Here is a 252,768-nt window from a genome sequence, read left to right as displayed (position 1 = left end):
ACTTTTAGAGTTGATCCCACAAGCAATCATCCAATCAAAACTCTCCAAATGAAGACCTTTGTGACAAGTGACAATTTAGAATGCCAACTACGTTTTAAGATCTACCACCACCCATGATCACCTTTGTGTATTTTCCTTCTTCTTCAGCCTTAGATAATAGCCATCCAAGAGGCTCAACGAAGCAATGATACAAAACATTAGTAGTCACTTGTAACAATGACGTCTATCCTCGTAAACACCAATCGATCCATGGGGTGTTGTAGAGGTAAAGGACCTTGCATCAATGCAATATTTTGTAGATGTTGCTAAGTAAACTCATAATTAGGCGGGATGCGTAATAATATTCGCACTTTAACAAACTCCAAAATTCTTTGAGATGGAGCCTCAACTATATCTCCCACCTCTTTTACCCCCAAACGAAACAAATGATTAAACTGAGAGCGTAATCTCTCCTTTTCTTGCCAACATAATAACCGATAAGACACAAGTAACTCTTTTTGCAAAGAATTAAAATGCTCTATACTAGATGATGGTTTCCATACGCATAACAAGAGTGCTTCTTGCAATGAGATAACCAATTGTTGAACACATGAAGAGCCCGGAAACTTAAGTGAAATACATACATTCAATAATTGCCACCATGAAGCCTTAATCGGTGTCCTCCCATGTGGCAATGAAATATTGAACAATAGATATCCATGTTTGTGAGTCTGAACACATGTCTTGTAGCCCCCAATCTCTCTCTTTGTTTTTAGTTTTGTTCTTTATCGTAATTAGCCTACCTTAGTGGTAGGTTTAGTGCATCCTCACCTCTTTATTATATACTTCATAATTATATATATCTTAATTCACTAGATGCCACTATGGAATGTTGGGATTGAACCCATGACCTCCTAGTCTCCATTGAACAACCTTACCAATTGAACTACATCCATCTAGGCAATCTCTCTCTCTCTCTCTCTTACACACACACACACCCATCTCTATTTGATTGTCTACAACTTAGAGACATCACACTGCAAATTTACACTATTTACTTTGAGTGCTTCCAAGCTCTTTAGTGTCTAATCAACACTTGTATATTTCTCTTTATTCTTTGTGGGTTTTCAGCTCACATTGAGGTTTCCCACTAGTAATAAAAGTGTTACTAAAACACACATACACACACACACACACTACCCAACATACATATAATGGTCCTCAAAAGCGACACTTTTTCTCAGTGTCTAGACATCGTTGAATGTGTTCTAGGGTTTGGTCAAGTTGACGATGGATAATGACGTGTGTGGGGTTTGGTCGGGTTGAGGGTTTAGGGTTGAGACTAGATAATGAAATATGTGATGCATATTGGGTTCTATTCAAATTGAGGTTGGGTCATGATCGTTTAGGGTTTAAGGTTTAAGTTCAGAGTATGATAATGAGGTTTAGTGGGGTCTAGGTTGGGGTTCTAACAATGAGGTTCGGTGGGGTATAGGTTGGGGTTTGATAATGAGGTTGGGGTCAACTCAATTATGTGATGCGAACTAGGTTCTAACTGAGTTGAGGTTGGGGTGCAGGTTATAGAATTGGGATTGAAGTGATGTCAAGGTTGAGGTTGAGGTGAAATAATGAAACGTGTGATGCATTCTAAGATTTAATCAAGTTAGGGTAAGGTCATGAAATGTGCAACACGGACTAGGTTCTTGGTTTTAGCTTTTCTTGTCTAGTCAAGTTGAATAACGATAATGAAGCAACCTGTAGATTAGGCTCCTACCAAGCATGCAAATTAGTTCCTAATTCTTTTAATTTTTGTTTGACTCTTTTGTGACTGTTGTCTATCATTTTGCCCTCTAAATATTCATGAATGATTATCTTTTCTTGGCCAAAATCCTCATTATATAGTTATTTATTTGTATATTCACACAAAAATATAGATTTTAATACTTATTAGGATAAACATGAAAATCCCTAATGCGTACACAAATATTAGTGAAACAAAGAAAAGTAATGGGGTAATTATTGCTGATATATTTTTTGGAAATAAAATAAAAATAAAATATTGCTGACATACAATGCTTCAAGTTTTGTGAAATGTCACACAGTTTCATGTTATCTACTTGCTTATTCTTTCAAAAAGTTTGTTTTTTACTCAGCATTTTGATGATAGAACTTGATTATTAAGTGCAATCATAAAGATATTTGTTCAAACCCTTCATTTGGGAACTAAAGCAATAGTAGAAGATGACTTGTTCCACCCTCCCAGATGTCTATGCAAGTCATTGTAAGAAGATATAATCAAAATAATATTTACATAACAAGGTTTCATCTATTGATTCGAGATTCATTAGGATATACCAACAATAAATATAAGAATCACCCACACAAAACTCTCTGTGAGAAGAAGTATCTTCAAAAGTATATTCATGTTAAAATCCATAAAAAACCAACATCAGTTTGATTCCCACCACTCTCAATGACGGAAACTACCCCATCATTTTACAAATAAAAAAAGGATAATAAAGCATCGCTTATCCCAATAGTTTTTTCCCATTTGATGCTTGTATAAAGCATTTTGGCAATGATCGCCAAAAAGTAAACAGGACATTTGTAACAAATAATCATTTCAAGGAAATCCAAGGTCAGGTGGCAACAAGGAGTTGCCTTCTGATGAGGTTTTTATATTGTTAAATGACATAACATATTTACACTGTTTTTTACTCTTTCTTTTCAGTAGTAGGTGATTTGTGAAAATATTGAAAACATTATTATGAAGAGATTTGAGCTTGTATTGTAGAGATTGATTTCAGATAGTGCTCTTTAATAGAGGTTGCACGCATCGCGGCATTTTTAGCTTTTTCTAGCATTCCTGTCTTGTTGTAAAACTCCCCCTAAACGAAAAAACAAAAATAATTTTGAGCCTTAAGCTAAAAAAAGATGCTCGGATTTGGTCTTAAGCCAAAATTTCAGTCATTTTCAGACTTCTAACAATTGAAAGATCTCAAAGATGTCTCTTTTTAGAAAGACTTATTATACCATCAGTTCCCACACAAAAGGAGATCCATGAAATGTAGTAGCACGCCGTTGTAATACCGCTGACACTAGAAAATAAATTGCTAGTTTAAAATAAACCCAAAATTTCTCAAACTAATCTCTGAAAACGAGCCAATATTTCCTAAACTAATATGAAAAAAACAGAGAGAAATTTGTAAAACCTTGTTGGAATTGATTGGAACGAAGAGCAGCGATACACATCATCTCTTCAAACACATCTAGCTGCTCATCTGATGCTCCAATAACCTAATTGTTAAAAAAATAACACCACCAGGATTTTGTCTCTGCATAATGAAAATGGTTACAATATATGCATTGAAATTGAGCCAACCACCACACCTTGAGCTGAAGAGTATCAAAGGAAGCGCCCAGGACATTGAAGGCTTCTTCAGGGTTACCTTTCCCATACTCATACATGCTCTCAGCAAGCTGCAAAAATAAGACCTTGTAACAAATATCATTGGGATGTAACATTTCATCTCTCTTTATGTTTCTCATTGTAGTGTTTTTTATGAAATACAAGGGAGATACCACTGTCTCTCTGAAGACGGGTTTAGTCCACTTCACAAGGTAATGGAATATAAAGAGCAAGGATACTTATGATTGTTCTTGTTCTTATTAGAAATCGAGAGACATAGACAGAACTTGTGGAATGTTAACAATACAACTACAAAAATTCATCAGCAAAAAACCATCACAACCTTCTTTAGCTGCAACATTCACGTTACAGGTCAACCAAGGGCTACACAAGAAGAGTTTCGACCACAACATTCAAATGGATTGCAATAAATCGGACAATAGACATTTTATCGTGCATGTAAGACACCTCCATCTAGACCATGCCCCCCATCACCCTTGTTATCAACCAATCAAGGAAATTATCCCTCCCACATCAACGGTGCTTGCCTCACTCTGGAGACTACTCCATCTTGGATTGGCCTATGTTGGAAATCCTTCAAGGCAGAAGTTTAAGTTCATCTAAGCTCAGAATGTTAAGTGCTTAGCTAACAAGAATAGCTAGTACCTTACACAGCTTTACTAATTGAGTTATATGTATTTTGGTTTATTGTTTGCAAATATGACACAGCATATCTCATTCAGTCTCATAAAATCTATCAAACTTAAACAAAAACTGTCCAAACTTGCATTTTTAATTTTGAAGCTTGATGTTTTTATCATTACTTTGAGCTGACATATAGAAAGGGAAGTCTGGATGCCTCCTTATTTTTCATTTGGGATCATATTCAGCCAGCAGAGAGTGTGTACCATTAACAATCAAATTCTCCAATATCGCTAAGACTTGCAGAAAGTTCCACTAAAAATAGCAGAAAGTTCGCCATAACCAGATCTATTTAGCATTCAAAGACGTACCTTTACAAACACCTGTAGGTTTCCTTGTTCATTTGGACCCAAGGAATGGACTCTGTTCAAAAGTTCCACAGTCAGCTTGCTATCCATATAAGAACTCGTGTCAACTAATAATAAATATGCCTCACCTTTCCTGTATCTGTTTTAGAAGTTGTTCTGATGTGCTCAACTGGCCCACATAAGCTAAAGCCCAAACAGCCAGGCCATCCAAGAGCCACTCATTGTGCCACAACATCTAGGCATGACCAAGTATATTAGAAAAGGACAAAAAAAGGATAATAAGCATTTCTTCCTGAAGCATCATGTTCAGTTCTTTAATTACAAAAACAGTTCATTGTTTCAGAATCTGCCTTACTGGATCACATAGATGCTCTGCTACTTCAAAAATGTGGGTCCGTATGCAATCCCCATAACCACGCAACTCAAGGCGCAAAAGAAGACCAAGCGCATTCAAAGATACCTATCAAACAGCAAAATTAGTACTACTTTTAGTGATTCCAGATGATGTGTGCCTTTAAATAACTTACCAAACCATGCAGCTGAAGTTGCAAAAAGGAGACCTCAATTATTAATTGAAAGCGTGCCAAATCGGTTCAATTGCATAAAGCATATGGGTTCATATGCATAAATCTATTTTACTTTGAAAATAGGAAAGAAAGATAGCCAACTATCAATAAACTTTCAACCAACATCAACATTAGGGTAAAGAGAACGTTGTAGAAGGAAGGACAGAGGAAAAGGAATGCTGGAACTACCTTGACATGAGTCACAATATACATTTCATCCAAATCATACTTTCCAAAAGAAAATATGGAAGGTTTTGTTTCATTTGAAGACTAATAATAACTATCAGCATGTGAACCCAAAGCACAGATGAGTAAATATGAAATGGTGCCACATATGAGAACTATAAGGCAGAAAATGATTTCAGTTCAATAATCAGTATTCTGAAAATGTTCAATAGATTGAATGGCTGAGGCAAAGTGCCACAGAGCATAGATAATAACATATAGTGAAAGCGCACATCTATATTCTTAGGATGAGGCAGGTACGATGCCAATCCAATGCTTGGAGTAGTATTCCCAGCACTCTTTGGATTATCTTGCAAGAGTGAACATGAGGATCAGGAAGTCTTCAAGATAGAAATAAGTATTAGAATGAGCAAAATATTGCTAAAAAAACTGTTGAAGAGCTATATTTTGGCTCTTCACCATGTTTCCTCTGCAATAATTTGCTGGTTTCAGTTAACGTTTCGCATCACCATTAAGGTGCACAATACAGGACACTAAAATGAGCTACAAGAAGGCACAAAATGGTTTTATGCTAACCACCTGTACAGAGCCTCCCAGATCCCGGCATCGGGCAGGCCATATATGGATATCAAATATCTCAACAACTTTGTTTAATGCATAACTACAACCCCAGTCCATGTATAAAAGAGCCAGATGCCACCAATTGTGACTGTACCTATTGCCAATATCAAAATCAAACGGTTAAAATGAAAATGAGGAAAATTTGAGCAAAAAATCAAACTGAGGAAGTAATGAATAGTGTGCCCCTCTCACGGTTACATAAAAGAGCAGCAATTGTTCCACAACAGTTTGTTCCTCTCCATGAATATAATAGCATCATGAAAAAGGCATCTGTATTGGTAAACATGACAGAGCTGCATAAAACAGGAAACGTTAACCAGTTGAATATAACCCAGGCCATAATAGAAAAACACGAAAGAGAGAAAGTCTTTTCTCATACAGCATGTTGGGCCCATTGATCAGTCCTCTCTATGTCAAGAGCTGTTTTGGCTGCTGCTTCTGCTTCATCGAAACGCCGTGTTTCCAAAAGGGAAAATGCAAGCATTCCATATATATAAGGTGAATCTTTATTAGCTGGAAGAACCTGTCCAGAATAATATATAAAGGTTTATAAATTTAAACCAAGACTAAGAATTAACAACATAAAGACTAAACAGAACATAAAAACATGACCAAAGACAATATACACAGTCTCACAAATCCAAACCAAGATTTTAATGTTACAATAATAACGCTACAGATAAACCCAAAAAAACAAAAAGAGAGAGTTATAAAATCAAATCCAAAAAAATATTAAATAAACGCAAATAAAGTAGAAGCATGTTTACAAACAGAAATGTTAACAGCAGGTTCTTGAACTCTAGAGTCTGCAGGTCAAGAAGGTGCAAGAATTTCAGCATCGTGATGCAAATCGAGGGAAAAAGTTGCATTGCCCTTACTTGTCACCAATTCCCCACCATAGGTGTAGACTAGGTGTAGACTCATAGAAGAACCAATGGAGCAATTTTCTATTACATTTCAAGATGTGATGGGAAGACTCAGCATTATGATGGCAAACAAGAAAACATAAGAACTTCAAATATAAAAGAAAAGAGAACGCCCCCAAAAGATGGGAAAATGGAATGCAAAAGAGGACAGAAAGCAAAGATAATAATAAAAGAAAACAAAGTGGAAAACATTCAAACAAATACAAAGGCTAAAAGAGCAATATTTACCTCTAGAGAGACTAGCTCAATAAAATATACAATCAACAACCTCATCATGTGCAGCATGAAAGCGACATTATCCTAATCCGTTATAAGTGACAAGAGTAGGTCAAGGATCATAAAAGTAATTCAAAAAACATTCTATCACATTTAAAGATGTGTTGTACAAACTAAGTAATGATGATGGCAAAAATTCCCAGTTACAACAGAAACCCCCAGATTTCAGGATTTGATCATGGTGAAGACAAGAAAGATATCTTACAAAAACATCATACCTTTTGAGCAAGTCTCAAAGATTCATCAGATTTCCCTCTATAGAAGCAAAGCACCTGAGCCCTTTTCAAGGAAACCAAATCTTTCGGGAACTCATCCAACACCTGAATTCAAGATGTGTGAGTTTCACATATTCACTATTCTTGTGCTAAGGGGTAATGGCCTATTAATACCTTTGTATAAGCGCTTATAGCAGCCTCCCACTGGCCTTCTATTAATGCCTCCGCAGCGGCTATTATACTCCTCTCGTAAGGGGTTGCATCTATCTGCAATACAATTGAGCATTGCTACCTTTTTTAAGTCCACAGACAGAAGTGAAGGCAACAGATTTTAGCACATGGAAGTCCTAACATAAGGCTCAAAATATAAGCTGAAAAGAAAGTGGACAAACCGAAATAATATATTTATTTATTTATTTATAATATATACTAGTTAACAGTTGCAAACAGAGCAGAGGGAACCCAACGAATTAAATCATCATCCAACAACGAAGTCTGAGCAATCAACTGTCATTGATGCTCAAGCACAGTTATAATTTCAGTATCAACTTTCATTGAAATGAGGTCTTTCACATCAAGGAGAACATAAATTATGCAATTTAGAATGCACCAAAATCTTGATTTAGTTACCAGATAGCTCTTAGCTTCCGCCAAATGGATCAAGGCATCATTTGTATTACTTTTATAGGAATGTACAGCAGATAAAGCAAGTGCAAGAGCACAGCTATGGTCATCTTCCACAGCTTTATGGATGATCTTCTGATTAGCTCCATATGATAAAACCTGTAAAGAGAGATATAAACAGAGAGAACAATCACTAGAAAAAAAACTAATCTGATGAAGGAAACGCGATTTAAGAAAATGGGTTTTCATAAGCCTTGTGCTTAGTACAATTTCCATTTCTGTTATTCATGGAACACCTTTAAGCTACATATCTGCCTTTCTGGATTATGAAATATTTTAGCTTCAGATATTTATTTTCTTTTGAGCATAAACAGGAAGATTGATACAGACAGGTGGCAGGATTGGCAAAACACCATGCCTCGAATCATCAAACATTAAGAAATCTAATAGAAGCAGACCTCCAAGTAGTGAGAATTGATGTGTTGAATACATTGATCCGAGGAAGTATGGATTTGATATCCCCAGCGGTCGGAAGAGCAACCTGGCAGGAGCTTCTCTCCAGGAGGATCGATGATAGCCATAAAAGCTCAATAAATAAGCAGAGAGTTCCCTGTCCTCTGTTCTTCAATCTCAGTGTCTCTCTTCTCTTCAGTCTCTCAGATTGATCCAACAAAAGACATCACCCTTAAATGCATATGCATACATTCCATTTTCTAAAGTCTGCCTGCTTTAAGTAAACAATCAATTTATTTATCTTTCCAAATATGCTCTTTGGATCAAATGATAAATAATCAAAAGACAGCACAATATTTTTGGGTTCATTTTTTCCAAGTGGATGATGATGATGTTTATATCAAATAACTTCTCTTGCCAGGCATTCAAGGGCGACGCCGACAAAACAAAAAAGCCCCCCACGAAAAAAACCGTCATGATGTGAACGTAGTTTTAGTTTGTTAGCCGAACGTAAAAATGCACATTATTGGAAGTCTAAAATTAGCCCATTGGAGTAGTGCCACAAGGTTCGTGGGCATTTCATTCGTAAAGCTTTTTGTCACACAACTGCATCAATCTTTTCGAGCCGGAGAGCTTCTGGCATGCGAGAGCTACAATATACCCACTTCAAGTTTCTCACCTCAATCTATAAATCGGTAGTAAGTGGATAGTAAGTCCAGAAAACCCAAGCCCCGAAAAACTAAAAAGACATCAGTGTCTCGTCACCTTTTTTGTGCCAACTTTTTCTTTTCCCGTCTATCACTTGTCATCATGTGTTGATTGTGCAGTACTATCAACATGTGTATTTACTTTTTATCTTGACCTATCCCCCCTTGATGCGAGTTTCATTTCTTTTATTTATTGTTGGCCTTCCTCGATATTCATATCCACTTGCCACAATACCCTACCCCATTCTTTGGAGATATTTTTCTCCTATCCAAATCATGATGGAACTGAATAAGATTGGAGAATGATCCTCAAGTGTACAAATTTTACTAGAAGGATTGGTTTATTGAATTTGTGTAATTTCCTCTTGGGTTTAATGATTACAAAAACCTTGTCATCCTTTCATAATAGTTTTTGTACTACTAGCAAGGTTGATATGTCAAAAGGATTCATTATCTCGTATATTCAAAGCAAGCTTTGGACACGTGATATAATTGGATTGTGTTCAAAATATACAGAGTATCAATGTGGAAACATCTCATTACACCACATATAACAAACTTCAAACAACCACAAGACCTCAATCAAGCTTACTTTAATAAAAATATTTAATTTTAATATATAACGTAGTGTTGTGATGGAATGGCTCACATTGTGGGTTGAAGTCGCACACAATGGCCATGGACAATGATGATGTGTTAAAACATTAAAAATATAATATTTTGAGTTTGAGATTATGCACACCGATGTTTCACTCGTAGGAAAATGCTAGTGACTTTCAACCTTGGAAACAATTAAATTGCTTTATGAAAAGCAACACTTTATAGAAGGCTCAAGGACATTATCTCTCCACCCAAGAGGTTCATCGATTGGACATTTTGCATCACATGTGTGATTTTGCAAATTTACAATCATAGTCTAAATTGTTGTACAAAATATTTCCTCTATTTACATTTTACATGGATCTACCATAGGTGCAAGAAATTTTCGAGTTCAGACATTTGGTGCAATCATTTCTTCATAATTTTTTATCATTGCCTTTCATGAGATTTGAGAGAAAGTTTTGTGGAGCTGAGGCAACTTGCTCCATAAGCCCAAACATGTCCTTGATGTCTGAATTACGGTCCTGAAAATAAAAATCAATAGCATGTGTCTCGCAAGAGATCATGGGCTAGTTGCTTACGAAATAACACGATGAAAAGATAATCAAATCAGAGGAAATTACCTAAATATGCTCCAGGTATAGTTATGTGTTTAGTCTTAATTATATATATGATTAAGAGCCTCAACTTTGACCAAGCATAATATATATGGTACATATCTATTAGCAAATAAGTAACGAAGAAGAAAATTTCATCTCAAGCAGATGCTTTTCATCCCATATAGAGTTTAAATAGCACATTCAGAATAGACATTATATATCAAATCTCGCTAGATGGAAATTACTTGGTCTCAAACGTTGATATAACGTTTCATATTTGTTAATGATCATACCTTATCCTAGGTTTATTTACATTAGGTTGTTCATAATGACTTGTTTACCTTCATACCACTTTTAGTTGGAACACCTCTAATTGGGCCAAGCCGTGTTCGGAGAGCAGCCATTGTATTAGTCAATATTTTTTGTTCACAGCATCGTAGTTTCGCTGCTACCTTCTCCTTGGCTGATATATCCTACAAAAGATGAGCTCAAACCTTTAGTTCATTAGCTTCTCTTTGGCTGATATATCCTATAAACGATAAACTCAAACCTTTCATTGATTATCTTCATGACTTAAAATTCATATGTAATCATAACTCTCAAAAAACTTCCTTACCTTGCTATTAACTAATTGTAATTCATCATCTAGACTTCTGTCAAAATTTGAGAGACGGTTGCGACATTCAGCCAGAAGCAGTGTAAGAACTTCATATTCATTCGCCTGCATCAAGAAAAAATATCCTGATTTCTGTTAAAGAGTGTTGAGAATACCTTCTGAAAATCTCATAATGGAAATGTATGCATGTACTGGCCTATAAAAGGAATTGCTATTCAATGAATGAGAGAGAAGAAAGAAGCACAATAAAAGAAACAAATCAATAACCAAAGTTTAAAACTAAAAATATAAGAGCATAAACATTCACTACACTTGGAAGTCCATATCAAGCAGCATAGATTTTGCCATACACTTCATGCATGTAGGATATGCAAAACTTTACTCAAACAGGTCTAGCTTTCTGTACAAAAACATGCATACACATAGCACCCTTCCAACACTTTGTGAGGAAGAAGATATCATATTTTTCCAAATTTGAAGCAAGTACATGTTCCTCAGAAAAGAAAGTAATAGAGCATGGAAATTGTTTAATGTGAGGCAAACCAGCACACTTCACCTCAGTGAGGGCTTGCATTTCCAAGCAGCCCTCCCCCAACCCACAAGCTCACGCCCACGTAAATACACCTTTTTTTACTCCACAAACACTGAGAAATGCCAATCATCAGTTACAATTTGAAAAGGCCCAAGATTAAGATTTATTGGTCCTGAGCACTTTATCTACACCGTGACACCTTAGTTCCACTTCTTGCACACATCTTTAATAGAACTATGCAGCAAGGTTTCCTTACTAGGTGGATAGAACATTCCATTCTATCAATCTTCAAGAGAGTAGAACACATGATACCTAATCATTACAGGACACACAGTCAATAACTCAGCAGATTGATTACCTGCATGATAAGAAGCAAAGCATCAGTTCCCCATGATATAATCCACGGAGAGATGGGAGCAGCCCCAATAGTAACCAAAGCACTATTCTGATCAGTCACCAGTATCCAGTGGATTTGGGAGCTCCAGAAACAAAAACACTCAAGATTGGCAGTTTTGTTATCAAAACAGCTGGCCCAATACAAAAGTAGACATTGTTGGTACACTGAAAGGCAAGAATGGTTCCAATCACATGGCACAAATGTTAAATGCACTACACCCTACATCACCACATTTTTAATGAAATTCATCACAGCTTTTTTTGCAAGATTTCGAATCAAGATGAATTTCTAGAAACCCAGAGAGATAGATCAATCCATAATACCAGATTTTAACAAGATTCATCCATAGTTAGATTGGACAATGAAAGAACATGGACCAGCCCCACAATGGCTCTTGGTTACAAGATGGCAATATAAAGCAGTCTTTTTACACACATTGAAAGATGGATTTGTCATCAGGCACTTGATATGGATACACATCTATCACATGTGCTCTAGAGTGTGATAAGGCAGCTCAGGACCTTTTAACATTAGAGATTGAGATAGGTAGATATGCATGAAAATATATGGATTAATGGACCTACCAATGGTGCCATTGGGGTGTGGAATCAGGGGAACACCATGTTTGCCATTGTGATGTTTTTTCATGGAATAAGAGGGATATACTAATGCCTCTCACAAGTAATGGAACTCAAAGACCAACAATGCTTGGGACCATTCTTTCTAGAAAAGAGACATTGAGAGAAGTTGTAGGAAGACGATAAAACTACAATAGTCCATGAACAAAAAACCACCACAACTTTCTTTATCTCCATCACTTCTTCTCATGCTAGGGTCTTGACCACATCTGTTGAGAGGGGTTACAATAGGTTCAACATTAACTATTTTTCATGCAAGTACACCAGGCTGTCTAGATCACAACCCCATCACACTTGTTATCCACAGATAAAGGCCATTATCACTCAATCTCAAAGGTGGTTCTCTCACATCAGAGATATCTCCATCTTGGATTGGCCCATATTAGAAATATTTCAAGGCCGAAGTTTCAATCTATCTAAGTTCAAAATATTAGGTGCTTCGCTACCAAGATTCTCTAGTAACTTAGGCAGTTCCACTAATTTAGTTATATTTCTTTTAACCTATAGTTCTCAAAGATGAGACACCATTTCAATCTCTTGTTAGACCTGATAGGTCATTTAGCCTCTTGAAAGACATTTATATATCTTCCATGAGAATTCATTGGCTCAATATTATGATCAATGTTTCAAGGCATGCATACATGTATGAAGTCATCTCTTTGAAGGATAGAAGAATAAAATTTAGATAGCTTTATATAACTAAATTTTGTATACCTGACTTATGATAATATCCAGATTTTGATAGTTAGGATCATTTGTATACCTCGTTTACAATAATATCCCTATCAAATGAGATCTTTGCAATTAAGCCTGAATCCTGCAGCCGCGCTAGCCTCATGTATGACAACAACTGCAAAGACAAGGGATAGGTTTGTGTTGATATACAATTCGCCCATATATTTAATACATGGATATATGAGAACAAAATAGAAAACGAATGCAGTCTGAATCCGGACATAACAAAGAAACAATATCGAATCATAGGAATACCAAATACATGTAGCATAAATTTCACATGTTCATAAACTAAGACTGGACAAATATCATATTCCTAAGAGTGGTATATGCATAAGAGCTCCTTGTACTAGAAATGGAAACTGAAAAAAGGTTGCACAGAATTCATAGAAAATTTTTGAGAGAATGAGGAAATTTAAATGCTGGAAAAAGTCTTTCAAAAATCTATTAAGTGTCTGAACAAACTTGTATGCCCTATACATAGATTGACACATGCGTGATATTCGTGATATTCTCCATGCGCAATATTCTCCATATTCGAGAATACAAAATGGCCCCAAGAATATTAAAAAACCATTCGTTTTGTAAAATAAATATAAAAAATTATTTATTTATTTAAATAAATATATTTCACCAAAAAAACAATTATTCATTTATAGATTATAGTGTCAAGAGAGTTTATGAAACTTATTTTAATTAATTAATTTTTTTAAAACGAATATTTTTATACTATTATACAAATATGATTACTAATTAGTATGAACTTTGAAGATATGATTAGTTTAAAGTATTTTTAATGTCACGATAAAAATATCCATAAATTTTGAGGAAATAAAAAGTGAGAAATTAATGAGCCTTTATTTTATTTTTTTTATTTATTAATAATTTAAAAAAATACTTATAAGTTATACATTTATTATAAAATTTTAGTAGTGTAAAGTCCCCAAAGTCCCTCTTTTATTATCCCTATTTATTGTTAAGTTCCTTTCTTTTTATCTTAGGACCTTTTTTAAAAAAAAGTTTTTTTTTGTTTTATTTTGGGGGGGGGGGGGGGGTTAACGAATACTTGACTACCCATTCGTATTCGTATTCGTTTGCATTCGAATGGGAAACCCAACGAATGCGAATATGTCAATCTATGGCCCTATATTTACCCAAAGCATTTATTTCTTTTAAAAATATGACTGTCAAATTTATTTCAGTATTTGGATTTTTCATTATTAAAAAGGTCATAATAAATCACGGTACAAATGTACATAAAATGTGAGAAAAAAATCATATGCAAAAGGACCTATTAAGCGATATAAAATTCCACATCAATGATTATTCTGACTTGTGCAAACTTGTCCCATGTAACCCTTATCATTCCACCCATGAGATAAATAGACACCAGCTGTAATATTTGTCATTTTGTGTTAGCGCAAGACAATTTTGCTGAAACGTTTGCAATTCTGTTTAATATTTCTTATATTAACATTAAAGAATGCAATGTTTCCTTCAACATATGCACTACACATACACGAAAGAAACTGAGTGAGAACATATAGGCCAATACACACCTGGGTTGGGAACCGGTCAAGATAAAGAGGGAATTCCTGCTCATCTTGGAAATTGGCTACTTGTAATATTTGTAACTTCAGTGATCGCAAGGGATCACCCTGTACCAGTCCAACCTGTGGAATTTTACGAAGATGTGGAATTCGTATCATTATGAAGATGCAAGTATAATTGCCTTTCTCTATAAGATAGGAAGATTTCATTAACCTCTATCGAAAGAAAATCATTTGTGTTGTTCTCGTCCACGATACCATAGCTGAAACAATAAAAAGCATAAAGGTTTTCTTTAACTTCGATTATAAACTCCATATTTATATGTAAAGCAAATATATGTAGAAGATAGCTAGTAAAACAAATACATGTTGTCCCCATACAGAGAGCGGAACAATAATCACAATAAATTAAAAACTCTGAACAGATAAGATTACACTGAACATTAACTTCATCCTTAATCATAAAATTAACTATGTTCTATGATTCATGAATCCCAATACAGGACTATTATGGAAAACCTGATTAATAAGTCAGAATTTGGTCGATTTTGCCCATAAGTCACAAGCACCTGTTCTCCCTGCCTATGGTTTTTCTCCAAACTCAACACCACCTAGAAAAAAAAATAAACAATGTATACCAAGAACTGAGATTTGGGATATGGAAACTATATTACAAAACTATATGTATGACAAGAAATAGGCAACAGTTTGGTTTGAGCCAAAACATTGAAACCATAAAACCATGGTTTAATGCTTTAGTTCAGTTTGTTCCAAGATCCAAAATGGGTCAACGATTCCGTTTGGGTTTTGTTTAGCTTGAGGGATAGCAGTTCAGTTCGAAATTGTATTGGTTTAATATTTCACAATTTATAAAGTTTGAAATCACCACTTAAATGGCTTATAGTATTGTTTGACGTTATAAATTAATATAAAATCATAAACCATAAAACCTCTCTTTAAGTTATCTCAGTCTTTGTGTAGGTAAAAAGGAAGTCACTTCTATAAAAGTTAGTTAAAAGGTACGAATACATGTGTTTTCCCTAGACTGTTTTGATTAGTGTTGAGGATCTACTAGTAATAATGAATTCATTTTTTGCAATACAGATTTTTGATTCATCATAAAACATGGAGTTCAGCATGGAAACCCCTACGCCTAACTCTCTATCTTTGCCCAACTCAATGTCCTCGACTTCTACAAAAACAATTCTAGAGGTCAATAAAAAAAGAGACAGCACAGTTCATGGACCAAGCAAAAATTCCACAAGTAACGTAACCATAGGACTCTAGTTCTGTGATCCAATCTCCTCTAGACACATCTAAGCTATTATTATTATCTTGCACATTGGAGAACAAATTTCATAGCTCTTTCGCAAAATACATCATCACTGTCAAGGAGAAAGATGTTTCACACCACTGTTCACATTGTAGTATTACTTGGACAAGCAAAAATTCCACAAGTAACGTAAGCATAGGACTCTAGTTCTGTGATCCAATCTCCTCTAGACACATCTAAGCTATTATTATTACCTTGCACATTGGAGAACAAATTTCATAGCTCTTTTGCAAAATACATCATCACAGAAATGTTACCTCCTGTGCATGTTGAATCCCTGGGTTTCAACAATTCATGCACACTTTCTTGCTACGAGGTTTTGTCAAACAAATAACTAGTAACTAAATGGCAAATAAAGTTTCAACATTGATTGTTTTAATGTACAGGCTGACTTAAGCCATAACTTGTCAAGGCATCATTCATGAATTGCTTGAAAACTAAGAACATAACATGCACACAAGGTAACATTTCTACAATATGTAAATCTCTTCTCCAATGTGCTAGACAATAATATCAATGCGTTTAGAGAAGATTGGATCACAAAAGTAAAATCATGTGGCTGAGATGTGATATTAAATTATGTTCAAATGTTTAGCAATTGTAATGGTGGATCTACCAATTGGCCAAGTAATACTACAATGTGACATCAATGCAAGGCACACATTTCTCCATGATAGTGATGATGTTTTGCTCAGTCCATGAAGTTTGTTCACTCTTTTCTTTATTGGCCTCTAGAAGCGCTTTTGTTGAAGCTGAGGCCATTACATTGGGAAGATAGACACTTGGGTGTAGGGACTTCTGTGTTCAGCTCCATGTTTTATGATGAGTCAGAAATCTCTAATCAAAACAAAACAAGGAGGACACAAGTATTCATACTTTTTAACTAGCATTTAAACATATGACTTCCTTCAAGCCTGCACATAGCGTGAAAAAATGTTGTTAGGCTACCATTTATAATTTTATATTAATTTATAATGTCAAATGACCCTATAAGCCATTTAGGCCATTTAAGCTTCATTTAAGTCATGAAGACATATCCTATGATAAATTGTAACCAAGCTTTGTATGAACACTGGAAAAAGATCATAGCAAAAATAAGTTTCAAACATATTCCTCAGAATATTCTCAATCTTCAAAGCTCATTAATAAAATGAAAGAGAGAAAACGTTATAATAAAATGAATGAGAGAAAATGTTATAATAAAATGAAAGAGAGAAAATGTTACCGCTTGCTGGTCAACACTGTATTCAAACAAAGTATCACTTTCACCACTAATGTTCACAGCATCTCCAAAGGGAACCTGCCAAACAGAATCCATATCATTAAATCCCCTTGAAGTGATTTCAATGATATAGAGGGAAGATCTTCACTAATGCAAAATGCAAATAAATATCTACAATGATACAAACAAAGGATAATAAGTATGTCATAAGATGAGTTCAACTAAAAAAGGTTTAAACATATAAAAGATAAGGCAACAACTAGGTTCAGCAGAAAATAGTAAGATTGTGTACCTTTTAGTGTCCTGCTAACGTTGTTTCATGCATAGTTGTTAAAAAACGTGTATTCTATGTTTAGAATACTCTGAAGGAGTCTACATTTTAGATCTTCCATTTTATAATATTTTCTTTATAGTACATTTTATAATACACGTTCGAAGTATTCAACACACTCAAAATAATTTTCTTTTTAAAAACATTATATTTTAAGAAGTATTTAATGTATTTTACACATTGTCACGATGTTACTCAAATGCATGTGAAATCTGAACAGGACCACCAGGGACTTGAACCAAGGAGGACACAAGGACTAGGAAGGTGCGGACATTAGGTGACTCGAAGGCTCACTAGAGTCGATAGCTCGTTGGAGCCGAAGACTCTGCAGAGTTGAAGGCTCTTCGGAGTCGGGTTTTTGGGATTCTAATGTTGATTTTCTTGGTTATGAGCATGGGATGGTAGGGCAAGTAATGTGTCATGTCTGGCTGAAAGTTATTTTCAGCACATTACAAGTTGAAATTTCTCATTCTCTGGTTTCTCACCTCGATTCTCAGCATGTTTCATTTCTTCCAATTTTATCGCAAAGAGTAATTGGACAATATTGACAGGGATTTCCTTAATGTGTGTATGAAATTTCGAATGTGCATGAATCAAAGGACAAGTGAAATGGCGTTGACAATAACCTATATTAGAGCATTTAAGGGCTGTAGATAGTCTTGTTGCATCAAATTTCTCTGCTGCTAAGAGCAAGATGACTAAGTTGGACATGTTTTCAAAGCATTTTGAGGTTATCCTGGAACTGTAGATTTCTAGAACCTTCCATGGGAAAGCGTACATTTAACACCTACTGTCAAGTAATGATGGAAATACTAGATGGGGTGCAAGATTGGGCTAATTGGTTATGAACACGCTGTCATTGAGAATTTTCATGTTCATATTTTGAACAACGTGAACTAATTAAATCTTTTTTTGTTTCTGGATTGGGACTAGAAGGCACCTCTTATTACAACAGCAGTAGCACATCTGAAAAATCTGACAGTCTTATGCCATAGGTTTGAAATGTAACCATGCAATCTGCTTCAATGTGAATTCACTCAACTATTCCAGCCACATTGAGATTTCATCATTAGTTCAGTACACGTTTTTTCACATCTGTTTCCTGCACAGATTTATTTTGTACAAAAGTCTCAAGTGTCAACAAGATCAAAACATTCTCCTGTAGTAAAACTTCAAAACCATAATGAAGACCAACTAGAGATGGGATTTCATATATAAGAACTCCATGATTTTTAAAAACAAATTGAAAGAAATGAAATGTGGAGATACCAAGGCATGAAGTTCTGCAGATGGCAAATATATGGCTCTTGATACAATCACTGAAAAGGCATTTTTAAATGATTCAACAGTGAACAAATCTTGTGGAATATCCTGCTCAAAATAAGAAAACACGTTATTAACAACTGCTGACTCTGCAAACTAGAAATCTAGTCACTTAAAAATTTCACCTTGAGCTTCTTTTGACATGTTTCCAGGATATCCGTGAATTCGTCTTCAAGATAGGCACAGCGTTGCTTAACTTCCTCTGACATAATGAAAACAATAGATTTTCAATGAATTAAAAGAGCCAGAGTAACCTCATAAGACAAGAATATGTTGCTTGCCTAACAAACATCTCAGGCATAAATATATATGGATCTTTTCATGAACTATGCAGTGTATTCTCCAGACATGCCATATAAGCTGGAAAATGTTCCTGAAACCATATCATTGTGATGATCCCCAAAACATCATGTGTAATCAAAATTTATCAATTGATAACTTATTATTGCAGTTGACCACAATAACTACGTACGAAACTATGGTGAAAAGCAAACTTGTTTTCTAAACATAGTGTGCCAGCAAATGATGAATTTAATGGTGTTAACATGAATACATTGAATTTATATCTACTGTTGCAGTTGATCATGATATTTGAATGTGTTAAAAACTACTGACAGTGTAAATTTGCATATCATTTTAAGGATATCCAAATAAACACTTATATTCAGCAAATGGAGATTCCTTCACAGTACAAAAGCACACAAGAAGAGAAATGAAACCTGCAATGGAAGTGCCCTTTAACAATGCTTCTTGTTCTGACTTATTCCATAGAATGGGGCTCAAAGTTGCTGAAGGAAAGGTCTTGAGATATGGATACCAAAGAGATTTCTCACCGAGCCATCTCTCATATATTAGCCAGAGTGCAAGGCCCACCAAATCAGGTCTCCCTACAAAGAGAATTGATTCTTGGTCAATATGTCTATCATGCAGTAACAAGAGATTGAGAAACTTCATGACTGTTCCACAGTGTTAATTTTCTAAACAAAAAATACCCATAAGGCTGAAAAGTATATTTATTAGGTAGGGTTTTGGCTACTGTTCAAGCTTAGGAACTATACTGAATCACCAGACGTATGATCATACGTACTTGAGAACCATAAGTATGCTCCATATTTGTAAGGCCGTACATTTTTTGGTTGCCTTAGCTATGAATTTGACAATGTTTGATAGTGAATTTATGTGCTATACAGAGTGAGAAGAATATGCAAAAGTTTTAGTTTGCTCACCAAAGTCTCAGGGTTTGAGCATCAAAACAAAAAGAGGTGTACAAAAAATTTGCATTGACTGTTATATGATTACACACCAGCAGCAAGTTGTGAGATAACAGGATGGTTTGCAACATCAGCTGAGGTGACGGTGAAGTTTTCGGGTACTTTGATCGCAAAATCACCAGCCTGCATCCCATAAGCACACAAACTGCAGCATATCGATGTAAAATCCTCACAACTCTTATGATCATAAAGTAAATAATGCCATAGCGGATGTGTTCCATCACTTATATTAAAGTAAGGGTCAAAGTATCAAAAACATTGAGCTCTAATTTTACCATAATTCTCAAAATTCCACCCAAGTTTATAAAATTCCCAAAATGTCTCTCCAATTTCAGCAAAGCCTCATCCATTAATGCCTCATGTTTACATCCTAGTTATTAGTAACTCAAGAAGTGTCGCATGGATCAATTCCTATTACTAGTTATCAAGATAGAAAAAGGGGGAATACTAACCATCAATCATTAATCAATCTGATTAACTAAAACTAACCGTCATTAATTTTTTTCCAGAAGTAAGTAATCATCTTGATTTTATAGGGTTAAAAGACAAGGTTTTTGTAAGTTGATTTAATTAACAAAAGAAGATGGATTCAGCATAGATTTAAGTAAGCATAAACTAATCTCAAATCTATAGTTTGTGGCCTTTAGGGAATTTCGTAAGCTTTAGAAGCATTTTTGTAATTATGATAAACTAGAGTAGCATTTCGATAGTTCACCCCAAGAAACCTTTCATCTGTATAGCAAATTCATAATTTCAAGTCAAAGTGTAGAAGAAGAGCAACAAGCTCATCAGTTTCTTACTTGCAAATCTCGAACAGCGAAGCATCCCAATTCTCCACTTTCAGATATTTTTAGATCCACAGCCTATATGACAAGTCAAAGACGTGTAAAATTATAAGTTCTAAACATAGGACAACTTTTCTTATTTATAACCATAACTATGTTCATGCTTTACCAGAAGTTTTTGCTTATCATTTTTTATATTATTTCATATCAGATGATTTCTGTTTTGAACACCTCAAATTTAAATGGTGTCATACAATCAAAATTTTCTTTTCTCCAGGTATGTCGTCTCACATTCTACTTGTGTTAACAAATCTCAACAGACACCAGTGAAGGCGCCAAAACATTAGACAATTTTTTCAGAGAAGTAATGATTCCTTTTTCTGGCTACTCGAAGTCTTTCTCATATCTGTATGTAAAAATTAACCATTTCAAGGAACTACAAAAAACACAAGCAGTGAAGAAACCATTTTTTTACCTTCACAAGACGGAAAAACTCTCGACATTATGTGCTAACAATATTAATTCTTCCATTCTACAGTAACCAGAACCAAGAAATGAAAGAAAACGACAAACATATTCAGTGTTATCTATTAATAATGCTAACTTCAAAGATTATCTAAAATGAAAGGATATTGTGAAACACGAGTTTCTCTATTATAACAAAGAAGAAATCAAAAAACAAACAAATTCTACCTGATCTTTTGTAGTATCATAACATCAAAAAACAACAGCACCATCAAAGATACTCTAAAATGTGAAGATAACGTGAGACACTGATTATGAAATATGATATGACAACATTCAACGATTTCAGTTTTATGTATTACATCAATGAAATATAAAAAGACAAATCGAAATTTGAGGGACAAGGCGAAAAGAAATCAAGAAATCAGATAAAAGGCAGCCATCTCGATCTGATATAGCAGATGCAATATCAAAAGGTATAGAAATGCAATGATATGGAAAACCAAACAAAGGAAAAAGATGAATAAACAAGTTATGGAATTTTCATTGACCTGTTCAGGAAATCCTTGCTTCTTCAGCCATGAGGTGAACTCTCGAATCTTGATGTCTTCGAGTGAGTCCTGGGACCAATTTCCGAGAGAAGCCATTAAAGGCCAGGGTTGTTTCCGACGAAGCTTGGGATGGAAACTACTGATATTGAGATTCGGGGGGGAGCGAAGAAGATCGGGAGGAGGAGAGGATGGATGGCGAAGATGAAGATGAAGATGAAGATGAGGACGACGAGGAGCAAGAGGATGACTGTGTTTGATTCTGCTTCTGCTGGGCATGTCAATGGAGATGGCGATGGAGGAGAGGGAAGGAGACGCCATCGCCATAGCTTCTCTCTCTGGCAGCGAAGGGGTTGGAGAAATGGATAAGAAGAAAAGGAGGGTGGTTTTGGACTGAGGGTGGTTTTGTCCAAAACCACGCTGGCCGAAGCACGGGCCGAGTGGTTTTCCGGTAACTGGTTTTCCGGCAATTGGTTTGCTTCTTTCCCACCCCGCCTCGGGCTCTATGAATAAGAAGAAAGAAGGGCGGTTTTGTCCAAAACTACTCTGGCCGAAGCACAGGCCGAGTGGTTCTCCGGTATCTGGTTTTCCGGCAATTGGTTTGCTTTTTTGCCACCCCGCCTCGGGCTCTATGAATAAGAAGAAATAAGGGTGGTTTTGTCCAAAGCTACTCTAGCCGAAGCACAGGCTGAGTGGTTTTACAGTATCTGGTTTTTCGATGAGGCAAGCTTCTTTCCCACCCCGCCTCGGGCTCTATGAATAAGAAGAAAGCTGGGTGGTTTTGTCCAAAACTACTCTGCCCGAAGCACGGGCCGGAGCGGTTTTCCGGCCATGCAAGCTTCTTTCCCACCCCGCCTCGGGCTCTATGAATAAGAAGAAAGAAGGGTGGTTTTGTCCAAAACTACTCTGGCCGAAGCACGGGCCGGAGTGGTTTTCCGGCCATGCAAGCTTCTTTCCCACCCCGCCTCGGGCTCTATGAATAAGAAGAAAGAAGGGTGGTTTTGTCCAAAACTACTCTGGCCGAAGCACAGCCCGAGTGGTTTCCTAGTATCTGGTTTTCCGGCCAAGCAAGCTTCTTTCCCACCCCGCCTCAGGCTCTATGAACCCCTGACCACCTCATGCTCTTCTCCAAGTCCACCAAAAACTTTGGAATGTGTACGTGTCAGAGGAGGAGGGCAGAAAACACACAACGGGCAAGTTGTGGCCCAGGCCCCACTCTCGAGCATCTTCATTTTATTATCTCTCTTCTTTCTCATGGTCCAAGTCCGGTCTTAGATTACATCAACATATTTCTTTCTCATGCTTCAAATTTGGTCTTAGATACGTTAATATATATGTATTTCTTTCTTCTTTCTCTTGAATGTTTTGTTTTTCGCCCATTTGTCACCTGGTCGATGTCAGAAATACAAGACATGCCAAGGGGAGACAAGAGAATATGTAGTTTATCGGTGTTTGTATATGGCATTTGCGGAAATCGACTCAAGAAGAAAAAGAAGAGAAAAGAAAGTTACTCCAGGACACCTTTATTTTATCTTTTTGCCCCCATCCCATATATCTATACTAGCTAGCTTTCAAGGGATTCCTACCAAGAGGACCAAAGAGCCATCCCCCACCGTCATGTGTTGGCTCGTCTTCTCGGACACGAGACCCAAAAAAAGCTCACGGAATGGGCAAGCAAGCAGGCACACAAAAAGGAGCTTCTACAGGTTTTGAACGCCGGTGGGTGTCGTCCAATCTTGAGTTTTGCTTTTTTATTACTGCCCCCATGAAATCAAACCATTTATTAAAATTCTAAACCAAACCAAACCATTAAAATTTATTAAATCAAGCCATTTATTAAAATTCTAAACCAAACCAAACCAATAAAAACCGTTAAACCAGGGTTTAACAGTTCGGTTCGGTTTGAGCCGCATATCTATCCATCCTTCCAAAGTTCCATGTGTTTTTTGTTCGTCTGTTGATTTAAGTCTGTATTTATGTGTTTAAAAACAACCCTTTGAGTTCTGTTCCCCTGTTAACCTCCTCCTCCTCCTCCTCCTCCTGTTGTTCTGTCGCTGTACATCAGTACTCTCTGACGCCATGAACGCCCTCGCAGCCACCAACCGTTACTTCAAGCAAGCCGTCCGTCTGCTTGGCCTCGACTCCAAAGTAGAACGAAGCTTAATCATCCCGTTCAGAGAGATCAAGGTATGTATACATATGAATGTATGTATATATTTATATATGATTGCGAAGATATTCCTGCCTATGTATGTATATATGTATATACGATTGCGAAGATATTCCTGCCTATGTATATATATATGTATATATGATTGCGAAGATATTCCTGCCTATGTATGTATATATGTATATACGATTGCGAAGATATGCCTGCCTATGTATGTATATATGATTGCGAGGGAAATCACATTAAAAACTAATCTTCTTAGAGGAAATAGCCGGGCCCTTGCGTCACATCAGTAGACCCTGGGGGATTTCTGAAAAAATAAAAAGAAAATTCCTTCTTTTAATTTTCCATAACCAACAGTAATTCTACGTCTATCGAATAGTCTTCTGCAGACCTAATAGGTCTCAATAACTACTCTAAATATAGCTTCTTTTAACGTGAAGAAAAGTAATCATAGTTATTGCAAGCAAGAAGAGAAACAAAAAATTTATGCATGCTCATGGATTGACATTACTAAAAATTTCCCATCTTTATCCATGGAATTTCTTATACACACGTAAGCCCACAAACAAACAAAATAAGATTGATGTGTTCAAAGGGCCCAAATGGCCTGAGAAAGAGAGGGATTTAGGGTTACATTGTCACTGTAAAAATCCCTATTATGCACATTTGAGGGGATAATATCCAAATATGCTGGTTTGTCCAAACTGACCATCATGGTCATCACTGTACCAGATGCTCAATTATGCCTTTTGTAACTTGCTATTGATTTATCGGCAATCTATCGAATTGCTGGCAATCTGGAATTATCAATCATTGGTTAGTATATTGTACTACAGAAAACAATGATCAAGTCTGTTTAAAACTTGCATAGAGGTGCTGATATGGCAGTATTGAATACATACTAATGGATGGTGAAAACTTTTAACCGAATATTTGATACTGAAAACTGAACATGTTGGTATGAACACCAAGATGGTGAATTGGGTACGCGATGGATGTTGAGCATTTTGGTAAGCCCTAAACCCTAAAGTCAAAAGTCAAAAGTCAAAAGCCCAAACTACAACCATAAGAATTTTGTTGATGTTGGGTATTCATCTGCAATTCAGAGGGATCAGTTATTGAAACTGAAGTCTTATGTATGAGGCACCAACGTGGTACACATGCTCGGCCATGGGTGATGTATGAGAAATTCCTGTACTGCATTGGCATAACTATTTTTGTTTCGCAATCATCTTACATGGCTAATCAGATCCATGCATTGGCCTGCTGGATTCTGCATGTCATGGCATGTGATCTGAATTTGGAGATATATCCCCAGCATCAAAACTTTTGCATCAACTCTAAGGTATGAAAAACAACCACACATTCTCAATATCGTATGGAATGTGGTGACTTATGACAATTCTTCAAATGCATAAGTACTACTGTTTTTTATCATTTCATCATATCTGACCATTCTAAGACATGCTTTGGTTTGAAGTTCGCATGTCGTGACAATTTCATCCTTACATGTACAGGTTTGTGATCTGATTTAGGGATCGATACCCAACTTCAAAATTTTGCATCGAATCCAAGGAGTCATGTTTGACTAGTACATAGTCGATGCTTGATGCATCATATGTCTAACTGTTTGGAGGCAGGGAAAGTTTCTGTTCTATTGAGTTGTACAAGGTACATAGAGTTCATGATACTTATCATGGCTGATCCACTTGCACTTATAATGGAAGGACTTGAGCGTCATTTCCATTTGGGATATTTCTATGCAAGCATTCTTGCCAGGTGTCTCCAGTGAGAATCTGTGATTTCTGCCTGCATTTGTCTAACTCTTGCATTTGTTCTCTAATGACCAACACTTTTCTGTCTGCATATTTAACAATGTCCAGGTTATAGATCTTGGACCACCTCCTCTAACCCAATTATCTTTTGCTGCAGGTTGAATGTACCATTCCTCGGGATGATGGCTCCTTGACATCCTTTGTGGGATTCAGAGTTCAGCATGACAATGCCCGTGGCCCCATGAAGGGTGGAATTCGCTATCACCCAGAGGTATGTGTGCATTTACTTATCTGCCATGATTTATATGGTCATTTCTAGCATTATTACATGACTTAAAGAAGGTTCCTGTCAAAAGAAATTTTTTGCATGGCATTTGATGTTTGTAACTCCAATAGATATTGAACTTCATGTCCACTTTTGATAGGTCTTCATCAGAAAGAAAGCACTAAGTTTCCACATGCCAAATATGTAATAGGGCTTAGAGTTTAGGTTAGTGAGAGAAGAGGGAGAGGAGATATTATCACAGGAAGGTTTCACATCATAGGACTTAGTGGTGACCTGCTGACACAGAAAAGAGATCAGTAGCAACTATAGCATCACATTGGAAGATGATGAGAGATGATGTTGTCAAAGAAAGGAGGTAGCATAACTTAGGGTTTAGGGTCATGGAGAGGATTTGACCCCCTGTCACTGAAGGAAACTGGATCGCACTGATTGCTTGCTGTAGAATTGCAAGATTATTGCAATCGTGAAATCTAATCAGCTCCTAGGCATAAACTTAGTGTCAACATAAATGCCACAAAAGTCTAGTTTTATGTAGAGAAACAAACATGTTAGTTTTCATAGGTTTCTGAAGGACCCTGGTTTAATGCAGAGCCTATGGAAGCACCATTGAGATCAATGGCACTCGGAACATCATGTCTTTCTAATGAACATATTAAGTTTTGATTGTGATGCAGGTTGACCCAGACGAGGTTAATGCATTAGCACAATTGATGACATGGAAAACCGCAATTGCAAATATACCATATGGTGGTGCAAAGGGTGGAATAGGATGCGATCCCCGACAACTGAGTGGCAGTGAATTGGAGCGTTTAACTCGTGTTTTCACTCAAAAAGTTCATGATCTTATTGGGGTCCACACCGATGTACCTGCCCCTGATATGGGCACAAATTCTCAGGTATAGTCCATAGTATGTAAACTCAATATGCATTCAATGCTTGATATTATGGTTTGATATGTGCTTAAATCGCTGTACGTTGTGCAGACCATGGCTTGGATCTTGGATGAATACTCCAAATTTCATGGATATTCACCAGCTATTGTTACTGGGAAACCAGTGGTAGGACCTTGATTTTCAATGTTAAATGTTAAAAAGATAAACTTGGTTTTATCTAATCAAAGTAACAAGTAGGCTTTGTTAGGACCTTGGAGGATCATTGGGAAGAGACGCTGCTACAGGCAGAGGTGTGATCTATGCCACACAATCTTTGCTAGCAGATCATGGGAGCTCCATCTCTGATAAGAGTTTTGTTATTCAGGTTCAGTCAAAACTTTTTTCACATTCTTAACGTGGTTATCATGACTTTAAAGCAATCCAGTGATAAGAGCATACAAATATTTACGTTAATTAGTGTCAGTTAATTGAGGCTAGAGTAAGCCTGTGAGCTATTGGACAGCCTTTTCCAGACACCATAGTCTGGATGGTTATGGTCTTTGCAATAACATGGACCAGTGTTTACTAATATATAAGTCTGACTCCTGGATTGCTATCGTCTGGACTAAGACCTTGCCCTGGCATCAGAGGTCAGTGTCTAGACCATAACGATCCAGACTGATTATAAACCCTAACCTTCAATAGTCCAAGAATTCTGTTCCAAACCATAAACAGTTAGATAAACCCTGGTCCAGACCATGCCATCAAGATGGTGATTAGACTTTATATACCAATAAACACTAATTCTTTGTCCAGACAATAGCCACCCAGATTGTGGTCTGCCAAAGGCCATCCCAGTAGCTAATGGGCCTATATAACCATAATCTATCCCTAATATCACTATTAAGGGCTTACTAACGCTAGAGTAGTCTCATTAGCGTTTGTGCAATTTTTTCTACTCTTAAGTATACCCTAACATCTAATGATGTAGTTATATGAATGCTCACATTGTCCATCTCACTTATGATTTATTTGTTGGTTAGGGCTTTGGCAATGTTGGCTCATGGACAGCCCGATTGCTGGCTGAACATGGTGGAAAAGTGAGGGCTATCAGTGACATATCTGGAGCAGTGAAGAATGATGCTGGATTAGACATCCCTTCTTTAGAGAAGTATGTTCAAAAGACAGGTGGCGTGAAGGGGTTTCCAGGTGGTGATGAGATTGATGCGAACACAGTTCTTTTCCTTGATTGTGATGTCCTTATACCAGCTGCTCTGGGAGGAGTTTTGCATAAGTTACTTTATATCCAACTACTTTACTCATGCATATTTGACATGTTTATTAAATTTCAACTCTCATGATTATGCATGTATATTTAAATCTAAAATCTACATATGATTGTGCATATTACACGTTTATTTAAATCTTAAATCTGCTTACAATTGCATCTTCACATAACTTATTTTCTAACGCATTCTCTGCTTCCCCCACCCCCTTTCTGGTCTTTTCGCCCAGAGGAAATGCAAGTGAAGTGAAGGCCAAGTTTATTGTGGAAGCAGCAAATCATCCCACAGATCCTGAAGCAGACGAGGTAAATCTTTGTTGGAAATATGTCTAAATTTGTTAATGTTGAGCGTGGTAATATATCTTTGGTCATTTGATTTCAGATACTAGCAAAGAAAGGTGTCATTGTACTTACTAATGTTTATGCAAGTAAATGTAAATTTGCTAATGTGGAGTGTAGTATTAAACCTTCTGTCATTTAATTTCAGATACTAGCAAAGAAAGGTGTCATTGTACTTCCTGATGTTTATGCCAATGGGGGTGGTGTCACTGTTAGCTACTTTGAATGGGTGCAGGTATATATACTTTCCATAATATACATGCCTGTATGCATGCATATATACATATGTACATATATATATAGATGGATAGATATCTATATATTGCATGCATGCATATCCACTGTTGTATGTGTGGACATATTTGTTATTCCCTTTGTGAATGCAAAATGATCTTTACCTTTCAGAATCCTTACAAGTTTTTTTGTTCCTCTTTAATGGCAGAATATTCAAGGATTTATGTGGGATGAAGATAAGGTGAACAGGGAGCTAAAAAAGTACATGGAAAGAGCATATAGAGACCTCAAAGAGAGATGCAAATCCCATGAATGCACCCTTCGGATGGGTGCATTTACTCTTGGAATTCATCGTGTTGCTCGAGCAACGATGCTGCGTGGTTGGGAAGCTTGAGGTTTATCCATAGTGTCTGTTTGTGAATGCTAAGTCTACCTCAGCTAGGAAAAGCTCCAAAGGTGCAATATAAATGACACCTTTAATGTGTGCATATATACATTACAAATACGACTCAGGAAAGTTTTCCTATGGTCTTCTGGGTTCTTGTAAATGTTGTTGAGAGTTACAAACAGTTGTATATAAAAACCTTGCACAAGTCCAGGCAAATCACCTTCATGTAATATTCTTGTTCTTGTAATTAAAAAATATGAATATTGTAAGTATGATTTGGCAACATTCTCATGTAACAAGTTGGATTGATTTATCAGTAATCATAATGTCATGGTCGTCTTGCTTGTTGCATTGTATGAAAATGTTTATGACAATCTCAGTTCTTTGGCTAGTTAGGAAGTGTATTGGATTGTCTAAAGAGTGTTGCATTCCTCTACTCAAGAGTATTGGGATGTGAACCTAATTTCAATGAATCCTTACTTAATAGTTGTGCAACCATTATTCCATCAACTAATACTACTTTCAAATGTTTGGTCTGCCTAACTTGAAGCAACCTCACAACAAACACTACTAAAGTTGTTGCTACTAGTGCAATTGTTCCCAATGTAACTATTATCGCTACCACACAAACAACCAAACACGTTTTTGAACAATGTTTTATGCTTGAGCGCTACACGTTTAGTTGGTAAATTCCATATTATTTATTTGAGCTTAGATTTGGGTTTTATGTAATTGATGGCCTTGTTTACTAATTGTCTTTCTTCATGATCATGATTTGTGTAGGGGTATTTTGGTATTTTTTGAAAATTTGGAACAAGTTAGAGGTGGTTTGGTGATTTCTAATAGTTCATGTAGGAATTGCAAACTAGTTTTGGAATCAAAACAATTAAGAGTGAACCTACAAGAATCTTAGTGCAAATTAACATGATATAGTATAGAAAGAAGTAAATTTGAGGATGGTTTATGTGGTCACAACTGATATTGTTTAGTAAGTGCCACATGAATTTGTGGAGGCTCCAAGTGTAATACAAAAAATTGTCAATTTGGAGATGGTGTATAAAGCCATGTGTGATCCAGTTTAGTGATGTGTCTTTGGAGCAAGAATCAACATACTTGGTAAATATGGCAAACATATAGGTGCAATATAATAAATATCATGTACAGTTGGTTGATAGCTTTGATACTAAACTTTGATGAACTTAGTAATATTCTAAACATGTAGGTGCATTTTAGTAAACATCATCTAAATTTGTGAATGACTCATACATGAAAATGAAAATATCCTAGTGAAGTCCACAAAATATAGTCACTTTGATATGTAAACGAGTTGGGTAAGTAGTCAAGGCCATTGCCGCCATTGCCACATGTCGATACTCTTCAACTCTCACATTAAAGGAGACATGCAATTTCAGAATACTCATGAGGTAGCTATCGAAAATCAATTGATGAGTCTTCATTTGGTAACCCTTATCACTTCACATTGTTCTCCTATCTTGATCAAAACTTTATTTTTCTCTCAATATACCTTTTGGAGATTGGTTGCAACACACACCATGGCTTGAGATACCAATTATTGATTTGGAAGATCTTACTAAGACTAAGACATCGATCGCTTTAGGAATGTGCAAAGAATACTCATTGAGAATCTTTGACATGTATTGTGATGTGAATACATGCCAATTATTACTTTTGAGGATAGTAGTGTTATTGTGTCAGTCTTTTCCTTTTAACTATAGTAACATCTTTTTTTCCCCTTTTAACTAACATTTTAGTTAGAAACTTTGGGTATTTGTGGTCACAACTTGAAAACAATATAATGATTGAGTTAGGAATCTTTCAAAAAATTATAAGTTCCTTTACAAGTTCCACTAGGTCTTTGTACCTTGTCACAATGTGTTTACAAATCAACAATTTTCTTCTCAATGTTACGTTTATGAAAGAGTTACATATCATCTCCCCCCATATACTTCTCAACATGTTACTCAATCTACCTTAAATAATAATTTCCTTTCCTCCCCTTAGCAATACATCAAACTCAATCACTTTTTAGTAACTAATGTGGCTATGAAATTGCGAATTGATGATACAAATGGCATTGTTGAGGATTTAGAGTCATAAAAAATGGTTGCGTGCGTGCGTGTGTGTATATATATATATATATATATATATATATATATATTGGTGAGTACAAGGATGCAATAACAAGAAGGAATGATTTAGACTATGGTTAAATTGTTGGTGGTTGAATGGTGAAAATGTCCTTGAGGAGCCACATTTATTTTGTGAGAGCATAGATTGTAATTTGTAACATTAGGTTCAATTAGAATTGTCCGAAGAAGTTTCTTAGCTAGTTTAGAGAGTTTGCTAATTAATCCATTCATGACATAACCAATTTGGTTATTATCCATACCTTTCTTTATAAACTCCATGAGCTTATCCTCAAGTAACTTGTATAAACAATGTTTCTTCCCAGTTGTATGCATGCTTATTGAATTGGACTTGATTGTGTGCCAAACATTTATATGACAATCATTGCAAAAGATTCTCACCTGAAAAATTCCCAATAGTGTCAAAATAGAAGCTACACAAATAGAAGATGAGGGAGAAAGAAAGGAAAGCATGGAGCAGATTAAGGAATTGTTTTTCTTAACAAGTCTGCAATGAAGATTAATGTGGTATATAGTCACACAATTACATAACTTGATCAAAGACCTCATCTTTAATAACGAGTCCACACATTTTAAAATAACTAAATGAAACCTTAATGTTTTTGATAGCTTACACAATTTGATAAAAAAAAGTAACAGAGCATGTCCAAAAGAGAATGTTGGCCATAGACAAGTTTTAGATCAATCATGGGATTTTGTACTCTTATGCTTTGTGTACGTTTCCAACGCATTAATCATATAATGTGTGTGTGAGTTGCTTTATAAAATGTTGTTCAAATCTCTACTTTTTGGGTGTGCCGGTAGATTATACTTATAACTTGCATAGTACGTAATATACTCAAATGCATTGGAAAACATTCTTTTTTCATACGAATGCAATACGAATCCGTATGTTATCAAAACATTCTTATGTTTTTTTTTTCACTTTTTACCTTAACTTTCTTACCTTATAATAAATAATGAATACAAAGTATGGTATTTACCATACTTCAAGGGTGTTTACCATCACGGAAGATTGCAAAATTCTCGAATGCAAATGTATGTATGGTTCATACTATGCTTGTAAGTATAAGGTTAGTTCACAAAGCTTCTTTGTGTAGCACATAATGAATTAAGCCTTAGGACCTAGGGGATAAACTTTGTAGTCTTAACCTTTTTCTCGGATTAGAGTCCTACTCATATTATTAAAGAAAAATAGCTACATCATTGAAACAATGGTTGCATAGTGGTATATTCTGCGGATATAAAAAAACAAAAGAGATAGTGACAGGAACTTTCACATTTTAAAGAGAGCGGATCACGTTTGATTACTATTGTTGAGGTCCTTTCAATACTCATGAGACGTCAAGTTCCTATCGCTGAGATCCTTTTAATACTCCTGAGAATTCAAGTTCCAATAAAGTTAACAAGAAGAATGGAGCTATTTTTATTAGATCGTGGAAATGGTGTGACCAAAACACCCTATGATGTGTGTACACAGTGTGATTGTTTGTTTAAGCTTGCAAGTTTCAGCTCCCAAAAATACCGTTGCAATCTCCGGACATTGATTTTGTATTGCCCCAATGCCCCCCCCACCCCACCCCCGTTTTTTTTTACTAGTGGGTCTTTACATCATGGGCGTGGGTACCCACGGAAGTGTGCACATTCGTGATGGATTTGAGCGAGTCACATTGAGCAAATTGGTCCATGCCAATATGCTTCTTCTTCCTCTTCCCAATCTCATGTATGTGGACACTACGAAGTGACCGGCACAGGTCAATGCCTGAGAGAGGGCCATGTTGGGGTGTGTGTGTGTGTGTTCACACCGCCACTATTACTACCATAGTACTCGAATGCATTGGCAAACATTCCTTTCATACGAATGTAAACGAATGCGTATGTTATCAAAACTTTCTTTCTTTCTTTTTTACACTTTTTACCTTAAATTTCTCACCTTAAAATTTTTTTACCTTAATAATAAATACAAAAGGTGTGGTATTTACCATACTTCGAGGGTGTTTGCCATACTCGAATGATTGAAACATTCGCGAATGATATGGTACGTATGGTTCATACTATGATAATTTACTACTACATACATACATACTACTAAGTCTGGAGGCAGAGGCAGAGGCAGAGAGAGGTAATTTCTGAGGTAAAGATAGAGAGGCAGAGTAAGCAGAGATGAGAGGCAGATTTTATATAATGCCATAGAAGCTCTACTCAGGAAAAGAAGGAAGGAAGGAAGGAATAATGGGTTTTTGAATTGAAATCAAGAGATACAGAACAGAGCAGAGCAACTACCCATCACAAGACACAGAAATATATACACATACACACACACACAGATATATATATATATATATATATATATATAGAGAGAGAGAGAGAGAGAGAGATGGATCTTTCTTGTGTGTTTCGTTCTCTCTCTCAGCATGAGCTTCCTTCCACCACAGATTGCATTTTCCCCCTCATCTCCAAGCTACTTGGTTACTCTATAATCGCTGCCTCTACTATATGCAAACTTCCACAGGTAAATGATTCACAGAGAGATAGAGATTAGAATAGATTTCTTTTATCGCCCACGTGGATGATAACTTTGATCTTTGTCAGAGGAATGTGGGGGGGAGGAAGAGAGAGAGAGAGAGAGAGAGAGAGAGAATTCTCCCTCCTAAAGGATGCCATAAATAAAGATGGCACCTTAAGCCTCCAGAAAGAGAGATTCATTAACGTGTCTACACTTGAGATTCTTTATGTTAATTCCTTCTTGCTTTCTTTCTCATTCTATTCAGATCTATTTGATCCTCAAGAACAAAAGCATCAGAGGATTGAGCATCGCTTCTTTTGAGCTTGAAGTCGTAGGTTTTACCATTGCCTTGGCATATTGTATCTTCAAAGATCTGTCCTTTTCCGCCTATGGAGAGCTTGTTTTCCTTCTTCTTCAATGTAAGTCAAGAGCATCAGCGTTTCCTTATGTTAAGTAATGATTCTGGTAGTATATATATACATATTATATTGAGCAACCCACATTTTGTTGCCATTTATTTTGACGAATGGGTGTCGGTTAGAAGACGGATGACATGTATGTATGTATGTATGCATACATGTATTACCATAGTTCCACTATAGACATCAGTTCTATAGATACTATGTATTTGATTATGGCCTGATGCTGAGTCCATGTAATTGTACTTAATCAATGAGATTAGCACATGGTCTATGTGATCAGTATTCTTTGTTGGAGATCATTGATGCTTAAATGTCTTAATTATTGATTGTTTGCAGCTATAGTACAAGTTGGCCTTATGTACTACTATTCTTCACTGGGTGTTTCTACATGGCTGAAAACTGGAATGTATCCTTTTTTATCATGCTATTTTGATAATGATTGCAATAGGCTATAGTTTTGCAATATGAGTTCATGAATTAATGCCAAAAGAGTTCCAAACATGTCAGTTTGATTTAAATGCATCTACCCATGAATTAGACAAATGATCAACATGTAATTCTTAGGTTGCCAACATTCAGATACCATTATATCAGCAATCATTTCAATGGTCACACACATCTTCGTTTCTACCAAGAAGTTTCTTGAGCATGTGGCAGTGTTAGGAACAACGTCATTAAAAGACAATGTATGTATTGAACAACATAATAAGGCCAGAAATAAAGATTAATTCCAATCAATTATCCTTTGAGCTGAGGCATGGATGCTGTCTAGAGAACTAGATGCATTGCATGTGACACCTAGAAATGTTTAACCTTGAACCTTGAGTTAAGGATTTGCATAGAGTAACTCAAGCTTGTCACCAATATAATTACATATGTGGAAAATGAGAAGGACGATGGTGCGCATGAGGGTAGGTAACCCTTGCATATATTTAAGCCTAGTATTGTATCAGGCTATACTTATTCAGACTATGCATGAATTTATATTCAAAACTGCCTTCGTCTAACCTTTTAACTAATGCCTCCAAGATAGTCTATGCTCCTTGCATGGGTGTGGGCACCTTCCACAACACATACACTGGTAACGACATGATAGTTCTACCCTCATTGTGTCTCAACGGCTATCAGCCTTATTGATGAAAAATAAATGGTTATTTCTCAGAAAAAAGAATGCATGCTTTCTGCATTAGATGTCCATCATTGTACATCATTTGTCATCTTTGCCTGGGTGAATCAGGTATATCCCTCAGCCTTGACGCGATGAGCATGTCCCTACCTGCATTTCTACCTGAGGAGATGCTTTCTTCCCGTTAGACGGAATCCATCGATCATGAGATCAACAAGTTTTTGATATTTAAACTTTTGTTTATTTGTTAATGTTGTGAGATGGCATTATACAATTGTCACTGTTTTACACTACAACATATCAAATCTGTAATGTCAGTTTGGTTAGAAAGTTCAGTGATGTCTCAATAGTGTCTTGTATGCTAGGGTAGAACGGGGGAGAGCGTTTTTTGGACAGGTGTATATCCTATTCCATTGAAAAGTATAAGAATATAATATGGCTGTCCAAGAAAACATTGTTTTGTTGAGCAAATAAAGGTTTAAGGGCTTAGGGGTGGCTGCATACAGTAGAACAGTAATTCTCTCTCATCATCTTTATCCATGTAACACTTTCTCGTCTGTTACCATTATTGCTTCCTGTTTCTTAATCTTATACAGATACTGTGCTCTGGCTCCATATCTTCTGGTAGGACGTCTGGATCCAATGTTGTTTGAAGCGTTATATGTAAGTTGTTCATTTATTGTTATGTCACATGCAGGTCATGCATATAAATTAATCCTTCAGTTATTTGATGCCCAGTATATGGTAGTTGATAATTGATCTTTATTACATGCACAAGTCATGGCTAGTTTATATTACGCCCTTCACTTATTGTTTACTTTGCACAGGCTTCCCAGCATGCAATATTCTTAGTTTCTAAGATTCCACAGATTGCTGAAAATTTTCAGGTATATTTGAATTTCATTATTAATTGCATTCATTATGGTGTGGATTGTTGTGTTACGATTTTTCTATCTACAGAATAAGAGTACTGGCCAATTAAGCTTCATTACAAACTTTATGAACTTTGGAGGTTGCTTTGGTGCGTAACCATATATATCTAAATTCAGCTGACAAATAGTTCTATTTTTGAATGGCCTCACCTCATACACTTGATTTTCATTTTTCAGCACGGCTATTTACAAGTCTGCAAGAGAAGGCTCCTCTCAGCAGTATCCTTCAATATGTCAAGTTTAACAGTGATCTTTAAGATTGTCTTTCTGTTTTCTTAAGATTTTTTGGACAGCTGAAAAAGGCTTTGAACTTTTATCTAAATCAAGATGTGGCTTCTTTAACATTTGGATAGTGGTGGTGGGTACTTTGCTTGGTATTGTTACCAATAGTATCTTAATGTATCAGCTCTTGTTCTATGGAGGCACCCAGACAACCAAACGAAAGAAAGTTGCCTAGATCTCCTCACTCTCTTAAATGATGGTGATGGTGATGGCAAGGTTGAAACTTGAGATGTCTCCTCATTCCTGTAACAAAAGCACCTTCATAATTGTATTTTGCGTTGTATTAATGTTTCGGTTTCCCTTTTCGCCTTAATTATTAAATTCTATATGTGCTTTGTTACATTTCAGATACCATATATCAACCTCTCTTTCGTTTGCTCTGTTGCATGGTATTTGTCATGATGCTTTTGGTTAATGGTCTGAAATCCCCTACTGAGATGAGCACTAAAAAGAGGGGAAGGGTAAAGGGGGAAATGAGATATGCGATTGGGGGAGGATTGCAATGAGAGCAATGTGAACCTCAAATCGGAGTGCATTGCAGACAACTCTCAAGTCTACAAATTGAAGAAGAATTTGAAGGAAGACGTAATCTTGCAGGCCCATTGGTTCAGAAACAAATGTGGATACCCATTTCACTAAAGAACCCCTGTTATTTTATTGCAATTCTTAATTCTTATCAGAGTGATGCCAAACTTAGGGATGGATACGAGGACAATCAGGAAAATCAAAGCTACAACATGATGAAAATTTGAGCTCTAAAACGTATGTAAACACTCATTAGAGAACATGGGATATCCATTTTGTAATAAGCGTTGAGGAATATACTGTGCATTAAATGTGATTTAAATGTTAATTTCATGTGTTCTCATTCTTGTTGTAGTCAGACTGGTTTATAGTCGTACATTAGTAAACATAGTATTGTACCTACATTAGCACACATAATATTGTATATATACACGAAGTCCTGCCCTTGCCAGTTTTGAAATTAGTTAAGAAGAGTCTTATGTAGCATGTATTCATGAAGCAAATATGGAGATATCCTAATACTTCACCATTCCACTTGGCAAAGCAAAAATATCAGATTTGTTGTCAAGTTATTAGCAAACATGATATTTGTTAGTTCCAATGTGCATGGACTTTGCAAGGTGCCATTGATAAATCCACTTGATTTGACACAGAAAACTTTAGCAGATACAAAGAGTACTCCAAGAAATTTTCCTGCAGTTGCAGAAGTCATTACTTCCCCAGATGAAATGATGAATCTATTAATTTTCTGAGCTTCCTAGAGCAAAATATCTTTTATTCTCCTCTCAATTGCTAAATCCATGGTAGATTGTGAATGTACAGTAAGGTAATGATTTGCTCAATGACGTCACTTTATACTAAGTTTTAGTGAGATATCAAATCAGAATCTCAGAAACATAGAACGAAAAACTGTTTTAAACCTTTTAATATCATCTCTAGCTAGTTTTCTACATACACTATAAAAGGGATTAAATATTACATGCAAACTGATACCATACTCTTATGGTTAATATTTCCTACTCTAATCAATGGCATTGCATGTATTATAAAGTGATGATTACAATATATGATTCACAATCAAATAACAAGACTTATGACAAAGCCTTCACACAAAGGAAAGGTAGGTTGGCAATACCCTTGCTTCATATAAGAAAATATGATACTCGATTACACAACTCAAACCCACAAACAATCAGTGGGTGAAGTTATGACAAACAAATTAAATAACAGGACAATGATGATCACAAATCTGCTTATTTAACAAACTCATATGGCTTGAGTATACTTGGCACCTCCTAAAATAAAAATTGCCTATCATGTCCCAAAGAGAGTAGGCAAAACACATCATTTAATAACCCTGACCGGCATCCCTGCTGTAAAACAGATCCAAGGTTTTTCCAGGAATACGACGTAGAAGCTCGCGAGGGAAGATCCTCAATAAAGTCCAGGCAAGATCAAGCGACTGGAAAATATCCCGAGTATCATATGCTCCTTGTGTGACAAACTTGCGCTCGAATTTCTCCAAGAATTCCAAGTACAACTGATTCAAAGAAGAATAAACAACATGGTCTCATAACATTGATCATTAACTATTGCCCCTTATTGAGTAAGAGCTTCAAAATGCCACCGTAAGTAGAGTCCTTACCAAGTCCTCTGAAGACAAAGCTTCCTCTCCAACCACAGCCTTCATAGCTTGCACATCTTTTCCAATAGCATAGTTTGCATACAGCTGCCAAAATGACCTCAACAGTGAGCGAAGGAGGATTTTTTCAAACATGCATGTTTTACAGAATCCTGACAATTGTACAATCATTCCCATTCCAACTCACTAATTAAACATAATTATAGAGACATTAAGAAACTTCTGGGAGAGAAATTAGTCTAGGAGGAAGCTATAGGCAATACCATTTGAGTCTTGACCCACCCCACTACACTGGAGTGAATCCACATACCATGGAAGTGAGGCAACACGCGTGTGCCTTGGTAAGCATGGCAATACACCATCGAGGATAGCACTCTTGAGATCTAGATGCAAACAGCAATAAGTGTGCACAAATGCTAGCTGGGTCAATTGTGCATATGATATGAAGCCTATTTCTATGTGCAGACCATAGCTATGCAGCATTTGGCAGAACATGTTAGCTTCTTATGTGATTGCACTCCTTTGGTCAATAAGAAAAAGATTATTCCCAATAGTATGATTTGAAGTGGTACCAATAGTGCCAATATTGCAACTATCGTCTTACATCTCACACGAAAACCCTGGAACCTCTCGTTGTCCTAACCTGCTTGAATACTACTGACAATGCCATGGTTGCTAGCAGTCACTTCTAGGTTCCCCTGCTGGTGCTTTCTGGGCCTCGTCCATTATCATCTTCAATTAAATTCACACTAAACGACCCTAAGATATGCAGACCCCATTGAATCCTGGTGAGACATCAACATAGCTGTCACTCCCGCTGATAACCTATTATGTTCTCAATTTAGGGACAACTCCTGAAAATGAAACCTCTCATTCTAAACAGATGTTGCCTACTAGGCACCATATTTAATGTAGATTAAAACAAACAGCTGATTACAGATTTAAAATAATATTAATTACAAATAATATAATTCAATGGTGCCTAGTAGGCACCATTGAATCCTGGTGAGACATCACCATAGCTCTCTCACTCTCTTTGACAATCTATTATGTTCTCACTTTAGGGACAACTCCTGAAAATGAGCCCTCTCATCCTAAACAGGTATTACCTACTAGGCACCATATCTAGTGTAGCTTAAAACAAACAGCTGATTACAGATTTAAAATAATATTAATTGGACCCAACCTGGTTTGACACATCCGAATGGTCTTTTCTCGTCATTCCTTCACCAATAGCACTCTGTAAACAAATATTGTATTTGTCTTTTTATCTTGTGGAAGCACATTTTAGAGAAGCACAAAGGTACAGGAAGCAATACTTACCTTCATTAAACGAGAAAGCGATGGGAGGACATTAATAGGTGGGTAGATCTACAAAAAATTACAATTTAGAAACATGCATTATATAACCGCTAAGCTCGAACTACGTCGTAGAGATAATCATTTATCAGACCTGTCTGTTTTGAAGCTGCCTGTCAACGTATATCTGACCTTCAGTAATGTATCCAGTCAAGTCAGGAATGGGATGTGTAATATCTACAAAACAACCAACCCCATTAAGTACATCAAGAAACCATTCAAAAGTGACAGTAAATAAAGTTTTTACCATCATTGGGCATAGTTAATATTGGGATCTGTGTGATAGATCCTTTTCTCCCCTCAATTCTTCCTGCTCGCTCATAAATGGTGGCCAAATCAGTATACATATAACCAGGGTAACCACGACGACCGGGCACTTCTTCCCGTGCTGCAGAAACCTGGGAGTAATAAAAGCAGTTACAGAACTGCACACAAAATAACAACAAGGCAATTGCATAGAAACATTTCAGCATACCTCACGTAATGCATCAGCATATGAACTCATGTCTGTTAGAATAACAAGGACATGTTTTCCACAGTCATACGCCAGATACTCAGCAGTTGTAAGTGCTATACGGGGAGTAATAATACGCTCAATGGTTGGATCATTCGCCTTCAAATAACATACAGAGGAAAGTTAATATAAGAAGGATTAGCTTAGAAATCTAACTGATGTATTTTCCTGGATCCTGATTCTAAAAGTGTCCACGTTTCGACAGGTCAAACTGATATACACATACCAGATTCAATATCCAAGTCTTTACATTTGGTTTAGGAATTTAGTGATGCTCAATATCAACAGCTCAAACTATTAAAATCATACCAGATTCAAAAATAATGTAACACGTTCCATGGAACCATTTTCTTCAAAATCCCGCTTAAAAAATTGTGCAGTTTCCATGTTCACTCCCATGGCAGCAAACACTATTGCAAAATTATCATCTGGGTCATCCTGGAGAAGCAAACAGGTAAGACAACCAGAGACAAACTTTAGGAGAACAAACTTTTAAGTAGTAGATCTGTTAACCTCTAATAGATTTTCAGAACGTTCAAGTCGTTTCACAAGTCCTGCTTGGCGGCAGATTTGTGCTGCTATCTCATTATGAGGTAAACCTGCTGCAGAGAACAAAGGGATCTTCTGTCCTCGTGCAATAGAGTTCATTACATCAATTGTTGAGATTCCAGTCTGGATCATTTCTTCTGGGTATGTTCTCTCACTAGGATTGATAGAACTCCCTACATAAATGAAAGCATCAGGGTCATTCCCAATTTTTCATATACAAGAATAAAAGAATCTAGATATATACAATAAAGCTTGCAAAAAATATTTTTCATGTATGTATAACCCCCTGAAACAACCCTCAACTTTTCTAGTGTGATATATCTAAATTTCTGGTGCTACATCAGGAAAAAAGTCTCATACAGCAAAAATGAATTCATTAGCAGATGATAATAATAAACAGGAAATGGAAAAGATGAAGATCTAGAAATAGTGGATTGTTCAAATATCATAGAATTAATGTTTCAGCAAATCAGGCATAGCATTGTACATCCCCCCTATCCTGAAGCTCTGCTATTCACACTACCAACACCTCAATACACTTTCCTGATGATGATAAGTACATTGCATGAAAATAGACATACAGTGATAAGTTGCCAACATTATGAATAGAAGACATCAAACAAACATTAATTATATCTTCTGGAGACTTTCACGCATTCACTCAAGCAACAGATGGGAGCTGTAAATAGCAGAATCAATGGATGCTTAGCCTACCCCTTAATGGGAACCAAAATCTGGGGTGGATGAAACTGAGGGCTTGTTACTCTATCCTATTCATTAAGTTCTTTAGATGCAATTTTTATGTACAAGCCTGTGCCATATCCCATGGTACCACTCTAACTCCTAAGTGACAGAACACCGACCTAAAGTGTACAAAATATAATGAACATGAGAAATATTATGCATATTGCAAATGGATATAACATGTGGAACGGCTATTATCTTATCAGAATTAATTGGACATGTGCCAACTTAATTATTCAGGATGATTCATATCCTTAGGAGATCAAAACACATGTTTCTAAGCCTCTTTTATGTGTTCTAATCATTTAAGCTTGTTCAATGAGCTATTCCCTTCTCACATGTTGTGCACCTAGCTCGAGAGTCAAGAGTGACCGTATCTTGGGATGGTGGTCATGTAATCAACTCCATGGTCCACTCTATTTTCATCATTGCCTTAGCCAGGGAATGCAACCAAGATTTGAGTATAATTTCATTATCTATTTTGATTGTGTAATTAAGATAAAAATACTGTTATTGTGGTATATATAGCATAAAATACTCTCGTGATCACAATATCAGAAGTAGAATACTTCCATGACTTCAATATGATGTTATAAGATTATTAAGAAAAGGATAGGTGCAAACCTGAAATATCTAAATAAGCTTCAGGCAAAATTGGTGGGCCATTATCGATTGGTTTTCCTGATCCATTGAAGATTCGTCCCAGCATGTCCAAAGAGACGGGTGTTTTTAAGACCTTCATTCCCAACACGCAAATATACTCTAATCAGTTCAAACTGATTCGCCTTCATATTACTCATTAAAAGAAACAGAAGAAAATAAGGAATTGAACCTCTCCAGTAAATTGTATAGTTGTATGTTTGTTATCAATACCAGCAGTTCCTTCAAAAACCTGCAGTGTGGAACATTCATGTGCTTATATAATCAATAGATTGATTCCATTCCAAGTTCACACCTGGACAATATTTGTACTCACTTGCACAACTGCTCTCTCGCCATCAACCTCAAGGATTTGTCCTCGCCGAGTTGTTCCATCAGACAGCGTCAAATTCACAATTTCCTGATACTTTGGACCCTGCCATAAACCAGAAATGTTGACATGAGGAAGGTATATGTTATATGAGGTTATGCCTAACATTAAAAGATGGAGTCGATTAGGGCAGAGATAGGCCCAATAGTTCATGGATGAGCTACGAGCATAAGAATCACATCAATAGATATTTTCGATTATGGTAGAGACATCATTAGCTCGTGACCAATTAATTATGACCATGGCATAGCATTCATGAATGTAAATGATCAGGTCAGATATAGGCCCCCATGAACATTGTTATCTGGTCAAATCATAGACTTGGACATAATCACTATCTGAAAATATATAATGAAATTCCTTCAAAAAAAACATCATTCAGATTTCACCTTCACTTTATCCAAAATCACAAGAGGTCCAGCCACACCCGAAACAGTCCTGTACTCTGCATGTCAGGAGAATGCATAAAAAACATATCAGGACACGGAAGGAAAGCATCAGTCTATAGGGACCATGCTCAAAGTTCTTGCCAAATGTGATCGGGATGTATCATATAGTATGTACGTGCATAAAGAGCATATTAAGACATGGAATGCATGTTTCTGCAAGCAGGAACAGGTGTATAAAGAGAAGAGAATGAATGAATGATATATTGATATCTACTAGACATTGTTACATCCTATAAACAAATCAAAAGAGCAATCTCAAAACTTGATCCATGTAATACATTGATAGACGGACAAAGAAAAGAAAAAGAGGGGGGGAGGGGGGGAGATATGATAACATGCACTCAAGGTTGAAATAGGCTAAATCATAATAATAATTTCAATGCTTGATCCACGCAGTACATTCAGAGAAAGTCAAAAAATCAAGATATCTCAATATATATTAACTGTGGCCAAAATCGACCTATGAAACAAATATAGGAACAAGTTCAAAGGTTGATCTGTACAATGCGTTGATAAAAAGACATAGAAAAAAGGAAAGAAATAGACATATTAGCTTATATTCAATACCACAGGCTGCCCATGACACACATCATAAAAACAAGTTGAAAGCTTGATCTATACAGTGTACTGATAGATAAAGAAAGATATGTTAATACAGACAAACATCATAAGGACAAGTTCAAGGAAAATACTATATGTATGTATAACCTAGAACAAAACCATAAGAACCGGGTTAAAAGAAAGATATGTATTACTAATATGGACAAAAGGAAAGAAGAAAAATCATAAGAACAAAGCTGAGAAGAAAAACGAAAAGGAAAGGTTAAGAGTGAGTGTGAGATTGAGGTTCAGAGAATTAAGAGAATACATACCAAGGAGGGGTTGGCACTCGTATTCCTTCTGAGCATCTCCTTTAGCCACCATTGCTTACTGCTTTATGGGTCCTTTTTCCTTCACTGTCTTCCCCAAAGCTCTGTGGATGATCTACAAGATCTGAAGAATAAGAAATCTCAACTAATTGTATCGGAATTTGTGATCCAAATCCAAAACAAAACAAACTATACACACACGCGTATATGTGTGCATAATGTTGTGTAATAGAGCGATGACCCAATTCTATTTATCCATCTCATACACATAGAGAGAGAGAGAGAGAGAGAATGGGAGGGGAAGGGGTGTGGGAGGTGTCTTACACTGTAGTAGTGCTGCAGAAGAGGCTAAGATCTGAAGAAAAAATGGGGAGATGTGGTGCAGCAAAGGCAAAGAAACAGAGCTTGTCGATATAAGATGAGTACAGGGAGGAATCGAACTCTGTACCCCTCTCTCTCTCTCTTCTCTCTCTCTCTCTCTCTCTCTCTCTCTCTCTCTCTCTCTTCTCTGTCTCTGTCTCTGTCTTTGTCTCTGTCTCTGTTCTGTGTCTCTTGTGTTTGTCTGTCTTTTGGTCAACATTTCCTGATTGATAATTGGGGGAATAATAAATTTGTGGGTTTTCCCCCAATTCCAATTAATTGACTAGTTAAAATCAAAATCATCAAAATCCCCATAGCTTTTTCCCCAGACCGACCTTCTTCCGGGTCCGCATCGGATCGTCAACTTCAGTTCCGGCATCTTCAATGCCAGTGTCCCTATCAATGTTGAAGTGGATGATGAGGTGTGTCTATGTGTGTGTCTGTGTGTGCCTGTGTCTTGTGTCTGTGTCTGTGTCCATGCCAGTACCAACATCGGCATCACAAACCCTGATTTCCGATTCTTTTTTGGTTGTGCTTGTGCCAATACCAACATCGGCATCACCAAACCCTAATTTCGGGTTCTTTTTTGCTCGTGCTTGTGCCAATACTAGCATCAGCTTCACAAACCCTCCTTTCGGGTTCTTTTCTGCACATGCTTGTGCCAACACCACCATTGGCATCACAAACCTTGCTTTCATGTTCTTTTCTACACATGCTTGTGCCAACACCGGCATCGACATCAGCATATTTGTAGTGTCCCTATCTCCATTCACATGAGCTCCTTGTCCCTATTCGGTGGCATCCCGAACCACAGTTACCCAAAATGCTCGTTGCCTTGGCCATCAACATTGTGAAACCCTCCTTGCCAATCTTCGAGCCCATTGGCATCACGCCCACCATCTTCTTGGTTTGTAATGCTCTATCCCAAGCTAGATAGTACAAATATTGCATTTGTGAATTGAGAATTAGGGGGTAAGGCTACTTGCTGCCTAGTGGCATGGGTTTCGCACTATTGGGGTTTTGCTAGATACCTAGACTGACTTTGTCACAAATTTCAAGGGTCAATTTCTACAACCTCCATCTCACATTGAGGCAATGCAAGCATTAATGAACCTCTCTCGCCATAAATTTTCCTCACTAGAAGATCATGTTCACCATGCTTGAACCCAACTTCAAAAATCCGGTCTAGAAGGGGACAATTGGTTAATTGTTTGTTTTGTCAATGGCATTCCCAATTCAAACTATCATTGGATGATGCACGATAAGGATCCAAAATCCTTCAAAGAGGTTGTTAAATTTGTTCTTTATTATCAGTAGTTCGATGAGCATTCAAATAACTCTTAATTAGTGGTTCTTGTGTATAGCAAGCTCAAATAAATTGTTAGCACTATCAAATCAAACAATTGAGCATGACAAGAGGGAGGAATCTTCATCGCATCCCAAAACTTGGCACTAATATTACTCGAGCAATTCTAGGTTTGATGAATAGTTAATTTAATAACTCGTCGTGTCTTTGTTTGTCGCAAATTTAATCACCAGTTTTTTTTATCTTGTCACACCTAACGTTTTAGCTTAGCAAAAATGAGCCTTTATGCTTTATTTTGTTTGGAGATTGTACATTTTCCTGACATGTGGAGCATGTGGCTCAATAACATGTGATATGTGGTTCAATAAGCCGTGATTCATGTGTTAGAACATAGAAATCCTCATCATGAAGCATATTTACAAAGGTTGCGATCTTTATTTCCACGATTCTTTGTCATGTAATATTTTTTATGTTCCAACAACTCGCAATTTGTGTAATTATAATGAATGTCATTCAGCCCATGATTGACAACTCTTGTGGAATTTTGCATATGCATTTAAATTCATGTGTACTCTATCCATTTTATCTGCCACAAAATGGCTAATGGAATTCAAGACCAACCAAATACACCAGAAAGAAATCATATCTCGAGGTTGCAAAGCGCAACCTTTACCATTATGCCCCTCATGTTGACGTGTGTGAATTAGAGAGTAAAATTGAGGGTAGTGTTTTCAACATCATGATCATATATACTCACAATTCTGATATTAGAAACGGGGAAATTCATCATTTTATTAGATGGGATTCGATCTCTAAAGAGAGACCATACCAAGCCAATGTGCTTGCTTACACGTTGTCATAATAAGTTAATTACGCTTTAATCCCTCGCGCCTTCTCATGGAAGTACATGGAATGAGCATGGAGGGTTATGTTGGTCTTGTTGTTGTAGAGCACATTCTTGATTGTGGCATCATACTTCAAGACATAAATAACGGAACATTTATGCTTGAGTTAAGTATCTATCTAGACATATCTACTTTGCCATGGATGACGTTAGAGCGTCACTAACCAACTAAATTTAGATCTACTTGATGGGGAGGGGTGTGTAAAGTCTCATGTGCCATAATTCTAAAGGCGTGTCATCTAACATTTTGATATTTCCATGTAATGCCATCATCATGTTGTCATTATTGAATTATGGAACAAATTTCAAAAAATGTAGATTACACAAGAAACATCAAAACTTCATTTGAACTACAACATAACAACCATGGATGAATGTTTGCGAAGATAACAATGCACTCGCTCATCATAATGTGGAAATTCCCACCATAAAAGTAGTAGGCAATGTTTTGGAATCGTGGGATTTAATGATTCAAACATTCACATTTTTTTGGGAAATTCGCATCTAGCATTTTCGAATACACAAGTCTATTTCATGATTGATTATAATATTACGTTGACGATGATCGTTATTATTAATTAGTCGAAGGAAAAGTTCGAAAAAATGCGATATCAAAAGCATCAAATACATGCAGCATAACAACCCATCAAAGCAATGTCCACACGTTGACATAAGATTTAGATTTATTGAGAATAATGTAATACTTCAAACGAGAATTCAAATTTGAGTAGTTTTTTAAAAGTTTATAGGCTTGAGTGTGTCAAAGTTGCTACAACACTTGTAGAACATTGAATGCATAGTCATCCATGTTGGCTAAGCAAAGTATGCTCAAGCAAAATTAGCTTGGAAACCATTCATCTTACTCTAAAAAGGGATGATCCAAGGAGAGGATCTAAATTAGAAGTATGTAAATTAGTTTTGATTGGCAAGGTGCAGGAAAGCATACTGCAACAACAACCAAGCATTTGCAAAAAAAGCAAGGGTGCATGTGACAAGAATGTCAATCTCTTGTTTGTTTGCGTGTTACGAGCATACATGGTCTTAACTCGTTTACCAAAATTAGATGAGTGGATGGAGCCTCACATTAAACATCAATCATGGGATTTGGGTTGATGTCGCGAACAAGGCGAAATAATAAGCTCAAATCTAAGATTAAGTCTTAGAATGAATGAGGGTTTTCCAAGATAACTACCATGATGAATGTATCTATATCGCAGAGGCAGAATATGAGAAGCCAACTTCTAGACATAAGCTTCATACTCTCAATTTCTATGAAAATAAAGATATAAGGACAATGTTTGTGGTCTCGGTTTCGAAGCCCCGAGTCCAGACAGTTCGAATGGATTGGACTGCCTAACAGGAACTGATGCCTCAAATTGATCGCTTCTCGTGGGGTACTTGGTGCAGTTTTTATAGCGATTGCTTGGCTATTGATGTATGTCCTAACAGTTCGAATGGATTGGACTGCCCAATAGGAACCGATGCCTCAAACTGATGGGTTCTCGTGGGGTACTTGGTGCAGTTTTTATAGCGATTGCTTGGCTCATGATGTGTTAGGCAAGAGGCGTTTATGAAAACAGCCGTTTCGTTTCACACGGCTTCCCCCGGCGCTTCTTCTTAATTTTCAATGCAGCGGGTCGAGAGTGGCGGCTGCTTTTAAAAAAAAAGCAAAAGGCCAAAAAGATCGACGCAAAAAGCAATAAAGGCCACAACAAAAAAAGCCCAAAAAGCCCAAAACTTAGAAGAAAAACAGAAGTAAAAAGGGGGAAAAAAACAAAAAAAGCAAAAGGCGACCTCTGAAATGTTTTCCAACCACAAAGGCAAAAAAGCAAAAAGCAAAAGCAAAAAGCACAAACGCAAAACGCAGAACGCAAAACGCAGAACAAGGGGGGAAAAATCAAAAAGCTAGAAAGCAAAGGAATAGCAGAAGAAGAAGAAGAAGAAGAAGAAGAAGGAAGGATTCATGGCGACCTTCGCCTTCTCTGCAGAACCAAAGCTCCATCCCTCCCTTTCTCCTCCTCCTCCTACCACTTCTTTCCATTCTCTTTCTTCTTCTTCTTCTGCTACTTCTAGTACTACTACTTTTGACTCCGTCTCCACTGCTTCCCGCTGTCTAGAGGAGCTCCTACACAGTCAACATTTCGCTTCCCATGCCCGGGATTTCTTCTCTTTCAGCTTCCCATCGCTCCTGCAGAAGATCTTCGGATTCCAACAGAAAGAAAAAGAAGAAGAAGAAGAAGAAGAAGAAGAAGAAGAAAAAGGAAACGGAAAGAGACGTGATCAGACTCCATTATCGTGTGCTCCTTCTTCTGCAGCAAGAAGCTCTGACTGTTGGCTATCTCTGACTAATTCTGAACAAGAGACGAAATCTCTTCTGTCTCTGTTGAGCCCTTCAGGTCCTTTGTTCAGCTCTTTCTCGAAACTTGAAAAACTTCAGAGGTCGCCATTGCTCTTCGCCTTCCCCACGGAGAGGCTCCCGCACTGGATTCAACCATATCTGACGAGAAATGACAATATTATCGGCAGATCAGTCAATTATGGAGCTCGCCATAGCCACAGCCATAGATATAATTTCTCGAAATTGCCTAGTTTCTTTAGAGATCGAATCAAGCAACAGATCGATACCAATAACTCATTATCAAATGAACCATCGTCATACACGTTTGTTCTGCAAATTGACGTTTTTGAGTATTTCTTCTTCTGGTTTGCTTACTACGCTCTCTGTGAGCGAGAAGAAGAAAGGAGCAGTAGCAGTAAAGAAGAAAGAAACAGAAACGGTGACAGTAACAGTAAGGAAGAAAGATACGGTAACAGAAAGGGGAACAGAAACACAAATGGGTCCGATCAGACGAAAGATAACAAATTTAGTCTTGGGGAAACGTTTCAGAAACGGAAGTTTCTGACTAACTGGTCAATATCGAGTTTTGGTTATAGTACTCAATCTGGTCAGCATTCACATCATAGCAATGCGGTCCTGAATATCGTGGACCCATATCTCCACCTTCTACATCTTTATCTGACACATTTTGTCACCGTTTCGACGCCATTATCTTCTTCTTCATTATCTCTGCAAGAAACTTCTAACATTTCTTCAGGAGATCATCCATGGCCACCAGATCTGCGACAAAATTCATTGGAGAACAACTATAGTACTAATTATTCAAACACATCTAAAACTAGGGCTAGAGGAGAATTTGTTGTGAATACCTTGGTTGCATTCTGGCTCAGTAATGAGGATGCAGATTCAACTCACGTTTCTAGCTCTGTCCATGTATTAAATTCAAGGTTAATCCGTAGCTTGCAGATATTTGTGAACCACATCAACAGGTTAAACAATACAATTAACTCTTGCAATCCAGATTCTTCCACGGTCACACCTTCTAGTAGTACATACTCGCAACAATTGCAGAGACCATTATACAAGTTTCTCCAGAGAGCTTTCTCATCATCATTGTGGTCTGCATCATTAACTCAGCATGTAAAGAAGGTCTCTGAAGTTGCAGAGTTATGGCTAGATTATATTCAACCTTGGAATTTAGGTGGTAGCTCTGGTAACGACCCAAGCTCAAAATGCACAGTCTACACAGAGGATTGGAGAGGATTTGTTACTTCGAATTACCTCTTCTATACAAACCTAACACTTCTCTTCTTGGATTTTGCCTTGAAGCATATGCATGTTGATCCAGAGACAATGCTACAAACGACCACAAAGGTATGGAATATTACTACAAATTTACCAAGCTAGTCCTAATTGACATTCAATGGATATTGTTTTAATGAACCAAAATTATGTATATATCTATGCTAGGCTCAGATTAGACGTTTAATGGATATTTGTTTCACCAACCAAGTGTGCCTTTCAAACCTTTTTACTGAAATGAATGTTTCTGATCTGGCAAAAAAAGGAAATGTTATCAGCTAAAGCGACGATCCAAAAACTTGGAGAGAGTGGAGATATTCACACATTTCTGTTTACATAGCGGTTACTGATTGGTTAGGCTTAGATTAGATGTTTAATGGATATTTGTTTCATGAAGCAAGTATGCCTTTTAAACCTTTTTACTGAAGTGATCTTTAGCTGATCTGGCAAAAAAAGGAAATGTTATCAGCTAAATCGATGATCCAAAAACTTGGAGAGAGTGGCGATCTTCACACATTTCTGTTCTCATAACGGTTACTGATTGGTTGTAAAACAGTAGCGAAGGTATCCAGAAGTAGGTTAGTGCCCATCTAGAAGAGTTCATCCGAAAAGCCTTAGGAGAACTTGAGCAACAACTTGTACTTGGACATTTCACGGTATTGCTTACTATTTATATTGTGATGTGCACACCACAATATAGACAGTGTTTTAATTTTTGCATATTCTCAATGGAGACTCCAGAAGCTTTTAAGCAGGGTACATACTTTCTGTGAATATAGGAGCCTACCAGTCAATGTGGCTAAGACCAAAGTGTCAATGGCGTTGTGATAAGCCCTATCAAACGAGGATGGATGCTTGTAGTGCGTTATGAAGAGGAGGTAATTGAAATGGTTCATAGTTTCAAATATATTAAGACTTTGCTTTTGGAACTGAAATTCAAAGAGACAGTAGCTCAACAAGCTCGTGGAATGGAAAGGAAGAAAAAATATGAGAGAGAAACTTTGATGCCACTATTTTGAGGGGTTTGCACTCCATGATCCCTAATATGCTTCTAAAGAGTTGAAGAAAGCTAAGATTTTGTAAATGCATATCGGAAGTAAGGACAATGCGTCAAAATCCCCCACCAAAGGTCACATGGCAAATTGGGTACTTGCTGCAGAAAAAGCCACAAAACCTAGTTTCTATCATCTAGGTGTGTCCAAGAGATCTGAAGTCATTTATAAGATGGCATGTTTAACAGTATTTCAGCATGTTAGGAACATTCAATACCAAATGGAGAACATTCCCATTTTAGGCCTTAAATTGACGGCAAGGTGTACTTACATTAATCTAGGACTTAAATTGCATGGTCCTATAAATATGTTAAAAATAAATTCAATATCTAATATAACTCATAGAAATATCCCAAATACTAAGATTTAGGAAAGAGTATAGAATGTTGGAGACTGTTTATGTCATTGCCAATACAAGATCAAGCCAACATACTCCATGGAATTAGGGATACTCCATGGAATTAGGGGTGGATGGACAATGAGATCTGCAATTATGAAAGCTCTATTGCTTAGGGAAGCTGTTAATCAAAGAATGACGATGGAGAAGTGGATAGGCTATTAGGAGGGCTCTTTGAACCAAAGAGGTAGGGAAACACTGGACAAGATCCAAGGCCATGAATTGCGAGACAATGAGATACCAACATCGAACATGGTAATTCGAGTACTTGATATACAGGTTGTAAATGGATTGTAGATCTCAATCCAATCAAAGTACAACCAAAATGGCATGTATGTACTCATGAAAACATATGGTTACGTAAGGTTAGCTAGGACCCTTTGCAATGGACGTGGTGTGATCCTTATGCGAGTCCAAGAAGCAAAGCCATCCCTTTCTTCCACTTCACGACTAGATTGGGTTGCCACATTCTAACCACTCAAACTGCTTGAGATCCAGTTCCTGCAAAGATATGGAACACATATCATGTTCCCCATACAATTATTATCAAGTTTTGACAGAAAATATGGAAATAACACGCTAGGCGAATTACCACGTTCCAATCAGGGCAGGAATTTGACGGGTGTCATGCCCGTAAAAAACACACACCCAATAAAAATGTCCGTCAAGTGACATATAAACTTACAATTTTCATTTTTCATGTGAAAGGCGCCCAAAATTTATACAAGTCAAATGACATGCTAAAAATTTATTTTCCATGTCATATATATATATATGGCATTGTATAATGTCATAATACCTATTATATATAGTATATTTAATATTGTAATATGTACTATGTATATTGTAGATTGTAGTATATGTACATACTATAAAATGTACATACATGATACTACAAAGACATATACATAATACTATTATAATGTTCATTGTAGTATGTACATTTTATAGTAGTATAACTGTATATGTATTATGTATAATGTGAGTCGTGACTAATAACTATGCTTTCAATGTTTCATTTCTAAATTCCCGAATCCCCCCTCTTTCTCTTTTCCCACTCTTTTCTCTTTTCCCCCTATTTTCTCTTTTCTTGCTTTCCTTCTTCTCGCTTCCTACTCCCTGCTCCTTCTCGCTTCCTACTCCCTGTTCCTTGGTCGTTGCCCATTGCTCCCAGCACGCTCACTACTCGTTGCTCCTTGTCGCTTCTCGGTGATTGCACATCTGCTATTTGCCACCACTCTGAGGTATGTATTTGTCTTTTTTTTTTCTATTTCTCTCTATTTTCTCGCTCGAATGCATTCCTCGCTTATTTGACTCGGGTTCGATCCCCAGTTATTTGAGGGGTGGCCATAGTCATGGGGGTCATCATGGGCGGCAATAATATGACAAATCAATCAATCTATCTCTCCTCCTGCCCTCCCCTATTCTTGTCTTAACAAACGGTGAGAGATCACAAATTATTACAAGAAACTAATCTCATGTTTCGACGTATTTTGTGCTTGGGCATTGGCCAGCCCCCCCCCCAATAATTCTCTTAATATCGAGTATAAATGCAGCTGGAATAGCACTTAAATTTAGATCTATGACTGGCTGATCTCCATTTCATATGACCTCTCGTAGAGTAAAACATGGTCTCACGTTCTGCATTGAGGATACAATCTCATGCTGTCATCCTTACTTTCGATATTTTCTTGGAATAACCCCTTTGAAGTTCACACCACTTGATTGGCTTTCTTCCCGTTTCTAGATGTACTGGGGTTGTGCTCTTAACCCCCGAAATGAAGGCAGTGAAATCTCTTTTATACTTTCATTGTTTCATTCCACGAGCTTGCTGAAATGCTTCCTCCCATACCTGTTTTGTAAAGCAGAATTTGTGTGATGCATGCATACGAATGACATTGTTGTAATCTCCCATCTTTGGGTTGTGCTCAAGTGCCACATGCTCTCAAATTCATAGTATGAATCTGTGTGGTTTCATTCACCATGTATTCCAAGTGTGGTGACTAGGTATGGCAACATCGAAGTGTTTGAAACAATGAACCACTTCAATTGCCTCCTCTTCATGATACTCTACAGGCTATTGACTGTCAAATTAGACATTGCCGTAACTTCGGACATACTCTTGAAACTGAGAGAATTCACAAGCCAAGAAAAAAAACAAAGATGAGATGGGCAATAAAGGATAGTTTCCACTCTAGATCTTCCAATCTATCAAAAAAAAATGAAGAAAGATGAAGGCTCACATTAGCTTACATGCACATGCAAATCCGAAGTTACGGTAAGAGTTCTTAGGATGGTTGTGGGGAGATGTTGCACTATTTGTGCCTCCGAAGTTCCATGGTATAGAAGTCTACACAGAAACACTTTTGGTCCTCGAATTGCAAGACTATGAAGAAATGTCTAATCTGAAAGTCAGTAGCCTGTAGAGTATCATGAAGAGGAGGCAATTGAAGTTGTTCACAGTTTCAAACACCTCAGTGTTGCCATACCTAGTCAGCACACTTGGAATACATGGTGAATGGAAACCACACAGATTCATAGTATGAATTTGAGAGCATGTGGCACTTGCGCACAACCCAAAGATGGGAGATTACAACAATGTCATTCGTATGCATGCATCACACAAATTCTGCTTTACAAAACAGGTATGGGAGGAAGCATTTCAGCAAGCTCGTGGAATGAAACAATGAAAGTATAAAAGAGATTTCATTGCCTTCATTTAGGGGGTTAAGAGCACAACCCCAGTACATCTAGAAACGGGAAGAAAGCCAATCAAGTGGCGTGAACTTCAAAGGGGTTATTCCAAGAAAATATCGAAAGTAAGGATGACAGCATGAGATTGTATCCTCAATGCAAAACGTGAGACCATGTTTTACTCTACGAGAGGTCATATGAAATGGAGATCAACCAGTCATAGATCTAAATTTAAGTGCTATTCCAGCTGCATTTATACTCGATATTAAGAGAATTATTGGGGGGGGGGCTGGCCAATGCCCAAGCACAAAATACGTCGAAACATGAGATTAGTTTCTTGTAATAATTTGTGATCTCTCACCGTTTGTTAAGACAAGAATAGGGGAGGGCAGGAGGAGAGATAGATTGATTGATTTGTCATATTATTGCCGCCCATGATGACCCCCATGACTATGGCCACCCCTCAAATAACTGGGGATCGAACCCGAGTCAAATAAGCGAGGAATGCATTCGAGCGAGAAAATAGAAAAAAAAGAGACAAATACATACCTCAGAGTGGTGGCAAATAGCAGATGTGCAATCACCGAGAAGCGACAGGGAGCAACGAGTAGTGAGCGTGCTGGGAGCAATGGGCAATGACCAAGGAACAGGGAGTAGGAAGCGAGAAGAAGGAGCAGGAAGAAGGAAAGCAAGAAAAGAGAAAATAGGGGGAAAAGAGAAAGAGGGGGAATTCGGGAATTTAGAAATGAAACATTGAAAGCATAGTTATTAGTCACGACTCACGACTCACATTATACATAATACATATACAATTATACTATTATAAAATGTACATACTACAATGAACATTATAATAGTATTATGTATGTCTTTGTAGTATCATGTATGTACATTTTATAGTTGTACATATACTACAATATACATAATACATAATACATAATACATATTACAATATTAAATATACTATATATAATATGTATTATGACATTAATGGAAAATAAATTTTGGGTGCCTTTCACATGAAAAATGAAAATTGTAAGTTTATATGTCACTTGACAGACATTTTTATTGGGTGCGTGTTTTTGACGGGCAAAATGGCCCTTTACGGGCATGACACCCGTCAAATTCCTGCCCTGGGCACAGTTAGCAAATGCAAGGGAGGAAGGAAATGATGTGCTATATTAACATCTTCAAAAGGCTGAAGCGACCAACCAAATGTTACGTCCATGTGCAAGTATAAATTGTACCTAAACCATGTAGCTTCTGTTGAGAACTTGACGTTCCTTATGTCCGACGCTCGGCCACAACCGAGATTCTTTTCTTACACAGAAAAACAGGTAATGAAACGCGACACAAAAGAGGAGAAATGGTACACAAGAGGTATACGTGGAAAACCCCAAAATAGGGGAAAAACCACGGCAGCCCACAAGCTGCAAACTGTCACTATGCAGAAATATACAACAGTGAGATCACTGAGGCAACGACCTCGTGCTCACAGATCTTCGCCACAGGCGGCGGTTACAACAGAGGCAACGACCTCGTCTCTCTCTCTCTCTCTCTCTATACAGTTACGCGCTCTGATTTCTTCTTGCACCAACAACAAACGAATAACAACAAGAATGACAACTCATAACTAAAAGTTTGCCCTAAGTCATATTTATACTAATATGACTTTTCGGCTATTTACAAATGTAGCCTCGATGGGCTCCATCCGGCTCTCCACAGTCGGGTACTCCTCATCCGGTTCATACCGGGCCTACACCATCCGACTCTCCGCAGTCGGGTACTCCTCATCCGGTTCTCCGTTTCGGCCTCGGCCTGTCGGCCTTGGCCGAGTTTGTTCGTCGGCACTGTTCTTCTCCCTTCCCATCCGGAGGGACCTGTCTACCAACAACTTCCGTACGTAACTAGGCTGTTGATCAAAGTAACATTGACTGATCCAAGATGGAGAGGTTTCTGATGTGCTGAAAGCACCTTAGCGGTTGGGTGATAATGGCCTTGATTTGTTGATAACAAGGGTAATGAAGTCATGGTCCCGATGGATGTAGTCTATGTGTGAAAAATATTGTCACCTGATCCGTTGTAGTCCTTTCAGAATGTTGTGTTGAGACCCTATTTGTGTAGCAAATCATCGACTTGTAGCAACAAAATTTATGATGATTCTCTCTTGATTAGCTTATGTGGTTGTATTGTTGTCCAACAAACTTATTTTTATATCTCTTTATTTATAACAAGAAGAGTCCCAAACAATGTTGGTCTTTATATCCCATTACCTTGAAGATGTGAGAAAACTGTTTCAAACGGCTGTAAGATGCCAGGAGGCTAAACAAGAATTATATTTCTTCATGATGCTGAAAGCCTTTAAATACAAAAATGAGAGCGGGTTTTGTTGCCCATGCATTTATGGAAGGATATAAAATATTCCTAGGTATATAATGAGTTAAAGTAGTCCAGAGAAAAGAAAACAATGCTTTAAATGCTGTTATAGTAGTACATTCTAAAAGTCAATTGTAATAAATGCTGCAACAATGTAAATCTAGTGAGAGAAAATGTGCAGAGAGAGAGACTGCAGAAAGGAGAGATGAATTCATGGGCTGTCACCCTCCATGGAGGGGTGGGCCAAAGGCTTTATCGAAGGGGAAGTGATATCTCCTCCTTATTTCATAAAAGCACTCCAACAGCCAACGTAATGTTCCCTTGAGTCCACATATTTCATGCAAAACAGTAGTGGTAGAAAACACATTTATAAATAAGCAGCTCACTAGGCCATCCCATGCATGCATGTAATATCTTGTTTGATGAGTGAGCCATTAAAATACCAAGCACACTCATAAAAGCAAATAGCCATTTTGAAGCTGTAACTTATTGACCAACCACAAGAAATATTTACATTGAATTTTATGAAGATTGTTACTCAATGGATTTATTCTATCCAAGAATAAGCTGTATAATTAGAGGAAACCTTGAATAGATTCTTCAGAAACATCCCCTATATGGGTAGGAACTTCATTTTTTGTGAAGCAATAGTGAAACAAAGCTAATCATAATGTGCTTGATTGCAAATTCTGGGGGATCATGCATACCTAATCCATGTTGAATAATCTTCCATTGTAATTTTTAGCAGATTTCATTTCATATGTCTAAAGTGCCCATAGATTTTGAACGTTTTGGCAGGATCAACGAGTTTATTGAGTTATTTGAAAGGCCTACAGGTTATTTCCAGAACCAGTAAATCAGGAATATTCAGCACATCAATTGGCGTGGTTTCCATGGTTCAGGATCAACTACAGGTTAGTTTAAGTATATTTTTGTTTTGTCTATTTATATAGTTTGAATTTCCTTATGTGGACTCTTGAATTTATACAAGACAAAGCAAGACTATAAAGATGGGAGCATTTGTATTGACAAATAATGTATGAGCAGATGCTTTCTAAATGAGGTGCTGTTTTCTGTTGGAATTTCGTATGAGCAGGTGCTTCCTAAATTCCTTGCATTTCTTTTGTTAACATTGCCTCTTTGAGAGGCAATCTATTGTTTTTGAAGGTCTACGGTGAAAAGTATTTTATACAGCCATAGAATGACAGGAAACGATTTGATCCTTGTCTTTTAATCAATATCTCTTAGCTTAATGCCACTTGTTCTCACTCATAGGCAATTTTGGTCTCTTAAAAGATGCTAATATATCTTTCTTTATTTGTTGATCGACCTTATTAAAACTAAACGGAAAGTGTTTAACACCACTCAAGCATAGGTAATAGGATCAGAACCTGAATACTTCTTCAGAGAGGAAAAGGGGCCGTACACAACTAATCTAGGCGTATCATTCACAAGGCCATGGTTCTCCTTACACAAGAAGCTATCTATGCTTGACTTTTTCATGGATATTTAGCCTTCGGTACCTTTCAAAGACAATGTATGCATCCAGTTCCAAAAATCATTGAAATGTCTCATATATAATTCAGACGGATACGGGAGCTCAATAGTGACTCAAACATTATTCCAATCAGTGATCAGTGATCATTATACGGGAGCTTCCTATGTATGGCTGAAAATGGAGGCAATCATTGTTGGTATGCTGAAATGCAATAATGGTTTTAGTTGCTTGGCATGAGTATAAGTCCACTATCCTCATTCTAATATAGCTCGTATTATCCAACCGTGACTTAAATGGAAAAGAATAGGGTGATCCATTTGATATCATAAGGGTTTCATGAACACTGTCGCTGATGCACTTAGTTGCATCCGTGAAGTTAACATGCTTAGCTTCATTGAAATAACATTAGATCTTTATGATCTCTTAGAGGAAAGTATTTTGGTGACAAATATTTTGCAACATATTGGGCAAAAGCTGAGTCTAGAACAAACACCACCACACCCTAGAAGGTGTTACACTTCACGTGTATTATGTGAAAGCTTTGGTGTGAAAATAGTTAAGTAAATGTTGGATGTGAATATACTTAGAATAGTATGAACTTGTTTAAGTAATTGTTAGGTGTGGACATAGTTAGAATAGTGTGAACCTAATTAAGTGACTGTTGGGTTTCCAAGTACTTATAGATATTGGTTATATAAACCATTCTACATCTTTGTAATCAAAAGCTTTGGTGTGAAAATAGTAAAGAATACTGTGAACCTAGTTAAGTAAATGTTGGGTGTGAATATACTTAGAATAGTATGAACCTGTTTAAGTAACTGTTAGGTGTGGACATAGTTAGAATAGTGTGAACCTAATTAAGTGACTGTTGGGTTTCCAAGTACCTATAGATATTGGTTATATAAACCATTCTACATCTTTGTAATCAAAAGCTTGTTTTTCCTAATCTATTGGTTTTTCCTTAAGTCTTCTAAGAGATCTTGTTGTGTGATAGTTAGTCTAAGTTCCTTGCATTTTTTACAAATGGTGTTAGAGCAAGTTTAGATTACTTTCCATATCCTGTTCTTCCTAATGGACATACACAGATCATTCTCTTTATTTATCTCTTCCCTTTTAAGAAAACATCGAACCGCTCCATCTACAACAATGAAAAGTTCGAACAGTGGAAAACTGTAGCAGAGGCAAATTCTCTATTTTCACATTTTTCAAAATGTAGATTTAGAGCTGATTCTTTTGACTCTACTTGATTCTTTTGTTCTGGAGATATAGTCGACACAAGTTTTGCAGCAATCTCAAACCCTAATGTAAAGAATCTAACTCTAGTAGAGTTTAGTATTCAAAAGCGTAGTGTGAGAGAGAGAGAGAGAGAGAGTGAATGTATAAGCAAGAGAAGGAATTACAGAGAATAACTAGAAAAATAAGAAAACACACAGTAGGGGGATGACAACTTATGCACTTAAGAGAGCTATATTAATTATCTAAAGATCATCAACTAAACTGAATGGCCAAAGGGATGTTTATATACAAGTCCTCAAGGGACTGCCCTATTAAATGTGTTGGTGTAATCTAACCAAGATATCCACTTGAGGACGATTTTGTCATAAGAATATCTAATATTCTTTGACCACACTAACACTCGACAACTACACGGATTACAATAAAGTGTGCTCACACACTTTTTCATACATCGTCCTTTTCTTCACAAGCACATGTTCACACAAGTTGAACTTGATTCTCAACACGCCCCCTCAAGGTCAATTGTGTGTCCTCTTAAGCTTGGTTGTCTTAGTGTAGTTGAAGACCCAATTGCAGTTGGTCTGATTACTAGACCGTGGTTTTCCCATTGTTTTTATGTACTCGATCTTGATCTAGCAATGTCGATCTTGCCAATCCAAAATTTTGAGCTTCAAAAATTCCGGGCTTTGGAAAGTCTTCCTCTAACTTGCTGGGTCAAGTCGGATTAGATGTGCTGACCTTACTTTGCCAATGCCGGTCTCGCTCTTCCTCTTGTATCGTGCTGATTCTCCATGTTTTCCTTTGTCTTTGTACTTTTACTCTCCCCCAAGTTCAGTATATTGAGTGGTCTAAGGCCTAGATCCACTGAGAATTGCCGTAGCTTGTCGAGACCTAGCGCCTTAGTGAAAATATCAGCCACTTGCATGTTGGTGCCAACGTATTGGAGGTCAATGTCACCGGCCAATATGCGCTCACGGATGTAATGATAGTGCACCTCAATGTGCTTAGTCCGGGCGTGAAACACCGGATTCTTTGCAAGCTGGATGTTGTTGAGATTATCGCAGTGGATCAGTATTGGCTTGTTCACCAATTCGTTGAAGTCTTTCAGTAGTCTTTTAAGCCATACAGTTTCGTAACCAGCTACCCTATACTCCGCCTCAATGCTCGATAGAGCGACTGTTGGTTGTTTCTTGCTGCTCCAAGAGATTGCTCCACTACCGAGTGAAAACATAAATCCCGAAGTGGATCGCCTATCAGATGCATTGCCGGCCCAATCAGCATCCATGAAGCCTTCGAGTCGAAGTGGTGCTCCACGTTTATAGAAGATACCATAATCAAGTGTTCCACTAATATAACGTAACACTCACTTAGCACAATCCATGTGAGTGTCGCGGGGGGTTTCCATGAACTGGCTAAGAACCCCGACCGGATAGTTGAGGTCTGGTCGGGTGATAGTTAAGTAGATAAGACTCCCAATTATTTGGCGATATTGTGTCAGCTCACAGAATTTTCTAGAATCTGCTGTTAGCTTCATATTTCGATCAAGGGGTCTTGAGATGGACTTACACTCGGTCATTCCGAACTTGTAGAGCAAGTTCAACACATAGTGTCGTTGTGAGAGTAGCAACCCTTGTGGAGTTTGAATGACCTTGTGGAGTCATTCAGATCCTTCATCTCGAACTTCTGCAAAAACAACTTTTTAATCTTGTGTCTTGGTGAGGCTTTCTCCACTGATGACAAGGTCATCGACATACAAGATTAAGAAGATGGGGCTTTTGGGATTGTTCTGAACATACAACGAGTTATCAAAATTTGACATCCGGAAGCCAATGTCGTGAAGACATGATGTGATCTTTGAATGCCATGCTCTTGGGGCTTGCTTCAGTCCATAGAGCGGCTTCTTCAATCGGCAAACTGCATGTGGATGTTTGTTTGATTTGAAGCCAAGTGGTTGCATCATGTAAACTTCCTCCTCGAGCTCACCTTGGAGGAATGTGTTCTTCACATCCATTTGATGCAAGTGCCATCCTTTCGCTGCTGCGAGAGCAATTACTGTCCTCACAGTGGTCATTTTTGCCACCGGGGCAAATGTCTCCTCATAGTCTATGCCATGGGTTTGAGCATACCCTTTGGCGACTAGCCGAGCCTTGAACCGATTGACCGTGCCATCCGTATTATGCTTTATCTTCAACACCCAGCGGCAACCAATTGGCTTTTTCTTGATTTCAGAGGATGGGACTAAATCCCAAGTATCGTTGTCAAACAACACGTGCATCTCCTCCCTCATTGCCTCGATCCACCGGGGATCTTGGGTAGCTTCTTTGTAAGTCTCGGGTTCTTGGTCTGCTGCGACCTTCATCATGAATGCATAGTGGTGGGCCATGTACTCATTGTACCCGAACCTAACTATCAGGCTCTTTTGTCGGTTCGATTGAGGGAGTTTTCCTTTGGTCATTTCCGGGGCTTTCTTCATTTCATACTTGCTGTGGACTGATCGGGGTGAATGATCTGAGTCTTCACTAGATGTCATGTCCTTGGCCTCTTGCTCAGGCCTCTTGCCCTTTTTTTTCTTTCTATAGGTGTAGCACAAAGGTGACAGCACATCAGAGGTTTCTTCATGGTGGATGACACCTCAGGTCGAGTCAGCTGGAGTGTGGGCAGACTCTCTGCTGGTTCTCCACCCATAATGGTCGTTAGCATCTCTTCTTCTTCACTCTGAGAATCTGCTCCAGATCTGCTTGTTTCGAGCACGGTGGGGGTCATTGATGTTGGGCCATACCATGATGTCACCTCATCAAATACCACAACTCGGCTTACTTGTGACTGTTGAGTGATGGGGTTAAAACACTTGTAACCCTTTTGCTCAAGTGAGTAACCAACGAGGATCATCTTATCTGATTTTGGGTCAAGCTTTCGCCGCTTCTCATCGGGGACATGCACAAATGCAATGCTGCCAAAAACCTTCAAGTGCGAAAGGTCTGGCTTTGCCCTAAAATACTTCTCGTGAGGGGTGATGTCGTGGACACCCTCGGTTGTGGACCTATTCATGAGATACACAGCCGTAACTGCTGCCTCTGCCCAATAGATCTTGGGCATGTTCTTCTCATGCAGCATGGCGTGGGCCATCTCAAGAATTGTACGATTCTTCTGCTCAGCAACACCATTTTGCTGTGGTGTGTACGGGCAAGAGAATTCCCGGCGAATCCCCTTCTCTTCTAGAAAGGCCTTGAACTCAGTTGAGAAGTATTCTTGGCCACCATCAGACCGTAAGCATCGAATCTTGCGATTCGTCTCATTTTCCAAGCAATTCTTTAACTTGAGAAAGTGGGAGAAGACCTCACTTTTCGACTTCATCGGGCATATCCAGGTATGCCGCGAATAGTCGTCAATGAAGGTAACGAAGTACCTACACCCACTGATTGTCGTTGTTTGAGTTGGGCCCCATACATCTGGGTGGATGACATCCAACAAGCCTTTACTCACATTTCTTTCGCTTAGGAATGGATGCCTATGTTGCTTGCCTAGTTGGCACGCCTCACATACATTATCAGGATGTTTTGAAGTAAATTGTGGCAATCCGTGCACGGCCCCTTTTGTTTGCATTGATCGGAGTTTACCGTGGTTTACATGGCCAACCCTTTTGTGCCACAACTCAATATCAGACTCCGCCTTGAGTCCCTTTGCATACATTGTTGTGTTCACCTCCGTCGCATCAAGAATAAACATGCGACCTTCTCTTCTTGCATGAGCGATAAGTTGGCCTTTATCCTCGATGAAGCAACCTTCCTGGTTGAATCGCACTTGCATTCCTTGTTCGACAATTTGGCCAACCGAGACCAAATTCTTTGTGATTGTCGGGACATGCAATACATCTTTCATGTAGCCCTTGTTGTCGTGATTGTTAAGGGCCACATCTCCAATGTGCTCAATCATGTGTTTGGAGTCATCACCGGTCTCCACCATGCCGGGTCTCTCGGGTTCCCTCAAATTCATGAACCATTCTTGATGACTTGTCATGTGATTTGAGACACCCGAGTCCACGAACCATACATCATCAGGTTGGGAAACACTTGTTATCATGCTATTTGCCCGGTGTCGCATAACAAACATCGGCGCTTTGTTTTCTAGGTCAGCCATCTCAACATAGTTTGTTTGTTGTCGGGGTGAGGCAGCTAAGTCATTCTTCTTCTTTTGACACACGACTTCAAAGTGGCCAGGCTTTCCACAATACTAGCACTCGGTTTGCTGGTTCTACCTGGTTGATGCAGGCTGGTGGAAGCTCCCCTATCTACTGGAATTCCCTTGGCTGTTTCGACCTTCTTGCTGCCTGGAATTAAACTGTTGTGGACCTCGTCCACCTCTTCCTCGGCCATTCCTCCCCCGATTTCCATGACCACGACCATGACCTCGACTGAGATCATCATGTGTATATAGTATCTGCCCATCAGATGCTGTGCTTTTCGACCGTGTATGGTTCTCCTCAACCATTAGCAAGTCGAAAAAGCTTGGGGGGTTCTCCCTTGTTGTTATGGCAGTTCGAAATGAGCCATATTTTTGTGCAAGGCCACCAAGACAGATATGCACCATCTCATCATCAACTGCGACATTGATGGAGCCAAGTGAATCACATAAGTCTTTGATCCGGAGGGTATAGTCCGTCACGGACATATCCCCCTGCCGAATATTGTTCAACTCCTGCTGGAGTTGAAGTTTTCTCGCTGTGGTTGAAGCCGCGAAAATCTTCTTCAAGTTTTTCCACGTTTCTGTTGGGGCTTTCGCTTCTCGAATATAGCTTAACATGTGATCTTGCACACATGTTGCCAAACAATACATTACCCTACTGGCGCCTTGCTGCCATGTGGGGTAGTTGGGACTTGTAATATCGGGGGCTGTTTCCTGAGCTCCCTCGATATAACTCCAATACCCTTGCCCAACTAAGTACTGCTGCATCTTATATTCCCAAGATGCGTAGTTGTGCCTGTCCAACTTCTCTGTTGGAAGTCCGCTACCCATCTGTGCATTCATTTTTCTGATTTAGCTTGATTCGTATGATCCTGTTAATGTGAGCCTCTTGCTGTGCAAAACTGCAGCGACGATAGCAGGTTTTAAAACAGCGTCTCTAGCTGCTCACACAGTTTCAATGGTAGAGCTCAGTGAAGGATCTCTATCCCTCACACTCTAGTAGAGTTTAGTATTCAGAAGCGTAGTGTGAGAGAGAGAGAGAGTGAGAGAGAGTGAATGTATAAGCAAGAGAAGGAATTACAGAGAATAACCAGAAAAATAAGAAAACACACAATAGGGGGATGACAGCTTATGCACTTAAGAGAGCTATATTAATTATCTAAAGATCATCAACTAAACTGAATGGCCAAAGGGGGTTTTATATACAAGTCCTCAAGGGACTGCCCTATTAAATGTGTTGGTGGAATAAGAGAGCTATATTAATTATCTAAAGATCATCAACTAAACTGAATGGCCAAAGGGGGTTTTATATACAAGTCCTCAAGGGACTGCCCTATTAAATGTGTTGGTGGAATCTAACCAAGATATCCACTTGAGGATGATTTTGTCATAAGAATATCTAATATTCTTTGACCACACTAACACTCGACAACTACACGGATTACAATAAAGTGTGCTCACACACTTTTTCATACATCGTCCTTTTCTTCACAATAATATTTCTTGATCTAATCTTTTTTGCAATGACCATGCTAATTAATATTTTTGGCATGCTTAATTCTGAAGATAAGTTGGATGGTACTAACTATCCTATGTGGGCATACATGGTGAGACATGTATTAGTTGTAAAGTAACTATGGGACATTGTCATCGGATCTGATGAATGTCCAACTTCAAGTAATTCTCCAAACTTTGCCTCCCCTTTTATAACAATTGACGCAAATAATGCTTCAAGTTCCACTCCTCAAAAGTCTACTTTGTCACAACTTAAATGGGATGGTAAGGATGCTCAAGCCCATGCTCTCATTGCATTATTAGTTAAACGTCATATTGTTCCACATATCCGATTTTGCACCACCTCCAAAAGTGCTCAAGTTGTATTAAAGAACCTATATGCTCAAAGGAATGAAGCACGAGTTGCTATGCTCAAGTGGCAACTTTAAGAAACAAGGATGCAAAATGTGATTCCATGGATGCATTCTTGATGAAGATCAAAGACCTCATGAAGTGATTTCAAACAAGCAATTAGTTTCTAAAGTTCTTGCCTCTCTTCTGGATTCATATGAAGGCTTTACTATGACAATAAGGTTTCTTACAAGAGGTAAAGAGAGCGTCAACATTGATGACTTAATCTCCTTTCTCTTACAAGAATCTCAATATTGAGCAAATTGGGATGTTCGTAATAGTGGTGATCAAGCTTTTGTTACCTCTTGCAAGTTCAATGGCCAACAAGGCCGAAAACAAAATAACCTTCCTCGACTTCCCATGATAAGAAGAAGAAGAAAAGTGGAATTATTGTTGTAAACCAAGTTATGGCATTAGTGAATGTTGAAAGAGTAAACCTAGTCAAGAGAAGAAAAACAAGCCAGTCTTATTATTACTACCTCTATTGGTACGAAGGAAGAAATAACCATTGCTCAACATAAGTGGGCATTCTTCTTATGCACAATGTATGATCCCTCAAATGATGACATGTTTATAGGTAAGGGAGTCTAAGAATGCGTAGTATTTGATAGTGGTGCTTCTTGCAAAAATTTCTTTGTCAATTGAAGATGCTTGTCATAAGGCGGGCACAATTACTTGTGCCAATAATGCTTTTTACATCATCAAAGGCATTGGTCAAGTTCATATTACAGCCGTCATGGGGATTTAGTCACATTAAACAATGTTCTCTATGTCCCTGGCAAAAACCTTCTTTCGGTTTCTGCCATTGTTATGCATGGATATCTTGTCCAATTTCTCTATGACAAATGCACAATACATGATCGTACAAAGGACGACATCATTGTCATAACAGGAGGTTTGTTCAACAACAATCACAAGCTTGACATATATTAGAAATTTGATGACCAAAATGCATTGGGGTTGAATGCCCAAACACAAAGCAATTCTGAACTATGGTATGCTCGGTTCGGCCATTTAAATTTCAGAAGCCTTGCACGCTTAGTAAGCAAAATATGGTATGCAATCTTCCTTCCATTCATGTACCATCTAATCATGTTTGTGAGGTTTGTATTTTAGGAAAGACGCAAAGTTCTTCATTTCCAAAAGATGCAAATGTTTTTGTAATACACAAGCTTCAACTTGTACATATTGATGTATGCGTCCCAATGAGAAAACCATCAGTTGAAAGTTATCTTTATGTTTTGACATTCATTGATGATGCTACCCGATAGACTTTATTTTCTCCCATGTGTGATTCTACTCAATGGAATTAGTTTCAACTTCCATTGCCACTTTTCACTCTAGAAGAATAAGAGATTTTGTTGTGGTGGGTTCTTGTGATTGCACAACTGTGCATAATAAGGCAAAGTTGCATGAGTGAAGCGGCAGTTGTGACCTGCATATTATTCTCGTGTCGGTAGAACTAGCTGTATAATCACGAAGTTCAACATCAGAGAGATGGGAATCACGAATGGTGGTTAGCTTAGGAAGTGGTGGAAACTGGTGTGTAGAGGGAGGGGAAACAATTAGAGTTTAGGGAGAGGTTTGAGTTGGAGAGGGAGTTAGAGTTAGAATGGCAGTTGGATGAGATGGGGGCCTTGAAGGTGAGACATCTTCATCTGGAATAAAAGATTCCAGAGGAGCTAGGATTTCAATCATAAACTCAGTTAAAATTCTTGAGTCATCCAGCTTAGACTCCACAAATTGAACATCCCTATAGATGACTACAGACTTTGATTCTAGATCCCATAACCTGTAAGCTTTAGATTGTGTTTGTAACCAAGGAACTTGCATTTCTTGGTTTTGGGCTCAAATTTAGCCATTTTATTCAGAACCAAAGACTTTTAAATGAGAAACTGAGGGTTTTATACATGTAAATGCTTCTTCATATAAAAATATATGATCATGAAATGCTGTGCTTATAGGAATGCCCAGCGGTGAACATGCATAGATGGGAGATGGCAAGCATGTATGTGTTCAACCATGCTCAACACACGCAATATGAGTAGGTGCTCTAGTTTTTATGGACCATTATGGTTGAATGCAAGTCTTCCCCTATTCTATTAACGTTGTTCTATTTGTTAATATAATTACAATTTTTTCTTATTTCTCTTATTTCTCTTTTTTTTCTTTTCTTATTCGCTTCTTCCATTCTATCTTTTTCTTGGGTATGGCCGTTTCATATGGTACTATGAAGAGACTTTAGTCCGCAAACTAAAGCAGAGCAACTAACAATGTTTGACACAAGTGAGGCTATCTATAGACTATGTGTTACCACCCAGCTCCAAATTGCTGATTTCATCAGAATGATCACACAGGAGAACTTGAGATCCACACGAAATCTACAACATCCTACTCAAGGAAACCTCGTTGACAAAGTCATGCCGTTGGAACAGTCTATACCCTCGGCTATGTGACGCTTCCATTCTAGGAAACAATTGCATCAGAGATGCTGATCATGCTTGACCAGAAACCTACTAGAGAGTTCCATGCAGAACTTATTGAGATAATTTCTGTGGGTGTAATTTTTAGTGTGAGAAGTCCTTTGGGCGTTTCTCAATCGATGCAAGCTATTAGATTTATGTTTTCTTCATTTTTTTTTTGTTATCAGTTGTGTCATCAGATCTCATTGGATGTAATATATTTGGTCCCGTAGGTCATTTTTGCCCTTTGAAGAAGTTACTAGAACATTTCATTTATAGAAAGCTAAAATTGGAAGACTTTTTTTTTTTTACCGGCAGTGGTAAGTTAACATTAACAGTTCTAATCGTTGTCAGCTCTGTTAGGATATTATGGTCTTTTTAGAGACGTAGTACACCCCTTTTTTCCGATTGGTTTCTAAAGATATTTTGTCTAGTCTAGCTGCATTTAAGAAGCTATGTACCACATTGTGTTTTACACATAGTGTCTTATCTATTTAATGTTTCCTGTTATGGGGTTTGTTCACGTCTTATTCTGGGTGTATGATTTCGTTCTTTGCCTATTTTTATTGCTGTGGCTTTACCTAATTTTTTCTTCTGTTTTTAAGGTTGATATACAAATATGTACCCATAACTTCATTATATTTTTGCTGCTGACATACTACCAACCGTTTATTGGAACCAGAATTGGGAGTCTGGCAGTAACAACATGCAACCACCACAGCTACAATTTTTTGACATGGATGGGAGTGGTGGTAAAAAAGTCCTCAAGGTTAGAGCATAGATATATAGAACTCCTTTTATATATGCGAGAAGATAGTTCGTTCAATTCCTGAGTGTCTTTTAACAGAAGTTGATATTACGAGCGGAAAGGGAGATTTTAATGGTTCAAGAAGAAACGTCATACACTAAATGCAGTAAGTATTTGGATATAATCAAGGCAACCGGATACATAATATTTGGCACAATAACTGGGCAGCCAGAGTTAGCACACAGCGTCATTTCAAACCCTGAGACTGGTCATAGCTCTCAAGGTTTTGTGGCTCGGTCACAACATGCATGGTTGGATGTGAAATATAAAGGGGACTGGATGAGGCGGCCAATTGAAAGTACTGAGGTAGCTTGGCTTGTACGATGCTTAGTTTTTCTCTCTGATTCCATGAATGGATGGTTAGACTTGGGCCCAACTTCTAATAATAAAGAAAATTGGGGCCATATACTTGGTGCGGACAATGTCATACCTTTAGATAATGTGGGCAAGGGAATTGCTTCCGGGTCTTCGTCTGCGACTCCTTTATCAAGCCACTACTCTACCAAGCTTGCACATTTAGTTCTCTCTTCCATTAAGAGTGTTTTACTAGTTTTACACTGCCATATCCAAAGGCGAGGATGGCGGGTAAACCTGAGGTTTTTGGCCAAAAAGCCAATTGCGTTCCTCCTTTTCCTCCTTGTAATCTACTGTCTCACAAAAATTTTTGGGTTAAAAGTATAGCACTTCTAGTAAGAAGGCATTTTCTTTCATTGCCTTAGAATTTTAATTTAACAATAGCTCCAACAATTTTGTAATTGTAACTTGATAAGAGGCTGGTGTATAGAAGGATGAATTATATTGCGAGTCAACCTCAGGTTTTTGGCCATGAAGCTAAGTATAATTATTTTTGTGACCTAATTAACAGATTCGTTTGTAGAAAGATCATCTCAGAAACACTATGGGAAGACATGTTGTTTACCATCTCAGATTCCTACTTATCATGTATAATTCTTGTTGGAAATTTCAATTTCCTTGTAATTTTCAATAAATGCAACCATAGTTGCAAAGGTGATAATAGTCATAGAATAATGGCATTGCAACAACACATAATGATGATATATTCTGATATAATGGTGATAATAGTCACAGCACATTTGTCCAAGAATAGTTTCTTATTGATTGGTTCTTGCTAATTTTCACCCTATTCATTCAAGGTTTTCCAACCATCGTATTGTGTAATCTTCGAAAATATGATGACAATTAAAGGAAAACTGTCCTTTTCCCACATGTTGGTTCACATTGTAAGCTTCTGTTGGTTTCCATATTTTATGTCAACGTCGTGAAGGTGCATTCTCTTGGGCACACTTACATGCTCTCTAGTTAAGCATAGAAGCAGTTATGAGACACATATAGCTACATTGTTTTAATAAGTGAAGAGGGGAAATCTTTTTTAATTAACTTTTAAACATACATTTAGTACTATCATTTTAGTATGTAGTGATGTCATTGATTCCAACATTTCATTGTTAGAACATTATTTGCATCGACAAAATGTTTACATAAAGAGAGCTATGTTTCTTCTCAAACGCCCACCTCATTAGACAAACTTGAGCCAACACAAAAGAATTTGACATTGTTGCCATCCATACAAGTTCTTGAGTTTGCCAACTAGGTATCTCAGATAGTCAGCTTCCAACTGATGTTCTACTAATTCCTAGCATTGAAGCTAGTGTACTCTAAATATGGTTCTCTAGTACACGTTCTCTGCAATTTAAAGAACAAGCTGTGATAGATTGACCTTAGATGCAATTCATGAACACACATCTATGCCAAACCGAGTGAGCAATTGGGGCATCTTTACTTTAATGCTATATATGAGTCGATTTTGCTTTTTCAGCGCTACTGTATTTATCAGGGAAAGCTTAGTTTTTGTAGTTTGATTGTTGACTGGGTTTATTCCTTGGAATTCATAATAGTTCACATGGTGGAAAAGCTTGGCTTTTGTAGTTCGATTTTTTATTCAGTTTATTCCTTGGAAATGCAAACGTTTCCTCAATTAAGAAAACCACTTGATGCATATTGACTTAAAATTAGCTTCAAACTTTCCTGTAGAGTTATACTCTTCAGAAACACTGTTGTCTGCCTACTTTTGTTTGACATCATGTAGTTTTGGACAAGTGGAGATGCATATACAAATGCCACATGTAGCAACAGCTTTACACCTTCCTTTGATTATATATTATTTTGGAGAAATAGAGATGAAGTTAGTTAACAACCAAGGTTGTAAAAAAATATAGATGAAACAATGAGCTCAACAGCATTTCTCCCATATTGATGAAGCATTATTTTGTTGACTATGTCTGCTATCTTTTGGAACACTGATAGCAATGCATCACAGACCATTTGTGGATGGAAGCTCAATCCAATCATCATTGAATGTCATGTCATCCAATGGATTTCTCGACCCGATCCTTCTTGGAACATGATGCCCCATCAATGAGAACCCTAAATGAATTCATAAAAACATCATGCAACAGAGATGATATGAGACAGAAAGAAAAAAATAAAGATTCCTAAACATCTTTAAAGACAGATATGAAGGAGAATACTAAAGCAGGCCATGGGTTCTTTCATCCATTTTCAAAACATTGAATGATACTCTGGAATGTGTTAGATGCAAGTCACTGGTTGGAATAGTATTTTTGGTCATTAATAGGTTGATCCCATTTTACAGTATCATTCGGCAACATTGAGCCCTCTCCAAATCTGTGCATTTGTGTGCCCTCAGTAGGCATGATCTGAAAGTTTACACCTAGAAGAGAAGAGTGAAGCTACATACAGAAGCAGGCTCCTGTAGGAGCAGTGACCAAAATTCGTGGATGTGCACAAGAAATTTTCAAACATTGCATATCCCTGAGAAAGTTGACGAGAGGTAACCGAGGCCTTTTAAAACTAATTATGTGAGTCAAATGTGGTGTTGTGCCAATGGCCTTCCTCAAGAGCTCAAAGAGTCAATAGGCAATCTGAGGTAATTGCATATCCCTGAGAAAGTTGAACAGGGGTAACTGAGGCTTTTTAAAACTAATTGTGTGAGTCGAGTGTGGTGTTGTGCCAATGGCCTTCCTCAAGAGCTCAAAGAGTCAATAATTGCATATCCCTGAGAAGGTTGACGAGGGGTAACTGAGGCTTTTTAAAACTAATTGTGTGAGTTGAGTGTGGTGTTGTGCCAATGGCCTTCCTCAAGAGCTCAAAGAGTCAATATGTGATCTGAGGTAATAAATCCCTTCAAAAATCACCTCTAACTCTAGTATTGAGCGAACACATAGTTTGGTCAAGTAGTAACCAACCATGATTGTCCTGTAATTATTATGGTATCATGAAATCATGAATTTCTGATTTCATAAATGCTGCTATGTTCTATTTCACTTTCACATCCCATCCCAGTAATTCTTTCTTGGTTATCTTCTTGGGGTTTAACATATATCCACCCCTTCATCATAATTATCTAGAATCTCAACTTCATTAACTGTCTGGTCAAATTCTATGACATCTAGACACTCAAATGAGTGTAACAGGAGAAATGAAATAACAACTTACATTATCATCTTCAAAAGGCCAAAGAGACCGATGAGACCAAAGGTTATATCCAAGAAATCTTACAAAAAAACTACGAAATTAAAGCTGATTTCATTATCGTGTGGTCGAAGAGGAATAGATGTAAGAAGAATAAAAAAGTCAGATCAACATCGCAAATTTGCTTGAACAAAATCAATGCAGTGTGTTTAGTCACATATGAATAAATGAAAATTGATGGTTGAAGGTAAGTATAGTTGCACTTCTATTGAAATCCTGGAGAGAGGGCAGGAAGGTACCTTGGATAACTCTCAGCAGTGCTGCCCACCAGCTATCAGTCATTGAGTCTTGCCTTGATAATCCATCTGCAATCTCATTATCGTGGAGACCTTTCAATACATCTTGCAGAACTCTCACAGCATCATTGGTCCTCCTTAGAATTCCATCTCCATCCTCCCTGGAAGCAAATACTTGCAGGTCTTCATGTGATGATATGAGTCTCATAGCTAAATCCCACTGAGCCGAAATCTGTGAGCTTTTATTCTTTTCATTTGCATGCTTCTCGAAATCTGTTTTGATGTCAGCCTCACCTAACACAATGCTCTGCAAATTTACATTGTGATTTTTCATGCAAATTAGGTCTTTATTGCAGAAAAGAACAGACACCAACATTTAAATAAGAGTATTATTACACACCCTCAAATATTCTGCATTTGCAGCTCCAGTACTCTGCACCATTCCATAGAATAAACTATGTTCGTTTAATAAAAGCTCCTTTGGTGTATCCATCTCTTTCACCTGGTTATTGGAACACTGCTCATAAAACATGTGTCCAGTGATTCTTACAGAAAATTATTACTAATCAGTGACTCCACATACCCGTCCCGCATCTAAGACAAGGACCCGATCACAATCAATAATTGTATTTAGCCTGTGTGCAATAATCAGCATGGTACATGAATTGAATTCTTCACGTATTGTTTTCTGGATAAGAGCATCCGTTCCCACATCTACAGCAGCCGTGGCCTCATCCAAAACTAATACCTTAGACCTCCTGAGAAGAGCACGAGCAAGACTGAGAAGTTGCCTTTGACCAACACTGAAGTTTTCCCCATTTTCACTGACCTTTGGTTGTAAAACTTAGTCAATAGGAGAAACCATGATGAGTTGAAACGTGAAACTTGGAATGCTGCAACAGTGCATTACCTCAGTGTCAAGTCCTAGGGAATTTCTTTTGATGACATCTTTCAGATACGCTCTGTCCAATGCTTCCCACAGCTCAGTATCATTTCGTTCTTGAAATGGATCCAAGTTGAATCGAACTGTTCCTGTTATATTAATGAGATCTATACTTAGCACATAGAAATGAAAACATTCTATGCAATAACAAAAAGCAGATGAGATTTACCTGAAAAAAGCACTGGAATCTGTGGAATGATACTCAGCGATTTTCTCAGGTCATGTAAGCCAAATTTGCATATATCATAGGAATCTATGATAATCTGTCCACTTTCTGGCTCTACTATGCGGAAAAGTGTATTAAACAAACTAGACTTTCCTGCTCCTGTTCGTCCAACCACCCCAATCTTTTCACTTGGTCGGATAAACGCTGAAAGACCATGGAGAACTGGAGGAAGGTCAGGCCGATAACGCATGACTACATTCTTGAATTCAATGCTACCTTTTGAAGGCCAACCAGGAGGTGGCCGGTTGGATTCCACAACAAGAGGAGCCTCTAGGGCCAAATCAGAATATGCCCCAACCCTTTCAACAGCATTGAAGCTATTCTCTCCTACACTTGCTTGGCGTAATGTGGTGGTCATAAGATTGGTTATATTTAAGGCATACGTTAAAAGGAGACCCATCTGAGAAGCAAAGGATGCTTGATTTGCTCGCTGATTAGCTAGCACTGCAAAAGTTGCTGTCATCCATATCATTAGGCCTCCTAAACATTCAAGCCGAATGCCAAGCCATCGATTTGAGCTCATATTAACCAATGTAAATCTAACACTATTATCCATCGTGTTTCCATTAACCTGTGCCATCCTATCATATGCTTTGTAGGCCCGAATAGTTGCCAAACCATTTAATGCTTCTCCAAATTGTGCATACACCGGAGACCGAGAGATTGAATCAAGGCGTTTTACCTCACGGGCAGTGCTCTGATTCGCAGACATGACAAGATTTACTTTAAAATCAATAAAGAAATACAATCAACATAAGAATGGAGCTGCAAGCTACCTGATAGTAGAGATAAATGGCATGAAATATGATAAGAAGTGGCAAGATTGCCCACAAAGAGGCTGTGTTGACTATACCAATCATCACAAATGTTGAAGACAGCTGAAAAACAGAACTGAGGAACATATTTGCTGAAGGTGCAATGTTACGATCAATATCTCCAATGTCCCTTGCAAAACGGTTGATAATCCGCCCTGTTGGTGTGGAATTGAAGAAAGACATAGGTGCTCGAAGAATTGCAGCTAGTACGTCATTATGCATACGCTGAGCAGCTGAAAGACTGCGTGTTATTAGCCAAAGGGAGTTGGATAATGTGGTAAGAATCTGTGATACGATGTCAACATTGAGTTTCAGCATTGTAATATAGCAATAATTATAATTTACGAGATCTGCCAAGAAAAACATACATACCTGAAGGAAAGAAAACAGCGCATAGATACCCGTATAGAATAAAGGTCCATGGGTTTTGATAGATGTACGTTTTGTCCAAACAGAAAGCCAAGTGCTGCTTGATGCCCTTGTTGCCTCCACCATAAAATAACAAAAGAAAAAAACAAACACAACACAGGAGCCTCCCAATGCTTTTTGGTACCTGTATAGTTATAATTACATTTTATACGTATCTTAAATTGCATCACCTCAATCAACATCTGATCAAAGCAACAGAAATGCTTTATCCTACTGAAAAGCCAAAAGACCTATAGTGTAGGAATGAATTATAGAACATTGCAGAAAGCCATTAAAACGTTTTAAGAGCCCTCACAAACGTATGCATCCTCTAGATTGATATTTGGCATCTTCAGCATTGGAAAATAAAGGACTTTGTCTTTGACTAACATAGAATGTAACCATGTTTAGTCGATGAAAAATACTTCCAATAGAGATGAATACCTCAAGTAAAATACAGAAAGGGTATCTCTTCTTATTAGATGCATTATTCATGTTTCCTATAGAGCTAGTGATACAATCTTGTAAATTTTGGTATGTGGTAGAGGTACAATCTTGTGTTCTTTTTGTAAAATATCTGTGGATAATGTAGATGGTCATTAATAATCTATCACTTTATTGGTATACCTTTGTAATACACTCCAGCTTATGATGCCTGTTTCACGTTCTTCATGCTTGATTAATGTTGACTTTCCTCTCTTTTTCAACTGATTGTCTTTTGAGAGCAGAGATATATCCACTTTACCATTTTCCTCATTAGATCTTCGCTTTAAAATATTAACTGATTTTGACTGATTATCAAGGTTGTCTGTCTCAGAATTTTCTTCCATTTTCCCAGCATTCTCCATGAGTTGCTTGAAAAGATGGCCCCCTTTCATCAATTCCTCATATGTGCCTTGCTCTTGTATCTTACCACCTTGGACCAACAAAATAGTGTCTACTTGTGAAAGGAAGTGGAGTTGGTTAGTAACCAGTATTCGTGTTTTGTTGCAAAGCTCTTCTTGGATACATAATTCAAAAACCTAGAGGCAGCCAAATCAAATTCATGTCATGTGCATGTCATACTCCCAGCTAGAAAGTATAAGACCTTTCGAAAATGAAACAAAATATCCACCTCACGAGCGACATGCGCATCCAATGCACTCAGAGGATCATCAAATATATAGACATCTGCATTCGCATAGACTGCACGAGCTATTGAAACACGCTGCTTCTGTCCACCACTTATATTGACTCCCCTCTCACCTATCTCTGCAAGGTCACCACCCTTGCAAACAGACCACCAATGTTAAGCCAATGAATTGTGAAAATGAACAATGCAATATAAACCGGAAGTAAGAATCGATCTATATAAAAGTATAAGAAATAAAGAAATTATGGGAGCAATGTAAAAGAACCCACAGGTAGCAACTCAAGATCCCGTTCTAAGCCACTGACTTGGATAGCTCTCTTATAACGAAGAGGGTCATAGGGAGATCCAAATAGAATGTTATTGCGTACCTACAAATTTAAAGCAACCTGTGACGACTATGCACGTAACCTTTGAAATAAGCTCATTCAAGTTAATTGACTTTAGTACTCACAGTCCCATTATAGATCCAAGAAACTTGAGAGACATAAGCAACTTGCCCCCTGAGGATAACTTCACTGTCACCTATAGAAGATATCTCTCCCAGCATAGCTGAGATTAGTGAGGTCTTTCCTTCACCAGTTCCACCAACAATTGCTACTAATTTTCCAGCAGGAACCTCTATGTTAATGTTTGAAAGGGTTCTTTGCTCTGCCTAGAATGTTAAAATGTCAAATGAATTTCGAGAAAGCATTTAGTCTATTAAACCAAACCTCAGCAGTATGTAGAGATGAGAAATGAAAAACATCACCTCTTTATCCCATACAAAATTTCCATTCCTTATACAGACTGCATGATGTTGTTCGTTAAGAGGGGGATTTGGTTGAAGCACACGATCTTCAGCAAGCAGAAAGTCTTGCAACCTTTGCAAAGATACATTTGCATTTGCAATCTTCATAAAGTGTACACATCGTATTAGGCATGTGTGAGTAAAACGATGATCAGCTCTGAAAAGCAGACATAAATAATCACCTGGGTTATCATGTTTGGAAGCATGTAAAGTGGAAACCTGAGAACTGCAAAAAGTGAAAGAGAGGTAAATGCTTTTGCTGGTGTCAGATCACCGCCAGTTAGAGTATACAGCCCAAATGCAATAATAGTAACCAGAACAGGAATGCTGTTTAACAGGAAACTGTTAATCTGCAGAAATCAACAAAAGAATCACAGGATACTTAGAAAATGCCTTTACAATTCACTTGTATTTCTGGAACCTGTTTGAGTGTTTGAAGTTTAGGTAAGCGTTTAGACTATCTAAATGTGTCCCAGAGTGCACTACAATAGTGAGAATCCTGTCCATAACTAACCTCTGATTCTTCTAGTTCCACCTTCAGAACTATGCTTTTGATTCCCACACAAAGTTGCACTTGGACATAAAAACAGAGAATAACTTGTTTGCAAATCCGAAAATGATTCCAATACTTACAGATCCTAATGTCATGGCTCTTCTAAACCAAGAAAGTTCATCCTTGCGAATCTCTAAAACCTTTGACCTGAAGCTGTTCTCCCAAGCGTAACATCTGGAGGCAGCAGACACTTAGCTGGCATTAGTTACTAAATACTGGATATCCATTTCAATGGCTAGAATATTTAAACCTACTTGACAGTATCCATTGCCGCAAGTATTTCACTCATAAGTCCTATCCGTTTATCTGTGCGGGTTAAACCTTCTCTTGTATATTTCCGCATTCTGTTTATCATGAAAGCCTGTATATTGTAGAAGAGAATAGATCAAGATGAATGAATGAATGACAAAAGAGAATCCCAAAACAGGTCTTCATAAGTACCTGTATTGGAAAAAGCAATAAGAGAACTGATGCACCAGCAAAGGATGCAGATCCAAGCTGTTTGTGCAACAGATATATGCATAAAAATATACGTATTGGGGCTGACCAGACCGCATGAAGTTGCTGAGATACTTGCTGCAACAGTTCAGTTATTCACTTTGATTATGCTCCTTTCTTAACATGTAGACGACTTATGCATCACAGTTAAGCCATTATTACCTGATCACTCTTGTAAGACATTAAAATTATAATGCATGTGGAAAGAAAACCTTCTATAAAAAGTACATGTAAAAACTTTAGAGACCATTTTTCTACTTTTTTACAAATTAATTAGCCAAACTATCAATGTTATGATATAATTAGCAACTATCTACAGGTTTGATTCAGATCTGATTAAGCAGACAGCAGACAATGCATATTCCAAAAATCAGCATAAAACTTCTAGTTCATGAAGATGATATATCACTTAACAACTAATCGCCATAGTAAAAACCAAAAGAAACTACCTGAAGTGCCTCTGCATCAGTGGTCATTAAATTCAGAATTCGTCCAGATGTAAATCCTTTGCGACCTTCTTGAGTCAGCCGTAATGTTTTTCGAAAAATAGCTGCAACCTAAATATTTATACACAAAGAATTCTTCATCACCAAGAAGAACGAAATGTATAAGGAATTGATTATATATGAGAACTTACTTACCAACGTTGCCCGGGTTCGAAAGCCAACACGAAAGACATTTTGGAAATATTGTCCTTCACAGAGTACTCCACCCATCTAAAATTATAAAACCTATTTTATCTTTAAAATTGCAAATTACATTTTATGCCTAAAATAAGTAGAACCCCATGATCAATGAACCCACATTGCATTACACTGTTAAATTATCTGCCTCTTCATCATGACCCATTTTACTTCAAACATCCCCCCAATATTCATACCACCTTCCACTCATCATGTCTCCCTTACCCCACCTCAACTCTTGCTCAATTAGGAATGAAATGAAATGAAATGTAATATTAACATTTTCAAAATGCCAATCTATGTGAATCTTACAGAGTGAACTGCATAGCTGCTATACATAACTGTATCTAGGTTGTGATCAAGTACAATTATATATGGACCATGAGCACAAATAATGCAGGGAATACAATGTACAAGAAAAATCTGGGAGATATAGACCACAGTACAACAGAATCATGGATAGGAGATCAGGGCTATAGTTTTTGACCCTTGTGCAGTGTAACCCCTTTCTATGAAGCAGAGATCATGGGAGAATATTTCCACCAGCAATTGAAATGAGATTGAGAAAAAACATCCCAAAATGAGGACAATGGAATGTAATAATCGCCAATGATATGAGTTTAACACTACATAACTCTTTGCTTTCCCAGTGCAGCTACAACCATCTACCTGATTGTAGCTAACTAAGATTTTAGTAGAGAATCCAAGTGATGCTGGTAAACTACTAAATGTTCAAATAGGATTTATGCAAATTTCATGGTCGACCATCAAGACTCCAAGCTGATGGCGCCAGATAGGATATTATCAAATTAAAAATGTAAGGGTAAAGCATCTTACAATACCAAAAAATATTGTTGCCGCGTAAATATAGCCAATATATGCTGGTTCCCCTCTTTGCATTGACTGTAGGAAAGTTCATAAGAGTTTTGCATTCTTGCCTCAGACTTACTCCTAAGTGTTTGCGGAGCATAATAATTTCATAACAACTAATGCATTGTTCAAGAATCCAACATACTTGTAAGAGTGAGTTCAGCATAAGCGGTCCAACAAATTGTGAGGCATCATTACCAATCTATTAGTAACAATTCAGAATCAGAAAATTATTCATTGATTGGACTTGAAAATGTTTGAGATACATGAGTAGAACCTAAATGCAACTAGAATCTGCCTATTTAGCATTATTATTCTCTCTTCATTGATTCCTAGTACACAGATATAATGCTTCTTGATACTTGCAACACTAAATGGAAATCCACAAAACCTAAATTTGACATAATTGAACAAAATTTTAAGCATACCTTGAAAACACCAGCCAGCCAGAATCTGTTAATGGAAAGAATTATCAATTTCATTAGAAACAACCAAACAAAATACAATTTTTCATGATGATTATGGAATAAATACCGTGCTCCAAGGCTCCTATTCAGCGCTCTTAACAATGATGGTTTTTCTCTTGCACACTCTATTTCCCAACATCTCTGAAAACTAGGAAATAAAGAAAAATAGCAGTCATTGGTTTAGGTTACTAGAAAATTCGCTCTTGCATTCCTTAGAATAGAAATGAATTCTAAAAATTCACCCTGTTCTAAGTCAATCAAATATACTTTTTGTATAGTTCTTCTGTCTGATCCCACGAATCAAGCTTCCAGATATCTGCCTCCACAATAGGTTTTTTGTATCCCTGCTGCATTAACGGTGTAATCCAAGTGAAAAGCAGTCCTGCAATCGCACAATATAGAACATTACATTTTGAAAATTGTAGTATACCGGCCTGATTTCCAGCAGGCCAATTATCACAGGTGTGTTAAATAAGTTACATTCAGTTTCATGCATAGTCATGACTCATGCCAATAAAATACACACAGATGAGAGAACATTGAGAAACAGTACATAATGCATGGGTCTAATCAAATAATATAAATGCCTCTAAACAAAGTCATACTCACTAGAAAATATATTTGCCCGACGTTCTGGGCAAACCTGTTCCTTCCCAGGGAGAGTTTCATACATAATAGAGTCTTGGGCATCTTCATTAGACAGTGGACTGTAGTCGGTGTAAGGAAGAAGATCGGGTAGATGAAAAACTGAAAGGACAGTGAACATCACCTATAAAATAAGATAAGTGGATTAAAAATTTTAAGGACAATATTTTAATCTGAAAGAACATACAATTCCGGCGTTGACCTAATAATTGTCATATAAATTGCATAAATCTACCTTCACTATAGTGTCTTCTTTCCTCCAATTTCTTATTGCATAAAACAGATATAGATTCATGTTATAAATGTTTTTACATTGTTTAAGAATAGAATTCACCTCTTTCTATACCATTGCTATCATATTCCACTTTAAAGCTATATTTGGTTATGTTTCATGGTGCATAATCATGGAAATATTGAATAGTCTTTCTCCATCTTGGTGTGTCCTGTTTTGGTCTCTACAGTTTAGAACCCTCTTACAAGGAAATGAGTTGCATAAGGATTTGCATATAGTTGGCTTATCCATAAAAACTATTGTTTAGTTGGTAACAAGATCAGTTCATGCTGAGAGGTCATCTTTGAAAAAGTTAATTATATCGTCCAAATTCTGATTAGACTGAATATTTATTAAATGATCAAAGAAGTGAACATGATTCTCTCAACCAAATTTTACATGAAATGAATAACTAAATATTTTGGGAGCAGTAGAATGCAGTGATAGTAAGAAGCAATGGGACTGACCGAAATTCCTGTTTCTAGAGCAGATTGCTGCTATGACAGTCCAGATACTCATACTTATTTCAAAAAAATACAGTACTGCACATATACATATAGGTGCTAAAATACCTGAAAAGTAAAATAGGCTGTACACGTTTGAAATACATGCCTGCGTACATCACATCAAAAGCATTGGAACCTTCCAATAAAAGATCATGCGTACAACAGATTATATTACCCTATGAGTTCATCTAGTTACCTGTTGTAAAAAGGTTTCAGATCAAAAATAAATCTGTACAAAATTGCTTCAGCAACCAAAACATATACCATTCCAAACCGAGTATACCACCGAAAATCTTTAACATAGACTTTCATTTCAATAAGCAGCATGGACAACATGGAGAGCCATGTTATACTTCTAAGCAGAAGTGATAGAACCTGAAATACAAGGCCATGCTTTTAGTTACACTTTTCCATTCATTTACTAATAGGATTTTCGAGGAAATAAGCCTAAAAATCACATATACAGCCACAGAAAATGTTGTGCAGCCATTGATGATATTTTACTTGGCCATCAACATTAAAGACCACTATATGCACACTTCAATATGAGCTTGTTCTTTGCATTTCGATTATTTCAATGATGTAGAGTAGTGAAACTAGCTTAGGAACATGGGCAGGATGGATGTTTTTGTGTCTGGGAAGACAAGTGTCGACACAACTACTGCGGCCGCACAATAATGAAAGAAGACTGAAGCATTGTTTATGGTACAACAAAGCCTGAGAGGGTAAGATAGCAGCATCGTTAAGGGGTTGAAACCAGGTGGCATCTATGATACAATGATGTCCATAATGCTAGGATAGGAGTACCATGAGAGGTTGGAGCCAGGTGGTATATGGTACAAAGTCTTTACAATTATTATGCCTTGTCATGTAGAAACATAATAACAATAAAGTGTGGACAAGACCAATGTGATTGGTTCATTATACGCTTTATGCCTACTTTTTGGCCTGTTGGAAGTAGCCACAAAGGTAGTAAAGCACAAGGGTGATGCCAGGTATAATGGAAAAATAGTCTTACAAATTTATATGCCCTATCCTCTGGACACCTAGGAACATGGTTGGGATGCATGCATGATGCCTGGATGGACATGTATGGCACCATTAATGTGGCTGGTCAATTGTAAAATGAAGCTTGAGACTCAATTGTGATATCACGGCCATGGCTATCCACAGAGATAATAGTGAGCTGGGATTATAAGTTACAATTTTTCCTTTTTCTACGCACAATTCAAGGGTCAAGTAAATACTTCCATTATAGATCTGATCTTTTTTCTATGTTTAGAATAGCATCACAATCCCATTCAACTGACTTGTTAATCTCAGCAAGAGAGAGTCTTATTGAAATGGGGAAGAGGAAAAAATAATTGGTAAAAGAATATGATTCTATTCGTCAGTCTTTGAAATAACAAATTCACATAAGTTCATCAGTCCAGGAAAAGATAGAAATTTCTAAGGAGCTGGAACCTTTGCCATGTAACAGTACAAGTTACCCCATATGAGTGAGGCAGAGTAACATGGCACATGTGATCTTACAGTTGGTATGACTTGATCTCAGGAACATGATTATTGGTGGGTGTTTAGTGTCCTGATGGAGATGTCACTGTGGATACAATAGCCAATGTGGAGGGAGAGTCAATAATAAAAGGGGGCTTAACCATGAACACAAACAGCGTGATGTCTGAATTTTGGTGACTGCCATGTATGCCTTTCTAGACAGTGTTGTGATTATCTGTTCTGGTCGTTTATTTTATTCCTTACATCAAATAACCAAGCTTGTCTCTCCATTTGGATTAAAATACCAGGAAAAACGTCTTTTTTACAATATCATTTTCAATATCTTACCTCAAATAGAGCCAAGCTTGTTTCTCCATCCAAGTTAACCATTGAAATACCAAGAAAAACTTGTACAATTGGCCACGCTGCAAGCAAAATTGTTAGCAAAATCAAGAAGAAATGCATCTTCTTGTGCTTCAAGTGAAATCTTGCCACTGAATAATGATGGCCTCGAAGAAGAAGTAAAATTCTGTAGTAAATTAGGCAACATAGAGAGAGCTGGGAGATTCCAATCATAACAGTTTCGACAATGCAAGGTGTGAAAGCTCCAAATCCACTCTCAAGTTTTGTTTCCCATACGCCATTGGAGACAGGTCTGCAGAAAGACTCCATGAACTCTTCTTTCTTCTGTGTGAGGAGGTTAAAACATTATCAACATCACTCTCTCTCTCTCTCCCTCTCTTCTTTTGAAGGAGTAAAAGAATTCTGGAAAAACTAGAGATTCTCCTTCTTTCTCTTTATTCAAGTAGCTATTAACATAAATTTCATTTGTTCTGTGGATTAGAGTCAGGGTTATGCAAGGTGTTAGCTCTCTTTTCTCTTCAATCTCTTGACTCGGGTAACCATTCATATAAATTCCATTCTATCTTTGAATTAGGGTTTCGATACAGAAGACTGTAACCTCCTCTCTCTCTCTCTCTCTCTCTCTCTCTCTCTCTCTCTCTACTCAGGTAGCGATTAATATAACTTCTTTCTTTCTTTGCATTAGGGTTTCGATTTTTGCAGATGGTTACTTTGTGTGTGTGTGTGTCTGTGTCTGTGCGTGTGTAAGAGACTGAAACCCTACTACTTTGGGAGAGAATGCGAGGGACCCAAAAACCCTAATACCCGCAGAATCCTATTTCTCTCTATCTCTGGAATGGGGAGGTAATGTCGACATAGAGTGGCTTCTGAGAGCCCTCCATTTCTCCCCTGCTTCTTCCTTTTCTGTTCTTTTCTGTTCTTTTCTTCATTGGATGTATCATGTACATAATTTGTCTTTTTTTTTGAAAGAGCATCTATCAGGCAGGCCTACTTTTGTAATTTGGCCAAAAAAGCTTCATTTCTTGAAAAACATATTGAGTCCATTAAGAGAGAGACAGAGACAGAGAGAGACCATAGAATGAATGCTTTTTGACATGTGTCTTTAGTAGTGACTTGTCTTTGTCTTTGTCTTGTCTATCTGTCTATCTATCTAGTGAAGTCCGGAGATGGCCTGCTCTCCCTTGTTTTTCCCTGCCTGCGAGGATCACCCGTCCAATAATCGGCAAACACATGGCCAGACCGTTAACCTCACGATGCTTACCCGACCAGCCAACCTTCACATACATATTTGTCTCATGGTAAATTGGTAATAGCCATTGGCCACACCCTCTTAAATGCTTGGCATACCCATCCAACCCCACCCCCCCGAGGATGTCGGACACATCGCAACATCTGACATTGGATTTTTGTTGATGCTTCACACGTGGTGATTTTCCCAGCCCTCAGAATGTTTGTTTGACACATGGCAATGCATATACGAACTTTGAGATGTTTGACGCGTGGCATTATGTGACCTCTGAATGTGCCGTGGTGATGTCAGATATGTACATTGTTGTGATGTGGCGTGGCCAAAGCTAGAAACTGGAGAGAGGAAGGGCAGACGTGTGTGAAGAAAAGGGGGAGAAGTGTAAAAAACAAAATGAGAATACATAATAAATGAGGGTGGAGATTCCAAAACCCCTGTATCAAATCAAGGACAATATTTCTATTCTCCTTTCACTTTCAGGTAATGACATTTGCGGCACCCCCCCTCCTTCCCTATAATAAAAAAAAATGGGAAGAAGCACATTTTAGTTCTCCAATTCGTTGGTGGCTTTTTATTCTTCTTCTTTTTTAAATTTTTGTAGATTGATGTTTGGTATTAAAACCATATGATACTACAACCAACCCTTCTTATCTTCACTACTTCATTAGTAGTGATATTGCAAGGGAAACCCTCTCAAGTGTTGTAAAACTATATGGCATACCTTTATCCCCTCTTGGGACAACGTCTTCATACAACATAGTTGCGAAAATTGTCAAATCAACTTCCCTTTCATCCTACGAAGTTGTTAAGTTACCCCATTATTAAGTCATTAAAACAAGAACCCATTTGTTATGGTACAATTAAACCACATCCCCCAATACCTAAGGTAGTTAAACACGACCTTCTATGATGGTGCGGGCATAGCTTTATCCTCATAAATAAAAACCCGCTTAAAAGGTGACAAAATATTTCCTGTTATCGATGCCCAAATCTGTGATATAACCATCCAAATGGCTTTAGCAACCAGACATGTGATGAACCTATGTCTTGCATCTTTATCAACCACTGTACAGAAAAACATGTCCCATTCGAAATGTCTTCGTTCGTTCGTTCGTTCTTCTTCTTCTTCAATTGCAATATTAGTGATTATATTCAACAACCCTAAGAATGAGCCACCATGATTTAATGTGCAAAAACAAGTTAGGCATTTGCAAGTCAATCAATTCAAGTAAGTGTTATTGTTATGGATGGTAGCTCAAGTGTCGATGTCATCAATGAGCACATGTTGGGCCCAATTCGATTTCGGTTCAGTTAGATTTCTTTGCCTTGAAACCAAACCAAACCATTTATGAACTCTCAAGCCATTTTAACCAAAACCATTTAGGGAAAACTTGAAACCAAACCAAACCATTGAATAATTTTTTTTAACCTAACGATAAACTAATTAGAAATCTAAATAAACATAAATGCATTAAATTAAATAAGCATTTAAGTTAAATTTACTAAATTAATAAAAAAAACATTAATTAAACCATTAAGAGGAAAAAAAGTTAACCGAAAACCTATGAACCAAATAAACCCGAATTTTAGAACCAAACCAAACTAAAGCCAAACAATTTATGAATGCTCCAAACCAAACCAAAACATGAATTTTTTTGGGAGCCATTAAACCATGCCTTAATGTGTGGTTATTGTATATACACATCAAATAAACCATGATGCAAGTATAATGGAATATGTTGGTATATTCGTTTATCCAGCGCGACTTTTGTATTTCTTGTGATTTTATAATACCAAGATGTATCTTTTTGTTAAAAAAAATAAACCATAGCTTAACGGTTCTAATTAGTTTGAGTTAAATGCAACTTTTGAATTTCTTATGATTTTATAATACCAAAACGTATCTTTTTGTTTTAAAATACAAACCATCGCTTAACGGTTCGGTTCAGTTTGAGTTGAAACCGAACCCATAGCTACTAACCACACGAGACCCATGTCCATTTTGGTTACATATAGTATTTGATGTTTGCTTTGTCTATAACCCCTTGCATTACTCAATGATATTAACATTCATACCAATGGCAACCCATTCCATATCTCATGATGTTTCTCACTTTCATAGACGAGGGGCATAAAGTTCACTTGTCAACTAATTACAGCTTAAAAGAACTGAAATAAAACAAAATTGGCACTTGGTGTTCATTAATTTGGCCACGGCAAGACGAATGCTATAACCTCTATTAATCAAGGACTAAAACAACCCCCATTGTAGTTTTGATCCTCACCAAAAGTATTAACATCTCTTTGTCGCCATGTTGTTACTTGACTAAGAAACTATCACTTTTAGCCCCAAACTTGGTATTTCCTTAATTGAGGGATACTCGCTTCATATTTTACACACTCAATGAAAGTGATTCCCATGTTCATTTTATAAAGTTCAGCAATCAACTTTGTCAAGACTAGGGTTTGGTTTGCAAGGTGGTTCCAGTGTGCACTTTCACCAATTACATGCTACAACGATGGTGTTGGTTATTAAATCCCCGTTCCATCAAAAGAACCTTGCACCCCTCCTCTTAGCATTTAAAATCGATTGTTGAAATGGTATTGATGAGATCATATGTTTTAGGTTTTTATAATTTAACTCCTCTCTTCAATTACCATATCTCACGCCCACACTTATGCCATGATTTATATATATATGTAATTCATCATGAATTATACAATTTATCATGTCTTTTCACTCAAAGGATTTGAAAATAACAAATTACCAAATTGATAAGTGACATTATGCTAATAAACATGTGTGGGTAATTGTGATGGAGGTTACAGGGTTCACCTAATGTAGGAGTTGGTTCCTTTTTACTGCAGTTTACCTCGACATCATGCTTGTTGGAAAAGCGGCAAAGTTGTACAACACGAGGCCTCCAAGAGTGGCGATAGCGGCAATGATGGCTGCAATCTCTGCCATTTTGAGGGAGTGTAGGAGGGCTAACTTTGAGATTTGTCGGGCCATGGTAGCACCATTTTTAGATGAGGTATGTGGGCGAATGCTATAGAAAAGGAGTGTGGTGGTCCATGTGAGGATGACGTGGGGCATCCAAATGAGTAGTGCCACCAATGCCACTATGACACCAACGTCAGTGCCCACTAAAAGTGCCGTGTGGAGCATTGATTGACTTTGTCTGTACATCTCTATCTGCCACACAACAACTAGCTTTGCAACCACCCAGAAAAAAATAGCCAAGGCTCCCATCCCCATGGTCACACAATATATCCTCACCACCTCAATGAACATGCTCCCCATTTTTAGCTAAGTAGTTCGGGCCTTGAAAAATCAACGAGTCAAAAAAAATACATGAAATAATAACTTCTCATGGTACTCAAAGATAATTGAAACACTTGAATCCGTTCAAGCAAGCTTGAGAGAGATGATGAGGCTTCATGACCAAACAAAAATCCCCTAAGGTGTATATATTGGTAAGTAATGAGCGCCTTCATTCAATATAATTTCATGAATGATTTATTTACTCTCGATGACGAAAATCTTGTTTGGATGACCATAGGTGCACTCAACCATGAGATCAACACACCTAGATCTTCAGATGAACAACACAAAAGAGGCTTGATTGAACAAATAAATGTTTATCGAGGACAGAGAAATGTTAGCAAACACAAGCTTCCCACGGAGAGGCGTTGCGTAATAAAAGGTATCCCATACACTTGATACTTGCACCAATAATATATTTTTTACATTCCTTCATTAGGATGGCATGGATATTCTTTTTGTGTTCAGACACATTTGATGATGAGGTTATCATTTTAGGCACGAACACTGTCATAAGTCTTCTCTAGAACACATATCTATCATTCATGACAATATCATAAATACATAATGTAGGTAACTTTAAGATAGTTCCCTAGTTCTAGTTCACACAATCATGCACATAAAATACACAAAACATTCATAGAGGAAAAAAGTATATGTCTCTCCCTAGAACATCTTCAAAATTTTTACTTCTTAAAGCAAAGGATTTGATTAATCTACTTTCGGTTGCTTTGTTTTCACGTGTGTCCTTAAAAGCTATGCTAAATAATGCTTGTGCACTCGAATACAAAGTTACATAAGCTTCATATTTATTATGCACATGAATAACTTGTTCTAAAACTAGTATATAGATGCAAGGTTAATTTGTGCATTACAATGAAAGAGAGGATGGAGATTTAGGCTTATATGATATATCAAGGAATGGGCTATTTGCCCCCCCCCCCCCCCCCCAAAATAAATAAATAAATAAACCTTTTTGGCCCCCTAAAAAAAAAACTTTTTAGCCCCCTATTTTGGCTATTTGCCCCCCCCCCCCCCCCCCAAAAAAAAAAAAAAACCTTTTTGGCCTCCTAAAAAAAAACTTTTTAGCCCCCCTATTTTGGCTAAACTTACAACACTTCTTTCCCAATAACACTTATAACAATACCTTGTTGGAACAAATATGCTTGTCAAGTGATTTGGTTGTTGTTGTGAAGTACCAAATAGCTAAAATGAGTTATATTAATGGAAGTCAAATACAACCTTCTTGGTATTACAAAAATAAAAATAAAATTTTGATAGTTCTCACCTCAACCAAAATGTTTTTGTGATATATATCAACTATTACACTTTACAACCTCATAAAAAGGTTTATCAACTATTACATAAAAAGGAATCGTCGTCAATAACATTCTTAGTATTGTAGGGGCAAATAGCCAAAATGGGGGGGCAAATGCATATCGCAAGTGCGTGCATTGTGACCAGCTTGATCACATTTGGAACATTTGCGACCGGTAGAGTACTCAAATAGTGACTTCTCCCTTTGGTTGGCCTTTTTGTTCGACCTTGCAGGGCGACCTCGCTTCCTAGTTACCACCACTGGATTGGAGAGAGACTGCAGTGGTGCTTGACTTGCTTCATCCAATCATGTCATGAGAACAACAACCTGGTCATCGTCAGTTTCATACAATCTTTGCTCGATTTTCCTCATCAAACACTTTCTGGGAGACAAACATGGCTTAGCTATAGAGGCGTGTTGAACCATTGAACACGCAATCAAGTGCCATTGACAGTGAATATCTTCAAGATGGAATCTTTCATTTCTTTGGATGCATCTCAAAATGTCATGACAACATGGGACACCAAAACTTGATCGAAACAACCCTGTACATTCATCACCATAATTGTTGTCAATAACTTTCTTGTGCTGCTCCAATAACTTGTCTAATGCGTGTTTGGATATCTTCTTTACTAGCGGCCTCATGAACTCGAGTGCATGTCGATGTGCCTGTGTAGACTTGTCATACTCCATTTTGGTGTTCAATTCTGTCAGTTGTGTGTCCAGTAGTAAACGGATTTTCTTGAATACAGTGAGCAGATCGTTATTAACAATGCCTAAAACCCTCTTGACAACATAATGGTTGCCTTCAATGCGAGAGGTGCTGGTCATTCCAAAGTGAGGGAAGCGACCAGTCCAATAACGTACAATCTTGTCTTTGTGAATCAACCAAGTCTTGTATACATACTGCACCAACGCATCGTGACTTGGTCGCCATTTCATTTGAAACGTGGCCCAATTAGCCTCAAAATCTAGCTCGCTGGAAGAGTATAGAAACTGGTTCCAGTCGTCCATATAGGCATTTGTGTCGTTAGTGCTTGCAAACTTCGACGTTGCATAGGCCAGAATGTTTTTGTTGACATGCCAGATGCAAAGCAAATTCTTTGTAGAAGGGAACACGATAGCAATTGCACTCATCAATGCAAGTTCTCGATCAGTTACAATTACTGATGGCTTTGTCACAAATTCGAATGACTGCAATGCCCAAACATACATGGCTTCTATCTCGTTGCATATGAACGCAAATCCAGCATTGAACGTACTATTTGTAGCTGTAATTCCAACGATGTTGAGCAATGGCATGCCAAATCTATTCGTTTTGTAGGTGCAATCCATGACAAATACCACATTGAACCGTCTGGCAAGATCTGCTGACTTTTGATGACAAAAGAAAAGGCCACTGATTGAGCCGTTCAAGTTCACCTTGGAATTGAAGATAAAGTCGCCAGTGGAGATCTCATCGTATAACGCTTGAATTGGCGAGCGCCCGTCAAGAAACTCGGCTCTTGCAACCACTTTTTCGTTGTGGATTTCTTTCTTGGTGGTCCATTGATTTCTGGTTTTTTCTCTCAAGTAGGCCAAAGTTGAAGCCGCACCAGTTCCAGCATTTGCCATGTTGCGAACAATGGTTTTTTCTGTATCAGTTAGTCTACGAGCCGTTGATATACCACCGAGATTGTCAGAAATAGGATGATTGTGTACAATAGCTGCCTTTTTAATAGTCCATTGTCCCGTTTTCTTCGAGAAGTTTGCTCTAATGAAGACTGGGCAGTTCATTAGACGAGTCCCTGTTTGTCTTTTGCGAGTATCGTCAGTCAAGCCTAGAGGGTTGCGATATTTTCCCCCATAGTAGCACTTGAAAGTGACTTTTCTATTGTCACTATGCTTATCCACCACAACAATTATATTTTGAGCACGGAAATGGTCCTTGATAAAACTGATTAGAGCCCCTCTCTCAGTGAAGGTTCTATTGATAATTGAAGCTGAAGACGGTCGGGGAGACATGTTGTGAAGCCAAAATGGGGGATTAGCAAAACTACCAGAAATTTGTGGGGCAAAATAGCCAAAATATTGAGAAGTACCAGAAATTTGGGGGGCAAAATAACCAAAATGTTGAGGACTACCAAAAATTTGGGGGCAAAATAGCCAAAATAGGGGGCTAAAAAGGTATTGTTTTAGGGGGCCAAAAAGGTTTATTTATTTATTTTTATTTATGTTTTTTTTTTTGGGAGGGGGGGGGGGGGGCAAATAGCCCATTCCTATATCAAATGACGTTTAACTTTGTGAGCCGTCTTCTTCAAGTAAAGGATTTGTACTATTGTCTTTGGAACTTATTTGAATATAGCTCAAACACTTGTTTGGTCAACTTTTCTTTTGAAAAGAAGAAGTATTGGAGGACGATATGAACGCATTAACTTTACAGAGGAAATAACCAAATTGATTTGCAGGGATTACGAATGGTCCCACATGTGTCTCTCTGAAAAATTAACATGCGTACAAATTAAAATAAAGGTTGCTTTTGTTGCAACAAGGACGATGGCCACAAAATGGTCGAAAAAGTTTATGGAATTTGTATTAGGTTTCTATGGAGATAACATTCGGGAGACACTACTGGTAACAATTATGTTTCATCATCATTGAGGACGAGGAGATGCTCGATCGCTTCTTGTTGCTCCGGGAAGATATCATGGACCCCAAGTAGAAACGAAATCTAGGGGTTAAACATTCTATCATCTAGATCTCTAGCCCAGACAAACTCCAAATCTTCTGCCAGCTGAGTCCCTTACTTGGAAAACTCGATCCGATTGTAGCCTTTCGATTGCACACACTTTTTTTTTCTTCTATTCGATGCATGCCCCCCTTCCCCCCCTTGATACCCATTCACAACACGTGTCGGATGTGTGGAGGCACGTCTTGCGCCCCTCAGGCATGGGGGGGTGTCTATTGAGGAATAAATTTATCCCAACATTTGTTGTGCCTGAATGTGAGCTCTGGCATTGGCCACGTCTTCAATGCTAGTCATTTATGGGGTCAGGCTTCGGTAATTGACTTGGGTGCACTGTCACACCCATTTTTTGTGGAGGATATGGAAATAGCAATTGGCAACTTGGTTCGAGAGTTTTAACCTCAAACCGTTTTTAAAAATTGAAACTTAAACCAAACCATGAAACCAAAAAACCGTTTAAACCGAACCGTTACAAAAAAATCAAGCTCAAACCAAACCGTTTTAGAGAATTTCAAACCTTTAAACCATTAAAACCGCGGTTTTGCGATTCGGTTTTGGTTTTTAGGTTATAGGTCAAAATTCAAAATTTCACATATTAATTTTATAAAATAAAAATTTTCCAATATTTCAAAATTTAAAGATTTTTCTTAAAAGATCAAATTAGGCTTAAAAATTTCAAAAAAATATTTAAGAAAATTATCAACTGTCAATCCTAAACTGTCAAATCGTTTAAATTGTGGTTTCAAACAGTTTTTACCAAAAACCATTAAAATGATAGAAGCTCGACCAAACCGAACCGAATTGTCAAACCCCCAAACCGAAGCGGACAGAACCAGAACCGTAATCAGCTATGGCACCTCAAACAGAGCCTTCTCAATTGATGTGATTGCAATTCAAGTCAAAGTTGCTTGTGATGTTGGCCTGGTCTTCTCCCATGAGAGTACGTATGTATGCATTTTGGTGTTGATTTCTTCCTTGCCCTTGGATGGATTGGAGAACAAGAAAGAGGAGATTTAAAGCATTGTGTGGGTTCTTCTCACAACAGTAAGCAATTATCTATGGCACCTCAAACAGAGCCTTCTCAGCCTTTCCTACTACCCATCAGTCTGTACAAACCTTCAGGCATAGCTTCAAGCTTTGCAAGTTCTATGATAAGTGCATCTTTATCATCATCATCATCATCATCATCAAATAATGGTAATGTCGCCATTTGTGCACCGAGTGAACCCGGAAAGATCACCATGTATTCTCCGCAGTTCTATGCAGCTTGTACCGTCGGTGGTATCCTTAGCTGTGGACCCACCCACATGGCTGTCACTCCTATGGACCTTGTTAAATGCAATATGCAAGTAACGACTTTGTTTTCTTCTTTCTCTGTCTCCATTTTTTTCTTTTTTCCTTTTATGGATTTACTCTTTGATTTTCTATGCATTGGTTCATATACGGAACCTGTATAAGTAACTAGACGTTGTATCAAGTTCAGCTGGTTACATGTGCATAGCCAACACACTGGTCCTTTGATTTTTCAGTAGATAGATGCATATATGGAAGTTATTTAAACAACTTGATGATTTAAGTCAGTTAGTTACACATCCATATTGTGTTTAGCATGTTGTTGTTAACCTATTGATGCCCTTCGATTTTCAATAGATTCTCGTTGACATGCAAAACCTATATAAGTAACTTGATGTTGGCATTAGATCTGCTTAACTAACTCTTTACCCTTTAATTTTCTGTAGATTGTTTCGTATTTAACCTATATCAGTAACTAGATTGGATTTAAGCCAGTTAGTTATATTTATACTAGATTCCTTCATATTGAACTGGTAATTAAATGTTTGCATTGTAGCTACGTGAGTTAGTTACATAATGCAAAGCCAAGCTTCTGGTTAGCATATAGTTACCATTATTTGTGACCAATTGCTACATCACTGAGTGACTACAACCAGATTTTGGAATTGCATCCAGCTCAACTAACACAATTATGAATCTGGTTAACATATTGCTGACATTGTTTAAGGCTAATACCTGCACGTTGGGTCTAACCGGATGAAGATTGCATCGATATCATTTTATTGAATTGTTTTTTCCATGCTTTGATAACTTACCCGAAGCGTACTGTTAAAATTGTTTATAGCCAGTTGAACTTATAACCAGATGCATGGTTTTCTTGACATTGCATCTGAATCAGTTTACATGGAAATCTAAAAATTCAATTAACATACTGCCAATACAAATATTATTCTTGTTAAATATAATCTCGGGAGGACTAGAAGGATATGGTGTTTCTTCTAAGGATCCCTGTTTTTTTTGTTTGTGTCTCCAGGTAGATCCTGTGAAATATAGAAGTGCCAGCAGTGGCCTCAGGGTTTTACTCAAAGAACAAGGGCCGAGAGGAATTTTCCGTGGTTGGGCACCAACTTTGCTGGGTTATGGTGCCCAAGGTGCTTGCAAATTCGGGTTCTATGAGTACTTCAAAAAGTATTATGCCGACTTGGCAGGACCTGAGAATGCAGAGAACTATAAAACACTCATTTATCTGGCTGGATCAGCTTCTGCAGAATTCATTGCAGATATTGCACTCTGCCCTTTTGAAGCTGTGAAGGTAAGAGTACAAACACAGCCTGGATTTGCAAGAGGTTTATTTGACGGATTTCCTAAGCTCGTTGCTTCCGAGGGGTATCGAGGGTACATATCTTTTCTCCACTTTGTTTTTTCTATGTATCCTTCATGCTTTTCATGTAGTTGATCTGCACAATGTGTCAAAGATATGTGTGTTACAATTCAAACAGAGATCCTAACTGTTGTTTATATTCTAGCCTCACATACCACACAATTAGGGCATAAAGGAAAAAAGTGTTTAAAAACAGAGAGTTCCTTCTTTTTTCCTTCAAGAGAGAGTTAAAGAATTGTCGTCCTTGGGAAGATCCATGTTTCGAGAGATTTTAACTGTAGATTTAGAAAGAATAAAACCTTATTGCAACTGCAACATGAAAAAAGGTGGGAGAAAAATGGTTTGATAAAATGTTGAGAAATTTAACATAAAAATCTGTATTGAATATTTGAGTGGCAAAAAGCCTTATGAAGGAATTTGTGGGAGGTTAAGGGGTTGGACTTTTTCAGGTTATACAAAGGTCTCTTGCCGCTATGGGGTCGTCAAATACCATGTAAGTGTTTGTGTGCTGAGAGATATAGATCCCTTTCTACCTGAGAGTGGTGGCTGTTTGTTTATTCATAATACTGTTATTCCATTTTCCATAGATACAATGATGAAGTTTTCATGCTCGGAGACTACTGTAGAGCTGCTTTATCAAAACATGGTTTCTACTCCCAAAAGTGAATGCTCTAAGACGACTCAACTAGGGGTTAGCTTTGCTGGGGGCTACATAGGAGGAATCTTTTGTGCCATCATCTCTCATCCTGCGGACAATATTGTGTCATTTCTTAACAACTCAAAGGGTGCTACAGTTAGTGATGTAAGTGCTTTAGAACTTTAACCTCAAAGACCTTGGGGACTTAAATGCATTTGAAATAATAAAATTAGGAGCTGTATAGAATTGTCCATTAATGGATAATATGGTGTATATATTATATATATGTGTATTTAAATTTATGCACCACCCCTAGGTCTGTGTCCTGCTGCTGGATAGATAAGTGGGCTTATCTCTAGCTTAGTTGAGTTCATCAATGTATAAATATGTAACAGTTGGGACAAAAGCCCTAAATCATTAACCTTAATCCTAAATCCTAAATCCTTAATTCTAAGTCCTAAGCCCTAGATTTTGAGTTCCATAATCTGAAACCTATATCCAACCCTCAACCCCCTGTCCCAAGCATTAAACCTTACAACATTCTAATATTTATTTGATGCTGTCCATATGTGAAGGCTGTTAAGAAATTTGGACTGGTGGGATTGTTAACTCGTGGTTTGCCCATTCGGATCGTAATGGTTGGTACCTTAACTGGTGCTCAATGGGGAATCTATGACGCCTTCAAGGTTCTTGTTGGATTGTAAGTTCTCCTTGGTTACTGAAGCTTCACATTCAATCTTTATCAGTTCTTTTTTATATGAGATCTCTCCCTTATTCATTGATTCACATTGTGCAGGCCAACTTCAGGTGGTGTTGCAAATAAATGAATTATGAATTGAGTAGAATCAAATTCAATAAAGATTACAATTTGAGCTGGTTGAATTAATTAATGGAACTCCCAAATATCTTGGGCCTTCACATGTAAATAATTTACTATGGAATGCATGAGCATTCTCAATTTTGTGGCTGTATAAAATGGAACGAATCTGGTGATCAAATACTACAGAATTTAGAGCTTTAGTGTAAAATGTTGTACTAATTTTGGTGAATATAATAAAAAGCAAATTTCCATTGGATTAGGAAATAAGAAATTAGCTCATTAATAAATATCACACCCCATTCTCAATGGTTTCGAACAATAGCTTCTAGAATTGCATGCAAATTTTGATTATGTTACGTTGACATGCCATGGTATGGTATCAATGGATATTTTGTATATCTTCTCTAGAAATCTAAGTATAGATTCACTGTGCCACTTGAAAATTACAATGTCATGGGTTTTTTGATACCCAGAATGCTGAAGTCTAAGATCCAAGGCGAGTGTCTGCAATATTAAACAAATGTGTTTGCATGTTTTCTGATTGAATAGTTGAGATACCCTTCCCATGATTCACAGAAGTAATTTCTAATTCTAAATCAAGATCCCATGAAACTCATTAAACTTATTGATTTTACACTCAACCTTGAAAATAATTAAAATCTGTTTGGCCATTTGAAGCTTGATTGATCAACCTTCTCAATTTGTTCGTCCAAATCAATAACAAATTGACATCACAACAACCATATAATTTAACAGCATGCAACACACTTTAGACACTCTCCAATCCATCCATTCATAATTATACCCACATCTCCAAAATCAGATAAGCTTTGATATTGTGATATGATCACAACTAAATCACTTTCTTTTGATGAATTATGATCATATTCATCATCATTATGACATAATAATATCTAGCATTACAAGAGTTATTGAAATAATAAGCATCTTAATCATAATTATAATGTAATAACTTCTAACGTACAAGCCTTGCTCATATCCAGGATTAAAAATGTAAATTACTCAAATATGACTAATAAGTGACCAACAAATGGAATAATGTCTTATAACCAGCTATGGTCCATACACTACACAAAGGAAGGCAGCCTCAAATTTCACCTAAAATCTCAAGAGCAGAAACACAAGATCTGAGAAAACTCGATGTTGAGAGGATTAGTTGTTTGCATGTACTAAGAATTATCATGACATGCAAAACTAATGGCAACCGAAATATGAAGAGTTGCAATTTAATCTTCTTTTCATATCGATCCTCCATGCAGAGATTGAATCTAGTTGAAAGAGACATTTAGTTCTTTAGATTCAATTTCGCATCAATTTCCAATGGGAACACCTTCCCCCGATGGTTAAAGGTTATGAAATCCAGATTCTCAGACAAGTGTGTAAGCCTGCACAAAAGATTAGCAAATCTCTCTCTCTCTCTCTCTCTAGTGAAAAGACAATTGGATAATAAATGTGTGAAAAACACTATAACGGTACTGCAATTGAGTGGAACACGTTGAATTGCCAATAGGCAATACTTTACACTTCCTGATCCCCAGATGAAACATGCAATTAAACTAAAGAGCACAATATTTCTTTTCCATGCCAGCATAATAGTTATGAGGACACAATTTAACTCCTTTTGCAAGGGGGAATCTATGCACTATATGAATCCATGCAATGAAAAGTGCAGTCTCTCGATGGGGTTGTTAGAGGCTGTGGCTAGCAAATTTGGAGTAAAATGAGGATGCTCACTATCACCCACTCTCTTCACTCTCACTATAGGTGAGGTATCAGATTACATAGAAGGATTCAGTGGTTTGGGAGCAACAATTACTATATGCTGATGATATTGTGCTCATGTCGAACTCCTAGGAGGGACTAGAAAGACATCTAAATGCCTTAACAGTATTCCAATCAGTGATCAGTATCCAATGGCTTTGGGAGTTCCCTAAACGAGGTACCCAAGGTTGGCACTTATGTCATCAGAACAACTTGCTGAAAATGGCGATGATCATTGTTGGTATGCTGATACACAACAAGTTCGAGTCACATGGCATAAGTGTAAATGCACTACCTCCATTCCAATATAACTTGGTTTTTGTCACCATCTAAACATGACAAAAGTGGAAAAGAATAGAGAGATCTGAACTGATTATCAACTTCGAAAACAAAATAACATGGACCAGCCCTGCAACATCTCTTGTTATGAAGATGGCCCATTATAAGACACTTTATACACACATTGGAGAATGGATTCATCATCAGGCACTCTTATATGGACATACATCTGTTCCATGTGCTGCGTAGTATGATAGGGCAGCTGCAAAATTCTTCGCATCAGTTAAGAGATTGAGGAAAATATGCATGAATGCCTTTAGAAGGAAGAATCTGCCAATTGTGTTGTGTTATTAAGGATTGGAATCTCAAGTACATTATATTTGTCATATTTAAGTACTCTTTTTGGTGAATAAGAGGAAGATACCATTGCCTCTTTATGCAAGGCTTTGGCCCACTACGCGAGGTAATGGATATGAGGATCAACGGTCCCTGCAACGCTTCTTGCTAGAATTCAAGAGACATGGGGAAAAGTTGTTGGATAACAATACAGCCACACAAACTCATCAACAAAGAACAATCACAACTTTCTTTCATCCCATCATTCCTGCTCATGCTACAAGGCAATCAAGGGCTACACAAATGGGTTCAGATCAGGTAATAGCAATTTGTTGTGCACAAAGCATTGACCTCGTGGACCACGATCTCATCACCATTGTCATCAACAAAAAAACATCATTATCTTCCACCATTGTAGGTGCTTCCCTCACTTCAGAGACCTCTCCTTTCTGGATTGACCTATGCTAGAGCTCTTTCAAAAACTTAAAGTTACAATATATCTGAGAATATTACCATCATAGATGACGAGATTCCATAGTCATGTCATAGTTATTTCTAATTCTATTCATGTTTTTACCTTAGCTGGTTCTTCTCAAAGATGAGACAACATTTTAGGATGTAATCTCTTGTTTGGTCTTATAGGCCATTTGGCCTCTTAAAAGAAGTTAATATAACTTTCTTTCTTCTTTCTCTCTCTTGTACAAAATATTGGGCAATAGCAATTTTTTGTGCACGTAGGCCTGGCCTGGTAGATCAGAATCTCACTATCCTTGTGATTGACACATAAAGACCATTATCTCCTGCCAGCACAGGTGCATCCATCGCTTCGGAGATCTCTCCAGCAGATTGACCTATGCTGGAGACCTTTGAAAGACAAAACGTACAATCCATCTGACTTGAAAATCTTATGTGAATAGACAATGGGATGCTTTAGTCACGCCTATTTTTATTTAGTGACATTTGTTTTGGTCTGTTCTCAAAGATGAGACAACATTTTAAGATATACCTCTTGTTTGGTCTCATAGACCATTTTGGCCTCCTCTTAAAAGACACTAAGGTAGCAAACATTCTCAACTAAGACTGCAAAAGTTTTTACATGCAATACGTAACTTTTTGTAAAGGTAGCAACCAAATAGTCACTGTGGCAAAAACCAAAGTCATGGCCATAAACACTGTCCAGTTTTAACGTCATCAGCGGGTGGTGTGCAGGAGGAGTTGAAGTGGATCACAGTTCAAATGTGTCAGAGTTGACATCTCCAAGTCCACAAGCTTAGAACAGATGTCTAAACCAGAGAATGGAGGTTGGCACGGTCCAAGCTATAAATTTGAAGACAAAGAGAGGAGGCAAGAAAAGAGGCCCAGTGGAAAATTATGATTTGAGTCTTAAGAAGTATACCTATCGCTCTCCATGTCGGGTAAAATGGGCAAAAACTGTCCTGGAACTCTCAAAGCAGCCCAAAAGCAAAGAGTAAGGCTAATCAAAAGCTCCATGATAACCTACACATAAGAATAGGTCAATCATTGATTCCTCTTTTTAGGAGAACGTAAAAAGTCCCAAAAATAATACCTGGAAAGGTGGCAAAATAAATTCTTCATCTTTTAGCTTCAAGATACCTTGATCTGTAAAATTTACGTGCTATAAGTGTCCCGTAAAAAAAATAATTTCACCAGCAACGCATTCATCCAAGCTCTCTCTCTATCTCGCACACACACACACAAACATAATAGTGTAGGCTCACAAATTAGCAGAGAATTAGCAACTACAGAGAGCAAGAGAGAGCGTAATTAAACAAGGTGAATGCTTCATAAACTTGATAAGATATTCCCGAAGACAACTGGAATTGAAGTGAAAAATTCCTAGCTTTGGGGAGATTTAAGGAATATATTGAAAATTTTATGAAGGAATAGTGGATTTCTAGATATGACTATTCCAAGAAAGAGTGGCAATATGCAGTGATACCATTTCTATGAGAAAATTGATGAGCAAGTCACAATAAATCTTTGGAGAAATTCCACTCAAAGTAACGCTAGCTTGTAAGAAACTCATTGACCATATTTGGGTTCCAGTATCTTTAAATATTTATTATTTCTTTGCTACTGTTACCATCAATTTTAGGCAGAGAGACAGAGAGTGATTGAGAGGGCTAACCCTTCAAATAATTTTAGCATAGTACATGTGTCACATCCTCAAAATGAGATTTTATGAATTGTTTTTCACATGTGATGTTACTTGAAACATTATTTCTAAATTTGGATTTGAAAGTATTTGTACGTATGGTCAATGTTCATTAATAATCTATTTAAATATAAAGGTGGGGATCCAGCAATGTACAAAGAGCTCCTCTTTTCAATGTAGTTCAACCCTGAGATTTCAATCACTCTTTGAAATTGGGATTAGAATTGTTAAAGAAAAAAATCTAATTGTGATATATTTGTGTATATATGCATATAAAACACTAAAAAACAGAAGAGAGCAACTGAGAGGGATACTGTTTGGTGTTGACACTTAGAGGATTTTATGTGAGAAAATAAGTCACACTGCTGTTCCTCTGTATCAAAATCAATTTCATTCGTGCAAATATTTCGACCAAACCCAGTTCATTAATTTTAATAATTTCAGTTACAAAGTTTTTTGCAAACATTCGAATGATTCCAACCTAAAATGGGTTTCACGTTTATGCACATCATAGATACCAGAGTAAATACACAAAATTAATAGTTTTATATATTGTTTTTGCAAATTTTGCAAGTTGTTTGAGACTGATCTTTGCAATCTTTGAACGACTTTCAAATCTAAACTGGGTTTCAAATTTATGTGCAGCATAAATATTGATATAAAACCCACAAAATTTTTAGGTGTATGTATTGTCTTTGAAACCGTGGCCATTTATTCGAGTTTGATTTTTGGGGTCTAATGAAATATTTTTTCGATCTAAAACGAGCTTAATTTTGAAGCTTCATCTTTGCACGCTCTGCAGATCATTATTTTACTGTGACATCCTAAACCAAAGAAGGAGCTAGTGAACACACCGAACTTGTGTGTGTGTGTGAGAGAGAGAGAGAGAAGTTCTTCAACTGTAACTAGCTAGCTAATTAACAAAGTTATGAACGAACGGATCCTGATGACTAAACGGATCAGAGTCGAAGGGAAAGGAATCGATAAATAAACAAAGAAAGGACCAAGAAACATCGAACAAACCAAGAGACGACATGATACAGGGAGGGGGAGGAGGGAGAGAGATTAGAGAGGTCGCTTACACTGAATGGTAGAGAAACCTGCGTGACCTAAGATGAGGAGACCGAGAGTCCCAATAGCAAAGTCTATAGCCATGGCGAGCTCGATGGATCGATGAGGGCAGGCAGAGGTCTCTCGGTGCAGGGGAGGCAGAGGACTTTCTTCTTTCTTCTTCTTTCTTTATGTTCTAAATTCTAAATTAACAATGGGCAACCGTTCGGTTTGAACCGAACCGCCAAACCTCGGCTTAACGGCTTGACCGTTTCAATGGTTCGGTTCAGGTTTAGGTTTTTTAAAAGGGAAAAGTACCAGGATACCCCTGGAAGTTCGTCTATTTACCAGAATGCCCTTGGAAGTTCCAAATTTACCAAACTACCCCTATGTCCAAAAAATTACACTTTATAAAGTAATTATACACTCAAATCTTTGGTGAATAGGGCTAGTTCGGGTCCATTTCTTCCATCTTTTGTAAATAGGGCTTGTAGACAAGAGTGTATAATTACTTTATAAAGTGTAATTTTTTGGACATAGGGGTAGTTTGGTCAATTTGGAACTTCCAGGGGCATTCTGGTAAATAGACGAACTTCCAGGGGTACACTAGTGCTTTTCTCTTTTTAAAAATGGTTCGGTTTGGTTTCAAAAGGTGGGCGGTTATACGCAGCACAGTTTCGATAGCGAAATGCCGGTTTAAACGATTTAACAATTTTTGTTTTTTATTTGTGAAAATTTGTTTTTAAACAATCTTTTCATTTTTAAACCTTATTCTCACATTTTAGGAACATCTTTAAAATTTAAAAATAATGAAATATTATAAATTTAAAAATTAATATTTGACCGAAGTTGAACCACATAACCGCGGTTTTAACGGTTTGGTTCCAAACAGGTTCGAATTTGACCCTCTCAAACCAAACCAAACCGTTGCCGATTGTTAGTTGACTTTAGAGTATTTCCGGCCTTCTATTTTTGGCAATAAAAATGGCTCACTTCTTGATATTTCCCTATGAAAGCGCTTTTGCTAGCTTGCATTGGCATACCTCGATTTCATAAAGAACCGAAAAAACTAATTGGCACACAGAGGAAAAACATTCCCGTGATCCCTCCAAGAAAACGCATGAATTTGTATTAAGCTGGGGTTGAGCGCACCAATCCTCCCAAATTGCACCAAATTGCCTCAAGATATAGGTGAAGAATCTCACGTATCCTTTTGGGTCATGATACTAGCATTGCCAGTGTGGATTGTGACGAAGCTATTTGACATGATGAGCTTGAACAAATCTACCAGATAAAATACTTATATTCCTTACAACTTGGAGCCATGTATACATAGTGTCGGGTGGAGGGATCGATACTTTGTTGTCAAATGTGGTTATGGAGATTATCATAGAGACAATTAGCAACTCTTTTGGTAATTGGGCAAGTGGGTTTTTGGGAAATAATGAAAACTTAATGGCAAACTAGAGAAATCAAGTAAACCTTGGGGACACTTTTTTTTTCAAGGAAATAGGTCCATGGATTCACTACCTTAAGAGAATACACAAGCTCATGTGCATGTGTGTATATGCATGATTTTGAACTATGCAAAGTGAATGAGGTTCTTAGCATGTCTATGTTACATTATTTCATGGGAGACATAATTGGGACATTAACATAGCACATGATAGGGGTGAGGGGTGCAGAAATGCAAACATAACTCTTTGTTTCTAAGGAAAAATTGACAAGGTTGATTTCGACAAATTAGTCATTGAAATGACTAACTATAGAAGTGAACCATGGGATTAGTCACAATGGAAGGTTCTCTAGAATCCAAAATTGATGTTCCGACATAACTTCATAACACAACATATTTTATATATACACATTTATATAAAGTGGCACACCACGGGCACGCATTCCTTAAACATGCTACTATAGATCTTATCATATTAGGTAAACATTGTTACAGTTATATCTTTCATGGTCACTAATTTTCCATGTCCACCACATTCATGGGTATAGAAAGGGTGTTTTCTTCTGTGGAGTCATCCCAGCCACCAAGTGAAACTAAATTTCAGATTGCGAGAAACATGTCACCAAGTAACTGATATGGATAAATTGATTCAGTAAACACCTAAGTACCATTCCACCATATAACCATCATCATGGCTATCAACGTTATCATTATATTACCAAATCAACATTTTTTTAAAATTGGGTTCCATCATTATTACCACAAGAACTAATTACAAGCTATAACCATTTCAAGCAAAATTCTTCATGGCTGTGCATGAATGTATATATATGTTGTCCATCTAACAAATCATGATCACCTTAAAATAATATGAGTCCTTGCTCTCACCATCATCTTCTTCATCCACACCGATCAAGTCATGATTGAGCATTACGATGATGTGAATTCAGTACATGTGCAGAGTTATGGCATCTTCTGCCATTCAAAGATTCATAAGAGCATGCAAACCTCCTCAGCACATAGTTCTCACCGGCTAATCCTCACTCAAGATGGTTAGGAAGAAAAATAAAACTCGCACGCAAAACACAAATCATTAGCTTACATTGTGCTTCCTTTTAATGTCAAGCTGACATGCGTTCTGTAGAAAACCAAAAACAAAACCTGAACAACTTCAAGGCCATGGTGGGGTATTATTATTTAACAAGTTTTTTGCTTAGGAGGGCTCATACAATGATAATAATAATAATAATAATCAGCCATTTTCCTATGCTAGGCTTGTATATCCTTCAGAACGATCAGAAACATATTGCTTCTAGTTTGTGTATTTGTCATGATGGGAAGAACAAGGAAGCTACTAGAGACATCAACCATATAAGAGGTCATGGAGATTGTATTTTACGAATCAAGAAATGCTTAATTTCTTTACCCATCATCAAAAGAGAGCCCTCTTTACTTGCTATTTTGAAGAAACAATACAAGTTTTTCATGGGGCGTGTTGGTCGTCAGACACCAATGATGCCAGAGCTAAAGTGTGTCTTCCACCACATGCAATGTATTTAACTGACCACATCCCAGAGTATGAATCTCCATCAATGTCGTCTCCGTTGACCAAACTGGGCTTCATCGTTGGTTCACCAGACCGTACAGGCACCTCTATTGGCTGCCCAGTTGTAACTGCTCCCTCATACCCCAACCGGCCATGATCCGCTCGACCAAACTATAAATGAAGAATCATTAAATAAAGAAAGAAAGAAATTTATCAGCTCAACCATATTTTAAAAACCTAGAGAACTAGCTCAAAAAGTTTGCTGTTAAGGATAAAACAAGCAATTATCAGCTCTATGTCAGGTTTTTAAACCTTTAAAACTTGGAATGGATTTTCCTTTATCCAGGATAAAAACGGTTTTTGCGCAGCTCAATAACTTCCGTTTCATTGTTTTGATTTTACCGGGGAATAAAAGTAGTTTATCAGCTCAAAAACTAGCTATTTTATAGGGTTTTGTTTTCATTGATAGAAAAAGGAAATTATCATAATAAAAACTTCATATGTTTATCGAGTTTTTATCGATTTCTATCTTTTTACCAGCTCAAAAAAATGAAAATTCTATTTGATTTTTTGATAATTAATATGAATGAAGGAAACTATCTGCTTAAAATTAATAATTCTCTCATACCGAGAACATTCGACCTTCTTTGGATAACGCCACCGAGTGAGTACCACCACAAGAAACCTTTCAGAAATCACACTTCAAACGGATCAAAAATACAAATACAAATTTCTTTTTCTTTGCATGAGCACAAGAAAGACCAAAACATATGATGTCAATTTTTTATTTTATTTTATTCATACTTTTTAATCAAAACATACAAACCTGTACAATAATTTCGTCAGCAAGCAACTGCACTTTCTGAGGAACCATTTTACTGCTCTTGTCATCACCAAAACCCAACCTACCATGTTCACCCCTACCCCATGCATAGACCTGTAGTGGAAGAATTATTTAATGCTCAGAATACATTTTCTACATATAAAATACGTAAAATATGTAGAATATATCAAATACTTCTTCCATTTTAAAGTTTTTCTCTTAAATTTATTTTTGAGCTTTTTAAATTTTAAATTTTTTAATGCTCAGAATACATTTTCTATAGAAAAAATACGTTAAATATGTAGAATATGTCAAATACTTCTTCCATTTTAAAGTTTTTCTCTTAAATTTATTTTTGAGCTTTTTAAATTTTAATTTCTTTTGGAAACACTAAATACTTGTTGAATACATAGAATAGATGGAATACGTGAAACATTTCAAAATGTCAGTTCTAAAATGTAGGATACGTGTAGAATACTTCAAAGTATTCAAAATGTCTAAACACAAAATATGCATTTTTTAATAACTATGAAAAAAAGCAATGTTCACAAATATACATTGCCAGGTTTGTATTTTGAATCATCTATCTTTCATTAGCAAGTTATATGGTCTTTCTCTTCTTTATTAGGAAGGAATAAATTTTTACCATATGTCATGCAATAATAAACAACAAAACCAAGTCACAGAAAATCTTTGAAATAATTACATCGCAAAAATGGTCTTAACATTTAAGGCATCCCATAAAACCATGCATTCATTTCTCACAAGAATATAGTGAATCATCTTTTAGTTGAAATTCTCGTTTCTAAATTACGTTAATGTCACTTTCTTTGGTTAGTGTGGAACATAAGAAAACGTAATTGTTTCAAATTGCTTTTCTAATTTCACATAAACTGTTAACAAAGAAAGAGGGGACATCAAAATAAAATAAAATAAAATAAAACCTTCTCACCTCACCATCAGGAGTCAAAGCCATGGAATGCCATCCACCAGCTGCTATATCAACCTGACGATGACATACAGAGCATTTATATTTAGCAAATGAGATACTCTCATATTAAATAAGCAACTTAAAAAGAAATAGGGCCACAAAACCAGCTTAAATAGTAATAATACTATACAAAGGAACTTAAAAGCAAATAATACTACATAAGAGGTTGCAATCAACAAAACTCCTTGAGCAGTTTCAGAAAAGCAATAGTGCATACCATGATAAGGTCATCTAAGCCCTTTACGGGAACAGGAAGAGCATGGGGTTGTGTGTCCCCTGTTCCTAGCTGACCATATTCATTGTTCCCCCATGCCCAAACCTCACCATGCTCTGAGAGAGCTAAGTTGTGGAAAGCACCTACAGCAATAAGCTTCACATTTTCAATCCCTTGCACTCGCACCGGAGTAGATATCTGCTTACTGCATGTTCGGATCAATAAAAAACAAAACATTAAAAGAAGAAATGCAGTTGTTAGATCTTTTAATTCAAAATTTCTGCTTCTCTACTGCCAATAATAATAACTGAGTGAAAAAAAGCCAATCTTTGAAATAACAATTTTAAGCCTCTCTATTTGCCTCATTAATATGCAATTTTCAAAGGGGAAAGATCACCTGGAAACATCCATAAGTTTCCAAATGACCAGAATACCCTTCTGTACTACACAAATTACCACCATGTATGGCTATTCGGTAAATGTTTGAAAACTTACTGGGGTATTTTGGTGTGTTGCCCATTGATGTAAAGACTTAATATATATTTGATCATTTTCAATACTCACATATCACCAGGGGGCCAGGGCTGTCCCCAAGTCCACACATTCCCATCATGTGTAAGTACTACAGAATGAGTGCCACCAGCTGCAACCTGGTTAAGCATACAAATTTATCTTTAGAAACTCATCTGTCAATGATCTTTGTGTTCTTTTGTTTACTTCCTTTTTTTGAAAGAAAGCAGGGCTTATACGGATGGCGACCACCTTAATAGTATTTACCTGACGAACACGTAAATGAGGTGCACAACGTTGTGGGATGACTATATCTCGCCGTAGAACTTTGGTTTCACCCTTCTGTTCTGGCTCTTCAGCACACTGGCCATATTCATTTCCACCTATGAAACCAAACATCGCCCTTAAACTCAGTTGCATGGTATTGTAAATGCATCAGAAGAGGCTTATATGTCCTGATATGAATGCATGGGTAAAAAGGATATAAAAAGATTGCAATCCACAGATGAATACAGAATGAAGTGACATGGAAAAGAAAGCACATATGCTCGTTATATGCATCATAACATACTTTCAAAGTTCAAACCATATAGGTATATGTTGGTACAATTTATGCATGAATAAGCCAGAAAGTGTTAAAGAAAAAGAACAAGAGGTTTTTAAGAAGAGATGGGAAAGGATGAAGGTATTCTGCATGGTTAATGGTGATATATGTTGGAGGTATCAGCCACCACTCTGGGTATTTCCTCCACCGACATGAGGCATGTGGCCATGTATAACTGTTGTTACTAATGCTTTAGGACATACATATGTCTATAGCAGTCCAAGAGCAGTTGAGAGGATAAAAATCTATGCTGAAATTTCATGTAAATCGTTTTAAACATAATATAAACCATTGTTGGAAAAAGAAAAAGAGAAAGAAAAAAAATTGTGATGCACATATGAGTAAGACAGGCATTGCCAGGTCAAATAAGGCACATAGTGCAAACCTTGAATACATTAAACACTCTTCTTACATCTTCCAAATATGATTTTATATAATCCAGTATATGCATTACTGAATTCTTGGGTGAAAAAGAGTTTTAACAAAAGATTTCAATGAACATTCAAAAGTAGAAGGAATTGGAGAGACATATAATACCTACATCTGAACATTAACCTCTGTCAAATGCATCAGAATATGCTTCATATCATAAAGTTTTGTCTTTATAGCATTGTATGCATACTGAATTAAAAAGAGTCTTAAAACAGAAGAAGATCATGATGCACATATGAACAAGGAAGGAATTGAGAGGACAAGTAAAAAACAAGATTGTGATGCACATGTGAATAAGAAGATAATTGTAAGGACCAAGAATGGACACACCCCAAGCATAAGTTCGTCCTTCTGTATCAACAGCAAGACAATGCCAGCCCCCAATAGCTGCCTAGCAGACCATAAACAAACAAAACACATTCATCATTCACCTGAAAGGAAAGCTAATGTGTTGAGCAAGGATAAGCTCACTTACCTGAACAATTTTCACACGTGACAAGGCTTCAACCTGACTAGGTAGGCATTCAATCTTGCTTTCTTGGGGGTGACCAAGAGTCCCTCTTTGATTCCAGCCCCAAGTAAATAGCTATAGAAAATGACAAAAGACGTGAGGATTCCGTGCATACAATTCATTAAGTGCCTGACATCTGCTAAGCATACAATTCATTAAAGTGACACCTCTAAGGAACTGACACATTTAAGCATATGATTCATCAAAGTGACACACCTAAGCCTATGACTTATTAAATTGCAAATTTAAGCATGTGCTTCATTACAATACCACCTCTAAGAATATGGTTTGTTATCTTGGACCTCTATATGACTCATTAAATACACCTCCAAACATATGATTCATCAACTCATGAAAACAAAGACATAAGCAAAAGAAGAAGAAAAACTAACCCGCCCATCTTTGCAAATAGCTAACGAATTCCGACTGCCTGAGAACACACTTGTCACATTCTCAGTTTCCAATGCTTTAACTTCACAGACCTCAGCCTGATCTTTGAGATCTCCAAGACCCAGCTGACCATCCTCTCCAGCTCCCCTAAGTGAAATTACAAATCAAATTATCGATTCATTACCCAAGAAAACCTCTGCCGAATGAAATACAGTCTCACAGTTTAGCATTCAACAAAACATTAAAAGGAAAACATATACCCACTTCACAGTTCCAAAGAGCCCTGCAGAATCACAAATATATATATATATATATATATATACATACATAGCGAGAGAGAGAGAGAGAGAGAGAGTTTTGCCCAAAGAAAGCTTATACTCAAGGGCATACTATATTTACAGTTTAAAATTCTCGAAAAGATTTAAAAGAGAAAACACCTCTACGCTTGCACGAAACAATCCAATACCCAATGGCATACTATATTTACAGTTTAAAACTCTGGAAAAGAATTAAAAGAAAAAACACCTCTAACCTTGCACGAAACAATCCAAAACAAGAAAAAACCACGCATACATATACATAGAATCACAATATTAAATGCATTTAATCGAATTAAAAAACCGTAAATTGGTATCAAGGGAAAACAGAGAATTTTTATCACAACCCTATAAAAGCTAGCAGGACGTTTTGTTTTTTCCTTTTGCGTACTCAGTTAAAATAATGAAATTTTAGCTCTATTTAAATGTGAACCAAAAAACTCTGTTCAAGCATGAATTAAGAAGCTCTGAATAAAAAACAAGACTTAAGAAGCTCAGTATAAAGATAATGAATGAAGACTCTGTTCATATAAACACATAAACACGGATTTAACTGAAAGAGATAAACAGAGATGGTTACCAAGCTAAGACAACATCACTCTGCATCTTGGGTTTTTTTTGTCTTCTGTAGTTTCTTTGAGTGTGTGTGTATGTGTGTGTGTGGTCACTGTGATCTCTTTAAACACCCATAGAGAGAGAGAGAGAGAGATGGAAGGGAAGGAGGACAGACACAGAGACAGGGGACAGAGGAGCAAAGCCTTTACAGCCTTTATTTGGCTATAATTAATATTGATGGTTAATTATTGGGCTGTTTTGTCTGCATTTGAACCCATGACCTTCCACTTATCTCTTAATTGCCACTCCTTGAATTATTAATTAGCTTTTTATAAGGCTAATCAGATTCCATACATACATATATATTATATATATATATTATATATATATATATATATTCACCAATGGTTTAAACTTTATTTCTACATCTGTATTAAACTATTTTAACAAGTCTGCATTTTGCCTCTCTTTTTTATTACCTGTCTCCTTATGCATCATTAAATTACATATATTCATTGTTTTTGCTAATCTTTTTTATTTGTTTATCGAATTCCACATTTTAAAGCTATTTTCTATTTCTCTATTAAATCACATGTTTGATACCATAGAGCTATTTATTTATTTGTATTTACTTATTTATCTACTTTTATTTAATTATTATCTTCTTCTTTTCTATCCATTTATCCATCATTTCTGTTTCTATTTTCCTAAAATAAAAAAAACTATGTGTACACACCCCTTATCCACATACATATATGGATTATGTTCGTTATTCTTGTGTTTTAGTGCCCCTGCATCATTTGGTTGATTTTACCACTAATTGTTTGCACAAAAATAACAACAAAGTGTCACATTCTTTGCTTTGCATGTATTGTCTTGTCTAAGCAATCATATCACGACTTGTGACAAAATGATTCATGATTTCTGATTAGTGTTAATGAAGAGGGTATTCTTGAGTTGCTAATCGTTACACCTTCACATTATTCCTTCGATTGGTATTGTCAATAGCATCATTCCATTGATGATAATGTCCACGGCATTATTCCTTCGTATCTATGAGCTTTATTTTGGATGCCTCACAAAAGTCATTGTACTTTTTTTTACCACAAAATATCCATTTTCATGTGTCAGATTTGCCAAGTTTTCACTTCATAGAAAAAGAAAAAACTTTAGAACATCCTACATTAAAGATCAAACACATGACATGTGTATGTACAAAGAATGTGGATGTATATGATGACATTGATGTATGACAAATGTCTCCTGCACATTGCAAATCTCCAATCATGTCTACTTTTGGTGAAGTCTCTCTTTCTTCACATAAAGAGGCACATAAATAACGTGGGTATATTGTACGTCATAGCCTTGTCAAGGGCAACACTATCATTTCCACACCATTACATTGGGATAAAAAATGGCAATGCCATTGCAATAGAACCCTTAGTTTTATGTGTGAATTGTCACAAAATAAATTTATGAGGAGTTGTTATTGTAATAATAGATGGTCAAGACTTGAACCCATAACCTTTTATCGATGTTGCAAAGCACCAACACACCATTTGGTTTTAAATGTTGTGGTTCTTGAATTTCTCAACATGGAACAAAGAGCTAAGGTAGACAGCGCATGGAACATGAGAATGATAGTCTATCACACCTGGCAAATATACAACGATGATATCAACTAATAAAGCAACACAAATCCGAATAAAATTGTCATTTTGATGTCACATACAATATCTAGACCAAGTCATTTTTCAATGTTAAAAACAGCAATTCCAAAATGGTCTCAGTCATTTTTCAAGTCACACCAATCGGAAAGGTTAAATGCAGCTAATCCTGTTCCATTTTGGGTCATGTTTCTCAATCAGACTGGTAGAACAATATAAATGAAGCATAATACTAAGCATGTGTACAGTGTAGTTCCTGACGAGAAATGTTTCAATCACAAAGTTTCTTTTACTCGTTGAAATATTTTTTAAATTCTTTTCTGGTTTGTCAAGATAGACTTGAAACATCCTCCCTGGAAGGTTCTTATTAGAAATGTTTCCATTGGTAATGGTTGAAATGTTTTTGAACTCTTTTTCTGGTTTGAATGATTGTTGGCATATGACATGAAATGTCTTTCGCATTCCTTCAACAATTCATTTGGTTCTTGTCCTCACATGCTGCTTCATCCATTAGTAAAAACTCTAAACACGTCTTTGTTCTGCTAGGAAACCCAAAACCTAACCAGCTCCCAAACAAAATTTATTCATGACACAGCTTTTAATATGCACATCTTCAACTCTAAATCCTGACCAACTTCCAAACAAATTTGCCTCACTACAAAACCCTTTAATCTCCCCCTCGTAAATCTTAATGCATGCTCAAAGGCATGCATTAACCAATTTGAAAACAAAATTTATTTGCACATGCATGTTTAAACCTAACCAATTTCTGAAATTTTTTGCCTCATCTGAAAACATTCATACTATTCCCATCCTAAACACTAAAGAACCTTCTTCAAAAAACAACACAAACTGCATCAATACATACCATTTAAAACTGCCCATCTTAAACGCTAAGTCTTAGACCTTAAACCCTGAGTTCCAAACAAGTTTGCCTACCACAAAACATCTTTAAAGGATGTCTATCTTGCTTTGACATGGATATCAGACAACAAAACGTAGGTTCCGGATTCTCGAGGTTCAAGTCGGTATGCATGCATTGCCGCAATATCACCGAGGTCTAAATTCTGGTGCGTTCTGCAAGCACTTAGAAGAGCTGTCCATGTTGTCACATTTGGCTGGCATCCCATTCTTTTTATAAGCAGCTCTCCTTCATCTAAGCATCCCGCTCGTCCGAGAAGATCAACCATACAATTGAAATGCTCTACATCAGGCTTGATACCATATTTATTAATCATCAACGAAAGGAACGTCCAACCTTCTTCCACAAGGCCCGAATGACTACAAGCCAAAAGCATGCCCATCCATGTGATCTCATCTGGTGCCACTCCCTGTTGGTTCATTCGATCAAATAATTGTATAGCTTCAGTTCCTTTTCCATGCTGAGAAAACACTAAAATCATAGCATTCCAAGTAGGTCTATCTTGAATTGTAGAAGACCCGAACACAAACCATGCTCTCTCCACATTCCCACTTTTCCCATACATATGAATAAGAGATGTTTGCAAGATGACGTCATTTCTGAGACTACTGGAGATTATTTGAACATGTAAATGTGAGCTTTCAATAAGGATCCATTTACTAGCACAAGCTTCAAGGATGCCCACATATGTTGACTTATCTGGAACCAAACCCTCTTGTTGCATCTGGTAGAACAATGCGAATGCTTTTCTTGTTTGCTTTGCTTGAGCAAACGTTGCAATAAGAACGTTCCAAGTCACCATATTATGATCTTGAATTCTACTAAATGCATTCCAAGCATTCTCTGCTTGGCTACATTTTGCATACATGCTGACAAGGGCACTTCCTATCGCAATATCTTGCTCAAACCCATTGCTAAGAATGCCAATATGAATCCTTTTGCTTTCATCGTGGTTCGAAACAGCATCGATGATAGTGAGGAAGGTGATTTTATCAGGAAATACTCCTCTTTCTTGCATTTTCTTGAAGGTTTGCATAGCTTCATGGCCAATCCTATGATGTGTATAGGCTGCAATGATACTTGTCCATGATACCACATCATCACAGTTATTCAAATCTTCGAACACTTTACAAGCATCTTCAAAGAAACCACACATGCTATACATCCTTATCAATGTGTTCCCTATTATAGTATCTAGATTATGGTAGCAAGAAACAGCATGGAAATGCAATAGCTTTCCAGGTACTGAAGCCGCATTGTTACTACACCCTGAAAGAAGGGTAGAAAAAGTGTAAGAATTTGGAATCACTCCCGCCTGCTGCATTTCATTGTATATGGAGAGTGATTCATGTAAACGTTCTTGATGAAGACATGATGAGATTAAGGAGGTCCATGAAACTACATTGTGATCTTCTGACATGGCATGATCAAATAATTTCAATCCATTTTCAGCTCTAACACCCAGTTTGTTTTTACACAAGCCCAAGAGACCTTTTTCTACCATCATATCAACTTCGAGGCTACTACCACATATGTGTGAAGGCATATGTTTGTCTTCTTCAAGTAGACCTTTGTTTGAGTACACATCTGATGTAGAATTATCAAAGAGCTTCAATCCGATATCAGGTCTACCACATTTATTATACATGCTTGATAGACCATTTCTCACCATTCTATCCACGTCGAGGCTACTACCATATATGCGAGCATGCAGTTGCTTGCCTTCTAAAAGCATACCTTGCCTTGTATATGCCTTTATAAGGCTAATGAAGGTCACATTAGTAGCTACTACACATTCTAAAAGCATTTTTTCAAAGAGGTGATGTGCATATAAGCCTTTCTCGTAGCTTCCACATACACTTATGATGGCATTCCATGTGACAACATGTGATGGCACGGGGGATGGGAATGGCGATGGAACATGTGTGATGGAATTCCATATGAAATCATATGATGATGATGATGATGATGATTGTGGAGCATCTGTGGTGGCATTCCATGTGACAACATGTTGCAGTGGTGGTGGTGGTGATGATGCTGATGATGACGGCATGTCAATGAACGACTTAAGGGCATCATCAAAGCTACCACATTTGCCATACATAGAGACCAAAGTAGAGCAAACAGCAACATCATGAATGAAGGGAGAATGTCGAATGCAAGCATGGACATGCTTACCACCTTCCAAGTGAGAGTTTGCAGAGATGTCCTTGAGCAACCTGATGAAAGAAGCTCCGGTAGGGAGCACATTCTGATGGAGCATCTTCCCCTGTGATGCTTCATGGTTTTCAGCCTCCCCTGTTCCTCTCCTCTCTTCTGCACAATGCAATGCTAAACAGAAAAGAACTATTTAAAAACAGAGCACTAATGAGACACCATACCCCTGAGTTTTTCATTATTCCTATATATGCCCCTGCGTTTTCCATTATTCCCAAAACAAATGCCCCTGGGCTTTTTCATGTTTTCTAACCATCGGCAACGGTTTCGGTTCGGTTCGGTTCGAGAGGGTCAAAACCGAACCGTTTACAATTTTAAAAAAAAAACCTGAACCGAACCACGAAACCGTTAAAACCGCGGTTTCGTGGTTTGGTTTCGGTTTTCAACTTAATTTAATTTTTACAATTTTTAAGATGTTCCTAGAATGTGAGAGAATAAGGTCTAAAAATGAAATGTTTGTTTAAAAACAATTTTTAAATTTTTTATTTAAATTCTTTTAAAATTTTTAATAAAAATAAATAAATAACCGTTTAAACCGTGGTTTCTAACTGTTGAAACCGAACTAAAGTGTTTAAATCGTTAAGCCACGGTTTCGCCGTTCGGTTCTGTTCAAATAGAACCGTTGTCGTTTATTTTTAAAAAATTAAAATTTTTTAAAATTTTTAATAAAAATAAATAAATAACCGTTTAAACCACGGTTTCTAACTATTGAAACCGAACTAAACCGTTTAAATCATTATGCCATGGTTTCACAGTTCAGTTCGGTTCAAACAAAACCGTTGCCGATTGTTAATCATTTCCTACGCTTCCCCGCTAGCCTAGTGAAACCATAGATGGACACGAGCACTCAAATTGGCCATATGATTGCCCAACTCACACAATCGAATCGCTCTCTTTGGCATTGACCATTGTTGTGCTCGTGTTTAATGGTTGAACTGTTAGGCCGTCACATTAGCCAATTTGTCAAGAAGACCTTGATCCTCCAACTGTATCATATTTGCTCCTTTCGTCTACCTATCACGCCACGCCATGATCAACAGGACGTTGGATGGCTCCTCCGATAGTGTTCCCACCAAAGGGCGCCTTCCATAGACCCGATTGTGAAAATAGCGCCATACCTCCCTCCCGTCCATTCATAAATTGAGAATCATAGTTTCAATCTCTTTCTTTGTTCAGGTTTTTTTGCAAGGAAAAAGAGCCTCTAGTAGATCTCCAAACATTTTTTGCCTTCCATGAGACATTGGGCACATCTCAATCGTGTCCTCATCAAAGGGCGCCTTCCGCCGACCGCGTGTAAGTAACCATAACTTCCATCCATTTGTAGCGAGGCTGAAAATATAATCGCGGTTTCCATCTTTTTCTTTGTTCAAATTTTTTTGCAAGGAAAAAGAGCCTCTTGTAGATCTCCAAGCATCATTTGCCTTTGATGTCCATCACTAAAACTGTTGGAGGGAAGTTGGAAGGACCACATTACTAACTATACCAAAGGTGACTTCCATGAACCATAAATAGACATACCTTTCATCCATTCGTAGTGAAGCCAAACATTGAAGAATCGTAGTTTTGCTCTTATTATTTCATCAATTTCTCGTAAGAAAAATAAAACTCCAATGAGAGTGTGAAGAGCACACATGTTGTTAGAGAGAATAGTACTTCATCTATAAGGATTTTGTTGAGTTAGTTGGAAATTGTAACTCTTCTTTGCCATATAGGAATCTTTTTGCCACTCTTTGGTAGCAGACATGGAACAAGTTGAAACTTGAACCACCTTACATCCTCACATCCCAGTTTTGGCAATATCCTTTCTCATCACATTCATTTTGTTCTCCGTAATGGTAGCACACAATTTATTGACAATTGACTATATTTTGGGGAAGTAATGAAAACTTTGGCGCATTCAAGAAAAATATACAAAACTCGAGGTTTTCAAGTTTCTCCCTTGAAAGGTCACAATAAATCTACACTTGTAGTAAATTGTGTCAATAGCTTGGGAAAAGAATGTTGTTGCTCTTGCTTATTATATATTTCATATGGAAGATCAATTACATTACGAGGAATCAAGATTATGTATTATACATAATGTGGGTGCTTTTTTGAGTCGGTTGATGGAAATTCATTTACATGAGTGACATTTCACTTGAAGCCACTTTAGGGTGTTGTCAATTTTACCAAATAAGTATCAAGATTTTTAAGATTGCGGACAACAAAAGATATACAATCACCCTAGGTAGACCGTAGGTATCAAAACGATCACAAATCACATATTTCCATGCGGTTGTTCTATGACTTGATAGATCAATCGATGGCCTATAGATTAATCAACATTATAGATATGCTCATAACCCTTGTGAAAAAGGTTATGAAACATATGCTTGTATTTGTTGCTTGATTCCACTAACCAAGTAGGTTGTACTAACTAAACATTATTTAAAATATGTTTTGGATGGAGACCAACCAAATTAGGTTCTAACTCTAAATTCTAAGCCTCATAATGATGAATATACGAGCTTGGCCATGGATAAATCATTTATGAACTTGGCCATGGATAGGACGCTTGTTGAGGGATGAAAAGAGTGAGGAAATACACATGACAAAATGAATACAATGCAAGGAATCGGTAAAAAGAGGGCAGAGAATTCAATCTACTTCCAATTTCGTGAACCGGGAATCACGTGTAAACACTCAAATGACAACAATAATTTATAAAGACGTCAATTTGTAGGTGTCTTATTCTCATATGGTTGTATAAGACATTAAATAATTATACTTTCCCCTCTTCCCTTAGGAATATCAATCAATCACATACATTATGAAAGTACTATGCTTCACTATGCTCCACTATCTCAACACCAAACAAACCAAGTTTGATCAATAAATTTGGTGAGATGTGGAAGAACGAGCATAATCTTCCACTAGAAGGTCAACCAATCAAAATACAAAACAACTCACATTTGCGTGGTATTCAACAACTCACACCCATAGTCAAACAAATTGCCATGACACTTCATAACCAAACAAGTCATCGTGACATGTTCCACAAAATTTACTTCAAACCTACCAACATAGTAACATATAATACATGTTGATAAGTCCATATTATTATGTCAACAAATCAAGCGAGATGGTAGAGTTTCAATAATAGAATCAAATTTAGAGTTGGTGTAGAAAGACACCATGACACTCAATCTATGTCTACTATGTAGATCTTGGACATGATTTAAAAAGTGCACATGGAAATTCTTGTTGGTAGGTTGTTTATTGTAGGTAATGAATCCACGGAGATTCTGCATTGGCATGCATGGGTTGGTTCTTCTCATTGAATATGGATGGCAAGCTATGCAACAACCATGAAATCATTGACTTCCTAAATGTACCCTTGTGGGCTCTCATACGAAAAGGGGATCCTTTCAATAACTTGAAAGTAAACCATATTGTGAACTTGAAATGATTGATTTTAGAGTTATAATATATCATTGATTTAGAGGTTATTTGATTTGGTTATAGTATTGGTGTTTGATATGGAAGCTATATATGTATATGTAAGAAATGCTAATTCAATTGTTTTAAATAAATACATTTGATTTCTTGTGACTATTGTCGAGCATACATAGTGAAAGGAACCTTGGAGCAATTGTGGCCATGGTTTAAACAATACATTCCCATTGGAGGTTGAATACAAACCACGTATACTAACATTATTAGTCCTAAGGAGAATGGTGTAACTAATCCATATTGTATGCAAGCAATGGCATACTAGAGAAATTACATATTATTCAAAAAATTACAATGTTTTACTTGAGCATTGCATCTTAACATCCCATGTTGAGAGTTCTACAAATACAATTAGTTATCCCATGTGGATCCTTGCCACAGGGCTTTGATCCATCCCATAGATCATAAATATTATTTGATATCATGCGGATGTTAATGTTATATCTATCTATTAAAAAAGACAGTTGGATTCTATATGATGAAGATTATGTGACGACATATAGATAATGTTTGGAAGTTGCTCCCCAAATATTTAGACTGGGGTAACATTGATCTTGTCCATTTGTGTCCATTTTGTGTCATCTTGTTGATTCCTTAGGTTCTAGCAAAAAGGACACTACACATTACATGGAGCAATTTAGGTTGAGCACATGAGAAAATTGAATACAAATGACTTTAATATATGACCATAATCTATCATGAAGAAACGGATATGAATAGGCTTTGTTTGTTGCGATGATGCAAACTAGGTTGGTTTGTTACTTCATCAAAACTAAGTGATAGTTTCTCCATGCCAAGTTGCAACTACCACCTTTTCTTAGGAATGAGATTCTCTTTTTCAACCCAATTTGTAACTTGTTAAACATCACAACAGAAAATCACAAAATTTACCAAATAAAAATCTATGAAAGCGTTTTGTCATCCATTATTGAACACAAAGATATATGCTTGTATGTTCTAAAGACAAACTTTATACTTTTCTTTGTCACGTTGAAGTGGTGTATAATTTGGTAAACATGTCTACATTTGGGGGGGGGGGGGGGGGGGGGAGTAAATGTTTTTAACACCTCGGTTTGCTTTAGGATGCACACATATAATGTGTGTTTAATTTTGGAGCTACTTAACTTGTAGAGTGAAAGTCGACGATTTATATCTAATATGTGTTAATGCATCCAAATCAATCTACATTCCTTAAATATAGAAGATTCATTAGGTACTTACATGATGCTACTCATATGGGATTGATATTTTATTAACCCTTTAAACAATGTGAGTCCCATTACGTTTTCTAATCAATATGTATGTGTTTGGTCACTTTTAGATTAGTACTAGTAGGTAGGTCATTGTTTTCAAATGATTCACATATATTGCATTCTTATCAATGGATTGTTGGTTCAAGTGATGAGTGAAAGGATTTTATTGAGGAAAATGATTTGCAAGGAACAAAATTCCCAAAGCATACCAAAGGCATTTCGTGAAGAATGTTGGGAGGACAATGGCTTCTTTTAATAGCTTCTTGTCACAGGTGCGATATCTATCAAACCGAAATGAGATGTAGCCAAGGTGTTAGTTAAATTATATAAGATTATTAATGTGCCTAAATGTAGCTAGTTCATTTTGTATTTCTATGAACAACATAAAAGTCGTGTAGTGTTAACTTAGTGTTGCCCAAATCATGGGAGTGAGTTCATTTTGTACGGCCGTCGGCTATAAGGAACATAAAAGTCATGCAGGATACAACATAACTTAAACTCAAAGTCTCAAATAAAGATTTTTTTTCAGACAATATAAAGTTTGACAGAAGGAAACAAGGTCAAGCTCCTTTTACACTCCTACAATGGCAACAGGTGTCAAGGACAAAGTAATTCCTTGGGAGAGCATTATGAGAAATACTTACCCTACTTGGTCCCCCGATAATGAGGTAAATGTTGGAAGGCATATGAATGGTTTCATTTTTAGACCCTTCCTGGTCAATGAATACAATATGTGGATGTGTGTTTGAGAGAGACACAGGGAGAGATACAGGGAAAAGGGGGGGACCTCAAATGTGAAGCGTGGCATGAAGGCATATATTATTATGATGAAAGGAGAATGTGAGCAAAGAACTACAGTCTGGGTGTAGAAGTTTCAAGAAATTGGGATGATAGAGTCCTTGTCATCTATGACAATTGTGGTAATGAATCCAAACTAACACTTTGACCTTGGAAACAAAAATGGTAACTTACAACTTTGGAGGGACAAAGAGTGGGGAATCATTCGAAAGATCAAACCTTAGAAGGTAAGAGAGGTAGGCAAACATGTGGTATGGTGATATGACACCATAACAACCACACAAAGTCTCGATCTTACCAACTTCAATCCATCCAATAACAATTATTTTACTACAAGTGAAATATAAAAAGAAAATTGATTGCGTGAAAAGCAAAGGCTTTGGGATAAATGCGCAATGAGCACTCAACACATGTGCATGTGGTGGTGTATGGTGTGATATGGGTAGGGAGAGTCCCATCTTTTACTTTCATGGATGGTGCACCTGCAAAGATAGCACAAAAAAGGAAAAGAGAAAGGTCATCTTTGCACGAGGACCTATATATTGCCCCAATTTCTTTTCTTTCTTTTTGGTTTGATAATTATACATGGCATTTGCATATACAAGAAGGGAGGGCCCCAACACATACTCACCCCATTTCATTTTCTTTCTTTTTGAGGTCGATTAGTATTTATCATACCAAAATGCATATGGGTGAGAGAGAGAGAGAGAGAGAGAGGGAGGGTAAGGTGTTGTGAATCAATCTTATTAAGATGGAATTATCGATGGTCAGTTTCACTCAAATAATTTTGAGTAGATGATTGATTTTCCTGACATTTCTTTCTTTCTTTTCCTTTTTCAATCTTATTAAAATTGCTTTGTATCCCCATGAGAGGAAGCAGAAGCAATGAGTGGGTTAGGGTGAAGGAGTAGTTTTCTAGAGGTTTTAAAACTTTAGTGTGGAATTGTCCACTATACTCATTCATACTTTTCCATGGCAACTTTTGTCATGAGGGGGCCTTCGAAGCTATATAGAAGTCACATGGGTTCGACGAGGAAAGGTGGATGAGGAATAGTTTTTGTGTAGGGGTTTTGATAACTGAGATTGATGTTATCTTACGCATTTCCACCCTCATTGCCTGTTTATTATATGACTTATAGTAGAGGGGGAGGGTCTTTATAATGAGGGCAGTTTTATGAATTTACTGAATTTAGACAATTCCTTCCTTTTTCCTTATATTAAAGATTGAAATTGGCTAGCAATAATATAGAAAGGCATATGCATCTAAAAACACAGGGAGGCATCGTGGGGTTTTCAGAGAATTCTTTGTAGAGGCATTGCCTAAAGTTGAATTTTTGCAGTAGTTTTTGTTTGCTTGTTTTGCTGAGGGCCTATGTTGGTAGGTTCTTATTTTTTAGAGGGAATTAGTAAGGTTGAACTCTGCACTGCTTTCATTTGATTCTTTTTAGTTGACATTATAGTGGGGTGGATCTTTAAACTTCAAGGGGTTTTTAAATTGCTCTATATCCCAAGGTTCTCACCATAGAGGTACACCTTTATATGGCTCCTTCAGAATCCGAACATGAAGTCACTTCAAATTTGGCACCAGATTCTATGTCACAACCCCCAGTATATTTATTCCGGTCAAAGTTGCCGACAATTGAGATTCCGGATGACATGACTTTGCCAGAGTATTGCTTGCAACATTCAGCAAATTTGGGATCAAAACCATGCCTCATTGAAATGGGACTGAGTGGTCAAGCAACTAGTGAAAATCATGTGACCACCTTTGGTGATGTGATAAAGAAAGCGCGACGTGTGGCAACAAGGTTGGAACCAGTTGCAGGGATAACAAAAGGTGATGTAGTGATGCTCATGATTCCAAACTCTTCAGAGTTTGTGATTTCATTTCTTGGGGCAGCCATACGAGGTGCCATTGTCACCACTTGCAACCCTTTCTACAAATCCCAGGAAATCGAGAAACAACTCTCGGCATCTAAGGCCAAACTCATCATAACCCAACTTGGCTACATCCATAAGCTCACCCACATCCATGTAGCCCACACTTTCCAAGTCATGGTCATCGACCATGAACCCCTTGATCTTTACCAAGGCCAAGACCAGTCTAACCACCATCACCTTGCCCATGATCATGCTCCCCTTGACCCCCCACAATTTGGGCCTATCCTTTCTTTCTCTTCGTTCTTTGATTTTTCAGATGATTACCAACATGATAACTTTGAGCTAGACAATTGTCATGAGACTAGTGGCTTCAATGATGTCCACCCCGACGATGTTGTTGCTCTTCCTTACTCTTCTGGTACCACCGGCCTCCCCAAGGGTGTCATGCTCACACATCGCAACCTCGTCACTAGCATCTCCCAACAAGTAAGTGTTATCATTTATGTTAGACTAGGAAACTCGAACTCACTTACATATTTTACATTGATAATGATCAAATGTAGCATATTAAAAAAAAAACAATCTAAGTCATTCAACAACCATAGAGTAATGTTACAATATAAGTGTTTATTCTTCAATCTTGATGCATAAAATACCTAAGTTTAGATTATCATAATGCATGTAATTTAATGGAAGCAGCACGCAAGCCCTAACGGTTCCAAGGTGAAAAAATACTCAAAAATGTATTGATTAGCAACTTTGTGTAAAATAGGTCGATGGAGATAATCCCAACATGTATTTTACACCTGACGACATCGTGTTGTGTGTGCTACCCATGTTTCACATTTACTCATTATCAATTGTGTTGTGTTGCTTACGAGTGGGTGCAACAATGGCCATCATGCCAAAGTTTGAGATTGAGGCACTATTGGAGGTAGTGCAACGACACCGTGTGACAATTGCACCACTAGTGCCACCAATTGTCTTAGCTTTAGCCAAGAATCCACTCGTCCAACAATATGACCTCTCATCCATTCGTATGCTTATGTGTGGTGCTGCTCCACTTAGCAAGGACCTCCAAGACTCCTTCAAGGCTCGTGTGCCCCATGCCATTGTTGCACAGGTGACAATTTTTTAGTTTGGTTTTTAGTATGATAGGATTACTTGAGTTAATCTTTTCAATCTAGAATTTCCATAATAGTGAAGTTTTACATATATACTCAAGACTTCTTTCACATTAATGAATGCATTATTTCATAATAATAAAAAGACATTAAGCACTCAAATGAAAATGCCCATTAAATAAGAAATGATAGATTTAAAACACTTAACTATATTGCTTGAGCGAATCTAAAATGAAACCTTATAACTTTATTTACTCTACATTTTTGTATACTTAGCTAATGATTTTACCCCCTGTTTTCACTTCTAGAATAGGGCTAAATGCTAGCGGGGAAAATAGAGAAAAAGAAAAGGGATGAAAAGAAGTAAATTTTAGTAAGAAATTCTACAAAGAACGAACTTCATAGTGCCACATATACATGAATAATGAGACCAAGGGTAAAATCATTATATGATACTTGATACAATTGTCATGAGATAGATAGATTTTATTAGCGTCTTTGGAGCTCAAGTATGACATATGAGACCATTTCATGTAATATATATGAAATTACGTAGCGATTAGCGATGTTGAAGAACTTTACCAATGAATATTGCAATTGAGAGTGCACATTATGATTGTGAGGGAAATTAGTGCAAGAACTAGGTTTGCTTGAAGATACGTGGAAAGGTAAGTCTAATGTGATCAAATGCAATTGTATGTGTGTGTGTGAGAGAGAAAGCCCAAATGGATCTAGTTTTGTTGGTAAGGTTGCCCAACGGAGACTAAGGGGTCATGGGCTCAACGCCTACATTTCGTAGTGGCATCTAGTGAATTAAGAGATATGTAAGAAGTATGTAATAGAGAGATGAGAAAAATTGGGTTTGAAACCCCAGACATAGTGTTTGTAGTGTAATAACTTACCGCTAGGGTAAGCTAATTACAATAAAAAAAGCAAGAGAGAGACCTTGTGTTTAATAAAAAGAAAGAGTTAAGTGTTTTGGCATTATAAGGATATGTTACAGTCTCCTTGACGTCTGGTCTAAAAATGAGAGAGTTTGTGATCCTATTTACAAAATAACAAGCAACCATTGTTTCTTAGTATGTATCATTATGATTTGATAAAAAGCTAGTTTCGTGTTGTGGAATCTGGAGGGTGCAAATGAATAAGTGCATGTGAGTGTATTTAAAGAAAAGAAAGAATGGTGATTGTTTCATATTATAGGGCTATGTTATTACAACTCCCTTATGGTGGTGGAGTAAAATTTAGATAAAGAAATTGTGCGAGCTTGTTTAGAAAAATAAATAAGTGTCCAATGTTTCCTCATTATATATCCATGTGTAGCAATGGGCATGGTTTTAGCTCAAACCGAACTGAACCGTTAAGCCATGGCTTAACGGTTTATTGGTTCAAAGATAAGTAAACCATTTGGTTTGGTTTCAAATATTATGATCCGGTTTGGTTTCGGTTCGGTTCGGTTCGGTTTTGAATTTCACGGTTTAGCGGTTTAAGGGTTTCGGCTTATGTGGTTTGGTTTAAAGGTTTATAGGTTTATCGGTTTGGTTTGGTTTTGATTTATGATAAACTGATTTGGTTTGGTTCTAATTTTTTTTTCATAAACGGTTCGGTTTAAATGGCTTCATAAAATTTAAACAGTTTGGTTTGGTTTGGTTTCAAGGCCAAGAAACCGAACCACGCCCATTGCTATCCATGTGGTGTGATGAAGTGCCAATCTCGGCAATGTAAATAAATAAGGGCATGTGAGTGTGTTTGAAACGAATAAAGAGTAACCCTTGTTTCCTTTTCGTAGGGCTATGGTATGACAGAGGCGGGTTCGGTATTATCCATGAGCTTAGCATTTGCAAAATATCCATCGCCAGTGAAGTCGGGCTCATGTGGTACGGTGTTAAGAAATGCAGTGGTAAAGCTCATTGATCCCGAGACTGGGTTATCAGTTCCTCGCAATCAACCAGGAGAAATATGCATAAAGGGAAACCAAATAATGAAAGGCACGTTTCAAACTGATTGTGGAATAATAAAAAACTCAATAAATTAAGAGGGTAAAAACAAGTCTCCTTAAGGATTAGCACTTAGTAATATAGAGTTCAGAATCACTGTGAATCACAAAATTTGCACCAATCTATTTGATCCCAACCAATGTGTAAATGCCAACTTTCCTCTATAATTAGGTTATCTCAATGATAGCGTTGCAACTTCAAATACAATTGATGAAGATGGCTTTCTACACACTGGAGATATTGGCATTATTGACGACGACGATGAATTATTCATTGTGGACAGGGTGAAGGAGATTATCAAGTTTAAAGGGTTCCAAGTATGATCAAATGGGCTTTTTATTACTCAAACAAAAGAAACTTTATAAGCTTAAATATTTATGTGATTGAGATTAAGTTTTGCCACTTATTGATGCAAAACTAATTGTAGGTTCCTCCAGCTGAGTTAGAGGGCATTCTCATTTCTCATCCTAGTGTGACTGACGCTGCATGTGTGCCGTATGTACTCAATCAATTTCTCCATTGTTATTATAAAAAAAGAGTTGCTTATCTTTTACTGTTAGAAATTTGATTTGTCATTGCATTTTCTATTGACAGCAAGAAAGATGAAGCTGCAGGGGAGGTGCCTGTGGCCTTTGTTGTGCTTACAAAAGGGTCTGAGGTGACAGAAAATGAACTAAAACAATTTGTGGCAAACCAGGTGAACAAGTGTTTAACACTTCATTTGGTTTGATGTGTGATTGTATAATGCACAAATAAAAGTTTAGTGGATGTATTAATATGAGTGAATTGTTCACATTCTTATCGGTTATGCATATTGCTCGATTACAAATGATTTAATAAGGATATAAAGTTGTGCATATTGTATTCAAGCGTGGGCAGCTACATAAATCATACAACATAGGATTGTTGTGTTGTCTCAACATGCGAAGGATGTTTCTACCCAATGCTCATCCTCTCTTTATAAATTATAAGTTATGTTAATCTTCATGCACATAATTTTATTTGCTAGTTGCTCCAATATTTCATTGTATATGTGTATATATTACTTGTAAATTCATGCATGTGTAAGTATGTAGATTATTTATGCATACTTTTTGTATGGGCATCTTTTTTTTTGTTAAAGCTACTTGTTAACTTATTATTCATGTTGACTAGGTGATTTTCTACAAAAAACTTCACACAATTATTTTTGTGGACCACATCCCCAAATCACCCTCTGGGAAAATCTTACGGAAGGAGTTGCGTAAAAGAATAGAAGAGGAAAATATATTGTAAGTGTTTCCTCGTCATGATTACTGTTGGCGTAGGATGGAGGTTCTCATATGAAAATCATATCATAAAGAAACTCTTCAACATCCTACAAAGATATTGATGGTACTTAACTAAATGCAAGGTTGGTTACTTTGTAAATGTTAAGCTCAATCACCATCACTAGGGGATAAAATTATTGTTTTGTGTGTTGGTACAATCCATACATGGCTATCCATTTGCAAGAGCATGATTAAATAAATTCTATGATTGCAGACTCAAATGACCTAAGTTTGTAAATTACTTAAAGATGAATTGATATTGAACAATTGAATATGATTAAAAATTGTTTCCTACAACATATACATCACAACTCGAAAGTGGTCATCTTTTTAACTATTTCTGATTGTGAGATATGAACGTGTATGTCCATATGTTTATAATAACACCCAAAACAACCTTCTATTGCATATATTAAATAGATTGTGGGTTTATCTTACAACTAAACAACAAGGAAGCATACTTCCCCTTATGGTCATAGTGAATTTGGTAGAAATTTAGCTATCGAAACCCACTATTCTAAACAAAAAGTAGGAAAAGAAGATACGTCAAGAAATGTGTAAGATCTTAAGGTTAGTTTACAATGCCTAAGAGAGGTTATTAAAAACAAATGATAATCCATTATAGTCTTCAAGAGGCTATTCAACTTACCTGCGGAACCTATAAAAAATTGCATGTGACTCATCGGTAGACAAAGGATATGACTTATGGAACCCATCAAAAGGGTTATAAAAATATCCTTTAAAGAATATTGAAGACACACACATTGGGGTACTCATTTACATTTTCTATAAGATCACTCTTATGCTCAAGTGGAGAATGTATATACCTGCATAAGAAGTGGGATGATTGTGCTCAACTGGGAGAAGTTGATGCAATGATTATAGATGTTGGGAAACATTATTCAATGTTGTGATATGAGGTGCTTTCCGTACTCGAGCTCTTGGTCACAACACATTTTATTGATGCAATATGCTCTATGTAAGTATCTCTACACCTTTCTAAATTGAATCATGATTACAATTGCCAAGAGAGCCAAGAGAGTGATTGCTTGTCGTACTTTGAATGACATTATATGGTTTGAACTTTGGTATGTCCAATCATTTCCTTGTAATTGATCAATTGTTTCGTTGCAATAGTATGGATTTGCAATATTATTGTGTCCATGAGAGAAAACGAAAGAAATCCCACTATATATGATATCTAATATTGATAAATAAAGACATGATTGGTAGAAATAGATTAAAAGAGTATATCAAGGTACAAATACTTTTGTAACTAGACTTTCCTTATCTCAAGATATTTTAAAATTTGATCAAAGATACATCTCCAATTGACAGTACTCATCCCTTGAAGCTTGATCAAAGGAGTAGAGCCACATTAAATGGTCCGTGAGTAAGGAAATGTGTTTTATGTGAACTATAAACATTTTGGTACGGGTTCTTCCTCATTGTATTCCCCATGGCTAAAAGATTGATCGATCAATGTTGTAATTGGCAATGTCTTGGGTTCAAAACCCAATTCTCTTATTGTAATTAGCTTACCCTAATGGTAAGTTATTACACTACAAGTACTACATCTTGTGTTTGAAACCCAAATTTCTCTTTCTCGATTACATATTTCATACATATCTCTTAATTCAGTAGATGCCACTGTAGACTGTAGGGGTTGAACCCATGACCTCCCGTTCTCCATTGTGCAACCTTACCAATTGAGCTACATCCATCTAGGCCTCAGTCTCTCTCTCCATCTAAAATGTTGTACTATACGGAACACTTCATGCACTTCTCTAATTTAGGTTTTATTACACGATCAAAATACCTAGATACATTCTTACCAAATGCACTAAGGGTGGCCATTGGAGAACTTAGGATATCATCTCACCAACTTGAGACTGAGAATGGTCGTGCTAATAGAGTCCCTAAAGATGAAAGGCTATGTAGGTTATGTCACATAGAGATAGAGGATGAGTATCACTTTACATGCAAGTGTCCAACTTATGCCGAGATAAGGGCGAAATAACAAGACATACTAGGACCCTCTTCCACCCTCTCCAAACTATTAGATACCCCATATATAAAGAGACTAGGTAGGTATATCTTAGAGGTAAAACAACATAGGGAGAATAAACTACAAAGTGTTAACCATAACCATTTTAATATTCCCCAACATGTAACTAATGTAACTTTTCAAGAACAAGGGGAGACGATGAATGTGGACACACCTACACCACTCAACCTTTGTCTTGATGAAGCAGAAATGCAAAGAACAACCAAACGCCCTCGAATATAAAGAGACTAGGTAGGTATCTCTTAGAGCTAAAACAACATAGGGAGAATAAACTACAAAGTGTTAACTATAACCATTTTAATATTCCCCAACGTGTAACTAATGTAACTTTTCAAGAACAAGGGGAGACGATGAATGTGGACACACCTACACCACTCAGCCTCTCTCTTGATGAAGCAGAAATGCAAAGAACAACCAAACGCCCTCGGATATAAAGAGACTAGGTAGGTATCTCTTAGAGCTAAAACAACATAGGGAGAATAAACTACAAAGTGTTAACCATAACCATTTTAATATTCCCCAACGTGTAACTAATGTAACTTTTCAAGAACAAGGGGAGACGATGAATGTGGACACACCTACACCACTCAGCCTCTCTCTTGATGAAGCAGAAATGCAAAGAACAACCAAATGCCCTCGGATGCCGAACTTCAAAGCAACTCAACGTGGAGTAGAAACAATTAAGAAGATAAGGGAACGTAAGCTACGCCACCTAGAAGCTATAGATGGGGTACTTTTTACATTGGGACCACGGGTCACATCTACATCGAAACCCTTTGACTTGCCACTTCTTTTCGAGAGACTTGGATGGAACTGAAACTAGGCCTAGTATAAAGTCATTTCCTTATAGAACATGTTTTTTTACTAGAACTCTTTAGCTTAAGTTCAATTTAGTTTAGTTAGTTCATTAACAATGTAACTTCGTAGTTACCTAGATAGAATCTAGTTAGAAGTGTTGACTATAACGCCTTAAATAGGACCTTGTACTTAAATGGGATATTCTAGATCCTCCACTCCTAAGTACATTTAATATAGGACTTACACATTAGTACATATATTCTACTCACACATGTGCACCTTTGCACATGAGATGTATATATACCTCATTGTGGGTATTTTTGTATTTGATGATAGTTGATGATATTTACCTTTTAATATACTTTATCATCCATCATCTTATTTTGTGTTCATAAGTGTACTTCTCTCTCTCTTCTTCTCACGCACACGTACACGCACATATGACTTAATCTTCTGCTACGTAATCGTTTAACTTAATCACATAATTAGGTAATAATTATTCCTTAATTAATTACCTAATCCTTAACATGGTATTAGAGTGTGTGGTTTAGAAAATCCACTAAGCCCACCCGACTCCATGATTGTGTGTTCGAAACGCCGACGACAAATTCCGGTCATCCGCTACCATAGTGTCGCTACGTAGCACAAGTACGTGATCGAAAAAAGAAGAGCCAACAAGGAAGACACAAAACAACATGAACACACAAATGGGTAGCTCGCTCCCTAGCGAAAAGCTAGACCGGAGCAATTATTCATCTTGGGAGTACAAGATGACCCAATACCTTGTCGGCCAAGGGTATTAGAGCTACATCAACGGCGCACTCAAGAACAAGCCCGACAACACAAACGCCAACTACCCAACGTGGGAGCAAGGAGCGAGTCGGGTAATGTATTGTTTGGCAACATGTGTCCACGACCATATGCTTAGCCACATTCGAGACACCAAGACGCCTAAAGAGGCATGGGAGAACATAAAGAAAATGTTCGCCGCCAACACGACCGCCCGCAAACTTCAACTCCGGCAAGAGTTGAATAACATTCGGCAAAAAGACATGTCCGTGTCGGACTACACTACCAAAATCAAGAGCATTTGTGACTCGCTTGGCTCCATCAACATAAACGTCGACGAAGACGAGATGGTTCAAGTATGCTTGGGCGGCCTCACACAACGATTTCATCCACTACAGACGGCAATCTTGGCGAGAGAAAACCCTCCTTCATTCTTCAACCTCCAATCAATGCTATTAGTCGAAGAGAACCACGTCCGAACCAAAACCAAGACACCGGAAAGACAAATGTTCTTCTAGAATTCGAACGGTGGCCGAGGAGAAGGTCATAGTGGTAGAAGAGGTCAATTCGACCCATCACACGAAAGGAACTTAAACCTTCACGGAAGCCATCGAGGAACCTTCGGAAGAAGGGAGAGCTTCCACGCCGAACATGGTCGGCAAATGAGGCCTGCAACTTGCAACTATTGTGGTAAAATCGGCCACCGCGAGGAGGAATGCCGAAAAAGAAGAAGTGAGTCGGCTTCCACAAGTCAACAACACACGAATTACGCTGTCAACTCTGAATACGATGATTACAACGGACTATTCGTAATGAGGCATAGAGCGAACTCTATGACAACCTACGACTCCGCAAGCACCTCAATTTCGGAAGATGTGTAGTTCGTCGATTCCGACGCCTCACATCACATGACATCTCACGAAGAGTGGTTTCGTGATTTACGAACGCCGGATCGACCCAGCTTCATATAGACGGGAGACGACACCACGCACCCCATTCGGCACATTGGCAATGTCCCATTCGGGAAAGAATGCAAGCAAACTTGCATCAAGAATGTCTTGCATGTGCCCACGATAACGAAGAATTTGGTCTCGGTAGGCCAAATCGTGGAGCAAGGAATGGAAGTTTGCTTCAACAAAGAAGGATGCTTCATTGAGAAAGATGGCCGACTCATAGCAAAGGGGCGGAGAGACGGCCGAATGTTCATCCTCGATTCAAATGAGGTGAAATCGGCAATGTACGCCAAAGGTCTCAAAACCGAGACAAGCATCGAGTTGTGGTACAAGAGAATCGGCCTGGCCCACATAAACCTCTAACGGCTTCAAGCGATGCAAACCAAGGGAGTCGTCATCGGACTTCCGACATTCGAGTCGAAACGAGTCGACCGAGTATGCGAAGCGTGTCAACTCGGCAAACAACATCGACTCCCATTCACGAAGGAGAGCTCCACAAGCAAAGGCCTCCTCGACGTCGTACACTCGGATGTATGGGGACCGGCTCAAACGCCGACGATCGGCGAATGCTGATACTACGTAACTTTCATCGACGACTACTCGCGCTACGCGTGAATCTACCCGATAAAGAAGAAGAGCAAAGTGTTCTCCCACTTCCAAAAGCTCAAGGGGCAAGTCGAAAAAGAAACCGGTCGGCACATTCGATGCCTACGATTGGATGGACGAAAGGAGTACTTCTCCGATGAATTCACCTCCTACCTCCAAAGTGAAGACATTCGTAGAGAATTCTCGTGCCGACACACACCCCAACAAAATGGAGTAGCCCAAAGGAAGAATCGGCAAATAGTCGAGGTAGCATGTGCCATGATGCATTTGAAGCACATGCCGAATTTCTATTGGGCCGAAGTAGTATCCACGGCCGTCTATCTCATCAACCGGTACACCACCAATGGAGTTCATGAGCTAACTCCATACGAGCTCCTCGTCGGAAGGAAGCCGATCCTGTCACATCTCAAGGTGTTCGGAAACATTGCGAATGTACGCATCCCGAACGAACAACGACAGAAGCCCAACGCAAAGTCGGAGGAATGTATCCTCATAGGATACTCGTCCGAGAAGAAGGCGTACAAGTGTTACAACCCTTCTACCCAAGCGGTTCGGGTAAGTCGAGCTGTAGTCTTCGACAAGTCTGCATCCTAGTACGCACCAAAGACAACTTCGACTCCGACTCCGCTCGACCCGGAATCCGCCGAACAAGAGGTAGAAGCCGAAGATCAACTCGCGCATATGAGCGAAGAAAGTCCGGTTACGACCAAGCTTAGTGGCCCACAAGAATCTTCACGCGACCCAAGCACGTCGCGGCCAAGTACGAACTTGGACAAAGGCAAAGGTAAGATGCCCAAATACGAAGTCGATCACCCCGACGACAATGATTCAGATGGATCGGCTCCCTCACTAGATAGTGAGTTCGGAGTACCCATCATGCGGACACCCGGAGTAACGAAGGCGCTCACATCGGCGAGCGAAAAGCTTTGACGCTCATCTAGAGCTAAGAACCCCGTCACGCGGCTCGGCTACAACGAGTATATGGCCCATCACTATGCCTTCGCGATGAAGGTAGCTGTCAAACAAGAGCCCAAGAGCTCCACCAAAGCGGCTCGTCACCCACGATGGGTGGAAGTAGTCGACCTTCACCCACACACTAAAAGCCTTCGTCACCGGCTTGAGGGGGAAGAACCGAGATTGCCACAACGAGGAAAGCCGAAGGCCGGACGGAAGCACATGAAGCCGACAAAAGCCAAAGCGGATGTCGGACGCCTCACACTTGAGCTTGAGGGGGCGTGTTGAGATATCAAGCTCAATTTAGTTTAGTTAGTTCGTTAACAATGTAACTTCGTAGTTACCTAGATAGAATCTAGTTAGAAGTGTTGACTATAACGCCTTAAATAGGACCTTGTACTTAAGTGGGATATTCTAGATCCTCCACTCCTAAGTACATTTAATATAGGACTTACACATTAGTACCTATATTCTACTCACACATGTGCACCTTTGCACATGAGATGTATATATACCTCATTGTGGGTATTTTTGTATTTGATGATAGTTGATGATATTTACCTTTTAATATACTTTATCATCCCCCATCTTGTTTTGTGTTCATAAGTGTACTTCTCTCTCTCTTCTTCTCACGCACACGTACACGCACATATCACTTAATCTTCTGCTACGTAATCACTTAACTTAATCACATAATTAGGTAATAATTACTCCTTAATTAATTACCTAATCCTTAACATGATGATATATGACCTTGTAGAGTGAGTTCTCTCTCTCTCTCTCTCTCTCCATGGTTGATATTTCGTGACGTCTGTAGCACTCTCAATTGCCACAAAAGAAATCATTTTAACTTTACAACATATATTCTGATCCCAACTAGTGAATCATATTCAAATTGAACCATAGGCCCCAATACCTCAAGAACTCAAAAATACTTTGGAAATGAGGCATAGGTTCATTGTTCTCCATATGTGCAAAAACCCAATTGAAGGAAGATATGCTTATTCCAGTTAGAGACCTCCTCACTAAATTGATACACCTCCAAACCATCCTAGCCATAAGGCATAAAAGAAATCGATGCCTAATATGTTCCAATTCCACCGAACAAAAGATACACATTCCTCTAACAATGTTTCGTTTTTTTAATGCATCCCCCAAAGGTAAACTCCAACCATAACTCTTCAAATGAATACCTTAGCTCATAGGATTAATCCAAAAAACCAACTTGCCTTTGATCACATGTAACCACGAGGTAATGGGCTTATGAAAACCCCATATCTTAATAACCCTTTCTTCTATCCACTTATGTTTGTCAATCAACTTATGATAAATATTGTTTGTTGAAATTGACATAGTCAACCTCCTATTTCCAACAAACATCCAATGAAGCTCTTGAAATCCCCCATCGAAATCATGAATTGGCTCATATGATGGTAGTAATTCTTGCAGCTTATCCCAAAGAAAGGTACAACCTTTTGGAATACGAAATGTTGATCTTGTTGTTCAAAAAGCCTTTAATCTTCTTTGTGACACCAACATAGCATCCTTGACTGTTACCAAACCCAATCCATCCATCCAATTAAATTCAAGGTTAAGAAGTTGTTTACCTTCCTATCTCAACAATCTTGATGCCACCAAAACCTCCATTTGTAATGAATTGGCACATCCCCTTTCTTGTAGGGGATGAATCCAACATATTTTGCCAAGATGTCAACAAATGATTAACTATCAGAAACCTTGCACATTTGACATTCCTTTCAAAATTAATGACATTCCACCAATTAACTTTAACCATCATGTTTCCGAGCTTAATTTCTATCTTATTTATAAATTATGCCACCATTTCTATCCAAGGTTGTACACCGTCAAACATAAATCGAATGAAAGTAAATTAACAAGCCACCATATCCTCATATAAATTCAATATTGATCTCCCACCAAGCGGCTTCAAAGTACAAACATGATCCCATGTCAAGCACAACATGACACCTTTCTCTTCAAGATTAACATCCGCATTGAGTGTGACACCATTTCAAGAGATTTCTTCGACCATGGTAGCAAAGGAAGATAATAAGACACCATTGAGACTATAATGGATTGGACCACCTTAAATTGTACATGAAAAGGCTAGAATTGAGACCTCCAACATAAAAACTTATCCTCTAACTTTTTAGATACACACTCATTAAGTTTCGTATTTGAAACTTCCACCCTAATTGGATATCCAAGGTGACAACAAATCATACCACAATTTACTATCCTTCCTAACCACCCCAACCCTAATACATCTTAATTTGTACATGAAATGAGGACAGATTTATGTATTTAATTCTCTGTCCTGAAGCATTTGAAAACAATTCCCACACATCTCTTGTTTTACTAATATTTTCTCAATTAGGTGCCAAAAATATGATATAGTACATGGCTTCCTTGAATAGCAACCTTAGTTCAAGCAATTCTTTCTCCATAGCATATTGTATAGTTTAACAAGAATAGGTGTGTCACAATAGTGAATAGTAAAGAATTAATCGGGCATCCTTGTCTAATTGATCTCCGAATAGAAATAGGTTGTGTTACTCCTCCATGAAACATTACACATGACTCTCTCTCTCTCTCTCTCTCTCTCTCTCTCTCTCTCTCTCTCTCTCTCTCTCTCTCAACACCCTAAGCACAATTCAAGTCAAATGGCTCCCATTGTCTCTAATTTTCATGTACAATTCCCACATGTGTACCCTACAAATCAAGCTTCCCTAATTTTAAATATGTTCCTTAATAGATTCATGGAGTTTGGTTTTGGGGTTTAGAAGAAGGCCCTAGAAAGTACACAAAGCACACTTGTACTAATGCCCACCCTCAAAAACTTAATCATGGACTTGGAAGGTGGTCTGAAAATATAGATTTAAATGAAAACTTTGAGTTAAATGTGCAATGATTCCCTAATACATCCAAATCCCCTTTTGTTGGGAAGAGTTCGTCAAAGTTAAACATATAAAACCCCATGCATATCCGAGAGGTCATGATCCTCAAACTGAAGGCCTTAAATAAAGAGCTACATCTTTGGCCAAAACAACTAAACCTAGTGCTAATCAAAGTCTATGGACACCAAACATGAGCAACCTCACTTCATTTCAACTTGGCTAGCAACTCTAGAGGTAAATGTTAGAAATGTGGAATGTGGAATGTGGAAAAGTTCATGAACACCAAACACCCACACAACCATACCTCACTTCAACTTGGTTGACAACTCAATTGGCCAAAGTTAGAAATGTTGATTTCTAGACATCAATAACATGCAACCATACTTCACTTCAACTTGGTTAGCAACTCAATTGTCCATGAGGACCATTAACAGTATCCCAAACCACTAGGACTCCCCAAACATGAAGATGGTGGCCCAAAATACTAAAATGCTCAATTTGAGATCCATCTCCACTCTCAAGTTCATGCAAAGTGGGCAAAATAGCTAATGTTTGCCAATGGATGGCATAAAGGAAATACACAATGTTTGCTTACCAAATATGCGCGAACTGAATCAAAGCAAAGTCACTCCAATGTAGCCTTATGAATTCCTACAAAACCCTAGAACAAAAAAAAAAAATGTTTTATTTTATGTGAAGGGCCACAAGTGCACACTAGATGACGTCAAAACATACGTGGTATATAAACTACCATGAAGAGTCACCAAACTTTTAGGAGAACACTCAATTTTGGTTGCCTACCTCATCGTGATTGGCCATGCACCAAAATTCTCTCATCACCCTCGTTGAAACAATCATATGTGCCCTCTCCTCACACATTTTGATACCCTAGGGATAAATTTAATACTTTGTGTTTCTCCTTCATCACTTTCTTTGTTTGAAGCACCTAAACCTAATTATTGTAATTAACTTAAAGCTTGTAAGTAATTGAGAAGAGTAAGAAAAGCTAGTTTGTATTGCTGATTTCTCGTCCTTTCATGATTGTGTAAGATCTCCTTTTGTGAATGTGATTAAATTGTATAGTAAAATTAGAATATGATTCCGTATTTATTCCATGTGTGAGTCATTCAAGAGTCATTGAAACTCACTTTTTCTCGTCTCGCCAACAAATGCAGATTGTGTTATGTTCTCACACACCAACCTCTAGGTGGTTATTAAGAAGAACACCCGAGTAAGATGTTAGCTTCGATAAATACACAAAATGATGATATATTGAGTTACAAGATATGTAGGTTAGATTGTGCAAAGAAGTGGGAACTTTTTTCTCACAAAATAAATCTTCTATTTTCAACAATGACGAGATGAAAAGGCATTCAAGGTATCTGGGGTCATGACATACCTATCTCACTCCAATAAGGATAATTACAATATGAGGGAACTCCATTAGTAGGACCCATATAAAATGGGCAATCATCCATCATTAGGGAAATAACACCCAATTCCAACTTTCCATTGTTGAGGCTAACTATAAGAAAGTTATTATACACTATCATATCTTGGAAAAGTATATAGAAGTTTCATCTCGGAAGGGGGAGTGTATGATGATTAAGTCTCATTTTTGGAATAGAGACAAAGGTGTCTCCTTGCACAATATGGAGTGAAGTGATTCATGAATTGAAACACATTGTTTGTATCACAAGCTAGAAGCTAATACTAAGTTTTTTATTTGCCTAATGCTAAGTAATATTAATGAGCTAATGGCTCATGCTACTCTTCAATTGCAATGCTTTTATAAATTGAATGGAAATAAATGTATATGGATATTGCACCAACATATGCATAAACTAAATGTCTTTGACGTATGCAGTATGCAATATGCAACATGTTGCCATAATTCCAAGGGGAGTTATTGCATCACATGTTAGACGATTCCGTCATCAATTTCTGATCATAACCATGATAGATAAAAGAATGAAAAAAATTGTTTTGAGAAATGTTTTTCATTAGTGACATGAAGCCTAGGCACTAGTTTTTGTTTAATCGACAAACAACAATGTGAGGAAGCAATATTCGGATCTAATTGGGAGAGAAGCATGGAAGTATTTTGTGCTATTTTTTTTAAAACATGGGAATGAAACATTTCCCAAATGATTGAAGTTGTCATCTTCAAGATTAGTGGCACTAATTTACATGGGTGGCCAAGTGCTTGTATTCCTGAAACCAAAACATCTGGCATACGGATTTGGTTGGGTGGCAAGACATACATATCCATGTTTTCTTCCCATCAACCCCTCAATATTTGGACACTTGACATTTGGTTTCACTTGTCATTTTTTTCATTGTCATTGACAATATTGACATATCATGGGTCACAAATAATGACTCCATATTGAGTGCTTTGTATAATGCCACTCTTGATCATCAAATAACAATGAATTATTCACATATTAGATACTATTGAGTACTCTAGTTGTCGTTAGTGATCTCTTCCATTTTCATCATTCTTTGTAAAGTCAAGCCCAACATGGAGACGTTTAGAAACAATTCGTTGGTAACAGTTGGCATTCATTGCTTCCGCATTGCATCAATCCTAGTTTCCATCTTGAGATTTGGCTACAAAAGTTCACTTTCCAACTTTATAGAGAAAAAGTTTACATCTAGATTATATTAGGAAAATGCTTGATCATGTCCCACTAATTTCCCATCTAATAATTCATCCGCCCTCCCAATACAGTAAACCTTTTCTTTGTGTTTAATATTTTGATCCAATTGAACCAATTGGGCTCAATTGTCAATGCTATATCATTATACGCTGACTCGTAGGTGCAAGGTCCATTCCCCAAGTTTCATGTAATTAAGCTTTAAGACTAAGTTGATATCTTGATCTCATGTCTCCCAATTTCCAACTCGCTCTCAAATCAGTTTTAGGTTTCATGTTAAGGATTTCACAATAACATTTTGCTTGACATCTTTTTTTCTGGATCGGATCTCACATTCTCGAAAGCAATCAACTTCTTACCTGAGGCAGCCATTCGGCTTGGAAAAACATGTAAAAAGCTTTCCATCGAAATACACATCCTACTACTACCCAGCTGCATCATTCTCCGAGCTATGCATAAGAGACAAGACACAAGAGACAAACTTCATTAAAAACTTTCATATTAGGATTAATATACATTTTTTGAATGACACATTCTCTTTTTGTCGGAGAAGAACCCCATTCTAGAATGCACCTTGGCATCAATTAATGAGTGTGAAAGACGACATCTTTGGATATAACCACGCCCCTTCATTCTACTTAGCATCTCATGATGATCATTGTCATCATATTTAGCATCAAACCATTACCATCACACCATCTCTACACCCCTAGCCATCATCATCATCATCAGTATCATCATCACCATTATCCTCTTTTGAATACAAACTCTCTAGCAATCCCTCATTTGTTGAAGTGAAGCTGCCTTTTGAATCCACCTGCCATTGCTTCTTCAGCTCCTCAAATGCTTTGGATGCCGCTGCCGCAACTCCAGGATTGACATCCATGGTAAGTCTCTGCTCAAAATGATCATATTGCCATCACTAGTAACTTAAATAAAATGCCTTTGATCTTTGAAATTATTACTAATCTGTCACGAGAAAAATCATTAGCTAATCTTTCACTTTGAAATCATACAGTAAGTCTTTCATACCTTCAAGGCTCCCATCCCAGCATTCCCTAGTGCCCATAAAGATGGAGCATTCCCCAGAGCATTAGCTAAAGCTTGCCTGTCAAGCAGCATAGTATTTTATTAACATCAACAGTATAATTACTTCTTTTATGAAATTGACATAATAAATTATTTGTATTCCTTTATGTACACACACACACACACATATTTGATAGTCCATAAATTAGATGAATGAAATAATGTGCACAAATAAAATGGTGCTAGCAGAGTAAGTTGTAAGGAGATAAGGATATGATTTATCATGTGCACACAGATTATATATAATATGTTGTAGCATTTCTCATAAATTTTGAGAAAGGGTAAAATCAGCCCAATAGACAACTAGTGAGAATGAAGAAATAACTGACAGAACTGCTTAACATATATTAAAATTAATATTTGGTGACAATTGTACAAACAGAAAGCAAAGCAATACCTAGTAGCCACATCTGGTGAGTTTGCACACTCAGCAAGCATGGTTGCACTACTTGCACCATCTACTGCATCCATATCGAGAAGTGTCGAAATAATCAACTCAAGCTATGACCAAACACCACAGAGCATCAAAATCGATGACATACTCTTGTTAGAAATTAAGCATGAGGCATTGCACAAATGTTACATAAAATATTTGCATTCAGTGTTGATCTGTGTACATATCAAAGTTCAAATGTCAATTCCTTCCATACATTTAAAATAACAAACTTCAGATCTCCATCCCATGCACCTTGGAGAATCAACTGAACACAGCATCTCAAATAACGTAAAAAAAATTACATTCGCATAGAAGGCAAGTGCCATGTTCCCTTTTTTATCTCTATATCCCCACAAGGGACATTCTGAGAGGTTAAAAAGTCTCAGCGTTTTAGTCACCACATCTGTGCCTATCAATTACACAATACATCATTGCAATGTATTTTACATGCTTCATCACTACTACAGGATTTTCTAGGTTAAGCTCTTTCAATCTCTCAACCAATATCAATTTGAAGTTTCTGCTGCCATCTCCTCTAGAAAGATCTTTTTCCTTTCACATGTTGTTCCATGTGGTTCTCCTAAAAGGATTCTTAGATGCACTTAAATTTATCACACCATGTTTCTCCAAATCATGGTGTCATGAGGTTGAATTTCCTTTTACACTGTAGACTCTTCAACATCAACATGATGGCCTAAGCATAACGCTGTTCCAAAGTAGCCTTAACAGTATTTTTGCATCACCATAAACAGTGTTTTGCACATGGTAAATCATATTGACAAAAGAACCAGACAATACAAGAACTGCAAATGTTTGTACCTCCTCTGGATCACTATAGTCAATGCCATCTGCCTCTGCAAGTGCTGATGCTATATCCCAGTACGCGTTCTTCACATCAAAATCGAAGTTCCAAAACCATTCTTTTTCTTTAAAAAGTTTCTACTTGCCTCAATAGTGAGGTAAGTTTTACAGAAACATAAACTTGGAAAAAATCCACTTCAGTGTTACCTGAAGAGAAGCTAATTGATCCTGTTCTGATTTTTCTCTCTTTTTTGAGAATGTCTCAGAAACTGTGATATGATTCTCTAGGTCATACTGCCTGAAAAGTCAGGGAAAAAGAGAATTTACCATCAATTTAAGAGCTCGGAAAACCTGATATAATGGATATAAATTAGATATAAAAGGTCTACCTTTGATAAGCCCTTTTAACCAACCCATTGTGAATGCTCTTGACAAACTACAATTACAAGTGATAAACATTTGAGACATGAAAGCATTGCATCCAAGGCATATTTTTTAATACATTTTTTTTAAGGAATCTTAATCTCTTAGGAAGTCAAGAATAACTTGCAATAGACACATCAAACTATACCTGCAATGCCATGTAGGCATCTTCCATTGCCCGTCTTTTTGCTCTTATGTCAGCTAATCGCAAATCAGCCTGAGCAAAAGGAGGATGTAATTTTACACACTAAAGAAAACAAGGAAACACTACGATTCTATTTTTATCGGCATTTCTTTCACAGATATACCACTTAAATAAACAAAATTGTGCTGCATGCACATGTTCACACACGCACAAGATCACTAAAGAAAGTAAAAAATGACCGGTTTCAAGAAACTAAATTCAAAGTTGTTAATGAACTAACCAATAAATAAGTGCATCAAACACGTCAATAAATAAGCAAGGTAAATCAATTAGAAAGGTAATTAGCAAGATGAGCATTCACAAGAAAGTTCCACATTTATCAAAGCAATTATAAACACTTATCATGAATATCACACCCTATATTCAACAGAGGTGAGGAGCTATATCGAGGGTAATGAATGATCCCATGTGGCATTAGGTGTAAGCCCATAGTTGGAGAGAAGTGTGATGAAAAATCAAGATCTAGGAAAACCTGAACGTTATACTATGTAACTGCCTTTGAAAAGGACATAAAATGTGGCTGATAACTATAAGTTAAAATAGAGTTATGTAACACTATGATAGATAGTGATGAAAAAGCAAGATCTAAGAAAGTGGATTTACAAGCTGAATGTTATATGATGTAACTGCCTTTGAAAGGGACATAAAATGTGGCTGATCACTAAAAGTTAAAATAGAGTTATGCAGCACTATGATAGATAGTGCCAGACTAGTCCCACCATATTATGGAGTTCATTTTGTTGGAAGACAATAAATGATCCTGTAATGACATCCTCTGATGCCCCTAGACCTAAGGAAGACATTGGACGAGCGAATGGCACTCAAACCAACAAACAAATATAAGATATCCGATATTTTTCTCCACAACGACAGAGCTTAAACTAACTATGCATGAATCAAGCAGATTCCCATGTGGCTTAAATCTGAAAGAAGAAAAAGTCTCATGGATGTGTGAGAGTGAGAAAAATTGTAGCCAGAAAAGATAGATGGTACATGACAAGATTGGAATACAGTGATAAACAATAGGGACCCAGGAATGGTGACAGTGTCAGTCAAGATGAATTAGAGCTGAAAATGCAGAGCTGATTGAATCAAGTACTCTATTAGTCTAGGAAAATCCCTTGATATGCAGTTCATAGACATGAATTTGAGCAATAGTTATTACATCTAAAGCACCATCACTCCAGTGTTTCTCTGCTGCAGTCTTTAACTGTATTTGAGCTTCACCTGTAAGACCCTGCATATAGCCACAGTCCAAATATACAATAAAAAGGAAGCTCAATCCTTGGAAATACATTAGACATAGCATTTCATAATCACTGGAAAACCACCTCTAGACGTATACCAACCTCAGCAATCCTCTGCAAGAGTGCAGCATTTCTTCGGGCATCAGTATCAAGTTTCACAGTATCTTCTCTGGCACGAGCTGTGAGAGAATTGAATGTAGTAAATTAAAGATGATTGTAGACACCTTCTATTCTCAAAATGATCCACACAAGGGAAAGTTTGCTTCATTTCATAAATTTTGGATGCAAGTCTCCATCATAATATATATTTATTTATTTATTTACAATGATAAACTGAAATCTCAGGCTGCTAACCATCAAGCTTTAAGAACCCTGAACCCAACAGAGCAACATCTTGGCGAGCTCGCCTATCAAGATTTTCAAATCCACTGTCAAAAATGAATCTAGGTCTCCTTAGCAAACCAAACATTTATATACATGTCTTGCTAACACAAAAAGTTTGAAAGCATGTGTATCAAGTCGCCTACCGTGCAAGTAATAAAAAACCCTCACGTGCCCGAGCATTCACAATCCTAGCATCATTAAAAGCATATTTGGCTGCTCCTTTAAGTCCAGCATAGCAATCAGAAGAAGAAGATGACTCCAAGGTTTTCTGCGAATCAGTTGTTGGAGATCCTAGGTATTCAATAGCTTTTTTTTTGCCCCTCGAGCAAGTTACACCATCTTCGTCATTCCAGCATGCTCGAGGAGTAGACTTATATCGCATACTTTTCTTATATCTCCATGATTCTATTGCCAATACCCTATTATTACATTGCCATCCACAAACCGAACCTTTTACGAAAATATGATGGTCTTTGCAAGTTCCCGTGAGCCCTAGAAACGGATAGGTCTCCTGAAACCCCATGCATATCGAATCATGCATTGGCCGCATGGCTTACAATTTTCAGAGCCAAATCAAAGTAGAGACTACTGTGATGAGAACAAACAATCTAATATACTTGGTTTACAATTCAATTTCCAGAATTATATAGAAATGGACGTTTGGTTAGTTCCCTTCGATCCTGCAAGTAAAATTTAAAATAAGATAAGAATTCTTCTCGAATTCTGATAAGTAATGCATGGGCAATAGTATCTTAAGATGAAATGATATCTAAAATGAGAAAGTGACACACCAATTGGAAAGGAGTACTTTTACCTAGACCCATTTTTTACACCCAAATGATACATATACATATACATACATACATAAATATATAAATATATGTGTGTAAGCCATAATATTAACTTCTAGCAAACTGATGAATGCGTATACCATCCTCAAAATTCAAAAAATAATAATCCATACAGATTAATGTCTTAGAGTAAAACCATGGGATTTTCTATGGAACTTAGCCAATTTTGTATGTACGGACATACGCATGGCCATATGTCCCGATATGTGTATGCATATGCACATATCCATGTCGCCTCTAGTTAAATCTCTAATGGATTCAAGAACATAATCAATGAATATTTGACAACCAGTAGGTACAGTTTCGAGATTCCAGGTAGACACGACTGGCAAAGCCTAAGAGGGGATTGGAATAACTTGAAAATCTTCTATTTTCCTATGCACGTATATATGTATGTATGTTGCAGACGGCCTAAAGAGAAAAAACAGGTCAAAAAGTAGCGAGAGTTTACTAGCGAGGGAGAACAGAGAGATAGGGCAAATTCCACTGGCATGGGAAGGTTTTGCTGCTGAAGAATATCAGACAAATTCTCAGCACCTTGAAATCAATCCGAGAGAGAGAGAGAGAGAGAGAGAGAGAGAGAGAGAAGGATTTACACATTTTCAACATGCTCAAATCAATCCAAGGGGAGACAGAGACAGAGGGAAGGGATTTCGCTTACCTCAAGATCCAAGCTTGGATCAAACTTCTCTGACATGGACAGCAGGGATGGGAAGGATAGGTCCCTCTCTTTCTCCAAGCCTGAATGAAGCTTCTCTGACAGGAACAGGGATGGAAGGAAGGAAAGATTGATCCCTCTCTTTCTCATATGTGTATAATACAGTATATATAAAAAACAGAGTATCTAGAGAGAGAGAGAGAGAGAAACAGAGTATGTACATATGTGCTTTTGTGGTGGAGATTCTTTTCATGGTTTGGGGCCCAGAATCTAATCTCATATGGCCAACCTCACACATCATGGAACCCATACATTACATACATACATACATACATACATACATACATACATACACAAATACACACATACACACATACATTATACATACCATGAAACCCTCAAAGGCCTGGAACCCATATATACATACATACATTATACATACATCATATGGTTTGGGGTTTAAAGGCCTGCCACCGCGTGCATCCGTTCAGTTGGACTCCAATCCCTCCTGCCTACCTCGACGATTTGACTTGTCCACCCATCTGAGCAGGTGCCATTCAATTCCATGAACAAAAAGGAGAGCATGTGTGTATGGTTGTTACTAATCGAGCTAATGGTGAGCTCAAGAATAAGATATTAAGGAGGAGAATGCGCCAGTACCAAGTACGACTCGACACCACGACGGTGGTATGGGACTCCGACCAAGGTTCGAGTCCGTCTTGATCCCTTCGCTCGGGGGTGGTCGGGTGGATCAACAACCTTCTTTCTCTGTCTCCTCTCTATTTTCTAATAATATATTTCCTTATCTCATGCTTACATTAAGAACTAGCTCTAACAAGTGGTGTCCCATACCACTGAATATTACCTTAAGCTCTACATTGGTTGTTGACTAACGGATCCGAAAAAGAGAGCTTAGCCTCACTAATGGAGTCTTGGCAACATCTCAAGATGTCATAATGACAGGAGGTAAATAGTCCCCTTTCTATTGTGGTGTGCGTGTGTTCCTTTGTGCCACCCTTTTAGCACACCCTTTTTAGCATGCATGTAGCTAAGCCAACCCAAATGGGTACCTTTGTATCAACTATAGATTGAGCAAGAAGTAAGAAGCTAAGTAGGTTGGTTTTGATCTCTTATGTGCATTTCACACTATAATGCATGGATTATTTGTTTTTCCAAAACTAAATATATAAACATGACTATGCATGATAAAGTGGGGTCCACAAGCGTTGACGATGTTTCTCAAGATAAACATAGATGAGCTCAAAACATATAGATGTGCTATGATGATGTATTAGCAAAGTTCACACTCGACAACCTTACAATAGTTGTTCATCTCCTCTTGTGACTTTACAGGTGACCCTAAGGCTCACAATAATAACATTGCCTACATTGCTCCCAAAAGAATGGCTTTACAAATAGCTCAAAGTTTCAAAGTAATATCATTACTTTGTGAATGCATGGACCTCTATCATACATTCAATTTGATGCCCTAGAATAATCCATTGGCACCTAACAGGATGGTTTTATTAGGAACACAAAGCTTCCTAGCAATAATATTGCCTTGTAGATGCAATAACAATAAATTTCTAAACAAGGAACCCCTTGAAATTGATTCTTTGAATCAATTGTAACATGAAGTATACTTATTGGACATGTAAACATTACATCATTGTGTTAATATGCCATAAACTATGCAATGTTTGGCTTCCAAAAGTATATGATTGATGCATTCTATTCTAGTTCCATGGATAGATTGTTCAACAATACTAAGCCGTCATCTTTATGCCCACAAACTTTAGAATTTTACATAGGTATCCCATTGAATCCAAATGAATGTGCAAAGGCAACGCCTTCTATATTGTAACATTGCATAATGTCTTGGTTACATTATTCTCTCACGATATACAATTTCTCACTTTATATATAATTTGGACAATGAGAAAATTTAGAGTCCATAGATAACGAGGGATCATTTTGACAAACTCCCTGCTTTTATTCTCTTTCTTAGTTTTCATTTGTTTAATATAGTACTAATTTCACAACTTTAAAAATAGTATTTTTTTTCTACAATTTCCCCTTTAACTTCTCTTTCACAATTGTCACTTTGACGTGGGTATTCCTAGTCTATCTCTCTATAATTGTCATGTATACATACTCTACTTCACAAATCATCGTTCACACTAATTCTTGACTTCTATATTAAAACCTCAAGCTTTTATGTGCCAAATACTTGGAGCAAGTGCTAGGCATCTCAATTTGTTATGACTTTCTAATAAAAAACTACCACAAAAGGCTATTCCTTGAGATCGTCTTTGTAGATTGGACTTACTCTTGCTAACAAAGTAGGATAGAGTGCCAAATATATGCATCACACTTATTACAATGGTACACGGAAAGAAATGAAATACGAATGTTTATATACAATCCCCACTTGAACCTCTTACAAAACAGGACAAACAAGAGCTTTGCCCACATCCTTGACCTATAGAAAAAAGCATTTCCAAATTTCTTTTATTCATATTAATTGACCTTAAAAAGTGGTATACTAATAAAAGTTGCCAATGAACGCCCCCCCAAAACTACTTTTTTTAAACAATGGACAGTGCTGATTCATATATTAACAGTTGCAACATTCTCCATGAATAGTAGTGCTGACTTTATTATTGAGCAATTATGTAATACCTTCCTAGAATATATAAAAAAAAATCATGTGGTTTGTGATACAATAATGCCCTTGCCACAAAATATCGAAACATTTGATGGCCTACCACAAAATATCAAAACATTTGAGAACTCCAAGCTTCATTAAACACAATTCTTTTCCGAGTATATAATATTTCTCCATAACCAATTCAAACTTAGGAAATAAGGATTTATTTTTGGGTAGAGTTAGCTATTCTAACTACTATAAAAAAACCTTCGCATAAACAATGTCAACAATCTACATCACAAAATACAAGGACAGTTCAGAAGTACATATGTCAAATGACAAATTTGAGGAGTACGGTTCAGAAGTACATTTCCCCTTTTACACTAGAGGAGTTTTCCCACCATATGTCAAATGAATGTTAAAACCAAAAAAATGTATAAAAAACAAATTTTAATATTGCTTCTTGTAGAGCTTCAATGTATAATATGTATTCTGTTGGTTTTGAATAACTTTCTGAAACCATAGAACAAGAAAACTAATCGCCCCTTACCTCAAAAATCTGAAGCCCTCGACCAACCACCGCAATCCTGTAATTCCTCCTGCAAAATAAACAAATGAGACAAAAATATCAAATGATTGAACACCACCATTGATGAAGCATAACTATTTCATAAAAATAAATGTCTTATCAAATTTATTTCGCATATGTTTTTTCATGAGTTAAGAAAAACAACTTTATCGAGCAATGTGTGTCATTCATTCAAAAAATTACCAGAGGGGCACTCAGGTAAATTTTGAAAACAAAGAGTATTCTCAGGAATATCCGAAAATCTGTGGGTATTCTTTGGGTGGTTATTTCTTCACGTCATCCAAGAATCAGAAACATATTCATTACCTATTGAAGGACTCAACATGCAGACCTGCAGGCTCTGGCACATTTATTACAGAGTGAGCAAGCTCCACAAGAGAACAATGTTGCTTTGAGGTCTCAAGATTCCAACATCTAAGTCTCTGATCAAGTCCAGTACTAAAAACAAGGGACCCATCGGTCCATACACCTGTATAACACCCAACGTCATTGTATGTTATACATAAGTGTTGTGGTAGCACACTAATAGTCATCTGTATTACATATTAGATTATACCTTTTATAGCTGAGCTATGGGCAGATACTATCAAGTCTTTACTGCAACAACCAAGAGATGAAATATTGGTGGAATTCACAATCGCAAATGTAGCAACATGTAGGGCTTGATCATCACCACCACTTACTACCACTACCTTCATGTCATCAATCACATTTTTTAGAGTACTTACTGATAAAGAATTCACACCAGATTGATGCACACCCAAAAGCACAAACTCGGGAGTTAATGTGTAAAGATGAGGGAAATCCTCTTCTTTTACATGATGTGTACCATTACTTGATAATGCTCCTATATCAGTATCAGAAATTATGTCTATATTTGCAAAATTATCCCTCAGTATGTCAGTGTTAACCAGTAGTTCAGCTTCTCCTCCAACTCTTTCGTTCATATATTTCTCTCCTTTAATTTTAGAACTCTTCCAGCGCCTACCACCTTGACTGCCTCTTCCACTGGGAGGTCGATGTACTTTTCCATTTCCAGTCCTGAGTTCTTTGTGACAAAAATCTGAAAGAATATTTGTGAGATTCCATACTGCAATGCTACCATCTGTTGCTCCACTAAACACAATATACATGTTCGATGATGAGTAACCTGCATTTATCCATGAAAACAACTTCACAATAAATTCCAATAAATCACTAATTTTCAAGCTTGACTAAACTTATTCCCCACCTTTACCACATTCAGGAATCACGAGATGTTGCAAAGTAAGCACAGGAGCCTTGTGATAGTCTAAGGTGGCAATCTCAACCCTATGAGAAATGCATTCAGATCAGTAATTCTTCTTTTGTGGGACATCATACTAGACCTGAACAATGAAATAATTGTCTAACCAGTTTCCTGCCAACAGCTCAAAAGCATGAAGTGAAAGAGTCGCATTTGAGCTTGCTGTTACAGCAAAGCATGTCTGGGACCTGTACCATATCGGAATATCAAATTGCATGATAATATGAATACACTCATTCTCTGATATATCCAGCACATCTGATGGCCCTTCTTAAGTCAAATATATGAAAATCTGATATACAATTCATGTAAAAATCCAGGCTTCACAATTATCCCACATTTGTGAACTGTATTCAGAAGACGATCATTTACAGTTGAATCCTGACTGGCTTCCATGGTATATTTAACTGGAAATATGTATCTAAGCAAGCATCACATGTTTAAATTCTTCACAAGAGGAGTAGACTGCCTTCCATGAATACAGTTAAATGACATCATGTATCTATGAAAGCATTCACATATTACATTCTTCATAAGGGACTACAAAATCCAAATATTATATTTACAAAGGGACTGATTAAGCACACCTTCTGTGAGGGAAAAAAACTGAAAAAGCAGTCACAGCCATGTATCGATGGTCATCTTCATCCAGATCTTTGAACACTGGAGAATTATTGGTATGTTCTACCTTTTCATTCTCCATTGGATAACTTGGGGGTGGTTGTAGGCTTCTCAACGGTTTGCCCTGTTTAGGATTCCTCTTTGTGTTAAGCCATCTGGATGACAGCATTTGTCTTACCTGACCTGTTTTATCAATTTCATTTTCCCATTCAAGCAGCCAGGATGTCAACACTTCCTTGGCGCCCACTGAAATGAGAAGAAAAATGGGTTCCGATATAGCTGAATCCACCTCTTTAGATAATGCATCTTCATTGTACACAGAGTAGCTTGTGATTGAAGCAACCGCCCTTACAGCTGATCCACCAACATGTTCTCCCAGAACTTGTGAAACATCAAATTGGCCAGGAATGTTCATTTGAAACCTGAAAATGAAACCAAAGAATTGTGAAAACCCTTCACATGTTCTGACCTCGCTGATTTTAACAACTCTATACCTCATTATTCGTACAGCCCCATCCTCAGCACCTGTAATAACCCAGCTGACTGGGTGGATTCCAGATTCACTTCTAGATCCATTTCTACTCGATATAATATTTACCGAGTGAACTTCTCGCCCATGGAATTGTGATTGAAGTAGCAATGATGACAAGAATGAGCTGTTGCTTGCTATGGGCAAAATTGATGCAGGGGATGAAGCAACAACATCGAACAACCACTTCCGATGTATGTGAATCAACCCATCCTGTCAAAGACAATTTTGCAGAAGAAAATTAGCAGTAGAAGTTAATGTAAGAGAAGTGAAACCTCAGGCAAAAAAACAACTTCTGCAAGACATACATCGACCTTACCTTCAGAAATACAACACAGTATTGCACTTCAGGAAAATCTCCTATAAGATAAGAATGTGGTCTTCGCCAACCCCCACAAGGAATTCGAACAATCTACCACAAATAATGAAATCCGCATAAAAATAAAAACAATAATGAAGTCAGCATAAGAACGATCTACCATAACGAAATAGTATGTCAATGGTTGTACATAGTACATCAATATCATTCAACATTGATCTCAAGCCATTACCTCACAATCACTGTATAAATCACAGATGAGAAAATCGACAGCTGTAAAACCAGATACAACTGTTCTCCTCGGTGCACTTTTAACTAGCCCAGAAGTCATTGCATAATTTTCAAGCACAGTAACTGCAGGAACTTTTTCAACTCGTAGGCAGATAACAGTACCAACTGATTTGTCCACAGCAAAGGTGCACATACAACCATCTCTTCCTGTCTGTGAACAAGATTTTCAAAAAAACTAATTTAATATGGTTTATTTCTTTTAGGAAACTCAGGGAGAGATTGCATTATCTCGAGACAAAAAAAAACCCTGTGAGAAGCATAATCAGCCCAGGAAAAATATGAAAAACTAAGCTTTAAAGATAAGTTACTAAGCTTTAAAGCCCAGGTAGTCTGATTCAGCAATCAGAAACTACCAGTAAAATGTGCCACAACTTTATATCTAAGATGGCACACCATATTCCAGATGAGGCAGTAAATAAGAAAATGTGCCACATCTTACCACCTAATACAAAATACAAAAATGTACCCACATGTCATTCTATTAGAAATTTTGCAGCATTATATAGTACTATAGCCAGGACATACTAAAGGCGTTAGCACACCACACACATAAACATGCAGTTTGTTAAAAGTTCTGCCAGAGATGTCCTGAAGTGATGTTCCAAGTCACATAACTGGTTGTCCATGTGATTTGCATGCTACATTTTATCTTGCTTCAGTCAGGAAAACGCAACTCCTATACCTAATAGCATATGCCAGAATGAAAGGCAACTTACTGAGCATATTTTGATCTGATGTTGGTTTCTCTTTCCAGCAATATGAATGCTTGCAACTGTAGATATGCCATGTGCACCTTTAAAACTAGCAAAAGGCTGTTGTGAAGAGCCACTCAAGCCAACCAAAGGTGAAAACAAAGGCACTGAGAATGCGACAATATTTCCCCGTTGATCACCACATACAAGGATCTGTGACAAGAGATTATTAAATCATAATAAAACCCTGGACTTGAAGTTAATTGAAAACAATAATGAATAACAGCATACCTCCTCTTCCGGGTATGCATCTACACAGACAATTCGGACATTAAAACAAGACTGAAAACGTACAACTGATGGCAGTTCTAAAGTATTCTCAGAAGAGTTAGCTGAAAAAGATAGTTCATTGGATGAATAAGCATTTTGACTTCCATCTAGTTGATTGTTATGATGCCTCAGATTCCACATGCAAACAACTCCACATGTATCTGCAGTAAAGACATAACTGGGAGAGGAGAGATTCACAGTCAGAATTCTTATTTAGGTATGACAAATCACAAGCATGTAGAGCTCCTAAAATATGACAGGCTAACCTTGGTCCTAAAGATTGTGACCAATAAACTCCCAAGAGTTTTCTTTCCCCTTCAGCCGGCCATTTACATAGGTAGGTTTTCTGAAAAAGACCATTGTTCCAGTTACCACAAATTACTGTTACAAAACCTTTGCTATCACCAATGACAACCCAATCTTCCGAACGGCCATGATGGTCACCACTGAAAAGATTGCCATTATGTCTAAGTACATCCAGACACAAAATTGGCTCCAAGTCTGGATTTTCATAAACTTCAGTCCAAGTCTGCTGACCTTCCTTGCTGAAGCATAAATATTTCAGAAAGCCTTGATTGGTTGCAACAACCAGGCATGTTGGATCAATGAGTGATAGGCATCTGACATACTCACTTTTGCTGAATCAGAGACATCAATTCATACTTTAGGAAGCATCCTTCATGTATATGCTGCTAATGTTTTATCTGCCACGTAACAAAGCATTAATACACAAAAATACCTGTCTAGTCGCCCATTTTTCCTGAAAGAATCTTCTTGTTCTAGATTAATAGAGAAAACCTCCAATTTTGGGCTCTGTCTCATCATAACTATTTTATCCTTACTAATATCTGCTCCAAGTAACCACTTGGATAAAGAATGAACTTTGATGGCGGAATCAGCCCCAGCAGTTACCAAAATAGCATTACCAGAATCATACACACATCGCCATATACCACGTCCACTAAGGCCGTTCCAAAATTAAAGTTGTTTCAGCATTAATGAAATGAGCCAAAAAATTAGAATAATAGATTTTTTGAAATGAGGATGCATCAACATACATGTGAGCACTAACTTTTGTCAGTGGTTGCCCATCCTGGCTCCAGATACGATATGTGCAATCCTCGCTGACTGATATCAAGAACTGTAAGTAAGAAGCTTTATTAATAGCATATCAACATAGTTACACTGGCAAAAAAACTTAACTGCTTACTACCTTTTCATCAATATGGCAGTCCCAGATTCTCCCTGTATGACCATAAAATGCAAGCAAACTCCCCTCTGTTTCTTCTTCCATGGATGTCTCTGATAGCAATATAGGCTCCTTTCCGATGCTCCAAACCCTCATACTAAACGAAAATCTATGAGCACTCAAACTGAGCTTTCATAACATTCAAGACGCGAACCATCTTGCCTCTTCTATCTACTGATTAGCACTGAATAAACACTGAGATCAAGAAAGGCTTATTGCTGTTGAGAAGAGAGAAGACCTGCGATCGTCTGAAACTGAAGCTAGTTTTCTCCCATTTCGTGACCATGAAATCCGGAAAATAGAGCCTTCATGTCCTTTCAATCTTCTCTTTGGCACAACTGTTTTATCAATCTCCTCCAAAAAGTTTTCTTTCAAACTTGGCTTCCCATTTTTAAGCAATGCATCTGGCAGTTGTACATCCAAGCCCCACACAAGAATCTGTCCCATACTTAATAAACGGTATCATTAATGAATATAGACATTTGGCAAAGCTACAAAAACATTTTCCTACCTCATTAAAGATGGTACCCGCAGCAACAAGAAGGTTTGCTGGGTCTTCGCCCCAAAACCTTAAGGAATATAAAAGGCATCTCTCTATCCTCGCAGCATCAAAGAAACAAGAACACAAATGAATGCTTAAATACTGTTTTCCATATATAGCCATGGTTGCAGTTGCCAAGAGCAACACATTTCTATATAACAGTGACTGCAACTAAGTGTTACCTGTGCATTGAACATGGTATATTAAAGCACAGCTAGATGCACTCCACAAATAGACCGCATTGTTGCTAACTCCAATAGCAATTAAGTTCATACTTTCTGTTCCAATAGTCATATGGTTATCCTGTGATAAGCAATAACTATCAATGAGAACAAAGATTTGTGCAATAAAAAACAACTTTTGAAAAACAGGTAATATTTTTTATTTATAGGTTATACATTTACAACCATAATAGGGGCACACACGTGAATAAGACCAGAAAATTCTGGACTTACAAATTGAAAGAAAATAAAAATAATGATAGAAATGTTCCATTAACATCTTCAGCATCTTAGCAAACAGATTATATGTATAAATGGGTATCCTCTAGACATGGTAGCTTAGTTAACTGAAAATATATAAACCTGAAAAAGAGACCCAGGATTCTGTGATGCTGTGGTAATGAGTACAGAAGTTTTTAAGTACCTAAACAATTATATGGAAGAGCAATAACCTGGAGAGGGGAATGAAGTGAAATAGAATGTTCTATTAACACCTTCAAATGGCCATAACGACCTATTAGACCAGAAGTTACATTCATGTGATTATTTTAAAATGTCTAGTAAAATAAAACCAAATAGTGAGATAGACAAAAAGAGAGATTTAATAATATCTATAAAGAAATCAAAATCATAAATAATATATATACATATATAGACATATACATAAATATACATACATACATATATATATATAGATATAGATATAGATATGTATATATATATATATATATATATATATATATATATATATATATATATATTTGTGTTTATCAAGGTTTCTGCTCAAATTAGAGATAAAAGAAAAAAAATTTAATTGGAATAGAAGCATAAATATGAAGAGAAAACTGCGTACGAGATTTAAAGAGCCAACAGGCATGATTAAACCTTTAAAAACTGAACATCGAGAACCCAATGGCTGAACCGAGGGAGCTTTTGATATGTTATTAGCTTTGCGTGATCAATACTTTGTTGGCCCTCCACCAGCTTTTCTTGAATTATTAGTTTAAACAGTTTCACCGTTCGCTCTCCATGAACAGCAATTACCGTACAAATACCTGATTTTTCCAAGCACTCCCAAGGACCCAATGTGGAGCTGCACACTCCAATACCATGCATTCTAACACCTTCAAATACGCATGAAGACAGCAGTAGCTCATATGAGCTCATATCAAATACAAGAAGCTGCGGACCGGTACCTGAATAAATCACACATACCAGATGTTAAGCATTAATCTTGGATATAGAGGCTAGTTATTGATAATAAAATAACAGTTTGACAAAATATGACATTCATATAACTCAAAATATGCTTTCCAAGGCATTTAGATTCTTATAGAAAATTGATATCTTTGTATGTCATTTACGTTACAGCAGTGTCACAGCTTTACATGAAAGAGGAACTATTTCATTTTTCTATCTATTTTGGGCTCAATATAAAACTTGCGAATGTTGCAGCATCTTGTATGTATGATCCTTATGTCTGGATTAAAGGAGTTGGCAATATCATGGAAAGTAACTGGTTTGCAACCAGTTATGTCAAGTTTTTGTATATCATTCAAATCTAGTATGCAACCTCTAGCTAGACATTGCAGTAAGAATTCTACACTTTTGAAAACCGGAAATATTGGCAAAATATGGAGCAACATGCCCTATATAGTAGGTACCAAACAACATAATGTATCCTTTTGGCAGTTTCCTAGCAATAACTTCTAGAATTTGAACTTATAAATGAGACATGGGGTGATTTTATATATCAAACATGTACCTCTATGACCTAGATGTGCAAGACCCTTTGTGAGCTTATTGTGGCCATCAATTGTAGTGACTCCCCACAAACATAGCATTCACAATGATTATTATGAGCTTAGATATAATATGATATTTGAGATGGCTTGAAAACTACTATTCACATCTTTATTGTTCTTATAATGATCCTTTAGTATCTGTGTCTTTCAAATTAGGAATGTGCATATGGTTCCAGAATATTGCCCATAATTGTAGAATCAAGACCCAAGAAGGTGTACAACTACCATTTTGGTCCCATTTATAGGTTTCACTCAAGGTGAATTGTCGTCTAGAAAAAATATGGTTCTCGTCAAATATGCATGGATTATTGAGTCGTCAACAAGATTACCATAAAAAACATTTTCAGTTATCTTTGATTCGAGAACTTCATGAATGAAATTTGCCAATCAGCCTCAACAGATTTCATTCATAATCTTCTGCCTCAAGTTATGAAGTTTGCACAAATCATTGCGGCTAACAAGATAGCCATTACAGAAAGGTCCCCATAAATCTTCTTGCAACATATTTATGTGTATCATGGGTTTCCTTATGACACTATAATGAGTGTGGCTGATAATCTGTAATCTGTCTCGATTTCATGAAATGGACTTCTTTGACACGTATATTCATTGTTCTAACTTTTGAATTCCAATCTTCTTAAGGTTTAACACCTCTGTTTTTAATTGAGCTAGCTTGTTAACACATCCATTCCATTGTTCTAACATGTCTATTATATTGTTGTAACTTGTTTTTCGTAATAAACTTCTCACACACCTATGCCATTGCCCAAACTTCTTAATTAACCCATTCGACTGTTCTAACTTTTATCAACACCAATTCTATTATTCAAACTTTTCAACGCATCAATGCAACTGTCCTAACTTCTTAACACTTACATTCCACTGTCCTAACTTTTGATACATACATTCCACTGTTCTAACTTCTTACCACTTACATCCCACTGTCCTAACTTTTTAACACGTACATTCAACTGTTCTAACTTCTTCACGCATACATTCAGTCATTCTAACTTCATAGCACATACATTCAATCACTCTAACATCATAACACATACATTCCATCATTTTAACTTCTTAACACATATATTCCAATTTTTTAGGAAAATTTATATGAACATATATGTGCACATGAATATGTTGAAACTGGAGCACATCTACAACATAAATCATATAAAATCCTTCATGAATGGTGTAAAATATGGAGGGAAAAACCCGTGAATGTTTCTTCATTGTCCCTAAATAGCGCTATATTTTCGTGATTTCCTCAAATGCATTTGGTAAACCACCCAAGGAGCATAATATGGGTTGCTATTTGAGAAATGATACGGTCAATTCATCCTCTTTTTCTCGATTGTATTCATTATTTGTGCAATGTTTCATTCATCCCGTTTTTTTCAATTGTATGTGTTATTTCGGCAATTGTGAGATGGATTCATCTCTATTTCCGAGAGGGAGAGTGGGATAGACTAACCTGCTAAGAGGAGAGGAAAAGGAGAGCTCCATGGAGCTTCGAGGATGCAAAGAGCGGAAATATCTCCCTTGTAGGAACCGTTATGAATATGCAGAGATGGGTTCTCGGACTCCATATCTATCTCCTTCTCCTTCTTCCAATTCTTCTTCTTCTTCTTCTTCTTCTTCTGCTTCCTCTTCTTCTCCTTCTAGACTGAAGGAAAGATTTTTCCAAACCTCCTAAATGCCCCTGAGTTTTCCTTTAATCTCTGTAAATGCCCCTCCTCAAACCCCTCCCCAAAAACCTAATCAGTTCATTAAAAAATTTATTTGTGCTCAATTTATATATCCATATTTATCTCCCCTCGAGAGCTGAACCAATTTATTTGTGGTCAATTTATATATCCATATTTATCTCCCCTCGAGAGCTGAACCAGTGGAGCATTAGGGAATAACATCTGCCTGCATTTGCTAAAAACATATAACAATCAGGAATGTTTGCACAGATGGGAATAACAATCTATTGAGGGGTGACCACATGGTCGTGACATTTTATTGTCGCCTGATCACAAAATGATAGACCCCATCAATCAACTCATTATACTTGTTCGATATCCTCCATCTCGACTATTGTTCATTTCCTTATTAGATCAAAGCTTCGTAATCAGCCCAAAGTACACATAGTTTTGTTGTATCTATTTCCCATCTTTGCTAGCATGCTTCCATTTTCTAGTCACAATTTGTTGGCCATCCAATGCATCATGGGTGGATTCAGCTTGAAGAGGGGCAATGTAAGAGGTGGGAAGAATGTGAGGCGTCATGGGACAGAGAGCCTCATAGAAAGTGAGACACTTCTCTTGTTGAGTGTTACGTTATTAATCCAAAGCTAGTCAAATGTAGGGAAGAGGGAAGAAGGTTGGGTGTATGGAGTACAAGTTGGGGAAGAAACAAATAGTCTTTGGCTTTGTCCTCGTAGAAAGGTGACCACCCAAGGTTCAAGAGAGATGGTGTAACAATGATGATGGGGAAGAAGGTCGGGTGTATGGGGTACAAGTTGGGGAAGAAACAAATAGTCTTTGGCTTTGTCCTCGTAGAAAGGTGACCACCCCATATCACCTAGTCCCATTCTCATTGTATATGCTTGTAACATCAACACAATGACTTAGCACAATAAGAGTTTTGGTTCTTTATGTCAACCTTAAAGAGTTTTTACGAAATTTTAATTGTGATTGTTTTTAGGTATTTGAAAGCTCCTTGATTATACCTATATTAGCTATCCCACTATTATACTTATGGGAGAAGAAATAGTCAACCTCTAACTATCAATTAATGCGCATCGATAATTAGGATTATGTTATATGTAATTAGTATGATCATCAATATTATTGACGAGACAAAGTAAATAATAAATCAATTGATTAAATGTGAGCAATCAAGATTGACTAACTGTAATTCAATTAACATGAACGACAAACAAAAATAACGGGAAAAGATTAAAATTTGTTCGTTGTTATTCCTCATCTTTTTTGCTTATACATGGCATAGAGCTTATGGGAAGCTCCTTGTAAGCTTTGATTGGTGATTCTAGTTCTACCGTGTCCTCCATTTAAATTGTATAAAATCTATCTATACAAGGTTTGAAATGTAAAACCCATTCCATTATTTTGTCCCTTTCGTTGGCGTGATGATTTCGACACATGGTGAAACCACCCCGAGTAGGGAATACAATAATAATACAGACATATAGGCCAAACGTGGCACGGAGATAAATTTATGCACGACAAGATTTGAACCTTCCACATGCTCAAACGCATGGTTTTGTGCATGACACAAAGCTAGTGGTTTTGATAAAGTAACCATGGTCATCCTCGAAGTAACCATGATTTACATGGTTTTGAGGTACTATATACAACCCTAGTAGGGCTTGTGTATTTGGGGGGCTTCCTAGTAGAGTCCCATACATGTGAGTTAGAGTATTCTAAAAGCTTTGGTGCATTCGCTTCATTGGAGATATATCTCGAAATACTTTCATTAATGTATTTGTTTGAACCCCTCCCATAACTTGAACTATCTAGAAGTAAATCCCAAATCTACCTACCCATAGTGGAAAGAACATCATTCAATAATCTTGTTTGGATAGATTCAATGTGGGGTAATCCAAGAAGAGGCAGATTCCTTGCGGGTTCTAAAAAGATTGACAACAAACAACCATCGAAACTCGATGATTAAACCATTTTTCCTCTCGAGAATCCTATGTTTGTAAGTGAAACAAGTCCCTTTTAAGGTATTCTATTCCTCTTCGTTTTTTTCCTAACCATCTCTTGGTTCAGAACCTTGGTGGTTCCACTCATGCACGCACAGATCTTACACTTTTCGTGGCCACATTGTTAAATGGTTTTTTATTTGACAAATAAAAAAGTTGATTAAACTCGAACCAGAATGCCACTACTCGTATTCAAACCATGATGCTCTAACAATGCTTCATAAGAATTGAATGACAAGGAGCTGTACAAGGCGGGAAATTGACTCTTTTGTCAATTGTTCCATAACTACACGAATAAAACTAATGTTCTCATGGAAACCACTCATTATTTAAGTGTGCTTCTTGAGAATCGCGTCAAGGTCAATGTACTACGAAAATGTATCATTGTCTATCATATTGTTGGTGAGATTGGGTGATTGTGGGTGTAAATCACTCTCAAGCTACATAAACCAACCACTTGAGAAAACTTTAATCCTACCCTACTACTCATGTATACTTAGGTGAATAAATGGCCACTGAATATAAAATAACTATGTCCCCTTCATACTCAAGAGGGTGCAAAGGTTTTGTTGGGAATCACCGGTTCGATTCACCTTCTTCCCTCGGCCACAACCGAGTAATCACGGATCAATGGAGCAGAAAAATAGGAACCAAAGAGAGAAGTACACGATTACACAGGGATTAACGTGGAAAACCCTAAACGGGAAAAAACCACGGGAGTGCACAACTCCAACTATCACTATACACTGGAATATACAGTGGCGAGCTGCAAGGCGACGACCTTGAGCTCGCTGTCCTCGCCACAGGCGGCGGTATTACACAGAGGCGTCGACCTCTTCGTTTCTCTCTCTCTCTCTCTCGCGGCTGCTCTCACTTCGCTCCCTCTGAGTGAAAACAGAAAAATGAGCAGCAACATAAAACTGTTTGCCCTAAGTCATATTTATACATATATGACTTTCGGGCTATTTACAAATATAGCCTCAAGGGCCCTTGGCAAACATATTCACAAATATGTCCCCGCATCCGGATCTCTCTCTCCGGGTACATACGTCATCCGGCTCCGTAACCGGGGTCTTCAGCATCCGGCTCCGTAGCCGGGGTCTTCGTCATCCGGCTCCGTAACCGGGGTCTTCGTCATCCGGCTCCGTAACCGCAACCGGGCTTGCCGTCATTCATCTCCGGACATCCCATCCGGAGGGACCGAAATCCCAACAAACTCCCCCTTCACTTCGGCATGGGATGTCTCTCCAATCCGATCCTCTTCCGGCATGCTTCCAGCTTGTCGGGTGTGAGCACTTTGGTCAGCATATCTGAGCCGTTCTCGTCCGTGTGGATCTTCGCCAGCACGAACTCCTTGTCTTCTATCCTTTCCCGGATCCAGTGGTATCTACGCTGGATGTGCTTCGTCCGGGAGTGATAGGCCGCGTTCTTCGCAAGGTGGATTGCACTCTGACTGTCGCAGTAGAGTCGGTACTCCTCCTGTTGGATGCCGAGCTCTCTAATGAAGTCCTTCATCCATATTATTTCCTTGCCGGCTTCAACAGCCGCCATGTACTCCGCCTCCGTGGTTGACAACGCAACCGTCTTCTGCAGCCTCGACTGCCATGAAACAGCTCCCCCTGCATACGTCATCACATACCCTGATGTGGACCGGCTGGTATCTGCATCAGCCGACATATCCGAATCGGTGAAGCCGTCGAGTTCGGGCTTGCCGGAGCCGAATCGGAGGCACATGTTTGCCGTGCCCTTCAGGTATCGGAGTATCCATTTGGCCGCGTTCCAATGCTCTTTGCCGGGATTGCTCATGTACCGGCTCACCACTCCGACTGCATATCCTATGTCCGGTCTCGTACACACCATGGCGTACATCAAGCTCCCGACGGCTGAGGCATACGGCACTTTCATCATATCCTCCTTTTCAGCCTTTGTCTTGGGACTTTGCTTGCTGGACAGCTTGCAGTTTGCCGGTAGGGTTGATCCGACCGGTCTTGCTTCCGACATGTTGAACCGTTGAAGCACCTTTGTCACGTACTTCTCTTGTGACAGCCACAACTGCTTCTTGCTCCGGTCCCGGATGATGTGCATCCCTAGTATTTGTCTCGCCGGACCCAAGTCCTTCATTGAGAAGGTTCGGTGAAGAGCCTTCTTCAGCATCCGTATCTTGACCTGGTCTCGTCCGACGATCAACATGTCGTCCACGTACAGGAGGAGTATTAGAAAGTCTCCTCCTTCGAACTTCTTCACAAACACGCAGTGGTCAGACTGCGTTTTGAGGTACCCTTCGTCGGTCATGAAGGAGTCGAACTTCCGGTACCATTGCCGGGGAGCCTGCTTCAGTCCGTAAAGGCTCTTCTTCAACCGGCATACCAGGTGCTCCTTCCCTTTCTTCTCGAATCCTTCTGGTTGCTGCATGTAGATCTCTTCTTCGAGGTCACCGTGAAGGAATGCCGTCTTCACGTCCATCTGTTCTACCTCGAGGTCCATGCTTGCCGCTATGCTCAGCACCGTCCGGATGGAGGTCATCTTCACTACCGGGGCAAATATCTCGTCGAAGTCGACGCCCTTCTTCTGCTGAAACCCCTTCACCACGATCCGGGCTTTGTATCTCGGGGGGTTTCCGGCATCTCCCGGTTTCAGCTTGAACACCCACTTGTTTCGAAGTGCCCGCTTTCCTTTCGGCAACTCCACAAGTTCATATGTGTGGTTCTCATGCAGGGAATCCATCTCGTCGTGCATGGCACTCAACCACCTGCGGCTCTGGGTGTCATGCTTTGCTTCTTCAAAGCTCTCCGGCTCCCCTTCGTCGGTTAGCAGCACGTGCTCTGGTTCCGGAAATCTCTGGGGGGCCCTTCTCTCTCTTAGAGGATATCTCCGTTCCAGAGCTTCGGTAACCGGTTCTTCCGATTCTTCTTCATCCGAATCCATTTCGGGATCGGGGCCGGTTCCGGTATCATTTTCATCTTCTTCGGCCGGTTCTGTTTCTTCACCGTCTTCGGCCGGATCCTCGAGTGCTAACCGGTCCCTTGCCGGTCGGGACTGCTCCTCGTAGAGTTGATCCTCACCGGTCGACTTTGAGCTCTTCATCTTCTTCTCCGACTCCCAGTCGGCGAGTGTCTCGTCCTCCATGAAGATGATGTCTCGACTCCTGAATATCTTCTTGTCGACCGGGTCCCATACTCGGTAGCCGAACTCGTCGTCGCCGTAACCGAGGAATATGCATGGCCGGGTCTTTGGATCTAACTTTCCTCTCCGGTCCTTTGCCACATGCACGTATGCGAGACACCCGAACACCTTCAGATGCCGGTAGGACACTTCCTTACCGGTCCACACTCTCTGCGGCGTGTCTCCATCCAAAGGTACTGAGGGTGATCTGTTTATCACGTATGTCGCCGTCGACATTGCCTCAGCCCAAAACCCCTTGGGTAATTTCGCATGCACCAGCATACTCCGGACCCTCTCCATTATGGTCCGGTTCATCCTCTCGGCCAGCCCGTTCAGTTCCGGCGTCTTCGGCACAGTAAACTCGAGCCGGATTCCCTTCGAGCGACAGTACTCCTGGAACTGCCCCCGATATTCCCCTCCGTTATCCGCTCGTATCGCTTTCAGCTTCTTGCCGGATTCTCTTTCCACTCTCGCGTGGAGTTCCTTGAAGACGGACAAAACTTGGTCCTTTGTCTTCAACGGGGCCGTCCACAGCTTCCGGCTGTGATCATCAATGAATGTTACGAAGTACTGGGCTCCGCCATGTGACTTCGTTTCTACCTGACACACATCGGTGTGCACCAACTCCAATGGTGCGCTACGTCTCGTCGGTGGCCTTGAGTGGAAGGAGGTCCGGTTTTGCTTACCGGCCAGACAGTCGGTGCACTTCTCCAGGTGCACATGCTTCACTGGAATAAGGTTGTCTTCTGCAAGCCTCTTCATCCCCTTCTCACTCATGTGGCACAGTCTTTTGTGCCACAGCTCACCGGCAGTGTCGGCTGCCACATTCAGCTCTTCCGGACATAACCGGGCATTCATCAGGTACAGTGTGTTGACCTTCCGGGCCCGAGCCACTATCAGGCTCCCCTTGCTGAACTTCATGACACCGTTCCGGATGCTACCCGTGTAGCCTTCATCATCTAGCCTCCCGGCCGAGATCAGGTTCAATTGGACCTCCGGAACGTGTCGCACATCCTTCAACAGCATCTTGCATCCGGTTGATGTCATCAGCCACACGTCTCCTATGCCGGCAATCCGGCATGTGCCTTCATTTCCCATCCGGACACAGCCGTGCTCACCGGCTGTGTAGGATGAGAAGTATTTATTCTCCGGGGTCAGGTGGAACGACGCTCCGGAATCGACCACCCAGGTCATCTCTACACCCAGGTTCAGCTCCCTCTCTTCGGTAATAAGCATTATCTCTTCTTCACTTGCCGCGAGTGCCGTCGTTCCTTTCCGGTCCTGCCCTCGCCGATCCGGACCTCTCCGGTCCGTGGCTCCCCGGTATGCACCGTTTCTCTCCGGTGACTTCTTCGAATCGGTGTCGTCGGCTCCGTTGTCCTTTCGGTAATGCCGACAATTCTTCCGGAAGTGCCCCGGCTTCCCACAGTGGAAGCATGTGGGCCTTCCTCTTGACTGCGACCGGGTCCCCGACTTCTCCCGTCTTTGCGAACTCCGGTTCCATTGTCTTCCCCGATCCGATTCGGTAAGCAGCGCCTTCGAGTCGGAGACCGGTTCTTTATCTCTCCGACGCGCTTCTTCGTTCAAAATACTTGTCTTTACCGTTTGTAGAGACAAGTTATCTTCGGCGCAGGAGGTGCTGAGAGTCACCACCAAGTTCTCCCAGCTGTCCGGCAATGTACACATCAGGATGATGGCTTGCATTGCATCCTCCAACGGGAACTTGATCGCCGCAAGCTGATTCACGAATCCCATGAACGTGCTTACGTGTTCCACCATACTCTCGTCGTCCCGGTACTTGAGATTCACAATCTTCCTCATCAGGGAGGTCCGGTTCAACGCATTCTTCCTCTCGTAGAGGCCCGACAGCTTCTTCCACATTTCATATGCGTTGGTGTCGTTTGCCACATGTTGTAGGACGCTCACGTCGACGTATTGCCGAATGGTTGCAACGGCTTTCCGGTTCAGAAGCCTCCATTCCGACTCAAGTACCCCTTTCGGTATTTCCGACCTGTCAATCGGTTCGTACAGGTCCCGAACAATCAGAAGATCCTCCATCTTGATCTTCCAGTCGGCGTAATTCTGTGCATTCAGCACCATCATCCCCGGTTGCCCGCTGCCGCCGCCTTCCATTTTCTGCAACAGTCGCTCTGATACCAGATTGTTGGGAATCACCGGTTCGATTCACCTTCTTCCCTCGGCCACAACCGAGTAATCACGGATCAATGGAGCAGAAAAATAGGAACCAAAGAGAGAAGTACACGATTACACAGGGATTAACGTGGAAAACCCTAAACGGGAAAAAACCACGGGAGTGCACAACTCCAACTATCACTATACACTGGAATATACAGTGGCGAGCTGCAAGGCGACGACCTTGAGCTCGCTGTCCTCGCCACAGGCGGCGGTATTACACAGAGGCGTCGACCTCTTCGTTTCTCTCTCTCTCTCTCTCGCGGCTGCTCTCACTTCGCTCCCTCTGAGTGAAAACAGAAAAATGAGCAGCAACATAAAACCGTTTGCCCTAAGTCATATTTATACATATATGACTTTCGGGCTATTTACAAATATAGCCTCAAGGGCCCTTGGCAAACATATTCACAAATATGTCCCCGCATCCGGATCTCTCTCTCCGGGTACATACGTCATCCGGCTCCGTAACCGGGGTCTTCAGCATCCGGCTCCGTAGCCGGGGTCTTCGTCATCCGGCTCCGTAACCGGGGTCTTCGTCATCCGGCTCCGTAACCGCAACCGGGCTTGCCGTCATTCATCTCCGGACATCCCATCCGGAGGGACCGAAATCCCAACAGGTTTAAAGATATTGCTTTCTACCTTGTTACAATGTTTACCACATTCTTCTATGTCGTGTTATGTCTTCGAGGAGTCTTTGTTCTATTCCCAACCAATATCATATAATGTGAGATGTCTAGTGGATACTTAACAAAAAGGCAGAGCAAATTGGCACTCTAATTACAATGGAAAGACAATGACAACGATACGAGGGATGTTTCCATTAGACAACGTTTATGTGCAAGTACTCATTGATAGTAAAGACTTCACATAAAGCGTTAAGGGCAATATCTCTTGATGTGGGGGTTGGGATAAGTTGAAAAGGGGACAACATGAACAAATGCATGTAAGCATGTGACATTAAAGAAATAAGATATAGAAATGTTAAAGCCTAAAAAAACCCAAGATAGCGGGTGGTCCTCTCGAGTTTTGTTGGAATACCAACATGGGGCAATCTCTCGTATTAGCACTCGACCAAACCTTATCCTCTTATCACCTATGCTACAAAAACCTTGTTTTCAATGTAGCCAATAACTTGTTTTAGTCCTCGACAACTGAATAAACCCCCTATAATTATCAATGCCAAAAATATATTTGCCTTTTCTAACACTAGGTCTAGAGAATGTTTAAGTTTAATAGGGCTTCGTTCATAGACCGATTAACCCGGTGGAAATCCATCACAACATGACACATAATCATTGGCTATGCAAAAAATGTGGGGTAGTACCTAAACGAAAATCCAAGTTAATGTGGTGCAATAAATCATTGCTATGAAAAATGTGAGGTGTTGAGTCTAGAAACCTGTACAAATATAAGAATACGTGAGCTAGTTTTTGACTTAGTCGTAATGGCCGAAATCCATGTTGATGTCATGCATATCAATTTGTTACGAAAACAAGAGCATATAGCTTCTTATGGTTCTCTACGGAAACGTGGCACAAAATGATCAATGATCACTTTCTACTTATTCTACAATATTTTACTCGGACCAAAAAGTCTACCACGTAATCTTTTTCAAATTTCTACTATTCACAATGAGAATCCTTATATTTAGTTAGTGCTTGTGTAAACCAATACCACTTAAAGGATGTCATTTTTTATACCTATAATTGATCTACGATTTCCCACATTTTGATAAGGAAGTTTGAAGTATAACGTGAGGCATGTGGTCTAAACTATATTCTAAAGGGAGAGGTTATTTGTTGAGAGCATAAATTTTAGATAATGATGTTTAGCTCATGATTTTTTAGAACACATACAAGAGACTAGCCAAAGACATGCAACCTAAAGTATGAAAGTTATGATCACAATCTATACCTTGACTAACAAACATTAACCCATAAAAAATGTTGACGAGGGGCTAGAATGCATTCAACATCATATTCACAATAGACAAAGGCACTGAAAAGTTACTTGTTGAAATATACAAAAACAAAATGATATTTTTCTATTAATAATTATAATTCCATCACATGTCATGTTCTTTAATTTGAATACTTTGAAACTTTACATGGAATGTATTTGTCCATCAACACGCTTCATGAAAACTATTTTGCACCTAAGGGTTTGTCTGATAATGTCATATACCCATTGGGTTTTAAATGACAAGCACTAAGGGTATTATCCACAAAAACTCGAATCACACAATTGTTAACACTGTCACTCCACAATACACGTTATCTTGCTATTGTCAATACACATTATCTATTAAATTAGCCATACTAAACCTGGAACCTATGATTATATAATGCAAATTCATATTATCATGTATCTAATAGATATCTCGAACCAATTAGTTCACATGTAACCATGATATATAGCCCATGATCACATTCAACTTTGAGCAGAGCCAACGATTGTAGGAGTCTTTCACCTCCATACACCATTGTATACACAAGAATACTACAATCAAAACCACTAGTCCATTATGAAATAAACTATTTATTGTCAAGTAGACGGGGAATAATAAATGTCCATTGCACCATACAATGGAAGTTACGCATTTGCTCCGAAATTGTATGATCGCACTAATCGTATCATCGAGAGTGAACCATAGGATAATGATATTTGCTCCAACAAACACAATGAGTGGAGAAGATTGAATGCCATATAGTAAAACGTTTCATTTGTTCAATAAAGAGGGTTCTCTATCGTTGCATTGAGGTAGAGCCATGTAATAGAAAATGTTATGCACTTGTTTTTAGGAAGGGCTCTATATTGTCACACTTTAGGCAATGATAGGGAGAAAAAGTTACTCACTCACAACTCTTAAAAAGGGTTCTTTGTAATCACTTCGGTGGAGAGAAAACATGATAAAGCGTTAGTAGAAACGACTCTTTTATCATCGTATAGAGGTATACAAACCTACTCACACGTTCTTGGAAATGGCTCTCTATTGCAACACAAAGGCAAAGTCAAATGCCAGAACTTCGAAGCTACTCACTTGGTATACGAAAAGGCTTCTCAGTTGAGGGAGAGCCAGACAGTAAAACCTACTCATGTGCTGATCTCAGAAAGGGTGCTCTATTGTCACATCAAGGGAGAGAGCCATGTAGGGAAGACTAACTCACGTGCTGCTCTTAGAAAGGGTGCTTTTACTATCACATCGAGGGAGGGAGCCAAGTAGGAAAAGCAACTGGGCGAGTTTCTTAGGAAGGGCTTTTCGATGGTCAAGAGTAATCTCGATCAAAGCGGATTAGTTTCTAGAGTCCTTATCGAGCCTTGGAAAGGGCCTTTTTTCTATGGCTTGAGGTAGAAAAGCATAGGTAAGCGGATTAGTTTCTAGAGTCCCTATCGAGCCTTGGAAAGGGCTTTTTTTCTATGGCTAGAGGTAGAAAAGCATAGGTAAGAGAGGTAGGGGAGGATTGCACCCTAGAGCGTGGACAAAATGCTCACTGATTTTGGTATGGACAAGTCCATGTAGAAGAAGAGGTGGACAAAATGCTCATTGATTTTGGTATGGACAAGTCCACGTAGAAGAAGAGGTGGACAAAATGCTCATTGATTTTGGTATGGACAAGTCCATGTAGAAGAAGAGGTGGACAAAATGCTCAGTGATTTTGGTATGGACAAGTCCATGTAGAAGAAGAGGTGGACAAAATGCTCATTGATTTTGGTATGGATTTGGTATGGACAAGTCCATATAGAAGAAGAGGTGGACATGAAGAGTGGACAAAATGTTCCTTTTGGATGTTTTGTGGCCATTGTTATTGTGAAGAAAGAGAAAGAGAAAGAGAAAGAGAAGGAAAGGTTCAGGAAGAAGAAGAAGAAGAAGAAGAAGGAAGGAGGAGGAGGAGGAAGAAGAAGAGGAAGAGCAGGAAGAGAAGACGGGTTTCCGCAGATTCTTCCGGATCATCGATCTCGACCCATTTCAGGATCTGACCTCTTCTCCTCGCCCACTATCTCCACATCCTTTTTTTCACCCCCCCCCCCCCCCCTCATCCCTGATCTCTGTGTTGTGTGCATCATTGAGCTCCCATTGATCTGCTCAGGTAAATTTTCCTTTTCTTGGTTCTCTGTTTCCACTGAAGCTCTACGGTCAGGGGGGGTAAAGAACACAAGTTTTCGGGTCAGGGTCAGGAAAAGAGTTTTACGGTTAGGGTTATGGACAGAGTTTTAGGGCTGGGGTAGCTGTAAGGAACAATGTTCTAGGGCTGGGAAAAAAGTTTCAGGGTCACGGTTGGAAGAAATGCTTAGGGAGATAGATTTAGGGTTAGAAACCAAGTGTTAGGGTCTAATAACCAAGTTTTGGCCTTATGTACAAGGAATAAACTCAAAGTTTAGGGATAGGGTTGTAAAATTATATGCAGTGAGACGTATTATTCTGGTATGAGTGCCGGAGGAGTGCATGGGTGAAGGATGCCAGAGCTGCGCAGTGGGCGCCGTTCTACACACGACGAGGCCCTTTTCCTTCATTCATTGACAGAGTGTCCAAATCAGAAGCAGTCACAAACAGAACTCAAAAACCTACATCAGAAACCAGGAGGGAAGCGTTGTGACTTATCACAACATCATCGCTCACCCGCATATCAGTCTTCACCAGCACATCAGCATTCACGACAACGTCCTCATCGCCGCCTACTAGACGCACCTTGTACTCGAACACGAGCCGCGGCCGCTGCCGCCGCGAAGGAAGCGGATACTTCATCTCCTCATCTCTTGACCAAATCTATAAGAACCAGAGCTGCAGCTACAGGTGTGCGGTCATCTCTCTTTCATAAATCGTCTCCTGTAAAGGCTGCACATACTTCCTCTAAAGAGAGGAAAACTACACCTTTGTTCACACCTAGAGCCACTAGAGGTAGGGCTAGAAACAAACCCGGAGTGCCCAAAACACCCATTCTGGAAGAAGGTCAAGGTCAAATTGTTGAAGATATCCTGAAGATCAATACCCAAGAGCCACTAGATCTTCCAGCAGTGAAGCATCAAATTGCCACAGAGAAGAAGAAAATGGACGAAATCAGTGCAGGCCGGAGTGGTGACAAGGCGGTGGCGGCAGTGCCTGGAGCTGCCGATGAGGAACCGTGTACAGCTCCCCTTCCGGAGAGAGTAAGTGTTGTCATCTCTGTAGTTTAGGTTAGAAACATTCTTCATTTGGTGTCCTAGTTTCATCAGTATAAGCAGCAAACATATTGTTGCAATCCTGATTTTTCATTTATATTTGCATGTGATCCCCTTAATTGACTATAACTATAGTAATTTACAACTTTAAGTTTTCAACAATATTTGCATATGCCTAAATCAGTTTTTGGTTCCATTTGCCTTCAATGCATCAACTATAGTTATTTTATGTCTAGCTTTATAGTATCCTTTTTGCATGCGTATCTTCTAATAATATGTTCAACAGGTGCAAGTAGGAGCATCTCCTGTTTATAGATTAGATAGAAAGCTTGGAAAAGGAGGTTTTGGGCAAGTGTTCTTAGGGCGAAGGATTAATGGTGGAACTGAGAGAACAGGGCCTCAGGCGGCTGAGGTAATGGTGGCTTTTTCTCTATGAAACGTTGTTTTTATGTAAAAAATGAGGTTTTTACTAAGGGAAATGGGTTTCTTAGCCTTTAAAGGACCACTTCAGCTCGTACCATTTTTGTAACGAGATAGTTAATTTTAGTTTAACAATGAGTAACTTGGGTATGATCAGGTTGCTTTAAAATTTGAGCATCGAAATAGTAAAGGTTGCAACCTTGGTCCTCCCTACGAGTGGCAAGTCTACACGTAAGTTTTATGTTAGAAAATGCTATCATATGTTAAGAGAAAAAAGGATATTTCTAGAGTGTTTGTGATTGTTGTGCAGCGCATTAGGTGGTAGTCATGGTGTTCCTCGAGTGCATTATAAAGGTCGGCAAGGTGATTATTATGTGATGGTAAGTCCAAAGTGATTCAGCTGTAGTTTTAAGTGTAGTGTGTTATTTTTTCTGGTTACAAGCAAGAGTACTGACTATGGCACATGACAGGTAATGGACATACTTGGACCAAGTTTATGGGATATATGGAATTCAACTGGACAAACGTAAGATTAGTGACACCTGGACATTACATAGAAGAATTTCCAATGGATTAACTATATTGTAGTGGTACATGAATTCACAGGATGTCCACACAAATGGTTGCATGCATAGCTGTGGAAGCACTATCTATCTTGGAGAAACTGCACAATAGAGGGTAAACTCTTAATTGGATATGGAAACCAACTGGAATTACTTTCTATCTTTGCAGATGCAACTCTTACACCTAATTTTCTAGGATAGATATGTTACAGACCCATGGAATCCATGCAATGAGAACTTTCTCCTGCCTAGAGAAAGAGGGTTCTGGGACTTTGTATGTTTTTTGTTTCTACATATTCTAGTAGTTGTGTAAGATATGTGCCGGGCATGGAGTGCTCTTTTGCTGAAACTTGATGGAGATTCTAACAACTATTAGATTATAGAGAAATGCTATCAAAGTTCCAAAATCCCGTATCTCTAAAGATGAGATGGCTCTCATTTGTTTGAAGAAGGTCCCTGATACAAATGTATTCGGATTTCAACATGCCCCCTTTTTTTTATGTATGATACATCTGTAACCTCAATTTTTTGTATAGTATTTGACACTGTTAACAATCTGATGATAAGTTCGTATGCTTTACTGATTTATTCTATTGTGTACTGGTTTCTGTGTTTCTAGATATGTACATGGTGATGTTAAACCAGAGAATTTCTTGCTTGGACTTCCTGGATCACTCGATGAAAAGAAGCTTTTCCTGATAGACCTTGGACTAGGTTAGTGTAAATAAGAACGCAGTGCATTTTCTTTTATTTGCAAGGGAGGCTGTTGTAATATTTTTCATTTTTACAGCAACAAAATGGAGGGATAGTACTACTGGACAGCATGTTGAATATGATCAGAAGCCGGATGTTTTCAGGTCAAATATTATTTTGTAATTTCTTATAACTTGCTTAGCTTTAATATATGTTAAATCTTTTATTTTGGGTGGTCTTTACTGTTTTCGTTAAAATTCAGAGGAACTGTACGATATGCAAGTGTGCATGCCCATTTGGGTCGAATAGGGAGTCGAAGGGATGACCTCGAATCCTTGGCATATACACTTATATTTCTGTTAAGGGGCCGATTACCTTGGCAAGGATACCAGGTTTTTCAAGCAAACCATATTTCTTGTTTCTTATTGTATATTCATCATAGATTAATATTCTGGTGTAGAAATAGCTAATACTCAAAATATATAAGCCAATTTATGATCATCTCTCAGAATAATTGGTAGAAGATGCTCTTTGTTCCTCACATGATTTGCCAAATAATGTTATTAACGTATGTTCTTTTTATGGTTCTCTACAGGGTGACAATAAAAGCTTTCTAGTATGCAGGAAAAAAATGTCAACATCACCAGAGATGCTCTGTTGTTTCTGCCCGCTTCCTTTTAAGAACTTTCTTGAGACAGTTGTCAACATGAAATTTGACGAGGAACCCAACTATGCAAAACTTGTTGCACTTTTTGATGGTGTGATTGGGCCAAATCCAGCTTTGAGACCGATCAATACAGATGGCGCTCAAAAGGTTCAAAAATTATGTCAGCTCAAAAATTTCTTTTCTGTTAGCAGATGCAGATATATGAGTGTAAATAGTGAATGATGCAAATTTTATACTTTTTCTCCACATCAGGTTGGCCAGAAACGTGCAAGATTGACTCCAGAGGATGAGGATGATCAGCCTAAGAAAAAGATCCGTTTAGGGATGCCTGCTAATCAATGGATTAGTGTATATAATGCACGGCAGCCTATGAAACAAAGGTAACTACTTGAACTGTGGTGCTGTTCACTTGCTGGATTCTCAGTTGCTTACTTTGATACTTTCCCATTTAGGCAGGACACTGATGTTCCTATCTGGATATAAAGTGACAATCAATAATATATGGTCCATTTTGCATACATATGAAACATTGCTTCATTATGTGTCTATTTTGTTTCTTTTTCCTCAAATTTCCCAATCATTCCCACCCCCTGTGTTTCTCTCTATTCAAAGCTTTGGACTTCAACTTGCAAGATTTTTCATGCTCTATCCGTTTTTTGACTTTACACTGGCAAACTTGCAACCATACTGAAATTTTAGGATTTTATACCAAACCGTTAGGTTTGAAATGCTGTTAATACAATTTGTGCTGGAATTATGTTTTGTATAATTTTAAATATTTAAAAACTAATTTTTCTGAAAATAGGATGGCGTTTGATTAAGCCCAGAATGCTGAATCATGCTCCAATTATACTTTCCTAAACCCGCATATGGTGTATGAAATAACCATGGCCATGATATCAATTCTAGTATTTCAGCTGATTATTGGAATATCTTAGACATGCATGCTCTGAAGTAGGATCTGGTTTCTAGTGAAAGGAATACTGACCATCCATTTTGATTGGATGTATGGACCAGGTATCATTATAATGTTGCAGATAATCGGCTTGCCCAACACATCGAGAAAGGAAATGAAGATGGTTTATTCATCAGCAGTGTAGCATCATCTAGTAATTTGTGGGCACTCATCATGGATGCTGGAACTGGCTTTTCTGCGCAAGTCTATGAACTCTCACAATATTTCTTGCACAAGGTTTTTACTTGGTGAAACCATTCATTGATTTTATCAACATATACTGTTTTATAGTTGCCAGGTAAATCTAATGAGGGTAGTTGGGAACTTTATTTATTGCTGATTGGGGATATCTGTAGGAATGGATAATGGAGCAGTGGGAGAAAAACTTCTATATAAGTGCAATTGCCGGAGCCAACAATGGAAACTCATTGGTAATCATGTCGAAAGGTAAGATGTGACTGAAATATATTGCCAGCTTCTTAACATTACAAACGCTTTTTCAAGGAGGGCAGTATATTTCGGCTGAGAAACATGTTAATACTTCTTGTATTTCATTATTTTTGCAGGGACACAATACACACAACAATCATACAAAGTCAGTGACTCTTTTCCTTTCAAATGGATTAATAAGAAGTGGAAGGAGGGGTTCTATGTAACATCTATGGCTACTGCTGGAAGCCGCTGGGGTGTGGTCATGTCACGAAATGCAGGGTTTAGCGAGCAAGTAGGGATATTTAATTGTGATGCTTATATCTTCATCTCTGTATATGAAGTTTTGCATTAATATATACTTGTTTTGGTCCTCAGGTTGTGGAATTGGATTTTCTGTATCCGAGTGAGGGTATCCACCGCAGATGGGACAATGGTTATCGCATCACTGCAACTGCAGCTACATGGGACCAAGCGGCTTTCATCCTAAGTGTACCTAAGAAAAAGCCATTGGATGAGACTCAAGAAACCCTTCGCACCTCTGCATTCCCAAGCACACATGTCAAGGTTTGAGACTGCTTTCTACTCTGTTGCTATATATATATATGTATTTATTTATTATGTCTATATCTTGGTACTTATTTATATACTTGTTTTGTTTTATGCAGGAGAAGTGGTCAAAAAATCTTTACTTGGCTTCAGTGAGTTTCGGGCGCACGGTCTCATAGGGTGCTGCTCTGAATGGAACCCTAGTTATTGGCAGGCTAAAGCTCTGACAGCTTATATTAGTTCCAATATTGGGTCTTGGTCCTACCCCCCTCAAGGGTCTACAAATAGTAGTTTCACATGGGATTCTGGGTAGAGGTCCTTTTTTGTAATTGTTTTCCCTACATTTAGCAAGACTGCATGAGCTGCTGTCAAAATGGAGAGCTTCATGTGGAGGAACTAATGGATGCTGGCGTTCTTTACCCTTCCTATCAGGGTTTCATCCTAGGAGCTGTTCTATATTCACTAGTCTTTCAACAAAGGAAGGCCTTGTTGGGCAGATTAATAAAAAAATCTCTTTTTTGGCAAGTTAGTGTGTAACAGTGTATGGGGGGTTAGGTGACTCGCCTAAAAAAGCCAAAAGGTACTTGAACCTTCAAACACCTAGTTAGACCGGGGGAATATGTTCGAGAAAGGCTGTAACCATATGTTTAGCAAAATCTGTGAATCAATTATTTTCATAGTACTCCATGGGATTGAGTTAAGAACTCACATCTCATATGTGTGTATCTCTCTCGTGTTCTTATGTCCTTTGTATCATTTTTGCCTCATCCAAGTGTATTTGTGCCTGCTTCAGTGCTTTGTTAGTTCTCTTGCTATTTTCTTTTGCCCTTCAAAACAACTTGCCTCTTCTGATCGATTTTTGCATGTTTTATGTATGTGTGTATTTGAATAGATTGGAGTCTTAAAAAATCAGGAATTAAAAACAGTCCTTTCTCAGCCACTTATCTATATGACTTTTGATGGAAGTCAGGGTTTTCTGGTTATAATGGTTTGTAATTTACTGGTTTTGCATGCCAGATATTTTGATTGTATCTATGATTTCTGTGCACGTATTACTTATGGTTCAGTGGTGTAAAAATTGATGATACGGAATACGAAATACCATCTACTTCTTGATGTCCCAGATGCCCTGAACTTACTATTATCCCATGAGAAATAAATTATAATGTCAAATTAATCACTGTTTTGACCAGTTTAAGTATTTCAAGCCACCCTTCTTTTCTGAATGGTATTTGGATGATTCTGTTTGTTTATTTCCGTTATTTCATTCAGAGGTTTAATACGGTATGCTGGGGAAAAACTGAACATCTGAGAGGCATTTAGGGGGAAAGAAGTAAATTTGAGGCTGTCAGAATGCTTGATTGAAACTAAAATAGAAACTATAAAGAGTAAAAGATCATACGAGAGCTATTTAGGAACAATCAAAAGCATTTGTCCATTGTACATGAGATATATTGGCCATTGAATTTCAGGCATATTGTGCTTTCCACATTTTAACAAACTTGTGTTTTTTTCTCTAAATGTGCTTGATCTTAACCTCTTTCCCATGAAATCTGGAGTATTTGTTACTAACAATTGCCTCAGTGCTTGATGATGAATCACCAATAAGCTAAATTTAAATCTAAAACTCAACGTAGAAAGCCAAAGTATGCATGCAAATATAATTTAAAGTGCATGAAGGTAAATTTGATTTGTACTTGATACAGAAGTTGTATCAGTATGTATAAGCCAAATTCAAATCTAAAAATCCGAATCAGAACCAAATTCAAATCTAAAAATCAACATATTACTAAAGTATGCATGTAGTTGCAATTTAAAGTGCACAAAGGTAAATTTGATTTGTAATTGATACATAAGCCATGGTGATGGTTTAATGAATGGAGGCTCCAAAATTATTTTGATTCGAAAAGACAACATATTGGAAAGTGCCAAAACGTCAAGATTGATCCTCGAAGGTTCTTTATTAACAGTCAGTTTGCTATGTGAATGGACACTAGCTTGACTCTTCCATCACATGTTAAACACACAATCCTCAGGTAAGCAAGAGGGATAATGGGGTTAAATCTTGTAATATATAGGTAAGTGATATATCTTGGTTAAATCTTATGAAGCAGGTAATTAATGGTTTTTGTTTTGTTTGCGTCTAATAATGTAGTGCGCTACATGAATGACTTGGGGCATGTGATGTTTTTATTCACATTATAGATCTTACTAATAAATTCAATGGTAACCTAGTGCATCAACAATGGTGGTCATAACAAGCGAAAAGAGTGTACCACGTGATGTTATTGTTTCACATTATACAGAACTTGTATAACTTGAGGCCAAATACACATAAATTGGTGCATTTAGATTATTCCAATGGGGCACTCTCAAGGGTGGTCGATTTCCATATTCTTTGTGAAATGGATTAATTATTGAATCATGTGGTATCATTGATTCACATTCAAGAACTATGCTTTTGTAGGGATTGCATTTTTCCCACAATTTGTCAATAGACCACCCCGAGACATGAAAAGCCTTTTAAACATGTAGATTTCCAGAAGTCCACCATTACGATTTTGGCCCTGCAGGCACAAGTTCCATCTTTCACAGAAAAAACCATGGGTCATCTGATGCAATGTATATGGTTGATCAGCTCGACTAATGGTGTTAACTGGAATCTTTCTTCGACACTGACCCAGATATTCTTTCACAGAAAAAACCATAGGTCATATGATGCAACGTATATGGTTGATCAGCTCGACTAATGGTGTTAACTGAAATCTTTCATCGACCCTGCTATAAATCTATTCGCGGGAAGTAATCCCATTATGATATATTTACATGTATCTATTTTTATTCTTTGTTTTAATACATTAAAAATCAGATCCGGTTTATCTCTCACGTTTTCAACACTAATGACATTTCAGAATTTGAGTTTCCACTGCACATTTTTGGCATCCTATCAGCTAATGGCATCTCTTCAAATGCTTGAAAGCCCAACCTAAGCTCTGCCCAATACAACATCACAACATCATCTAAATACATTGTTATACTTTAAACCAGAATCTTGAATAGATGTTCAACATATAGACATACAATGCCACATCATTTTCATCCATTCGCATTGCATGATTGAAGGCATGTCTTCCGAGCTCCACGTCACCCCACTTTCGACATGCACCCAATATAGTATGCCAAAATGAGTTATTTGGATGTGATGGAACATTGTCCAACATTGCAATAGCCTTATTGACTAGGCCAGCTCGTCCTAGAAGATCAATCATGCATGCATAATGCTCAACACTTGGGTTGAAACACAAGACATCGGCTAAGGTCTCAAAGAACTTTTGAGCAATCTCAACAAGGCCATCATGATTGCAAGCATTAAAAACGCTCAAAATTGTGACCATGTCTGGGTATAAACCTTCACGTGCGATCATCGTATCAAAGATCTGGAAAACTTTCTCACTTTCTCCAAGTTGAGCATAGGCTGACATGAGTACATTCCAGGAGATCAAGTCTCGCGATGGAAGATTATCAAACACATGTTGAGCAGCAACAAGCAATCCACATTCTGCATACATGTTTATCAGAGTATTTCCAATGTTTATCTTCTTTTCTAGTCCTCTCTTAATAATCTCAACATGCATTTCTTGGCCTTTAAAAGAAGCTCCAATGCTACCACAAGCTTTCATGCCACAAATAAATGTAACACAATCAGGAATGATGCCTTCAACTTGCATTTCTTCAAAATGAGAGAGTGCCTTCTCATTATGTCCAGTTTCAACACATCCTGCAATGAAAGCTGTCCAAAGAATCACATCCTTAAATTTAATCTCATAAAATAGCTTTTCAGCTTCAGAAAGAATACCCTGTTTAGAGTACATGACCAAAAGAGCTCGTCCGATAAAACTCCCAGTTTCGAGTCCATTTTTAACAATCTCAGAATGAATTTTTTGTGTCTCCATAGTGGAATCGATGAGAGTACAAGCTTTTAGTATTGATACATATGTGACCGAAGTTGGAGAGATACCATCAGATCTCATCCGATGAAAATACTGAAAAGCATCTTCACCAATGCCGTGTTCAACTAATCCTGATATAAGTGTATTCCATGATACTGCATCTTGAATTGGAAGCTTTTCAAACACTTGTTGTGCAGTTTTGAGCAATTCAAAACTCATATACATACTGACCAAAGAACTACCGATAAAAGCATTTGTTTCATTCAATCCCTTCTCAATGATCTTTGTATGCGATTTATACCCCTTAGCTACATCTCGCACTAAAGCACAAGCTTTCAAGTTGCAAACAAAAGAGACTTCACTTGGAAAAATGCCATCTTCTTGCATCTTTTCGAAGCAACAAATTGCTTCTTCACCATGGCCACAGTCTATGTAACCTACCATTAAAGCATTCCAACTGACCACATTACGAATGGCAATTTGGTCAAATACATCTTTTGCCATCGTTAAATGACCACATTTGGCATACATAGAAATCAAAGCACTGGAAACATAGACATCTAATCCAGTAAACAAACCTTTCGTACAGACCAAATCATGAATCAAGAGCAGAACCCCCACATCTTTAAGGATGCAAGAAGCCTTAAGCAAGGCCAAAATAGCAGGGTTATTGAGAGAAATACCTTCATTTCCGTGGATTTTCTTCTGGTAAAGGGAGAGGGCATACTGAGGATGGCCATGGTCCACAAATCCGATGAAGATTGAGCTCCATGAAGCCGTGTCTCGGAAAGGAAGCTTTTCAAAGGTTTGCTGGGCTTGACAAAGGGAGCCAGAATGGGCGAACATCGAGACGAGGCGAGAGGCCGCTGGTTGATGTGTGTCGAGGCCATTTTCGCAGAAGAAATGATGAAGGGTGAGTATGGCTTTCTTAGGGTTCCTCTCCTTCTGCTTCAAGAGAGGAGGAGCAGAGTGCATCACACCATGTCAAAATTTGGTCTGCTTTCTGTTCCATATCTCTGTTTTGTTATGGAAGATGAGGCTGAGGGGTATGTTTGGGAATTTTCAAAACTCACATTCACAAGTTTTGGTCCTTTTTTTTCCTTCTTTGTTTGTCTTTCTGTCGTTAGTTATCATCGAAGAGACAGAGAGAGTGAGAGAGAGGGGAGGGGTATTGTCCGGGAGATCCGAAAAAGAAGCTCACAGATCTCGCTCGCTCTTGCCTATCAGGGTCATTATCGAAGAATGGGGGGGGGGGGTACTTATCTCTATCTACGGAGTTTCGGAAAAATGCTCTCAAGGTTTATATATTTCAATCCATCTCCGTCGCTATCAAAGATGATGGCCACCTTTCCGGAGACATTTAGAAACACAGTCTTCAAAATGTTATGGGCTTGCATCCACTTCTGTTGTTACCAAAGATTAAAGGGTAGTTTTTGAGAATTTCAAAAACGTAACAACAACATTTTATATTGGTCGTCCATATCTCTTGCCGTGGAAGATGAGGAGTTATGTACTTTATGGGGAATTTAGAATCTGCTCGAGGCAAATTCCCTCTCTCGATGGAATTTTGAAGTGTTAATACTCATGTTTGTACATTATGGTATTTTGGGAAATCTGAAACATGGGCTTGGAGATGATATATTGCCTTTCTCCAAATTTATTTGTATCCATGTCCATTTTGTTGTAGAACCTGGGGGCCATTTTGGGAAATCTGAAAATAATCGTAAGATTTGCTAATTTTATATCTTTGCCCCTCTTCGTTAGAGTACTTGAAAATATTGGGGGGTGGGGAGAAGTATTTTTGTCAAACTCAAATTTACAGCTACATATATCTTCTTGATTGACACCATTTTCAGCATCCAAAACATTCTTGATATATTGTATTCCCTTTTTCGCAGAAATATATTAGTGTGGAAACACACAGAATTTGGAGATTTCCATCTTTGGTATATTGTATGGGCATTGGGTATCTTACAATGGTGCTAGCCCAATACTGCACTCCAATAGATTGGCGTATAGGGTCAGACATTACTATGTCCAACATTACTACCCTATCTACAAAATATACCCAAGACTAACCGTAGTATATTTTCAAAGGGATTGTATATTCAAAAAAATGTTCAACTTGGTTTAGTGTAAATAGATAATACAAACCAACGATTTCTCTACCATAACATTGAAGCACTGTTGCTTGATGATCGACTTGGTCTTAGTGTAATATAGCTCCTTTTTTAAACCCACCATCATTATGAATCCATTTCAAAGCAAAATGAAAGGAAACGCAGGGCAAGTTTTGACGACTAGTTGAATCAAAGCATTAATATAGCAGTCATCATTCTTTAGATGCATGCAAGAACCACAAAAAGTTGGAAATTTACCACAAGAAGAAAACTAAAACCATAATTCGAGACAACATTTTGGCATAGATTATGTTCTTTGATTTTCAGCAGTGTTTTCCAAAATGCCAAGAGCATTTATTGATAGAAATTCCTGTAATAAAGACAAACCAGGACATCATTTATACAAAGTAGAATCTTGAAAAACCCTCCTCTAAAAGGTTTCAATCAAGCCTATATGTATGCCTAGTCATATGCTCTAATAATGGGGCATATACCCCTTTCAAGATTTCCTCATATGGTCCAATAACGATGAGGCTTTGCGGCGAGCTCGGGTGGTCCCACTTATAACAAGCTCCTTCAGAGGACCTTCACCACCAAGTTGTACAACTTGAGCTATAAGCAAGGGATCATTTGAGCAAAGGGCCAATAACACTGCAGCCGCATTCTCCTTATTCCTGGGCGATCCTGACTTTATAAGCTCTACTAACACTGGGATGGCTGAAGCTTGACTAATAGCGCATCTTCCCTCCTGATGAGTAGCAAGAATAGCAAGTATTGCGAGAGCTTCATCTACCATATCTGATGATGGATCAACAAGAAGGCTCATCAGAGGCGGAATGACATTGGCTCGTACTGCTTTTGCTTTGTTGCCTTGATAAATTGAGAGATTGAAGAGGGCTGTCGCCGCATCTTTCTTCCCCCTTGACGATCCATCACACAAGAGACTAACCAATGCTGGTATGGCTCCTGAGGCACCAATAGTCACCTTGTTCTCATCCACTACCGAGAGGCTAAATAGTGTGGCAGCGGCATTCTCTCGAGCTTCCATAATACCATTCTTTAGAACCTCAACAATAGGACCAATGGCGTTTGATGCAACAATCAATCCTTTATTGGATTCATGGATAGAGAGATTAAGTAGTGCCGTGACGGCATGCTCTTGGGTACGATCATCAGAAGACGAGAGGAGAGCTACTAGAAGAGGGATTGCGCCCGCCTCTGCTATACACACACGATTCTCGGCATTCCTCTTTGCTAGCATTCTTATTTCACCTGCTGCTGCTCGTCGCACATCTGGTGCTCCCAAAGACAACTTCTCAAGCAAAACCTTGATTGCTTGACGGTCTCCAGAGGGTACCTATCACAATACAAAATGTATTAACTCAAGTGAAAACTTAAACTTATGGAATAGTATATGAGCACAAATAACAGAAGAAAATAAAAAATCAGTTAGAACCTATGGAATAGTATATGAAAACACATTATAAAAGTAAACAAATTAAAATCCATGGGCTCATCGCTTGATCCAACCTTGGGCAGCTCAATACCATGTGTCTCGCACCATTGTGCAATCAAGCTCTTTAAGACATAGTTTGGTGTTAATATCAAGTGTGATAGAACTTGTTGCGTCTTTGGGCATGTCTTGTTTCCATTATCAATCCATTTCTGAATAAAGGCTCGCTCATATGTCTTCAAATATGTCCACAAACATCAAGATTTAGAGCAAACTCAACAATTCATTTAGCAATGGGCACGCTTCGGTTTCAAGGCAAAGAAACCGAACCGAACCGAAACCAAACCATTTATATAAAACAAAAACCAAACCAAACCATTTAGGGAAAAGTTGAAACCAAACCGAACCATTTAATAAAAAATTTAAACCTAACCATTTAAATCAAACTAATTAAACATCTAAATAAACACAAATACATTAAATTAAATAAGCATTTAAGTTAAATTTATTAAATCAATAAAAGAAACTTTAATTGAAACATTAAATTAAATAAACATTTAAGTTAAATTGATTAAATTAATAAAAAAGCATTAAATTAATAAACTATTAAGGTAAAAAAAAAGTTAACCAAAAACCTAGAAACCTTTAAACCAAACCTATAAACCTATAACCCGAGTTTTAGAACCAAACCAAACCAAAACCGAACCGTTCATCAAAAATCCAAACCAAATCAAACCATTAAACTATTTTGGAACCAATAAACCGTTAAACCATGGCTTAACGGTATGGTTTGGTTTGAGCCGAAACCATGCCCATTGCTAAATTCATTAACCACCAAATTATGCAAATGCACCTTACTCAGAAAAACATAATAACAAAATGCCTCTAAATTGCAATGAATTAATTAGTTGAGAAAGCATGATTCACAAGAATCTTGGGCATCTTCGTAATTTTGTTTTCAAAACGTGGGGGCATCTTTGCTGAATATTGAGAAAGTCAGGGGCATTTGGGGTTTTCCTTAGTTTATATGTCAAATCTCAAACGAACCTGACCAGTAGCGACAATGACTGGATCTTTCATGAGTTCCAAAGAAATCGGGCAGCGGAAATCGTCGGGGATGATAGGGGAGCTGAGATTCTCTGTTTGGGTATTTTTCTCAGTTTCAAGCATATCCCGCAAAGTTACATCATTAACTGCAATCTCTTTAAGTCGATTCAAAAGCAAAAACATGTCATCAATTCTCTCACTCTTCCCTTCAGCCTTTGAATCAGTGAAAGCTTGATTCAAAGCTTGGGTCTCTTGCTTTATTTCTGATTGTGTCTTTAAAGACAGTTTTTCTGCTAGTCTTTCTAATATAGCATTACTCTCTGCATTATTGCTTTCCTCTGATAGTATAGTTGATATGTCATTGTATAGCTCGATATCTTGAAAATCAGCTCTTCCTTTTGCTCTCTTCAATTGTGCATGTACAAGCTCAACCTGCACGGGAAGACAGACAGAGATGATTTGATTGCCAATTTTATAAATGTCATATTACTATCATATGTGCATGTATGCATGTGATATATGGGTTGCACACACACAAACACCCAACATTGGTCCTTATGACCCTTGTCACATGTAACCTTATGTCAATGCAAGTTAATTGTCTTCAGAAATAGCGTACCTGCTCCCGTACTTCATCAGATATGTCCAGCAAGGTATAAGGCACACCGTCAAGTGCATGTTCCAGCTGTGCTGTAACAGTTGAGAATTGAGCTAGCATAGCCTCTCTCTCTAGGACCTTGTAACAGCATAAAAAAGACACATTCAGTGAGAAAACCAAACAGGTTTAGAAACATGCATGCATATAATATTTTAGATGTAAGGGGAAACACCATGTAAGGAGACCAGTGGCTGAAAAAAGAGTGGGCTTTTACAAATAGTGCAGCACGAAATCTTCAATTGCAAATTTCTTTTCTGGCTGCTTCATATTGCAAATATGAATAAAATGGAATATTATAAATGTTTCAATATTTGGTAACTTTTCACAGAAACTATTTCTCAAGTTTCCTGTGTTTGATGACAAAGTGGCAGGTTCATTTCACATTTTGCTCGTTCTAGGGTCTCCTATTCAGAGAGAGTGAAATGGATCTTTCAGGAACCATGACCCCACTATGACAAGCGTACAGAGTACACCAAAAGAAGAGACGAGTTTTTAGTTAGTCTCAAATTTTGGGTTACAATTTGTTTGCATGGCTCATCTGAAGTCATGTTGTAGCTTTTTGAAGTTCCATAAGCCAGTCGCCTTCTCAGAGTTCTTAACATGTTCTTTTATCTCTCATATATACGCATCGACACGTGTGTACATGCCTTCATAAACATAAATATATCAAACTCAACCAAATGAGTTTTTCTATGTAACAAAGATTGATATATTGTTTAAAATAGTTTCGAGTTTTGGTTTACACTTTGTTTGTATGGCTCATCTGAAGTCACTTTGTTATCATCCATACTAAAGTAAAAAACAGTATGTGCTTGTAGAATGGTAACATGATAGGAGACGTAACATTGCTAGAGACAACCAATCAACTTTGTTATCTTTCATTATATATTTTAGATACACATCAGTTCGATACTATTCAGCACAACATGAAAACAATTTATATCATTGGATGCTTAAACAACGTTAAGAAATTTTTGGGTCTGCCCAAATGGCAGTGCCACTATGCAATGCAGTTATATTTCTTCTTATTATAATATAGGAATTCCTAATTTAGTTTCTCCCTTTATGGTGAATATCTAAATTGGAATATATATTGCAAATGTTGGCCTCAATACAAGGTAAAAATGCCAGAATGTATTTAACCACATCCGGCAGATCCACTATGTAGAGTAATAATTTTTCTTCTTATTATAATATTCCTAATTTCGTTTCTCCTTTATAGTGAATACTAAATTGAAATATGCATTGCAAATGTTGCCCCCAATAAAAGATAAAAATGCCACAATGCATCTAACCACATCTTATTACCCCGATGAACCTCGGCTCTCGGAGAGTCTTAACACTTCTCAAGAACTCGCACACACAAGTTAGGCATTGCAGTAGCCTCATGGTGTAATCGCGATAGTATAAAGATATGCAATAGAAACCTAGACGAGGATGGATATCACTTACTTCTCACATGTTCAGCATATATGGATATCACATTTATGAAGATATGCAAGGTATGCAACGAAAACCTAGTGGAGGATCAGTATCATTGATAGTATGAAGATATGCAAGGTATGCAATAGAAACCTAGACGGGGATGGATATCACTTACTTCTCACATGTTCAGCATATATGGATATCACTTCTATGAAGATATGCAAGGTATGCAACGAAAACCTAGTGGAGGATCAGTATCATTTGCTTCTCGCATGCTTAGCATATAAGGTAATTCAGCAGAAGTATGATGAATCCTTTGACGGCCATGATAATTGAAATCCGCATCACAACGGATGAACACATATGTGAGTGCTTTGTTTTTAAAGAGAGAGTTTTTACTGCAAACTAATAACCCCCCTTCTTAGGAAGGAGTTGCATAAAAGATGATATGTTTATTTGGTCCAGTCGGTCAAAATCAGCCTCGTCATGGAAGATAAAAATTCTATCCTACTGTGTAACAATTCTATATCTGTGTAACAATTTCCAATATTTCATAGATTTTGTTGTTTCTTCACTTTCATTCGGGATTTTGGGAGATGTCCATCCTCTCCTTTAATCCAAAGGTGATGACTCAACTACTATCTACAACGATGAGACAAACAACAGCTTATATGCAATATAAACCCCAAAATTAACAATTCAATTACGATCAGATGATAAAAATGACAGCATACCATATATAATTTGCTTCCAGATTGGCAACATTTGAGGATATCACAGGCGGCTTGCAAAGCTCTTTCGATTAATCTGAGTTGTCGATCGGCTTCACTGGGAAGGATCGGAAGCAGCGAAGACCCCCCTCCCCCTCCTCCATGATGCTCTTTCACCTCCTCAAAGAGAGGGGAAAGAAGCTTAACTCTTCTGGTGAGATTAGACGCCTCTATTCTGAACACCCTTTTCGAGCACTCGCCGATGTTGGATATCTCGAGGACGAGGTCAGAGAGGCGTCCAAGAATGTCGGAATCGGATGTGGATAGTGTGGGTCTACTACCAACAAAACCCGTCGTCGTGAACCCTTCGTTGAGGATCAATTCATTGCTTGGGAATGGGTCTCCTTGCTTCATATCCTTCATCAATGGAGTATCATCATCCATCATAGACATGATACTGCTCTTCTTCTTCTTCTGGGATTGGATCTTAGTGTTACCTGCCCATTGATGGAGAGGAAGGTGGGGGTCCAAAGATCGACGATGACAAATCAACAAGGGAATGGGCAAGCGTTTGAAAGGGCAAAGGAGAGAGAAGGCCTTGTAAAACTCAAACTGGGTGTGTTCCAACTTCCCTATGTGCTGCTGCTGCTGCTGCAGCTTCTTCTTCTTCTTCTCCTTCTTGTAGCCATGATTGCCTATCCTGTGGTGTGTGTCTCTAGGTCTGAGGTTGTGAGATCCTAGAATGGGTCTCTCTCTGTCCCATCCATACCCCTATTATATGCCCATAGCCCGTCCGGCCCGAGGCTCAGGCCTCGGATCTCAAGTCTCGTCTCTGTCTGCTACCTTCCTTTCCTTGGTGTTGCCATCATACTCAGTCCCATACCAGACCCTGTGTTTCATGGTCTCTGTCTCCGTCCCATGTAAGTTCCCAGTCTGGGACCCTGTGTTTCTCTCGTGGTGTTCTCGTCGTCATCGTCGTCATCCTTGTAAGTTCCCAGCTTGGGTCCCTGTGTTTCTCTCGTGGTGTTCTCGCCGTCATCCTTGTAAGTTCCCAGTTTGGGTTCCTGTGTTTCTGTCGTCGTGATCTTGTCGTCATCCTTGTAAGTCTGGGTCCCTGCATTTCTTTCGTGTTGTTCTCGTCGTCGTCCTTGTAAGCCTAGGTCCCTGCGTTTCTTTCGTGGTGCTCTCGTTGCCATCCTTGTCATCCTTGTAAATCTGGGTCCCTGCATTTCTTATGTGATGCTCTCATCGTCATCCTTGTAAGGCTAGGTCCTTGCGTTTCTTTCGTGGTGTTCTCGTCGTCATCCTGGTAAGTTCCATGTCTACGTCCTTGTGTTTCTTTCGTGGTGTTCTCCTCGTCACCGTTGTCATCCTTCTAAGCTCCTAGTTTGGGTTCCTGTGTTTCTTTCGTGGTGTTCTCATCGTCATCGTTATCATCCTTCTAAGTTCCTAGTTTGGGTCCTTTTTCTTTCTTTCGTGGTGTTCTCATCGTCATCTAAGTTCCTAGTTTGGATCCCTGTGTTTCTTTTGTGGTGTTCTCATAGTCCATCCAAGTTCCTAGTTTGGGTCCCTGTGTTTTTTTCGTGGTGTTCTTGTCGTCATCGTTGACATCCTTCTAAGTTCCCAGCCTAGGTTCTTTTTTTTCTTTCGTGGTGTTCTCATCGTCATCTAACTTCCCAAATTGGATCCCTGTGTTTCTTTCGTGGTGTTCTCGTTGTCAATCTAAGTTCCTAGTTTGGGTCCCTGTGTTTCTTTCGTGGTGTTCTTGTCGCCATCGTTGTCATCCTTCTAAGTTCCCAACCTGGATCCTTTTTTTTCTTTCGTGGTGTTCTTGTCGTCATCGTTGTCATCCTTCTAAGTTCCTAGCTTGGATCCTTTTTTTTCTTTCGTGGTGTTCTTGTCATCATCATTATCATCCTTCTAAGTTCCTAGTCTAGGTTCATGTGTTTGTTTTGTGTTTTTCTCATCATCGTCATCATCCTTCCAAGTTCCTTGTTTAGGTCCCTGACCTTAGCTTGTGTGAGAGAGGGTGACAATCCATTATGTTTATATCTTGCAAGTGTGTATGAGGGAGACAGAGATACTCATATTAGCACCTCAATGGTTGTCATGATACATATAATCTCTAGATCTTCCATAACACTTATTTTTGCTAGTTATAAAATAGCTTAATAAAACTCTATGATGGTCATTTTATGGTTATTGACCTCACTCCCAACAAGGCAATGCATGATGTTCTTGCTTGTGATCATTTCAAGGTGTAGGCATACCTTATAAACATGTCAATTTATGGATTTTATGGAGAAAAGTATACTCCGGGAGCAACATATCATACGCGAACAATTCTTAAGCCTCGAATTTATAATTGTAATAATGTGTTCATATGTTTACTGATTATAGTCATCAAACTTAAATTTAACGATATGTTATGTGCAAATTTTTCATGGCATTAGAGGAATTTGCAATGATAAGATGTGGAGGTCCACTTATGTCAAGCTAATGGTGCAATCAGCTTTTAAAGAATGTGGTCATCATTGATATCCATTGAATCTCAAATACCTAAAAATACCCAAACTTTGATTTCTTTTTAGATACAACTATTCAAGAACAATATATTAATCTCTAAACTTAACATAGAATCATCTCGTTGCCTTGCTAATCATTATTGGTATCACTACAATCATAGATTGGTGGTTGTAGGTTCGGAATGAATGGGCTATCACAAGTTGTTGACGAGATACCATAACTGGCAGCAACATTCAAGAAGTCAATGATGGTTTCAAAAGGAAGTGTGGGTGTACGTGATAGGATCACAATGTCCTCATGGCCATAACTAAAGTTGGGATCATTGACATCATCCTCGATAACATTGCCATGGTTGCATGTATATATGAGGAGAGCAGAGTATGTTTGAGACACATCACTTGTTTGTAAACTACTCTCAAGTGCAAGCACTTGGAAATTTTGAGGCGTCAAGAGGATAGTGCCACCATCTCTTTCCCGTATGACAGCTATTTGGCCATTACTCTTAATCATCTTTGAGTTTTTTATTCCAATTGTAGAATCCCCAATTATGAATCTCTCACTTGATGCCACCATTTGCATCAATGGCTCTTCAATCATGACAATCGAACCCTCCAATGTTGTTATCTTCACTTACAATGATATAAAACTTGTTAGAATAGGAAACATATAATAAAATAAGGCATTAATGAAAGGATACATAACCACACCAAATTGGATACATAGAGAACAATGTGCCTTCTAAATGAATACATACAAGGAAAGTAACCTTTTCCACATCAATTTATGTACGCATTTAATAAGCTATATGTTTCTAAGCAACTATTTAACATGTTTTGAGTTTTTCAAGCTAATGTGTCATTTCTATCATTCATTGTTAGCCAACAATGAAGTCATTAAGTACTAGAAAATTGATTAACCCATGAATTCCATTTTGAATCTAAAGTACGAATTGAATGATCCATGTTCTTTAAATGCACTTATTATTTTTCACCAAAAACATCACCTTGTGCAAAAAGAATTGTCCATGATTATTTTTCAAGATTGTGCATATTACAAGACGGGTTGGGGAAGGATAGTCACGACTCACTTCCTTTCCATCTATTTTGTATTTTGTAGCTGATATGCTTTTCAAAACTAATGGAAGGATATATTTTCTTGACAGAAAAGAAAGATTGTGCATATTAAACATTTTCTTAGAAATCAAAGTCAATATTGTCATGGAAACGATGAGGTACATCCAAACTTTGTTATGAAAAGGATTCAAAATATTCAAATATAAATAATGCCATCAAAAGATAAGTCAAGGAAACCTTAATAGAGGGAGGCCCTAGTGGCATATAGTCAAGAGTTCAACTTTCACTCTTGTATTTAGAAGTTTGGCATACCTAATCATTGAAAACTAGCATTCATTTCTGGAAAGATTGGAGAATTTAGAAAATGTTGTGAACGGTGTTATGCATCAAGTTTTGACCTCACACTTCAAAATAATAATAAAAGGTACATTGAAAAGGATTATTGTTACCACACCTGGGAGATGGCTTCATTGACACGATTGTTGATGATAAGTGAAGCTTGATGGAGAGCATGATATAATGGAAAACCATCGGGTGTATTTAGCCCATCTAAGAGCCTAACAACATCAGCAAGATTGTCTACAAAACTTTCAAGCTTGCGAACCTCTCCAACAGCAATGTCAATATGGAGTCGCGTAGCTGGGATCAATAATGATTGAGTAGTCGTGGTGGCATCATTGTTGGATTCATCATTAACTTGGGTGAGGGCAATCCAAATACCGGCCACTAGAGAGCCAATGGCATTAGCAATGCGATCAAGCTGTCTATGCACATTTGCCACAGATGCCTTTATTGTCATTGATGCATTTTGTAAACTTGATGATGTCATTGGATCAATGTCATTGTAGCCACTTGACAAAACTACATTGGCAATACGATCAGAGATGTCAGAGAGATTAGTTGTGATGGTGCATATGTGTGCAACATGAGAGCAAGCACCCGAACTCGAGAATGCAACTCTATGCAAGGCATGGCGCAAGGCATGTAGGGGACCTCGGAGAATGGGAACACTAGAAGATTGAATATCAATGAAAAAAACATTTTCATTGTCATTATATGGAGGCTCCTTGATAGAGAAGTTAGTGTGACCACATGCGGTAGCTAGTTGATCATTACGTAGCTTGTAACCGACAGTTGAACCAAGCTCATAGTATGAGCCCAATATCATGTCCACATTCAGGTTGTCCATTGTGGGTGGCCTAGGGCAAGTTCCCACGCTTCGTGCCAATAGTATTCGACTACAAAAATCAGTATTATTGACAAACATTGACGAAACTAGAGGTGATCCCAATACCCCATGTTCTCCCCATACAACAAGTAGTACCAGTTGTACCACTGTTAGCCTAGCCCAAAACACCATAGACGAAAACACGATCATCATATCCATACTAAACCAAACCTTGATATATACTTCCTATACTAAAGATTCTCTTGATAACTACAGATTTTTCACTTGCTCCCTTCGTTCTTAGCCATATATTCTACCAACCTATGTACCCGTCCTTTTCTCCAACACACTTTCTAATACTAAGGCAGTCATGCGTAGTTCTGAGTGTAATGCAAAATGGAGTATTTCCTATTTTTTTACAACATATATAGGAAGACAAAAGGATTCAATAATAAGTATATAAATTGGTTGGCTTTGTGGAAGAATGAAGTTGTCGTTATTAAAATACAATTTGACATGTATGGGTTCTATCCACTCTTTTTGCGATGTGCATAAGGCGATACCAAGGGGAAAGAGTAAAGGACGACGATCACTAATACATGGGGGTAATCTTGATATTTTCACTTAAAGTAATGAAACTCAAAACTGAGTCAAGGAATGACGGCGTGGAGTTAAGGGAACTTGGTGATGTCATTGCACTGACATTCTCTATAAACCAAGATGATTCATATCTCCATTTATATATGCCCTAATTTTTCTTTTTTTCAAATTACATAACTAAGTGCAATCTTGGCAGGAAATTTTTTTTTAACTGGGAACCCTTTCCTCATTTCTTTGCTTTTGTTAAGTTATTATCGATCATCACCTCGAGTTTGATGCTCTTCCTCGTTAATTGTTTATGTCTATTAAAAATGTTATATATAACGCCAATTTATTTCTATGAAGTGTGGAGATATGCATGAGTATAACACTTACTAGTAGGCTTATGCACACTATTTCTTTTTAAAGAGATAACCCATTTACTATCAATCATATATTTTGCGTGCTAGTTTAGTATTGAAGAATACTTCATGGTGTGCACTTTATTTGTATAAATTATTTACTACACAAAACACAAATATGCACATTTCTATTCACCAAGTATAGAATGGATGTCTTGTTTATTACTGCTCATTCGTATTGAATTTACACCTAACCATATAAATTTGATGTTTATAAACTTGTAGCCACCCACTTAGGTACAATCTTCATGACTTCATTTTGAGAACATATTACTAATTTCACCGATGAAGATAAATTTGATCATTAGAACTATCAATTGTCCATAATAATAATCTCCAAATCTTAAATGTTCAAATGCTTCTATATATATAACTATATACCGTAAAAGAAATTGTCACAATGATGAAATATGCTTCATGATGGGTCATTTGGGAATAATTAGACATGTTCATGTAAATTAAGTATACAAAATTTGGGTTCAATCATAGACAGAATTGTTGATTCAAATAGAATCTAACTGAGGGAAAATAATTTTAAAGAACTAGAAGATTATGTATGTTTTGGTCAGGCTTTTCCAAATCTGATATCTTAAACCAAATGTTTTGATTCATGGTATACATGAATATTTTTTTTGTTTTTAAAGTTTTACTTTACTTTCTATTAAATTGTTTGCATGAATATGGTTTAATTCAGCATTAATTAAGTGGCACCACACTAAATGACCTATTTGCATGAATATGGTCTTTTTAGTAATAATTAGGTGGCAACACAATAAGTGACAATATACATACATATATATATATATATATATATATATATACCCACTATGTGTTCGCACTTTAATGATCTAAAATTCATCAAGTACACAATATAATCCATGACTTATTAACTATGCATATGCGGATAATATTGATGGGTTTCGTATTTTGTAATTCACTCACCATATGATTATTAGACAAGCATCCATAACCTATATATGTGAACACTTCTTGTCTACAACAACACTAGCACAAACAAGCTGAACATAACCAAAATAATTCACATGCCAATTTCATATCATATCATCATTCAATCCTCCACATAATCATAGAGGAAATTTGACTCAAAGGAGATACTCTTTGATTGTTGCTTTGTGGATTTCAAAAATGTTTTACACAAAACACACCCAAAAGCAATGACCGACCTTTGCATACCAAAGGAATACCAAAATGTGTTGCCATGCCTTACCTAGAAACGAGTTATATACACATTGAAAAGCAAACATTGGTTTCACAACTCCATTTAATCACATTGGTATGACAAAGGTTGTTCCTCTTCGCCAACCCTATTTTTATCTATGCATAGACCATATAGGAGTGTCCATAGTACATATACCTCATACCCAATGAAAACCCCATCATAGTGACGATTTACTTCAAGTGCCTTTGTGGATGCAACACAAAATCATAAACTTCAATGATTGGGCAATACAAGTTTGGGTGAAGATCCAAGGAAGGATATGCATAAAAAAGAATAGCATCTTGAAGGCAAACGTAATAAAATTGTATGAGATTTCACGAGTATATACAAACATATTCAATAAGAGAGATGTCCATAGCGAGTGGACCATATGGTCTACCGCTTTGTATACGCTTATGAACTATATAAAAAATACCCATATTGGACATTCACGTGATAGCATCACAGAATTGTGCAGTGAATCCCCCACGGCCCATGATTCTATGAGGTAATGATTCCCATCACCACTCAGGTAATGCACTAAAAACAATCAAAATCCCCGCTTCTATTTCGATAGGCTCACATACAATCAACCCCCTTTCTAACACCTCTAAATGTTAGCTGAAAAACAGCATGTGGTTTTACCGCATAATTCAGGGAAGGGGGTTTTCACACAGAATTTCATGACTCATTGGTGATACATTAATGAGAGACAAACATGAATATGCCATACCATGATCCACAGCTCCACAAATATCTACCTCTTTTTCACACAGAATTTCATGAGTCATTAGTGATACATTAATGAGCGACAAACATGAATGTGCCATACCGTGATCCACAGCTCCACAAATATCTATCTTATGATTGATTTACATATAGAAGATTGATTTACATATACAACATTCTCTTGATGAAGCTTTATAGTTGCGTCAGCTATAAGTTCCCTGTCATTTCATAACATGTTCACCTTGATTTTATATAGATAACTTTCCGATACAAATATATAAAGTTTCTTCTGATCTAGATATAATGGACTTAAAACAAATGAGGATTTACATACACAAAAAATACGGATTACCAACCCCATGGTCATCTACATCTACAATCTCTCTTTCGAACACCAGCCATCAAAAATAATGTTTAATCTAGCTCTCTTAGAAAATCTGCATTATCAACAAACACCTGAAAAAGAGAAATAGAAAAAATAAACTGTATTATATATTTCGCAAATACCAACCTAATCAGGCATTGATGCATTATATCAGGAACCAGATATAAAGTAGAATTGCACATCTATTACATTTTCGTATGTTTGTAGCAGAAGCATTTTTAGGTCATAGCGTAAAAAATGTATTAAGAATGTAAGAAGAGATATTTCAGCCTCAAGAATGATTTTATAATGATCAAACAATGAAATATATCGTTTTAACAATTAAATGACTATATGTCGCATTTCAAGACCATAAACAAGATACATAGTTGGCAGGTTCTATATGAATCATAATTGCAAAAAACTGAAAACCCATTCAAAATGTCATAAACAACTAACCGTTTTCCAACCATCTGGATCGAGGCAAGCCATGACTTTTGTGTTGGTTCCTGGGTAGAGACCAGGTTCTTTGATGATTTTACCACCTGCCTTCCTAATACTATCGGCAGTCTTATAGACATCGTTAGTACCAATAGCAATCTGCCATCTCAAAAAAAACTTTGCAGTTATATTCATCCAAACAGAGTACATAACTATATGTAGATAGCTGGCTAAGTTGAACATGAAGTGAGCTACCTGAACATAGGCATTACCCTTCTTGTAGCCAGATGTACCATGATTGAATGTTAGCTCCAAAACTGTACTCTTCTCCTCCAAGTCATATCCAACCCTTGCAACAGTATACTGCAGTAAGATTGAATATATTAGCTCCAAAATTGAAGTCTTCACCTCCAAGTCATGTCCAACCTTTGCAACAGTATACTGTAGTAAAATTCTCAAAAATGTGATGACTAGAATCAAGAAAACTGCTTTTATGGTTCCTTTTGAAAGCACATCCAGAATATTACAAGCTATAGTGATTTTCAGTTATAAAGAGGAAACACCAAATCTCATTGTTTGATGAAAAGCTCATAGTCCACTAAACAATTATAGAACTGGAAAAGATGAAAGGCATTAGTAAAAAAAGATAACACAAATACAAATATGTTTGCAAAATGGCTAAATTTTCAAGCAATAGGTTAATCACAATATTCTCCAAAAAGCAATTAAGGATGCAGAATGAAATGCCACATAAAGCACGTGTTTTCAAATCATAATCCTATCAAGAATTTAAATTCATTGCATGATAGACAAGTGAATCCCTTTACCTTTTGTTCAATGTAATTACAAGTCTGTAGAAGATGCATACCAAAAGCCTGCATATGACAAACAGCACGTGTCCATTTTAGAGAAAACAAAAATCATCCAAAAATTTGGCCCCTTCCCTAAACCCTAAACAGTACCATCGGAGTCATAAAATTTAGACAACCTAAGATTGACACTCGCTATGGGCTGAGCCCCATCCAATAGATCATATTGGTCTCCCACGGACATTAATAACATACCTTATCTATGTATTAATCTCTTTGTACGTTTGAAAAATATGAACATTGTGACACATAACCTTTTCATAGAACCTTATTGACTGACTCAAATCTCCCACCCTCAGCATGAGTTGACAAAGGGGCTCTGGAGTAAGGGCTCTCTGTATGAGCTTAAATGTGTAACCGTCTGGATCTTTAACAAAGCCAATTACTTCGTTTTCTTCTTTCACAGGGTCTGCTTCACTTAAAACAGTTCCTCCCTTCAGTTTTATAAGCTCCATTGTCTTACATACCTAGAATATAAGAAGAATCAAACTATGTGATAAGTCCAATATTCACTTGAGTAAAGAAACAGAAATGCCAAAATGATGATATTGAATAAGCACTTTCTCTGCATACATCTTCAACAGAAACGCCAAAATGTCCGAAGCCAGATCCCAGGTCATACTTATCAACACCATGGTCTGTGAAAAATAAAACATTTTCAGGCCCACAAGTCGACAGTTATGAGAAGGATCAGATGCACATTATTGATAAAATCATCCATCATCTTTTAACAATTCGTTTTCATCTATACTGATAGGATTAAGCAGCCCTAAATGAAATTGAATAACCTACGATGTGCTAATACAACAACAAAATGAGAATCTTCAGGTCCATATCCAAGAAATGCATTGGTATATCTTTCTTCTGGGATATCCCTTTTCCTCAAAAGTTTCATGCCCAAGCATTCTGTGTAAAACCTGTGCATACACAGAACATAATCATGTTTACATTGTAACCACTGCCACTGGGATTAAATCAATCAAATTATACATACTTGATGCTTCTGTCAAGGTCTCCAACCTGATATAGAGCATGGAGAAGTCGCCGGGTGTCGCTCATAGACCAGTTGAAATGATTCTCTTTGTTCGGTGTTAGGACCATTGAGTTCGTATGAAATTGCGTATCACCACCAGAAGGATTTTTCCATATCTGATGTCTTTGGAGTGAACCTGGAAAAAAATTTCACAGGAGAGATATCACTCAAAATGATGGTTTTTTCTTGTGGATATTTGCTTTACTTTCTTTCTTCCCTCATAATTATTGCACCATTTCACATATGGTGTTCAGCCATCAGAAAACTCTTACAACTCCACCAAAACCCATACGTTTGTTTTTATCAAACTTTTATCTGTATTTGATCTCCGTGTATGGTAATAGGTCTCTTTCTTTTAATGAGTTAAGGCACACCCACACTTTTCTTCAGTTTTTTTTAAACCACTTACATCAAGGATAGTGACTTCAAAATTTCCCACAATTCTTCTTTCATAGGCCATTAGGCCATGTAAAAGAGAGATAATATCCATGTAACAGAATTCACTCGCTTCCTAACTTCTACATTTTTACTCTCTTCTACAATGTAATGAATTAATTTTCTCCTCCTCTCAGATTGTCATTCCATGGAATAATTTCAATCTTTTCTAATTTCTCCTTTGCTCTCTCTCCCCTTACTAACCATTGTTACACTTTGCTTAAGGTAGATAGCACATTGCGATTTGAACAATTAAACATTACCACAACTTCTGATCTCTATCCTTCTCTCTTTCCCTTTCCTGAATATCACATTCAAAACTTGATTTCACGATGACCTATCACTGCACGTCTTTGTCTTGGATCACGTAGAACATGTTTGATAATAAATTTTTTCTTATTTTATAAGGCTATCCCCTAGTGATAAGCCAAGTTCTTACTAACCCATCCACTGGGATTCAAATCTCACAATGTGCACTACTCTACTAGATGCCACTAAGGATTGTAGGGGTTGAAGCCATGATGTTTCAGTCCCAGCCAGATAAAGTTACCAACTGAGCTACAACCTTCTGGGCTCACACATCCCATCACATGGCTCTCTAACTTGATGGGTGGAAGGCCAAATAGGAACACACCCCTGCTCAGAAATTACCCCTTTGAAGTTTGCTCTCAGAGCGTCACAAGTGCATAGACTCCTTCCCATTTTCTACTTTTCATTCACCAAGTGCTGGTTCCCACTTAAGAGGGTAGGCAGGTGGTATTATAGGCAATTTTAGGTTTAGGGTTTAGGGTTTATATCTTAATTTGTTTCGTTCTCTGTTACTTTCTTTTCTATCATATTAGGCTATGAACACGAGTTCATGGGCTTGAATCCTTACTTGCACACAGCTTTTGTTACACCATACCATAACTTCTCCTGAATTGGATGCTACGTTGGGGTGTCAAACTAATAGCCCGACTCTGTCTGTGTCTGCGGGGGTTTACGCCATAGCGTGAACGTTATAAAATTGAGACAAGAACACATGATCGGCCCCATCTCCATCTCCATCTCCATCTCGTAGATGGGAATCAGTCTCCCGTGGCGATTCAAAAGAATTGTGTGTGCGTGTGTGCGTGCGTACCTGAGGCGGAATGAAGATCGACGAGGTTAGGATAATTCAGAGCAATGGAAACCCAACGATGGGGCCTCTGAGTTGCACGAATCACTGCAGATAAGCGATGAAAGGAAGGCATTACAGTCTATTTCTCTCTTCCATGCCTTCCAGCTCCACCTCTCTTGTCTGTCTTGTCTTGTCTGTCTGTCTGTCTAGGGTATGCAATGAAGTGAGAAGCTAAAAAGCTTGGGCTGCTAATCAGAGAAGCCATGGATCCATAGTATGAACCATACGTGCATTCGAATTCTCGAATGCTTTTAAGCATTCTCGAATGGTAAACACCCTCGAAGTATGGTAAATACCATACTTTTGTATTCATTATATGTATATATTATAAGGTAAATGTTTTTTTTAAGGTGAGAAATTTAAGGTAAAAATTGTAAAAAAAACATAAGAATGTCTTGGTAACATACGCGTGCGTTTGTATTCGTATGAAAACGAATGTTTTCCAATGCATTCGAGTATATTACGTACTATATGCATGGATCCATAACCCATGTTTTGAGTTTGAGTCTCGATATTATTTCATTCGATCCATGACCCATGTTTGAGTTTCGAGGGTCGGATGATTATTTCGTTCGATCCCATGAACCATACTCAGAAGTTTGATTGTCAAAATTATATTTTGTTCGATCATTCCATAACCCATGCTATGAATTTGATTGGCAAGAGTATCTCGTTCAATCCATTATGACCCATGTTCGAGTCCGAGTAGGAATTGTCTCGTTCAATCTATACCCCATGTTCGAGTTTGAGTTTTGAATTTTGAGTCAGACAATTATCTAGTTTGATCCATCACTCATGCTTGAGTTTGATTGTCGGATTTACATCTCATTCGATCCATAATCCCATCCTTTGAGTTTGAGTGTCTGAATATTATCTTGTTTGATCCATAACCCCCATGCTTTGAGTTTGAGTGTCTAAATATTATCTCGTTTGATCCATACCCCCATGCCTTGAGTTTGAGTTTTGAGTCGGACAATTAGCTCGTTCGATCCATAATCCCATACTTGAGTTTGATTGTTGGAATTGTATCTCGTTTGATCGATCCATGAACCATGTTTTGAGTTTGAGTTGTGTGATTCCATCATCAGATGGATACCATTTGCCATTCCAACCATAAGAGTCCACACACATGCATGAGTAAGGGGACAATATATACATATATTTATATTAGCTAGAACCCACATGTTATGAATTCTTGTTCTGAGAAATTGATAAAAAGGACATAACTCACATGCTCGTTGAAAATCTAGAATAGCCAACATATGTTGATGCAAGAGACCCTTCGTTGACCATTTGGGATCTGCATGGATCTACATACCAATAGACTATTTGCATGAGACATGGTTTCCATATGCAACGTGTATCAGAAATATGTGAGAAAATTGCTATCTTCCAACCATGTCCATGCACATTATGAGTAAACTAAATGACACACATGATACTCAAAGATGTGAATTCAAATTACGAACTCTTAAACTTTCAACCTACTTTTTAAAAAGTGTCATGGGCAGCATTCCACTCAATATTAACGTATTTTGTATCCACAAGAATTTTAGACATTGTATGCCTCTTGCTAGAGAGATCCTTCTTAAAAACCAGTTTTACATAGGCATGAATACTTCCTTTTTAGACTACGCATTTCGCGACAAAGTTATTTTCAAGCATTATGTAGTTTCTCTACAACATAAAGCTTTACAAAAACCACGAAAAAGAAGAGGAAGAAGAAGCTCGATGTGTACATATGGCATTCCTAGTATGTTTTCGGAAAATCGAAATGAATCTCTATGCTAAAACTACAAAAACTCTTCGAAAAAATCTAAAAAAACAAGATTCCAAGAAAGGCTCAGTTTCTCGTACACCAAGAGCACTTATGTTTCCGATGCATGGGGTGTGATTGTTTGCGATCATCTCGAAGCCCTTGGTGGCCATTATCATCGAGGACAATACATAATAGGTATACATTTTATATCAAGAGAATGCTACTAGGTAATTTAAAATACTCAATTCCCACCCTGCGGCCCTGATCTAACCACAAACATTCGGAAAGCGATCGGATCCTATGAATTCCCTAGAGACATGTAAAAGGATATACATATATGTAATAAGGACCTTTCTTGGGGGCTACTTCTTCTTTCCTGGGGGCGATCGGAAGATGTCGAACTCTTCCTCGCTCCGGAAAGTGCAATGGTTGGCGTAATGGCGGTGGCCATGGGGGGCTTTGCCTCGGGAGCCGGAAGGCGTCCACACCGGCATTTGAATGGTCCTCTCATTCTTCTTCATCATCTTCTTCTTCATTAGAGGATCGATGGCATTGGCCCGCGCATTGCCGCCTTTACTCCGAGGAGGAGGAGGAGGCGGCCCCCGGCTCCCCCTCGGCCCGCCTGCCTCCTCTTCCTCGAGTTGTCGGGCTATGGCTTCTTCCCTCGCTAGAGCCTCGACTTCTGCCTTCGCGGCCGCTATGCTGTGCTCGGTCGCCGCCATCTCCGCAAGCAGCTGCTGCATCTTGGCGGGCCGAACCCTTCCATCTCCATCTCCATCTCTTGGAGCTCCTCTACCCAAGATATCTGCGCGGATCGGATACTCCTCTTTCCTCGATCCGAACCCACAATCTTCTTCTTCTTCTTCTTCTTCTTGGGATTCATCCGATGATGCCATACAGCACTGATGATGCCATGATGGAGCAGGCTTGGGCTTGGGCTTGGGCTTGGGCTTGGGCCGAAGGGCTGCACAAGATTGGGGGCGGCGCAAAGCCGAGATGGGGGCCGGCGATGGCGATGGCGATGGCGGCGATCCGGCCGGAGATGATCTGGGCCGTTGGAAGGATGGGATGGGCGGTGTAGATCGAGGCCTCCTGGACGGCGTCATGGACGCACGCTGGTTCTGGTTCTGGTTCTGGTTATGGTTATGGTTATGGTTATGGCGGCGGCGGTTGGCTTCCATAAGAATCATGAGGTCCACTTGAGCGAAGCACATCTGGATTTCGTCCATGGTGGGCTGGGCAGACAAAGGCCTGGGTTCGAACACGGGGAGGATTTCGTCGGCTCCGGCGGCGGCTCCACGGTTTGGATCTTCGGTTTGAGGAGGAGGCGGCGGAGAGGAGGAGGAGGAGGAGGAGGTGGAGAGGAGGAGGCGGCGCAGCTCCTGGCGAGTGTGGTCGGGCAACTCCGAAACCTTCACATACAGGCCATCGCCATCGCCATCGTCTTCATCGCCATTGAAACTGGAAGAAGACGAAGAAGAAGATGAAGAGGTAAGGGGCAGGGGCTTCTTCTGGGCAGGGGCCATGGCATATATATATCCTGCTCCTTCGAAGTCCTTCTTCCAATGGTGCCAAACCTTAGACTTCTGCTCAGCCAATTTTGCTTAGAATTGCAGGAAGAATGGATATGGCAATTCTCTGTCTCTGTCTCTGTCTCTGTGTGTGTCTCTCTGCGCCTTGTGCCCTTTCAGTGCCACCACCTCCTCCTCCTCCTTCCTGTTGTTGGCTGGCCAATGACCGGCCCGGACACACGTACCGCCGACCGGCCGGCCAAATGACCCGCCGACCCGACACATCATGCCATGCCGTCCACACCTCCCCGGACACCCCCCCCCCCCCCCCCCCCCCGCAAGGAACGAAAAAGAAACCGCTTTGTGTCGGGGCTTGCGTTAAACTTCTTTCTCGAAAAATCGACAACATCTACGGGTATGGGTACGTGCCCCCCCCCCCCCCCCCTTCCCTCGCCTGACCAAAACCCTAAAGTTCCCCAGGGGGCCACACCAAAAAACAAAAAACAAAAAAAGTTTTCGGCTCCATCACCAAGTTGTGGGTCGATAACAAAAACTCTGCTCCTCGAACGAAAACATTGCACTATTGTTATTGACTAAACGACACATGTTTTTATAAGTAGGATACGTGTAGTTTGAAGTGTTGTTGATGAAATGACGCATATTTTTAATGCATAGAAAACGTGTAGTTTGAAGTGTTTTTGAGCACAACATCATATAATTTTTAATGCGTAGAATATGTGTACTTTGAAGTGTTTTTGAGGCGAACATCCCGTATTTTTAATGCATAGAATGCGAGTAATTTGAAGTGTTTTCGAGGCCAACAATGCATATTATACGTGTAGAATATGAGTAATTTGAAGAGTTTTTGAGGCCAACAAGACGCTAGTTTCACTCTTCTTATGAGAGTAGTAAACAAAGCTACTCTAGTTGCAGTATCTTGACACACTAAGGGCACACGAGTTTGTATCACGGGCTCCATTGGCAAGTCATAGGGGAATTACATCATTAGTAGACCTCATCGGTTCATGTGAAAAACTCAAGATCGCTCTAGTCGACACAATTATGCACCGATGGGATAATCAATTCAACTAGTTTATCACAAAACAAGAAAATAAGTCAATGAGAATGAACTTGGATTATAATCAATTCAAGTAAAGAAGGTAAAAGGGAAGACAATTGTAAAACCCTGGAATAATTATAAGCTTGGATTAAGGTAGGAGAGATAAAACAAATGAATTGAAGGCACTCTTATGCCCACTCTACCAAAAATAAACCGAAAGTTCTCCCAACAAAGAAGGAGAGCTACAAACTATCTTTCCCAGTAACAAATGTTTGCATGTGTGTGTGAGAGAGAGAAAGAGAGAGAGAAAGAGAGGGTTATAACAACTTACCACTAGGGTAAGCTAGTTATGAGAAAATTATGCACCAAGTAGTATAAATTGTATTAACTACTACATGGAAAGATTATAATGAAGCTACAAACATTATTAAATGCAAATCATCGATAATCAATAATATACTCTACATGTACATAATCGACACTTCATACAAAAAAAGGAGCTTCATTTATATAGCACATGGATGGATGTGCATATAGAAGTTAGGAACAATCTATTAATGATGGAAGAATGGGAGGAACATCTAATGTATCCACTTTCTTCAATCAAAAACACCTCCCAAATAAAATCAATGGTCGCATGCACATCCCCCGAGGAGTGTGTGTGATGCAAAAGGTATGTGGTCGAGGTTTTTATGTCAACACCCCACACTATGAAATACCATAATTCAATGGGTAGTAAAAAGAATCCTTTAAGTGTATATGAAACATGATCGGCGGTCACCGTTGAATGTAATATATGTACATTTCACCTTTAGTCAACCCCAAACACATCATGCACCACAAAAGTTAGAACAAAGATGGCCATGATTAGGTATCCACCAAGGGGGGGGGGGGATGTTAAGTACCTAGCGTACAATTCATTTATACACCTTCTAATAGCATGGATAAATACCTTGATGCCCAGGTGGCAAGATTGGTACAAGAGAGCGGGACAAACAATAAGAAAGCCAAGGAGATAAGACTTGTTAGTCACTTATGTGTAAAAAGGTTGAATGGTATAATAATGACTATAAGGTCCCTTTTAGCCATTTTTCACATTTTTTCTTGCCCTTGTCATTTTAGAGTTAGAGCCAAATCTCTTCGTCCATCCTCATTAAGTATCCATGTCTTATGTGTTTCACCTTAAGAACATGGACCTCTTTGCATGTTTATTGCATTAGTAATCAAAAGATGTGTGGCTTTGCTAATAGGTATTCCCCAATAATTTAGCATTGATTAAACATGTGAATTAAGACATTTAACTTAATTATGTGTATCTTGACAAGCCGCAAGTGTTATTCCATCGCATAGGGTTGTAAAATCATTGCAAATGATCAACATTGATGTTCAGGGGGAACAATATGTGTTCCTTGGGCAATATTCTACGTTAATGTGTGTGCTTAGATGTCTTAATTGTACTTCTCCCAATGCTACATTCACTTGATTAGAGAGCAAAGGTTTGTTTAATGCCAATTATCTATAATTACTTACGTTCAAAACATGTTTGAACTCTTGACCATCTCGCATATAAATAAAATATCCTCTCTCTTTTTTCATTTTCCAATTCAATATTGTTTTCACCATGAAACTTGAGAGGTGGTATACACTTTCAAATCCAATAACTTATGTTTGTCACGGATATAAATGGGATTATAGCAAATCTGAAGGCCACAAACAAGACGTTGACCAAGGAGGGTTCATCCCTATTCCGTAGTACCACCACAAACATCCAAATTAGTTCACACAATGATCTATTGTATAAAATTGATATCTTTATTTGATTTCTCCTTTTTAAACCATGCAAAATGTACATAGTTATTATGGTCACAATAGAACCATCCCTTAGCATGATGTATAGGTGCATTCTTTCATAATATGAGGAATCTAATATTGGCTTACAACTTAGATATATTCAAATAAAAAACCTCACTGTTAAGGGCCATGCACACACTAGATAATTAGTTGTTAATGTCCATAAATATTATGCTCTCGCTATTCATGCTTTCTAAATCGTCAATTGAGAATGTAACCAATAACATTGTCCAAATCAACTGTTGCTTGGAAGACGATGAAATATAGGCAATGTGTTACATAACACTCATGTTGCTTTTATCAAATGTCTCAAATTTCCCGAAAACGTAAGATTCCATAATGTTTTGAATTTGTGCTCACCTGATTAGCTTAAAACATTGTTGTATACATCGAGAGTTTTATGTAGAATAGTTCCATGTCTTAGAACTATTTTTAATTAGTTCATTCAATTAGTGGCTTTTCTTTTTCTTTTTCGGCTGAGTCCTACATAACGGCCATGTAAGAATCACTAGTTAGCACATCATGTTTTTGGATGCACCTTTATTATTCATTGTTGGTTTCCTTTGAATGCACATACTAATGCATTTACAACTTAGTGAAGCCCATGTGTTTCCACGGGAACATATGAAGTGTTTATGAAAGACCAAATATGTATATATTGCCTTAAAAATCTAATTAAATTCAAGGGAAGTTTTTTCAATACTACATGCAATACACACACACACACTCTCTCTCTCTCCCTCTCTTGGTGATAATGCTATCATGTGAGAGTTGTCTTTTTGGGGTTACATATGTCGTATTACTGGCCTAGAGAAAGATAATATACATATACACATCATCACCATCACTTCAATAGTCACTATTTTCGAGTAGAGAACTCTACCGTGTACTTCCATACCAAGAGATAGATTCCTATTATTGAATAGTTTCTACAAACCCTTGATCGAGATAATAGTGCGAAATTTCATGCTTGCACCAAATTACACATTATCACACATTTCCTATGAAAATAAAGTATGCCTGCACATGAATCAAGAACTCAATAATCTAGTTGACGTACTTGCCTAGGGATGCATCACAACGACATTCAATCAACTTTGAATGGGTACTCAAATCTCAATGTTGATTGGGAAAGATCACTACCCTTCATGTCAGATGAGCATGCTCTAGCAGGTGAATTGCACAAATGATTAAATTGACCTCAACTATTGCATTAATTTTTACTCATGATATATTCTGAAACTAACATATTCTACAAACTCATAGAGAACGTGATCTACGTTAAAAAGAAAGTAATATTTGCAAAACAAATGTACGTTAACATGCTATATCCATGACAAACAAATAAGATACTTTAAACATGTATGCTTAAAGACAATGAGAAAACGGCTCTTAAGGCTTTTCTAGGATGTCTTTTTCTTCACGTGTAAGACTTGAGAGGAAAATCCAACAACAATGAAGATAATTTATGACATGATCATATCCATCCACACACTTTGGAGGGTGCACGATCTTGTTTAATATGTGGCATTGCAAAACCTTTCCCCCGTATCTAAGCGTGTAAAGGTTGATATGTTTCAATGTATAGAAGTAGAGATCTATAAACAAAAAAACACTCAAGGTTAAAAATAAAGCCGAGGGTCTCAACTGGCAGCAAGTATGTGATAATTGAAAAAGTATTTCTTTCGTGATTCATGGGCATAAGCGAGTGTACCTTGTCCTCTTCCATCTACACTGTCTAAGAGGTAGGATTCTAAATCATTACATAATAAAAAGACACACATATACACATCGGTTGTCTTTTGCGTGCCACATAGACATGTATATTTTATTATAACAAGGGAAAGGTGGAGCACATCGTTGTTCCACATATAATGTCTCGCTCCAAAGCATCGCGATTATAAAAGTTTTCGTGCGCAAATTCACATGTAATCTGAGACAACAAGACAAGCAAGCGACACATGCCCTCTTGCGTCGTCCTGGTCGAGCGGTACCATTCAGCTTATGAGGAACAACCACGGCCCACCATCCCTCTCGTAGGGGGGCACTTTCATGGATACATGGTATGTACTAAAGCGGCACCACAATACAAAGATAGAAACCCTAGGAAAGCTCTTGGAAGACCTTGGTGGTAAAGCGACTTTACAGTCGAATACGTACACCAGTAACGTAATCATAGACACTAAAACAATTGTATCTACCACATTACCCTATATGGGCACATTCCTCTCTATTGATAACTGACGTCCCCTCTAAAACTATGGTACCCAGAAACCCCCCCAGAAAGGGAGATGGTATGGTGAGTATAGTAGAGGGGTACCCTTGGGAATTGAAGAAATGTATGAATAACTTTGGATTTCTAAAGTGTTGAAGTAAGAGAGATGGTATGGTGAGTATAGTAGAGGGGTACCCTTGGGAATTGAAGAAATGTATGAGTAACTTTGGACTTCTAAAGTGTTGTTAAAATGACTTTACTTATTAGCTGTCTCACAGATAGACAAAAGAGAGAGAAACAGAGAGACAGAGAGAGAAACAGAGGAGGAGGAGGAGGAGAGGAGAAGGAGAAGGAGAAGAGGAAAAGGAAGAAGAACCCATCTGCTTATCCATCCATCGGATCCTTCTGAGAAGCTTTGGGGATTGATTGACCTGACCTGAACCTCTCGCAGGCAGAGAGAAGGGAGATTAAAATGGGGAAGGGCAGAGGTTGTGTGCCCAGTAAACCTAGTAAGAAGACATCATCTTCTTCCCTTCAGAACTCTGATCCTAGAAAGTCTCAGATTATTGCCAAAGATGAGGAGGATGATGATGATGACAGAGCTCCTGGACCCATCCCTTCTTCTTCCTCTGCAAAACCGACTCATTCGGAAGCTGCCCCTGTTCCTGTTGTTGCATCCTCTCCAAATCTCAAGATCTATATCATGTATGTGACTCTATTATTTCATTCATTTTCTCTCTCTTAATCATATGTTCATGTTTAGTTCGGTCTGAAGAAATTGAGCTTTTGTTGATTTGTTTCCTAGTTTTAATTAAATGGCATGTGGCTGTGCTTCATTTCTGTATATATGGTCTAAGGGTTTTGAGAGATATGCTTGTTCATAGATAGACACCATGTCCATGTATGTGTCTGTGTCCCCGAATATCATCGTGGCAATGAGCATGATCATGATCATGAAGAAATGTCCATGGCCATGAACAGAAAATTCACCTTTTGCATGACCATCCTCATCATCAGAACCGATGCCCAATTTCAGTCCCTATGAACATCAACATGACCATGTTCATCTCAACATAATCATGACGACGAAGAAATTCTGTGTCTATGGACATTGTCATCATCATTGATGTCATGAAGAAATTGCACATTGGACATTTCTTCACTTTGGTTCAACTTTCAGAAAACTTCAGTTAATTGTTTTTTCATTTGCATATTTTGAATTAAACTAGGTAGAGATACCTCCAACATTAGAGATGTTTTTGAATCAAAGCTTAAAATATTTAGATACTCTACAAATTAGATGAAACTTATTATTACATTTTGGTAGATTTTAATTTTTTGGTTCACCTTTGATTTTAAGAAGGATACCATGATCAGGTTAGTGTTTATGTCCATTTCCATTTCCATGACCCATCATCATCATACCATGTCCATGTGGCATGACCACGAACATACTACCATCATCACTATCATTCTCATCATCATCATGGCAAATCCGATGCGTGCCGTGTTCTGATTTCTCTTCATGTGACTAATGTCTTAGTTCAAATTTAATTTGTATCATAGACACCAAGGCCATGGACCCATCACGATCATACCATGTCCATGTGGCTTGACTATTTCCATGAACATACTACTACCTTCACCATTGTTTCCATTATTTTCATCGTCATCATGGCAAATCACGTGCTGCCGCATTCTGATTCCTATTCATGTGGCTGATGTCTTAGTTCATTGACACCAAGGCCATGACCATTATCATGACTTATCATCATCAGGGCATATCTGTCAACTTGGTGTGAATATTTTGATTTCATCTAAACTTCCCTTTTAAGATGCGGGGGATTTCTCTTGTGCAGCTACTATTCCATGTATGGTCACATTGAAGCTCTGGCGAGGAAAATCAAAGAAGGAGTAAACAGTGTCGAAGGAGTAGAGGGACATCTTTTCAGGGTTGCTGAAACCTTTTCGCCAGATGAACTAAAGAATATGAAGGCACCACCGACAAATAGGAATATCCCTGAGATTTCGGTGGCTGAACTTCCCACTGCAGATGCATTCATTTTCGGCTTTCCGACTCGGTTTGGAGGGATGGCAGCGCAAATGAAGGCTTTCTTTGATTCAACAGGATCACTTTGGCACACACAAGATCTTGCTGGAAAGCCTGCTGGCTTGTTTGTGAGCACGGGCACTCAAGGTGGAGGGCAGGAAACAATGGCGTAAGTGGCTCTATGGTTACTTTGTTGAGTTTTGTAGATCCTAGGGTTTGGGAATGTTCATGGTGTACATGAGCATGGTCATGCTATTTACGACTATGACCATCAAATTATAGTTTGCATGGCCTTCTCCATAACCATCAGCTGAAAGTTTGCATTTCCATGATTATGATGATAATGTTACATCAAATCAGGCTTTTCATGACCATGAGCATGTCCATGGCTATGCCGTTAAATTGCATCAAATTAAGTTTACATAATTCGAAGTCGGAGCACAAGCAATCATGTCATAATGATAGCCATGTGGCATGACTGCAAAGTACAAGTATTATGCTATAACAATATCTATGTAGCATGAATGAGAATGGTGAAAAGGTTTTGTCATGCCCCATGGGCATGAACATGACCATTTTCGGCCTTCTTAACTAACATTTGCTATTTTTTTGTCGTAATTGTGCAGATGGACTGCCATAACACAACTTGTACACCATGGAATGTTGTTTGTGCCGGTTGGATACACTTTCGGTGCCGGAATGTTTGGGCTAGATGAACTCCGTGGCGGCTCGCCATATGGAGCTGGGACATATGCTGGTGATGGTACGAAACCACCTTCGGATGTCGAGCTCGCCTTTGCAGAACACCAAGGGAGGTATACTGCAGGCATTGTTCGCAAGCTTCTTTATGGCGGTTGATTTTTCATTTTATGGGAAGAAGAAAGAAAACGGTATAGAAAATATGTTTTTGTTGTATTCTGGTAACTTTTGCAACTTTCTTGTGAATAAGCGAAAGAAGCAAGCAAGCACTTTGTGTCATGTATACTAGTTATTTTATACCTTGAGGACAAACTCATACCCTTTTGACAGTGGGGACATTCTTTTGGATTTTTGATTCAAATATCGGTTGTAATGTAATCTTCGTGGCAATCATGGATTATTTTAGTTTTTTTCACGAAAAGGCCTCTATGGAAATTGTGAGTGCCCGTATGATTATATGATAATTTCCCTCTCTAGAATTTCATGTATCAATGTAGGAGTAGGTTATATCTTACGACTTGGATTGATCATTGACAATGATGAAACCTTTATGATTGTAGATGACCAAGTAAACAGAATATTTCCTATTCTCCGTGATATTCATGATGGAAATGATACATAGTCTATTATTATTTTGATGTATATTATAACTTGCATTATTTGTATAATAGTTTCTGACATGCATGATCTATTCTTTTGAGATGCATTGTAACCTAACAATGCTTTGAGATTTGTGGAAAACATAACCTTATTTAGTCACAAATATGGACAAGCCCACCCTTGATATAATTGTAACAAGGTATCCGATAATGTGGGCAATCAAATAGTCGTTATCCAAGGTTTTGTTGAAATATGTTGGTAGCTAATGCTACATTGGGCTCCTAACTTCACCTCATAAATGTTTACAAATGGTGAATGTATTCATTCCTCTTATGGCATGAAGTTTTGACCAGTCTTAATTTAGTTGGGCATTCCTCTCTTGATACCATTCTTGCCTACTTATAGCATTATCCCATGTTTTTGGGGGACTTTATGCATGTATTTACTTTAAGATGGAACACTTGCAACAACTAGTCCACTTGATGATGTTGCATTTCAACTTGCAAGGTTGTAAAATTATTTATTTAGGGGAAACTTGTGAGAGTGTAAAATCTTATTCTAAAATTTTGAAGAGTTTTTATAAGAGCATAACACCACCAACATTGCTCGAGGTATGAATGCATAACCTTAAAGTGTTAAAAACCAAGATTTACCATTGAACAATCATGTTCTTTCATGGATTTGGATTTCATAAGGTAACCTCCATGAATCTATAAGTAATAATTTATAGAGATGTCATAGTCTCATACATGATGTGATTTAGAATATATCATCTCATTCTAAATGCTTTTGGCCCACATCGTTTACACTAGCTTTCGCTCGTGTAGTACTCACATGTTGGGGCTAGAATTGAATTGAAACATTTCAAACAATCTTTGATGCAAACTTTTACTGTACGTGTGTTCATCAATGTACATGATGCAAATTCCTCATGGGCTATATTCCTTCACCTATTGTGCATTATGATTTCTTAAGAAGAAATAATGGGAGTGAGAGCATCACGGCTTGGCTTCATTGAGATCACCTTCATAAATTTATGCCTATTACTAGCTTGAAGTGATTCCATCAATATTTCCTCAAGGACATATGTTACTAAAGCCACTTGAGAGAGTGTGTATCATAAATAAAGCAAGTAAAATGTTCAAGTAAAAAATATATCAACAGACAGACAACAAATGAGTAAAAGAATTGGAAATTTACTAACATGACATCATTTTCATCCCAAAAGTCCATATGAGCTTTTTAGAATTTACCAAAATTCGATTAGATTTTAATTAGCACTCAAGTGGATTGAGGGAGAGGTGATTAATGCTGGATTGAAGATGATCAACGTTGAATTACAAGTGAGTCACATTGGACTAGAGGTGGTTTTTTTCAAGAGCAAAGGGGAATATCTATCACGAAATTCCCAAAAACTACCCTTCATATTCTTGAACATATGGATGCCACATATTGATGTCAGTAAATTATGTTTCTTTCGACCAACTTGTATGAGGGTGTTTTACTTTTTATGCTCAGACTATTTATGACTATCAATGGGTGAGCAACTTTCCCATGCTTAGCCTCGTTAGATACTTGCTAGGCTCTAGCATTCCCAAGCTTTTGGAATCTCACAATGAACTTATGGAAAGGCAAGAGTACATCGGCCATCTTTAAATGTTTATGTTGGTAAACCTTTTTTCTTTTTAGTCTTTACAAGATTGTAACTGAGAAATATGAAGTTCTATCCTAAGAGTAAATTTACAAATAACCTTTTCCAAATTTTTGGGTTTATTTTTGAGCATATGTTAGGAGCGAGTATTTCAATAATTGGGTTTTTTATAGTGATGGGGTCTTGATTTGTAGCACACATAAGAAGCCCCCAAACCCAAATCAAGTCCACTTTATGGGAAGTATAAAAAAGTGGTCTTGCCTCTTTATGTAACTTTTCATATTCTTAGGCCACCCAATGGAGTAGTATACAAGAGGGAGTATATCTTGACCTTGGTATGTTGTTGCATTCACTTCTCTAAGAAAGTAGTCAATTATGACGTCTTGGCATAATAGGTAACTGAATTGGCATGTTGCTAATAGCTATTGAACACGATTTCTTATTAGGCAAAATTTGGACTTGAATTTTGCCTTTGAAAGAGATGCCATCCAATTGATATGCTTCTACATAGTGGGTAATAAATGCTTAACAAGATGCTATCAAAATCCTAGAATATGACAAATCATTCAAAATATCATAATGACATTATTCAAGAACACCCAAGATGGCTCCACTTGGAGTAGTAATATAAGCATGACATTTATCTATGGAGCAATTCCAAAGTTTCCCCGTCATAAGCTTCTTTCCTATTGGTTGAGCGTACAATTTGCCTAATGCTTCCCTCCTTTTAACAATGAGACTATGGTACTATTTTGGATGTTAAACCATGGATTTTATATTGATTGTATAGCTCGAAGGCTAGCGTATTTCTAGTTTTTCTTGAGTCAACTAATTATATAATATGTCATCCCATCCTATTCTATCCTATCCTACCCAAAAACCTTCATAAAGTAGTGGGATTTTCCCTTTCTTATATCCTAACAAGCTTGTAGAGCCTTTGCCATAAAGGAAGTTTGTGAAAGAATCTTAAAGGGATAAACAAAAGCAAGCTCTTCATTGACATTAATGATTGATAACAATAAAAAGAAGTTACAAGTTACAACTAGTTCTTTAAATCAAATAAAATATTTGTCAAACAATTATTAAATTATCATTATGCATATGGTCATCTGTATTAAATTGTCATTATTTATTTGCTCATCAAGCAACCATAATGCAGTCATGTGCATTAAGGTAGTTCAAAATGGAACACCTAGGTAAAAAACAACTCAAAGTAGTACGAAAAAAATGCAATTTACATCCTTTAGATCTCCTTAAAACAACTGTCTATTATTTTATGTTCTAATGTTGTATGCGATGTGTTAACTATTCTTTTTTTGTTTGAAGTTGATTGTAACAAAACTCAAAAAGTTGTATGTGATGTGTTAAGAAAGTATACGAGGAGCTTGTTCATGGCACAACTTCAACGTTGTATTATAAATCATATTAGATGTTTGTAGCATATGGACAATGTCCATGCTTGGCATACAACTTTTCCTACAAAAACACGTGCAATAGATGTGGCATTATCACCGATCATGATTTACATTTTAGGCATACGTCCAATAATCAAACTCCAAATAAAACCCTTTCCAACGTCTCAGTCCAAACCTCCTCCCCTAGATTTCAATGTTAAATTAATATTATATTGTAGGGCATTGCATACTTCATATTCAAGGTGTTGAGAATTTTTTTGATCCGCTTATAATTCAAAATGTGAATGACCCCATGTAATTTGAAAAGGCGTATTGTAGGAATGGTTTATCACATAGATCCAAATTATGGTAAACATAATAGCATCATCCAAATAATATAATAACATTACCTTATCCGCATCTTCTTACATGAAATAATGAAGGTTATGTTATTTAAAAATCTCAAAAGTAGATAAATATGGCTATATAAGGGCAAGGGCTTACATGCGAGCATGCTCTAATCTCAGGATTATCGTATGCATGCAAGTACACGTGACATCTCTCAAGATGGGTCTACTTCAACATGAATGTGATGTCCTACTTTATACTTATGCTTTTGTGTAATTAGGTAATACACACATAGATGAAGTTTAAAGGCATAAAACCCGCGCAAAGCTATTGGTTTTGGGTCAAGATTGGCAAGGGAACCTAGATATATGCTAGGTCTTGTGCCGACCGGGAGGTTTATGCGTGGAAACTTATTTTTCATCCTCAACGATTTACACTTGTGAAATTAACCAACTCAATGCAATATACATCATATTACCCTATGGGTGCCTTCTCTTTTCATTGTTGCTCCGAGCTATATCTATCACCACCATGCAAACAACACAATGATCGTATAAGCAATTGGCTATTTCATTTAAAATTAAAAATCGGACTCAAAGTGGAACTTATAATAGATTTTTTATGTAAAAACTCTCATAAATGTTACTAGAACTTTACCAATGAGAGGATTCCAAAACACCAAGAATTTCGCTAATTGGAATTGGGTTGTGAAAGTTTTAATGTTTTCTGTGAATAAAAACCTCAAAACCTCCACAATGATAACACTTCTTTGCGATCTAACTTATATACCTCAACATATTTGCCAATGGCATACACGAGTACATACCATGGAGTATATGTGGACTGGTTGAGCTCAAGTTTCTCAACATCTCTAGCAAGTAATTGAGTGGTGAATTATTGATTGGGATAGAACCAATTGAAATATCCCAAATGCTCAAAGGACCAACATAGAGTACAAACTTTGGCATGATGTTTGTTCTACCATATCTAGTATGGTTAATGGCCGACAAACCTCAAGGAAACAAAATGTGTGCTTTCCTTTGTCCAACCATTCTATCCCTCACAATCATCCAAACTTGAGCAACACAATTCTTCTCGCGAGCATATTGTATCATTCATGTTGTTCGTACTCACAATGCAAAAGAAGGTCCAAACAATGTGCACACAATACATTGAAAACTACCTAAGAGAGAAATAGCCCAACTCGAGTGTGAGTTCAAATAAGTAATTAAGATACCTAGATGTTTTAGAAGTAACTTCAGAGAACCTCAATTGTGTTAGCATATTTATTATATACGGGGAAAACAAATGTGAACTTTGGTATATTTTTTGTATCCCCCACCTCTTGATGACTTATTATTTCACCTCAAATGGATTTGGTCGATGCCCATAGAGGAAGATAGTACATAAAACCTTTTCCTAAGGAAATTACACTAAACCCCTCCTTGAGGAAAACTCTATGCAACGCCTGCTAAAAAGAACCCTGTCCCGGGTGAGTTGATTATGCACTCTACGGTGTCATGAAGATTGGTCACTAGGCGCGAATTGCGAGGCGGAACCGCCGGGGTTCTGGACCGGAAGGACTTGAAGTTTGCATAAGTTTTAGCGGGAAAGGAATTAAGATAGATTGAAAGAGAGATTGAGAGATTGAGATAAGATAGAACGCTTGATTTTAGATTGAGAGAGAGATTAAGAACTCTTGACTTTAGATTTCAAGAACAAGGTATTCCTCAAAAGGATAACAAATTTTCTTCTTAATATTAATTTTGATTTAAAGTACAAAGCTTTCTTTTTTTCTTTTCCAGAAAAATCCCCCCATTGATCTTTTTCATTCCCTCTTTTATAGATGCCCTCATGCATTTGAGGGTTCAAGACATGCATAAAATGCATGTTTGCTATTTGGCGCTCATGTATTACATGTGGTGCATGATAACCATGTCACTCATTTTAGCTCTCATGGATAAGAATTTATATGTAAAAGTACAATGATAGAAATATAATTTTAACTAAATATCTTGGCTTAGCAGTAAGCCAATTGACTCCTAACTTAGAGGTGCAAGGTTTGAATCCTTACTTGCCCTCCTTGTACATGTATATATATATATATATATTTATCTAGTCGTTGGACGTCGGTTCGCCGGATGCCGCAGGATGCCATCGGTTATCGGTGGTCGCCGCCTCGCTGGTGCACTGCCGGATGTCGGTTCCACCTGCTTGCCGGCTCCGTCGGATCACCAGTTGCCGGTGTGCCACCGTCGCTTTGTCGGATGTCGCTGGAGCACCGGCTCCATCGCCGGACCGGTTTTGGTTGGCCAAAACCTTTATAAGTGCTACGCTACCTTCACTCTTAGTTCAAGTTACCTTGAACTCTCTATGCTCCACACATAAACACAAAGATAATATCTTTTGCTCTCCGTTATATATGATGAGAGCCGTATTTGTCGTGCCTATGTGGGATATCTCACAGTTTTCTCTTTTCCTTTCACAAACATTATACCCTTATATCTTGACATCTAGTTGTCCGTTTCTCGTGTAATAAAGTACATTCGAAAGCTCTTGAAGGCCTCCATCATTTTGTGCTTAGATACTTCACTATTATTGTTTTATGTGATTCACACTCGATTTTGTACGTTTTATGTGATTTTCACACCATTATCGAAAATCTTCATGACAACGAATTTTCGACTTTCGTGTCGTCCATCATCCAACAATATTAGTCATCGAGGAGCACCCCGTGCGGTGGTGGTTAATGCACACAATCTAGGCGCTATAACTCAGGTAGGTGTTCAAATCCTACATCACCACATCGTTTGGTTCATTCCCTAACCAATCACTTTTGCGTAGCGATGTAAGGGAGGGGAGGATATCTGGAGGGAAATAGTAGAAACTTGAGGGCATCGCCCATGAAACAAAGAGAAACCCAAAGAGCATATATATACATATATACATATGTATACATGACATATACATCCATAATCCAGATTCCATACTATACATACGTAATCATACATACATACATACATACATACAATGATACATATATACATGTATGTATCTATGTAAAAATGTATGCACACGTACTTATACATACATACATACATAGATACATAGATACATATACATATACATGCACATGCACATGCACATGTACTTATACAAACAATGATGCATAGATACATATCCATACACAATACAACATATACAACCATACTATACATACTAATGCTAAAATTGCTCAACGACATGACTTTATCACTATATGGAAAGCTACTCCATTCATGACAGCCAATTGTGGTACTCCTTATTGACATTTTCAACCTCTGAAATGGTTGTTCTCCCCCCCCCCCCCCCCAATCACATAGAATTTAAATCTTGTAAAAATGGTTACACTAATGACAAGATATCTTCTTTAAAAAATAAAACCCATACTATACATACATGCATGCATACATTACATACTTATACATACTTATACATACAAACATACAATGATACATGCACACATACTTATACATACATGCATGCATGCATTCTATGTACTTATACATACATACAATGATACATAGATACATGTATGTATGTATGTATGTACACATGTATGCACACATACTTACACACACACACACACACACACACACACACACACACAAACAATGATGATGCATATATACATATACATACACAATACAACATATACAACCATACTATACATACATACATTACATACATTACATACAAACAATGATGCATAGATACATATACATACACAATACAACATATACAACCATACATTACATACATCCATCGATACATACATGCATACATTTGTGTACAATATATACATACATACATATTATACATTCATACAATACAATACAGAAATATGTATACATATGTACGTATATACGCATGTATATTATGTAAAGTATGTGGGTGCAAATCTTCCCTTCTTTCTCTTCTTTTCTTTTCTGCTTGGCCAAAGGAAGGAAGGCACAAGATAAAAGAATGAGATAATGGCGGCCTGCTGCCGAGAGCTGAGCTTCAGCTCTTCCCCATCCCTCCGCTCTGCTCCTCTCCATCTCACACAGAAGACATTCTCCAATGACGAGGTATTCCTTATCGCCCCTCTTTCTTTCTTCTCCCAAATGGGGAGGCCTTTTATTGGCCGGTTATGATCGAATTAACACTGAAAGATGGGGAAGTTATCTTATGTTTTTTTTTTCTGTATCCCTAGATTAAGCTTGATTTCATGTGTATTCCGTGACCATATGATCAAACACTAAAGATGTATCTACTGTATATAGTCTATGATTCTGCAATCAAATTAACCCTAAAATATGAATCTATGTTTAATGCGTTCTATGATTTTATGATCAAAATTGCCTTAATTTAATCTCTAGTTTTACATTTTATGAAATTCTGATCAAATTAGGCCGAAAATAAAACTCTGGTTTATGCTTTCTATGCGTGTATGATCAATTAACACTAAATTTTGAAAGCTCGAATTTATTGTGTTCTGTGATGATGTTAGGCCTAAACGAAATATTGACTGCTCCTAGATGCATGAAAGAAAAGCTAAAATTTGAATGGTTAACTTAGCATTAGAGGTAGAATTTGACCTCCATTTTGTCTCCAGAGGTGGACCCATGTCCAGCCGCAAGGCTTATTCCTTCCCCCTAACTTATCATCACATTTCATCAGTGTCAGAGCTCAACCATCTATTGTTTCCGGCCTGAAGAAAAGCATCTCTCGCAGCCCTCAAAACTTATCGAGGATAACAACAAATCCAGTAATAAAAAAGCTCATCGACTTTTGTCGAAGATGCACACCTCACTCATTCGTAGGATTTCTGATCTCACCAAACGACGTCAACTCAATACGGTAAATTTATGCTTTAAAGGAAGTAATTGTTCATTAATGCGTGTCAAATTATCTAAAATTTGTTGGAATCAGTCTGGACAAGAAGTGGTAGTAAAACATTTTCTGCTTCATTTCACTAATATGGTATGAATTAGCTTTACAAAACAGAAATGGTGACCTAGTAATTTTTAAAGTTTGGATAGTGTTTTGGTAAACATTCTGATAATTATAGTGGTTGACATTGGTAGTTTTCCTTTTTTGGTGCTTGCTATGCTGTACGAGATTCATTCTCAATTATGTCTAATCTTACATTTCTATTTCTCTTCAGGCTCTTCAAATACTCGATGAGGCCATCTTGAGTAATTACAAGCCTAACCAAATGGTGATGAATACTGCGCTTGCTGCGTGCGTGCACTGCCGTGATCTATCTCGGGCCTACACTATATTTAAGAATATGTTAGAGCCAGGAAACTGTGGAGTGAATGATGTTACCTATGCAATACTACTAAAAGTATGTGCATCATATGAGAAATGATAACCAAAACCACATAATCTCTTTAGGGATTATATATAAAAGAAAAAAAGAAAAAATGGGAGTCTATCTGATCCTTGGAATACCTATAGGGACTAGGAGAGAGCAGGATGTTTGATGATGCTTTTGAACTTGTAGAAGCTCTGGAGGATGGCACTGCTCCCGGAGAATCTACTCTGACAGAGGTCCATCTTCGCACTTTGCTCAATGCTTTTGCAGATGCAGGTTCATTTGGTTCCTTTCCTACTATTTTCTCCACCTGACTTTAACACAAAATTCTTTGTTTCCACAATTGTTTTTGGATTTAAAAATAACACATTTCACACCAAGCATAATATGGTGCATTGTGGCTTGCTTGCAAAATCAGTAGAGAGGGGGAGCAGGGAGAAAGAAAGAAAGAAATGCTTATGTCTTTTAAGAGAAAAAAGTGGCATGTGAGAAAGAAAGAAAGATATATTAACGTCTTTTAAGAGGCCAAAATGGCCGATAAGACCAAACAAGAGATTACGTCTTAAATGTTGTCTCGTCTCTGAGAACAACAAATCAAAATAAAATAAATATTACTCCTCAGATATAAAAGTAAATAAGATTAAAGGAGATGAGGGAATCTGGTTTTCAGCACATGTGAGATTTTCAAGCTAGATATATTGTAGCTTTTGTCTTCGGAAGATCTCTAGCATAGGTCGATCCAGAATGGAAAGGTCTCCGAAGTGAGGGAAGTGGCGGTAGATAATGGCCTTTATCTGTCGATGACAAGGGTGTTGAGGTCGTGGTCCAAGGGGCCGGGGCCTACGTGCAAGAGAGATATATTGATGTCTACTAGAGGTCAAAATTGGCTTATGAGACAAATGGAGATTTTAAAATATGGGTGAATTCATTGTATTGATACTAAAACAAAAATAAAAGCTCCAAGTTTTCTGAAGGTCAATAATAGTGATCCTAATGCATACGGTGGAATGATATCGGGATGGTTTGCAAGTATGGAGTGCATAACGGATATGTATGGGCTGAGTAGTGGTGATTGGACATTTTATATGAGGTTGGTTGGTGCATTGGAGCGAGGCTATGACGAAGTTCAACAAGTGCATCTGCATGCTCTCATATGGATCAGACATGGAGAGAAATGATGTCCATGATCTGGTGATCGTATGGCTCATGTGCATTATAAAATGGCACTTGTGGTCACTGCTTTCGTCGGTATTTCTCTGCTCAATCTATGTTGGCTCCTTCGCACCTTGTTATTGCATGTGGGGAGCTATGGAAGACATCAGTGATGTGATATTTCCTTTGCATCCCGCATACTAATATAAGGGTCTACCCCCAATGCCTTTTCAAGTTCAAGCAAGATTTGGCCAAAGGGCCTTCTACATCATTTGTCAATGATGGCAGAGTCTACTTCAATGGTAGCATACGCCTCTTTGATGTGCATATTAACACCTACACACAAAATGTTCCTCTATTTCAATCTCTCTTTTACATAATTTGCAAAATCTTTTGTCTCTAGGTATGTGAAGTGCTCATCTTGCCTTGATCTGTAGTTGGTGGGAGGAAACTCTGAGTTGGCCTATTCTTTGTGAGCACTATACTATAGTGCATGTCTATGTCCCTGTACTTTGGTCTCTATATGAATCCATCCTTTCATAATTTCATGGAATAATCTTTGTCATAGGCCATCTTTGGGCAAGAGGCTCCCTTGATGTGATCCAAAACTTTTGAATATAGATCCCCCTTAGGTTTTCCCACAATACCTTGTTCCGTTCATCATTTTGTGGGTGTACAATATCTTAAGTGTGGCAAATTCTCAATGTAAAAGCCATTGTTGTTTAGCCAGCTCATCACCTTTGATTACCATACTCCATCTGATGTACTGTTGTCATCATTTATTTTGTTGTTTGAACACTATACATGTGATTCTTTGTGGTGACATGGTTTCGAATCTGCTTGATGAGTTTCATTGTTCGGCGTAATGCTTCTACTATCATGAGAGGTGTTGCCAATTCAGCACAAATGATCACATGTGAGGTGGATGCTTTGCTACATATCTTCCATTACAAACACATGATGAGAGAACACTCTATATTTGTGTCTGCACCAATGAGGTGACATGGTTTCAAATGTGGTTGATGAGGTTCATTGTTCGGAGCAATGCTTTTACTATCATGAGAGGTGTTGCCAATTCAGCACAAATGATCACATGTGGGGTGGATGCTTTGTTACATATCTTCCGTTACAAACACATGATGTTCGGAGTTCATATGACTGCACCAAACATGAGGATTGGGAGGCATGGTCTCGAATAACCATCCTTTGGTATGGGGTTTGTGGAAGTGTCCCAAGTAGCATTGTTTTCATAGCATGGCCAAAGTTGTATATCTCGAACCTAAGATGTAACGCTGCAGGGTGGAGATGAAGGTTTCAAGTGAGATAGATATTGTCATAATGGTTTACGGAGTGAAAACAATACTACAGATGACCAACACTGTAGAACGGTTAGCATTAACATTCATATGGTTGGTGATAGAACAATTTCAACAAGGATATTTGGAAGGTGGATGTGAGAAAATTTCAAATGCGAGGGCCATGTTTCAAATGGCCTGAGAACTGTTGGAGGGTGGCAGCTCCAGACCTGCACTCTCTTTCATCTTTATTATCTCTGTTCTACATTCTCTCTCTTCCTAGATTCTTCTCTCTCTAGAATCTGCAACGCTTTAAATGCCTTTTCTCTCTTCCACTTTTTCCAAAATATCCCCTCTTATTCCTAGTTTATTGTACCTGTTTGGTAGTACAAGAGTCACTTAACTACCAAACAACCATTTCACCCACTTTCCCCAATTTTGTATAAATACGCTATACTAACCTCTTTGGTAAAGACATTTATTTTTGCTACTATTTACAAACAAGCTCTACTCTTTGGCTGTGTCTCTACTGATTGCAACCATTTTTTCTACTGCTGTCTAACAACTACTCACAGTTTGGCTGTGTCTATTTTGTTCTAACAGCTGTTCTGCTGCTGCTATTAACAGCTTTTCTCACAAGAACATCTTAAATATGCTAGGAATTTCTATAAGGATATGGTCAATGGTGGTGAGCTTATTGCAATTAATTAAAAGCTACGCAAATGTACTGTACTACGCCACATCAACTAGGATTAGAGTTTGAAAAGAGAAGTGCATTTCTCTTTTCCAACTTTTATCCCAACTTACATGGGTAGTGTATCGAGTCTGCATGGCTTTCCTCAGCATCTTGCATAATCTTCATGTTGTGGTTGTCATCGACCTCTATTTATATTGATGAGCACGCCACCTTTGACCATATAGTCATAGAAATCCTATCATATTTGGGATCTTATTGGACCATTCGAAACATGGCCCTCGCATTTGAAAATTTTCACAATATACCTTCTCAATCTCCTTGTTGAAGTTGTTTTATTGTTAGGTATATGAACGGTAGAGCTAATTGTTCTATAATGTTGGTCATCTCTAGTAGTGTCTTCAATTCATAGTCCAATGTGATGATCTCTAGCTCGTTTGAAACCTTCATCTCCACCCTGCAATGTTTCACATTAGATTCACTAGATTCATGTCATGAATTGTGTGTGTGGACAAATGCGGGGTCTCTATTCGTTAGATGAGCGTAACTTAGTTGGCGAACTTAAAATCTCGCATGTAGATTTACACAAGATGAGATTGATGATGCTTTTGTTTTTGCTGAAAATTTATGATATTCTATGACATTCAAATGGCATATATTGCTTCTTTAGAAAAACGGAATCTTGACTAGATTCAATGTTCTTTCAATAGTTCCTATATATGGGAAACCATGGGTGATTCATATGCAAAAACCATAGTCTTAAGCCATGTGTGAAAACCATGGTCTTAACCCATGGTTTTGTGCATATTGTTTTTCCCATAACTCCAATCTGGATCTGGAGGTCCTTTTTAATGACTATAATAATAATACAAAAGTCCCTTTATATACCATTTTCCTTATCTATCTTGTAGTTCTGCTAATTTACATAATCATTTTTACAATGCCCCTATTGGACGGCCAACAATCAAATGTAACATTGGGGTTATTAGATAATGAGACTACTAATGACTCAACTCCAACTATGAAGAAGAGTCATTAGAAGGAACTAGGCTTTTACCTCTTAGCAAATGCTTGTGTGCACATTTGTAATATTTGACTCATCCAATTGCATAGACACCACCTTTCTCATTTTATGTTGCTCTTAGCTTTTTCCACTTCATAAGCAGTGTTGCAGTCCAAGATGTTCCACATGGATTTCATCATGTATGACAACCATTTGAATTTATGCAATCTCTTTCTTATTCAAGTTAGACCATGTAAGGTTTGTCAAAGTGGTTGGCGTCTCACTTTCCAAAGTGTGGTTTTATTCCTTAAGAAATAAGATGCTAAACATTCTAACTTTCCACAAATCAAAGCTTATGCATCAAATCTTCTGATTTCATACATTAATTTAAGATCAGATGTATAGTTAGCCATTTTCATCCAGAAATAAGTTCTGAAGTTAAGTCAATTAATTTGTAAACTTAAATTCAAGAAATTGTGAAGTTAAACTACGTAATTAGAGAAATTGTTAGTGCGTAAAAATAACCTACTGAGAAGAACCTAGCCACCAAGGAGAATGTTTGGAACAATTTCGAACCAAATTTGCATACATTGTTGTCATGAGGTTTTCTTGCCATGGAATAGTACCTGCACATAGTGTTTTACGGTTTGTTTTGGTCTTTTTCTTGCAATGCAATTTCAACAAGAAGCTTGAAGTTCTTAGAGAAGTGAATCCGCAACACACTTTTGTTTGCAATGCTTTGGTCATATGAGGATATAACCTTGCTTTGATACTAGTTGAAAGGAGACCAAGGGGTTTGTTTTGGTACTGTCTATTTGTAATGATGGGCTTAGTAGCAGTGACAACAGAAGGAATAAAAAGATATATTAACATCTTTTAAGAGAAAAGGAACTACTTGTGTTGTTTCCTTTCCATTATGTAACACACAACTAGTCCAATTTGAGTTGAAATTATAGACAGTGAAGCATTTATGTAACACAGGGGATATGATGCGTGCACTTGGTGCCCTTAGTAGATATCGCTCTACATTCAATCGTTCTGGTCCATCAATATTCACTTACAATATTCTTATCAAGGTACAAATTGTTCTTTCTAAACATTTTCCTGAGAGGATTTGATGGTCAAAATTGACCTCATGGATGATAAAAATATATTCTATTTTGTGGTGGTTAGCTAAGTTATGTGCATTCTTGTTACATTATCCCTCTGATTTAATGTATGTTCTGAGGTAGGGATATACACGATCTACTAGCCCAATGGAAGCATTGAAGCTGAGAGATGATATAAATAGACTGGGTTTAGAACCACAAAGGATTACCTTCAATTCTTTAATTTTAGCATGTGTACGGGGTGGAGATATGACAGAAGCTTTCAAATTGTTGGGAGAGATGAAGGTATGTAGTGATAGGAAAATTTCTACTGCTACTAGCCTTCAATTCTAGCATGTGCACGTTATTTTCCATTCTTTTCAAAAACCAAATCTGTATTTTGTAATTTTTAAGGTGAACTAACGTTTTTAATATGGCATGTTTATAATTTAAAACACTCTACTTTTCAGGAAGCAGCTGAACGTTTTATATCATCAGAATTGCTTCCAGATATTGTGACATACACCACTTTGATACAGGTACTGTAAAACTTCCATGAGAGATTGTGCAGTGTCACATTTTGATTCATCCTTCTGCTTTATTTCTCCATGGGATTATGATAGTCTATGAGACCCCAAGTCATGCTGTCTTGTTCTAATTAGTTAGAACAAAATAAAGAAGCTATGTTCATATGAACCGGTTGACTGTGAAGAAAGTAGCGATGTGTATAAAGCTATTGGAGATGCATGAGCTTTGGTCTGATCTATCAAACTAGTGCACTGTATCCAATGTATGATGATCCAAAAGGGAGAGATTTCTAGAATGCGGATGTGCTTCTAGTGGTTTGGTCTTATGAACACTGGACCTAGTGATCTCTTGTATAGTGAAAGAGAGGATTAAAGCATGCATGTACCGGAAAAGTCATATCAGCTTCCAATGCAAAGTGTAGGCTGGATGCTATTTTCACATTGCTTCATGATTCATATTTTCAGTGCTTAAGAGTAGGCAAAGATCCGTGCATCAATACATTAAATAGAAGAACCAATCTAGAGCATGGAAATATATGGCCAATTGTCATTTATATCATTTGTGGACTAGCATATATAGACTAAAGCTATGTTGCATTAGATATGAGACAACTATATTCATTAATCCAGTTTCTAGTACAGTGATTCTGATGGATTCTACGTGTACAGTTATTATAATCTTTGTTTTTCAAACTTGTAAACTCCTGTAAACTACTGCTTTTAAGGATTTTGAAAATCCATGGAATGCTTATCAGATGCACTTTGTTTGATTACCAGGGATGTGGACAACGGGGTGATTGTGATGGTTTGTCAAGTTTAGTGAAGGAATTGAAAAGCTCAGAAGGGTGTAAATTAGATCGTATTGCGTATGGTGTCATTATTGATGCCTTTCTCATGACTGAAACTTCTTCAGGTTTATACACTAAATTCCTTATGACATGAATTGTTTGAATTGTTGGGCATTTGAAAATAATTGTGTTGTGGCATTCAGGTTTGAAGGAAGGTCTCTTACTCCTTGAAGAGATGCTACAACTTTCAAAAGAAAAGAAGGATTTACGACCAAAACCACATGTTTTCCTCTCCCTTATGAGGGCATTTGCTGCAAAAGGAGATATTGAGGTTGTACAAAAACTTCATTCTGAAATGATTCCTTTAGCTTCTGGACCAGTCACACCTCAACATCGGGTTGAGGCTGATGAGCTGCTCATTGAGGCTGCAGTAAATAATGGTCAGGTGAGCGATTTGGTAATCTGACATGAAATTTATTTTGTTTAATCAGCTGTGCAAATTATAGGTTAAGGTCTATAAATGTTTTCTTCAGAAAGGTCCGGAAATTAAACGCAGTATGATTTTATGCATTTATACAGTTGGGTGTGGCAATCAGACTAAATGCTGTTTTATGCATTTGCATACTTGGGCCTTGCAATCGAATTAAAGCAATTGTTTCTATGCATTTGAGAAGTTGCTTCATCAAAATCAAACTAAATATTATTTACATGAATTTTCATTGTTGGGCCTTGCAATGAAACTATAGTTATTGTTTTATGAGTTTTGGATAGTTGAGTCCTGGAATCAAAGTAAATTTAGTTTTATGAATTTTGCATAGCTGGGGCTTGCAATTAAAGTAAATATCATTTTATGCATTTATGCAACTAAACTAAACTAAATTAATTTATATGCATTTTACAGAGTTGTGTCTTGCAATCAAACTGAATTAAATTTGTTTTCTGAAATTTGCATAGTTGGGCTTGAAATCAAAGTAAATATCCCTTTTATGCATTTTGCGTAGTCGGATCTTGCAATTAAACTGAATTAAATTATTTTATATGCATTTTTTAGAGTTGTCTTGAAATCAAACTAAATTAATTTTGTTTTATTCATTTTGCATAGTTGGGTCTTGCAATGAAACACTTGAAAGACATGAAAGGTGTAAGAAAAGGATTGCCTTTGAGTAGTCGGGGTTACTTGGTAAGTTTTGTTTTCTAAAAGAATACTGATAGCTTATATTACTATCAAAAACACTATAAGATGCTGAATGACTAGATGACTTACATGTACTTTAGGCAATTATAAGGCTCAACTTTCTTTGCAACGTTGATCATGAAATGTTTGAGCCTTTTATACTGCGTGAAGAGGTGCGTAAAGTTTTTTTCTCTATCCTCTACATTTCATCTCTTCATTAAAGATATAGAAAAAATGGATATTATAGGCGTCATAATATTATGTCTCCTCATATAGACCAATGCATTCAAAGATTATTATAGATTTCGTGGATTTATCTATTCAATGAATTTGATTTGCTCATTATAACTGCATAGTTTGTTTAATCACTAGATATGTCCATCAATTTGTATTTTCATAGATAAAAATTAATAGAAAATTCACAATACAAAACATTAAAAATAAAACATTTCTGAGCGACAACCGTAAAAGTAGTATGTAAATGAAACAACTGAAAATGCAATACAAATTTAGGTATCAATGAATGATCCGGTGTCAAAATGGATGCACGCTGTGGAAGAAAGGAAGGCTCCACTGCCCGACGCTCGGGTGTTAGAAGTAATGATGCAGTTCTTTCGGGATCCTGTGGTTCCAGTTGTGGATGAGGCGGGAAGATGTGTAGGCGTTGTGCATCGCGAAGACTGTTATGAGGTACAATACAGTTATTATCTATCTCGTTTTAAGAAATAACTTTGTTGTGTTTGATAGATTTGGAATCTAGTTTGTCTTTTGATAATGTAATAAAATAGAATTGATCTACAGAACATATGGATCTCTTGGAACAATGAAAAAGGATGATTGAAGAATCATTGGCCCTTATACGTAGAGAGGGTGGTTGTATAATTCTTATCGAAGGGCTATAGAACATCTTAAAAAAGAACTGTCATGTATAAAAAAGATTTATCACCAAGCTCAAAATCAACTTTCTCCAAAACCAGAAGAATGCATCTTATCTCAGAAGAAAATTTTGTGTTTCGATTCTGAAGCCATTATACTATAGTTTGAGTTTATTTATTTATTGATGATCCTTGCAATTGAGAGTGAGAGGGAAATATGTGTGTTAGGGTTGAAATTCTGGGGAAAGAAAACAAAAACATGATGGAAAAGAAAAGAGAGAAAACTCAAGCATATAACCAAAAAGAAAAAAAAGAGAGAGTGATCTATATTAATGGCCAAAATGGCCTATGAGACCAAACGAGAGATTACAGCTGAAAGTAATGACTCATCTTTCAGAACATCAAACCAGAAGAAATATATCTAAATTAGTAAAATTTCAAGAGAGAGATTGAGGTTAAAGAGGATTAGGAAAGAGAAAGGTTTTGTTGTATTACAGTTAAATGTGACACTCGAGAGCATCATGAGGGGCCCTCCTCCGACTGTTCCGGCCAATACATCAGTTGGAAGAGCAGTAACTTTGCTTCTTGAGAGTGAAGCGAGAATGGTTGCGGTTCTTGAAATGAAGAGAGATTACGTTTTCGCCAAAAATGCAAATGATAAGGTAGTGGGGTTTTTGACACTAGACAGGGTCTTAAGCTTGAAAGTTGATTATCAAAATCTTTTGATGAATCGAATGAAACAATTTTTTATTGAATCTGAAGGTAATGATTGATGACTAGTTGTTGGGCAACGTTTGTATAAATTTATTTTGTTTAGTTTGCATTAAAAATCTTGTATTTTGTTTTTACCTTGAACTCACTACCAATGGTGTTTTATGGCTTCTTACACACCACAATCTAGGTGCCTATATGTTCATTTATATATGAACATAGTTGGATAATCATCTATTATTACTCCATTGTACTAGTGTATCAATGTTTGATTAGATGTTTTAAGATGCTTGTAAGCCTGTGTATGAAAGACCATTCAGATCTTTCATAATGTAAAAATATAATCGCTAAAGCTAAGTTAGCCCTTCTTTGAGCTAAGCTGGTCCCACTAACGTTAAGTTGGTCTTTCTATGAGCTAAGTTGGTCACACTAAAGCTATGTTCATTGTGTAAGCTGAGTTGGTTCCAAAGTATCTCAAGTAAATATCGTTTGACTGTTACGAATGTATAATATGAAGAATAATTGTTGTTTTTCATACTCGAAGAATTATTGTTGGTACCATATATGCATAGATGGAAACTATTGAAAACAATAATATTTTGAGGTGACTTATTATGGCAATCCTAATGGGTCTCAAATCAACCTTGTAGTGCAATTATAACAATAACTCTTTGAACATGATGGTAATGTGTGGATACATTTGAGTTTTTTTTAGCTTTCATATATCACACAACTACATTTTGCACATCTCTCATATTTAGTCTAAATCAACATTGTGTTGATATTCAACAAAAACATGGACTTTCCATGTACATGATTACACATATTGTTCGTACAAAAACCATTCCCTAACAAGCAGTTTTTCTTTGATAAATTCATTACAATTGATCAAGTTCTTGTTCAATGAAACATAGAAATGTCTTTTTTGGTAATTAGTATTGGCGTCAATCAATCATTCCATGTTGAGGAATTTCATAGTCAAGTGGTGCACATTGCATATCTAAATGGATTCAGGTTGTGACATTAAGTAGGATTTGTTGTTGGGCCTTGGAACATCAAGTGTGTCATTCATTAATGAAAGCCCCCATTGTCTATAGCTTTTCTGATCTTCACATTCTTTTGAATTGACATGTTTAAATATATTGTGTGCCCCCAAGTGAGGGAAAAGATGTTATTAACCTCTCTATTTTGACTGGAATGGTCTCTTGATTACATCGTGCTATATCCCCTATGTGGATTTGCATATTTAGGTAAAACCCCTTTGTCAGTATACTTAAGAGTGCTTGAATACATATTTATCAATTATTTCATTATTATTAGGATTCTTGTTTCTATTATCTATTTTCATATTCCTAGGAGATTATGCACACAACGTTGGTTTGCACCTTGTTATAAAATTGTGTTTTATTTGCCTTCATATGATACACAAATGTGAAGTTACATATTTTAATCTAGGCTATAAGATGGGCTAATTTTTACATGTTAAAGAGGTTAAGGATATACGCTAGATCACTAAGAAAGTGACTTTCACCAGAAAAATGTAGCCTCCATCCTTTGCTCCGAGCAAAGGACAATATGACAAAGTTTCTCATGTGATGAAGGATGTAAATGTATAATTTATGAGCCTTCATATCGACAAATGCATCCCGGATATGGATTTGCATAGAAATTCTCTTCAGACTTTGGTGAATCACCTTTGCGCCGCAACTCAGGCGCTCCCACTCTCTTGTCATGCAACAATCGCACTTTAATTTCAAACATTGTCCATGTCATGTTTCCATGTTCAAGACTATCCACAAGCTTCACCAAACCTTTCCTGGAAAAAGTTTTGAATGATTCAAGATGATGCAAATTAAACAAGATTGTTGTTGATGTTCATGCACAAGTAACATAAACCTTGGACTCAATAGACAAAATGATATTTGGTGAGCCCTTCATAGTTAGTAGGCTAAAGATTGCATAACTACTGACCTTTGAGAATAATGTCTAACATACATATATATAGAAGCTATAGCAATTCTTATTGTATGCATGGCCAAGGGTTAAATACATATTTTATGTGTGCGCATGTGTATATGAAATTTTATATAGATGCATGTGTTTATGAGTACACACACTAGAGACTGAGAGAGAGGGAGACCAACCTATGAGGGCTTATTGTCTTCAAGTGTCCAAGAAACCTTCGGTGCCCTTGGAGGGCACGTGCCATGTTGCCATCGAATGTGTGGATAAACACATTACTGTGTAGGGCTAAATAGTAATCAAGTGCTGCTAATCGGTTGTGAAACTGGGCGAAGGGTGCAAGCTCCGACGTTGTCGCCAAATCAACATGAGTGAAGAGGTACGGGAACTCTGTGCGCAATGGAGCAAGGGTCGCATGACCCCCAAAGGTGGGCCCTGCCACAATGTAGATACGTGTGGTATGCCTCTCATAACCAAGGGCCTTGAGGAGAAGTGCTGCCTCATGTGGTGTTAACGGGCAACCACCTTCTAACCGTCTCTTTTCTCCATCAATATCTTTCTCTTTCCAATGCGGGACTCCTTGTCTCATCTCACGCAACTCCGATACAGCCGCATCAATCAAGCCATGTGAACACCCGGTAAATGCCAACATGTCTTTCTCATACCTGTTCACATGTCACACAAACATCTCATACATCATTATTTTGTCCATCTTTTGCAATATTTAACTTCACTTTTAATCAATGAATTTTGTAAGACTTGTGGCATATTTTGTACACCATTAGTTCTCATTATGGGTTCTCACATCATATGTGTTGTTTCCAAGTACACAATAGTAATGCCAAATCTTACACAACAAGAAACAGTTGATTAATATATTTATTTAAATTCATGCTTCATTGTCAAATCTTAAAGTGATTTAGCCATTTTAAGTGGAATTTGACCGAACTCATGTATTATTGGCCATTGTATTAAAGGATGAAAGGTGTTCCTACGCTTGTATTTAGTTGTTTGTGATAAAGCTCTTTTCATGACAATCCTTATTGTGTGGTGAAGGAAAATTTTAGTCTCATTTTTGTGGTCCATACTGAGATAATGCCAGGTTGAGATGTTTTTCTTGACGTCCTTGTGCACATATTTGTACATGAAAAGTGTAGACGTGATGGGTATGGGTAAGATGAATGAAGAGAAAGGTGGCACATGGAAAGACATAAGGGATCATGAGTGAAGTGGGGAGGGGAGATGTCTATAAAGTGTAAGTGACACACAAGATGAGATTATATCTCATGGTGTTGTGGCTTGCCTCATCTAATGTGGAGTTCACACTGTGTGGCATGAAACTAGAGCTAGCAACAAGATACCAAACTCTTTCAAATAATTTCACCGTCACTTTTTAGCACTAAATCCACCGACACACACTTCCACAACATTAAAAACATTGTTGTACTGTATCAAATGCACAAGTGCATCGAATTACATTGGAAATGTCTCAATTGAAAATAGAGAAAATGTTATAAATAACTCTTTGGTGTACATACTATTGATTGTAGCCCCGCAATAGTGTTCATAACATGAAAACTACCTTTGGCCAAACTGAAGACAAAGTATGGCGTATTTTTTATTGACCTTAATAAATGCCGAAAAAGTGGGGTGCACCACTTAAGGTAGTAAAGCAAATGTTTAACTAAATTTTGAGACAACCTAATTGGATTACCACGCAACAATTCGACGTAATTACAATAATGTACTTAGGTCAAACTAATTGTAGTGCAAGCTAATTGCTTTGAGCCCCAACCTTAACTACACAATTCAATTTTACTTTTTTTGCTTTTAATAGGGACTCGGCTTAAGAAAAGAAGACATTTCCATCTTTGCCTAGGGATCATTTTTGTAGTATGAAAAATACGAGGGAATTCTCGATATTACCCCCCATATATGGAGGATATTTAATATATTTTCCTTAATATGATAACATATCCCGCACAATCCTTACACTGTGTCATAGTAATTCATTGGCGTTGAAATTCGTCGATGTTTGTTTACTGAATAGTGCTACATCAATATGATAATATACGCGTAACTTAAAAATGGTAACAAGTGCAATAATTCCCACCAAGAATTTTATGAGCATACTTGGTTCGTATGTGTTTTTAAGACTTTTTCAATAGTTCCCTTGCATCACAATTCTTTTGGACTCTCTAATGTTTATATTATTAATGATAATGTGTAGCATTTATGTATAGACATGTGAGAATGGTTGGCATATACCTCAAATTTTAGTTAACCTATAACTTTTACCTAGAAAATCATTTGGCATACCTCAAGTGTAGTGCAATATATTGTTGGTTACCCAACTTCATTCTATCCACAAGTTTAGCACCGAGGTCTTCGATGGATTTTGTGAATTTTAGAGCATTGTAGCATGCATGGCAACGAAGCCGTTGTACAGAAGCAGGGACATCATTATTCGCTAGACGAGAGTCGGTGTGAGAAAAGTGAACAACACCACGTTCCTTTAGAATTGGTAGAATTTGCTTCTTGTAATAAGAGCTCTATGTGAATAAGAAGAACAAAAAAAAACGAAGCATTTATAAGTCCCATGTCTCTCTTAGTCATACGATATTTACATGAAAATTATCCTAAATAGTTTATATTACTTTGTGACAATCCATGTTATTGAAGTCTTACCTTGGACCAAGACACGGGTGCTTTCCGTGTAGGTTCTTGTGTCACCAATGCCTCAGGCAAATTTTCAACCACTGGCACATATTGCTCCAATGCGGTTATAAAATGTTTTACATCAAAAATGTCTTTAAATTCACTGGAAGAAGCCAACATAAATCATTCAACGTTAGAATACATCTCAAAGCAAGCTCTATTGTTTCTGCAAACTGCAACGAAGTATTATGATAGCATCCTGTGGTACATCTTTTGTGAAAATTACTTCCTCGTACCTTGTATCTTCCCAAAATGAATTGTGATCTAATCGAGGTATCACAAATGTGGCGTTGATGATCATCGCAATGGCAACCATGTCACAAATCTGTTAAAAGTGCAATGGGTGATATTAGTGAGAGATATTATATTGATGTTTTAAGTGTAGTTTTAATAAAAAATTTGAATGGAATATAATGTGCATTAAATTACTTACCCCATTTCGCATTTGGTTCAAACCACCATTTGCACTCACAACAAGATACCCATTAGTCTCGTTGGGTGACCCTACATGTATGTAGACTTTTGAGGTTACTTTTAAGTTTATACTCAACAATTAAAATATATATGTTATTGTGTATAAAGGGTTAGTAGTCATTGACGGTCTTTCGCAACGAAAAATGGTTAGGTAATGCCCTTAGCATGGAAATGTACACATGTATGAAACATGAGAATTGTCACATCAGCAGGCACTTTGTCCAATCAAGAGATGGTGTCACAAACATATTCTTCTCACATCAATGTGAACATTGATAACTATATGGCATCAATGTGACCATTGGTAGCTATCAAACCGTGAATTGATGAGGTGACATGTGACTTAGAAAAGTGCATCAGAATTAATAAAATTCCCACTTTAAGTCTACTACGTAAATAGTTATACATATTATACATGTCAACAATCCGACATACAAAGCTATCAAATGTAGTCTATAAGATGGGTATAGTAATTATAAAATCAATGGTGTCCATGTGCTATATAATAATGGGCATCAAACACAATGGATTTCTCAAAAGAGTCTATTAACAACAAGTACAAGCATCATCTTAAATCCTAAATTGAAACTTTTGTCTTAACTGTGGGTGTGACAATGGAACCTGAAACAACAATGAAGTTTCCCATCTAATCAATGTTGCTATTGTTGGTGGTTCTATTGTTACAGCCAAAAACCCACGGTCACTTGGAGCTCAAACCAACAAGTGTTGATCGTAATAAATAAATATTCTTGTTGGCGTTAATTTAGACATCTTATTGGGGGATTAAAAGTTTGGTACTACAAATAAGATTCTTTATGATGCATCTTAATGGGGGAATCAAATTAGGACATTTGCATGATGATTCACATTGATTACTTAAGAGCAACTTTATTCATGGTTTATTCTTCGCCAACACTCTTCATAAAGACTCTTATTGATTGATCTAGGACATCGTTTATGACATTGCAATATTTACTTTTTTTCGTATATCACTTGTAAACAACAATGGAGAGCCTCATAATGGTTGATTAGGACATCGTAAAAAGGAAACTAAAACGGGTGAAGCAATGCTCGTAAGGGCTTGACAAGGCACCCTCTGTCTAGAAATCAGTCATGAACTTTAGAAAGGTCATGCTACCCAAATATAAAGGAAAACAACAATGGAGAGCCTCATAATGGTTGATTAGGACATCGTAAAAAGGAAACTAAAACGGGTGAAGCAATGCTCATAAGGGTTTGACAAGGCACCCTCCGTCTAGAAATCAGTCATGAACTTTAGAAAGGTCATGCTACCCAAATATAAAGGAAAAATCCAGGAGGGGAGAAAAACGAAACTACCCGAAACGTGTCAAGTATTCACCAGAATACACACATACATATTTCAAAGTCACACACCAAGAGGATAAACATAAAAACAATAAAAACAATAAGTATAAAAATATCGGAACTTACTTTGACGAGGACGGAGAGTAGGAGTAGTACTACTACATGGGCGATATTTCACGTTATTATGGGCGGGAGAAGGCGAAGAAGGATTGGACATAGTGTGAAAGCGCCCATCTTCGTCCTCTTCAAGTGTCCGCTCAGCATCATCCCAACTTGAGCTCTTTGTCCTAGTGTGAACATGCCCATCTCTCTCTCCCATCAATGTCCGCGCATTATCATCCAAATGTGAGCTCCTCGTCCTAGTTTGATCATGATGCCCATCTCCCACCTCAAATGTCCGCACATTATCATCCAAACTTGAGCTCCTCGTCTTAGTGTGAACGTGATGCCCATCTCCAACCTCAAATGTCCGCACATTATCATCCAAACTTGAGCTCTTCATCCTAGTGTGAACGCGATGCCCATCTCCCTCCTCAAATGTCCGCCAATCACCATCCCCAACCGAGCTCCTAGTGGGAGTGCGAAACGGACCATTTCTATCCTCAATTGTCCGCCCATCATCCCTAGTGGGAGTGCGAAATGGTTCATTTGGGCCCTCAAATGTCCGCCCATTATCATCATGAGCACCACCACCATCACTCTCATCCCAACCCGAGCTCACCCTACTTGTCGTAGTGCGAACACGACGCGCATTTCCCGCTAACTTCTCGAATGTCCGCCTACCATCATCCCAGTCTGACTTCCTCCTACTTGTCCTAGTGTGAACACGTCCATATACCCTCTCCTTCTCCTTCTCCTCCTCAAATGGGCGCTCATCCCGGCCACCGCCGCCGCCCATCCCTCGTGCATAATTGATCTCTAACCTCTGCAGCACAAAATCCTGTACACAAACCAACCAGAACAGAGAAATGTATGTGTGAATGTATGTATATATGTATGTATGGATGGATGGATGGATGGATGTAAACCAACCAGAACAGAGAAATGTATGTGTGAATGTATGTATGGATGGATGGATGGATGTTATGTATGTATGCAATGTTTGTATGTATGTATCTATGATTGATTGATTGATTGATTGATTCTAATCACATATATTGCGAGAATTGATCGCAAATTCATGCGAAGATTTGATCGGAATTCCGGCACATGATTCACTATTTGATTAGTTTCTCATACCATCGAAGTAGCAGTTGTCGTAGTCATCGATGATCCCGGCAACTCTTTATCTTGGTCTTCGATGAACACGAACTCGGAGCCAATGCAGCTGGTCATGAAGTAGACCATGATCATGCTCAAGCCGAAGAACAGGAAACACATGGAATTCCTCAAGAAACCGAGGCGCGACGGCTTCTTGTTGGGATCGTTACGGGCGGCCGGAGATCCGGGTTTGATTAGGAGGCCATCAAGCAAGCAAAGATAATCGGCCGCCCCGATCATGTCGTGATTGGGGCGGTTATCGTTGTCGGAATCATCGTGGATGCGAACAAGGTTCGGATTATTGGGGGCGGCGAGATCATTGGCAATGGATCTCCTGGACTTGCTCATACCCAACAATCAAATGGGCGAACCAACCAACCAATTGCTAAATGATTAGAATTTGATTGAATTGAATTGAATTGAATTGAATTGAGTTAAGAGTGTGAATGGATACTATGCAAGGGCTGTTGAGTGGATGAATGTCTTCTCATAAAAGTGGCTTGTTCATGGACAAAAAAAATAGTGGGCTTGGGTTGGTTTCTTCGTTTGTGTTTTTTTGGAGACTCTTTTGGGTTCCTCCACTAAAGAATGTGTAGAGTTGGTAGTGTAGGGTGTCCAATGGACTTCCCCCCACCGTCCTTTTTACACTTGTCCGGACACAACCCTTCGTTTCACACCTGTCCAACTCCCAAGCCTCCCATGGCCTTTTAACTCCTACTCTTCATACTCTTTTGGATTTCTCTCTTCTTCTTCTTCTTCTTCTTCTTCTTCTTTTTTGTTTTGGTTTCATCATTATCATCACAAACAAAAACCAACACACAGAAATGAAAAGGGTAGTTTTGTAGGTAGTTTAGATCTCCACAAATGTTTGTTCCAACCTCTTTCTATATCTATCGATCCCACCACGATAAATATATACATATCTGCAACTAAACAATGTAAAAAAATAAAAACCTTATGTCACTCTTTGATCTCGATATCTCCATGTGTATCCATACGTAACTATACACGTGCATCATACTCCTCTAATTATCTTTGTCACCCCACTCCCTCGTATGTCTTCCTGCTTGCCTTGAGTGCATATATGTTCGTCTACACATCTATGTGCGTGTAGATATCACATGCCTTTATTTTGCGTATCGTGCTTTTTCCGCTACTCCTGCAACTGTTTCCTCCTGCTTTTCTAGCAAAAGCATGAAATGATGGTGGAAACACATTGACTCCCTTTGACATTGTCTCTAAATTAACACTCTTATGTTATTATTATATGTGTAGCTTTTTTGTTCATTGAAACAAATGTTTTGGTTTTAGATCCTACAACTTTGACAAATAAAAGGCACTTTCCATTGTCGAGTTGCATCATAAGTTCCACATGATGGATCTTATCAAGATATGGCGATGCTTAACTACCTAAAAGCAGTGGAAAACATGTCCAGCATCTCATGACTTTACAAGGCTTCCACAAATCCAATATATTGTACTTGTACCACATTTTGGGACATGTTTATCGAGACACCAAGTTGACTTTAGCTCATTTTCACTAGCTTGTGATTTCATCCATTTGCAAATCCAATGCGTTGTATTTTTATCACATTATACGACTTCTTCATCCCGACTTCTACTCGTTTTCTTGAATATGTATCCCTCCCCATTTCCAAATTAAAGCATGTTAATGTTGAAGTTAACTTATATCAATGGACGTGTTTTTGTCCTCAATATTTATGAATGAACTAGTATTATGTATATATATAAATACATACATACACTAGCTCATTCATAAATATATATGCACATATCACGATGTGAGAATATGTTGTAACTTGTAGGTTACAAGAAAATTGGCCGCATGCATTATATTACATTAAATATAACTAAACATGAGATGTGTAAAAGACTTATAGGATTTTCAGCAAGTTGTTTACATTTCCAATAGACTAAAAGCTATTTTAATTCTTTTAAATTAACCTTCGCTAACAAGAAAACTCAGGTATTTCACCATCCAAACAAACACACTCTCAAGATATCCAACATTCAAAAACAATAAATGCTCAACACGTTCATCTATACCAATTCAAAGACTTTGTCTTGCCCATGGAGTGTATAACCCAATGTGATGTTAATGGTATCAAGGATTTTTTGAGTTAGGAGATCAACTTAGATATCCTCATCTGCAACCTTTAGCAAAATCAAGTTTTGCTAACACACAATCTCTTTAGAGAATAAGAGTTGGAACGTTTATGTCATTCATATTATTTTATTAAATACAATTATAGACGAGGAGGTAATCAGACAAGTTAATGTCAACCTTGCTAGAGTAGACACAAGATTGTGCATTTGACCTCCAAGGAAGTTTATCCTGCAAATGTGTTGTAAGTCAAAAGAATAGATTGCAAACATGAAGCGTACATTAAATGTATCTTATCACATTATGTGTAAAGACTTCTAAGATTTTGGATGAGTAATTTACATTTCTTGTTATTTTAATTCTTTTGAATTTGCATTTGCTAATAAGAAAAATGAAGTATCTCACCCATCCAAACGATCACACTTTCAAGATATCCAACATTCAAAAACAATAAATCTCAACATGTTCATCTATACCAATTCAAAGACTTTGTCACTTGTAGACTTTACTACCCAACATGATGTCTATGATATCAAGGATTTATCGAGCTAGAACTAGAGACTGGCAACCCAATTGGATTCGGGAGATCAACTTAGATATCCTCCTCTACAATGCAATGTTCAAGTTTTGGTAATGAACAATCTCTTTAGAAAACAAAAGTTAGAGCTTTTAAGCCATTATATTATTTAATCAAATACAATCACAAATTATGAACTAATCGAACAAGCTAATGTCAATCGTGCTAGTGTAGAGATAGGTTTTTATGTTTGACCTCTAAGGAACACCCCCCCCCCCCCCAAGCAAGTTGAAGATTTACATCCTTTGTGTTCACGCAAATGTATATAGATGTAGAAGGCATTGATCCCAAGTATTGCAAACACAAGAAAGCAACGATAAGAAGACAAAACAATTATTGCATGATGCAATTGCCTCATGTTTGTGAAGAAGAGATCAACAAAACTTGTGCCAATTGAAAATGGCTCTCTCCAATGAAGACAAAACCGTATTTTTTTAATGGAATGGTGGTGATCTAGTTATAGCTTGTACATGCAACTTTCGAAAGTTTTTATGATTATTTAATAGAATTCGTGAATGTATTTGTGAACATTGTATAGTAGATTCATAAGACATGCATTTAGGAAATGTAATTAAGCTTTGTCTAAAGTTGTTGCCAAGAAACCAAATTGAATGAAACTTATCCATGAGAAGTGTGCATTTGTGGTACATTCAATAACCTTGCCAAGGCATATTGTGTCAAAAGAAGGAATTCTCATTGCAGCAAAAAAATAAAGGCCATCATGATGGAAACACAAGTGAATGCCAAGTAGACAAGTTTCTAGGAATCATAAAATGGCACTACAATAGGAAGAGTTTATTCATCCTACCTCTTGTATAACAAGACAAAAATGATAATCTATGTAGTGATTATGCAACTAGAAGAATCTTTGGACTAATGAATCACCTCAAACATGCTTGTCTATTACTAGTAGTATGTGTGAAAAACACAACTATTTTCTTGAAAACTACCTATGTGGAAAATTAAAAGACTCAAAAAACGAAGAACATATTGTGGGACTGTAACTCGCTCTTATGTATCTATATATGTCCTCTCAACAACAATAGTAAAATATTGGCCTAATGAGGTTCTGTTAACGTGCATGCATGCATGCTTCTATATGATAAGACATGACAATATTCAAATAAACAAGTGCTTACGGCTGATGGTTTGGATGCTCGTACAAAACCATAGGGTGCAAGACCATAGGGCAAATTCTAGGTTTCAATATTGATAAGGCAAACCATCGTAATCTATGGAGTTGCCGTTGCATCATGCATTATGTCCCAACGCTATCATTAATCATAGTTTTCATCATTGGCCTTGTGTTCACGTTCAGTTGAAAGCTCAACATTGTCAACTCACTTGGCCCTCGTATGATCAAAGTAAGTAAATATTGTGATGGATTCTTGCTTGGCACCATTGGACTAATCCCTCCTAATGTGTATGTTTATGAGCAATACCTTATTATAAATGGGAAACCTCAATGTGAAGTAAAAATCCCACAAAACACTACCAACTTTTAGTGTTCAAGAGCACTCAAAGTAAGTAAATAGTGGAATGGATTCTTGCTTGGAACCATTGGACTAATACGTGTGTGTGTGTGTGTGTGTGTGTGTGTGTGTGTGTGTGTGTGTGTGCGTGTACGTGTGTGTGTGCATGTGTGTGTGTGTCTGCGCATGCATGAGTGCGTGTGTGTGTGTTAGCAAAACCTTGTTACAAGTGGGAAACCTCACTGTGAGTAAAAATCCCACAAAATTCTACAAACTTTCAGTGTTCAAGAGTACTCAAAGTGACCAAAATCTGAGCCAATGGAAAAAACTAGCATCCTCTTGCTCGTGGTTGGTATCTTTCTTGGGAGCTCATTGGTACGTTTGTTGGAGATGTCCCCAATGGAGATAATGGAGGTCCTTTTCTAAGTGGGATTGGAGTGTGCTATGGTGATGGCTATCAAATGAAGAGGACACGTGTTCGTTCACTATGATCGTGTTGACGGTGATGTTAATCATGAGCTTGATCAACCCATTCCATCAAGTCACTAACTTGACGTTGGTCAACGTCCTCTTCTTGCACCACAGTAAAGTCTACGCTGAAAAAAGGGAATGCTCCATCCATTCATGCTGAGATCCTCCCAATGCAATTGCCCAAACTACGAGAACCACTATTATATCCATCTCTTCTTCAACTTGGGTTTTCACAACTAGATTTCCTAAGTATTTATACCAATCATAGTATACTTGTATTTATACCCATTGTAGTACACTTGTCATTATCACACGCATCTATAGAAGGATCTAAATTAATTCAACATTGAATTCATAGACATACTCGAATAAGCAAAAGCACCAAATCTGAATAGGAACTAGATCAATAAGGTGTCAATATAGTTTCAGCATCCAAATATGCAATTAATGATCAAAGGAAGTTAGGGAATTACATAACACATATTCAAAGGATCACATGTAGGATCCCACAAGGGAAGATATAACTTTATTTTGATTTGTAATTTTTATTTGTGTAAGTCTTGTTTATTCAGTTTTTTTATTGCCTCTTTATTTGTTTTATTTATTTACATGATGTCTCATTATTTATTTATTGGGATATATTTTGTTTAATTTACAAAGGTGAATGGACCTTACCACGCAAGTGCCTTAGTTTCTAAGGTAAGTTTGTTATCAGCATACTAAGAGTGATGCATTCACCTGCATTTCCTATCCTGATTCTTCATCATCTATTCTTAATTAAGGATTTGGCTAACTCATTTACAACAATACTAACGTTATTGTGCCCACAATCCACAACCCAAGTACGAGGAATAGCTTGAGGTGAGGTTTATCACTTAACAAGAAAAATGTATTATAGTATATGCTCATGTGCTTTTTGCAAACCAAGATTATTTTTCGCTTACCTTTGGCACATTTTAGTGACGTCTTTATGCCAAAACATACTAGAGGACAGATGTTTGTTCATGGATACTTATGGAAACAAGTCCCCCACCTTTCCATTTTATATATATATATATATATATATATAATATGTTTGAAGCTCTTTCAATAACCCAATCTAATGAAAATGAATGAACGTTCTCACTTCGGTCATGATCCATCAAACACATGAGTGATACCATTCGCCATGTGCCCGTATTTCAATCTCATCATTTCAACATTCTCAGCATCTTTTTGCATACCAGCCGCCCTGAAAATATCGGCCATAAGGATATAAGCCGCAGCATAGCTACTATCTAGTTGTACCACTTGATCAAAAGCCAATCCCCCGAGCTTCACATTCCCCCATTTCCTACACCCACTCAATAGTGTAAGCCAAACTGCAGGATAATCTGAAGATGGCATTACTTTTATCACCGAGATTGCCTCGTCAAAGTGGCCAGCACATCCAAGAACCAAAAGCATGCAAGTATGGTGCTCTAACTTTGGAGCAATACCATATTTTTTTGTCATATTGGCAAAGACTGTTTGTGCCTCATCCAATAATCCTCGGTGGCTACATGCACTTAAAACACATAGGCAAGTAACCTCATCCGGAGAAAGGCCCTCACTCTGCATACATTCAATACAATCCAATGCTTCCTGACCCCATCCTTTTTGTGAATAACCAGAAATAAGTGCATTCCATGTTATCACATCCCGCGAGGGAAGCTCGTCAAGCACGTTTCTTGCTTTTGCTAGCTCACCACATTTGGCATACATATCAACCAATGCATTACCGAGCATTATATCATCCTTCAATAAGCATCTATTCACAATCTCTTCATGGATTTGTTTGCCCTTGTTTATAGCTCCCATGCTAGCACATGCATTAAGTATGGAAATGAAAGTGACTGCATCTGGATCAATGAACTCATTTCTCATGCACTCAAAACAATTCAATGCTTCTTGGCATCGACCTTGTTGGGCATAAGCACAAATTAGTGCATTCCAACAAACTATATCCCGAATAGGAAGGCCTTGGAGTATCTTTTCAGCATCAGTGGGTGCCCCACATTTGGCATACATATCCACTAAAGCAGTACCAATCACAATATCATTCTCCATCAAGCCCCTGGTTACAATATCATCATGTATTTGTTTGCCTTTATCTATATCTCCTGTGTTAGCACAAGCATTCAAAATACAAATACATGTGATGGGATCCAGAGAGAAGCCCTCCCTTTGCATTTGTTCAAAACAATTCAGGGCTACATTATATTGCCCCTGTTGAACATGACCTGAAATTAATGCACACCATGATACTACACTACGAACAGGAAGCTCTTCAAGGAGTTCATGTGCTTTTGAAAGCATGCCACATTTGGCAAACATATCCACAAGTGCATTTCCAAGGCCAATATCCTTTTCCAGTAATCCTTTACCCACAATCTTCTCATGAATTTGCTTGCCCTTGTCTATAGCCCCTGTGCTCCCACAAGACTTCAAGATGCAAGTGAAAGTTACTTCATCAGGAGAGAGTCCATCACTTTGCATCTTTTCAAATGATTCTAGTGCCTCGTGGTCTCGCCTGTGTTGCACATATCCTGAAATTAAAGCATTCCAAGAGACTATATCTCGAGCTGGAAGCTCTAAAAGAACCTCATGTGCTTTAGTGAGCAAACCACATTTTGCATACATATCCACCAAAGTATTTCCAAGCATAATGTCTTTCTCCAACAAGCCCATACTCACAATCTTGTCGTGGATTTGTTTGCCTTTGTCTATAGCCCCTATACTCCCACAGGACCGGAGGATACAAATGAAGGTAACTGAATCTGGAGAGACCCCTTCACTTTGCATCCTTTCAAGACAGTTCAATGCTTCATGATCATGTCCCTCTTGGGCATACCCTGTCACTAATGCATTCCAACAGACTACATTTCTCGAAGTGAGATTTTCAAGCACTCGTTGTGCTTTCGAAAGCATGCCACATTTAGCATACATATTCACCAAAGAAGTCCCAAGCACAGCCTCCTTCTCTAGAAAGCCCCCACCCACAATTTGTTCATGGATTCGTTTGCCTTTCTCTATAGATCGCACAATACCACAAGCCTTTAATATGCAAATGAATGTTACTGGATCAGGGGAGAGACTCTCACATTGTATTCGGTCAAAACACTTTAGTGCTTCATCACCTTGCCCTTCATCGGTATACCCTGCAATTAGAGCATTCCAAGAAACTATGTCTCGAAGAGTAAGCTCTCTGAGCACTTGATGCGCTCTTGTGATCACACCACATTTTGCATACATATCCACCAATGCATTTCCAATCACAATATCTTTTTGTAAGAGGTCTCTACTCATGATTTCATCATGAATTCTCTTGCCCTTTTCAATAGCACCAATGCTACCACATGCCTTCAAAATACAAGTGAAAGTGACAAGATCTGGGTAGAACCTCTCACTTAACATGCATTCAAAGCACATTATTGCATCATGGGCTTGCCCTTGTTGGGAATATCCTGCAATCAAAGCATTCCAAGACACTACATTTCGAATGGGAAGCTCTTTAAGCACCTGATAAGCCTTTGAAAGCAAACCACTTTTCGCATACATATCCACCAAAGCAGTACCAAGCACAACATCCTTCTCTAGAAGGTCCCTACTAACAATTTCATCATGAATTTGTTTGCCCTTCTGAATAGCTCCAATTTGACCACAAGCTTTCAAGATGCAAATGAAAGTAACTGCATCTGGTGAGACACCCTCACTTTGCATCATTTCAAAACAATTTAGTGCTTCATGGCCTTGCCCCTTTTGTACATACCCTGTTATTAGTGCATTCCAAGACACAGAATCACGAATTGGAATCTCTTCAAGCACATGTTGTGCTTTTACAAGCATACCACATTTGGCATACATACTAATTAAGGTACTAGCCAAATAAGGGTTCTTTGTAATCAAATCCTTTCTCATTATATCTGCATGTAATCTCATACCTTTGTAAATATCCTTATTCTTGACACAATCCTTGAGTAAGGGAAGATATCTTGCATCTTCCTTGAGATGGTTTTGCTTTAGTCCATGTCGCAATAGCACAAACTCTCTCCTTCTCAATTCTTCACAAATCCAAGAGGGACTGTGGCATCTATCCATGCTCAAAGAATCATTAGCCATCTTGTGTGTAATTTCTGGCAATCTGAAGCCATTCTATGTCAAAACAACGAAAAAGGTCCTCATTTCTTTCTTTTTTTTCTTTTTCCATTAAAGTAGTATATATATTAAAAAACGCAAGGATACAAAAACCCGAACATCTTTATGGCAAGGTAAACTCTCTACCATATTATAAGATTAAGTGACCTAAAGGTAACTACTGTGTGGGCAAGGTGCCCACAGGTCTCAGTTGCAAGATTTATCAAATCAATTTTCCTTTCAGCATATGAACCTATTTATGTACCTTCATGGAGACCATCAAACAAGAGCCCTTTCTCATACTTGTACCATACAACCCAATACTCAAGGGAAGGATGAGAGCGAGGAACCCTTTGTGTGCAAATGACCAGCTTACAAGCACATTAAAGAGATACATGCCACAATCATCACAACGTACACCACCATTCAACGGATGATGGAGAAGGCTGACCTGGTCATTTTATCTGAGGCTTGCAAGAGCTTCAAAAGCATGGGGATTCAGCACTTATTTTAGCAGACAGAGTCACCATTGAGCAACCAGAATAGTGCCAATGATAATGGAGACCAAGAGTGAATGAACAGTAATGCAAATGGGCCATAGCAGCACATGGAGATTCTTGCTCACCATGTCCAATCTGTTTGTGGACAACAGACAGGATAGATCCTTATAATTGAACAATCCTCGCAGTGTCCTTTCTGGTTCTACCGCAGCTCAGGACTATCCAACCAAAAGAACCCTTGAGGCCTCTATTCGACGTTAGCAGATGGAGTCACCATTGAGCAACTGGAATAGTGCCAATGATAATGGAAACCAAGAGTGAATGAACAGTAATGCAAATGGGCCATAGCAGCACACAGAGATTCTTGCTCACCATGTCCAATCTGTTTGTGGACACCAGACACGATTGATCCTTATAATTGAACAAGCCTCGCAGTGTCCTTTCCGGTTCCACAGCAGATTGGGACTATCCAACCGAAAGAACCCTCTTGAGACCTCTATTCAACGTGCAATCAATGAACTTTGTTATAGCCTCACTCCATCACACCAACCAACATCAGATGCCATATCCCTTCATCACAACTCATCCCATTCATAGTACCATCTCAAAATCATTATCAACTGGATAGCCATCTCACGCATTAATATCATTATCATGGAACTTACAAAACCTAGAGTTTTACTATCACATCAGCTAGATATTGAGGTATGCAGATATGCAGATATGCAAAAATACATCTAGAAGAAGGAATTGCCTCTTTAATCAAGGCAATGTGTCATTAGGGAGTGAAATATGAAGAACATTATGTTTGTCACTATATTATTTTTTATGAAATAAAAGGGAGATAGCATTGCCTCTTTATTCTTTATGTGAGGCTTTGGCCCACTACACAGGGTAATGGAATATGAGAACCAACATTGATTGGGGCTTTTCTCGCTAGAACTCCAGAGACACATGGAAAAGTTGTTGTGGGACGAAAAAACAGCCACACGAGCTCATCAACAAAGAATAATCACAACTTTCTTTAGCCCCATCACTCGTGCTACAAGTCAATTAAGGGCTACACAAATGGGCTCCCAACCACAACATAACATAAGGGGTTACAATAAATCGGGCAATAGCAATTTTCCATGCACGTAGGTCCTGGCCTAATGGACCACTATCTCACCATCCTTGTCATCAACAAATAAAGACCATTATCCGCCACTATTGCAAGTGCTTCTCTTGCTTCGGAGACCTCTCTATTCTGGATTGAACTATGCTAGAGATCATTCGAAGACAAAAATTACAATATATTTAACTTGAGAATGTTACATGTACTGATAACAAGATTCTTTCGTCACTTTTTATCAGATTTACTTTCTTTTTTTTACTTTAGCAACATTTATTTTGGTTTGTGGTTCTCAATGACAAGAGAACACTTAAGGTGTAATCTCTTGTTTGGCCTTATAAACCATTTTGGCCTCTTACAAGACATTAATATTTCTTTCGTTCTTCTCTCTCTCCCTCTCTCTCAGACACACACACATTCCCGAATATACATATATAGGGGTAAACTAGGGAAATAACCAATTCTTCTTTATTTACTGAAATTCTCCTAAGTTTTTACTATTCCTGAAAATGCCCTTGGTTGACCTCCTCTCAAGCAATCTATGACCTATTTAAACAATTATAAGGTAAATTCATCACCTTTTTCATAAAAAGAATGTGCATTTGAGCAATCATATGATCAATTTGGCCGCTTCTTTTCTCTCTTTCAAGGGTTCCCTTGCATCTGGATAAATAACAAAAATTTACATTGGGGGAACTAAAGATAAAAGTGCAGGTATTTCAGACCTGTTCCCATATGGATGCATATCAAATGCATGGATCTCGAGACTTGAATCTTAATGTTACAAAGCACAAACTTTACCACTAAACCTATCAAGCTTAATCCCTCGCTTTCTCTCTCGTGTATTATTCTCTTCACTTCGCTTTTCTTTTACTCTGACTCTGACGCTGACGCTGACTCTTACCTCATACGCAAAAAGATTTTTAGAGTGGATAAAGTTCTCACCTTCATACCACAATTTTCTCCGTAGTATAATTGGGAAGGATCTTTGAAGACATCCTTCCACACCATATGCATCCTTTGATGGAGAACATCAGATTTGCAGTGTTTGTCCATGGCAAGCTTGATTTTCTCGCAAAAAGAGGAATCTTCTCGTTCATGGAATGGCCGAGGGCTTCAATTTCTTCGCGCTACTTCGCATCTTCTTCGCTCTGATTTGCTTGAAACAGAGGAAGCAGAGGAGGAATGATTTCCGGGGCAGCCAAAGTTTGTTGATATTTACGAGAATACCCCTCACATTTTCATAAAGCAGAGGAGGTTTTGGGTTTGTTGATATTTACTAGAATACCCCTCACATTTTCAAGAAAGCAAGAGGAGGTTTTGGGTTTGTTGATATTTACTAGAATACCCCTCACATTTTCAGAAAGCAAAAGGAGGTTTTGGGTTATGTTTTAGATATCATGGGAACTCTCTTAAATTCTTCAAAAACATTTGCAAGGAGATCTCATCATTATTGGACTCATAACGTTTCTGAAGACCCTAGGAACTCTCCTCGTAAATCCTTCCAGAAAACATTTGAAGCTTTGCTTTGAAGATCTCACCGTAACGACATAACCATTGTTTTGGATGTGGGTATATGCTCTCTAGTTGATTTTGATGTCAGGTTTTTTTTTTTTGAAGTCTTTGAAACTCGGCACAAATTTCAATCGATTTGAGTCGGGCCATTGCTGGAGTCAGGTTACTACTGCCTTGAGTCGGTCGGGCTATTGCTTTGAGCCGGTCAGGCTACTGCAATGAGAGTTGGGCTACCAAAGTTGTATTTTATAATGGCACACATTTTTTAGATAAAGATATGACGGTGCAAATCACACACACGCCCTCGGAAACGTGCTTTGCATCGCTCATGGCCACGATTCCCTTGCCAAGCATCATTATGAGTTGGTAGCAAATAGACATGAGTGTACATACATACATATATACATACATTCATTCATTCATGCATACATCCCTAAGAAACATACATGACGTATAGCAAATGTGCCTCCGTCTCCTTTTTTTCTAAAACCATTGTTGGTTTTTGTAAACGATTACTTGCGGAAGCGTTAGAAAACAGAGAAAGCAGAGAATACACAGAGTACACAGGAGAGACAGAGAGAGCAGAACGTAAAAGCTATATTCAAAACAATATAAACACTCTCTGTTCTTACAACTATGCTCAGTAGCACTATTTATACAAGTCCTCGTGGGACAGACAAAAGTACCGCGTACTTCAATGCTCACACGAGCATCTGACACTTACTACGAGACTATAACTGCCTAGTAGTCTAAACTAATACTAGGCTTCCGGTTACCGATTGGATCCGGTAAACCGGCTCCCCAACTCACCGGCTCCGTTGCTTGTCGGCTCCGTTGCTCATCGACTTACCGATCTGTCTCACACACCGGCTCAGGCTTATCCAGCCGATCCGGCTCCAGTTGAGCTTGCTGCTCAACACTCCCCCTCAAGCTCAACTTGAGGTTGGATCCTAGTGTCAGCCTCTGTGGCAATCAGTTCTTCCAACCGACTTCTCCTGGCGTCGCTCCGCCTTGCTCGCGCTCCTCGTCCGGTCCGGTCCCGTTTGTCATGACCCTTTTGGTTCTGCGCTCCTCGACCTTCTCGATCGGCATGTTTGCTCAATAGGCCCCTCTCAACTCCTTCGTTGTTATGACTCTAGCGCTTGCCGATCCGTCGGTTCCTCTGCGATGGCATCAACTTCCGTTGCATCCGTGTCTGCTTGGCCTCTAGTTGATTCGGTTCATCCGGATCCGTCTGTTGATCTGAATCGGCTGTCTCCAATTCGTTCCAGCTCTTTTCCGAATCGGTCACTCCTGACTCATTCCAGCTCTTGTCCGAGTCGGTATCCTCCGACTCGTCTTTCGGTTTAAGGCCCTTCACCACATCAGACCACGTCCGGGTCTTGGCCTTGCTTCCATCCTCAACTTCTTCAGCCGGTTCACCGAAGTCGAATTCTTCATTCGACTCCGTATCTCGGTCACTGTCGTCGTGATGATAATGATTAACTCCACATAGTATGCACTTTTCTTCCTACGTGCACACTTCTTCTTTCCGGTTGGCTCAGTCCTCCTTGACCTTGCCACCACTGCCGCTCATTCCGACTTGTTCGGACGTGCCGACTTTCTTCGTCGACTCGGCTTCTTTTTCCTCCTTGTCTCCCCCTCTTCCGGTTCTTCCCTTATTGGTGTCGGCAACAGTTTCTTTGCCTTTGCCCGTTCCGGCGGTGTCTTTGCCCCTTCTTCCCCCCCTCAAGTGCGGCACGTCGAGATGCCGAACACCAAGCATGTCGGTAAAGTTCTGCAACTTGTCCGATCCGAGCGGCTTGGTGAAGATGTCAGCAATTTGCCGATCTGTGTGAACATACTGTAGTTCAACTTCACTGCTCAGGACCTGCTCACGCACAAAGTGATAATGCACTTCTATGTGCTTCATGCGAGCATGGAACACAAGGTTCTTGGCGAGCTGCATGCTGCTGATGTTATCACAATAAATCGGGATCGGGGTCGGTACCTCGATCCGCAAGTCTCGATGCAGTCGCCGAAGCCAAATGGCTTCGCAGGTGGCAACGATCGCGCCCCGGTACTCAGCCTCAGTGCTTGACAGAGCCACTGTTGGTTGCTTTTTGTTACTCCATGCAACAGTTGCGCTCCCAAGGGAAAACATAAAACCGGAAGTGGATCTGCGATCCGACGCATCACCGGCCCAGTCGGCATTCGTGTAACCGACTAGCTATTCAGTTATACCTCGCCAGTATAACAGTCCCCGGTCCTTCGTGCCGCTTACATATCGCAGTATCCGTTGTGCTCACTGAAGGTGCTCCACTGTCGGCTTCTGCATGAATTGACTTATCATTCCGACCAGATAGCTGATGTCAGGTCGCGTGATAGTCAAGTAAATAAGGCTTCCGACAATTTGTCAGAATTGTTTCTCGTTGTAGGCCGGTCTGGAGTTGGGACGAAGCTTCTGGCTCCGGTCCAAGGGTGTGGAGACAGGTCGACATTCTGTCATGCCGAACTTGTACAACATATTCAAGACGTAATGTCATTGTGAGAGCAATATGTCGTCGGGGGTTTAGATCACCTCGATCCCAAGAAAATAATGAAGGTCCCCCGGGTCCTTCATCTCAAATGCGTCCGACAACTGGGACTTGACGCGGTTGACTTCTGGAAGACCCGATCCGATGATGACTAAATCATCAGGATACATACTGGACCGGTTGAGCCTTGCCGAATGAACAACGAAGAGTCGGACTTGGAGGCCACAAACCCCATCTTACGCAACTGGTGCGTGATCTTCGCATTCCAAGCTTGAGAGGCTTGCTTTAGGCCGTACAACGACTTCTTCAGCCGGCATACCGCCGACTTGTTCATCTCCGATTGAAAACCGGGGGGTTGAGTCATAAAGACTTCTTCTTCAAGATCACCATGAAGAAACACATTCTTCACATCCATCTGGTGAAGATGCCACCCCCTTGTTGCAGCAACCGCCAGCACCACACGAACCCTCGTCATCTTTGCTACTGAAGTGAAGGTCTCGTCGTAGTTGATTCTGTGGTTCTACGCGTATCCCTTCGCCACTAACCGGGCCTTGTACCGGTTAACTGAACCATCGGCGTTGTACTTTACCTTGTACACCCACTTGCATTCGATCGGTTTACAGTGACGGGGAGGGTCAACTAGGTCCCATGTCTCGTTGACATCAAGTGCCCGCATTTCTTCCTCCATAGCGGCATGCCAATTTGCGTCCTTTGCCGCTTCTGTGTAGCTCTCCGGCTCACGCACTTCCACCACCTTAGGCATGTACGCATAGTGATGCGCCATGTACTCATTGTACCCGTACCGCTTGATGGGATCCTTCTGGCGGGTGGACCGGCGTAACTCACCATTACCCGGTTTAAGGCCCTTCTTGGCCGGTTCGATCTTCGTTGCTGAAATCCGCCTTTCTCCTTGCCGGAGTCAGATGCACACCGATCCGACTCATCGTTGCCGGTTTCGAATTCCGACATCTTTTTCTTCCCTTTCTCTTTGCGCGTGAACCATCTCCTCGGTTCCTTGCGCGGGGAGAGCACGGTAGAGTCTCCAATACTCGCCAGTTCCTCATCGGACTGGTCAGATTGACTCAGTCTCTAGTTCGGCCTGCTCAACCGAAACGATTCCGGACTCTCATCTTGAGTCCACGCTTCATCATCATCTACCTGAGCCGGTTCATGCTCACTAGCCTCATCCTCCGGCATCGGGTCGGATTCGGAAGTCGAAGTCGGTAAAGAGTACCACGATGCTGATTCATCGAACTCGACATCTCGACTAACTCGGACCTTCTTTGTCCGGGGGACTAGGATGCATTTTTTCGATTTTGCATCCAGCTTCCTCCGCTTCTCATCCAGTACATGCACATATGCAATGCTACCGAAGATCTTAAGGTGTCTCAAATTCGGCTTGTGCCCGAAATACAGCTCGTGAGCTGACACCTTGTCACCGATCCAATTCTGGATGTAGACAACCGTTCAGACTGCCTTCGCCCAGTAGAATTTGGGCATGCTCTTCTCCTCCAGCATTGCCCTTGCCGCATCAATAAGCGACCAGTTCTTCCTTTCGGCAACACCGTTCTGTTGCGGTGTGTATCTGCAGCTGAACTCTCGCCGAATTCCCTTTTGCTGCAGATAACTGTTGAATTGGCCGGAAAAGTATTATTTTCTACCATCCGATCGCAGGCATTTGATCTTCCTCTCTGATTCTCGTTCCACCATGCTTTGGAGACTCCGAAAACACTCGAAGACTTCACTCTTCCGCTCAATGAGGTAGATCCATGTGTGTCGGTCCCCACACATCCGAATGGATAAGGTTGAGCTTGTTACGGCTCCGGTTACGTTCGGTAGGGAATGGAAGCCGGTGTTGCTTCTCGAGTTGGCAGGCTTCACATACTTGGGCCTTACGACCGCTGAACTTCGGCAAGCCGAAAACAACTTGTTTCGTTTGCAGGTCTTGAAGCCTCCGGTAATTGACGTGGCCTATCCACTTGTGCCACAGGTCGATGTCTGATTCAACCTTTTGTCCTTTTGCAAACAGAGCAGTGCCGACGTCATTGGTGTCAAGGATAAACATCGTCCCGTCTGTACGCCATTGCGCAATAATCTGGCCCTCTTCCTCGATGAAGCACCCGAGGTGCGTATACGTGCTACATCCCTTGGTTGACGATCTGTCTGACCGACACCAGGTTCTTCGTGATTGTCGGAACGTGTAATACGTTCATCAGCTTCCCCTTCTGTCCGACGTAGCTCAAAGGGACTTCTCCAACGTGCACGATTGGGTGAGGATTGTCATCTCCGGTTTCGACTACTCCTAGTTGATCTAGTTTCTCCAAAAAGGAGAACCACCCTTTGTGGCTCGTCATGTGGTTCGACGTACCGGAATCAACATACCACACTTCCTCCGATTTGGAAGTGGTCTTCTTCATCGAGTTCGCCTCGTGCTTCATCACCAAGGCTGGCCCGTTACCGTTCTTGGATCCTCTCGATCCCTTCGCATAGTGCGAGCTTTGCCGGCCATCCTTGCTGTATCCGGATTTGTCCGAATTGGCGCGTTTTCTCCAACACTTGCTTTCTCTATGGCCCTTTTTGCCACAATACCAACATTCCGTTGCAATCTTCTCTTGTTGTTTTCCGGTGCCGCCATGACTCCCCCTGCTCCCGGAGGGTTCAAAACTACCGTCGGCACGTTCTCTGTGCCTTTGTTCTTGGTCTTGCCGGCCGCCTCCATTGCGTGCCGACCCGCCTCGTCCACCACGCCCACGGGACCGATCCGCTTCTGTGTACAACATCCGGTTGTCAATAGGTGCGCTAGTTGACGCACCGGCGTGGTTCTCCTCTACAAGGAGCATCGATTGTAAGTCGAAAAATGACAGCGTATTCTCCCTTGTACATACCGCCGTTCGGAACGCTCTG

General features: G+C 38.1%; 23 protein-coding genes and 1 long non-coding RNA gene across 36 annotated transcripts; 8 read left to right on the top strand and 16 right to left on the bottom strand.

The window, feature by feature from the left end:
* Positions 1-2,445: 2,445 nt before the first annotated feature.
* LOC147855002 (Tetratricopeptide repeat (TPR)-like superfamily protein) lies at positions 2,446-8,484 on the bottom strand. Its single transcript, XM_087331427.1, has 14 exons — positions 8,271-8,484; positions 7,819-7,971; positions 7,363-7,455; positions 7,192-7,293; positions 6,151-6,294; positions 5,970-6,064; positions 5,730-5,865; positions 4,754-4,858; positions 4,527-4,633; positions 4,402-4,453; positions 3,370-3,459; positions 3,192-3,276; positions 3,013-3,077; positions 2,446-2,867 (listed from the first exon to the last, which is right to left on the bottom strand). Exons 1-14 carry the CDS (start codon positions 8,391-8,393, stop codon positions 2,745-2,747), a joined length of 1,473 nt encoding a protein of 490 aa, XP_087187553.1. The 5' UTR covers positions 8,394-8,484; the 3' UTR covers positions 2,446-2,744.
* A 1,180-nt stretch (positions 8,485-9,664) lies between these two features.
* On the bottom strand, positions 9,665-22,281 carry LOC147855001 (fructose-bisphosphate aldolase-lysine N-methyltransferase, chloroplastic-like). 3 transcript variants are annotated; one of them, XM_087331367.1, is made up of 14 exons: positions 21,921-22,281; positions 20,920-20,982; positions 20,152-20,242; positions 19,568-19,735; positions 18,974-19,050; positions 18,795-18,896; positions 17,198-17,272; positions 15,159-15,250; positions 14,854-14,902; positions 14,649-14,762; positions 13,118-13,204; positions 10,788-10,892; positions 10,521-10,644; positions 9,665-10,096 (listed from the first exon to the last, which is right to left on the bottom strand). In XM_087331367.1, exons 1-14 carry the CDS (start codon positions 22,242-22,244, stop codon positions 10,089-10,091), a joined length of 1,479 nt encoding a protein of 492 aa, XP_087187493.1. In that variant the 5' UTR covers positions 22,245-22,281; the 3' UTR covers positions 9,665-10,088. The 3 variants fall into 3 exon arrangements, with proteins under 3 accessions (XP_087187493.1, XP_087187492.1, XP_087187494.1); XM_087331366.1 differs by having other exon boundaries at positions 10,513-10,644; positions 21,921-22,280; XM_087331368.1 differs by having other exon boundaries at positions 10,513-10,644; positions 20,152-20,264; positions 21,921-21,997.
* A 1,670-nt stretch (positions 22,282-23,951) lies between these two features.
* Positions 23,952-29,585, top strand: LOC147855000 (glutamate dehydrogenase B-like). The gene is made up of 9 exons (XM_087331365.1): positions 23,952-24,104; positions 26,023-26,136; positions 26,826-27,047; positions 27,135-27,209; positions 27,292-27,408; positions 28,067-28,317; positions 28,539-28,614; positions 28,796-28,882; positions 29,090-29,585. Exons 1-9 carry the CDS (start codon positions 23,997-23,999, stop codon positions 29,273-29,275), a joined length of 1,236 nt encoding a protein of 411 aa, XP_087187491.1. The 5' UTR covers positions 23,952-23,996; the 3' UTR covers positions 29,276-29,585.
* A 4,009-nt stretch (positions 29,586-33,594) lies between these two features.
* Positions 33,595-37,047, top strand: LOC147854999 (mannose-P-dolichol utilization defect 1 protein homolog 1-like). The gene is made up of 8 exons (XM_087331738.1): positions 33,595-33,949; positions 34,209-34,362; positions 34,702-34,771; positions 36,088-36,154; positions 36,319-36,378; positions 36,452-36,512; positions 36,601-36,642; positions 36,777-37,047. Exons 1-8 carry the CDS (start codon positions 33,815-33,817, stop codon positions 36,878-36,880), a joined length of 693 nt encoding a protein of 230 aa, XP_087187864.1. The 5' UTR covers positions 33,595-33,814; the 3' UTR covers positions 36,881-37,047.
* Positions 37,048-38,334: 1,287 nt separating this feature from the next.
* LOC147854998 (V-type proton ATPase subunit B 2) lies at positions 38,335-44,852 on the bottom strand. 2 transcript variants are annotated; one of them, XM_087331040.1, is made up of 15 exons: positions 44,711-44,852; positions 44,390-44,490; positions 43,458-43,513; positions 43,015-43,113; positions 42,871-42,930; positions 42,663-42,774; positions 41,259-41,467; positions 41,055-41,183; positions 40,707-40,844; positions 40,479-40,629; positions 40,326-40,408; positions 40,196-40,243; positions 40,059-40,112; positions 38,876-38,959; positions 38,335-38,770 (listed from the first exon to the last, which is right to left on the bottom strand). In XM_087331040.1, exons 2-15 carry the CDS (start codon positions 44,439-44,441, stop codon positions 38,579-38,581), a joined length of 1,467 nt encoding a protein of 488 aa, XP_087187166.1. In that variant the 5' UTR covers positions 44,442-44,490; positions 44,711-44,852; the 3' UTR covers positions 38,335-38,578. The 2 variants fall into 2 exon arrangements, with proteins under 2 accessions (XP_087187166.1, XP_087187165.1); XM_087331039.1 differs by lacking the exon at positions 44,711-44,852 and having other exon boundaries at positions 44,390-44,516.
* A 4,042-nt stretch (positions 44,853-48,894) lies between these two features.
* LOC147854997 (sphingomyelin phosphodiesterase) lies at positions 48,895-69,900 on the top strand. Its single transcript, XM_087331014.1, has 4 exons — positions 48,895-50,668; positions 57,895-58,029; positions 69,081-69,167; positions 69,246-69,900. Exons 1-4 carry the CDS (start codon positions 48,920-48,922, stop codon positions 69,885-69,887), a joined length of 2,613 nt encoding a protein of 870 aa, XP_087187140.1. The 5' UTR covers positions 48,895-48,919; the 3' UTR covers positions 69,888-69,900.
* A 1,325-nt stretch (positions 69,901-71,225) lies between these two features.
* LOC147854996 (ABC transporter C family member 12-like) lies at positions 71,226-84,310 on the bottom strand. Its single transcript, XM_087331206.1, has 28 exons — positions 83,662-84,310; positions 82,016-82,194; positions 81,886-81,925; positions 81,007-81,166; positions 80,665-80,779; positions 80,465-80,545; positions 80,359-80,383; positions 80,076-80,132; positions 79,898-79,963; positions 79,019-79,093; positions 78,827-78,934; positions 78,321-78,455; positions 78,134-78,240; positions 77,960-78,053; positions 77,509-77,676; positions 77,288-77,428; positions 76,991-77,191; positions 76,809-76,907; positions 76,522-76,674; positions 76,035-76,429; positions 75,372-75,552; positions 74,961-75,284; positions 74,128-74,881; positions 73,926-74,047; positions 73,599-73,844; positions 73,416-73,517; positions 73,019-73,322; positions 71,226-71,651 (listed from the first exon to the last, which is right to left on the bottom strand). The coding sequence occupies exons 1-28, from the start codon at positions 83,983-83,985 to the stop codon at positions 71,539-71,541; spliced, it is 4,869 nt and encodes a 1,622-aa protein (XP_087187332.1). The 5' UTR covers positions 83,986-84,310; the 3' UTR covers positions 71,226-71,538.
* Positions 84,311-93,310: 9,000 nt separating this feature from the next.
* On the top strand, positions 93,311-96,672 carry LOC147854995 (mitochondrial phosphate carrier protein 3, mitochondrial-like). Its single transcript, XM_087331378.1, has 6 exons — positions 93,311-93,639; positions 94,617-94,978; positions 95,414-95,457; positions 95,552-95,766; positions 96,177-96,301; positions 96,398-96,672. Exons 1-6 carry the CDS (start codon positions 93,349-93,351, stop codon positions 96,426-96,428), a joined length of 1,068 nt encoding a protein of 355 aa, XP_087187504.1. The 5' UTR covers positions 93,311-93,348; the 3' UTR covers positions 96,429-96,672.
* Positions 96,673-97,350: 678 nt separating this feature from the next.
* LOC147854994 (membrane magnesium transporter-like protein) lies at positions 97,351-102,217 on the bottom strand. Its single transcript, XM_087331634.1, has 4 exons — positions 102,077-102,217; positions 100,386-100,438; positions 100,215-100,315; positions 97,351-97,827 (listed from the first exon to the last, which is right to left on the bottom strand). The coding sequence occupies exons 1-4, from the start codon at positions 102,147-102,149 to the stop codon at positions 97,728-97,730; spliced, it is 327 nt and encodes a 108-aa protein (XP_087187760.1). The 5' UTR covers positions 102,150-102,217; the 3' UTR covers positions 97,351-97,727.
* Positions 102,218-104,617: 2,400 nt separating this feature from the next.
* Positions 104,618-110,577, bottom strand: LOC147854993 (ultraviolet-B receptor UVR8-like). Its single transcript, XM_087331410.1, has 11 exons — positions 110,419-110,577; positions 109,524-109,668; positions 109,096-109,206; positions 108,951-109,011; positions 107,852-107,967; positions 107,639-107,724; positions 107,078-107,279; positions 106,822-106,875; positions 105,873-105,983; positions 105,675-105,731; positions 104,618-105,217 (listed from the first exon to the last, which is right to left on the bottom strand). The coding sequence occupies exons 1-11, from the start codon at positions 110,442-110,444 to the stop codon at positions 104,984-104,986; spliced, it is 1,203 nt and encodes a 400-aa protein (XP_087187536.1). The 5' UTR covers positions 110,445-110,577; the 3' UTR covers positions 104,618-104,983.
* Positions 110,578-112,394: 1,817 nt separating this feature from the next.
* LOC147854992 (putative pentatricopeptide repeat-containing protein At3g05240) lies at positions 112,395-115,296 on the bottom strand. The gene has a single exon (XM_087331403.1). The coding sequence runs from the start codon at positions 115,243-115,245 to the stop codon at positions 113,023-113,025; it is 2,223 nt and encodes a 740-aa protein (XP_087187529.1). The 5' UTR covers positions 115,246-115,296; the 3' UTR covers positions 112,395-113,022.
* Positions 115,297-121,990: 6,694 nt separating this feature from the next.
* LOC147854991 (4-coumarate--CoA ligase-like) lies at positions 121,991-127,351 on the top strand. Its single transcript, XM_087331407.1, has 7 exons — positions 121,991-123,109; positions 123,396-123,746; positions 125,537-125,735; positions 125,916-126,061; positions 126,172-126,239; positions 126,339-126,441; positions 126,900-127,351. Exons 1-7 carry the CDS (start codon positions 122,282-122,284, stop codon positions 127,017-127,019), a joined length of 1,815 nt encoding a protein of 604 aa, XP_087187533.1. The 5' UTR covers positions 121,991-122,281; the 3' UTR covers positions 127,020-127,351.
* An 11,931-nt stretch (positions 127,352-139,282) lies between these two features.
* On the bottom strand, positions 139,283-143,935 carry LOC147854990 (senescence-associated family protein). Its single transcript, XM_087331409.1, has 11 exons — positions 143,529-143,935; positions 143,356-143,429; positions 143,104-143,180; positions 142,920-142,991; positions 141,698-141,766; positions 141,516-141,562; positions 141,334-141,424; positions 141,145-141,213; positions 140,287-140,390; positions 139,833-139,908; positions 139,283-139,695 (listed from the first exon to the last, which is right to left on the bottom strand). The coding sequence occupies exons 1-11, from the start codon at positions 143,933-143,935 to the stop codon at positions 139,510-139,512; spliced, it is 1,272 nt and encodes a 423-aa protein (XP_087187535.1). The 3' UTR covers positions 139,283-139,509.
* On the bottom strand, positions 143,684-145,044 carry LOC147854989 (uncharacterized). The gene is made up of 2 exons (XR_015531007.1): positions 144,898-145,044; positions 143,684-144,065 (listed from the first exon to the last, which is right to left on the bottom strand). It is a non-coding gene; the product is annotated as an uncharacterized LOC147854989 (long non-coding RNA).
* Positions 145,045-147,489: 2,445 nt separating this feature from the next.
* On the bottom strand, positions 147,490-157,670 carry LOC147854988 (Transducin family protein / WD-40 repeat family protein). Of its 3 annotated transcripts, XM_087331395.1 has the most exons (21): positions 157,488-157,670; positions 155,097-155,407; positions 154,173-154,293; positions 153,961-154,043; positions 153,688-153,887; positions 153,414-153,546; positions 153,259-153,341; positions 152,940-153,161; positions 152,467-152,838; positions 152,162-152,378; positions 151,895-152,083; positions 151,120-151,329; positions 150,888-150,980; positions 150,534-150,781; positions 150,006-150,461; positions 149,526-149,606; positions 149,365-149,444; positions 148,690-149,283; positions 148,440-148,602; positions 148,095-148,143; positions 147,490-147,576 (listed from the first exon to the last, which is right to left on the bottom strand). In XM_087331395.1, exons 1-21 carry the CDS (start codon positions 157,600-157,602, stop codon positions 147,505-147,507), a joined length of 4,092 nt encoding a protein of 1,363 aa, XP_087187521.1. In that variant the 5' UTR covers positions 157,603-157,670; the 3' UTR covers positions 147,490-147,504. The 3 variants fall into 3 exon arrangements, with proteins under 3 accessions (XP_087187521.1, XP_087187523.1, XP_087187522.1); XM_087331396.1 differs by lacking the exon at positions 147,490-147,576 and having other exon boundaries at positions 147,983-148,143; XM_087331397.1 differs by lacking the exons at positions 154,173-154,293; positions 155,097-155,407; positions 157,488-157,670 and having other exon boundaries at positions 153,688-153,897.
* An 11,285-nt stretch (positions 157,671-168,955) lies between these two features.
* Positions 168,956-175,308, top strand: LOC147854987 (casein kinase 1-like protein HD16). The gene is made up of 16 exons (XM_087331402.1): positions 168,956-170,228; positions 170,527-170,652; positions 170,818-170,891; positions 170,971-171,040; positions 171,131-171,186; positions 171,267-171,338; positions 171,843-171,937; positions 172,014-172,080; positions 172,179-172,308; positions 172,512-172,730; positions 172,836-172,963; positions 173,601-173,775; positions 173,895-173,985; positions 174,105-174,262; positions 174,346-174,534; positions 174,636-175,308. The coding sequence occupies exons 1-16, from the start codon at positions 169,539-169,541 to the stop codon at positions 174,693-174,695; spliced, it is 2,400 nt and encodes a 799-aa protein (XP_087187528.1). The 5' UTR covers positions 168,956-169,538; the 3' UTR covers positions 174,696-175,308.
* Positions 175,309-177,327: 2,019 nt separating this feature from the next.
* On the bottom strand, positions 177,328-179,516 carry LOC147854986 (putative pentatricopeptide repeat-containing protein At1g17630). The gene is made up of 2 exons (XM_087331415.1): positions 179,150-179,516; positions 177,328-178,306 (listed from the first exon to the last, which is right to left on the bottom strand). Exons 1-2 carry the CDS (start codon positions 179,439-179,441, stop codon positions 177,549-177,551), a joined length of 1,050 nt encoding a protein of 349 aa, XP_087187541.1. The 5' UTR covers positions 179,442-179,516; the 3' UTR covers positions 177,328-177,548.
* A 1,342-nt stretch (positions 179,517-180,858) lies between these two features.
* On the bottom strand, positions 180,859-186,632 carry LOC147854985 (protein spotted leaf 11-like). The gene is made up of 5 exons (XM_087331408.1): positions 185,904-186,632; positions 183,706-183,822; positions 183,087-183,518; positions 182,117-182,275; positions 180,859-181,943 (listed from the first exon to the last, which is right to left on the bottom strand). Exons 1-5 carry the CDS (start codon positions 186,330-186,332, stop codon positions 181,086-181,088), a joined length of 1,995 nt encoding a protein of 664 aa, XP_087187534.1. The 5' UTR covers positions 186,333-186,632; the 3' UTR covers positions 180,859-181,085.
* Positions 186,633-193,711: 7,079 nt separating this feature from the next.
* LOC147854984 (lactoylglutathione lyase GLX1-like) lies at positions 193,712-198,006 on the bottom strand. 4 transcript variants are annotated; one of them, XR_015531043.1, is made up of 9 exons: positions 197,858-198,006; positions 196,264-196,438; positions 196,062-196,186; positions 195,843-195,907; positions 195,524-195,736; positions 195,228-195,275; positions 194,673-194,763; positions 194,419-194,559; positions 193,712-194,051 (listed from the first exon to the last, which is right to left on the bottom strand). XR_015531043.1 is itself a non-coding variant. In XM_087331413.1 (9 exons), the coding sequence occupies exons 1-9, from the start codon at positions 197,967-197,969 to the stop codon at positions 194,010-194,012; spliced, it is 1,029 nt and encodes a 342-aa protein (XP_087187539.1). In that variant the 5' UTR covers positions 197,970-198,006; the 3' UTR covers positions 193,712-194,009. The 4 variants fall into 4 exon arrangements, 3 of the variants coding, with proteins under 3 accessions (XP_087187539.1, XP_087187538.1, XP_087187540.1); XM_087331413.1 differs by having other exon boundaries at positions 194,656-194,763; XM_087331412.1 differs by having other exon boundaries at positions 194,419-194,763.
* A 1,630-nt stretch (positions 198,007-199,636) lies between these two features.
* On the bottom strand, positions 199,637-201,346 carry LOC147854983 (uncharacterized). The gene has a single exon (XM_087331411.1). It carries the CDS (start codon positions 201,179-201,181, stop codon positions 200,018-200,020), a length of 1,164 nt encoding a protein of 387 aa, XP_087187537.1. The 5' UTR covers positions 201,182-201,346; the 3' UTR covers positions 199,637-200,017.
* Positions 201,347-206,646: 5,300 nt separating this feature from the next.
* On the top strand, positions 206,647-209,600 carry LOC147854982 (putative NAD(P)H dehydrogenase (quinone) FQR1-like 1). The gene is made up of 3 exons (XM_087331417.1): positions 206,647-206,997; positions 208,152-208,511; positions 208,969-209,600. The coding sequence occupies exons 1-3, from the start codon at positions 206,765-206,767 to the stop codon at positions 209,198-209,200; spliced, it is 825 nt and encodes a 274-aa protein (XP_087187543.1). The 5' UTR covers positions 206,647-206,764; the 3' UTR covers positions 209,201-209,600.
* Positions 209,601-216,999: 7,399 nt separating this feature from the next.
* Positions 217,000-227,819, top strand: LOC147854981 (pentatricopeptide repeat-containing protein At5g10690-like). 2 transcript variants are annotated; one of them, XM_087331404.1, is made up of 13 exons: positions 217,000-217,143; positions 217,736-217,915; positions 218,223-218,405; positions 218,519-218,651; positions 223,501-223,595; positions 223,752-223,913; positions 224,078-224,146; positions 224,912-225,047; positions 225,126-225,367; positions 226,025-226,102; positions 226,198-226,269; positions 226,610-226,786; positions 227,469-227,819. In XM_087331404.1, exons 1-13 carry the CDS (start codon positions 217,048-217,050, stop codon positions 227,742-227,744), a joined length of 1,899 nt encoding a protein of 632 aa, XP_087187530.1. In that variant the 5' UTR covers positions 217,000-217,047; the 3' UTR covers positions 227,745-227,819. The 2 variants fall into 2 exon arrangements, with proteins under 2 accessions (XP_087187530.1, XP_087187532.1); XM_087331406.1 differs by having other exon boundaries at positions 217,006-217,143; positions 217,671-217,915.
* Positions 227,820-229,075: 1,256 nt separating this feature from the next.
* LOC147854980 (O-fucosyltransferase 19-like) lies at positions 229,076-235,509 on the bottom strand. The gene is made up of 8 exons (XM_087331002.1): positions 235,402-235,509; positions 234,289-235,102; positions 232,796-232,866; positions 232,599-232,687; positions 232,333-232,465; positions 231,964-232,196; positions 229,827-230,309; positions 229,076-229,498 (listed from the first exon to the last, which is right to left on the bottom strand). The coding sequence occupies exons 1-8, from the start codon at positions 235,507-235,509 to the stop codon at positions 229,300-229,302; spliced, it is 2,130 nt and encodes a 709-aa protein (XP_087187128.1). The 3' UTR covers positions 229,076-229,299.
* A 5,406-nt stretch (positions 235,510-240,915) lies between these two features.
* On the bottom strand, positions 240,916-246,972 carry LOC147854979 (pentatricopeptide repeat-containing protein At5g27110-like). 4 transcript variants are annotated; one of them, XM_087331398.1, is made up of 2 exons: positions 246,779-246,972; positions 240,916-244,240 (listed from the first exon to the last, which is right to left on the bottom strand). In XM_087331398.1, the coding sequence occupies exons 1-2, from the start codon at positions 246,887-246,889 to the stop codon at positions 241,199-241,201; spliced, it is 3,153 nt and encodes a 1,050-aa protein (XP_087187524.1). In that variant the 5' UTR covers positions 246,890-246,972; the 3' UTR covers positions 240,916-241,198. The 4 variants fall into 4 exon arrangements, with proteins under 4 accessions (XP_087187524.1, XP_087187525.1, XP_087187527.1 ...); XM_087331399.1 differs by having other exon boundaries at positions 240,916-244,967; positions 245,217-246,914; XM_087331401.1 differs by having other exon boundaries at positions 240,916-244,229; positions 246,779-246,913.
* Positions 246,973-252,768: the final 5,796 nt, after the last annotated feature.

The sequence above is a fragment of the Azolla caroliniana genome, unplaced genomic scaffold (genome assembly GCF_043228905.1).
Source record: "Azolla caroliniana isolate FFs.n. ecotype wild unplaced genomic scaffold, voAzoCaro1.0.p SCAF_15, whole genome shotgun sequence".
Classification (NCBI taxonomy): Eukaryota; Viridiplantae; Streptophyta; class Polypodiopsida; order Salviniales; family Salviniaceae; genus Azolla; species Azolla caroliniana.
The sequence above is the reverse complement of the archived record's forward strand: the minus strand, read 5'-3'. Positions and strand labels throughout refer to the sequence as shown.

Excerpts from the sequence above, each read along its gene's own strand:
- LOC147854990 (XM_087331409.1), bottom strand. The coding sequence starts at position 143,935 with ATGCGGCCAATGCATGATTCGATATGCATGGGGTTTCAGGAGACCTAT. Across the intron at positions 141,767-142,919 it reads GGAGTGATGGTGCTTTAGAT|GCTGATTTGCGATTAGCTGA; the intron begins GTAATAACTATT and ends CCTTTTGCTCAG. Across the intron at positions 141,563-141,697 it reads ATGCCTACATGGCATTGCAG|TTTGTCAAGAGCATTCACAA; the intron begins GTATAGTTTGAT and ends TTGTAATTGTAG.
- LOC147854998 (XM_087331040.1), bottom strand. The coding sequence starts at position 44,441 with ATGGTGGCTAAAGGAGATGCTCAGAAGGAATACGAGTGCCAACCCCTC. Across the intron at positions 41,184-41,258 it reads GTTCTGAAAATCTATTAGAG|GATGACCCAGATGATAATTT; the intron begins GTTAACAGATCT and ends TTGCTTCTCCAG. Across the intron at positions 40,845-41,054 it reads TTACATTATTTTTGAATCTG|GCGAATGATCCAACCATTGA; the intron begins GTATGATTTTAA and ends TGTTATTTGAAG.
- LOC147854982 (XM_087331417.1), top strand. The coding sequence starts at position 206,765 with ATGGGGAAGGGCAGAGGTTGTGTGCCCAGTAAACCTAGTAAGAAGACA. Across the intron at positions 206,998-208,151 it reads AATCTCAAGATCTATATCAT|CTACTATTCCATGTATGGTC; the intron begins GTATGTGACTCT and ends TCTCTTGTGCAG. Across the intron at positions 208,512-208,968 it reads GGAGGGCAGGAAACAATGGC|ATGGACTGCCATAACACAAC; the intron begins GTAAGTGGCTCT and ends GTAATTGTGCAG.
- LOC147854991 (XM_087331407.1), top strand. The coding sequence starts at position 122,282 with ATGGCTCCTTCAGAATCCGAACATGAAGTCACTTCAAATTTGGCACCA. Across the intron at positions 123,747-125,536 it reads CCCATGCCATTGTTGCACAG|GGCTATGGTATGACAGAGGC; the intron begins GTGACAATTTTT and ends TCCTTTTCGTAG. Across the intron at positions 126,062-126,171 it reads TCAAGTTTAAAGGGTTCCAA|GTTCCTCCAGCTGAGTTAGA; the intron begins GTATGATCAAAT and ends AACTAATTGTAG.
- LOC147854999 (XM_087331738.1), top strand. The coding sequence starts at position 33,815 with ATGGATCTTTCTTGTGTGTTTCGTTCTCTCTCTCAGCATGAGCTTCCT. Across the intron at positions 36,379-36,451 it reads AGATTGCTGAAAATTTTCAG|AATAAGAGTACTGGCCAATT; the intron begins GTATATTTGAAT and ends TTCTATCTACAG. Across the intron at positions 36,643-36,776 it reads AGAGAAGGCTCCTCTCAGCA|TGGTGGTGGGTACTTTGCTT; the intron begins GTATCCTTCAAT and ends ACATTTGGATAG.
- LOC147854984 (XM_087331412.1), bottom strand. The coding sequence starts at position 197,969 with ATGCCTTCCTTTCATCGCTTATCTGCAGTGATTCGTGCAACTCAGAGG. Across the intron at positions 196,187-196,263 it reads GACCTTGACAGAAGCATCAA|GTTTTACACAGAATGCTTGG; the intron begins GTATGTATAATT and ends GTGTATGCACAG. Across the intron at positions 195,908-196,061 it reads TGTTGTTGTATTAGCACATC|ACCATGGTGTTGATAAGTAT; the intron begins GTAGGTTATTCA and ends TATTTTTCACAG.
- LOC147854983 (XM_087331411.1), bottom strand. The coding sequence starts at position 201,181 with ATGGCCCCTGCCCAGAAGAAGCCCCTGCCCCTTACCTCTTCATCTTCT.
- LOC147854994 (XM_087331634.1), bottom strand. The coding sequence starts at position 102,149 with ATGGCTATAGACTTTGCTATTGGGACTCTCGGTCTCCTCATCTTAGGT. Across the intron at positions 100,439-102,076 it reads AGGTTTCTCTACCATTCAGT|ATCAAGGTATCTTGAAGCTA; the intron begins GTAAGCGACCTC and ends TAAATTTTACAG. Across the intron at positions 97,828-100,214 it reads CCCGACATGGAGAGCGATAG|GCTTACACACTTGTCTGAGA; the intron begins GTATACTTCTTA and ends TCTTTTGTGCAG.
- LOC147854985 (XM_087331408.1), bottom strand. The coding sequence starts at position 186,332 with ATGTCTATGATGGATGATGATACTCCATTGATGAAGGATATGAAGCAA. Across the intron at positions 183,519-183,705 it reads CTGATGAAGTACGGGAGCAG|GTTGAGCTTGTACATGCACA; the intron begins GTACGCTATTTC and ends CTTCCCGTGCAG. Across the intron at positions 181,944-182,116 it reads ATGGTATTGAGCTGCCCAAG|GTACCCTCTGGAGACCGTCA; the intron begins GTTGGATCAAGC and ends GTATTGTGATAG.
- LOC147854992 (XM_087331403.1), bottom strand. The coding sequence starts at position 115,245 with ATGCTCCATCAGAATGTGCTCCCTACCGGAGCTTCTTTCATCAGGTTG.
- LOC147854986 (XM_087331415.1), bottom strand. The coding sequence starts at position 179,441 with ATGCACTCTGCTCCTCCTCTCTTGAAGCAGAAGGAGAGGAACCCTAAG. Across the intron at positions 178,307-179,149 it reads GAAAATCCACGGAAATGAAG|CTTTCATTGCAGGATGTGTT; the intron begins GTATTTCTCTCA and ends TTCTTTGGACAG.
- LOC147854979 (XM_087331398.1), bottom strand. The coding sequence starts at position 246,889 with ATGGACAAACACTGCAAATCTGATGTTCTCCATCAAAGGATGCATATG. Across the intron at positions 244,241-246,778 it reads GAGAAAATTGTGGTATGAAG|AATGGCTTCAGATTGCCAGA; the intron begins GTGAGAACTTTA and ends GTTTTGACATAG.
- LOC147855001 (XM_087331366.1), bottom strand. The coding sequence starts at position 22,244 with ATGGCGATGGCGTCTCCTTCCCTCTCCTCCATCGCCATCTCCATTGAC. Across the intron at positions 20,243-20,919 it reads TCGCTGTTCGAGATTTGCAA|GCTGGTGATTTTGCGATCAA; the intron begins GTAAGAAACTGA and ends TATGGGATGCAG. Across the intron at positions 19,736-20,151 it reads TATCTCACAACTTGCTGCTG|GGAGACCTGATTTGGTGGGC; the intron begins GTGTGTAATCAT and ends TTCTCTTTGTAG.
- LOC147855000 (XM_087331365.1), top strand. The coding sequence starts at position 23,997 with ATGAACGCCCTCGCAGCCACCAACCGTTACTTCAAGCAAGCCGTCCGT. Across the intron at positions 27,048-27,134 it reads ATATGGGCACAAATTCTCAG|ACCATGGCTTGGATCTTGGA; the intron begins GTATAGTCCATA and ends TACGTTGTGCAG. Across the intron at positions 27,210-27,291 it reads TTGTTACTGGGAAACCAGTG|GACCTTGGAGGATCATTGGG; the intron begins GTAGGACCTTGA and ends AGGCTTTGTTAG.
- LOC147854981 (XM_087331404.1), top strand. The coding sequence starts at position 217,048 with ATGGCGGCCTGCTGCCGAGAGCTGAGCTTCAGCTCTTCCCCATCCCTC. Across the intron at positions 225,048-225,125 it reads CATGACTGAAACTTCTTCAG|GTTTGAAGGAAGGTCTCTTA; the intron begins GTTTATACACTA and ends TGTGGCATTCAG. Across the intron at positions 225,368-226,024 it reads CTGCAGTAAATAATGGTCAG|TTGGGTCTTGCAATGAAACA; the intron begins GTGAGCGATTTG and ends CATTTTGCATAG.
- LOC147854995 (XM_087331378.1), top strand. The coding sequence starts at position 93,349 with ATGGCACCTCAAACAGAGCCTTCTCAGCCTTTCCTACTACCCATCAGT. Across the intron at positions 95,458-95,551 it reads ATGGGGTCGTCAAATACCAT|ATACAATGATGAAGTTTTCA; the intron begins GTAAGTGTTTGT and ends CATTTTCCATAG. Across the intron at positions 96,302-96,397 it reads TTCAAGGTTCTTGTTGGATT|GCCAACTTCAGGTGGTGTTG; the intron begins GTAAGTTCTCCT and ends CACATTGTGCAG.
- LOC147855002 (XM_087331427.1), bottom strand. The coding sequence starts at position 8,393 with ATGGCTATCATCGATCCTCCTGGAGAGAAGCTCCTGCCAGGTTGCTCT. Across the intron at positions 7,294-7,362 it reads CTATAAGCGCTTATACAAAG|GTGTTGGATGAGTTCCCGAA; the intron begins GTATTAATAGGC and ends TCTTGAATTCAG. Across the intron at positions 5,866-5,969 it reads AACAATTGCTGCTCTTTTAT|GTACAGTCACAATTGGTGGC; the intron begins GTAACCGTGAGA and ends TATTGGCAATAG.
- LOC147854996 (XM_087331206.1), bottom strand. The coding sequence starts at position 83,985 with ATGGAGTCTTTCTGCAGACCTGTCTCCAATGGCGTATGGGAAACAAAA. Across the intron at positions 81,926-82,015 it reads CTGAAACCTTTTTACAACAG|GCATGTATTTCAAACGTGTA; the intron begins GTAACTAGATGA and ends TGATGTACGCAG. Across the intron at positions 78,054-78,133 it reads GCGGCAATGGATACTGTCAA|ATGTTACGCTTGGGAGAACA; the intron begins GTAGGTTTAAAT and ends TGCTGCCTCCAG.
- LOC147854988 (XM_087331395.1), bottom strand. The coding sequence starts at position 157,602 with ATGGAGTCCGAGAACCCATCTCTGCATATTCATAACGGTTCCTACAAG. Across the intron at positions 150,981-151,119 it reads ATTTATACAGTGATTGTGAG|ATTGTTCGAATTCCTTGTGG; the intron begins GTAATGGCTTGA and ends TATTTGTGGTAG. Across the intron at positions 149,284-149,364 it reads GATTCCTGAATGTGGTAAAG|GTTACTCATCATCGAACATG; the intron begins GTGGGGAATAAG and ends GGATAAATGCAG.
- LOC147854980 (XM_087331002.1), bottom strand. The coding sequence starts at position 235,509 with ATGGTCTACTTCATGACCAGCTGCATTGGCTCCGAGTTCGTGTTCATC. Across the intron at positions 235,103-235,401 it reads CGACAACTGCTACTTCGATG|GATTTTGTGCTGCAGAGGTT; the intron begins GTATGAGAAACT and ends GTTTGTGTACAG. Across the intron at positions 232,688-232,795 it reads TGAACCAAATGCGAAATGGG|ATTTGTGACATGGTTGCCAT; the intron begins GTAAGTAATTTA and ends CACTTTTAACAG.
- LOC147854997 (XM_087331014.1), top strand. The coding sequence starts at position 48,920 with ATGGCGACCTTCGCCTTCTCTGCAGAACCAAAGCTCCATCCCTCCCTT. Across the intron at positions 50,669-57,894 it reads TGCTACAAACGACCACAAAG|ATTTTGAACGTTTTGGCAGG; the intron begins GTATGGAATATT and ends AAGTGCCCATAG. Across the intron at positions 69,168-69,245 it reads GTGGTAAAAAAGTCCTCAAG|AAGTTGATATTACGAGCGGA; the intron begins GTTAGAGCATAG and ends GTCTTTTAACAG.
- LOC147854987 (XM_087331402.1), top strand. The coding sequence starts at position 169,539 with ATGCCAGAGCTGCGCAGTGGGCGCCGTTCTACACACGACGAGGCCCTT. Across the intron at positions 171,041-171,130 it reads AAGGTGATTATTATGTGATG|GTAATGGACATACTTGGACC; the intron begins GTAAGTCCAAAG and ends GGCACATGACAG. Across the intron at positions 172,081-172,178 it reads CAGAAGCCGGATGTTTTCAG|AGGAACTGTACGATATGCAA; the intron begins GTCAAATATTAT and ends GTTAAAATTCAG.
- LOC147854993 (XM_087331410.1), bottom strand. The coding sequence starts at position 110,444 with ATGCAGAGTGATGTTGTCTTAGCTTG. Across the intron at positions 109,669-110,418 it reads AGTGATGTTGTCTTAGCTTG|GGGAGCTGGAGAGGATGGTC; the intron begins GTAACCATCTCT and ends AATTTCACTTAG. Across the intron at positions 105,732-105,872 it reads CTGACGAAATTATTGTACAG|GTTTCTTGTGGTGGTACTCA; the intron begins GTTTGTATGTTT and ends GATTTCTGAAAG.